At 45.6% G+C, this 274,627-nt stretch overlaps 1 protein-coding gene across 2 annotated transcripts; it reads right to left on the bottom strand.

Moving 5' to 3' along the window:
* Nucleotides 1-81,392: 81,392 nt before the first annotated feature.
* TRMT2B (tRNA methyltransferase 2B) lies at nt 81,393-218,773 on the bottom strand. 2 transcript variants are annotated; one of them, XM_086964632.1, is made up of 13 exons: nt 218,689-218,773; nt 188,061-188,262; nt 184,411-184,465; nt 184,036-184,164; nt 179,415-179,511; nt 164,068-164,138; nt 126,765-126,911; nt 126,088-126,182; nt 110,710-110,924; nt 110,128-110,229; nt 84,274-84,393; nt 83,651-83,750; nt 81,393-82,804 (listed from the first exon to the last, which is right to left on the bottom strand). In XM_086964632.1, the coding sequence occupies exons 1-13, from the start codon at nt 218,771-218,773 to the stop codon at nt 82,678-82,680; spliced, it is 1,545 nt and encodes a 514-aa protein (XP_086820758.1). In that variant the 3' UTR covers nt 81,393-82,677. The 2 variants fall into 2 exon arrangements, with proteins under 2 accessions (XP_086820758.1, XP_086820759.1); XM_086964633.1 differs by lacking the exon at nt 84,274-84,393 and having other exon boundaries at nt 218,689-218,754.
* Nucleotides 218,774-274,627: the final 55,854 nt, after the last annotated feature.

The following is a 274,627-nucleotide window of genomic DNA, read 5'->3' as shown; positions in this document are numbered from 1 at the left end:
TCTAGCAAACACTGTTTTAGTGATTTGTCTATCCCTCGATGTACAGCTCATATTTCCTGCCTAGCAGACGGTCGGGAAGATGGTTCATTTTGAATGCTATCCGTCATACCTACACAGCAGTTTAACACATCCTACAAAAGTGTTTGCGATGTATCTGGTAGCCGTTTACATTGTCAAATATATACTAAGTACACGGTGTTGATAAATTAAGATTACTACACATTTTTCTACCCTTTAACGGTTCATAGGATAAACAATGAATAACTACTACACAACCACTCCGGACAGCCAGATAACTTCAGTATTTAGCAATGCTTCTGGTAGCCACTGGAGTGTGTGCCATAAAGTAATGTGCCAATGGAACAAAAAGTTCAATGAAGATATGCAAGGTTGGACTAGAAATCCAAACCATCCAATTAATGTACAGCCCCGGACGTTCTACTCGTCTGACTCCATTTTAAGTAGGAACCATCTCCATTTCAGACAATAGATGTCACTATTTTAGACAAGGAATGTCACCATCTTTCTTAATGAATATCATTATCATGTCTACCATTTGACGCAGATGTCGTCTGACCATATCTTTGTCAGAACTGTGATATTGTCAGGTCGTTCGACTAATGGCATAAATATACCACCTGCCGCAATATCAGTCTGGATCAAGTATCTAATTTTCACCATGTCAAGGTCAAATAAGAGCAAGTACAGACATATAGCCAATATAGTGTGATCTGAATTGACGTCATCTTATGCCAGAAATTCCAATCTCTGATAAGATTTAGTATATAAGGACTGCCATATTTTAGGAGAGTTCTTCCTTCGCACACATATCGCACAAGATTCTGCCAGAAGATCATCTCACCTACTGCAGGCTGTAGGAAAGTGGCACATTTTGACATGGTCATCTCCCACTTTTTGCCCCAGTGCCAGATCTCTATCCCAAAACTGTACAATTGTCTCCCCAATTAGCAGTGCCTTTAGCACTCTCTGTAAGTCTCTAGTAAATGGTTCCCCTCATACTCAGGTTAAGGAGGCGAAAGAGGGTCCTTAAAAAGGGCTGTAGCACGAATTGTACCACCCTAAAGACCCCTCACCAAACACATACAGACTGCCCCTGCAGGCTCTGTGTCTTGGTGCAGACAAAAGTGAAAACTGTGACGATTGCCAGTCATGCATGCCTGATGAACTACAAAAATGACCGGTCCCCGCTAGCGAGCATGCGCAGGAATTGGCAGGAGAGTACAAATCCTCTCTAATCCTAAGCAGAGACTGTTGTTTGCATGGAGCGTGGCTGTCACAAGCGTGGCATTCTTGTCACAGCTTGTGACTGTCTCGCTCTCAATAAACATGTTAGGTTTTGATATGTTGAAGGCTGGGAGGTACTAGGGTTTACCGTTGAAATTCTTGGTTCTGGAAAACTACGAATGAACCCCACGGAACTCTTTCTGAATAAACCTCATGAAGAATTCCTGTCTCTCTGCTTCATGATTATTGCAAAAGGATACTTTCTTAACACTGGCGACGAGGATGGGATACAAACCCACGCGTGCATACTTTCCTAACAGAGACGCTTCGCATTCCAGCTTCGGGATAGAGTAATCCTCTTCCAGTTCACCTACCGTCTCTTCCGGGTTGTCCGTCCAGCCTCAGCATCTTCCCTCGTCGAGTCGGTTCCTCAGTGACCGTCGTTCCTTTTCCTGACTGTTCTTGGCAACACTCCTGATCCCAGTTACGCCAGCTACACGTTCCAGTCTCCCGGAGATATATTACCTGCAGAAAAGATACAAAGAGAGAAAAAAGCTGCATAATTCATTTACGGTAGCAGCGCTTTAGCGCTGACATTAATAAATATGGTTAGAATCTTTATGTTACTTATCTGATGTGGGCTCCGTGTCTATGGAGATGTGCTCTTGCTTCTGTTCATCACATAAAACATTCCTGAAGATTCCTGAAAGATAAGGAAGATTGATAGGTCTGCCTGAAGTTATGGTGGAGATTATACAGTGTACCATATAGCGCCACAAAGAGCCTTATGTTCTATTAAGTTGGAACTCCTTTATTCAGTCATCACATGTCTTTAGGGGGTTTCATTACAGTTTGCCTTACACGTTTTCCTATTCATTACTCGTAACTATGAACACCTTATTTATCATACTTTGGTTCCCTTTTAAGTTAAAATAACCCCTTCGCTTACAACAGTCACCAGAATTCACAGAAGGAGGGAATTATTCAGGTAGTTATAAACACGCATAAGAAAAGCCTAGATTTTAGGATTAGAAATGTCCTGCATACTTACCTCTTTTCTGTCCTTTCTTTTAACAGAGATCTCTCTTGGCTGACTGGTTCTGACCCAGAGTGGGGTGCACCGTGGGATCTTTTGTTTTGCTCCTTGTCTTTTTTTCCCTTCTTCCCAGTGTTACTTTGACTCAGTTGGGTACAATAGATGGCCAGGAGAGGTTAAGGACCTTTCATCATTTGCATGACGTTCCTGCGGAAACGCGAGTAAAACCTGGCAAAAACACAACATGGCACACACCCTGTGTGCATGCCCACAGACATTGCATGCCGTATAGCTAAGTCACCCTACTGCAGGCCTTACAGCCCTAAGGCAGTGTACACTACACTACATGTGAGGACGTAACTGCATGAGCAGATATGCCCCTATGCTGGTCAGTTCCATTGCTGCCAGTACAAGTGAACAGGGAAGCAATTTTAAGTAAATATGCTGCACACTGGTGAAAATGAGTTCCCGAGCTACATGATGGCTTCACTGAAAATAGGAATGTTTGGTATCAAACATCTCATGTTTATAAACCCACACTGATGCCAGTGTTTGATTTATAAATACATGCACATAGAGGGCATCTTAGCGGTGCTCCTTGAAAAACTGTCAGCTGCTGGATTGCTGATTAATTGGTTCTAGCCAACCTGCTGTCAGAGACACTATTCTGGCTCCCAAGGGTGGGGGTCTTTGCTCAACAAAGCCTGCTCGAGCAGAGGTTGTTTGCACCCTCTCCCATAGGATGATGTGCAGATTAGCATTCCAAGGGAGGGAAAGCTTAAAAGAGCCCACTGTGGGTCTGGCTTCTCTCACAAGAGAAGATACTGCCCCCTTTTGTCCAGAGCCCTTTGGCACATGTACAGGTGGGAAAATTAGATAGATAAGAGAGTCCACCCTCAGGCTAGTACCACCCCTAAGGAGGGCAACCTGAAGTGGAGCCTACTTTTCAGTTAGCCATCTTTGTGATGCCAAACGTAGGAACTCTAGGACAGGGTAATGCCCACTTCTGACAGTAAATGGTCAAAAAGAGGGCGTAGTGACTCCAGGGGTAGGTAGCCCATTGGCTACTACCCTACACTCCCCAAACACCCATAACTTCAGTCTTTAGGGGAGCCTCTGGCACCAGAAAATCAGATCCTGACGATATCAATGAAAAAGACGGATGTGAAGAGTTGCAAACAGCAAGAACAGAAGACCCAGTAACTAACTTGGCACTAACCCTGCCTGCTGACTTCGACAATTGCACCAAAAGATGACATGTTCTGCAGCTGCGGTGTCTCTACACCTTCGAGACCAGCCAGCACTTTACACAGGAACCAAGAACTCCTGTGGAACTGCAGAACTGCTCCCCTGCATCCTGCAGGTACCAAAGACTGAGCTGTTGAGCTCCAAGACTGCAAAACCCTGACACCGGAAAACACCACTGCACCTGAGCCACCTACCCTGAGCTGAAGTTGGCCAACTGTGTCAATGTGGTCCCCAGACCCTCCAGACTCAAAGACCACCTTGGGTTTCCCGCTGTGGAATTCTCAATCCTACCTACAGCCTCTGTTCAGAGGCCCCTTCAACAGTGACCGCTCCCAGTGCTGCCCCCGTTGGTCCTGGTCGTGGAGAAGAGGACCAAAGGTGTCCCCGCCGCCATGACCAGCGTGAGGCTTTAGGCCCCCTGTTGATGCCAATCTATTCTTTTTCACCACTGTGCCACCACGCTTTGGACCCAGCTATTTGCAAATCAATCTTGACCATGCTCATGATGGGATCAGTTCAGCCCAAACTGCCAGACAAGTTCCTCCCTGAACGGGAACACAAGCAAGCCAAGACCAGTTTCGGCCTTATTAGGGCTCTTGAGCCAGGTATAGCTTGATTTCAGTAGCACAAGGAGTCTGGCACCCAGATCTGGGCCCAACTGGCATTCCAGTCCAAACATGCACCTCTTTTCCTGCAGACCAGTCTCAATTGACTAACATTGGGCACCAATTCTATTTTGTACCCGGGCGCCTAGTACCATGCCCCATACTCACATCAAGTCCAGGAGATTGGACTCATGAGTTGCCGAACTGTACCTGAGTGCCATACTTGTTGTTCCTCCCATAGGATAACATTGCAGCTTCTGAAAAATACACTGTTGACTTTGTAAAATGTAAACGTACTTACCTGATCGTATTGATTCCAGTGCCTAAACATGTACAAAGATACATGTTATTTTTTATAAATTGGTGTGGATCTCTTTGAGTCGTGTGCATTTATTGATTATTGTGTATATTTTCAGATGTCTAACACTACTCTCTGATAAGCCTAAGGCTTCTGTACCACACTACCCCCTGGAAGAGCACTCCGGGATTGCTAAAGCAAGCCCCTGTCCACTTATAAGGGAATACCTGGGACACTTTGGATAGTCTATCTTTTTTTGATATATAAAAAGCCAGCTTCCTACACCGGCACACTTCAAAGATGCTACTTCTCGCTGATAAAGCTAAGTCCCAAAGGAAGGCAGGAACCGCAGTGCCTGTTTGCCCTTCACAGGGAACACTGCCTTTCATGCCTCAGTCGATAACAACAGCCCTTGCTGTCAACAAGGTACGCAGTGTGTCTCTTCTCCCTAAGGAACTCTAGACTGCAAGTTTCTCTGTTTCTATGCTATCTCTTAGATGACATTTTAAACATGTCAGAAATGTTAATTTTATTCTTGTTGCTTACAATGTGCCTTCTTGCTGTTTTAATGATATTGTATTTAGTTGCTTCAGACGTACTGAGAAACAGGTTATTCCTGTCATAATAAATGCTTTTATTCTAAAAGTATCTATTCTTCTTACTGCAGTATATGTGTGTGATATTGTGAACAATGAAATCGGGTTGTTTCTCTTACCACGGTGTCCCTGATCCCTTTATAGGGATTGTTAGTAACTCAAAATCAATAACTCTTTTTTAACAATGTATTGGATAGATTTTTGCAGGGTTACAATAACTAGTCTTTCACATTTAGCGCTGGTGCATTCACTAAGTTCACTTAGTGTCACCTTGTAGAACTACGCCAAAGTTGCAACACAACACTGCAGAAGGGAGCATCTTGAATCCAGCCATGGTTGAGTAATTAACCAAAATGTGCCTGTCTTAATCTTTTTAATTTTTTTGCAAAAAAATTAAAAAGATTAAGACAGACACATTTTGGTTTGTGTGCATGCGACAATTGTTTAAAGTCATTGTGCATTTAAAACGCATTTACTTATAGAGCAGTACTGGCATTTTGTTCTGTTGAAACTGATACATGGCGCAGCCTTACTGCGCTTTAGCCAAACCCTTTCGTTGTTTCTTGATGGTTGTTTAATGGCAGCCAACCATGCTATGAAAGCAGCTCGCTAGGCCAGCAGCCAACTGAGAAATACTTGAGTGGCAGAATATCCCATCTAGAGTCTCCTAGTTGAATGGTATCATGGCATGTACTGAGACAACAAAGGTGCTGCATGTAGGTACACACGTGTACAACCAGGCCACAAACAGCCAACCAGCTGAATTTGTGAGTCTCCTAAGTACCATGGACAGTTAAAGTTGCAGATTTAGTGCTTGTTAGGGACACTCTTTGTTCACCCTAAAGAAAGGGTACACAAAAAAAGTGATGGATGGAATGCTTGAAATAATCTCAGCCACTGGCAATCTCTCAGGCAGCATGCCAATCCATCGGTTTTCACGACCATGCCATCATACTTTGCACCATTTGCAAATCAGTCTTCAGATCAGTTCAGCCCAAACTGCTAGGCAAAGTCCACCCTGAACTGGAACAAAAGCAAACCAGGACCAGTTTCCGACTTATTAGGATTCTTGATCCAGGTATAGCTTGGTTTCAGTAGCATAGGGAGCCTGGCACCTATATCTAGGCATACCTGGTGCGTTTAGGGCTTCAAATACAAAAACAACAAGGTGATGGATGAAATACTTGAGTTAATCTCAGCCACAGGCAATCGCTTGGGTCGTGTTCAAATCCATTGCTTTTGACCCACCATGTCACCTTACTTTAGATCCAGCCATATGCAAATCAGTCTTCACCCTGATCCTCATGGGAACAGTCCAGGCCAAACTACCAGGCACGGTTATCCCTGAACTGGAACCAGGCTATAACTGGTTGATGAGCCCTATGTAGGGTGAAAATGGTACTGGATTGCTTGTGTTTTGGTTCAGGGAGGACGTTGCTTGGCAGTTCAGGCTGGACTTTCATCAATTGGAGCAGGGTCAAAGCTCATTTGCTTTTGGCTGGGTCCAAACTGAGGTGATAAGGTGTGCAAAATATAACAAATGAAATTCTATACAAGGTTATCTGTTCCAAAATCAACAGATGGTTAAACTGTTCTCCAGCAATCGATCGAGTAGTCATGATGTGACGAATAAAGGTTATTGAGGAGTCTTGCGAGTTGCTTTGAATCCATTTTTATTCAACAAATGCCACTTTGATAGAAGCTATCCATTTGACCCAGCAAATGCCTTTCGTCCCAGTGGGACTTCATCAGGGCCCAAAATTTAAAACATACATATCACCAGTGATGTTTGATACATACACATTGTACTACATTGCCTATTCACCCGTTAACCATTTTTCCACAAAAAACAGTACAACACATCCCAGCAAGACTCCCTACTTATATGCATACTAATATAATGCATTCATTGGTTGTTTCCACCAACCCAGTGTAAGTCACAGTCCATAAACAATCATAATTAATACATTCTTAGAACCGTTACATTTTTGAATTCATCACCAAAGTTATACCAATGGCCTACCAAACCCCCAGGGTACATTATTCACAGACATTTGCCCTCTGTATGAAGATCAAGTAACAACCTCAAAATATTTAAATTCACAAATTCATTAGATAATTCCATCAGTAGCCTAATATTCCACAACGTTCTCATCATTAGGAGACATTTGGCCTGTGTATGAAGATCAGGAGACAGTGGCCCTACATCCCATAAAGGTCGCATTTTTAGGAGACATTTGACCTGTATATGGAGACTGGGTAATATCATGATATACTTGCACCCCTCTCTCTCCCAATTCCAGAACACGCCATTTAAAAAAATTATTTTTGAGAATAAACAATCTAAATTGTCCTTCTTCTTCTTCCCAGGTAAAAATCCCTGGTCTGAAAATTGTATGAATCACTTGATCAATATTCCAACGTTTTCTTCACCCAGTGTTGGCTCCTGTTGTTATCTCATAAATCCTCCAAGATACAATTTCGTACCACTAGATGGATTACTGCGCTCCCATCTTATCTATAACAAAAGGTTCTCAACCAATCATAACCTTCTGAGAAACCTGTTCCCTCTCTGGTACCAAACTCATCACTTGTTTCATCTGAGCCAAAATCCATACATACATTAATGAGTTTCAACCACCCATATGTAAGCTCAGACCCTCATTCAGGCCAATCACTGCCACGTCGTACCAGAGAGGAAACCCTGTATTATAATAGGAAAGCTAGCCTCCAATCTGATGCCGGCATATACAATTTGAACCTCAAGTGTCTTTTTTCCTTTAAATCGCTGAAAAGTAGCGCCCTCCCTAGGACATTCTGTCACATGATCTCTAACTCTTTGTCCAGCCAATCACATGTCCGCCGGACCAGGGAGGACACCTTGTATTCTACTAAGACTAGCTATCCTCCAATCTGATGCCGGTATCTACAATTTGAATCTCCAATAATTTTTTTTGTGCGTCTTTAAGCATACCTTTTCCTAAAGCCAATCACAGGTCTGCTGGATCAGAGAGGACATCCTGTATTCTACTAAGACAAGCTATCCTCCAATCCAATGCCCACATCAAGAAATAGAACCTCAAGTGACTTTTATTATGTGTGTCTTAAGTCTAACTTTTCTTCCAGCCAATCACAGGTCCGCTGGAGCAGAGAGGACACCCTGTCTTATACGAAGACTAGCTGTCCTCCAATCCAATGCCGACATCAACAATTTGAATCCTAAGTGTCTACTTTTGTGTGTGTCTTTAAATCCCTTCAAAGCAGAGCCCTCCATGGAATATCCAATCTCTTGTTCGTAAACTGTTATCAGACCATTGTAACTCATATAACCTTCTGCTGCAATGGTAATTTAGTAGTATTTCCAACCTCACCCTGTATTACACAAAGAACTAGCAATACTCCAAATCAATGCCGAGATGCCCTCATCAACAAAATAAATATTCTGCCCAGAATCCTACTCTGCCAGAAAGATTATATACTTCAGCCAACACTTTTAGAATACTTCCACATCACTTAAACTGCTGGTGTAGAGCACCAACCTTCCATCAAACTGTTGGTCCTTAGACCAGAAGCAAATGCATATCCATTCTACGAACTAATGCTGACAACCTCCCCAGCCATATACTGTTAACCAGGTAACCTTTTTTCCTAGCCTTTCACCTCATCTTACTGGGATGGTCCACCCACTTGTAAAACCTCCAGCCAGACCCAAAATCCAAAAGCATAGGAAGTAATGCAACCCATTCTCTGTATTGATGCCAAACCACACTGTCCTCAGTTGACTTATCCACCTAGTCTCCTCCTGTCTTAGTCTTAGTTCCATGTTACCACCTCTCCTGGTCAATTTTTTTTAATCCCATGGAATTCGAACCTGAGGTTATCTGAATGACAGACCCTCATGTGTTGCAGGTTAGGAGATCTTACGTCATTTATTAGCAATGGATCTATGATGTTGCTGAATCCTAATTTTCAACACTCTTTTCATGCTCCCAATGTATACTTTTCCAAAATTGCACAAAATGGCATCTATCACGAAACAACTATTACAGTTGATAAATTCATTTAAGCCATATGCTTCTTCCGTATTATACTTAAACTTCTTTAATCTATTAAGCCAGAGCTAGCAGATACTACATGAGCCACACGTGCAGAAACCATTCGGTTGCTTGGGCAACCAGTTAGAAACTGAATCTCTTACTGGTTCTAGATAATTCCTGGTGCTTTTGCTACCAATCGCAGGACATTTCCTATATGTCACCAAAGGTTTGTTGGAAATGGAGTCAGTTAATCCAGGAACACCTTTAAGAAGATCCCAATTTTTGCTTAAAGCCTTGAGGACCTTATTTTGTTCAGTGCTATAAATAGATACAAAGGCTAGTCTCTCTTGAGATTGTTTCCTTAGTTTTGGCACCAACGTGTCCTGTCTTTTTATCCCGCTAACGCTATTCTCGGCTTGGTTCAAAATATGTTCAGGATAACCTCGATTGCTCAGACTGGTTTTCAGATCACGTAAATAGGTAGTATTATACTTATCTGTGCTGCAATTCCTGCAAATTCCTACCATTTTCCCATAAGGGATACCTTTAATCACTGCTGAGGGGTGGGCACTATCTGCTCTTAAAATGCTATTCGTGGCAGTTTCCTTCCGAAATAACCTGCTCTGAATCCCATTATTGGCTACATATAACTGTACATCCAAAAGATCTATCTTCTCCATGTCATGACACACTGTGAAGCAAACATTATTCATATATTCTCCAAGATACTCCTTGGTTTATTTCCAGATGACCAAGATGTCATCTATAAAGCGTCCCCAGAAATGGATGAAATCCATCTATTTTTCTGCATTCAAGGACCAAGCATGCTCCCTCTCAAACCGCCCCATGAATAGGTTGGCATAAGAGGGAGCAAACCGTGACCTCCTGGCAGCCCCTCTTATCTGGTGTACCACTCCCCTTCAAAGAGAAAAAAATATTCTTAAAGAATTAAGTCACTCATTTCCAGAATCATTTAGGAGTGTTCCAAAAGACTAGCACTCCTATTCCTTAAAAAATGTTGCAATGCTAGTTGTCCTCGATCATTATCTATGCATGTGTATAGTCCTACTACATCAAGGTTAACAAAACTCATGCTCGCATCCAATTCCACATCCTTCAGTTTGTTCAACACATCTATGGTGTCCCGCTTGTAAGAAGGCAAGTTCACCACCAGTGGTTTTAAGAATATGTCTACAAATTCTGAAAGATGTTCAGTCAGACTGCCAATGGTGGAAACAATAGGTTTACCCTGGGACTAATGGATTTTCAGAAGTGTATATTACACTTCTGAAAATCCATTAGTCCCAGGGTAAACCTATTGTTTCCACCATTGGCAGTCTGATGAAGGGAAATCTTGGAATCCTATTATGTAAGTATTTCAATTTCTTTTCATCCAGCAAACCCATCTCTTTCCAAGAGATGAGTTTGTCTGCAATTAGCCTCCCCGCTTCCAAAGTAGGGTTAGTGTCACTCAGTTGCCTTTTAATCTCAGTACTATAATCTGAACTATGCATCACACCCATATTGCCTCCTTTATTCGCTCCCCTTATTACTAGTGTTCGATCACTTCCAAGCTCTCTAAATGCTAATATTAGCATGCCTGTTATGATGTGGTTTAGGAACATAGTTTTGATCCTCAATCTTATCAACTCCTCCACTGTCTTTTTAACAAACAAATTATTTGCTGCACATTGGTTCCTTTGGATTTCAAATTTAGAAGGCAATAATAAACTTCTAGTACAATTATTATCCATTTCAATATCCAGCGTTTCGGACAATTCTTCTACTTCAAGCTTATCATTATTCAATAGGGATAAGAGCATCTGTACATCATGCACGTAACCAATTGTCAAATCTGATCGTTTTATTACACTTTTGTGAGAAACATCACATGTATCCATAGTTGGAAACAAACTTTTCAATTTCAATCTTCTTGAAAATTTAAACAAATGAATTTGGAGATCAGTGAAATCACATGGTGTGTCAGGACAAAACGCAAGCCCCTGTTTCAGAATTTGCAATTCTAGCTGGCTAAGATTCCTGTCACATAAATTAATGATCTGTAATGTAGTAGACTTATCTGAATCAAGCTTATCCGCCCTAGTGTCTAATCCTAGATCTTGTTCCTGTTCCTACTTCGGGTGCCCATTCTGGTATTCTCTGTGTTTACTTTTCCCCCTCATTATCCTCCCCCAAGATTTCTCCTACGTAGCTTCATCTGCAGTATCTCCTCGTAAAAAGAAGAACATACAGGAGGTTTAAGACCCATTGAACTACTCGGTCCCGGGTCCTCAATTGAGGACAAATCAGAGCTGCTGTCACTAACAGAGCTCAGCTCCGCAGCTTGATCACTACTTTATGTGGTTCGGGGTGTTAGTATCATAATAGCTTTTTTGCAAAAGTGAAACCCCATGCCCCAAACTGTAATCTCTCTCATATCGTCTGATTTTATGTAGTTTCCTTTCCTTGATCTTTAGCTGGTGTCTATTGATCATTTCTTTCTGGATCGCATTATTCTTTTCTGTGAGATCTTGTAGTTTCATTTCCTTGATTTCCTTCTCTAGCTCTCCTAGTTGTAGTTTTAACTTTTCTATTTTTCTTTCTGCATTCTTAATCAGAATTTGCATCTTGCAAAAGGATGAGGAAAATAAGTTATCCTCCCACTGTTTGAGAAGATCATCATCAAGGTCATCAAATGTAAAAAAAAAAATAGAATCCTAAGTCCCCATGGAATACGCTTGTTATCTAAATAGTTTTTCAATGCTATCCCACCCCAACATTTCAAAAGCTCTACATTAAAAGTTTTTCTAGTTTCAAGAACCTGCTTCTTAAACTGTTATTGGGGAGATTTCTAGCCCCTCCCTTTGGTATAGATTTACTCTGTTCGAATGAGTTCTGCTGCTAGTTTCTCTCTAACGTCCTCCATATTGGACTTTGTATGATTACCAAAACAATTGTACCTGTTGTTCCTCACACCGTGCTACACCTGCCGCTTACAATAAATAATAGCAAACAGCACACTGGCAATGTGGGCTTCAAATGGCGCACATGTGTAATTATTAAAAATTCTGTTTCCTGAACGCTCTAATTTTGTGACCCCATTGCCAAAAGGCCACTCCAATACAAGGTCAAGAAATAACAAATGAAAAGGAGCGTTCAATTCTATACATGATTATCTGTTCCAAAATCAACAGACAGTTAAACTGTTCTCCAGCAATAGATCAAGTAGTCCTAATGTGACAAATAAAAGGGGAGGAAACAATTTGTATGAGACATAAAGATGTCTCAAGCCTGCCATTGCAGGTCTGTGTGTGTGCATTTGCACATAGGCTCAGGTTGGCCTTTCCAAACCTCAATCCTGACGGGACCTTTCACTACCACTAGAGCACCTCTAGGATACGTCTTGAGGGGTGACGCAAGTGGTAGGTGAAAGGCAAGATAGGTACACACGTGTGTTTGCTGCCCAGGTAGTGAAGAATAGCTATGTGTGTTTTCACTGTCTATAAGGGTTTGCTCTTCCCATAGATTAACATAGTGCAATAGTGTTTCACAAAAACAACCCCTCTCCTGTGGTAAAGGTGGATTTGTCATTAATAATGTAGAAATGCCACTTCAAAGAAGTGGGAATTTCTCTGCTCTAAAACTCTTTGTGTGCCTTTTAGTTTGACTCCAGTCCAGACTGGAGGCTGGGGGAGCATATCTGTGCATTCCCCCAATGACAGCCATAAATACTGGGTATGCAATTGGAAAAGCAGACCTCTGCACTTTGTAGGCCTGACTGTAAAGATTGGAGGGAAGGTTTTGACACTTGGCCTGTGGGAAGCCAGATCATTGCCTCACTAAAGATCAAGATCTGCATTCTACAGCCTCATGGCACACAGTCCTGAAATTTAGGTGATACATCTGTAGTTCAAAGGAAAAACCATATGAACTTCAAAGAGACACTACAGTATAACTACTGGTGCCATACTTCAGCAGTGTAGAGATACACTTGTGGGGACATGGGACCGGATATTCTGGAACTGCGTGCTGCAAACTGCCAGAGGAATCTGTTGTGCACAGGAAGGTTAGTGCCATTTGAAGGAACCATGCACCTTTCCTGAATAGTGGCTGTCCTGGTCTGACTGCTTGCTGCTGTGTGGCACCCTGAAGGGTGCTATCCAAGGGCTTGCTGGCTTCTCCCTTGTTTTCTTGTGGAGGTCTCAGGGACAGGGGAATGGATGAAAAACTACAAGCAGAAATAGTGGCTTACAGTGGTGCAGCCTCATAATGTTTGCTATCATTGGATTCACAATGACAAACCCTCCTCTGTGGTAAAGGTAGATTTGTCATTAATAATGTGGGAATGCCACTTCTAGAAAGTGGGCATTTTTCTGCTCTAAAACTCTTTGTGTGCCTCTTAGTTTGACTCCAGTCCGCACTGTGGGATGAGGGAGCACATCTGTGCATTCCCCATCTACAGCCATAAACATTGGGCATGTAACTGGAACAGCAGAACTTTGCCATTTGAGTGGCTGAATGGATAGATTAAAGGGATGGTTTTCACACTGTTGTCTTGTGGAGGTCTCAGGGGCATTAAAGACCTTCCGCAAGGGACCCACATTGTCTACGTGTGACACCTGGACAGTGGTACCCTCTTACGTAACCCCGAGCTGAATACTCTGCTCCACCAGCGGAGTTTGCAGAGTTTTTCCAACTCTGCACCCCCTGGGAACGACAAATTTCCACAAAAAATCAGACTCTGTGGCGGAGCGGAGTACAAGGCCAGCCCTTAATTAAATATAAACATAAAACACTTACCTTCTCTTCTACCTGCCCTCCTCCTCGCTGCAGTGTCTCCTTCTTCCGTCGTCGTCCTCCTCGCGTCCCAGTACGTTTTATGTCTTGCGTGAACTCTGCAGTTCACGCAAGACGGAATACGTACGGGACGAAAGTAGGTGGACGACGGAAGAAGGAGACACCACAGCAAGGAGGAGGGCAGGCAGAAGAGAAAGTAAGTGGGATTTTTCATTTTTTTAAAAAACCTTTTCATGGGCTCGGGGCCGAGCGGAGCGTAGTTCCACAGAGTTTTTTTAAAACTCCATGGAACTACGCTGAGCACCACTCTGTATACTCTGCCAAGGGTTACTCTTAAGTGCTCACATCGTCTGCTGGATCCCACCTGATGGCGCAGCGTGAGATTGGAACTAAGTATTGTGCCTAGAGACCGAATTGCCTTGTGCGGAGCCCCAAAAGTATTGCCTGCGTTTAGGGATTGTTGCCCCTCCATCATGGGGGCCTCAACAAGCATAAGCATCTTGGTGAGCGGATTCACTGGTTGCGGGATCCTCCGTGGCCCGCTTCATTGATTGTGCTGCATCTTTTTTGTGCGACATGTCGACTGCATGCTCATTGCGTGCGGTATCCAAGTCGCAGGTTGCGACCCTCGGAGGGAGGTCATACCCTTACTAGTGCCTCATTCTTCCTCATGCAGCACTGCTGAACTTGCACCTGTGTGTGTGACTGGAATTGTCTGGTATAACCCATATCAATGCGCACCAAGGGTTGTGCCTCATTTCCAGGGAGGTACGGAATTTGCAATGCTTCATTGTGTGACTGGTAGTGTCTTGTGTGACCCACATCAATGCGAACCAGACGCTGTGCCTCATTTCCTGGGAGGTATAGAATTTGCAACTCTTCATTGTGTGTGACCAGTAGTGTCTGCTTCGATCCATATCAATGTGACCCAGACGTTGTGCCTCATTTACAGGGAGGTACAGAATTTGCAACTCTTCATTGTCTGTGACCGATAGTGTCTAGTGCGACCCGTATCAATGCGCACCAGATGTGCCTCATTTCCAAGGAGGTACGGAATTTGCAACTCTTCATTATGTGTGACCTGTAGTGTTTGGTGCAATCCGGAACAACGTACACCAAACGTTGTGCCTCATTTACAGTACAGGAAGGTAGTGGTCCGGCTACTTTTCAGTGTGTGTGACCAGAACTGTCTGGTGTGACCGTATCAACATGCACCAGCATTCCTCATTTCCAGGGAGGTACAGATGAGCGGATTTGTTTTCCATTGTGCCCGAATTGCCTGGGTGCTACTTTGATCGATATGTGTCTAACTGGGTGCCTCTTTCTTCTGAGAGGCTCCCCTGCTTCACCCCCCCCTCATTCATTGATTGGTTTCTTGTATGCCCTCAGTGCATAAGATCAACTGCCCTCTCCTCACCTGGCCCGACGACTTTCCAGTTAGCATTACCCGGATCTCGGGGATGGGTGGTGAGAGTACTTGACTGGGCTGAGGAACGCTTTTGTGAACAACTGGAAGCAGGTTAAGAGACTGTGTGCCCCCACCTGCCCCCCCCCCCCCCCCCCCCCCCCAGTGCTTCGCAGGACTAGGCTGGTGCTGGAAAATCAATTGTGGAACCCTTTGATTGAACAAATATCACCCTCAGCCCACTTATGCTCTCCATACCATGGGTGAAGCTACAGAGTGGTGGCCAAAACCTCCATTTGTCGACTGCCGCCTAATTCACCCTGCTACCTACCCCCACCTTCTTAACTGGTACCCTAAGTGTGACTCTGGCTACAATCGGCCTAGAATCAGGGGGAGGGTTTTTATCTTCAACTAGTGGGGGTAGGCTAGTGGGTTTAGTTGAAAGGTGGAGGATAGTTTGGGCCACCGGGTTTGCCTTTGAATTACCAATTGACCTGTCAGATATCCGTTGCACTACATTACATTGAGATGTGCACGTGGGTGTGAGTGCGCACCATACAGATATATCTTTAGCACCTCGTGAAGAGTGTGTGTGAGAGTTACTGCATGAGGACCTCCTGTTATTAATTACACTTCACGGCGGTGTTGCTATACACATTGATTCCTTGCCAAAAGAATACTACGTTTGACATTGATTTTCACCTGTGAGCCTTGGCCCACAGTTAAATGTCTTGTAATTATCTGTGTGTACACATTTTTGATATCGTTGTGATTTGGGGATCCTCTAACTGTGTGGTATTGAACTGTAATAATTGCCTGGGTGAGCCTAGTTCTGACAACATTTCGCAGCGCATAAGGGTGCTGGGGGTAAAGTAGGATTTTTCCCAGGTATGCATACTACTGATGTAATTTTAAAATGGTTGGGCGTAGTACTGCTAGTAATATTTCCAAACTTATTTATGCCCAGAATACATGATATTCATGTTTTGTTGATTAATGTGGGTGTTGAATAGTCTTTATTTACATACACCCTATGTGAAGTCTCTTTTGTGATGCTAAGTGTATTTTTTGCGCGAGAGTGCCATGCCAATGCTTTACACATTGCCTCCATGATAATCCTGACTGCTCAGTGTTAAGCTACCCAAGGGTGAGCGCAGGTTATACAGTGAGTATAATCAACTACCCCTGATGGGAGTGGTAGGTTCTGCCTGGCCCGGGCATTGTCTCAGTCAACCAGAAAGTGCCAATTCCAACTGAGTCCAACATTGGCAAAGGGGTAGCTGGGTCCAAGGTAGATTTTGGGACTGGAGTAGATATCTGTACCAGTGTTGGTAAGGGCTCTGTAACGGGTCCCATGTGTAACCAGGAATGGGCCCACCAGCGGTAACCTAGCTGGAGTACCCTGAAGCTCCATGGGGCATGAAGGTGCACCTAAGGGAGCCAGATGCACACTGAAAATTTGCAGCGTCCAACTTTTTAAGAAAAGGAGCGTGTAAAAGTCCATCCACGATTTTTCTTTCCAAAATTAAAAAAATTGTGATATTCATTCCATAACTCTTTTCAGTCCCCTTTAAAAAAATAATCGCTTAGGAGTCTTGTGTTTCTTAATGTGGATCCAAATTTTATTCAGTCAATGCTTTTCATCAAAAGCAGTCAATGCAGGCAAATCAACGCGTTTCGTCCCTAATGACATCATCAAGGCTGTAAATTAAAACATATGTATCAATCAAATGAAGTTGGCTTTCCAAATTCCATATCCACCACTATACAGCATTATCCCCGTTAATGTTAATCTATCGTAGACATTCTGTCCAATGAGTTTATAGTGACATATGTTTAAACCCGCTAATTCAACAATGTATGTAACATCAAGATTCATTTCAATCCTTTTGGAAAAAAAGTTCATTTTATCTTGAAGCTCCCCTATCTATACATATTCATCCTCTCTAGATAATATGATGCTTTCTCCTTTTCAGCCACACCTCCATGTCTATGCCCCACATCTCAGTAAAAAGAAACCCTCCATCTGTGAGAAGGGTGGCTCACTGGTTAGAGCAGGCAGACCCTCAAGCAGAGGTCAGACCCGGGACCAGGGTTCAATTCCCGACGCGGCAGGGTCTTGAGCTTAAATGTCCATGGACTCGATAATTCTCGCTTTGGTGCATGACCTAATCATGGGTTCACACTCTGCAACTCTGGGCATTAAGCTTGCTTAATCTCCACAACGGCCCCCCGCGGCGGGATGCCTGGTTTTCACCTTGGGGATGCCCTGTAGGGGCTATCTCACAGGGAAAAAGCCTGGACGGGTTCCCATGGCAAGCGCTTAGAGACCCCTGGGTGATAAGCGCTATATAAATCCAACATACAATACAATCCAATCCAATCTAATCTGTGTATTTAACCATCCTAGCTCCCTCCTCCTCAGGGAGGGAGCGCAAATATTACTTTTCCAATGTGACTGAACACAAGTAATTATTACCTCAAGATCTCAATTCAGTCAGAAGAATCTGATAATTCTTCAGCTATGTTTGCCAAGGTGCAACACCATTCACGTTCATGTATGGTTTTCCGTTCTCATTGATCTCTATAATATAAGACACCGTGATTCAGACCAGATCGTTTCTCATACCATCAACCCACTATCCTTTAACCCGAATGAATAAATGGACACACCTGATCAATTCATTCCTTATAAAAAAAATAGTAATTCATTCATCCGACTATCCTATTTTAAACCCCAGGGTTCTTCAAAACAATTTTCTAACGCATTTATCCTACAGATCGTCCTAAGGACAATGGTATCCTTCACCTTTCACCTAATCCAACTGTCCCAATTTTTAAGTAAAACAGTCAAAAGCTGACAATGCCCATCCAACATCCTCTCCTGATTGATTCCAACTATTCCTCTGTATCTACCCAAAACAATAGCCTCCTGTTCCCATACCGTGCTGCAAGTCCATAGAACTTGTCCATCGCGACCTCCTGACTGCTGCTTATCCAGTATCCAGCTTGTCGATGCTTGGCCATTATCTCCTATCCTCCCTTATTTATACTTGATGTCCAACCAATCATGGATAAGCATGTGTTTGCTGCGTGCAAGTTCCCTATCTAGTCCTCCCCCCACCCCTGGGCCAATCAGAAACTTAAATTACTAACTTCTCTTCAAAATCAGCTGTTAGTCCTCTTTTGGTGCTAGCAAAACCCTCTTTCCTTACTGTTATGGTTGCATACACTTCCCTTTATTTGATGTGTAACCCTCTTATGCTTAAATCTTACATTTTTTTTTTGTGAAAACCTTTATTGTACCTTCTTACAATTACACAGCAAGTCGCCTACAACCCCAAGGGGCCGGCCGCTAAAGGAGAAGAAATAGCAATGACAGCCTTGCAGAAATGAGGTCCATGTGGTAAAGAAGCTACTGTAGCGAAAAGGCTCGCCACAAAAATAAATGAAGGTCATTAGTCCTAGTCACCATACAAAATAAATGAGGTTTTCATTTTTTGTTTTTTGAAAAGAACCAAAAGAACAACAGGAAATCACATTGCGATCATTGATAAATAACATTGCAGGATAGCTGTAGGAAGGATCCCTAGGACAGGATAAGGTGCCGTGTAGTATCTAGGATCTAATGTCGAACGTGGGAGAACTGCCACCCCCCCACTCCTCTACCCAAAAGGTTTCCCCTACCTCAACTGCCCTCCTTCACTCCATCCCCCCCTCATCATCCGATTCCAGCGGGTCATCTTCTGGCAGTGGATCGCAAATGTCACCTCGATACACATTCCATGGGGACCACACCTTATTCCACTTGCCTGGACATGCACGACTCAAGTACACCGCCCTTTCAGTTACCATTGTTCTGTCCATATTCATGCACCATTGTGACGTTGTTGGAAGGTCTGCCGCCCCCCAACGCTGTGCAATATCCCGCTTCGCTACAATCATCCCTAACGTTACCCAGAGTCGACCATGCCGGGACAGATCTGTCGGTTCCCACACGTTGAAGAGACACCGCCTTGGCTCTGGGAGAACCGTAATCTCTAGTACCTGGGATACAGTACGCAGTATCTGTCGCCAATAATTTTGTATGCGTGGGCAGTCCCAAAACGTATGGAAGAAGGTGCCCTCTTCCCCGCAGCCACGCAGACAAAATGGGTGTGGTGTTCTGTGGATGCGGTGTAGCAGTGTTCTTGTGTAGTATACCCTATGAAGAACCTTGAGCTGGACTAGTCTCATCCTAGCCGAGATGCCCACCTCTGTCGGTGACGCCAGAGCCTCATTCCACTCGTACTCTTCTAGGGCGCCCACCTCCTGTTCCCACCTTTCCTTCAGGGGAACCAGAGGATCTGGCGAATTGTTTAGGAGCTTACGATACGTCAGTGAAGTTGCTCTCTCCACCATGAAGTCAGTCAGGAGGCGATCCTCCAGCGGGGAGGACTCAGGGAGAGTCGATCCAGAGGGGATGGCCGAGAGCAGTGCATGACGAATCTGCACGTATCGGTATGATTCGTGCTGCCCTAGGTCATATATTTCTCTCAGGCGGGTGAATGAAATAACGTCACCCTGTTCCCACATGTCCCCCACCGTGGAGATGCCGATGGAATGCCAGAGGGAAAATCCCTTGCTATTTCTCAAATTGCCCAAGGCGCGTGCGTCCCAGAGCGGGGTGAGTTTGGTGATCTTCCCTTTCCAGCCTAGCGCAGCTGTCGCCGCGTGCCAGGTTTCCACAGTGAGTTTAGCGGGTCCTGTGAGAAGTCTCAGCTTTCTCCGGTCATAAAGTGGGGCAAGTATGTTGTTAACGCCCAACTGCGCCCTGTCTGCTTGAAATGCCGGATCAGACTGTGGGGCGTGTAGCCACTGGTTAATGGGCCTAAGTTGTGCTGCCCAGTAGTACAAGTGCAAATTCGGAAGTGCAATGCCCCCATCATACCAGCCTCTGCAGAGTTTAGCTTGAGCTATGCACGCGGGCCGATTGCCCCACAATAGCCCCGAAACCACCGCTGCGACCTTCTTGAAATATCCCGCTGCCACCGGGAATGGAGTATTATCTAGGATGTACAGAAAACGGGTCAACGATTTCATTTTGTACAATGCTGCTTTCCCCAGCATAGTCAATGGCAACCCCGCCCAGAAGTTGGCGTCCTGCTTGAGACGCTCCAGCGGTGGTACCAAGTTCAGTCTCTTGTATTCAAGTGGATCCCCTGTAACATGGATGCCTAAATATTTGAAGGAGGAACCTGCCAGTCTCAAAGGGCAGTCTGGTCCGAGCGTCGGGGTCTGACCTGCCAGCACGTACATCTCCAATTTGCTCCAATTTATGGTGTTGCCATGCTCGTCGCACAAGTTCAGAAGAGCTGGAACTCCATGCTCGGGATCTGTTAAATACACCAGCATGTCGTCCGCATAGAGGGACAGGCGGTCTTCCCATCCCTCCTTCCATTGTATCCCCTTGAGCAAGGGAGTTTGTCTTATGCGATTAGCCAGCGGTTCCAGGGTTAGCGCGAAGAGCAGGGGAGACAGAGGGCAGCCCTGCCGGGTGCCCCTCCCAAGTGGAAACGTGCGCGAAATGTGGCCATTTGCAACTACGTGTGCCACAGGTGCCGCGTAGAGTAGCTTTATCCCAGATATGAAGTTCGGGCCAAAGCCCATGTGGGACAGCACCTCGAAAAGGTAGACCCACTCCACCAGGTCGAAAGCCATCTTCGCGTCCAGGGCCAATATAACTGCACTATCACTAATTTGGTCTGCCCTCGCCAACACCCCATGAACCCTACGAAGATTAAGCGCAGTGTTTCTATGAGGCATGAATCCCGATTGATCTGGGTGGATAAGATCAGGCAGGTGAGCCAGCAGTCGGTTGGCCAGGAGTTTCGCCAAGATTTTACTTTCTGCATTCAGTAGGGAGATGGGGCGGTATGATGAGCATTCCTCCTGAGGCTTACCGGGCTTTGGTATAGCCACGATCGTGGCCGTTCGCTGGTCCAGTGGGAGCAGCCCCTTCTCGCGGCATTCTTCATACATTTTAAGTAAATAAGGACAAAGGTCCTCAGAGCGCGCTTGGTACCATTCCACCGGAATGCCGTTCGGACCGAGGGCCTTTCCAGGTTTGAGCGCCCCTATGGCTATCCGCAGTTCGTCGGTGGTTAATGCCGCATCTAGGTCGGCCATAGCCTCCGGTTGCAGTATCGGGATATCTATGTCGCTCAATGCACACTGGGCCATAATCGCGGTCACCTCCCTTTCGGGAGTATACACCCTTTCGAAGTGGGCCGCCAGTGCCTCCACTACCTGTTCGGGGTCAGTCAGCATCACACCATTCACATCCTTCACCTACTGAATCCCTTTGGAGCTACCCCCTCTCTTATCGAGCCAGGCTAACATCTTTCCCGCCTTGTCGCCTACATCGTACACCCGATTCTGTGTCTCAGTGATATGTCCCTGTACTGTGAGGCGTGCATGGTCTGTGTACAGTCGCTGCTGGAGTGCAAGATTGTGTGCTGTGTCCTCTGTAGGGTCAGCCTCGTGTGTAGTTGTGGCTGTGCGCAGTTGGAGCTCGAGTGTAGACTGCTCAGCTGCTTGTTCCTTCCTATGAGCCGTTATGGAGCTTATAGCCTGCCCCCTTAGCACTGTTTTGTAGGCCTCCCAGAGAACCTCGGCGGACGCCACAGTCGACTCGTTCTCAACAAAGTATTGCTCCGTGGCCCTTTGAAGAGCCCTCCTGATTTTCGGGACTTTAAGGTAAGAGGCCTGAATAGGGTATATGCGGTGACGCGACTTTGTCTGGGTGGAAATGGTGAGAGTTACTGGAGAGTGATCTGAAATGCCTCGGGGGTGTATGTCTACAGTGTCTACTCGCTGTATCCCCTCCCCCAACGCCAAAAAATAATCAATGCGGGAGAGACTGTTATGGACTGTGGAGTGGAACGTGTATTGTCTGACCAGAGGGTGAACATGACGCCAAATATCTACCAGTCCCAGTGCCTCTAGGAACCGCCGAAACCGGGAGGGTCCCCCCGGCAAAGCAGCTACCGGAAACCTGTCGAGCTGTGGGTCCGCCGCTGCATTGAAGTCCCCACCCAAAATTACATCTCTGTCAGGGAGAGATAACAAGAAATCACCCAGGGCTGGAAGCATTACTGAATGGAGGGACGGCGGAACATACACAGAAACCACTGTCAACGGACGACCGTCCCACTGCCCCACCACCGCCGCAAAGCATCCCTGATTATCGGCTTTCGGACTCAGTGGAATAAAGTGTGAGGATTTTTTAATCAGGACACCCGTGCCCCGCGAGCCAGATGAAAATTCCGAATGTACAATCATCCTATACCCCCTCCTGTCTAAGGCCTTGGTAGCCCCTCCCACCAAATGAGTTTCTTGCAAGAGTGCTATTTGGGGTTTATGTCGCTTCAGCTCAGTTGGAACTAGGCCACGTTTCACCTTGTCCCCTAGGCCCCGTACGTTCCAGGAAAGTATTCCAAGGGCGGAGCCACTAGTCCGCGCCCAATCCAGCCCCGCGGCATTGAGTTGTTCATCCGCCATCTTCAATCACACCACACATGAAACGTCCGGAAGGAATCAATCGCACCTGCAATAACACAAGTCTAGTAGCAACACACTTTACAGTTCTTGATCGACTTAGTGAATTTCCCATGAAAAAGAACCAAGCCCCCCCCCCACCCCTTCCCACCCTGCCTCCCTGCTTAACGGACCTACAACTGCCCGCCACCCCAACTTAGCAGAGCGCTTAATCCATCCCGCAAACAGAGTACTTGCACGTCGGGGGAGAGTTTCCCCCAAAGCAGGCAGCTCCCTTGCTGCCCTCGGGATGCCCAGGCCGGCGTCCACTAACGACGTAGTTGAGCAACCAAAGTGGGAAGAAGTCAAAGTCTAAACAGTTCGCGGCCTGCTGACCTTATTTGCCCCCGGCAGCCCCGGATAGGTCTTGTGTTGGCGATGCACTCGCACTCCTTCTAGCCGAAGTCTGTGAGCCGGGCCGGCTGTCGTTCTGGTGCCTGCTGCGTTGTCGGCCAGACGTGCGATCCACTGTGCGCCATCCCTCCAGCCAGTCTCTTGCCGCCTCGGGGGAGTCAAAAAACCAGACCTTCTTGTCGGCCACCACTCGTAGCCGGGCCGGGTATAGCATTGAGTACGGCAGTTCCTGTTCGCGTAGCGTCTTCTTCACTTCCAGGAAAGTTCTCCTCCTTCTCGTGACCTCCGCTGTGTAGTCCGGAAAAAAGGATATGCGCGAGTTTTGGATCTGGATAGGTGGTGCCACCCTGGCCGCCTGTAGGATCGTATCACGATCCCTGAAGTTAAAAAGTCTCGCCAGGATCGGACGTGGGAGGGCCACTGGCTTAGGTGTTCCTCCGGGTACCCTATGGGCTCGTTCAACTGTGAAGAAGTTGGAAAGCCCCTTGGGGGCCAGCTGATTTTTGATCAAATCCTCCACGTACAAGTCCATGGCCCCTTTAGTTTCAGATTCCAGGACCCCCAAAATGCGGACGTTGTTCCGCCTGGAGCGTCCTTCATGATCGTCCAGTTTGTCTTTCAGTAGTTTATTATCAGCCTGCAACTTTTCCATTGCTACCTGTAGGTCTGAGACATCCTCCACCAGCGATTTAGCTACCACCTCCACCTGTTTTACTCTTTCACTCATCTTCTGGAGGTCCGCTCGTATCAGGGTCACCTCGGTAGCGGTCGCGCCCACCGTTGCCTGTACCTGCGCCAGGGCGTGTAAGACATCTTCCAGGGTAGCCTTCTTAGCCCCGTCACCTTCCGTGCCTTTGCCCAAAGATTTGCGCTACTCCGACTGGGAAAGTGTCTGTTTGTCGTAGGCGAATTTGTCGAGCTTAGCCTGAGTGGCGGTTTGTCGGGGTCCCTTCCCCGCCATTGTGGCTCGACGTCGGAGCACTCTCGGTAGACGGGTAGTCAGGTCGCCTTTGTCCAGTGGCGCCAAGGCGTCTTGGCGGACAGACACGCCAGGTATAGTTTGCAAGTCACTAATGGCGTTTAGACCCGTCGGCAGTGAGTCTGCATCAGCACTGGCAGATGAGATGCAAGATGGCGGCGACTACGCAGTGACTTTCGAACATCAGTTGTAGTTATCGCCGCCGTTATCCACTGCGCTGCCTTGACGCCGGAGAGTTAGAGCCAGAATTTGAGCGATCGAGAGGGACCCGCCTGTCTGAAGTTCCGCTGGCGTCGGTCTATGGCCGCTGCGGGCACTTCCATTTGGCCGCGCCGGTGATGGTCCACTTCCGCCCGGATAGAACTCAACTCAGCCACCGCGGCTGCACTCGTGCCACCAGGCCGCACTCTGAGACTAGCCGAAGTAGTTCCTTCCTCCTGTTCCCGGGGCGTAAACGCACCCAAATTTCTCCTGCAGCCGTCGTTCGGTCACCGGACCGGGGGCACCCCTTCTGGGTTGGTTGTTGAACGGATAGGCATGCGGATTGATGCGGGAAGCCGCCACGCTACGGGAGCCTCTCTAGTTTGCTGCCGCCATCATCGGCTGCTAGCCACGCTCCCTAAATCTTACATTTTAAAATATTCTCGTTGCTGCAGAATATCACCTCAATTCATCGAACTTTTTGTCTTCGCCTTCACTGCTGGGCTTCTGATTCCTTAGCCAATCCCTAATGAGGTGGACCAGAAGGGGAACCGTCAAAAGAAAAAATCACAAACCGCTCGGCCAAAGTGGAAGTCTTAAGACATTCAGTCGTGGGCCAGAAGTAAAACCCAGTGCCAGCTCCTCCAGCAAGATTTATAAGTCACCATGTCTCAATTATCCTCGGTGGTCTGTTTCCTAGCCAATCATACGGGACCCGGACCAAAGTGTACACCCTCCCATTACCATCAGCCAAGTGTTTCCCCAAGAATTATCAGAGTCTTCTGACTGAATTGGGATCTTGAGGTAATGATTTCTTGTGTTCACTCACATTGGAAAAAATATATTTGATCCATAAGGGGGAGGGAGAGCTGAATGGTGAAATACACAGATGGAGAGTTCCCTATCATTGAGAGGTGGAACAGAGGGATGGAGGGTGTGGCTGAAGCAGCGAAAGCATCATAATATCTAGAGAGGATGAATATGTATAGATAGGGGGGCATCAAGATATAACAAAACATTTTTCAAAAGGAATTGAAATGAATCTTGATTTTACGTACATAGTTGAATTAAAGGGTTTAAACATTATAAAATGTCACAATGAGGTCATTAGACAGAATGTCTACAATAGATTGTATATGGGTAGGGAGACTTGTGGGGGGATTCTGGGTAGTTTATTCTATTAACCGGATAATGCTGTATAGTGGTGGATATGAAAATTGTAAAGCCTACTTCAAATGATTGATACGTATATTTTGAATTACAGCCCTGATGATGTCCCTAGGGGCGAAACACATTGGCTGGGCTGCATTGACAGCTTCTAACGAAAAACATTGATTGAATAAAATTCGGATCCATATTAAGAAACATAAGATTCCTAATTGATTCTTTTTTTAACGGGGACTGAAAAGAGTTATGGAATGAATATCACTATTCTTTGAAATTTGGAAAAAAAATTCATTGATGGACTTTTACACGCTCCATTCCTTCAAAAATTGGACTTTGCATTAACGTGGCCCGGGGGCAGTAGGACCACATAAAGTTGAGCGTGAAAGTATGCTAATAGAATTGTCTTGATATTACACCAATGCGCCCTTGTTCTTAGCCCACACTGCTAGTTGTATAGTTTTCGAAAATTTGCAGCATTGCCTCCTTGAAGGCCTTAATCTGCTCCGGTGTTGATGTCGGACCAGGAACTTCAGGGTACATTGGGAGCTGGTGAGTAATCAGTTCAGATGCGGGAGACCTTGGAGGGATGCAACTGATATTATTAGGGAAAATGACACAAAAAGTGAAATGAGGCAAGAGTGAAAGAAAAGAGACAAAAAGTGACAAAAGTGACAAAAAGCAGAAAAGATTAAAGGAATGGAAAAGGGCAGAAAGCCGAGAGACAGAGGGCAGAGCAGAGATGCTCCCCAGTGAACCTCAGAGGTCAGCATTTTCCCTTGAGCCCCTAGGTAATGGCCTTCTATCAGGAATGCACTCTATGGTGTCCTGGCTGCTGACCGCAAAAGATTTTTTTTTTACCCTGGGTCAACACTACTCTGCTTACTAGAGGTAGGCTGGGTATTGATCCCCTCCTTATGTTTCTGTCTGGGGTCCTGAGGGAATCTCTTTGGTGGGTTAACTAGCCCCCCTTTTCTCTTCTGTGAGCCTAACCCTCTGCCCCCTCCTTGGTGTCAACCTTGCTTCTTCATGGGTACTCGTGTCCTAACCCAGTCATCTGCTACCTTGTTTAGCTCTCTGGGGCCAGGTAATGTAGAATTTACCAAATTCTGGTGTAACTTCTCTGAGGTAAAATTTATAAATATGTTTTCTTATAACACTAAATTGTAGAGACATTCGCAGGTATATACCTGGGTACCTTTGATACAGACTTCCAGCGACTTCTCAGACGCATCTACTACGTCTACCAAGTCTGAGTTGACCCTTGTGTATAATTCTGAACTTTTGCCTTTATTCTTCAGGTGTTAAACCAAACAGTTCAATTAGTGCCTTCTTCATATGTGAATATGACTCTGCTACATCATATTCTAGTGTCAGCAGCCTATCCCTCCCCACTGTTGGAATCAGTTCCCACAGTAAGGATCCCCAGTGGTGTGAATTCACCTCTCCAATCCTGAGAGCTTTCTAATAAGATGCTAGCCATTTGCCTATATCATTCACTTCAACATATTTTGGCACAATTACCTTGGGCAACCTAGGGTCATAGGCACCCCCTGCATTTACCTGTCTTTGTTGTTGCCGCCATGTCCTTGGGACTTTAGTCATAGCTTGACCCTTCTCTCCTCCAAGCCCAGTTTCCTTTCTTATTGGACCAACTTCTTCTCTTGTAGCTCTAAGAGGCTAAGCTGGGCCTCTAGGTCATTGGGCCCCATAATTGAAGTGGAGCCTTGCTCACTCCCAGATGTGAAGGCATGCCTCGAACTAACTGTAGGGTCCCAACTTTCATTGTCCTCCTCGACTTCTTCATCAAAGGGATTTCTGCCATCATCCTCATCCCTACTGTTAGGGGTAATCTCCTCTGCAAGTGGGATTCATCTCTTCTGGCTTGCTTCCACGTTTTGAGGACCTTTTCCAGGTCCTATTTATTGGCAGTGATCCCCGGGTTTATTTTTCTGTCCCTGCGCAGCACTCTCCGATCATTGATTTTGAATGTGGGCAAGATGGAAAAGTCAATTTCCATGTTTTTCATCCTTTGGAGACTCGGCCAAAACTTTTACCAAATGTTTTTCAAACTTTGTGAACTGTTACTGCAAGTTGGTAGACTCTTGGAAAACGGTACCTTGGATACTCAGAACTTGGCAAAAACTACTGAAACCTTTTCTCAGCATCGGCTTGGTGAAATGTTGGGGGTTACTAATTTATTAATTGTCTGCTACACCTAAACACAAGTTCTGGATCCCACAACATTGTCAGTAGAAATTATACCTCCTGTAGACAGCAAACAATTTCTTTAGTTATCTATAAGCCTGCGAAAAATTGGTCGCAGTTCAATTATTTTGTCAATGGTCCTTCCATTGTGCATCATCACACCTTGAAATATACTTTCTTATATGTTCTTTTTACACTGTGAGAAATAGTTATCTTGCCTGTCCACCAATGCTTCAAACACTGCTATTAGTCGACAAATAACTCGATGAGAGTCACATTTCTGTAACTAAAGTGATAACTCTGTCAACTACTGAAGAGCTCCATACATGAGGCCAATATTAAAAACAAACTGGATAGATGATAATTGCCTACCTAGGCCTGCGTACATATTTTATATTGAATTATAACGGAAACCATCATCAGCTGCACTAGTAAAGTGCTAGTAGAGAGCAGGATAATCATTCCAAACAGTTCCCCATGTTCTGAAGCTTGATGCAACCTAACGAGTGTCTAACTCTTAAACTATTCTAAAAAGCTGAATTTCAAGAGTTTCTGCACATTCTTTTAGCTCCAAATGGGTTTTAGCAGGTGTGGCAAATAGAGATTACAGCTTATCATGTACGCTTTTGAAATGATTTGTAACGCCGATATCTTTCATGACATCATGAACGGCAATTTCCAGGCGATGTGGTGAGCAGTGTCAGGCAACAATATTGGGAGAGATTCTTTTCTTGCAACCTCTTTACAACACCACTGTGGCTGCCAAACATCACTGAAGCCCCATCACAGGAAACTTAAAATATGCATTTGGAGAGAAAGTCCTTACTTATGTTAACTGGATCTTTCTTTTGTGCAAATAGTGAACTTTTACTATGCCTTCAGCTGACAAATAACTCTGCTCAATAAGGTCAACAAAAATACTAGCTTATGAGTCCATACCAGGTAGCTGCTTTTGCATGTACACAGAGAAATAACTTTTCCTATTTAAAGCTTTGGCTTCATCTAGTTAAACACTTACTTTTGGGGAAAGTTCAATTATTTTGGCAAATACTTTCCTCTTCATTTCTGAAGATATGTTGCGTTGTATGTTCAAGCAAGCCACACTAAAGTGCAAAATGTGCCCCATATCCAGTCCATTCAACTGGGGGAAGCGTATCTATGCTTCAAAACCATACGGTGGCCTGTTCTGCTTTGCTTCCCTATAAGCTATACAGAATATTCTGGCTTTTGCTGATATTTATTCAGATTGAGCGTTTGCAGTTACTTGCAATAAAGGATCTTTTTTAATGTTTTCGTAGATCTTTAAAGTTGCAACATAAGCCTTAGTTTGTAAATGCTCTGCAATCTTTTTTCTCAATGGTTTCTGCTGTTGCTCTTTATTGGTGCCATATGCCTTTACAGTCGACTCAGTCTATTCTTTGTACAATTCCATATTCAGCACCATGATCACAGTCTTGGCGACAAAAATAACAGCGAAGTTTAGGACCTTTAACAATTAACCACGAATGCCTAAGTTGACAATGCATTTTTTGGTCATGTTTCCAACTTTTAGGAAGTATGTCTTTCATAACAACTGTGGCTGCATGTGGTTTAAGTGATAATGTAGCAAACTATTAGCTAGTGCTTAGTGTTTCCTCTGTCTGTATCAATCTCTGCAGCATGATGCTGCTCATCTCTAAGGGGGCTAGCTTGTGCCTTTCCTTCTTTAGGGGTGATAACACTGCTGCTTGTAGCAGTGTCACTCTAATTTAGTGCCTTCTCTCACACTTCATAATCGTTTTTGTTCCCTTCATTATTGTAAGACCATGGTCCTTTCTAGCAAATTTGATAGTAGACTCCTCACCATCGTTGGGATTAGATTTTGTGAAGTATTTTGAATGTTTCTTCTGTCCAGTGTGTGACATTCTAGGGAAGCAAAGTGAAAGAAAACACACTACAAGGGTGTGAAGTGTGATGCCAATTGATGTAACAGGCACAGTACTGAGCAAACATAATATTTATCTGCACTTGCACGTCTATTAACATGACTCTGATTACAACCCAAATATATCTACACAAATTCAGGCCTTTTTCAATTCATACCCCTGCCCTACAGTGCTCAGTCAAAAGACATACAAAGGTTTGAACGTTTGGCTCACCTTTATACTTTGGGTTTCCGTGTTACTACAAATGCAAAGTGAGATCCATTTTGGATGACCTTGGTTCGGCATGGTACAAGACATTGGTGAACATAGCTCCCCTCAGACTATCATCATGAATTGCCTGCATTCCTGTAGCTGGAGGGTGGAGACTGAGCACTGATGTGAAGCGTTTTCATTATAAATTCAATTAGGGCCCTGGCCTTGTTAGAAATGGGCCGCTGATTCGTTCTTCCAGAGAACTGCCCCTTGGTGAATAGAATGGGAACAGTTGAGACTGTAATTTGTTGTTCAAGGATACAGGGTTTCTCAGTCAAGCCTTACCTTTTGTATGCTCTTCATTGTTGCTTCAGGAAGGTTGATGACAAGCAGATGCAGTGAGCTCATAATTAAATTGTGCCATGTTGTGGGTACTCCAGTTTGGAGTGATACCCAGTTTTTCCTTCTTTAAGAAGCATCACTTTAAAAAAAGGTTGTGCCTGGGAGGCAACCTGAAAAAGACACTTAAAACTGATTCAACCCGGTTCTGTAGCATGAAACAGTGAATGGACTGTCTATGGTGATCTTTCCTGTACTATGCAATACGGACAAGAAGGAATTCCTACCGTAATCTGGGGCTAAAGGGCAGTGCAGCCTCTCCCCTTTTTGTGTCAGCAGGTCCATTCCTAGTGGCGACGGCGCAGCGGGATGGGACTCCCACTGGGTTCGAGTGGTACTCTAGCTTGGCAGAAGGTGGAAAGAGGTCGCGCACATTTCCTTCCGGATGAATGGTGGCAAAGGCAGCTCAAGGGCTGTAAGTCCTCTGAAGGAGCTGAAAAGGAGGGCTGAGCATGCGGAGCCATGCTAGGAGGGAGGCAGCACAAGGGGCCCGGAATATCGAAGGAACAACTGCGGAAAAGGAGGTAACGCTTTTCAGAAAAAACAGACAAATATAGATAAAACACTGCCAATGGTGATCTTTCCTGTACTATGCCTGGGCTTCAAGATATTCCTTTGTGGTGGATGAGGGAGCCATTAACCTGTTGAAAGCAGTGCGAATTCCACCGCGGTGCGGGTGAATTATTGAATGGGTGTGTTTTGGATGGCCCCCGGCCGTCTTCCGCACATGCCCACTGTGACGTCGGACGGCCAGGGTCCGTCTGACGCAACCAATGGGTTAAAAAGACCACCCAACATGCAGGGAAAAAAGACAGAGCAACAATGCACATAAGACGGGATTGGCCCGGTGGAGAGAGGGGAGAACATGGCGTCCGGCGAGTAGTGGGTTGCGGAGGCTCCCGGAATTGTGAGCTACTCATTGCTGCCCGCTAAGGCGTGTTCATTTCTTTTTGGGATGCAAGGACAATAAGGACAAGAAGGAATTCCTACCGTAATCTGGGGCTAAAGGGCTAAAGGGCAGTGCAGCCTCTCCCCTTTTTGGGTCAGCGGGTCCATTCCTAGTAGCGACGGCGCAGCGGGATTGCCTGACTGGGACTCCCACTGGGTTTGAGTGGTACTCGAGCTTGGCAGAAGGTGGAAAGAGGTCGCGCAAATTTCCTTCCGGATAAATGGTGGCAAAGGCAGCTCAAGGGCGGTAAATCCTCTGAAGGAGCTGAAAAGGAGGGCTGAGAATGCGGAGCCATGCTAGGAGGGAGACAACAGGTCCAAGGTAACACGCAATTTGAAGGAGTACAGGACAGCATTATGGACACGGTAAGGAAATCGACAGAATCAAACTCAGATCAGGTAGCTGCAGAATACTTAGTTTATCCCAAAAAAGGGAAATATTGGAAGAAAAAAGCCGCTCTTCAATTATTGCATTTTGAAACGCGGAGTGAAGACATATCTGAGAGTTGTCAATATTGGTTAAACAACTCGATTCATCCTAGTCTTCTTCACCTCCGGCTGGAGGTTGTTGATATATATGTGCAACTAGTCCTGATGATGGTCCCATGGATTTGCTTTAACCAACGAGGGACCGAAACGTCGACGCACGACACCATCTTATTTGTTTCATTGTTTGAATATATGTCACAATGAATGGATTATGTTATAACTACTCTTTGTTTCACATGGTAGTGTGGTCCCCATGTAAAAAAACATAAGGTGTCTAATACTACAAGAAAAAGTGTATATATTGTGTAGTATTTTTTGTTGCCATAAAAAAACTTTTTGATAAAGACCAAATAAAATAACAGTTCTTAAACTGTAATTTCCTTGCCGCTTTATAAATACATGATCACTATTGTGACTGATATTAAGCGAAGAATATTGTGAAAATAATTCCTACGGGGACAACTTGTAATTGTGTTATTGATTATACCCAGTCCTTGTGGGATTATTGAGTGGCTCTGTCCTATTATATAATGCTAGGAGGGAGACAGCACAAAGGGTCCGGAATATCGAAGGAACAACTGCGGAAAAAGAGGTAACGCTTTTCAGAAAAAACAGACAAATATGGATAAAACACAGAGTAGACTCTGTGTGGTAGGAGGAAGGACTGTTCAAGGGAGAATAAAGTTTACCCAGGAACTTTACAGTGGGTTGGAGGTACAGGAGAGTATTATATCTCAGGGCAGATATCCTCTCAGAAGTTTAGCTTCGGGGGAGGGGGAGGGGGGACAACAGGTCCAAGGTAACACGCAATTTGAAGGAGTACAGGACAGCATTATGGACACGGTAAGGAAATCGACAGAATCAAACTCAGATCAGGTAGCTGCAGAAGACTTAGTTTATCCCAAAAAAGGGAAATATTGGAAGAAAAAAGCCGCTCTTCAAGTGCAGAATTTAAAAATCACCCCTTCTCTACGTACTTTCTTTAAAGTGATGCCAAAAACTTTCTTTAACTCTAAAAAACCCAGGTATATCCTCTCTGACAAACGTCTCGCTGCCCCAAGAGGACTCCCTCCTTAATCTACGGTAAGTCCATATAGGTTCCAAGATTTGGCAGAGGCTCCTCAGTCTCCTGAGGTGGCTACCTCCAGCATTCTGAGGTTGGAGGAGGAAAATATGATGTCAGCGGTAGACAAGAACTCCCCGTCCCTGCAGACAGTTGACCAAGGAAGTTCACAGACTGGATTAATGGTACAAGGGGTTCTGGATAAACAGTCAGGGCAGGTGGCAGAATCTGAGTTAGCACCTTTACCCCCAATTCAATCACCACCTCAATCAGTTTCCGACCTAATCCAATTATTAACGACTAAAGTCAGGAGCAGATTCAAAACCTCCGAGATGAATCAAATGGAGATTAGATACGCTTCTGATAAGTTGGAAAAGAAGTTGGATGATCTCACAGCCAGAACGTCATCATTGGAAACTTCAGTGAGAGAACTAACCCTTCAAACGGGGGCTAACAAAAAATAGATTACTATTCTAAAGGGTAACGGAGTGGGGATTCAAGAAAAACTGGAATCCTCAGAGAAGGAACAACCTTTGTTTATTAAAAGCGTGTGAGGAGGCAGAGGTGGATGATGTAAAATCATTTGTGGCAAGATTGATCAAAGTAGGGACCCAGGTGGACTGTTCGGAACAAGACTTCATAAATGACATCCAGAGGGTTCATAGAGATTTCTTTAGGTTAACGCGTAAAAAGTGAAGGAAGAAATTCTTACCAGGGCCTTAAAAATGAAGATGTTAACTGTGGGTGGTATCAGTTTTGAGATAAGGTCTGATGCGTCACAGATCATGGCAAATAAGCAATGGGAGTTAGGCAAACTGCTTGACCCGTTAAGAAAACTAGGCGCCACAGCGCAACTGAGATTCCCTGCAACCTTGCACGTGATGTATAATAACAAAATGCACAACTTTGGATGTGTGGAAGATGCAGAGGAATTTATAAAGTCCTTATCAGATGTTAGAGAGGGTTTAGGTGCAGAGAAAAGCACCAAGGTCTTATTTTTCTGTCTCTTCTCTGTTTCTTTTCCAGGCTTCCTGGGTTCTTCACCTCTAATCTTAGTCTAGGTGAGTTTGTGAGCTCATTAAAAAGTAGCAGTCAGCCCTAGCGGTACAATATAGCAAGGTGTTTTGTATTTCCGCAACTCTGAGGGGATCCCCACAGGCCACAGAGGAGGTGGAAGGAACGTTCTCCGGGGAGGGGGGGGTAAGGGTCACAGGAAGGGTTGGGGTCACTGGGTGGTGAGCAATGGGAGAAAAAAATTAAAAAAGAAGTCCTCTTTGACCAGTTATGATTCTTGGCACCCCCGTTGTACTTAGTTTACAGGGTAAGGGATGAGTCCTGACCAGAATGCTCGGATCGAGATCTTGTCAAGGAATTGGAACGGGCTAAGAGGAGGGAAAAGATCCTGCAGTATTTGAGAAATGCTCCAGCCCAGCTTACAATTCTGTAGGAAACGCATTTGACCGGTCCGGAAATTAGAGAGATGTTTAAGTTTAGAACGTGGTTGCAAGAAATTATCTTTACTAGCCAACAGTTAATTATAGAAGGTGTGGCGATCCTAGTAAAAAAAAATCCCCTTATATTACAATAGAGGAGAGCAGAGTGAATAAGCGAAGCAGATGGGCTAGTGCCAGATTAAGGGGTTACCATCGTATGTATACGGACGTTGGATATTATGTCCCAAATTTAGATGACCCCGGTCCATTTAGTGGTTTGCTGACAGAGCTCTTAGATTTCCCAGACAAAATAATCTTAGCAGGGGATTTTAACATGGTGTTCGATGGAAATTTAGACCGCTCATGTAAGAGCAGAGCTGTCACAAATAGCAAGATGCGGTCTCTAATAAAAACCACTATCAAGCAGGTAGGATGGTGTGACATATAGGGAGAGAAAATGGGTGCCTTAAAGAGCTTTACATTTAATAATAAAAAATATGGTCATCAATCAAGAATTGATTTCTTTTTGTTTAATAAAGAGATAAAAGCCTAGGTACAGGAAGTCAGGCAGGTAGGAGCTCATCTGCCGGACCACTCTGCTGTAATTCTAGTACTAGCTTTGTCAGAAATTACATCCCGGAGGAGATGGACAATGGATCGAACCATATTATTGGATGACGCAGTAATTGAGAAACTAGGTTTAGAGTTCCAGGAGTTGTTTGAGGTTAACTGGGATAGCGTCCTTTTTGAGAAGGAGAATAACTTCTATCCAAGCACTTAAAAGCAAAAAGTATAGAGCTGAGCTAGGGGAAATTGAGTGTAGCATTCAGCAGATGGAGCTGCAGTTATCAGTGAGTGGGGCACAGCAGGGGCTGGTGCGGCTACAAATCTCTCTTCAAGCCCTTAAGTCGGACCTTGCTGGTGAAGTAGAGGAGAGAGTATGGAAAAGATGGCAGGCAAGCAAACTCGCCCATTTTGAATACGGAGAAGGGTGTGGAAAACGTCTAGCTTGGAAAGTGAAGAAGGATCAGGCAAGAAGTTTTTATTAAAGAAGTTAAGTGTGAGGTGTCAGGAAATTCTCTCACAACTCGGAAGGGAATTGAAGAGGCCTTTCTTAAACACTTCGAGAAGGTATATCAGGACGATTTGGTTACCACGGAGGAGGAGGAGGTGAAAGGCTGGTTGGGTGAGGATGTCCCCCTTAAAGTCAGTGAAGCTGAGGGAGAAATTATCAATAGTATGATCACAAAGAGTGAGATCAGGAAAGTAATCACGGGGTGGGGAATCAGGCAAAGAAGGATGGGCTACCCTCAGAGGTATATACAAAATTGGGCGAGTTTCTCACACCAGTCATGGTGAAGCTGTTTTCTGTTCTTTTTGAGAATGGCAGCGGTTTGCCAGCATCATGGATTGAGGCTGTGGTGACCCTGTTCCCCAAACTAGACAAATCGCCAAATGTTTGTGACTCCTATAGGCCCATTTTGCTGCTGAATTGCGATTGCAAAAATAGTAGCAGAAAGATTAAATTGGGTGGTAGGGGGTCTATTACATGAAGATCAAAAAGATTTTGTTAGGGGAAGGGGGATTCAAGACCTTACGTGTATAATTTATTAGGAGCGATTGATATGGCTTGTGTCCATAAAGTTCCCCTGGCGACTATCACCTTGGACCCCACCAAGGCCTTTGATATGGTGAACTGGCCCTAGCTTTAGGAAATATTGAGGCTGACCAATTTTGGCGATAACTTTTGCATGACCAAAGAACTGATATATAAGAAATAAACGGCTAGCAGACTGGTAAATGGGAATCTTTCCAGACCTTTTAAAATCTCAAGGGGAGCCAGACAAGGGTGTCCATTGCCCCCTCCTTTTCAACCTATACATTGAACCCCAAGCAGTAAAAATCAGGAAGAATGAATAAATACTGCCTTTTAGGTATAGGGGCTGGAAGAAAAAGGTGGGACTATATGCGGACGATCTAGTGATTTATACGTCTGATCTGCTCACTTCAGTCCCATTAATATGACCTCATGATTTGGGTGCATTTCAGGTTATGAGGTGAACGAACACAAAACGAAATAATGGCCTGGAATGCAAATATACAGCAAGATCGTATTAAAGGGGAAATTAGATATTTAGGTATCAGAATTACACAAAATATCGTAAACATCCCGGAAGTTAATTTTAACTTTAAGTTACAATTAAGTTGGGATCACCTGCCGTTGACGATCATCAGAAGGGTGAATCTTGTTAAAATGTCGATCCTCCCAAAATGTACCTTTCTATTCCAGAATATCCCTATGGTTTTTAAGGAAGAGTGGCCCAAAAAGGTCCAGGCTAAGATCAGTACTTTTTTTTTGGCCTCTAAAGGTGTATGGATTGTATGGAAAAAGCTAAGACGAAAGAAGGATAAGGGGGCTCTGTGCCTACCAGACTGGAATGGAAAGATGCCCCTGAATTAACCGGACAGATCATTGTTTGGGGAAATGTTCAGGGTGATGTTATCGGCTGTGAAAGTGGGGGTCACAAGGTTTCATGTACAAATTCAGAAATCTGAGATTTTTTAAAAAGGTGAGTCTAAAGACTTTACAAGGATTTGCAGCCACATGGTATAGAATCAGAAAGGAGACAAAACTTAGTTATTATAGTGGGTTGGCCGTATTTGAGATGCCCCTGGTTTCCATGAGTGGACCAAGGATAGCCTGTCCGCTTCATTAAAGTTGGCAGAGGTATTGAGATGGGATAAGTTAGTTGATAATGGAAGTATGATTCCCTAGGAAAAATGGCAGGAGATTACCAACAGAAGACTATCAAGGCTCAAATATCTTCAAATAAAAAGCTGGTATCATTCTGTTGGGGTTGACATCGGTTCTTCAAATGAACAAGAGACTTTGATGGTCTGCAATATCAAAAGGAGAAAGGAAGTGGATAACTGGTACTGGCTTTTGGTATTATCTAGCGGATGGTGATTTCAGATTCCCAATGGACCTGTGGGGGAAGGACTTGCCGGGGATGGAGTTAGAAGACCTATGGCAAGTATATTGTAACATTTTGTACTCCATGGTTCGCACTGCAAATTTAAGGAGAAACAATCTTTTTTGGCTTCACAGGGCCTACTGGACCCCTTTAAGGCTGTCTAAACTGGGGAAAGGTGCCATGCCAAGATGCCCAAAATATGATCAAGAATAAGTGGATGATATTCACGTTTTAGGAGTGTCCCGAGTTCCGACGTTTTTGGTCCGATGTGAGTAATTGTTTGTCTGGGATACTCGGTAAGACGCTCCAGGTAAGCAGAGTACTGTTTTTCTTCCGGGTTCCGACAAGTTATGATTTGTTATCAACCAATGTAAGAAAGTTGACCTTCTATTTGATGCTTCTTGCTCGTAGAGAGATTTGTAAAAATTGGATAACATCTGTGCCCCCTTATACGATACGGCTATATAGGCCTTGGGAAAATAAGAGAAATGAGTTTTGAGTTCCGAATGAAAAATGGGCAAAGCTTTTGATTTGAATATAGTCCTATGATTAGGCCTTTATACCATATTACTTCACTACTCTGGTGGTTGTCTGACAGTGGCTGCGCTGGACTGAGTAGACCACGGAAGGAGGAGTTCTGTGTAAAGTGTTTTGCCCTTGGCCCAAAACAAAGATCTCTGGTTGGTGCTATGTCAAGGTGAGCCCCAGAGTAGGTTTCTTCTTTGTTTTCTCAAGGCAAATGAGGACTTCAATAAATAAAAATAAAATAAAAAAACACTGCACATAAGACACAGCTAATTTGACTTCATGTTGTAAGTCAATGAGACATAAACTATCACTGCAGAATTCGATTGCCTACAAGCCTGCTGACTCACAACAACAACAAAACAATTGGGACTGCAGGGTGGAAGGCTAGACAGGGAGCACACAAAGAGCCACCATCAGGTGACTAACAGTACAACATGCTACTCATGCCAGATGCTCACGAAAAACACTATGTAGCAGAGATCCAGTTGTGTTTGTTGCAATGCACTCTATGTGGCCTTTCTCAAAATCTGATGGGCCTACATGGAACATGCTTGCTGTAGGGTATAGAGATCTGAAGCAGTGGACAATACAGCTGTTAGGCTTGACCTTCTTGTCAGGGTCACTACCGAACTTTTTATCTTCACCCTGTTTTTCTAAACCTGATTTTGTTTGCTTTGAGAACTCTGTGCACTTTACCACTGCTAACCAGTAATAAACTGCTTGTACTTTCTTCTTTAAACTTGATACAATTGGCTTCACCCAACTGGCACATTTAATTTACTTGTAAGCCCTTGGGCCTGTATATTAAATGCTACTAGTAAGCCTGTAGCACCGATTGTGCCACCCACTTATGTAGCCTTTTAAACATGCCTTAGACCTGCCATTGTAGTCTGCATGAAGTTTAAAACTGCTATTTCTGCCTGGAAAAATAAACATTTAGTCAGGCCAAAACCTTCCTTTTTAATGGATTACACACGTCAACGCTAGCATTTACCCTGAACAGCCTATATGGCAGGGTGCAGTGTATATAAAACGTTGGACAGGTACTTTTGAGTTTTACATGTCCGGTTAGTGAAAAACTCCTAAATCAATTTTTCACTACTGCAAGGCCTATCTCTCCGATAGGATAACACTGGGTTACCTTATTACAGGTAATATGTGATAACTTTTGATAGGGAATAGGTAGTAATATCACGTTTGGTCTCTTTATAAAGTGCAATTTAAAACCCTCTTTAATGGTAAAGTCGGATTTTAAGTCACAGTTTTGAAAATGCCACTTTTAGAAAGGCAAAGAAACACACATGATGGACGGAATGCAGAGCAAATCAAACATTCACCCCCAGTCGAGCGATATGAGTTAAATCCATCTTCTTTTGCTCACCACGCCATCCTAGTTTAGACCCAGCAATATGCAAATCAGTCTTGACCCTGTACCTCTTCGGAACAGTCCAGCCTGAACTGCCAAGCATGGTCCTCCCTGGACTGGAAACAAGCATCCAGCAGCATTCATTTTTTTGTAATAATATTTGTTTGGATTATTCCCTTATTTAGGCCCTGTGCTTTTCCTTTGTCTCTTCGCACCCAGTCCAACTTCATACTTTTCCGAAAGTCACTCAAAACCTGGCTTTTTGAACAGTAGGTTTCTCTCTCTGCTCTGCTGTTCTTGACGGGAGCCGGGAAACCCTTTTTGGGTAGCTGTTACACCGATATATAAATGTAAATAATAAATAAAATAAATACTATTCAGAATTATATGACATTTCCAACTTCAGTTTTACATTGCGTCATGACATGCTGCCAGACTCTGCTGTGATGCATTCACATTGCATTATTATCCACTACTTGACTTAACTTTAACCAATGCTAGTATGTCTTCCATTTTGTGAGAACTTTGGTCTGTCTTCTCTCTTCTGTATCCATACTTTTTACGTTAACCATCATCCTGATGTCTCCACTTAGATTCGTCCTAATACACTGTTAAGGTGACTGGTCACAATATCGAAAAAACATATCGACTGGACAGACTATCAAGTTTTTTATGTAGAATGGACAGAATATCGAATTGCATAAATATAGTGGTGCAGAATATCAAAATTCGGGTAAGAAATATCGATTTTCATAATATCGAAGTTAGTAATATCGACAGTCATAATATAGTTGTTACCTCATCGCTGCTAAAGGAATTCTCCTCCTGTGCTGGCCCTGATTTAAATGGGTGTGGTTGTGATGGAACCATTCCGTCAACAGCACAGCCCAACCGTGACTGATGACGGAATGGTTCTGTCACAAGCATCGAAGGGGTTAGAAGTATCGAATTTTATTATAGTGTTTTAAGTGTCAATCCACAAACAATTGGAAAACCTTCGCACCCATCACTGAAGCTGAAATTATTGAATTAACCTCTGGATCCAAACCCTCTCCACACGTTGAAGATCCCCTACCTGCCCAACTGGCTAAAAACTCAAACTCTCCCTAGCCCCACTCTGGTCAAAGGGAAGCTCGCTGAAAACTGGAATCATGCCGGACTGCCTCAAAATCGGACAAGTAACAGCCTTACTGAAAAAAGCAGGCGCTGACCCAAACGATCTCAACAACTTCAGGCCTGTCTCCAATCTCCCATTCTTAGCCAAAATACTAGAAAAATATGTTCTCCGTCAACTCACCCTTCACATGGACAACAACGACCTCCTCGACCCTCACCAATCGGGCTTTAGAAAAGAATGCAGCACAGAGAAATCATCCTAAATGTCATAGATGATGTCCACAAATCACTTGACAATGACCACAGCTGCCTACTTATTCTTCTGGATCTTTCGGCAGCCTTCGACAAGGTTGACTACAAACTACTCCTCAACGTATTCCGAGAACGGGTAGGAGCAGAAGGGGTGGTCCTACAATGGTTCACCTCCTTCCTAAAAAACCGCTCCCAAAGAATAAACATCTGAAACTTCATGTCTGACCTATACCCCATAAACAGAGGCGTTCCACAAGGATCAGTTCTCTCTGCCGCACTGTTCAACATTTACATGGAGCCACTCTCCACCATTCTCAAAAAAGCAAACATACCCTTCCACCTCTACGCAGATGACACCCAGATCCACCTTGAAACCTCAACTACAGCAAACATACAAAGACTCAATGGCACCCTAATAGAAGTCCAAAAAGCTGTCCCAAAACCATCTGAAACTCAACCAAGACAGAAATCCTCTCCATAGCCAACAAAGAGAAGTCCCCCCAAATCATGGAATGGATAAAGTCTATTGACACTCTCAACTGCACCCTCTTCCCAGCAGACTCTGTGAAATCGCTGGGAATCACCCTAGACCCTAGCCTTGACATGGTCAAACACATAAAAAACACAGCAAGATGTGCTTTCTTCAACTTAAATCTACTACACAAAATAAAACCCTTCATCCCTCCAAAGACCTCAAGCAAGCCACTCAATCCCTCGTGCTATCCAGATTAGACTACAGGAACTCCACCCTCACAGGTACGGCAAAATCACACCTTGTTCCTCTCAGATCAACCCTAAATGCAGCAGCTAGAATGGTGACCGGTGTAAAGAAATTTGAACACATTTCCCCTTCTGTCAAAGAGCTAAATTGGCTCCCCATAGAAATGCGCGCTAACTTCAGAACTGCTTGTCTCACTCACAAAGCTCTGCATACTGGCAAACCCACCTATCTAGCTTCCAAACTCAAGAAAGCAGGGCAGACAAGAAATCTCAGGAACACCAACACTCTTCTCCTTATCCCCCCGAAAACCCACAAACAAAAAACCTTATCTCTCTCTTTCTCTGGAAATGCACCGAAAATCTGGAATGCCATCTCAGTACACATCAGGACTAACCCTTCCTTTAAAAAATTCAAAAGCCAACTCAAAGTGCTCTTCCTCAATAGAGCGCTCATGACATGACAACGACCCCCACAACCGAAACGCACCTTACTGAAGATCCAATCACTTGGATAAGAACAAACTCTGTCAAGCCCACTCTCCTTGAACCACACCCTTACCCCCCATTCGACTATGACTACTACTACTCTACATTCAAATGCCACGTGACTTATGCTGTGTTTACTGTTACAATTCTGTGTATTCTCAACAGTCACTTGACAAATGTTGTAAAGCGCTCCGATACCTTCGGGTCTGGCCAGCGCTTTATAAAACTCTTAAATAAAAGTGTTAATATATGTGTTAAAAGTATGTATTATTTTTGTAATGTATGTTTGAATTTTTTTAAAGTAACGAATATTATGTTATTTAATTTTTGCGTAATTTAATTTCGTAGCGGGTTGTGGGTTTATAGGGGAATAGGTTGGATAGTAATTTAATTACAGTAAATAAAATTTTAAAAATTCGGAATTATTAATTATTTTTAATTTAATTTTGCGTTTTAGTTCTGTAGTGGGTTGTGGGTTTATAGGGGAATAGGGTGGAAAATTATGTAATTGTAATTAAGTAATAATTTATTTTTATTTATTGGTATTGATAATTTATTGCTAATTATTAATTGGTAATTAAATTGTATGATTAGTGATTAGTTTTTATTAATTGATTAATTGACAATTATATTCATTGTATTATTTTATTATTCGGAGCAGGTTGTGGGTTCATAGGAGAATAGGGTGGGAAGTAATTTAATTGTAATTATTGAAATTATTTTTGTGCATTGATTATTAGGTTACTGTTAATTATTAATTGGTATTTTTTTAATACTTATTAATTTTTGGTATTGAAAAGTAATGTGTTGTTAATTTATTATTAATAGCTAATACATTTGAATTCAATATTTATTGGTATTTATAAATAATAAATAATTAAATATTATGTAATTGGTAATTAATTTTAATTCATTTTTTATTGGTATTGATAATTTATTTTTATTGAAATAGTAAATCATTATTTTTCCTACTGTTGCACTCACTGGAGTGGGAATAGTAATTTTTACCCCTACGTTATCCAACACTTTCCCTGCTGTTGCAATCACTGCAGTGGGAATAGTAATTTTTACCCCTACGCTATCCAACACTTTCCCTACTGTTGCACTCTCTGGAGTGGGAATATTAATTTATACCCCTACGCTATCCAACACTTTCCCTACTGTTGCACTCACTGGAGTGGGAATAGTAATTCTTACCCTCCCACTATCCAACGCTTTCCCTACTGTTGCACTCACTGGAGTGGGAATAGTAATTTTTACCCTCCCGCTATCCAACGCTTTCCCTACTGGTGCACTCACTGGAAGTGAGAATGGTCATTTTTACCCCTACGCGATCCAACCCTTTCCCTACTGTTGCACTCATTGGAGTGGGAATAGTCATTTTTACCATCCCGCTAGCCAACGCTTTCCCTACTGCTGCACTCACTGTAGTGGGAATAGTAATTTTTACCCCCATGCTATCCAACACTTTCCCTACTGTTGCACTCACTGGAGTGGGAATAGTAATTTTTACCATCCCGCTAGCCAACACTTTCCCTACTATAACACTCATTCGAATGGGAATAGTACATTTTACCCTCCCGCTATCCAACACTAAAAATATTGAATATTTTTTAAATATTATTAAGTTAACATATATATGTATTAAAAAATTAAAATGCATGTTTATATTTTTTATTTACATTAATTATTTATTAATTTTAAGGTTATTTAATTATTTTAAAGTATGTTTTACTTATATTCATTATTTCAATATTTTACAATACTTTTAAGACATTTAAAAAATTCGATATTTTAACAAACGATATTATTTACAACGATATTTTGGATTCAATATTTTTGTACTTACCTGTTTGTAGATAGGAATTCGATATTCTGGTGTTGTATATTTTGTCAGCGATATTCTAGCAGGTCGATATTGTTTTGTCAAAGGTATGTTTATTGACATTTTAAAAACACAAAAACATGCGACAATCCCGCACATCGTCCCACGCAGGGGGTAACATTGAAATCACAGCCAGAATGCATTATGTTAAGCCGGCCAAAGCTCCCTTTAGCCAGACCCTTAACATATAGAGTAGTTCTCTGGAAGGTACAGTTTCTGACGTATATGGGGAATACCAAATGGCTTGCAATTTAAGGGGGGGCTCAGTGAAAGTTCAGGGCGGATGCCCTCACAGCGGCTCGGCTGATAACCTAAATGAAAGTCCATAGGTCGCACACTGCTCCACCCACCAGCGGGTATACCCATGAGCATCATGGTAAATGCAGTTCTTTGAAGCGTGTGCGCTTTTCATAGAATCTCAAGTGTAAATGCAAAGTTGCAGGCCAACTCTGGACACCGGTGTTTCAGGATTGTTATCCTTCATCAGCAGAGTTTAGGCAGTTCTTCGGGGTTTGCTGTGCAGGCTGCCAGGTTTTATCGGGTCTGGTACCTCTCACGGCGCCCCCATGCTATCCAACACTTTCTCTACTGTTGCACTCACTGGAGTGGGAATAGTAATTTTTACCATCCCGCTAGCCAACACTTTCCCTACTATAACACTCACTCGAATGGGAATAGTAAATTTTATCCTCCCGCTATCCAACACTAAAATATTGATTATTTTTTAAATATTATTAAGTTAACATATATATGTATTAAAAAATTAAAATGCATGTTTATATTTTTTATTTACATTAATTATTTATTAATTTTAAGGTTATTTCATTATTTTTAAGTATGTTTTACTTATATTCATTATTTCAATATTTTACAATACTTTTAAGACATTTAAAAAATTCGATATTTTAACAAACGATATTATTTACAACGATATTTTGGATAGAATATTTTTGTACTTACCTGTTTGTAGATAGGAATTCGATATTCTGGTGTTGTATATTTTGTCAGCGATATTCTAGCAGGTCGATATTGTTTTGTCAAAGGTATGTTTATTGACATTTTAAAAACAAAAAAACATGCGACAATCCCGCACATCGTCCCACGCAGGGGGTAACATTGAAATCACAGCCAGAATGCATTATGTTAAGCCGGACAAAGCTCCCTTTAGCCAGACCCTTAACATATAGAGTAGTTCTCTGGAAGGTACAGTTTCTGACGTATATGGGGAATACCAAATGGCTTGCAATTTAAGTGGGAGCTCAGTGAAAGTTCAGGGCGGATGCCCTCACAGCGGCTCGGCTGATAACCTAAATGAAAGTCCATAGGTCGCACACTGCTCCACCCACCAGCGGGTATACCCCTTAGCATTATGGTAAATGCAGTTCTTTGAAGCGTGTGCGGAGGAGGGGCTACCGGTGTGCGATCCATTGTAGTTGATTTACAAATGGGCTACCCTTTGGCCTTTAAGCTGACGAGCTTCTGGATGACGCACCTGCGTGACGGTTAGGCATTGAGGCCTGTGACGGTTACTTGGCAGCCTTCTTTTCCACCCCAACTACGTTCTCTACTGATGAGGGAAGATATCCCAATCCCCGGGCCATGTCTCGGGTCTAGAGATCTTGAGAACAACAAGTACTTACTTGCACATACTTAGGTGAACCACTTACGAACTATATGTACCAGAATCCTTAGGGGCGATCAGGAGGAGGGGCTAGCGGTGTGCGATCCATTGAGGTTGATTTGGCTTATAACCTACGTTCCCCAAGCAATAACTAACAGCCGCCACCTTACCCTGAGTCAAATGGAGAGCTTCTACATGCAAGTTCCCTGGCAGGCATTGTCATAGAGGAAACGATATGAAGGAAATCACACTAATAACAAAATACAAAAAAAACCTCCCTCCCCACATCCCTCCCCCCCCCAGTGGTGGTAGCAACTTACAGAGGACAAAGGTCACGACGCGTAGCGTCAGGAGATCACAGTTGAAATAGATGGAGGGCTCTAACGCTAGCAGGACACACTGCGGACGGAAGACCCTTGGAGAGAAAAGTGACCAGTGGGCCCCAGTGGAATTCAAAGTTCTTAAAATCGTCCAGGAAGATGTCAGCCATCCTCTCCAAACTCAAAAGCTTCCATAGGCGCGAATGCCAAAGGGAGGTGGCTGGTGCCTCCTTCATTTTCCACGCCGCAGCGAGGGTGAGCTTGGCCGTCTCAATGCTGAGCCACATAATCTTCTTGTCTGCCTTAGGCTGATGTTCGAGACTGGGATCACGTAGACCTAGTAAGGTAGTGGCCATCGAAGTAGGAATGGGGTATCCCAACATTTCCTTAATTTGGGCAAGAATTTCCTCCCAGAACGGACGGATAATAGGGCAGTCGCACCAAATATGTTGAAAGTCCCCTAGTAGCCCACATCTCCTCCAACACCTATCGGAAGTGCAGGGAATATCTGTCACAGATTGGCTGGGTGTAAGTACCAATCCATCATGGTTTTCATGTGTGCCTCCCAAAGTTCCACGGACCGGTTAAACTTGGCTATATCTGACCATAAGTGTGTCCACTCCGCGTCAGATATGTCCTGTTGAAGGACCCCCTCCCACATGGACATGTAGCGAGGTCTAGGGGAAATTACAGTGGAAAGTAGGAACCCATATATAAAAGTGATGGCACCCTTCATGGAGGAAGTCTTGGTCAGAAAGGCTTCGAACTTCGTGAGGGGCCGTGTAGCTGCATCTCTCACTTGAGGGGACAGCGCCCAGTGAAGTAATTGAGCGTGGTGGTATCGTTCATTCTCCTGAACCCTGTAATCCCTCTTACAGCTGTCAAAGGTGAGCGGGTCAAAGTTATGGAATAGGTGTGTCAGTGCCAGACAGCCTCCCTCCTTCCAAGCCTCAAAGGGGCCCACGGTCAACGCTGGGGGGAAGGCGGGATTAAAGTGGATGGGCTTAAAGGGGGAGGAGAATGTAGTCCACCTATCATCCTTGGAGACTGAGTCCCAAACCATCAAAGTGGTGCTACTGGGGGTACTAATATAAGCATTTTTGGGCCTATCGCTCTTGGGCTTCCATATTAAATCCCATATCGTCGTCCCTGCAACGCTCCGATCCATGTATAACCAGTGTTTTTCTGCTCTTGTTGTGACCATTCTCATAGTACTCGGAGTTGTGCCGCTTTATAAAACAAATGAATGTCAGGTAGCCCCACGCCTCCCTCCTTTTTCGGTCTGCGCAGGATGGAGAAGCGTGCTCGACCCCCCTTGCCAAATAAAGCGTAACATCATAGATTTCATTTGCCGGAAAAATTCCCTGTCTATTTCAATGGGAAGGGCCTGGAACAAGTACAATAATTTAGGAAGAAGGGACATTTGAACTGCATGAATCCTCCCCAGCCATTATATAAACATTGGCTTCCATCGGGCCAGTTCGGCCTGAATCTTGGCTAAGAGCGGGGGAAAGTTGGCAGAGTAGAGTTTCCCCAGCGTGGGGGTCAAGTGGATCCCCAGATACTGAATAGACGAGCTGGCCCACGGGAGGGGGGTTAGCGCCTTGAGATGGAGGATGTCAGAGTGGGGGAGTGTGAGGTTAAGGACGTAGGATTTATCATAGTTGATTTTGAACCCCGCTATCGCTTCAAAGCACTCCAGGTCCGCTTGCACGTGGGAAAGAGAGTGGGCCGGATCAGAGAGGGAGAGAAGGACATCGTCCGCGAAGAGAGTAATCTTATGTGTCTCCCCAGTGAAGGGTAGGCCGTGGATGTCAGAGTTGGCTCTCACCGCCAGTGCTAAAGGGTCTATGCTTAGGGCAAAAAGCAGAGGCGATAGTGACACCCCTGCCTAGTGCCCCGTGAGTGTTCAAAGAAGGAAGACAGGTGACCATTTACCGCTACTCTGGACCTGGGGGAGAAGTAGTCTGCCCGAAGCATTGTCAAAAATTTAAAGGAGAAGCCAAAGGCGGTCAACGTCTGGAATAAAAAACCTCAGTCCACCATATCAAACGCCTTCTCGGCATCACGCCCCACCAGAACTGTCGCCCTTTAATGAACCCTGATTGGTCCGGATGTATGAGTGCCGGCATCAGGTCGTTGAGCCATTGAGCAATGATAGAGTAGTAAAGTTTCGCATCCAGATTCAGGAGGGCAATCGGCCTATAGGAGGCACACTTACTGGGGTCTTTCCCGGGTTTGGGTATTATAGATATCAAGGCTTGAGCTATCGTGCCCGAGGTCTCGCACTCGTCCGCCATGCTGTTGAACAAGCGGACTAAGTACGGGCTGAGTTCAGAGGCAAAGGTCTTATAGAAAATGGCCGTGTACCCATCCGCCCCCAGGGCCTTATGGGGTTTCAAGGCCTTATTGGCAGTCAGCACCTCTTCTCTGGTGAAGGGATCAGAGAGCGTTTCATTCCACTCCGCCGATACCTGGGGCAGCGATAATGTCTGCAGATACTCTTTTTGCGCTGCGTCATCAAGAGGGTCTCCCGAGTAAAGATTATTGTAGAAGATACCTTAGAGCTCAGCCTTAGTGTCATCTTGGTGTGTCAGTACCCCTGAGTGTCTTGGATCCCCCCAATGTATTCCCGCTCCCTTTTGTCCCGGAGCTGCCTGGCGAGATGCTTCCCTACCTTGTTAGCCTGGGAGTAGGAAAGACGTCTTAATTTTAGCAGAGTATATTCTGCCCTGTTGTTGTAATGTGCCCGGAGTTTACCTCTAACTGCCATTAGCTGCCGCAATGCTTGTCTGGAGGGGTTCACCTTGTGTGCTTTCTCTAGAGTGGAGAGCTCCTCCTCTAATTGCTCCCTTTCTCGACCACGCTGTCTATTCAGGGCCAGGCAATGCCCACGAACACACGCTTTAAAGGCGTCCCATGTGGTGAAAACTGAAGTGTCCACCGGATCATTAAGTGCAAAAAACTCATTTATAACTCCCCTCAGAGTGTTACAGGTGGTTTTGTCCCGAACCAGGGATGCCGGGAAATACCATCTAGGCTGGTCTTACCCTTCACGCCCCAATGAAAGCACACTGCAAGCAAGCTATGATCGGAAACGGACAGTGGGAAAATCTTGGCCTCGCGGAGGTCGCCTAGGAGGGACTGACTCATGAAGAAGTGGTCAAGTCGGGCATAAGAGCAATGAACGTGGGAAAAAAAGTGTAGTCTCTAGATTGGGGGTACAGGGAACGCCATGCATCAAAAAGGCCCATGTCTAAAGTCTTCAGAGGAAAACAAACCCATGTCGGATCTCTGTGAATGAGTGCTTTCTAGGTCCTTCTGCCACACCAAATTGAAGTCCCCCATGATAATCAATGGCCCCTCTGCAAAATCTGTGACTTTCCCCAAGAGGATTTGGAGGAATCCATTCTGGCCAGTGTTAGGTGCATACAGTACGATAAAGGTGCATAGTCTGCCCCGCAGGAGGCCCTTCACCATGACCCAGCGCCACTCCTTATCACTCTGTACTCCCATAGGCTGAAAGTGCAAGGCCGAGCGGAACATAAGGGCCACTCCCCTCTGCTCGGAGGACCTATAAATAAGTGGGAACTGTTTGTGCTTAAGGTGTGAGTCTTCTGATTTAGTCACATGGGTCTCTTGAAGGCCAACTACATCTAACTGGTGGTCAATGATATATTTCCAAATCTTTTGGCGTTTCTGGGGAGAATTCAGCCCCTTAACATTCCACATCCCTTGAGTAATCGGCATCATCGATAGGACCAACGATAATGCTCCTCAGGGGCCATCCACCCCAACCATCTACACCGAGCTATCGAGTAATTGACTCCCCCATCCTTTATCCCACCCCAACTACCATTTGTGTCATGGAGCCGCCCAAACAAGCCAGATCTAGCACCCTCTGTGTGGTCTACCCCCCTTCCAGACCCCCCTCCACTGGCCCACCATGTGTGTGAGGACCACTCAACCAGCCCCTTGCCATAAGTGATCAATCCCCCGCTACCACCACTGCCCCCCCTATCCCACCACCCCACCCCCACCAAAAACCCAAGAAGAGAAACACAATACAAAAAACAGAGTAAAACAGACCCCAAAGGCAGGGGGACATGGCACCAGTCAATATTCCTCCAGTTCGTGATATAGGACTCCCTCACAAGCAAGGACATAAAGCACAAGTGTTACCTCGTAGGGGCAGCCCCCTCCGGTGCCTGCAATCAACCCTCTCCAGGCCTCACGAGGCCGCCTCACGGTCGCCCGTTGCTGCTTCAGTCACCAGGGCAACAGAAGCAACCGCAGCACCCCTCTCCTGCATGCTTGCTGACAGGTCGGGCCTCCTTGCAGGCACAGGCCTGCCCACTTTTTGCCAATCCACAGAGCATCACCGTCGCCTATTAGATGAGCTGCTACCATCAGGCGAGGAGTCAGGCCGCTCCAAACCCAAAAGGTCCATGGCCACTTCCAAGGATCGGACCTGGACCAGCTTATTCTGCCACCTGAAGACGAGCCGGAATGGATGCCCCCAGGAGTAGTGTACATTTTGCTGTCGTAGGTGAGTGGTGACAGGCTTAAATTCCCGCCGTTTCAGCAGTGTAGAAGCTGCCAGATCCTGAAATAACAAGGTGCGATGATCCCGGAACTGAAGGGGATTGAAGTCGTGCGCCTTTCGTAGGATCCGCTTCTTCAGCTGAAAGTCATGGACGCACACCAAGATATCAGTGGGAGGGGCTTTGGGACCCTGTGGTAATCCTACTCGGTCCATCCGTATGGCTTGCAGGACTTCCTCATTCAGGCGGTGCTTCTACATACTCCCGAAAGTCCGACCCCTCTCCTTTCCAAGGCACTGCACGTATCCTAATGTTATCGCGGCGGGACCTATTCTCCAAGTCTTCGGTATGAGCTTGTAGATCTGCTCAGTCAGACGAATCACGTCTTGCTGAAGTCGATGGATGTCCTCTGCCGTCCCAAAGTCGTGCTCCTCCAGCGTCGCGACACGCTCCCTCACTCCATCTACGTCCCTCCGCACCTCGCGGAGATTAGATGCTAGTTGGGAGCGCAGCTTCGATATATCTTCATTAATGGCCGCAAAAAGTTAAATCATGAAGGCCTTGGTTGAGGGTTCCTCGTTCTCACCCCGTCGTGGGAACTTGTGGGTGACCGGCGATGCAGGCTGCGTCGCCCCTTTTAATATCCCGTCTTTCCCAGGTTTATCTTTCTTTGGTCTAGTCGTCGCCATAATGACTTTCGTCTAGTCCCGGAGCCAGATCTCAAGATAGATAGGGGGGGTCACCACGCCCGTCCAGTGCCGCCTGATCTCCACACAGCAACGAAGGTCTCTGAACCCTAAAACCGGCGAGGCCTCAAGCCCAGTTTCCAGGCCACACCTAGCAGACCATTTGCTCTCCAACTTCTGAACTCCACGCAGCCCTTCCTCCTGCACACGCGTTCCAGGTTGTAAGCACACGTAAGGAGCTATTAGCAACACCAGACCAGCGCCGCCTTGAGGTCGCCACCTCGACGATGGTCAACAGCAACCGCTACCAACCAGGATATGGGGTCTTTCAAGCCTCCCCCAGCAGCTCTGCTGTGTCTCACCACTGCTGCCCTACCCAGGCTACCGTCCAGACAATGCTCGACCAGGATAGTCCCACTTCACGGGGCAAGATGGTGGGGTATTCACATATCCAGGGCGCTTCTGCCACAAGAGTCTAGCTCGCTGCGGGGGGGTGCGCCTCTGTCTCCCCTAGGTCTCCCGAACTGTGTGCGGCCACTGGAACTCCAGCCGGGTGGGGGGACAGCCACAGACACAGGTCACTCGCCTCACTCCACCCTCCAAAGCCGGGCATGCTCCGTCCGCCGAGAATGCGGACCGCGAGTCACACGCCCCCACTCTACTCCTCACCTCCTCTTGTGCACCGATGCGTGCCCGGTGTAGCTCTCCTCCTGGTTAGTGCCACTCTCGCTTGGGCGCCAGCTACGCTGCCGCGGAGCCCGCTTCAGGTCCGCGGCTCCTGCTCTTCTAACCGCACTGCACTCCCCCTGTTTGGAAAGGTCGGGCCCCGCTCACATAGCCCCGTCTCAGTTCCCGCTGCTTGCCTCCTCGCCGGCGTTCGCCACGCCGCCTAGGCTCCTCCAGGTTCCGTGGCCACGAGGCGCGTGTGCCGGCAGGCCTCCCAACACCGATGATTATGGGGGGGGCCGGGCTCTGCTGTCCCCGGTAAGCGGCGCCGCTCCGCACCTCCTCTTCGTTCAGGCCTCAGTGCGCTCCAGAGTCTCTAAGCACACCCTCGGCGGAGTCACAAGGCCTCACCAGCAAGTTGGGGGAGACCTCACACTAGGTCGTCCAGGCCCTAGAGCGCTCCCGCTCCAGCTGTCGGGTATCGCACCACACCGCGGCCGCAGTCCCGCTCTCTCCTGCAGCTGGGCCCAGATCACCGCCTAGGCCTCGCGTGGGTGCAGGCCGCACATCCGACTACCACGCTGCCACGGTCCATCGTGGCGAAATGGAGTTCCGGATCACGGCAGAGCAGCAACGGGGCACTGGGCATCCCAAATTCGTGCCTGGATGGGCACCGAAAAGGGTGCTAGACAAATCGATGATTCTCGTGGCGCCGGATGACTGTAAAAGCACGTCCTACTCTGCCTGCTATCTTGGCCACGCTCCCCGCAGGTCGATATTTTGATCGTCGATATTGTCAGTGATTCAATGTTACCTACATGGTCAACGCACTCTCATAAATACTCCCAGCTCCGTTGCAAAGTTTTGCAAATTATCCTTCGTGGACGCAGATATGAGGTAAGTTTAATGCAAGTACTGGTTAGTGACCGCGTCTTAGGTTGTCAGTTCCTGAACAGTTAAGCTGCCGCTTAGGCACTTTCCTTTTTCGCATTTTGTGTGGCAATAGAATAACATTTATTGTTTGTCAACTATCTACGTAACCGTCAAGCTTTTCTTTTTTCGTCCCAAATATGTGGCAATATCCATATACATTTATTCTCTATATTTTAATGTGTGCCCTGTTTAAATGAGGCCCAGAAGCTGGATCGCTTCCCTAATAGTGATGCAATTTTGAAGACTTTGGGCATCATTAGGCATCATTTTGATGGCGGGCGGACTTTGTAGGAGATTAGGATGCATCCTGCATTTTTAACATTGCGGTGGGCGGTGTTCTCAGCAGCACACGCCGCAATGCCATAATTGCATGATGTGCATATGGATGCACAACGTGGCAGGCACCTCGTTGTGCCTGCCATGTTGTGCATGCACATGCAGGGGGGTACCATAGGTACCTCCCATGTGCCCCCCACCTTCCCAACATCCTGGGGGCCCGCAATGGGTCCCCAACCTCTAAATCCGTTGCAGCCAGGGAAAGCCTGCCCCCCGCCTGCATCCTGATATGGATGGCTGTGTCTAGCAGACACCGCCACCATATTAAACCCTTTTCTGCCCAGTCGACTTGTCGACCGGGCGGAAAAGCAGCAGACGGTCTTCCCATCCGCCGTGGTACCCCCGCCATTCTAATATGGCGGGAGAGAATGGATGGCGGGCAGGTTAGGATGTAGGGCGGATCGCCACCGCCATGCGGGCGGTAGCGATCCACCCTACATCCTAATGGGCCCCTATGTGTCTCATGTGATCAAGAATTCAGTTTGGGTTTACATCATAGGATCTGTTCCCTTCAAGCTTCACTTTTATGAGTAGTCTACATCACTAATTAAAGTTATAGGGATTTATCTCGCATTTGTAAGTCATCAAGACCAAGTCTACCATGCTATTTCTAGATGCCTTTTCCGTCTTGACATTCATTATTCCCTTTGTGTATAGATATTGTCCAAACTAGCATTGACATCCGCAATGTCTGATGGGATCTATTCCTAACACATTCATTGGTTTATCTATATTTTATAAGCTACATTTTCTTCCCTTTTACTATGTATTTATTTCATTTGAGTCCCATTCAATTGGGACTTGCAGTTACAAACACCAATCTAAAGATCCACTTATTTATTTTAAGTATCCACTTGTTTAGAACTTTTCACTGCCCCCCGGTGGCCTTCCATCGAAATACATATATTTGTACAGACATCTGCTTTAGATTGGTTCTGGTGAGCTCATAAAACTTTTTGATTTTCTTTTCTATTAGACAAAATCTGTTTTGTCTTATTTCTTTCTATTCTATTTTGTGTAAAACAATTGGAGCCTCATTTTGATAATGGCTTGTCATTTTTTAGATCGCATCATATTTTTTTCTTTCCTCTTTTTCTCATTTTGAGCATTATTCTATTTCACTTTCACATGCTTTTGTATTCACAGATGGTGAAATGAGTACGCCAAACTTAATACTACACCTGAAAGACGTCGTTACCCAATGTACTTTAAAATTTTAGGTTTCTCCCTTCATGCCATGTTTGCTGAAACGTCGATTTTCTGAAGAAGCAACATTGTATTATTTTATCAATTTCCTGCTTTTTCTTGTTCTTTTTATTTCAATGTGTCTCGTTATATATAGTCATTTGTATTGCTTGTATATAGTTGGATGTTATATCTATTTTTGTGATCATTTACGTATCATTGTGTGAAAATTATATCAAAAGTCTTCAGTCATATCAATTTCATTGTGATATTGTTTTTCACTATCATCTTTTGTTAACATTTTGTCTTGTCATTATATATATTTTTTTCAATTTAAGGATTGACATAATTTGAGCCTTCTTTTTAACATGTTGTACAAATAAAATCAACCATTATGTAATGAATATTGATACATTGGGTTTAATATCATTATTGGTAATCTTTGGTTTACCAAAACTTCTTTGACCATTATGTTGCCTAGAGATTCTGTATTCACAATCAACAAGCATCTTGGGACCAGTTTCGGGGCATCAACGTCATCAGCTAGGCTAGCTTGACCCTTGACCCTGTTTAGGCAGGTCGATTCTCACGCCGCACAGCACCACCAGTGTGTTGCGCCCTTGAGCTCTGCTGCTGCTCTGCAGTGAGATCAAGGCCCTCCTCCAACCACAGGCTACCACCTGCGCCTCATCCCTGGTTGCCAGTGGTAGGCCCTAGGTTTGCTTGCTTGCTTGGTTGTTGCCCGTATTGTATTGTACTGTAATTGTTTTTATTGTTTTCTGTACCCGTTTTTCTCACCCATTATTTCCCTGTCTCTGCTGTGCCCCTCTTTTTCCCTTCTGTACCCTCTGCCGATCTCGCTTTCCCGCTGCTGCATCCCCTGCGGCCCCGTCCCCCGCTTCCCTTCGTCTGCTCCCTCCCGCCTCCCAGCTGCTCCTCCCTCCCAACTCTCCATCTTATGGTGGCCGCTGCGTTGTGAAGGGAGCAACCCTTGACCCTGTTTAGGCAGGTAACTCCCCATGCCACACAGCACCACCAGTGTGTTGCGCCCTTGAGCCCTGCTGCCGTTAGATCGAGGCCCTCCTCCACATAGAGGCTACCACCTGCACCTCATCCCTGGTGGCCAGTGGTAGGCCCTAGGTTTTCTTACTTGCTTGGTTGTTGCCCGTATTGTATTGTAATTATACCTGTATTGTATTGTGGTTGAATTGTACTGTAATAATTGTTATTGTTTTCTGTACCCGTTTTTCTCGCCCCTTATTTCCCCTGTCTCTGCTGTACCCCTTTTTTCCTTCCGTACCCTCCGCCGATCCTGCTTTCCTGCTGCTGCGTCCCTACGGCCCCGCCCCCCACTCCCATTCGTCCGCACCCTCCTGCCTTCCAGCTGCTCCTCCCTCCCACCTCCCCTTCTTATGGCGGCCACTGCGCAGTGAAGGGAGCGACCCGTGACCCTGTTTAGGCAGGTCTCTCCCCGCGACGCACAGCACCACAAGTGTGTTGCACCCTTAAAACCCTGCTGCCACTTTGCTGTGAGATCGAGGCCCTCCTCCACCTGCAGGCTACCACCTGCCCCTCATCCCTGAGGGCCAGTGGTAGGCCCTAGGTTTGCTTGGTTGAGGCCCGTTTTGTATTGTAATTGCACCCATATTGTATTGTGCCTGTATTGTACTGTAATTGTTTTTATTGTTTTCTGTACCCGTTTTTCTCGCCCCTTAATTTCCCCTGCCTCTGCTGTGCCCCTTTTTTCCTTCTGTACCCTCTGCCGATCCCGCTTTCCAGCCGCTGCGTCCCTGCGCCCCCCCCCCCTGCTCCCATTCGTCCGCACCCTCCCTCCCCTTCTTATGGGGGCCACTGCGCGGTGAAGGGAGCGACCCTTGAAACAGTTTAGGCAGGTCGCTCCCCACGCTGCACAGCACCACCAATGTGTTGCACTCTTGAGCCCTGCTGCTGCTCTGACGTGAGATCGAGGCCCTCCTCCACCCGCAGGCTACCACCTGCACCTCATCCATGGTGGCCAGTGGTAGGCCCTAGGTTTGCTTGCTTGTTGCCCGTATTGTATTGTAATTGTACCTATATTGTATTGTGCCTGTATTGTACTGTAATTGTTTGTTTTCTGTACCCATTTTTCTCACCCCTTATTCCCCCGTCTATGCTGTGCCCCTCTTTTTTTCCTTCCGTACCCTCCGCCAATCCCGCTTTCCCACTGCTGCGTCCCCTGCGGCCCTGCCCCGCTCCCATTCGTCCGCTCGCTCCCGCCTCCCAGGTGCTCCTCCCTCCCACCTCCCCTTCTTATGGCAGCCGCTGCGCGGTGAAGGGAGCGACCCTTGACCCTGTTTAGGCAGGTCGCTCCCCACGCAGCATAGTACTACCAGTGTGTTGGGCCCATCAGCCCTGCTGCCGCTCTGCCGTGAGATTGAGGCCCTACTCCACCCGCAGGCTACCACCTGCGCCTCATCCCTGGTGGCCAGTGGTAGGCCCTTCGGTTTGCTTGCTTGCTTGGTTGTTGCCCGTATTGTATTGTAATTTATCCGTATTGTATTGTGCCTGTATTGTACTGTAATTGTTTTTATTGTTTTCTGTACCTGTTTTTCTCGCCCCTTGTTTCTCCTGTCTGTGCTGTGCCCCTCTTTTTTTCCTTCCGTACCCTCCGCCGATCTCACTTTCCCGCCACTGCTCCCCCTGCGGCCCGCCCCCACTCTCATTCGTCTGCTCCCTCACGCCTCCCAGCTGCTGCTCCCTCCCACCTCCCCTTCATATGGGCAAACCCGTCTGCGCCTGGACTGCACCCAGCGCCAGAACCCCTGAACCCCGCCATTCCCAACACTGCTACGACGCAAACACCATCCACGCACTCAACACCGGACAAGAACACGCATGCAGCCTGGCCACCCCGAAGCACATCCAAGGACCCTTCCCCTGCCGGAACTGCAGCTTCACCAGCACACGACCTGCCAACCCACCGACTAGGAAAGAAGCCAACTACCTCGCTGCATCCTTTTCAACACCCGCTCCGCCCGCAAACACGCCATTGAACTCTGGGACCTTCTCGACTGAACCTTCCCAGACGTCGCTTTCCTGACAGAGACCTGGCTGAACCACTCCTCGGCACCCAACATCGCCATAGCCACCTGGAAGGCTACAAGATCTCCCACAGGGACCGCACCAACAGAGTAGGAGGAGGAATTACCATTGTCCATAGGAACACCCTCAGAGTCTCGACCAGCACCAACAACACCCTCAGCACCGCCGAACACCTGCACTTCCAGATCTACACCGACCCCAACACCACCCTCAGAGGAACCCCCATCTACAGAACCCCTGGACCCCGACGCCAGTTCAGCGACTCCATCGCCGCATTCATCAGCTCACACACCCTCGCCTCCACGGACTACATCCTCCTCGGGGACTTGATCTTCAACCTCGAAAACAACAACGACACCAACTCCACCACCCTGATCGACAACCTAGCCAATTTCGAAGTCAGACAACTCGTCACAACACCCACTTACTCCGCCGGCAACACGCTCGACCCCATCTTCTCCGCAAGCCCCCACGTCTCATTCAACCACACCACCGAACTCCACTGGACCGACCATCGCAACATCCACTTCACCTTCCAGAAATCCACTATGCACCACCGCACCCAACAGATGCCTCACAGCTGCTGGAGCAAAGTCATCGAAGAGCAGCTAACCACCACCCTCGCCCAAAGCCCACCCGCTGACCCCACCAACACCTACACCTCCGCCCGCAACCTCAGACAGTGGATCGACGACTGCGCCAACAGCACCGCCCGCACAAGAAATCCTCCAACAATCACACCAGCAAGAAAGCCAGCTGGTTCACTGAAGACCTCCTGGCCTCCAAGCAAACCTGCCGAAAACAGAAGAAGTGGCTCCGTGAATAGACACCGGACAGCTACGCAGCCCACAAAAACGCCACCTGCAGACACTATCACCTCATCAGATCAGCCAAAAGGGCCTCCTTCAAACAGCACCTAGACAACAATGCACACAACAGCAAAGAGCTCTTCAACATCATGAAGGAACTCTCCAACCCCAGCTCCAACACCGACATCCCACCTTCGCAAGACCTGTGCGACTCGGTCGCCACCTTCTTCCATCGCAAGATCGCAGACATCCACAACAGCTTCAACGCCACAACCGCCCCGACAACCACTGAGACCGCCGCCCCATGACCACAATCCGCACCAACCACCTGCTCTCCTGGACCAACATCAACGACGATGACACCATCAAGATCATGAACACCATTCACTCCGGATCTCTGTCAGACCCATGCCCACACCACATCTTCAACAAAGCCAGCACCGCCATCGCACCCACCTCTGGAAAACCATTAATATCTCCTTCGAGACAGCAGCCTTCCCGGAGAGCTGGAAGCACACCGCGATCAACGCCCTACTCAAGAAACCCAAGGCGGACCCCAAGGACATCAAGAACTTCCGGCCCATCTCCCTGCTCCCGTTCCTGGCGAAGGTCATGGAAAAGACCGTTAACAAATAACTGACCCGCTACCTCCAGGAGAACAGCATCCTGGACCCGTCCAAGTCTGGATTCCGCAGCAACCACAGTACCGAGACTGCCCTTATCGCCGCCACTGATGACATCAGGACCCTGCTAGACAACGGAGAAACCGCGGCCCTCATCCTCCTGGACCTGTCAGCTGCCTTCGACACAGTCTGCCACCGCACACTATGAACACGCCTCCACAACGCCAGGATCCAAGGGAAGGCCCTGGAATGGACCACCTCCTTCCTCTCTGGCAGAACACAGAGCGTCCGCCTCCCTTCTTCTACTTGAAAGCCACTAAGATCAATGTGGCATACCCCAGGGCTCATCCCTCGGCCCAACGCTGTTCAACATCTACATGGCACTGCTTGCCCACGTCGCCCGACTGCACGACCTCAACATCATCTCCTACACCGATGACACCCAGCTGATCCACTCCCTCACCAAGGACCCCCACACAGTCAAAACCAACCTCCATAAAGGAATGAAGGCTGTCGCCAAATGGATGAGGAACAGCCGACTGAAGCTGAACTCTGACAAGACGGAGGTCCTCATCCCTGAATCCACCCCCTCTGCCTGGAATGACTCCTGGTGGCCGACCACACTGGGAACAGCTCCAACACCCACCAACCACGCACGAAACTTAGGGGCCATCCTCGACTCCACCCTCTCCATGACTAAGGAGGTCAACGCTGTCTCCTCCTCCTGCATCAACACCCTCCGCATGCTCTGCAAGTTCTACAAGTGGATCCCCACAGAAACGAGAAGAACGGTCACCCAGGCCCTCGTCAGCGGCAGGTTGGACTACGGAAACGCCCACTACGCAGGAGCCTCAGCCAAACTCCTGAAACTGCTTCAACGCATCCAGAATGCCTCTGCATGCCTGGTCCTGGACATCCCTCCCCGCAGCCACATCACACCCCACCTGAGACCCCTTCTCTGGCTTCCCATCAACAAGAGGATAACCTTCAAGCTCCTCACCCACGCTCACAAGGCACTCCATAACACCAGACCAGCGTACCTCAACAGCCGACTCAGCTTATACAACTCCACCTGCCAGCTCTGATCTGCCGACCTCGCCACAGTCCCCCGCATCCGTAGAGTGACCTCCGGTGGTAGATCGTTTTCCCTTCTCACCTCCCAGACCTGGAACACCCTCCCCATCCACCTACGGCAGACCCAAGACCTGCTAACCTTCAGAAATCTCCTCAAGACCTGGCTTTTCGAGCAGTAGCAGCATTCCCCACCCCCCAGTGCCTTGAGACCCTCACGGGTAAGTAGTGCGCTTTACAAATGCTATGATTGATTGATTTATTTACCTCTGGTGGTATGGAGAGCACTGGAACCATATCTGGGCACACCCCTCGCACTCGGGATGACAAATGCAAAAAGAACAATTGATAGACGGAATGCTGCACAATCTTAAACATTCATCCCAGTACAGTTCGGGCTGGACTGTTACCATGGGGAACAGGGTCAAGGCTGATTTGTATATGTCTGGTTCTGAACTGGAAAGGCATGGGGAGCAAAAAAACGATGGATTTAGGCCAAGATCTCTGTATTGGGGTGAATGTTTGACATTGTGCAGCATTCTCTCCATCAATTGTCCTTTTTACTTTTAGAATGTTGTCATTTCTTTGTCCTACCCATTTGGTGCCTGCAGCCTGTTTCCAAGGTCAAATGACTAGATGTAGTTGGCCTTTTTGTTGAAGACTAATAAAGCAGGCATTGCTGGGGAGAGACTGAAACTCAGTCAGGTACCTGACTCTCAGATTGGGGCATGCACCGCACCTTCACTGTCCCTCGCCTTCTTTTCCTGGGAAATCCAAAGAGGGAGTAATGTTTTCCTCCAGGAGCTACTGAGAGAAGTCTGAAATGGCAACATGTACCACAAACTGCAGCACCATCAAAGTTCAAGCATGTATCATAGTGCACAACTTTTACAATGTTGTAACAAGGTATTCCTCCAGTGCTCATCCTAACTGCTTAACTAAGCCTTTTCATTAAATGCACTAGCATCTTTTCGAAGGATGAGGAGAGCTGTTCGATCTTTTTTTTCCAGAGCTCTCATGTTTCCCAGGTCCAGGTATCAGGATATCATACTGTCCTTTTACTTTACCATCTGTTATTTGTGGTGTAGTTTTCATGATAGAAGTCGACAGGACTACTAAATCCATAGTGCAAAGGTAAAACCTAAACTGGAAGAACATCAGATTCTTGAGAGCTCTGTTCATCATTGGCAAGTGGTCCCCCATGTCATCTGAAACTATCAGACACAGACGTACCTAGTTTTTCGACCTCCACTGAAAAAATATCTACTGACTTGGGGATTTCAGGAAAAGATAGTTAGGTGAGTCCTGAGTTAGACCTTGATCAGTCTCTGACAGTATCACATGTGAAGATTTTCTTCACACAACTGATACTGTACTGATGCTTCACTTGGATGCGGAAGGTTTAGAGATGTTTGGACCTGGTGGGTGCTCATGTACTGAGACCTCACAAGCTAGAGGTGGGCAAGTCAACAGATTAACAGGGAGAACCATCTCAGACCCAAGCCAAGTGTTAGATCTCGCTCTAAATGTCCCTACACGAGCCAAGCTTTGAAAATATTTGGAATTTTAATCATGCAGCAAACATTGTTAAAAAGGGATACGATGTGTTCAAAAAAGTTCTATTTTTTGTTTTTTTTTGTTTTTTTTCCTTAGTACATCAGATTATTTGAAAAGTACTTATTAAAAGTGAGTGTTTTTAACCATGAAGTGAGAACGATTCCAGCCCATGCACTGATGACACTCAATTTGGCCAACATTCTTATTACAGATTGAGCAACTTTAAAGGCTATTAAATAAAAGACAAGAGAGGTTTTTGTGCAGCACACATCTTGAACTATTGTATTCGAAGGTCCTCACCTATGTCATAATGAATAAAAAGGTAGCTTGGTGAAATAAACCATTTGCAAACGATCATATGATTTTGGCAAGCAGGCGAGCTGGGATTGATCCCAGGTTCTATAGTTTTACACTGTGCAATGCAGCCAAAATTATTAGATGGATATATTTTCCTGACATCAAATATTAATGCTTTTTCCTTACTTCACATCGGATGAGATTAGAGCTGGAGTGACAGACAGAATCTGCATTTTATTTTTGGTAGTTTTACATGGTGCAAACCCAGGCCAGGACAGACAAGCACTTTACAACTGATAGATGCCACATGATTACCTCTCATGAAAGTTCAGCGTGTTTAGTTGACAAGTGGCTTGGGCTCTAAATAAATATAAAAAATCACCAATGGATAATTTCTTTTATTAACCAACTTTATTACAAGTTTTGCAGCACAGACATTAATTAGCACATACAGACAGAACTGTGCATAGAATGCTACATCAAAACATGGTAACATCGCAGCGGAAACCAGCAACTGCATTATATTGACAGTCAATGGAAAAAGCACCATTTCCCCCACACCCGTTGATGCTTATGGGGATACCCACATGCAACATAAATAGGCTTTAACTGTTGCAAACATCAGTCTACCCCCAGGCGAGATCTCTCCCTAAACTTTTTGCCTTTCTCCTAGCCTTTTTTCTGATCTGGTGTTGGTGGTTCTAGGACCCTGGGCACTTTAGCACTGCTGTCCAGTTTAAAGTGCGTGTGCTCTCCTTGTTACATATGGTAAGATTGGTCCACGCCTGTTTGGCTTATTCAGTTTACCTGTCACTCCACTGTAAAGTGGAATCTCATATACCTAGGGCTGGTAAATTAAATCCTACTGGTGGGCTTGCAGCGCTGATTGCGCCACCTACCAAAGTAGCCTTTCAAACCTATCTCAGGCCTCTCCCATTGCAGGGCCTGTGCGGGCAGTGTTACTGCAGTTGTGACGTGGCACCTAAAGTGTGTGCCATGTCTGCGACCCCCCTTTTACTGCATGTCAGTCACCCCTAAGGTAGGCCATAGCTAGCCCTATGGGCAGGGTGCATTGTAGGTAAAAGGTAGGACAAGTTACTTTAAGTGTGTGACATGTCCTGGTAGTGATAAACAACCATTTTGGTTTCTCACTACTGTGAGGCTGCCCTCCCATAAGAATGCATTGGGGATTCCCTGATAAGTATTTCAGTGGTAATTCCTGATATGAGAGGAGCAGCATGGTCAAGTTTAGTATATTTGGAATGATAATAATAAATACTGCACAATGGTGTGCGCAGATTTATTATAACTATTTTAGAAATGCCACTTTTAGAAGTTTACAACAAGGGGTGGTGAGGGACAGAGTCTCTGAATTAAGCAGAAAACTCTCATCCAGTCAAGAGATCAGGGCTAGATCCAACACCGTTTTTTAGCTCACTGCACCATCCCAGTTTCAGAACCTGGCTGTATGCAAATTAGTCTTTTCCTGTCCCAGTGCATGATGGGAACAGGGCAAACCAAACTACAAAAGCCAATTCTTACACTGGGAAGGAAACAAGCTCCCGGGGACCGGTTTCTGGCATTACAGCCGTCTTCGGCCCGGTTTGCTTGAATCCTGATGGTGCACTGGGCCAGGGTCAGACTAATTTGCATATAGCCAAGTTCTGAGCTGGGATGGTGCAGTGAGCTAAAAAACGGTGATGGATCAAGCCCTGATCTTTGGACTGGGTAAGAGTGGTCTGCTTAATTCAGACACTCTGTTCATCACCACCCAATTTTCTGAAACACTTTTAGAAGTTGGCATTTCGGTGTGCTACGTGTCAGCCTGCCTGATGTGAATTGCATGTCTGGCTTTTTTTGTGACAAGGGCTGGTGAGGTGTGTGTGGCTCCAGGAGGGGCAGAGTGAGTCAGCACTAGGCTGAATGGGACATCTGCATTTGGAGTAGTGGGAGGAGAAGTCACTGGTCCCTGAATAGGTCGGTGCCTAGCCTGTAGAATGCTGGCTCCGCCCTCCTGTGGTGTTTCTGATGACGAGCCCCCACTTGACAAAGGGGAAGAGGAGCCTTATAAACAGAGTGCTCCAATTCCCTCCGAACCAGTTTTGGCTGGTTCCCCCAAGCCCTGTGCATGGGCAGACAAAGCCAAGATGTAATGTAAATATAGGGTCTGTGACCCCATGAAAGGTTTGCTGTTCCTGTGCTTGCTGGGAGCCTTGCTGCTGCTGGTCTCCAGGAGGAACCGCCACGAGGGACTACCTCCCTGCTGGAGGGCCCTGTGAGCTGGCCTGCCTGGGCCCAGCTCTGCGCTGAGGACTTTGGCGATTTGACTTTTTCGCTACTGAAACCCGGGCCACAAGGAGAGGGCTTGCGCAGGGCTGATCTGCTGCCCTGCTGGAGGAACTGCTGTTTTGCACAGTAGACCCGGTGTGCTGGCCTGCCTGTGTTCTTCCTGAGACAAAGTGCTGCTGGCTCATTACTGGCCTGGGAGGCACTGTGCCCAGCTCCCCTACTGTTGAGGAGCAAGTGAAGGAGTATTTAGAGCCCTTGATGGCTCTTTGGATGTGCGCTCACTAGCTCTAATCCTGCGGCAATCGGCCAGCGAAACCAGAAGTCAGGCAACTTTGTGCCTGGAAGTGGGCGGGATTCCTGTGTTGCTGGTGGGAACCCCGCGTGGTGCCCAGCAAAGATAGTGGAGACCTCGGAGACTGCCCTCCGTACCCTTGCCCAGCAGCTAGCGGGAACCCACCCTGAGTTGCTGTGTCCTGTGGGACCAGAGGAGGAGTGTGGAGCTACGGGAGACTTCGTTCCCTACGGCCAGGAAGGCAGGCAAGGCTGTGCCTGTCTATGGGGGAGCTTCCGGGAGGAAAGGCAAGCCTTGCGTGTTGTTGAGAAATCGGAAGAGAAGTCAGGAGGAAGTCTGGTGGCAGGTGGGGCCAGGCAGATGGAGAGCCGGCGCCTTGGGGGCGCCTTAGATCCAGAGAGAGAGGCAGATGCGACTGAAGGACCGCACTGCACCAGGAGGCATCTGGTCCGGCTGCACCACTGGAGATCGAGGGAGGCTGGAAAAAAGTCCCCCACAGAGCCCGGTGAGTGGGGCCAAGTTGTGAACCTGGTGGGGTGGTATGCTGAGGCACATTGTCGGTGCCTTCCCCCATAGTCGCTCTAGAGGCACAGAAGTGCCAGTGCCTCTTTGTTTTCGTTCACAGCTGTCCCCCCGGACAGAGGGCAGCTGCAACGTTGGGCACATTGGTTTTAGAGAGTCCCAGTGGTTCCTCCCCGGCACAGTGGTGCCAGTGTCCAGTTCTGGCCTACATTTTGACACATGCACTGCACCAGCATGGGCAGCTGCCATGTTTGGGGGTCACTTCTATATGATAAGATAGGGGTGAGCTGCACCCCACGCCCCAGCGCAATTGCATACTTTGCTTGCTTCATTGGCAGCCAGAGGGCTAATTGGATAGCCCTGGAGTAAGCCCTGACATTTGGGACAGAGGGCATTTGAGCCCGTAGAAAAGGCCAGTTGGCCTGGGGTCAGTTTCAGTGTCTTAGGCCCCATGATTAGGGCATACTGTGTTTATGTTGGTGATGTTTACTGCCTAATATGATATCTTACTCCGGAGATTGGCACATAATGTGTTTTACGCCTAATGTGATGCTGATTGCATATTGTGATTTATGTGGCAGGATATAATGCAGTACAGTATTTGGTCAGTAATTACTGGTTGTGTTCTACATTTACTACCTGCATTGTGATGGTTCTGACAATGGCCCGATTGGCATGGTCCTGTATATAATCCTTTGTGAATATTGCCTTGTGCCAATAGGTACAGTGTAAATGTGTAATGTTTCTAATGTGTTTATGATAATACAAAGGCTATTTTTGATGTAACCTTGTGTGGAGTTTTTTTGTGGTGTGCCTAGTGTGTGGGTGTTGCGCAAACGCTTTACACATTGCCTCTGGGATAAGCCTGACTGCTCGTGCAAAGATACCAAGGGGGTGAGCAGGGGTTATCTTCAGCGTTTAACTCCCTTGCCCTGACTAGAGTGGTGGTTTCTGTCTGGCTTAGGCGCAATTCTTAGACAACCGGAAATCCCATTTTTTTTTAATCAAGTCATTTTTATTGAAAAATATATGCAAGAAAATACAATCAAGAAATAACGGATACATGAAAAGAGAATGAAATGAAAAGAAAGAAAATAAAGCAAAACAATATACTATAAATGGGTCAGACTCAAAATAATACATACAATTGGATGATACATACAAGTTTGCATACTCAAGTACCTGTTGGAACACCCAGTGTCAACATGAAAGTAGCAAGTGTTGATACAGCAGTGTACGGAGCTGGTTATTACAAATTACTACAAATTATTACAAGCGGCATGCTCACAAGTAGCGTGGTTAAAGTCGGGACAGTGGAGTTACCATGGAGTTACATACAATACAGTAAGAGGAGATCACGGGAGATCAAATGAGAATGAAGAAGCGTCTAGGGATTTCCAAAGTTTCTTATGAGATATACGCCGTGGAGAAGTATACAGTGCAGGATTGTCAGCTCCTCTTAGGAAAGATAGCCACTCTTGCCAAATAGTAAAGGACACATCTTTAGCATTCTTCCCCTTACACAATATGACTTTTTCAAGCTAGGGTGAGCAAGAGGTCCAACAGCTGACGGTCATTATCGTTAGCTAGTATTGGGTCAAGTACGCATAAGATGATGTATGAGAATTCTCTAGAGGGTTTGAAATTAAAAAGGTGTTCTATACATTTATACATTTTTCCCCAATATAGCTGTAATGAGGAGCAAGTCAAAAGCATGTGAGCAAGATCTCCGATAGCTGAGGTACAGTTCCAGCATGTCGGATTCTCTCTTAAGCAAAGTTTAAAAAGTTTTTCCGGAGTCCAGTATGATCTATTGAGTAACATATATTTGGTTTGAGACAGGTTAGGAGAAATTTTATTTGAGAAGGCTGTGTTATATATTCTGTCCCGTCGAACATGAGGTTGGTAGAATTAGGTTCTGATTCCCATTTGTGCTCATTTTGTTTGTGCGATTTTCTAGGGAGGGGTAGCAGGAGTTTATATATTTTTGAGACAGTATGGCCTGCTTCCAAGATTTGTGGTATCTGAAGAGTGAGCCACGGGTCGTAGGGTTTAATGGTCCGCACTGAGAGGAGAGCTTTCAACTTCAGGAAATCGTAAAAATCCATAGGCGTTAAATTGTGTAGGGTTTGAAGCGTTGAGAAAGGCAATGGATGGGGTCCTTCATAGTGGTCTTTTACTAAGTTTATGCCGTTCCTAGACCAGGGTTCCCAGTGGAGCATTTTTCCTTCCAGCTTTAGCGAGGGGTTCCGCCACAAAGAGATTATGTTAGACTTATTGAGTCTTCATTTCGATTTGTGTGTCTGCTCTATTCTCAGTAGGGCACGTCTAGTATTGAGGAGAATGTATCTAGAATGAGGCAGATGGGAGCGATCCATAGTGAGCAGGGCAGGTAAAGGCGCGCTGTTGATGAGTGATTTCTCTAGGTCTAACCAGACCGGCGTGTAATCCCATTTCTAACAGCTATCAAACAGGGAACGTTTTCTGAGCCTGTGGGACCCTGGTTTCACCACCAGCCCCAGCAACACATTACGTGGTGACGAATCCAGAGGGCATCCAAGAACCACAGAGAGCTCCTGACTCGCCCCGTCCCATAAGAAGTGGGGGAGACACACCATCTTAAACAGTACAGTGCCCCCCAAGGGATTAAGGGGGAGGGTGGCCCAGTGTTGCAAGTCCCAATCAAGAGCCCGAGCTAGCCCTTGAAAGTTAAGAGCCCAGGCCAGGTTGGGGAAATAGGACACCTGAAATCTGAGGTACTTAAAAGAAGTGCGCTGGGTGGGGATATCCGTACCCCACATCTCCTCCTCCCGTCAAGATGTGCCTGCATTGATTTGAAGGTCTAACACATCACCATACAGATGAAGGATCTCCAGGCACTGGAGTCCAGAGATCAGAGGGTCCCCAAGGAACAGGAGGATATTATCCGCATATAGCGCTATGCGGTACCCTAATCCATTTCCCCACCACAATCCACACACCCGGCTGTCGCATCGTATAAGACACGCCAGGGGCTCTATCGCCAAGGCGAACAACAGGGAGGAAGCGGGCAGCCTGGTGCGTACCCTGCTGGATAGGAAAGGGGGCGGACAAAAGACCGTTCACCCAGAACTGGGCAATCGGATTACAGTAATCACAGACCATTCGGCGGAACACAACTCCCAGACCTGCCCGCAAAAGGACCATATCCATGAAGTCCCAAGAGACTGTGTCGAAGGCCTTAGAGAAATCTAAAAGCAGGAGTGCCAGCGTACAGTCTAAGTCTTCCATCCGAGAAAGAGGCGTCTGTGCACTACAAATGCAGTGGTGAGTTATCCGAACTGGCATGTATCTGCATTGATCTGGATGAATAAGACAGAGAAGAGCTAGGGTCAGGCCGGTCGCCAGGGCTTTCACATAGATCCTAATGTCAGCATTAATAAAGGAGATGGGACAGTAAGATGAACATTGATCCCTGGGAAGGACAGCAATATGGTGCAGTCCAATACTGGTGGGAAGGAACCCCATTGTATTGCAGTTGTTTACAAATTTTGAAAAGTAAGAAGTCAAAATGTCTCAGATTAGCTTATAATACTCAATGTGGTAGCCATCTGGACCCATCGTTTTCCTGGTCTGCAGCGCCGTTATAACAGAATCTATTTCATTTACAGTGAGGGCCTGATCTAGTTCAGGGGATTAGGAGTCAGGGATGGACGGTAGTGGGATATCACCTAGCATAGGATCCCCTATCTCCAGCAAAGGACATCAGCTATATACGGCTCGATAAAAGTCCGCAAAGAAGGGTACAATATTGGCTAATCCCTCTGAGGAGTCTCAGACCGCAGGTACCACCTTGTCAGAAATGCCACATGTGGCCAACCAGTACAACAATTAACTAGTGGAATCTTTTTCTGGGAGCACTTATACCATGCATCCCGAAGTCAGCAGAGGGAGACTGGTTCCCCATCCTGGTATTGCCGTAGGTCTCCCAGCCCAGTGTCTGATAACATTGTCTTCAGCCTGGGCCTTATTTCACAAGCTCCGACTTTCAAGTTACTACAGATGGAGGCAAACAGTTTTGGCACAGGGCATTAAACCTAGGAGGGCACATTTTGGGCATGTAAATGAGCTCTCAAAACAAAAATTTCCACGGGTCTGGTGAGTCAAACAAGACTCTTTCTGCGACTAGAGACCTAAGTGTCGGTAATTCTATTATCAGAGGAAAAAACTATTAAACCAGACAGTCCTTAAAGAAGAAAATCCTTAGAAAAGAAAATCCTTAAAAAAGGATTCCCATCACTCACCGAAGTGACATGCTTCATCATCTGGGAACTCCGCCTAGTCACACTCTAGTGTAATCAAGGTCTGCAACCCTCTCACTCAGAGAGGGAAGCTCACAGATGTTTTAAATTCAGTGTAATAAAGAAAGGAGAGCTCAATATGATCTCACAGATGTGAAAAAAAATATGAATATGAATGATGGGCGCACTGCATAAGAGTGAGGGTGAGATTAAAAATGGATAACAAGAGAAAGGGATTTAACAGATATCTCTTCATGTCCACACTAAAAACAGTGCAAAAGCAGTTTTAACAAAATAACTGCAATGATGTAATAACTGGGTCTACATGTTTCAGCCAACTGGATTATAAGTAATCCTCGGCCTTCTTCAGGACCACAAAGACATATATTGCTACTGCGTAGGGAGAAAATGAAAATGATGTATAAATACATGAACATATAAACAAGATTGGAACAAATACAACCATGTGACCACAACTATGCGCCCACTACATTTATTTATACATGATTTATCATTTTCTCACTAAGATGCAGATGGACACAAAACAGACTAAGATGGAGAAGCAACTAGTGGCAATGACTGCGAAAGCGGAGGATTTAGAAGCGAGGTCCCGTAGAAATAACATTCGCTTAACGGGAGTATCGGAAACGACGCACACTGGCCCGATGGAACAATTTGTGGAGACACTGCTCATATCCCTGTTGGGGCGAGAAACATTTTCTGACATCTTCATAGTGGAGAGGGCCCACAGATCTCTAGCGCCGAAACCACCAACCGGATCAAGACCGCGTCCAATTATAGCTAGGCTATTAAATTACAGAGATAGGGATGCGGCGCTCAGAAAAGCTAGAGAACTGGGAAAATTGAACCATGAAGGGATGGATATTTCCGTTTATCCAGACTTCACGGCATCTGTACAGGAAGCAAGAAAAAGTTTTGGCACAGCGAAACAAAAGCTAAGAGAAGTGAACATACAATATGCTGTGCTGTATCCAGCCACACTCAGAGTCACGGAGGACGGAAAGTCACAGATCTATAAGGAACCTCAGGATGTGCTGAAATTTATCCAACAGAAGGGACTGCCAGGAACTAGGAGGAGATCACCAATGGGAGAACAGGGAGAACAATCCACCACATCGGACGAAGAATGATTGGGCATCGTGAATGCAGCCAATATTTCATCACGCGTAAAAATAGTCATTGCACTCAAAGATAGATCTCACAGAACTGGCGACTGCTCAGTGTCATTGGACTCCTAAGCCACAGGTAATCGGATGGGGGCGCTGTGGCGTTCACCCTGTGCACTGCAGCGAGAACACTTCTGCTGAACATGTGGTAGGCGAGACCTGACAACTTGCACCGGAACGCACGGAGAAATAGTCGCCCAGGATCAGATAAGTCGAGAGACAAGTTTTCCCTTTTTCTTCCTTCTGATTGACATCCTACATTGAAACTCCACTTTTTTGATGTGTATGTATGTATATATATATATATATATGCGGCCACATTTTGGGTCTCTTTGGTTTATGGATATTTAGCTCATTCTGAGCCGTTGACTCACTGTACTATATTGGTAAAATGTATAGTGATATGTTTAGCATATGATATGCGAGTTACTGGGCGTTACCCATGTGGATTAACTCCACAAGAAACAGGGTGGCAGCTCTAACCCCTCATGTTTTTTTGTTTTGTTTTCTCATTCATTTTTTGTTGTTGTTGCTGGGGGGGGGGAGTTGGAGGGTACAACGGATTGGTGTTCTGGGATTGGCTCGGCTATACAGGAACATGCGGAGAGGGTGGGGTGTGGAACTTTTAAAAAAACTGTCTGGTCAGCATTGAGTAAACACACATGTATTGCTTTTCAACCACACATGGTATTCAAGGGGGTGGAGGATCCACACTGGAAAGGTGATAGAATTGGCTAACACGGGCACATCTACCCGCAAATTGACGTTTCTGTCGTGGAATATTCGCGGACTACAAAATCTGCATAAAATACGGAGAGTATTGGCATGCTTAGACCAGTACGGTGTAGACGTCGCCTGCATGCAAGAAACACACCTCACCTCACACATGGAAGCCAGAGTGGGCGCAAGATGGGTGACATTTTGTATGGCGTCCTCATTCTTTAAGTATGCTAGGGGCATGATGATACTGGTCAGGCGGGGCACTCCCTTTCAACCACTAACTAAATTAAAAGACGATCAGGGCCGGTATGTGATAGTGCATGGGGATTTCGGGGGTACAATACTGACAGTAGTGACGTCCTATGGCCCAAATAATGACGACCCCGGCTTCTACGCAGCCATATGGTCCAAACTCAGAGAATTACCCAGTTCGACGATCGTATGGGGAGGGGACTTCAACACGTGCCTTGACCCAACCCTGCATAGATCGATGGGTAATGAACGCTATGGCAAACAATCAGCTAAAGTTCTGCGGGAGGGCATGGATGCATGTGACATGACTGATATCTGGCGTATGCGACACGACAGACGTAGAGAGGGAACTTGCACGTCCACGACGCATAACACTTGGTCAAGAATCGACTACTGGCTTATTACCCAGGACGCATGCACGTGGACCAAGACGATAGAACATTTACCTAAAACATTATCTGATCACTCCCCAGTCCGTCTCATGCTAGAAGTCCCTACGTATGTGCCTAGACAATTTACATAGAGGCTGCGGGGCGAAACTCTTTTAGACCCAGTGTTTCGTAGTGAATTACATCAAGCCATAACGGACTATTTTGATTTCAACACAGGGTCGGTGGAAAGCGCAGGATTGTTATGGGAAGCGTTTAAAATTACAGGACATTGCATCAGCAAACTGAAAAGAAGAGGTAACTCCAGGTAAGTTGTAGCCTCTTTATTATAGACCAGTCCCGTCAACTCCCAGGCAGCAACTGCCAGAGCCCCCACATTCCATGTTCCACGCAGGGAACATGGATGTAGGAAGGTTCCAAGCAAATACAAAGAAAGGACCCAACACACCTCCCTTCGTATAACAAGAAAAGAAAAGAAAACAATGAAAGAAATAAAGGGGAAATTAAATGAGAAAATATAATAACAAACAATGAAGAACCAATATAACCCTTACTGTAAAATACAAAGGAAATAGAATGAACATTGGACAAGAAATGCAAATAACAATATATGCATATTAATACATGGCATAATCACAAAACTTGGTCGGTACAGATCTCATCCTCGAAGAACACCTTCTCTGAGCAGAAGAGGATGACTGACCACAACCATTTGAAGGAGTGACCCTAGAAGAAGAACCACTGGAGCCAGAAGGTGAATCAAGAGTAGCACGTGAAAAAGAATCGACAGAAGGATCAACACAAACACCCATCTTCCCTCCAACATACACAATTTTGGATTGAGGAACAATAGAAATGGCACACTTATTCCACACCTTCCCATTCTCCAACACCACCACACGTTCTTTTACTTCTTTGACCCTCGCAGGAGCAGAAAAACGAGAATCACCCTTGCGAACAAAACCGGGTTTCTTGATTCTCACCCAATCACCCACACGCACAGGAGAAACATTCATAGAAACAGTGGCATACTTTGACTGAACAGTCGTTCTAACATCAACAACGCCATTAAGTTTAGATGGATCAACAACCTTCCTGGACATCCAATCCTTATTCAATTTAGAACCGGCAACCCTACCTCTGAGTAACGTAAAAGGAGATATTCCAGTACTAATATGTGGAGTAGTTCGAAAAGCCCATAACATATCTGCAACTGCAGTACGCCATGACAAACCATTCACAAGAGCTAACTGTAGGTGGTCCTTAATGACGCGATTAAAGCGTTCAACTAAACCATTGCTGCGGGGATGATAAAGAGATGTCAAAACATGCCTAATTCCAAGTTCTTTTAGAAAATCATGCATCTCCCGCGAAACTAGTTGAGTCCCATTATCCGTTACCAGTTCATCCGGAAGCCCTTCACGAAGAAATACATCCTTAAGAAAACCAATGACAGAAGATGAATTAACACAGTCAACAAATTTGACTTCGGGCCATTTAGACATATAGTCTACTAAAACCAAGGCATACAAGGGTGACTCACCAGAAATACCAAAAGGACCAGCGACATCAAAAGCGAGTTTAGACCAAGGGACATTTTTGACTGGCACAGGATCAATAGGAGACGGATGGGTAACTTGGGATTTATCGCTGAGAACACAAGCACAACAGTCCCTAACAAAACGTTCAATGGACCTATCCACACCAGGCCACCAAAAGTCTTCACGAATTCTGCGTTTCATCGCACGAATACCCTGATGACCCTCATGAGCAAGATTTAAAATTTTTGTTTGCATGCACTCAGGAACAACTAAAAGGCCACCCCTACGTAAAATGCCGTCCACCACGGACAATTCATCACAAATTCTCTTGTAAGGAATTAACTTAGGAGATAAATCATTGTTAACAGGCCAACCCTGAACTAGAAAATTCACAACCAACTTAATTTCCTCATCCTCAGACAAAGCACGCAACCACTCTTGTTCAGAAAGCGCACCATTCACAACACTGACTACAGCTCCCACAGCACATACTACATCAAGATCATCAACAGAATGAAGCGAGAGATCATTAGCCAAAGGAAGACGAGAAAGACAGTCAGCGAAGATGTTTTTGGCACCAGGTACATACTGTAAACAATAATTAAACTCTTGCAACCTATATTGCCATTTGGCGATTCTAGGAGTGGCCCGACCACCACCCTTAGTGGTGAACAGGTCCACCAAAGGTTTATGATCAGTCCTGAGAGTGAACACATTACCCCACAGGAAATTCCGAAAATACTGAACGCCCCACCATAAGGCCAAAGCCTCTTTCTCGATGGTGGAATAGGAGCCTTCAGCACCACGGAGAGTCCTGGACGCAAATGCAATCACTTCTTCACGACCATCATGTCTCTTTTGCATCAAAACTGCCCCCAAGCCAATGTTGCTAGCATCAGTAGAAACAATACATTTGTCATTAATATTAAATAGTTTTAAAGGGCGAGCTTGAACAATTTCCTTTTTTAAGATGCAAAATTGATGAGCACACTTGTCACACCATACAAACTTGACGTTCTTCTTGAGAAGTTCTCTTAAGCTTGAAGTTTTGTCAGCAAAATTTCCTACAAATTTTGCATAATACTCCACGAGTCCAAGAAAGGAGCGCAATTGGTCTTTATTGGAAGGTGGAGGAGCATTTTGAATAGCATCTAAAATTTTTACTTTCGGTTCAATCCCCTTAGCAGAGATGTGGTGCCCTAAATAGTCAACCCCCTCACGAAAAAACGTACACTTTTCCTTCTTGAACGTAAGGCCATGGGTCTTTACTGTATCAAGAACTAGTTTTACCCTGCTGTCATGTTCAGTTACAGTAGGTGCATGTACCAAAATGTCATCCTGGAAGAACACGACTCCCGCTGTGTTTCTAAACAGATTGCCCATTAAACGCTGAAACACAGCGGAAGCCGATGCCAGGCCGAAAGGCATGCGTTTATAACGAAACGCACCCTCCGGGGTGACAAAGGAGGTAAGATGTCTGGACTCCTTGGAAAGCTCAATCTGATGATAGGCCGAAGAAATGTCGAAAGAGGAAAAATACTTGGCCCCATCAAGCGTAGCCAACATTTCATTAATATTAGGCAATGGTTGGCGGTCAATCCAAATGTTGGCATTCAAGTCGCGCAAATCCACACACATCCTAAGGGACTTATCCGGTTTACGTGCAAGAACAATGGGAGCCAACCATTCTGATCCCTCAATGCCCTCAATGACATCCATGCGACACAATCGTTCCAGCTCTTCTTTCAGTTCGGCACGCAAACTCAAAGGTACCTTACGCACTTTGTGCGCAACAGCTTTAGCACCATCTTTTAAGACAATGCGATGTTGAAAACCTTTTAATTTCCCAAGTTTATCGCAAAAAACATCGGGATACATCTCGATCCACTGATCACCAGACAAGTGTTTCACAACTACATTATCTGGAACGTTAGAAGATGAAGGACACGAGTAAAACTTGGAAGCTTCACGCCTGGATATAACCATGTCAGGGTGGTTAGGATCAAGGATGATCCCCAGTTCCCCTTGTTCTTGCCAACCTAGCAAATTTGCACCATCATTAACCACAAACACAGGACCTGAGGCTGTGTCTCCACTGAATTCTAAACTTGCATCAAGTTTGCCCAACACTTCCACTCTCTTGCCTTGATAAGCAAAAATTCTGATATCGGATTTCTGGAATTGGAAGTCACCAGATGTACCAAGATCTTTGATATTAACCAGAGTGAAAGGAGACCCCGAATCAGCCAAGAAATTCACACTCACGCCATTCACCAGAATCATACAAATGGGTGGTTTTCTCTTACGTAAGCAACTCATGGATGCAATCTCTACAACACCATCCGAATATGTAATGGATGAAGACAACATTAGTAACATATTGTCATTTTCCTCACTGGAATCAACAAACTCTTCTTCGATTGACTTGACTTGGGTAGCACTTTTGTTGAATGCTGGATTGAACACTGTAGCCTTGCAAAAGCGAGAAAGATGCCCTTTTTTACCACACTTGAAACATGTTTGATTCAGAGCATAACAGTACTTTGCATTACCAAGATGATTCCTGCTGCCACAACGAAAACAAAAAACCTGTGCTCTATCCGTCTTGGACTTGGACGGTACAGCAGAATTTCGCCAAGAGTTATCTGAAGGAATCTTTGTGGACTTGACACTGTGTTTTGTTGATAAGAGTTTCACCTCGGAAGATTGAGAAGTATTGCTCATCTCCTTCATGCAAAATTGTGAATGTTCAATACTTTTGGCAAGAGTAATCGCGGTTTCAAGGTCCGGATCATCTGAAGCTAAAAGCTTTTCCTGAATTTTCTTGTTGCAAGTCCTTTCAATTAATTGATCACATATGATTTCATCCCTGAACTCTCTGTAATTGCACGTGAGAGACAAAGTTCTAAGAGCAGAGACAAAATCATCGATAGACTCTCCAGAGATTTGAGCACGTTGTAAAAATCTATGGCGTTCAAGGACAACATTCTTTCTAGGATCGAACCTTTTTTCCAAGGTTTTAATCAAAGATGCATAGTCATCCACAACTAGAGAATCCCCATCATCACTACGAGAGCTAACAACTTCAGGAGTTAAGGTTTTCACAATACTTCTACCCTCGGCACCCAAATTGTACATTAGAAGTGCCTTTTTCTTTTTGTTGGTGAAGGTGTCACCATCAATGGCCTCTAAATAACTTTCGAAAGTGTCTTTCCACTGTTGCCATAACATAGGAGGTGTACCAGGAGATTGAAGAAATGGAGGAGGTGCCGCAATATGATCCATGATCACAGATCACGCGTGGGTGAGTTGCTGCCCACACAATAGAGCTGAAATGCACCGTAGTAATAATTTGCCAAAGTAATATTTAAAAAAAATGTGTGCTCTGTTCACAAGCACACTGTGCAAATTAGTTCAATCCAAAAACAAAAAAGAAAAAGAAATATTTGATAAGACCACAAGATGGCACTGTTGCAAGAACAAACAATTTAAAACTGTCACTCAAAACGGTATTACGTGTGAAAGCTGTTGTTCAAAAACAGAAAATAAAGGAAACTGTCTCAGCTTACTTGTTTATGGACCAGACTCTTGAATTGTAGCACATGACAAAACAAATCGCAATCCTGGTACAAGGAATTAGCGCTGAAAACACATGTTTGTTTCCACTATCTCCAACAAGCTTGTTTCGATGTGTTGTGCTCCGTTGCTAAGGGATCCAAGGACACAATGGATGCCACGTCGTTTTGACGTTTTTTTGGGGGGGAAAATCGGCCTTGTTCACTCGGCGTCTTTAACACGGTTCAAGGAAGGTTTCTAGAGGCGATAGAGCACACATGACGTGATTCAACAGGAGCTCGAGCTCACTCCTGCACGTCATCAGCAGCTTGCATCGTGGACAAAATCAACTGAGTCTCCTCCAAAATCGTGACTCACCGGTACTGCTGGGCCACTGTCAGCTGGACCTCTCGATGCGTGACACAGCGCAGCTTCAGAAACAGCACGAATGTCAAAACAGGAGCCGGAAAGGAGTCAAATTTAAATTTGACACTAAGAGGAGCGAAGCCAGAAAACAGGAGAGCAGGAAGAAATAGCGTGAAACGGGAGAGCAGGACTGGCCCAATCGTCGCCAATGAAAAGAAGAGGTAACTCCAGGTAAGTTGTAGCCTCTTTATTATAGACCAGTCCCGTCAACTCCCAGGCAGCAACTGCCAGAGCCCCCACATTCCATGTTCCACGCAGGGAACATGGATGTAGGAAGGTTCCAAGCAAATACAAAGAAAGGACCCAACACAAACATGCTGGTATCCTAAAGGATATACAGCAGCAATTGAGTATGATTGAAAGGGACATTGCACACCTTGAGAAAGAACATACACAGACACAGAACCCGGCACTGCTGAAACAAATAAGGGAAAGGATGGATGACTATCAACAATATGCAGCAGATGAAATAAAATACAAATCGCGTAGGTATGGGGAAGGAGGTAGACTGGGACAAGCCTTGTCAAGCAAAATAAAACCGGCACTCACACAATTATACATAACACGACTGATAGATGAGGAAGAACACATATACTATGATACCCCGTCTACTTTGGATTGCTTCAAAGACTATTTTAGCCACCTTTACAGCACCAAAATAAATGCTGGCTCGCCAGAAAAAGATAAATATTTGCAGGCTATAGCTATAGCATAGCTGTCGGACACCCACCGCAAATTTCTCAGTCACCATAACACAAAAGACAAAATGTTTGAAGCAATAAACTCTCTCCCAAACAACAAAGCACCTGGCCTGGATGGGCTACCTGGTGAATTTTACAAAGCATATAGCTATCTGTTGATACCGCACTTGGCCGAAATGTTTGATGAGGTATACGAAGACGGTAAATTACCTGCTTCCTTGAGAGAGGCCCACTTGGTAGCACTCTCCAAACCAGACAAAGACTCATCAAAATGTGATTCGTACCAACCGTTATCTTTAATGAATATAGATGCCAAGATTTTAGCCAAAGTAATTGCAACCAGAATAGAGCTCCTGCAGGAGAAACTGATATTGCCAGATCAGGCAGGATTTGTGCCCAATAGATCCACTACTCATAACCTCCGCAGCATCTTCGCATTATATCATCACTTAGACCCCAACACCCCAGCAGCGACGGCACTACTGGATGCGGCCAAAGCCTTCGACTCCGTTGAATGGGTGTACATGCTAACAGTGCTACGAAGAATGGGCTTTCCAGAGCCATTGCTGAAATGGATAGAGATATTATACACAGACCCAAGCGCCAGAGTCAGAATAAACTGGCACACGTCAGCACCATAAGTGTAAGTCGTGGAACTAGACAGGGATGCCCGCTCTCCCCATTCTATTTACATTGATAGTAGAACCATTGGCATGCAAGATTCATCAGTTGCACTCAGAAGCAGCACTACAATTCCACCTCCGCCAACTCATTCATCCAAGGATTTGTAGGCCCTTTGCTTAAAGTATCAAAGGAAGCCACGGAACTAAATTACAATCAGCTAGTACACGCCTGTACTTGCAGTGAATTTTGTGGTGATGTGCATCTAATTAAAATTTTCACACTTAATTTAAAATATTTTTTACATCCGGTGTCTTTTTTGGGAAGTATTTTCTTGCAAAACTCAATCTTGCTGGAAAACATAGGTATGGGAGTAGATGCTAAAAAGTTTGAACAACGCCTGGCAGCACTGCACCCAGGATAATGTGCTGCATGGCTAAACACTTGTAAGGGGTCAAAGGCGAGACCTATTGCCTATGCCAAATCTTGTTTAGGGTTAGCTATACTTTTTGTTTATTATTTTGATTGTCTCGTTTTTCTGTAGTATACAATCTCCTAAATATTCTGATTATGCGTGAAAGCAAAAATAGGTCTCTGTTGAAAAATCTTTTTCATCATTCAATACTATTTACCATTTATTTTTAACTCTACTCGTTATACTGTAGCTTTGTATTGAACATTAAGATATACTTTGGGAACCAACGATGATTCATTCAGAACCATCTGTACTTATTGATTGCTTATTTCAACACTGTTTTGTATTCCCCAATGTCTTAAAGCATCCATTTTCTCTTGTTTCATAACTGCTGTTGTTTCATCCGAAGCAATAAGTTTTTCCCTTTCAAGTTGTAAATAGAGAAGATGATTAATAAGGATTTCTTCATGAAACCAAGACGCACATAAGAAAATTATTACAATATGTACGTGTTATAAATAGAATAGTGTTCAATTTTCGTTCCTTGTATCTTATACTGACATCCAAGTGAATGTTATCCTCTCAGATTCCATTATTCCACTTTTTACCTGTCTGCCTCTGCAGTCTCCATCTTAGAGGCCTAAGCGAAGAACTCTTGTTGAGGTGAAACTGCAGCAACGTCAAAGCTCCTTCCAATCTGTTTCTGATGGCAGGCCACAGGCTTACCAGACCCTTAGCTGTAGTAGACTGGACTTTTTCCAAGGAGCTGCATGGGTGCAGTTAACATACTGCCAAAAGTTGATGTTACTAGTTGGCTCCAGTGGAGTGGGGGAAATTCGAGGTGTCTCTCGGCTCTGTAAGCTTTCCACCTCACATTATTGGGGCAGTTGCACCACACTGCTATCGGTTATTAGAAGCACGGAGTGCAAAACCCTGGGGCACAGCTCACCATCTTCAAGTCTGTCCAGCCAGACCGGCTTCTAAATCATTAAAATGTGCTACATGATGCAACATGATTTGAAGGGGAGTATCGTCTATAGTTAATTCTTCTGTGGAAAGATGGATGTGGCAGTACTGAGTATAATTTGGATTAAGAAAGTAATTTAATTGAACCTTTATTTTTCATGAATGGAGTGTTCAGAATATAAGTAGTAGGCTTTCGGGTACTGTGTATGGAGACTAAAAGGTAACATCAAAATGAAATGTGGAATAGTTGGTCAGCACTCTCCTTGGAGGGCATTGTGCAGACACAAGAGGTATGTGACAACATTTTCATTTTCCTTTGGAAACAATTATACATATCCACTGCAATTTTGAAAGCTCTCTAAATTGCTGAGTGGCTTAATCTTCATTCCCTAATGGAGCGAAGCTGTTTGCCTTTGCTCGCTGTCAAATGCAAAAGTAAAAACTTTTCTTTTGATGACTAAACCTGTGCCTCCTCTAGACCTCTGCCCTTCACGTTTCTTTGCTCTAGCTATGGATGTGTTGTCTTTCCCCTGTAACCACCTTATGTAAATTATCCATTAGTAGAGCAACTGTCAATAAGATCTAAAGCAAGCAAGAGTTTTTCCACTTTTGAAGAAAGTGGTAAATATTTTCCCATTTCGTTATTGTGTGTACATTAGAAAATACTGGAAAAAGCGATTAGCACTCAGCTCCAGAACTACGGATACATGAATGGGCTACTTGACATATCACATTCTGGCGTTCATATCAACGACAGCACTGAAAAGGCTTGGTGGCAGTAATGGACTTCTTGCATACAACTTTGCACCCAGGAGCAGATGCGGTGCTGGTCATTTTAGATCTGTCTGCAGCTTTAGGCCAGTTTTCTTTCTGACTGATAGAACACAGGTAGTAACTCTTACCTCTTTCAACTTGGCTACTGTACCTGGGGATCAGGTTGTACCTTAAGTCTCATCTCTGGGTCTAACGCTTTTTAATATGTGTTCTTTATCTGACTTGGTTTACTCCTTTTGCTTCAAGATACTGTGATATGCGGGTGATGCACAGATCACTGTCACCATCCCCCCACAAAATGACTGCCATTCAGGCTAACTTTACAGGATCTATAAGCGCAGAGGCACCTGGATGCATTCGAATTGCCTTCATTTAAATTCAGATAAAACAGAGGATTACTTAGAATAATGAGTGGAGGCCAGCAGAAGTAAGGGGCTTTTTCCATTCTAGTTGCTTCTGCTAAAGATTTGGGGTTCATGGTGGACTGTAATTTAATCGCGGCCACCCAGGTAAACAAAGTAGCTGGGACACGCTTTTCAAGCCTAAAAATGCTGTAATAAAATTTGTAAGGTTTTTTCTATTGAGGCCCACAAAACAGTCAATGAAGTCTAGATTATATCCAGCCTAGATTGTAGAATCTTACAGTTCTTGAGGTGCTAAGACAGCTTGGTGTCCTAGCTTCACATGGTGTACAATGCAGCCACGAGGTTGAACCTTACGCTATCAAGAATAGCATACATAGCTTTCTCATTAAAATCGCTTCACTAGCTTCCCATCCAGAAGAGAATTATCTTCAAGTATGTTTCTTTTTCCTTATGTTTAGTACATAGGACCTGACATGGGAAGAGTTCCACATATCTGACAAGGACGATTGCTCCTTATCGTCCTACATGTAATCTTTCTTCGACAGAGGCGTGCTTGCTCATCGTGGCAAGGAGAACACATAGTAGGGCGGTCTGCCATGCTTTCTACTGCCTTTCTCTTTCTGCATTTGTAATTGATGTTTTCATGCAAAGCATGCAGATGAACTGCCTATAGAGCCAGGCACCTTATCTTCAACAGCAGTTTGCTTTATAAATACTTTTAACATAACATAGCATACTATAAATATGGAGTTTAAGGAAAACACAGTGGTGTGATTGTGCTGTGTCAATAACGACATCAAGAAGGATGCAACATGATAAACAACATAATAAATCACTTTTCAAATGCAGAACCTCCTGTTCTGTTGACAAGTTTAATTGTAAATTTCAGTGTCGAGTGATATTGCAATACCACATAATATCTTTCCAGTTTTTGTTAACAAACATATTGAATTCCTGAAGGTTGGGAACATAATGATAGGTGCACCTTTTTATTATACTTTTCTCATTCACTTTGTGCCAGGAAAAGAAGATCCGAACAGCCAGGAAAAGTAGATCAGAATAACCATGAGCCACACAACATACATACTTTATACGTATATACTGTAAACACACTCAATAAGTATGTTGGCTCTATGTTTTGCCTATTAGTATTTTTTAACTTTCTTTTCTTTCTGTCTTCTGTGCACCTAGAAAGTAACTAAAGAACTGAATCTTTCTGTTTTTCTACCAAATGTTATCACCATGCCTCCCCCTTAGTGAATATTCTCAGCTCTCTCAATATCCAGAAATGTCAGATCATCACCCTCAAATACATTCTTAATAATCTGTTCTAAATGCCCTATCCCCTCTCAGGTCATATTAAAAAATTTCAATTTTTTAGTCTGCATAATCTTTTGAAACGTGCACATCTGCCCCTTATCCATATTCCTCCATATACACTATGGACACTAATATGTCACATCTTCTGACTCCTTATTGTAACCGATCACTACTCCTTAGGTTTTTTACCCTCTTACGTTTAAATTCCTCTCTTCCATTGCCCTTGAGCTTTAGAAATATCCATTGCTGTTCAAAAAAGTGATTTTCCCCCAAGGCTGTTGTGGATTTGTTTCCTACTCCCGTCTCCTCCAAACATAATGCCCTTTAGTTGAAGCAACAAGCTCTGTTTTGGGACATGTGATATTTTTCTCGTCACTGACATGCTAAATGTCGGAGAATGAACTGTTTTATTGTACTTCTTTTTTTTCTAATCACATTAATAAAACGTACCACAATTCAGAAATAAAATAAACCGTATATAATCTGTCTTTTGAAGCCTATGGGTTACCTCTGTGTAATCTTGCATTCTTTCGATAGTTATTTATTTTGTTCCTTTTCACACTTGTAAAATGACACCAGATGAGATGAACCTGACAAGGTAACTCCACTATGAAGTATTCCTCCACATGCTTTTCTAAGCTTGGTATTCCTCCATTCATACAGTCTACTTGCAGATAGCTAAGCAATGTCCACTTAATTGTGCTCACCCTTGCAACACCTAAGGCTCATCCACACCATTTTCAGCTTTGCTTGCATTGTATGTGGCGAGCATCCTTGGCCATCTCTACACCAACATATGCAGAGGTCACCTCTCGAAAAGCAGCACCAGTTCACAGTGGTTTGTATGTGGAAACATATCAACTGGAACAGCCGTCTTTAGAGTAAAAGGTTCTCCAAGGAGCTTTTTGAGATCATTTGGGGGACAACACAGCCTGGAATTAAAGGTTATCCAGATATGTTAGTTTTTCTATATTTAACTTCCTTTTGTAAATATTTACAACTGTTATGTAGCTCAACATACTCATAGTGAAGTCAAGTGACTTATAATGTCTGCGGAACAATTTAACAAATAAAAAGTGATACGGAATGGAAGCTTGCTTACAAGACACAAGGAAAGGTAGACATAGGAAACACTTACATGCAGACACTGAATCATGAAGATATGAACATTACACACTGAAAACACAGACTTACCCTCATAGAGGCTTAGTGGAAAGTTGCAAGTCCTCCTCCGCATGGAGGACTAACTACAGATGACAATACTAAACAGCATGAACAAATTAGGTGGGTGGTCAGAAGATCCAGACAACCCCATCAAAGGAAGTCCTCCAACAGGGAAACTCACAACCATAAGATAACCATGATGACAGTTACAGACAATTTGTGGAAGGTTGCAAGTCCTACAGAATACCAACTGGCCAAAAACCTTAACAAAATCATGGTCTGTACTCACAATGGCCACGTTAGATCAGAAGCCACTCTACATCCCAAACAGGAGCAGTCTACTTTAAAAAGATGCAACCAGCAAACTACAGTCCATGCTTTGAGATTCCAATAATGGCAAGAGGCGAAGGAGTCCAAGGGCACTCCATCAAACTATTAGTGTAGACAGAGTAGGAGAAGATACGAGAGACAGCTTAGAATTAAAAATGATTTGTTATGCAACTCATTGACGATGGATAGATAATTTATGGAGATATGGAGGGAATGAAGCAGGCATGGAAAAAAGAGACCAGGTAACACAAAGAGAAAGATAACATTGAAAAAAAAGGTCTTACTCCAAAAAATTTCGCAGGGATTCTCCTTGGGGCTTACATGACACGTAAACCAGGGTCCTAATCCTCCTGCAGTTTCGAATTGCTCTAGTTACGCGATAATCTAAAAAAGAAGTGTATAATTGACAGTTAATTTCCAACAGTAATCTTGTGGAAAAAGTCTAGGCTAGTTCTGTGATTCCGTGTGTGGTAATACTTTTTCTGTGCGTTTTCTTTAATGAATGCAAAGTGACCCCATATACCCATGCTTTACACGGTTCACCCTTCCCTGCTCCTTCCTATGCGCTCACCATACGCTCAGAGCCTATTTTCCTCTTCCTCGCTCTCTTCTACTTTACTGCCCTTCTTTGTGTTTTCAAACCTCTTTTTCTGCCGATTTATGTTTGACTCTTTGGGTTTCCAAATCTATAGCCAGAGCTATATGTAATTCATACCAAAGATTCAAATTTTCACTGAGCACTGATGCACCTTGCCCAAACACAACAGAAATATTTTTGGATAGGGTGTACCGCAGGAGAAAATAAGCATTCTCCAAGCTCAATAACACCCAATCCACACCCACGCAGAGCAACATTGTTAATTGATTGGAAATGAATGGCCATAAAAGTAAGTAGCACAATACTCACGCAGTCCAGCCCTCGATGGGTTCACCACAGCAGTAAATGGATGGTTGTCTTGCAGCGCCAAAAGTAATTCTGGAAGTACCACCTCTGCTTTCCCAGAGTGGAACTTGCAGTTAGAGATCCCTGTACATCAAGGACACATCAGTCAGACAAATATTTTGCTCAAGGTTAGACTCCGACATTATTATTACAGAGGAGGGGAAGGGATGGCAACAAGAGCAGTAGCTTTCCAAGGACTCAAATATATACTGCCCAAGACCATGTACAGAGCTCCACTGACTTTTTCTAGGCAAGTGCTTTAGAATACCACACCGTACATACCAACCACTGGATGATGGTACGGCACAACAAGGAACCAGACATCTTATTAACTCCTTCTTTTATGCAATTCTAATTCTGTTCCATTTTTGCACACCAACATACAGAAGAAACCTTCAAATGACTCACAAAAAAGGAATTACCCATTATGTATTACTGAGTTTCAGTTCGGATTTGAGTTCCACTGTCCATTCTCATTAATTAGACATTCTGCAAAATTTGTAGTAAATCCTTTTTCTGCTTTTTTATCAATTGTTAAACTGGATAGGAACATTCTGCAACATCTTAGCATGCCCGTAAGAACTATAAGAATGTATAAATGTATTCATTACATTCTGTGTACCAACATCTCAGCATTGTTGTCAATGCTATGCTGTTTCTCTCATAAAACCACTTGCCCAGGGACCCCAAGACTTCATTTGCCAATCTGCTCACAATGGTAAGCCTATCTGCTTCTAAATGACTGTTTATGGTACAGCTTTCATGGGTTTCCACAAATGTGCAACAATTAGGTCACAGAGGATTCAGAATTTGGCTGGCCACTTTCTGGTGAAAACTGAAAATAAGTACCATATTATAACATCTGCAAACTTCAATGCTCGCGGTTAGAGCTCACTGTACATTTTACGGTACTGCCCATGATCCACAGAAACTTCTGGAACACGGTTCAGTTTGTAAAACTTTATAACTCTTAGTCTGTAGGCTCTTTTTTTAACAGCAACCTATGGGTATTTGTGCCGTCTAACTAGTCTGATTACTTTTTAATACAGAGCTATGAACGCCGGTACCATGTATGTATACATCATAAATGACACGTCTCTGTCTTTCCACATATGCACAACCTCACAGTTCCCTTCAGATTAAAAAGGGGACTTCTAAGCGATGGCTGAGGGGTCATCAAGAGGGTAAGAATCTACGGACTTAGAATAACAGGATCACCATACACTTCAGCCCTCACTTTTTTCCATTACCAGACTGTAGGAAGATTCCACAGCAAATGCAAATCAGAAAAGGAGGATAAAGACAGCAATGAACAGCTTAGGCCTAGGCAAATAGAATTTTCAGACCTTCAAAGCCAAGTTTTGCGTTTCTCCTGGAAGTCTTCAGAGTGTAGTGTAGAGTTTGCAAAATTTGTTTGGAATGTCCCACATAGCCGGGTGGCATATATGCATGGCTTGTATATGCCTAGAGAATGCCATTAATTGCACCTTAGCTCTGGTGAAGCAGATTATCTGACAGAGACTTCTAGCCACATATTCCTTCACCAGGTGTCGGACTGGATCCGTGGCATTCGGCTCCACGTGGAGTCGGCTGTGGATTCGGAAGGGCCCCTACTGCTTCATCGTTGGCTGGCAGGATCACTCCGCAGTCGGGCCCTTGAATCCACAGGTAGATCTAAACTGGCTCCGGTTGTACCACCTCGACCTTCCACAACAACGGACCCCTTGTTGATGCTCCCGGTGCCGTCCCCATTCTTATCCACTACTTTGACATGGAACCGGAGGAGCGTGGTCCGATGCTCACTCCGGCTCCAAATGGAGCCATTCCCTCCAGGCTGGAGCTTCAGCCCTATTCTTATGTCCTAGTTCTTTTGGAAGATTGGGAGGGACCACTGACCCTGAAGAATATCAGCCCCTAGACCCCAACATGGACTGCTGTGAGGAACTGGTGTATGCCAGTGAACTGAACAACTCTCCAGATACTGGCTTTGACTCTCCTCCTACTGTGGTTACAGAGGTGGGTGCTACATCTGCTATGGTGGTGCGGAGGGAGGCCAAGGTCCTTGACCTTCAATTGCCGTCTGTGGCTGTCAAGGCTAACATCCTGACTAGGTGCTTCAATTGGAAGTCACCACTTCAAAACCACTTCTCCTATTTAATGAAGCCCTCACGGACATCCTGCTCGGGGCTTGGTCCAAGCCAGGCACCGGGAATCCTGCGGACAGGACAACTGCATACCACCATCGCCCAGCCTTTTGGGGCCCCTCTTTCCACACACAACAACCTACCCTGGAGAGCTTGATGGTCCAAGCCTTCACCTTCCATGTAAATCCTGGTGCACTTCCTACCGTACCACTGGATACGGAATCCAAGAGGCTGGACACCTTAGGAAAGAAAATGTTTTCTTTCACAAGCCTGGTATTGCAGAGTGTGAACACTGCAGGCCTTTTACTCTATTCTTATAGGAATTCGGTTGCAAAGGTGCTGCCCCTGATCTCGGAGGAGTCCCGGGCCATACTTTCTCAGGCTATGGCTGATGGGAGATACACACCTGCGTTTACAATCAGATGTGGGCTAGACACAACTGACTCCCGGGTCAGAGCGGTTTAGTTGTTGGTGGCCTTACAGTGCCATGCCTGATTGAGAACAGCTGGCTTTTCAGGGCATGTCCAAGGTCTACTTATGTGGATGCCTTTTGATGCCTCCCCTCTCTTTGAGGACCATCCAGACTCATTGCTGAAGTACTTCAAGGACAGCAGGGCTACGGTACGGTCAGGTACATAGGCCTTCCATGGCCCCTGCCAACCTCAGTCCGCCTTTCGTGGCCACAGAAGGGGCTCCCAGCTGCTTCTTCACCCAGCCACCATGGCCTGTAAGCTTTTCAGCCCCTGCGTGGATGAAAATGTGGTATCCATAGACCCTGTGGGTAAGGCAGTCCAAGTCGGCCCAGTACTATGCCGCCCCCGGCAGCCGCAGCCTCTAAGCCCATTTAGTTTGCCTTCAGATCATAACGTGCATCCAGTGGGCGACAGGATATGGAATCACCTGCACCACTGGATGTCAATAAAAACAGATCAGAGGGTTCTCCAGAATGTCCAATGGTACTACTCCCTATCCTTGTAGCTACCCATCCACCCATGCCATCCACTTACGACAGTCTAACGGAGGACCATCTATCCTTGATCCGCCAGGAAGTAGTAGCTCTCTTGGCTAAGGGAGCCATAAAGAGGATGCCAGCATCAAATTCCCGATATTTTCTGGTTCCCAAAAAGGCAAGAAGCCTTTGTGCTATCCTAGACTTGCACCCTCTCAATTCCTTCCTGAAAAAGGAGAAATTCAAAATGCTTACACTCACACAGGTCTTGACTGCCCTGGACCCAGGAGAATGGATGGTAGAGTTGGATATGCAGGTTGCTCATTTGCTCATTCCTATCCTGCCTGCCCGCAGATGTTACCTGTAGTTCATGGTGGGATATGAGCACTTTCAATTTTGCAGAGTAGCCCTTTGGCCTTACCAGTGGCTCTTGAGTGTTCACCAAGGTGATAACATTAGTTGCAACTCATCTGCCGAGATCAAGGGTGCCAGTCTTCCCCTATCTCGACGGCTGGCTGTTTAAGGTGGGGTCATCTGAAGTAGTCGTCTCCCACCTCCAGACTACGGCGGACCGCCTGCACTTCATTGGGTTCACTATCAATGTGCAGAAGTCACACCCGATCCCTTCTCAGATGCTCACCTTCATCGGAGATGTTCTGCACATAGTGCAGTTTCAGGCTTATCGTCTCGAATGGTGAGCCGCGATATTCAGGCTATAATACTGATGTTTCAGCCTCTATCCTGGGTTTCGGTGAGACAGACATTGAGGCTACTGGGCCTCATGGCCTCCTGTTTCCTGCTTGTGATTCATGCCCATTGGCATATGTGGGCTCCGCAGTGGGGCTTGAAGCTCCGATGGGCTCAGCATCAGGGGAATCTCTCCAATATGCTCCAGATCTCAGAGGTTTGCAGTGGTGGTTATTGAACCATGATTTGGTCAGCGGAAGACCCCTCTCCTTTCCCAAACCACATCTGACATTAGTGACAGATATGTCATTCATGGGATGGGTGCCACCATGTGGTAGAGGAGGAAATTAAAGGCCTTTAGTCTCCAGCAGAAGCTGGACTCCACATCAACCTGTTGGAGCTCCAAGTGGTCTGGCTGTCATTCAAAGCCCTTTAGCCCTGCATCAAGGGAAGGCTGGTACAAGTGTTCATGCACAACACCACCGTCATGTGTTACTGCAAAAAACACATCAGTTGGGCTCGTGGACCCTTTGTCAAGAGGCCCTGTGTTTCTAGGCATGGCTATAACATCAGGGCACCTGGCAGGATCTCTGAACTCTAAATGCGGACAAACTCAGATGCCTAGCGGATCAAGAATGGGTCTCTATCCGGAGGTGTTGCAGAGTCTCTTTGAACAGTGGGGAAAGCCTTGGTTAGATCTGTTCGCCACCACAGAGAACGCGCAATGTTACTGGTATTGAGGGCTGAAGTTTCCAAGGCAGTTCTCACTTGGTGAAGTTTTTCAGCTCGAGTTGACCTGATACCTCCTGTATGCCTTTTCGCCCATACCACTCCTACCCAGAGTTCTCAAGAAGATCATGAACGACCGGGCCTAAGTCATCCTTGTGGTACCAGAATGGGCTCAGAGAGTTTGTTACCCCGAGTTGTTGAGGATGGCCATCGGTCCTTCGATCAGTCTGTTCCTTCGAGAGGATCTGCTGTCACAACAGCAGGGCAGGGTTCTTCACCTGAACCTGTCAATGATCTGCCTTCATGCGTGATGATTGAGCGGATACAGTTGACAGCTTTCGGCCTTCCGCCCGAAGAAGGTATATGCCGGCCGGTGGAATAAATTTGTGGCATGGTGTGTTTAGCATCAGATTGATGCCTCTACGACCCACCTTTGTCAGGTCTTGTTTATTCGTACCCTTGCCCAGCAGGGCTCTACACTGGGCACCTTAAAGGGTTACTTATCTGCCATCTCTGCTTTCTTTCGGCCATCAGATCGACCTTCCCTCTTTAAGTCCCCTAATGTAAATAGTTCCTTAAAGGTCTCCGACACATTTACATCGACTACATTTGTAATGCCTCAATGGGACCTTCATTGGCTTCTTACTTTTCTGAGGTGCACTCCGTTTGAGACGCTTCATACCTGCCCTCTCAGTCTTCTCACTATAAAGAGGGCATTCCTAGTGGCAGTTTCATCTGCCTGAAGGGTCAGTGTACTGCAGGTGCTGTCATCGCAGCCCCCATACGTGTCTTTCTTCACAGACAAGCTGGTCCTTAGGACTTGAGCATCCTTTTTGCTGACGGTTGTCATCCTGTTTCATGTAGGCCAGCCCATCACTTTGCCTACCTTTCGTGCCCGCCACATACCTCTAAAAAAGAGGAGATCCTCCACCGACTGCACCCAAAAAGAGCATTGTTGTTCTACCGTGACCCCACAAAACCATTCCGGGTAGATGATCAACTCTTCGTGGGGTATGTCGGGCCAAGAAAGGGAAGCAGAAGAAGACCCTCTCCAGATGGATTTTGCTCTGCATCAAGATCTGCTGCGCATTGGCCAAGAAGCCAGACCCAGTGGGTTTGCGTGCTTATTCCACCAGAGCAAATGCTGCAACCTTGGCGTTAGCACACGGGGTTCCAGTCCTAGACATCTGGCAGGCAGCAACGTGGGCCTCGCTGCACACATTCACCAAATACTACTGCCTAGATAGTCAGGTTTTGTGGGATGGGCACTTCGCCCATTTGGTCCTGGACTTTCTGGTTCAAATCATGTTTGCAGACATACCTCCGGGAAGGTATTGCTTGGGTATCTATTCTAAGGTAAAAAATCTGCTGCTAGATGTCTCTATCAGATGAAAAAGTTACTTACCTTTGGTGAAGCCTTATCTAGTACAGACTGTATCTTGTTGCAGATTCCTTACCGACCCATACATCCTCCCTGCAAACAGATTTCCAGGGTCAAGGCTGTTTCCTTTTCAGGGCCCTAGTTTTTGAACATCAATGGTCAAGTGTTCTTAGCGGCTCTGCGCTCCTGGTGTGGAAAGTGACGAAAAGAAACTGATGTCAGCATGCTGGAGTGGCTCCTATATAGGGACCATACATGTTACTTTTGGCACAGATTACACCACGTGGAGCGGAATGACGCCAATTACCGGCACGTAGGGATACTGGTCACAAAACAATTCCAGATTCAGTCTGACGCCTGGGAAAACTCTAAGGTAAGGAATCTGTGACTAGATAGAGTGTCTACCAGATAAGGCATTACCGAAGGTGAGTAACTTGTTCTTCAGCACCACACCTAGAAAGAAAAGCAAACTTGATCCACTGATGCAATGGATGCTTTGCGCTTCTGAGCCAAGATGTGGAGCTGAGCTTTGCTCAAAGGCTTAATTCAGTTTTTGGTACAGATACTGATGTAGATGCCAAAGGATCCTTTGCCCACTTGCACTTCACACCCTTTCTCTGAACCATGATAACATGGTCCACCTGGAAATAAACCTCAGGGATTGAAGGACAGATGGTCTTTGTAGGAAAGTGCCCCTTTTTGACATGTTCACACTATGTTTTGCCATAGTACTGATGCTTTTTCGATTAAAAGTGCATTGGGTCCCTGCTAGCCATGCCCTCAGTGCCAGTGCTCTTTACCTAAAATAAGGTAAATGTTTAATTGTAACCCAACTGGCAAGGACTTTAGTACCCCTGTAATTCCCTAGTAATTGGTACCCATGGAACGCAGGGCATGGGTACTAAAGAGGGTGTCTATGGGCTACAGCATGTATTGTGCCACCCAAAGGGCCCCACATAAAAGCAGCATGAAGCCAGCCATTGCAGGATGCACAAAAGTGTGCAAACAATTTTGAGAACAGACATGTTACACTCTGTGTGCGCCATGCCCATGCACACTGCCTATACCATATGTAAGTCACCCCTAACAGCAGGTCTTAGAGAGCCCTACGGCAGGGTGAATTATATTATATGTGAGGATACATCGGCATGAGCAGAAATGACCCTGTGATGTCTGGTACCATTATGGATAAACAAAGAGAACTAGCTAAATGGATAGTGTTTTATACTAAGTGTCTGCATGGAAAACCCATTGGTTTTGTATGAAGGCCCTCACCCACCAACCTAGTTGGTGGCATGCTTCATCATCGGGCCCCACCCGAGGCACCGAGTGTGTATCAGATGTGCTGCGACACCAGACTACTGCGGAGCGTGTTTTGAAGCGTGAGTGTGCTGTGCTGGTGTGTTGAGTGAGGTTTAAAACACTGACCTTGGGGTCCCGAAAGGTTACTTTATTGATGGGTCCCAGGCAGAGATTAAAAACAAAGGCTTTGGACGTGTGGGGGTAGACTTATAGTCTCCCACGTCCTGTGTGGTCGACTAGTTTCAGCCAGGCCTTTTTAGGTCTCGCCTGTCGATGCGCATGCGCATCGAGCAAGCGAGACTATGGGGGCTTATCCACTCTTTATCCACACTGCAAGGAATCGTGGCGATTCCTTGCAGTGCCCGTGACTTTTAAGCTCAATGCGCATGCGCATTGAGCTTAAAAGCGCGTGCACGTCCGTCTTGTTTTACCCGCTCCGCCCCCTCCCCTTCCCGCCGTGTCGCATTTCTCCTCCCCCCTCCCCTCTCTTCCCTCCGGCTTGTTTGTTTATTTTACCCGCTCCGCCCCCTCCCCTTCCCGCCGTGTCGCATTTCTCCTCCCCCCTCCCCTCTCTTCCCTCCGTCTTGTTTTTTGTTTATTTTACCCGCCGTGTCTCCGATCCTTTCGCTTGAGGAGAAAATAACGCTAATATACAATTGCGGCACAGTACACGTGAGCCTCGCCGAGCTCAAGCGCCCCAATGCTGACAATCAATGCATCACTTCACTCGAAATGGCAGAGCAAACACCCGCCCCCCAGCACGCACCACCAAAAGGAATGCTGTGACCCCCAACGGAGCACCACAATGGCAATTACCTCGTACAAACAGCAGCCGCCAACACGCAACTCTGAACGTAAACCCGAACAACACGCATGTGCCATCACCAGGCTATCAAATCTACCCGTGATAAGTCAACCAGCAAAGGCCAGAGCACACTGACAAAAGAGAAGGCGGCTGCTCCAGACTGGGACGAGTCTGCACAAAATGCTCCAATGTCCGACATCCCATACAGAACCGCACCACCGTCAGCTCAGCCGAGCTGGTCGAAAAGGGCGAGCTGGTCCACAGAGCCCCACGACAGCGATGCAGCCGCCTGGCTCCATGGAATTAAATGGCCAGCAGGACTGCAGTGCACTAGCACACGACAAATGCTCTTAGACTGTCGTGTCTCCGATCCTTTCGCTTGAGGAGAAAATAACGCTAATATACAATTGCGTAGAATGGTTTGGTTTTTCATTTTTACTCACAGGTTTACTTTGCTAGTGGCACTGCCTTTATAAGAGGCCTGCTAAATACTGCTGCTGCTCCAAGAACAGTGCCCGCCTCCACGTCGTGCTGAACTCTGGCGGCAATGACTCTTGCGGTGCGTGTGCCGGGGCGTGGTCACGTGGAATTTAATTTGGAAAAAAAAGGTTATGCAGGCTGTTGTAGACTGCCCCTACCCCCCACAGGACCAAATGCAGCCCTGGCCCGCCCCCAGCAACACTGAACCGAAGCAGACCAAGCAAATACGAACGAACGACGTGGAGAATTTATGATCGGCACTGTCGGCTCTCTCAGAATGAGCAACATAGCAACACTCTTCTTCAACAGGAAGAGGGAAGACTAGTTTGAACACTGAAGTGAGTCAGTTATTTACTTTGTATGACGCCACATGTAGTGAGTTTGGAAGCGTCCTGCTTAATGTGAGTTCAAGTTGGCAGACTAGTATAGTGTAGACCCGGCCCAAACTGAGTTTTAAAATGACGTTCGGAAGCCCCCCCACCTTTCACTTCTGAAAGATATTGAGTCATTTGACACACAAAAATACTGACTGGAGCACAGAAGTGTGTTTTCACAACAAAGAACAGACGTTAATTGTTACAGCACTGTAGTTTTGCAGCAAAATTGAGTTTGCGATGCACTCGCTATTTTGGAGAGTTGCACTACAAAAGCAGAAAAGCTATGTTAGTGCAGAAACTGTAGCTGTAAAATTAGCTTGTTGTTCACCCCACTCACCCACACTGTACTGGAAACAATTCCTCATTAAAACATGAACTCCAACAAGCAATGTGGCGGCAGAAGGCAAGGCAAGGTGTGGACTACAAGATTACTGGCATGGCAGGCACAAATGATGCGTAAGTCTTTGAGTCTTTGCACATACATACCTAGAAGATCACCTCACACTCACTCACCCTCACCCTCTCTCACCCTCTACCCTCACTCACCCTCAATACCTCACTCACCCTCACCCTCTCTCACCCTCTACCCTCACTCACCCTCAATCCCTCACTCACCCTCACCCACCCTCACCCTCACTCACCCTCACCCTCACCCTCACTCACCCTCTACCCTCACTCACCCTCAATACCTCACCCTCACTCACCCTCACCCTCACCCTCACTCACCCTCACCCTCACTCACCCTCACCCTCACTCACCCTCACTCTCACTCACCCTCAACCCCTCACCCTCACTCACCCTCAACCCCTCACCCACCCTCACCCTCACTCAGCCTCACTCACCCTCAACCCCTCACCCTCACACAGTGCAATAGGTCTCGGAGCATTTGAGTTAGAGCTTTTAGAAATGTTTATGGCTTTTTTTTTTTTAATTCTTTAGCATTGGCTACAGGAAACAAAAATGCTAAAGATTTACAAAAAAACCCATAAACAATTCTAAAAGCACTAACTCTAATGCTGCGAGACCTATTGCATTTCCAATTCTTGTTATTAACTGACTTTCATCAGGACCTATTATGTGTGGGGGTGTTTACAAGGGCATGTTTGTTTGTCAGTACCCTGTATGTGTCGCACGCGCTAAGGTGCGTATCTGTGAGAGGTGTTTCCTCTCAGTTTGTACCTGTAGGGAGGAAAGCAGACAAGACAGGACAAACAAGAGACACGTATTGTTTAAAAACACACAATTTTATATCCATATTCAACGTGGGTCAGCGCTTGGTGCCTAAATATGTGAGAACGGGTCAAGCAAGTACACAGGGCGGAACAGGACGGACCGGTCAGCGTCTCTCCTTTGTACCCACCAAACGCGTGGACAAATTCCACCCCCACATGAAGCTAGCTGAATTCCTCAGGAAACTGAAACTCAAAGCTTTCTTCGAGAAACAACAGAACACCAACGAAACAGGAGACACCAATGAAACTGGCTTACAACTAAAATCTACGTTCACACCCCCACCGTTGGGCATCCCAGTCGAAATCACGACGTTCGAACACACCATCTACAATGAAGTAGAGAAAATCACTCAACCCGAGACCTTCAACAACCTTTCCAAGGAAGAAAGGGATGCACTGCAAAAATTATGGGAAAACCGCGACATTACCATCAAACCGGCCGACAAAGGTGGAGGGATAGTGATCCAGGACAAGCAAGCCTACACAGCCGAGTGCCAAAGACTACTTGATGACACACGCAACTACAAACGCCTGAATGGGGACCTTCCAGACAACCTCAAGGTCGCCATAACCAACTTGGTGACAACAGCTACAGACAAATATCTCTAAACAAGAGGCAGCTTTTCTCTGTAAGACAAACCAGAAATTTCCGTATTTCTATACGGTACCCAAGATTCACAAGGAAGTAACACCACCCCCGGGCCGCCCGATCGTGTCTGCCATCGACTCACTAAAAGAGCCCCTCTTCAGGTTTTGCGATTTTTTTCCTTAATCCACTTGTACAGGCAGTGTCCACCTACATAAAGGATACCAAGCATCTCCTATCTCTTATCTCAGGCATGGAGTTTGACCCGACAAGACACCTGATGGTGGGCTTAGACATCGAAAGCTTGTATACAAGCCTCCCCCAGGATGCCACCCTTGAAGTACTGGATGAAATGTTGACGAGATCCCGGTGGGAACAGTCTACCCCCAGAGAGTTTATCCTGGAATGTGCCAGATTGGCACTCAAAGAAAACTATTTTGAATTCGAAGGAACATACTACTTACAAACGAATGGTACCTCAATGGGCAGCGTTTTTGCCCCTAGTGTGGCAAGGCTCTACGTCTACCATTTTGAACTCACTCACATTCTGTCAGTTAATAACCCATACAAAGACTCAATGGTTTTTTGGCGTCGCTACATCGATGATATCCTCATGATATGGACTGGCACGGAGGAGGCGGTACACCAGTGTTTATCTCGGCTCAACACACGAGACCCATTCTTGCACTTCACTAGCACAAGCAACAATAAACAATTGCCCTTTCTTGACCTCATCATCACTGCCAGAGGTGGCAAACTCGCCACAACCACATATTTCAAACCAACCGTGAGAAACTCGTTACTCCAATTCGGCAGTTTTCATCCTTGCCCCCTCAGGGAGAACCTGCCCTTCAGGCAATTCTGACGCCTGAGACGCAATTGCAACACCAGCGCGGATTACAACCAACAGGCAGCTGAATTAGCCCTGAAACTACAACAACGTGGTTATCCTGAAAAAAAATAATTGATAACACCAAGAAAAGCGCAAGGAATCAAAACAGAGAAGCCCTCCTAGAGGACAAAAGAACTGAGGACACCCAGCCCCTCACTTGTGTCACAACTTACAACAGTATCTCCAATCAGGTGACCAAAATAATAAGACAGAACTGGAGGATCCTGAATACTGGCAACCGTGACTGGGCGGAGCCCTTATTCACTTACAAAAAATCAAGCAGTCTCAAAGACCAACTGGTGTCCACACGAGCCAAGACGACTGAACCTACAGCAACAACTACACTACACACTGTGTGGGGTCTGCCTAGAGTCACAGGACACTACCCCTGTGGTGATTGCAGTATCTGCCATCTAACACAGCACAGCAAGACCCTAGGCCTGGAATCAGGCAAAACATGGTACCAACAAAAACACACAAACTGCAACTCCACAAACGTAATATACCTAATAGAGTGCCCATGCAAACTCAGATATGTGGGCATGACCACAAGGAAGGTATGCACGCGGATCACAGAACAAAGGAGCACGATCAGGTGCAAAAAGACTAATAGCAAACTCATGGATCACTTTCTCCAAACAGGACACACCCCTAACAACATGCGGTGGACAGTAAGTGAAAAAATCCCTGTCCAACCCACTGAGAATGAGAGAACACTATTAACAAAAGAACAACGTTGGATTTACAGACTGTCTACACACACACACACACACACACACAGGGCCTCGATGATAATATTCCATGGAACAGCCTCAATAAATGATCACATAATCCTGTCCTGCTGGGTTCTGATGTGCACAACCAAACCCTCCTGCCTGGGTACCAACATAGTACTACAGCCCCCTCCCCTCCCCAGCGAAAATGTGCAAATCTGTGGTCTCTAGTGAGACCAAATCATAGTTACTAACCATTGCTAAGCAACACATGGGGTCACAGCGAGCAAAGAATACCTTCTACTCGCGGTCTCCCCCATAGGCTAATTCACCATCCATAAAACCGCACCCACACGGAAGCCAGACGTGGGATACTAGAACCATGTCATCTCGCATACATGGTGTCTTTTTAAGTCTTTTTAAGCCCACTTGACTCTGCTAACGAGAGTGCTCATTTTGTATTATTCCTGCAATAATGCGCCCTTACCCTTAATACCTTGCGCGCACCCACAAGGAGGCCACACTTGTGCTCTAAACCTCCAGGGGGATTACAAGAACCGTGTCATTCCGCCAAAAATGCGATCGCACTAGCCACCTTGCCTCTGCTAACTGAGTGTGTTCACTGTTATTATTCTTGTAACAATACACCTTGCCCACTAGTCAGGAATAAAATTATTTCTTTACTGCAAACACTCAAAGTCCTTAGGACACAAGCGCATGTGTGTTTCTTCTCTGTCTATTTCGCAGACGCTGCTCGCACAGAGATACGCCCACCACCGAACAGGCGACAGCTACAGACCTGCCAGACGCAAGACGGGGACGCTACTCACTAGAACCGCGCCCACTTGAAACGAGCAACTCCTGCGGTAATGATATGGTATTTAAGCATGCCGGGTGCGAGCACTCAGTTCCACGGAGCTCGCGACTGGTCCATAGGTGTTCCAGTAGGTCTGGAGATCCAGCCAATAAGTGTGAAGTTTGACTCCCGCTCATGGTACAGCCACCAGTTGCGCTGCCTTTGGCCACAACTGTGTGTGCATTCCTTTACCGCTAGTAGCTAGAGGTCTAACTTCACCAACTCCTGCCTTTTTCTCCGCATACTTTAGAGTGCACAACAGTCCCGACCCCCGGCCGAGACCAGTGGAGTTTGTCCTTTGTAAATAGGAGTAAGAACCAGAACCGAATATTTAATTATATTCTTTCACCACTTGTACCAGCTAATTTGCTGCTGCTTTATAGGTACCAGCACCAATATTGCATATTATTTTTTTGGGAAAATCTTTTTATTGAAACAAAACAGCTCCATCAAAAGACACATCAGGTAGCAGTGGCGGTGCAGTGATGTTTACACAGTAGATGATAATCATAAACTAGTCATCAGCGGACATAATAACGGTCTACCCCCAGATCATGCCCCAACAGATTGCAGGTGGGCCCGTCAACCCGTCCAATATCGCATATTATTAACCGGCAATTGCCACGCTCCGTCACAAGCGCCTAAATCAAACTCGCTTGACCCGTTCTCACATATTTAGGCACCAGGCGCTGACCCACGTTGAATATGGATATCAAATTGTGTGTTTTTAAACAATACATTTCTCTTGTTTGTCCTGTTATTATTATTTATTTTGAGAATTTGTAGAGCGCACTGATACCTTGCAGGCTTCCTGGCGCTGGAGAGTACTCTGTTAAGCGGTTAACCGGGGGAACAGTCAGACGGGCAATTATTATTATTGTTGGGGGAAAAGCCAGGTCTTAATACGTCTCCTGAATGGAAGAAGCTGTGGAGTCTGACGTATGTCCGTGGGCAAGCTGTTCCACAGCTTGGCCGCTGCAACCATGAAGGATCTTCCTCCTGTTCTGGTTTTGTTAAATCTTGGTACCTTTACCAGACAGGCCGAGGATGAACGTAGGTTTCTGGCCGGAGTGTACCACCTAAACAGGGCTTGCAAAGGTTTAGGTCCAAGTCCATGCAGAGCCTTAAAGACAATGCAGAGGGACTTGAAGGCCACTCGTTGTTTTAGGGGTAGCCAGTGTAGCTCAGCCAGAGCTGCTGTGGCCGAAGCCCTCCTCGTCCAGCCAAGAGCCAGCTTGGCGGCGGCCGATTGAATTCGCTGTAGTCGATCCATCAGCGTGACTGGAGACTCCAGGAGCAGGGCGTTACAATAGTCGAGGTGACTAAGTATCGTACACCTGACTATCGACGCCCTGGCTTGTGCCGGGAGGAGAGGCATGATTTTCCGCAGTGAGCGAAGCAGCGCTGTGCAGATCCCCACAGTTTTCGTCACCTGGGTTTCCATACTTAACTTATTGTCAAGCATGGCTCCCAGGTTGCGAACCGAGGGAACTGGCAGAGGTTTGTCTCTAAACTCTGGGGGCCAGAATTCGGTCGGAAACTGGCGGGGTATCTTGGTGCCTGAACAAAACAGGACCTCCGTTTTTGCGGAGTTAAACTGGAGGGAGTTTCTGTGTAGCCATCCTGCCGTCTCTCTTAAACAGTCGTGAAAGGTGGAGAAAGGAGTGGCATCTTCACCTTCCCAGGAGAGAATGAGCTGCGTGTCATCCGCGTAGTTTATTGTTTTGATCCCGAAGGATTGGATTAGCTTGATTAGCGGGATGAGGTACACATTGAAAAGGATGGGGCTGATGGAGGAGCCCTGAGGGACTCCCTGGGGTACTGGTGCAAAGGTGGATTGGAATGGGGGAAGAGAGACAGCCTGTCTTCTGTCCCGAAGGTAGGAGTGGAACCAGAGCAGTGCAGTGCCTTCCACTCCCTGTCTTCTCTGCTTTCCTCCCTACAGGTACAAACTGAGAGGAAACACCTCTCACAGATACGCACCTTAGCGCGTGCGACACATACAGGGTACTGACAAACATACATGCCCTTGTAAACACCCCCACACATAATAGGTCCTGATGAAAGACAGTTAATAAAAAGGCCTGGCTGAAACTAGTCGACCACACGGGACGTGGAAGACCATAAGTCTACCCCCACACGTCCAAAGCCTTTGTTTTTAATCTCTGCCTGGGGCCCATCAATAAAGTAACCTTTCGGGACTCCAAGGACAGTGTTTTAAACCTCACTCAACACACCAGCACAGCACACTCACGCTTCAAAACCTGCTCCGCAGTAGTCTGGCGTTGCAGCACACCTGAGGCGCACTCGCCGATGATGAAGCATGCCAATGGGTTTTTCATGCAGACACTTAGTATAAAAACACTATCCCTTTAGCTAGTTATCTTTGTTTATCCATAATACCTAGGGGAAACTAACTAGCTATCCTAGTTCCTCTTTCCTTTGATTACAAGATGTCTGGTACCATTGCCACAACATTGCAAGTGATCAGGAAGCCATTTTAAGCACATACACTGGGCACTGGTCATTATGAGTTACTCAGCGACATAATGGCCTCACTGAAAATAATGGTGATTGGTATTAAACACCTCTTCTTAATAAATCCACTGTGATGCCAGTGCTGCATTTATTATGGCATGCGCCCAGAGGGCTCCTTAGAGGTACCCCCGAAACCTACCAGGCTTCTAGTGTGCTGGCTGACTGGATCCTTCCAGCCTGCCACCGCAGAGGAGTTTCTGATCCCCTGCTTGTGAGAGTCAACAGTCTTAGAGGTCAGGAACAGTTCTTGCTCAAGGAAGGTGATCATACCTCCTCCAGCAGGAAGGCTAGTGAATTAGCACAAAGGCCAGAGGCTTCAAAACCTCGGATGCTGTTGATATGCGACCCGGCTTTCTCGAGACTTGGGGAATACCACACCCTGCCCTGGGTCCCAATTGACACCAGAGCAAGCGGCAAAATTAGCTAGTCAGTAGGCATGTCGCACTATCAGGCAAGGCACACCTTTAAGGTGGACCACCTGAAGTGGATATTCGAAGAAGGGTTTCACCATCTTGTTTTTGGTGAAACTAGAAATGGCTTACGCCCACTCTCCACAGGAAGGGGTCATACAGAGGGTGTAATCACGCCAGGAGTAAGTAGCCCATTGGCTACTACCACACTCTACTTAATGCCCCTAAATACAGTATTTAGGTGGCCCTCTGACACCAGGAACTCTGATTCATCTACCAGGGAACGGAAGAAGGACAGAAGAGAGCAGTCACCACGAGAACTGAGGATTTAATCTGAACATGTCACCAAACCCTGCCTTGCTGCTGGTATCTCGACAATTGCACAAACCAAGCTGGTCCAAAAGCTGTGCTGCCACCAAAGCCTGTTGAGGACTGTCTAGTGCTTCAACAACCAAGCAACATTTCCCTTGGGGTGGAGGAGCCCTCCCCCTGCAGCTGCAGGACCGCACTTGCCTTGTACCTCGCATTGCTGTCCATCGGGTCCACCGACGGAGCATCTCGCCTGGAAGAAGTCTCTGCTGCTCCAGGAGGTCAGGTCCATATGTCTCCCTGCCGAGTCTAAACAGCAGGCCCCTACGGAGTTGCCCAGCGCCAATTGTCTGGGTATCGGAGCATTTGCTGCCACAAAGGCTTGTTCTGCGTCCAGTCTGGACACCTCTGATGCTGAAACCAACCTACCGATGAGGGACTTCAGGATCACGGAGGCCAACACTTCAACTGCCTTTGCTGTTCTGTTTTCTCTCCCTCTCCAGGTCACCAAAGCCTAGTGAAAGCCTCTAACGGCAGCGAACTGCAGGCCAAAAAACCTCTACACCTGAGCCCCCAGCCTGTCTTTGTGGAAATAGATTGTATCCCTGTGCTCAAGAGACCCTCAAGAGCTAAGCCCTCCTGTGGGTTCTGACGGACTTGTCCCCAAGTACCCCCTTACAGACTTTTGTTTTGACAGGTCCCTTTAAACTTTACTGCGTAGCGCTCAATTATACCAATGCAACTAGCACCTCTGCACCCAGACACCCTTAGGGCAGTGCGGCCCGAACTGCTAGAGGTTTCTTGGATCCTGGGCCTAAGCACCTTTAACCCTCAATGATACCTTCTACAACTGTTTGCAAGTATACTAGTGCATGCCTTTTACTCCCATAGGATAACATTACAGCGTTCGAGGCTCATGTCTCAAATCTGACAGCTGTGATTTTCTGCTGTTTACATGAAAAAGTCTATAACATTTGAAGTACTTACCCGATTCCGATAATCTTGGTGTCTAAAATTATATAAAAATCTGCATTATTTTTGTAAATTGGTCTTGAGTTTCTTCTTGAGTGTGCGTCTCATTTATTGACTCTGTGTGTACAACAAATGCTTAACACTACCCTCTAATAAGCTAAGCTGCTTTACCACACTACCACAAATTGACCATTTGGGATTAGTAATTTAAGCCCTATAAATCAATAAGGGTCGTCTGTACTTTTTGCATGGTGTTCCTTTACATTGGCACTACCACATAAAAAGCCAGCTTCCTACAGTCTTTCTAACAGCTACTGCTAGCTTGTAAAGGCTCCTTCCTTGAGGCCTCCTGCACAGGCATGGCCTATAGGCAAGAAGTACCTCACTAGCTCGCTGGGTACTTTGCACTACATCCAGTGGCCAGAATACTGTGCTTTACTCTGTACAAAGTGGTGCACCGATGCTCAGCTAGGAAGCAAGATGGTTTTTAGGGACTGGATATCAAATGTAGCAAAAAGAGCACCTATACACATTTGAACAATGTGAACTACACACAAGAGACACGCAGAGATTAGGTGGGTCAACTGCTGCAAACGTTTGCAGGCACAGCACAAATGGAATGAAGCTACAGCATTGCGGCATTATCTATCTGATCTAAAGGAAGGAGATGGACGGAAAGAAGTTAAAAAAGTTCAAAACGACAGACGGTGTAAGGGCGAGCGCTAATGTAGTAAATTCACTCCGCATGAGAGAAGCAGGTTTAAGCCGCGCTGTTGAGTAGAAAAAACGAACAGGTGAGGGTGTGCATACACAGGGATGACGCTGACACATATTTCGTTAGTATCGAGTGAAAACACGCGCTAAGATGAGGCTGCTGGTTGTGGTTTAATATAGATCATTGAGCACGCGGGAAATCGGCATTAAGATGTAGTGAGGAACTTTGGGGATATTATAAAACGGTTTTAGAGGGTTTGATTAATAGGTTGGGAGTTTTATTAGTTTGGTACAATGCATGTAGTGATTTTATGTATAGCATTTATTTTTACATTTGTAATTCTGAATCTGGAGGGGCTTTGCACTTAGAAGTGAAGGGTGTAACATTTTTGTTGTGCAACGTGGGTTTCTTCGCAGTTGGGTAATTGTAGGGAGTGAGGGTTCATGAGGGTGGTGGCGCAGGGGGTAGTCATATTATGATTTCCATTGGACACAGAAATTCCATTTAGAGCAGTTGGTGAAGTTATCTCTTTTATTTGTTTCAGCAAACCCCTGACGAAGAGCCACTTGGCTCGAAATGCATTGGGTGAAATTTAATCATTTGAGTCTACTCGTATCAATGATTCTTCCCACGTGTCACTGTTAAAAGCCTGGATGGGCGAGGAGGGGACATTTGAAAACGGTCAATAAAAGAATCATGGTGACATCACGCTGTCTCCGCAGTGATTTTCAGCAAAAGTAATGGATTAAATGTGAAATTAGGAATTTTTTAAATATGGTTTCACGGGGCAAATATGGATTATTCAGCATGGAGTGGCCTATGGTGAGGAAAAGTTTCCTGCATTTAGCAGTGCGACGGAGGGGTGCGCAAGCCTCGTGCCTTTTTGGTTTTCTTCAATGGAGCTGTGATTTTGGGGACGGTTCACAGCATCTGTTCGCATGCAAATATTTGGTTGCATATTTTAAAGAAGTCAATAAATTCTTAAGGGAAGGAGTGCAGCCACACATTTTCTGTCTTGCATTGCCATGTACTGTCCCAGTGCGAGCTTGCACCCCGCAGATTAGTTGGTTGAACTTTGAATAAATAAAGTCAATGAACTTTCATCACTTCGGAGACAGTGAAATACATGGAGTGTCCAGAGTGGATTTCATGCAGTTTTGAGATAACTGATGGAACAGTACCATTCATACTGAGAGATAGTTGAAGTGTCACTACTGCTGTGGTTTATTTTCATTTTCGTGCATGCTTAAGTTTCTGTGTAATTTTCATGGACTTTTTTTTCACTCATTTAATATGTATAATGATATTTATTTTCAACACAGATCCATTCTGTTCATATACATTTTTTGATCACTGGTATGGGAGGGTTCACTATAGAGCTGTAAAAAAGTGCATTGCTTCCTTGATTTTCATTTTTATGTTTGCATAGGCATTGGATAGAGGCGCTGGTTTTCCATGAACTATTTCTTTAACCCCTTGTGTGCGCGTGACGACTCTGAGCCGTCACGGTGGGCGTGTGCAGAGGACGGCCTATGGCCGTCTGTACACCGCCCACTCTCAATTTCTCCAGCACCACGGTGGAATTTGCGCCGCGGTCAAGGGGTTAAGAAACAGAGATTCAACATTGTCAAGTCACACGGTTAAAGACAACCATTAGATTTCAAACACTAATTGTTCGGGCAAGCCTTTAATATTAACGACCTGAGAGATGGAGAAAGCTTATTCTTTCATTAGTATCGAGTGAAAACACATGCTAAGATGAGGCTGCTGGTTGTGGCTCCGGAGGTTAAAGTTTAAATATAGATTTTTCAGCACGCAGGGAGATTCGGCATTAGGATGTAGTGAGGAACTTTGGGGATATTATAAGACGGTTTAGAGGGTTTGATTAGTAGGTTGGGAGTTTTATTAGTTTGGTACAATGCATGTAGTGATTTTATGTATAGCATTTTTTTTACATTTGTAATTCTAAATCGGGGGGTAGTTTCGCACTTAGCAGTGAAGGGTGTAAATGTGGGTTTTTTCGCAGTTGGGTAATTGTAGGGAGTGAGGGTTGATGAGGGTAGTGGCGTAGAGGGCAGTCATATTATGATTTCCATTGGACACAGAAAGTCTGTTTAGAGCAGTTGGTGAAGCGATCTCTTTAATTTGTTTCAGCAAACCCCTGACGAAGAGCCACATGGCTCGAAATGCATTAGGTGAAATTAAATCATATGAGCCTACTCGTATCAATGAGTCTTCCCACGTGTCGCCGTTAAAAGCCTGGATGGGCGAGCAGGAGGCATTTGAAAATGTTCAATAAAAGAATCATGGTGACATCACGCTGTCTCCGCAGTACAAAAGTAATGGATTAAATGTGAAATGAGGAATTGTTTAAATATTGTTTCAATGGTCAAATATGGATTATTCAGCTTGGAGTTGCCTATGGTGAGGAAAGGATTCCTGCATCTAGCAGTGCGACAGAGGGGTGCGCAAACCTCCTGCCTTTTTGGTTTTCTTCTTTGCTGACACGTATATGACATTTCCATGTGTATGTGGTAATGGGAGCATAAACCTCTGTTTTAAATCTACTACAGAAGCAGTTGCTGGACTGGCCACTCGGTCTCACTGACAGGTAAACTCCATGCTTATGTTTTCAAATGTTGCAAAATAATAAACAGTATAGTGAAGGGTGAGGAGTCTGGTGATATCTGCTTATATGAGTCTAGCTTAACATTAATGCGCGAGTCAATTGAAATATATATATGCAACCAAGTCCTTCAACAAACATCCATGTCCCCTCGGGGATCGAAGGGAAGAACAGGTACAGACCACAAGTTGGCTCGTGAAATTTAGGTGCTGTTTATTTTCACCACGGCCTCCTTAGCATGACGCGTTTCGACTGGGTCACCCCGGTCTTGATCACATGAGGTGCCTAAATAGAGGCGTGTCTTAAATAGTGCATTAAAAACCAATGGCTCCTCCTATATAAACAATAAACATAGAAAACATCTTGCTTATGTCAATACATGAGATTACATATGTGCATTTCGAACTGAATACATATAATTGTTTACATAACAATCATGAATATTCTCCTCTGCAACAAAAACTAGCAGCAGATACAGAACCAAAACTGAAGTGCAAAAGATAAGGCCAAGTGGCATCAAATATTATGCGCTAGAGGATAATAATTTTTTATTTTTTATTTTTTGTGTGTTTTTTTTGGGAAAACCTTTATTGAACATTTGCAATCAAATACAGACAAGGGCCTACAACCCCTTGGGCTGGCCGCTAATCGTAGGATCTCAATTCACAAAGCGTACCGGTTGCAAGAGTAATTCGATTTAAACGCAGGATAGGAGGTTTTCATTTTTAAATAATAAGTAGAAGAGTCGGGTATCGCACAGTGTCTCGGATCACAGAAGGGGGCGAGCAAAGAAACAACGTGTCCTAAAGAAACTCGCTATCCACTGAGTCAACAGAGTTGAGACATGAGTCATCAGGATATACTAATGCATTCTGTTCGTCGACTCCATCAGTACCGACCGCCCCAGAGCACCAAAACTCCGAATAATCAAGGTACATATATAGAGACCAGGATGCAAGAAAGCCGAACCCACTACACTAACCCGAAAAAGAAGGGAAAGAAGACAAGAAAGAAGAAGGAAGAGAAGAGGCCATAGAACAAAAATAAAAACGAACACCCATCCCCACACCCCCCCACCCTGCACCCCTGCTGATGACTACGGCCACCCTCCTCGCAGCGTGCCTGTCCCCCAATAATAGAACCCGAAATATAGAAGAAAGAAAGAAAGAAAAGGCAAAAGACCCTACTTGTGAGGGAGATCGGAGGAGGGCATGTTTCTACGGACTCCCGGTCTCCTTCCCCCGTCATGACCCACCCCGCCCCGGACTCCGTTAGGTAAAAAAAAAAAAAAACAATCCCGTTAAACCTATGCGACAGTGAGAGACCCAAATAACAATCTCACCCCTGGCCCCGTCTATCAAATGCATTAAAGTCATTAGTTAAAGAAAGCCAATTCCACGAAGCTGAAAAAAGTGCGGTAGTTCTCGATATGGATGATTGGTGACAATGGTGCCCCTCCCCGTCTCCGAAGCCAAGTTGTAACCCATCCGCCATCTTGAGAGACCGACAGGGGAGGGGAGTCGACAAGGTCCAAAACAGCAAAGGATAAAAAGTAGTCAATTCCAGAATGGGGATATCTTGCAAATGTTCCAGGGGATACACAATCGGGGGTTTCAACGGCTCCATAGGGCGATCGGGCACAGTACAGTCAGGTAGATCCAGTGTAGTAGGAGCAAACACTACTTCCAGCGCCGGGTCAAAAAAAGTCTCAGAGAAAGATATGGAAATGCAGGCTGATTGCTGAGGCGTGAGTGTCGAGTCAGGGTCCGCTCTCAGATCTGTGAGGCCAACAGTCTCAGACAACAAACTGCAAGTCCGGACTGCAATGGTTCCCCTGAGTGCCATAAGTGCCTCCAGCACCGTTCGCAATGACGGGCCAGTTTGAGCCTGCTCCGCTAGCTGCATTTCTTCCTCCAACATGGTGGTCCCCACGGAGTGGCGTCTTCTCCGGGGCAAAATTAGACGGAGCAGGAGTAAGCCATGAGGGACTGAAGTTTAGCAATCAGTAATACGCAGCGAGCTACCGACCCGGGGGGATCGACGAAGCGATTGCCGAACCCCCGGTCAGGGACCCCCGCGACACATCACCACGCGTCACTCTTCTCCTCACCTACTATTAAACACCAGGCAGTTGGCAGTAGCATACCAATCAAAAGTCTGAATGTTCCGGAGAGCGCACCCTACCACATTCAGCAGTCCGTTGTTGTTCAACTTGGACCCGGCAGAGCCTGCACTCGAGACCCCGGCGTCCTCGCTGGGTTAGGCCTCACACAACCATCGACGTATCTCCGCTCCACGACTGCGGAGAAACTCCGGGACTGCACCACTGGAAAGCAGGTCAGATCACACATACGGGTCCGGTGTGGGAAACCAGGATAGTCAACAGGATAACAGACCGAAAGACGGAGGTCGGCGGAGCCGGGAGACTATGCGGCCATCTTGGTTGGTGACGTAGCTCCTCCCCGATAATTATTTTATTAATTTTTTTTATATCTTCAAAGTTGCTAGTAATGTATATATAAGCAAGTTAATCATGGAGTCAAAAAATGAGGGAAAATTGGCTATAAATGTGCAAGTGCTAATAATGTGCAAAAACGTGACTCAGACTATGTTAAAATAAAGAAAGGGATGTGCAGACTGGGCGGTACTTGATGGCATAGTGCCAAAATACAAGAATGGAAAAACTCGATAGATGAATCTAATTAAGTTAAAGTCAGTAAAATACATACTGATGTTGTACAGTATCATGTGGTTGCTACATGAGTGATATATTGATGCCAGTCACCTAGTTACGTGATCCTGGTTGAGGACGAAAGGCAGAGGGAACACAGGATTTGTAGAGTTATGGGCCAGCATAAATGCATAGCTCAAATGTGCCACATTAAGATGTACAAAATATGCAAAAAGTGCAACATGTGCATAATGGGCAAAAATGTGCAAAATCGGGTAACTATACAGAGTCTCAGAGTCTTCATGTAACACAGACATGTCCTCAGTAACAGTAATGAGGTTATCCTCAAATAGATGGTTACTTCTATGTGGACACTGATTTGAAGAAATGTGAAGGTATGGACCCATTAGTCTTGTAAGGCTAAAAACAGGTATAAAAGTGTGTATATATACACGAATAAATACCTCTCAAATCTTTAAAAGTGGGGAAGAAGCGCGATTCTTCTATAAAACCAGATAAAAAGTCAACTCATCCATCTCCCACATAAACAGCTAAAAACCAGAAAGGCTAAAAGACTATAACAATAGGATAAGGATCATGACTTAAAATACTGGAATACAAGGATTGCTAAAACCACCACTTCAAAAAGACTGCCTTACATAAAACATGTTAAAATCCATGTAAAATCCAATCATGAATAAACCAACAAAATGAGCATAAAATGTATTACAAATAGTTGTGCAAATCTTCACCTGTATTCATTCCATTAGGCATCTTAATGTCAAGAGTCAGGAAGTAGTGAGACTCAAGCTGACGCAATGATCTCTCTCTATTGCCACCTCTTTTTGATTTTGGCACTGCATCGATAACGTAGTACGATAAATCATTTAAGTTGTTGTGATGTACTAGGTTAAAGTGTCTTGCGACTGGGTAACTGTGATCAGTGTTTACAATGGCCCTTAAATGTTGTAGGATGTGGTTATATACCTGCAGTTTAGTACTACCCACATACCTCAAGTGGCATGTGCACTCTAGTACATAAATTGCACATTCTGTGCGACACGTGTATCGACCCTTGATGAGAACAGGCTGAGGTTGGAAAGCATCAATATATTCTGTTTTGTTTGTGCCGAATTTGCACGCACTACAAACATTACATTTATAAAAACATTTTTGGTGGATAACCAAGTGGTAGGGGCCTCAATCACCTCTGGACAGGTTTTAACCAGAGTGTCAAGCATGGACGGGGCCCTTCTGAATGTAATTGCGGGACTAACTGGCAATATTTGAGAGAGAGTTAAGTCAGTTTTGATAATGTGCCAGTTGTTGAGAATGATCTTTCTGACTTGATGTTGTTGGTTAGTATAGGTGGTGATTAGCCTGACTGTGTTGGGCTCTATAGTCTCTGAGTTAGATGGCACAGAGTCTGTGTCCCTCCCAATGGATTCAGCATTGTTGGCCTTAGTAAGTGCTGCTGTGAGGCCCTTAGCCTTGTATCCTCTTTGTAAAAATCTCCTAAAGGCTTCAGTTTGGCAGGTGTCACGATCCGAGTCAAGACTACAGATTCTCCTAATCCTAAGGAATTCTCCGGAAGGAATGCTCCCTATGAGATGACGAGGGTGGCTGCTGTAAGCATGTAAAGTGGAGTTACCTGCCGTGATATTTCTGTGTAACTTAGATTGTATGGTATCATTGCATATATACAGTTCCACATCTAAAAACTGGACTTTTTGATCACTGATGTGAGCTGTAAACTGGAGATTGAAATCATTCACATTGATGGTGTCTATAAAGTTCTGTGCTGATTGTGCAGACCCTTTCCAGATTCTTTCTCTCTCTTTCAGGATGTTGATCCCCCGATATGCACAGTGGTGGAAGGCAGCAGTGTAGTGGTGGAGAAACTATGTGAAATGCAGGGTAACACAGAAATACAAACACTGGCCATTGAAGGTAATTCTTGCAGTTGTGGAGAAATTGTGCCATACTGAGAACTGACAGAGAAGTCACCACCATGTGAAAATATAGACTAGGGAGGCCCAGAGGAGGTAGGGCTATGGAAATGCCTGTGCAGTGAAAGTGCTAAGTGAAGCAGATAGTTACCTTACAGTCAAGCTCTTTGGGGTGTGGTCATCGGTCTTAACCAACTGGATGTGGTTTTGAGACTCAATATTTGAGTCAAGTAGAACCCTGCGCCAACCACAGAAGGATGGTGGCCACCCTCATACATATTCTAAGTGGTGTGAATGATTCTAAAATAACACCCAAGCATACTTCAGGAAAATGTCTATAGCCCATATCACAAATAAATGGTACTCATTTTACCAGTAATGTAAGAATGGAAAGCTTGACATTGCTGGCATATTAAATAGGGACTTCCAGATACGTTTCAAACATGTTCAAAGTAAATATACTCAAGGACAGGCAGGTCCTGATGTATTACTTACCATTGAAAGATGCATTCCACTTGGCATCCTCAACTGCATGTTCTATCAGTTCAATTCCCAGCACCTCTGACACCTTGCTAGCCATTGATAGGCCAATAGCACCTGAAAATACAATACACAATACATTGCTCCAATTTTATAGATAAAACAGAAGAATGATATCATATCAATTATATCATAGCTGCACCAAGAAGATGTACTTTAGATTGATTTTATTGCTATGATGAAAAAAAAATTACACATCTGCAAACCTGTTTTTCTAAATTTGTGATGATCAATGAAAATAGTAGATCAAATTTGTAAAGGAAATGCAGCACGAAATACTTTGCCCAAGCTAAACAGTTGAAGGAACCTTGAATGGATCCTGTGTACTAAGCAAGTGTAAGAAGAGGAGCAGAGAGTGGCATGTGTGCATCCAGGATAATGCGAGAACTTGTCTGATGGCTTTCAAGGAGTGCCTATGGCTTAGCAAACTTGCTATTATGAGGGAGCCTTTGGCGTATAGGAGAGAAACTGGTGACAGAGATAAAATAGTAGTACACTTTCTAGTAGCATAATGGATATGTGGAATTCTTTCCTCACCAGTTCCACAGCAGACATCAAGGAAAGATGTATCTCTGCTGACATGGCTCAGTTCTGCAATGGTCTTGTACAGAACTTCAGCTCCTGCTGTATTGACTTGAAAAAACGCATCAGGAGATATACGGAACTTCAGTCCTAGTACTTCCTCGAAGATGTGTGGCTCTCCATGAAGGAGTTGATAAGGTGATTGCTCATGGGTGCAGCGGGTCATCGTACTGGAATGAAAACACAAAGCAGGGTGAATCTTATATGCTCATTGCTTGAAAGGTGGCTGAAGATACCACAATAGTTGAATACAGTCACAATTTTGTCTACCTCTTTTAGTTAGTGTATTTAAAAATGAGTTCAGTCATTTATGATTCTTTCCTTCTTTTTTTTTTTATTTCAAATCGTTTTTATTGAAGTAAGAAAACAAAAGTAAAAGACATTACAGTAAATCTTCCATCATAAGTGAGTTGATACAGATATTGTCAGACCAGTACAGAAACTACAAATGATAAAAATAAAGAGAAAGAGAAAATCACTCTTGCTTATCACATAGTTATAGAGTAACTTGTCAAACACTCGATTTGTGGATGTAGTGGGTATAGCTCCAACATATGGACGAAGGTGCACACTCATATATTGAAGGTACTCTAACAAGGTCGTATTGCTTCAAGGCGGCTCAAAATGAAGGGAAGATTTGTCTAATGATTTCCATAACTTCCTATTGGATGGACACCACGTAGAAGACTGTAATGCTTGATTAGTAGCACCTCTTAGGAAAGACAGCCATTCCTGCCAGATCTTGAAATTCACTTCCTTAGCACATTTCCACTTGCATAAAACAACCTTACAAGCCAATGTTAACATTAGGTCCAAAAGCTGACGATCTTGCTCATTTGCCAGTCGTGGTTCCAGCCCCCCTAGAATGACATATACAAATTCCTTCATAGGTTTTATCTTAAAGACGTGATGAATGCATACAAATATTTTCTCCCAGTATTCTCTCAGTAAGGGACAGTTGAATAGCATGTGAGGAAGATCACCAGTCCCTGATTGGCAATTCCAGCATTCCGGAGAGTCACGTAATTTACATTTAAATAGCTTTTCCGGAGTCCAGAACGACCTATTCAAGAGCATATACTTCGTCTGGAATAGGATGGGTGATACTTTGTGGGCAAGTGCTGACTTATGAATCAATTCCCAGTCAAACTCTATTCCTGTGGAATTCGGTTCCGCTTCCCATTTTGCTTCCACAGTTTTGTGAGATTTACTGGGCAACGGTAGCAACGTTTCTAACCGAAAGGTGCACTAAGATGGTGGCTAATCCACTGTTGCAAATTCTTGGTTGGAATGGGGAAAGTCAACAGAGTGGCCATGCTAAAACCATGAAACAAGCACAGGCTCCTGGGCTTTTGGTATTCAGAAAGTTCTTGCATGGCCATTGCCATCTGTAAAGTTACTTCTAAAAAGGTTGACATAACTTTGCTTCTTGGCTGGGACTGGAAAAGGGACACACCCAATTTTCAAGTTAATTTAGGAGAAGGGCTTTCTCTACAGGAAAAGTTATCTTTCATGTGAAAAAAGCAAATAGCTAAAGTTACCCATATGGCTGCTGTAGATTTCCGATTTGTGACTCCCCAAAAAAACGAAAATGTATTTGAAGCATAAGAGGAAACCTTCAGTAGTACTTTTCTGGTATGTAAAAGCAGACCTTTGTGAATTTGACTCCTATTTTTGCTCAGTTGAAACATCACATACTTTCTTATTGTAAACAGTAAATGACTTCTCTATATGTAATGTTCACAAATACTTACATAAGAGTATATTTCTTTTACCACATATTTGCAAAATCTTATACATAGATATAGTTATTCAATCCCAATCATTCATACAAAACCACCTTAAAATATACTTGTGTAAGGACCTTCTCCTTCCTTTTGCCAAGGTTTCTCCAGCAGCCAAACACCGAGTTGAGAAAGTGTTCTTCTATACCTGAAGGAGGCACCCTTGTACATATGTGGCAGGCTTATTCATACACAAAGGTGTGCACCAGAATATGTTACCAATAGTGAATGACCTTAAATGCTACTCCTTCTTCCGAGTATATGTAAATATAATTGGGCTAATTTACTAAACAGTTCCTGCACACACTACAGACAGAAATAGGGGACATCATACACAAAACCTGAGCTGATTCATTAAACTGGATCTGTGTATTTCTATGTGAAGTCAGTGCAGTGATGTCATGTGCCTATCACGAATGCTGATATTTCCTCATGTGTGACGCCCAGTAGGTGTTACCAGGGAAGTGTCAGATGAGTGATCCATGCAAATGAATATCTTTCCTACACAGCTAAACGTACACCCAAACAGATCATTTTTAAGCTGTGGAGGGATAGTAGGCAACTGCAAGGCACACTTACTCTTTTACAGTGACTAGAGGCAAAGGGAGTAGTTCACCAAGTATGTCAGGAAAATTAAGAAAGGTGTACATTTCTATTACAGGCTCTCGCATTTTGGAAACAAGTAAAACGTTTTACACACACCACGCATGTGCATAATTCAAAACATGGAGAGTTTATGTTTTTCTTAAGAACTGGTTTAAAGTATCTTTGGGATGAATGACATTTTTATTTACTTGATACTCAGGATGGCTGGAGACTAAAGTATGAATGATTAAAAAGGTATGAAAATTATACAAAATACTTATAATAACAATAATTAAATATGTATTTCTACTTCCACAATTGCCACTGATCTACTATTAGTATTAATAATAATGCCAATGAGAATGGTAAACACGATAGAAACAACTAGAACAATAATAATAACAACACCACATTTTTCCTTCTACAGAGTTGTCTATGAGGCAGTGAATATTATCACCCAGTATCAAGCTGTCCAAAGGGCTTAGCAACATGTGCTGAAGGAGCATCGCCAGAGTGGAATCCAGATGCCCACACACTCCAGAAACCGTGCCATTTGCAGCTAAGTTCACACTACAGTAGTTCACATACTACATACATGCACAGAATATCCATTTATCCTAAGGAAGTGCTATTTGTGTACGAGTTGGGCACTGCAGGGACATATCTAAGTCTGAAGTATATATTTATTATAATTATGGCACCATGCTGAGAGGTGTTAGTGCTGCTTCTTTACAAGCAGGCAAGCCAGAGGTAGACGTGGACACACTCTCCTATTAAAATCGCGACATCCCCTTCTAGGAGGTGATGGTGCAATATCAAATTAGGTCTCATGGAAGAGTTGGAGCGTGCTCATTTGTGGTGGAGCAAATCAGTTATGCTGAGATATGTCACTGCACTCCTAGTCAAAGTGTGTCATCACTTGCAAGAAATGCATGTAATATCCCATTACATATCAAGTCCTTAGAAATAAGCTGCCACTGTTTTATAATCGTAAATCATTCCAGTAAATGTATAGCAGTCATCTTGAAAAGTGCTACACTTTTCGGTAAAAGTAAGGCACTCAAATTTAGAAATGCTGGTACTGTGATTACAGGTTTTACAGACATGCTGAGAAGTGCCTGAATTGCTCTATGAAAAATATACGCTGAACAAGTAATGCACCACTAAAAGAACAACCACCTTGCTCAAAACTGTTGGTAAATGAGTAGTGGCTCTGGTAAGAGTTCCTACCATTTAAACCAGTGGTTCTTAACCTTCTGAACTTTGTAGACCCCCACTTGGTCATTATTGGAATCTGGGGGCAACCACTGAATCGTTACTGGAATCCAGGGACTCCCACCGAATAATTAATGGAAGCCAGGGACTCTGGCTTAAGCAATTTCGATCATTTGACTGCAAAACAACATGAATGAATGAATGAATGAATGAAAGAGCTTTTATAAAGCGCAACGTTCACTCCAAGGAATATCTTGGCGCTGTAGACGGAGAGAAAGGGCACCTGAGAAGAGCTGGCACAAACTCAGATGACAGAACTTCAGGTAAGAGACAAAGCAGTGTTGTCTGGGATACCAAAGATCCAGGTTTTTAAGGACTTCCTAAAGTTGAGTTCCGTTTGTGTGTGTCTAAGTTGTGTTGGCAGGGAGTTCCAGGCTTTGGTCCCTAGGACTGCCAGTGTCTTTCCACCCCTCGTTTTAAGTTTAAAGTTGGGTACTGTTGAAAATTCTCTGAGGATGACCGTAGAGTACGTTGGATGGTGTATGGCTTAGTTCTGACATACAACACATACTCATCAAGCAGGTACACAATTTATGAAATATTTTATGTGGAGCCAACAAATATAAAACAAGCATTTGCAATGCAATAGGTCTCACATTTACGAGAGTTTGAGCTATTGGCTTTGTAAATGACAATGCCTTTTATTTAGGTGTTGACTTGCCATTTACAATGCCAATAGCTCAAACTCTCATAAATGCAAGACCTATTGCATTGCAAATGCATGCGGCTCCCGTGCAAAAGATTTTTTTTGAAGCGTTAGAAGCGAGCTGCAGGCAGGACATTGCTATTTGAGAAAATATTGCTCGGAGGCTGTAATTAAAGCCTACTGAGTAACAACACACATAACAGGGGCTATCCTGATAATTGTTACTAGTATAGATAAGACAAATCCTAGCTGAGGGTATCACTATCTGATCAAATGGTTTTATGATTTACAATTAAAATTACAAGTATGACTATTATTAAGAGCTGAGGTCTAGTGGGAAGTCTTGACAGTTTACGGCTGCTTACATAGCAGTAGATTTGAAAACATACACCAAATTAGTCTAAGATTATTACCCATAACAGAAATTAGGGTTTATATTCATCATAGTCCCATTTTGACCATCTAAAATCGGCATCACAGCAGTCGGCCTAAAGCTCAGACTTCAGCAAGATTATCCTGGCTTAAAAGCAAAGATAACTATGCACTCAAGCAATAGATGTACGGAATTACTGGGCCTCTAACTGCATGGTGATACTGTAATAGACAACGATTGTTAGACAGTGGTAGGAATCAGGAAATCAACCTGTGTTTACCTCTTCTAGTTCAGGTCACAAAAGATCTACAAAAAAAAAAGTTACTTTCCTGCGGTAAGAATCGTTTTGGTGGTTACTCTTATCTACCTGTTGATTGGTCAAGTGTAGAATAATCCCAGGTTCTAAGACTGGATCCACAAACTTCAAATCTCTCACGTCACCAGTAGTGGGTCCTGTGGTCACATCGGAAGTTGTGTCATAAGACTTCACTGAAGACATATAGGGCCCACCCTGATGCAACAACATCAATTCCCATTCATTTTTCCAAGCCTTCGAGCCGGATGGACTGACATCCATAGAGTAGTGCAATGCCAAAAATATTTTGAAATCTTATTAACTTTCCCTACAACAATCCATCAAACGAAGAGTTGGTCACCTGGTTGTGTATCCTTGGTGTGGTCTAGGCAGTAGTTGACTACCTGCTTAAGATCCAACCTATGCAGCCGCGCCTTCATGGGATGGGGCGGAGGATGGAAAGTTGGAAGAGTGATGGACTTAATTAGATGGAAGGGAGTCACCTTAGGCAGTAGAGCGGCCTGGTTTCCAACATCAACTTGTCCAGGAAAAAAGATGTGAATGGAGGATGGGAACTAAGAGCCATTAACGGGCTCTCCTGTCTGTCTGAAGTCATTGTCACGAATAAAACAGTTTTTAGGTCAATATCCTTAAGGGACAACTATATAAGGGCTCAAAGATAGTCCCTATCAGAAAAATTAAAAACAAATTAAAGTCCAATTGTGAAACAATAAAGAGGGGTGAAGAATACATACTTGTCAACCCCTCCAGAAAACACATCACAATTGAGGATTCAAACAGGGATGGCAGTTCTGGCAGACAGAGAAACACAGACAGTGCAGCTAGGTACTTCTTAACAGTACCAATCACACACCTCCTGTGGCCACAAGAAAGTGCGAATGACAGGACCTAAGACAACTTGGCTTGTGATGGGTCTTTGTTGTTGCCCGCGCACCACACCTCAAAGTTGCTCCATCTGCCAGAGCAAGATAACTTTGTGGAAGGGCGACACACTGATAGCATAGCACCAACCAACTCAGATATTGCAACTCAATCTCCAGGCATGTAGATGGGGGCCTCAGACACTGGGGTGCGGCACCATCCCCTAAGCCCGGAAGAGGAGGTCTGGTCTGAAAGGCAGCTTGAACAGAGGGCTTATGAAGAAGTGCAGAAGGTCCACATACCACAACCTTCTTGACCAATCTGTGGAAATGAAAAATGACTTGGGCATGGTTTTGGCAACTCTTACTTTTGGCAAATCTTCCTCAGAAACGAACAAATCAAGGACAGGGGGGAAACGCGTATTGCAGCTGAATGTTCCAGCTCAACTGAAAAGCATTCACCAAGGCTCCCCTCAATGGATACTGAAGGGCATAGAACTGCTGGCATTGAGCATTTTCTGAAGAGGCAAACAAGTTCATCCGAGGAGTGCCCTAGCGGGTGAAGACTACTCTCTGGCAGAAGACCCCACTCAAGATCGGCATGATAAAGCTGACTCAGGCTGTTGGCTCTGATATTCAGAGACCTCACAATGTGATTAGTAGTGAGCCAGATCCCTTAGTGGTGGGCCCAAGACCACAGTATCAGCACTTCCAGGTGAAGGAGGTGGTATCCTACTTCCACTTGCTGTTGTGTTGTTCATCAAGATCTAGATGGACCAACCTTGGATGGAGGGAAGAAAGGCCTTGAGCGCCAGCCAAATTGCCCGCAGCGCCAACAGGCTGATACTAAGAACTTGTCCATCCGGAGACCAGAGGCCTCTGATCTCTAGATCCTCCAGGTGAGCTCCCTATACTAGAGTGGAGGCATCTGTCACTATTATAGTCATGTCAGGGGGAGAGCAAAGGTCATTCCCCACAGGTCAGACAGGCCTTGTTACCCTACCAAACCACCTAGCCGCATCGCTGAGTGAGTGCCAGGTTTGCCAGGTGTCTCTCACACTGCAACCACTGCCTGTGAAAGCACCGCTGTATGGCATTCATGGTCTAACGTGTGTGTGACTAGGAGGATGCAGGAAGCTGGCAGACCTAGGAAGATTGTAAAACTTGGGTCAAACAGAAGCGAGACTGTCAACTGCAAATAGTGCGCAACCACCTCTGGTGACCTGGCTTTGTCCAGGTACCCGAACTTCTGAGATGGACTGTGACCACTGCCATCATCTTCATAAAGACTCAAAGTGCTGATTTCAAACCAAATGGGAGCACAGCAAATTGGTTGCACAGAGAACAAACTACATACTTACAACAACCCTTGATGCGCCTGCATGAAGGAAATGTGGAAGTATGCACCCTGCAGGTCGAGAGACACCATCAGTCTAAAGCTACAAGTGCCAGCAAAACTTGAGCCAGCATGTTGTACTTTTCTTTTTTGAGGTCCAGGGTGGGATGTAAACCGCCATCCTTCTTAACCACTTGGCTGCTAGGCGTTTTCCCCCCCTGTGCTGGAAAATGCCATTTTAGTGGCACCATGACGAGCTCAGCTCGTCATCAGCACACGACCCCCGTGGGTGATGACGAGCTGAGCTCGTCATCAGCATCGAAGGGGTTAAGCACAAGGAAATAGCAGAAGAATCATCCTTGACCCCTTTCCTGCTCAGGTACTAACTCCACAGCTCCTTTCTGAAGGCCAGCTACCATATCCTGTTGCAGGATGATAAGGTGGTCCAGAGTGGGAGAGAGGATCGGGTTTGGGTGGGATGGGACCCAAAGGAAGAGAAGGTTGTAGCCTCTTTCAATTATTTGGAGGAGCCACTGATCCAAGTTAATGGTCTTCCAGTTCAGCAGAAAGGAGGAAACTCGCCCTCCCACAGGCTACAGGCTCCAAGTGTGTTAGGGGAAGAGAACTAAGACTGTTTAACTGGGAGGGGCAGGGGGGGAAGGAGAAGGTGATTGGCTGGAGGGATTTGTGCCCCTTACCCCTGCCTCAACGCTTTTATTGATGGACCAAATGGTTCTGCGGTTATTCAGCTTGCTGCTGGTAGGGTTGTCTTTGCTAAAAGGAGAAGCCTGTGGAAAACTCCTGAAAATTATGAAACTGCTTGTAGTCTCTTTAGAGCTGCATCTTTTGAAGACCCAGGGAGTGGGTCAGTTGCTTTACAGTCCTTTAACCTTTCTAGGGCTGTCTCCTCTTTTTCTCCAATAAGACAGGAACCATTGAAGGGTAGGTCTATGAGATTGGCATGTACATCGCTCGAGTAGCCTGAGGTCCTAAGCCAGGTATGGCATCTAATAAAGACTGAAGCACACATTGCTCTTCCCACCAAGTCCCCTGTATCAAGGTCCTGCAACACTTCCTGTGAAAGTGCACTCATTTTTTCTGGGACATGCAGTGCAATCATCTGTCCCATAAAGCTTGAGTATATTGACAAATTGGGTCCGGCGCCAAATGGCGCTATGGGCATGAATATGGGTAGGGCGAATGGTGGTCCAGAACCCACATGGCGCTATGGTCAGGAATATGGGTAGAACAAATGGTGGTCCATAACTCAAGGGCATACCAGATGGGGCTGAAGCCCTCGACAAAATACTGAACATGGCATTGAGGAACCCTGCTGGGTCAGTACCTGGTGTTGGGAACTCATGGAAGGAGGGATGCAGCGCCAGGAACTCTGAGAAGGAGGGATGCAGCGCCTGGAGGTCCAGGCTTGATAGAGGCGGTACCGATGGAGTTGACTCGCAAGTCAGGTCCGGCTGTGGAACAGGCTTGGAGCCGGCTGGAATGGGGTTGGATGGCTCCAATATGACTATCACTGGCTCCAAGGTTTAAGATCTTGTGGGAGACCAGGGCCATCAAGGGGATTTCTCTCTGCCATGTGTCTTATGGTTCCGGTCCTTCTTTGATTTGAAGTCAGGTGAATGTGAGAATGGAGTTATTGACTGTGGTTTGGAATAACAAAGACTCTGCATGCCATTGTGGACCAGTGCCATAAACAGCTTGGCTTTGCGCCTGTTGATGGCCTTAAGGTGCATATCAGACAAGAGACGCAGGAACGGGAATCGTGGTCAGAACCCAAGGACCACAAGTATATAGTGTGTGGGTCAGTGATGGATTATCTGTTTCTCAATCCCTACAGATCTGGGACCTTCAGCACAACAATACCCTTTACTATTTTTTTCTCACGGAAAACTGGCTGAACCCTAAATCGGCACCTTATATCGCCACTGCCCTTCCCCTGGCTACAAGCTTGCCAGGCAAGACAGACTTCACAGGCTCAGCGACGAAACTGCCATCATCCACAAAAATACCATCAGGTGCATAACAGACATGCCATCCTCCAACATGGAGCACCTGTTGTTCAAGCTCCACATCACAGCCAACTTCACCATAAGCAGCACTCTCATCAACAGACATATGGCACCGTGCACCACTTTCACCAATACCATCATGGACATCATCACACCACACGCCCTCGATTCTAGCAATTACTTTCTAATCGGAGACCTGACCTTTCACCTGAAACTCCATGCCGAACCAAACTCAAGAGCACTCACTGAAGACCCTGGAAGCCTGGGCCTCACTCAACGAGTAAAGGGACCTACCCATGTCGCCAGACACCTCCTGGACCCTATTTTCACCAATTTTGGCAACACGCCTCGATTCGTATCCAAAGAACCACATTGCCTGTCATCACCATGGAAGAAACTGCTACCATCATGAAGTCCATCCACTCAGGATAGTAATGGACGCCCCGACCCCAACATGCCTCCTCAAGATTACTGCAAGCCAATCGTGCCATGTTCACAGCCATTCTGTATGCCTCCACCTCTTCTGCAACCTTCCCAGATTTTTCGAAACACACAACTATTATTGCATTCCTCTAGAAACCCTCTGTGGACCCTTCAGTGCTTGCCAACTACAGACCGATCTCACTGCTACCATTCGCAACTAAGCTCCTAGAGAAAATTATCAATAGACACCTAACCGAATACTTCAACGACCAACAACTCCTCAACACCACTCAGTCTGGTTTCAGACCCAACCACAGCATGGAACATGACCTCATTGCTGCCACGGATGGCATCCATATGACCCTGTGCAGAGGAGACACATCAGCCCCCATTCTTCAAGACCTCTCTGCAGCATTTGACATAGTCTCCCACCCCATCCTCATCCAACGACTTCATAACATCGGAATCCCACGACATGCACTCCGGTGGATCTGCTCTTTTCTGACTGGGATGACCCAGTGAGTCAGCCTGCCACCATGCACCTTGTACTCTTGTGACCTGCAGAGTTCTGCAAGGATCCTTTCTGAGCCCAGCCCTCTTCAACGCATACATAATCTGTGAAAAAAAGGGGTGTATTATATGTTGTGATTGTGTGAAATAACGATGTAATACACTTTCCAACCCCTTTACCACCCCCAGTTTTCATTTCTTTAACCTTCAGCCCAACCCTGGATAGCTGTGGCTCTGAGCAGCAAGGCTTAAACAAAGAAACAGGTGTAAAGCACTTAAACATCACCAAAACAATTGAAGAAAATCAACATGAGTAATCCGACACCAATTTATAAAAATTGACTGTATTTTTATACAAATTTAGACAGAAAAACGAAAAAGGTCCACCGGAGGCTTCGTGAGAGATGGAATCTACAATAAATAATAAATCAAAGCATTTCGTTCAACTATGAACAAGCACTGGCAAATTTAAAGAATTTGACACTTTTTGAGCGTTTTCAAGGAAAATGTGGGCAAGTGTCAATGCGGTGGACGACCAACTCTGGCAGAGAGCTAGTCAGGGGGACTAGCAAGGCCCACAGAAACAATTGCCACCACAGAAGAAGCAATCTTCAAGCAGTTCCAGGCACTTTATCCACGCTGCAATGGATTCATATGGAGTGGTCCTGATGCAAGGGATGAAGAATGTTGAAGATGCTCCGATGATGCTGTGGGTGCAATGGGGTCGAAGGGGGTCTTGATGTCACTACTCCTTGGTCCCTGAGCTGGGTGAGGCGGTCCTGGTCACAGAGTCGACATCCCACTAAGTCCTCTGCAGGCTGGCAGAAGTCCAGTAGCCACTGGGCTACCAGTCACCCGTTGTAGTGGTCACAGACCAATCCTTCCTGAGTTGATAGCTCGTACTCTGAGGGCTCGGTAGGCCTGCCAGAGGGATGACTTATACAGATGAAGAGGGGAAGGGGAGGCTTTTTCAATGGCAAAGTTGGGCTAGCACTACATGACTGCTGTACCAGTTCGAAGTGGTGGACTTGGAAACTCGTTTTATTTGGGGGACCTCCAGGGTGGCACAACCAGTGGTGCAATACCTGAGGTACCCCTCTAACTTATATGTCGTGGCTACCATATACTAGGTACTTACAGGTAAGTTAGCCATTGCCAATTTGGTACAGCCAATCCGACATACACTTTAGGGTTGGGGCACTGGCATTGAGATCTGGTTAGCAGGCCTCAGTGCACTCTCACAGTCAAAAAACCAGCTCCACCCTTTCAAAAACTTGGAGATGACCACACAAAAGGAGGCCTTTCCTTACATGATCCCGGTAGACATCATTGGTCACTCTCACAATATCAAAATCCTCTCCTACGTCGACGACACACAACTCAATCCCTCCCTTGTGGACAAGACGCCAGGATCCAGATCAAGTTCAACGCCTGCATAATTGAAATCACCCACTGGATAAAGACCAACTGTCTAAAAATGAACACTGACAAGATCGAAATCATGATCTTCAGCAAGGGCACATCACGTTGGACTCCACCTAATAGCCAACAGAGCTAGGACCAACACAAACCCTCTGGATCATCATTGAACGAAAACTACCGATGACCTCACAAGTCAATGCCATCACCGCCTCATGTTTCCATACCTTGAAGATGCTGAAGAAGATTTTCAAATGGTTCTTGATCAGTACCCTGAAACCTGTCACGCACACCCTGGTCACAAGCAAGCTGGGCTACAGCAAAAACCACTATGCCGGATCAACAAAAACATTCACCAGAAGGCTACTGACAATTCAGAACTCAGCAGCCAGAATCAATATCAACCTCCCTGTTAAAAAAGGGGGTCTCTAGTTGGCAATGGTTTGCACCTTTGTCCAAATACGAAAAAACGAAATATACTGCATTTCACTATCAGGACATTTCACACACACCAGTGTATGTCCTACCTTTCAAATACACTGCACCCAGCCAACGGGGGTACCTTGGGCCTACATTAGAGGTGGCGCACATGTACAAATAGAGAAGGTTGGGGCTTGGCAAGTGGTTGCACTTGCCAAGTCGACATGTCAATAAAAGCTGCGCGCAGACACTGCTGTGGCAAGTCTGAGGACCCTTTTAAAGGCTGCTCGTGTGGGTGGCACAATCAGTGCTGCAGGCCCACTATCAGCATTTGATTTACAGGCCCTGGCACTCTCAGTGCATTTTAATAGGGACTTACCAGTAAATCAATAATGTAAATCATGGAACCACCAATCCATAATCTAATTTACAATAGGAGCACTTGCACTTTAACAATGAACAGCAGTGAGAAAGCAGAGACACTAAACCAGCAAAAACAGAGTCAAAACCGGGAGGTCAGAACACACCAAAAAATGCCAGGTCTAACACTCACACACCACACTCTCATAACACCAACTGAAGGAGCTCCACTGGCTCCCTATTCAGAAACTAGCACAATTGAAACTCCTCACTCACACTTTCAAGCACTACACCCAGCATACCTCAATAATTGTATCTACTTTCAAAAACCTTCCAGACACCTCCACCCTAGGCATGTGGTGACTGTTTATTCCGTCCTCATGCAACAGCCCATGTCTTGTATCCAGTCTTATGCGCTGGGCAGTCCTCGACTGACCCACAGCCATACTATGTCTCTTTTGGCCACAATCAGGGCGACATTGCAGAATTGCAGTGTATAGCTTGACAGGGTCGTCTCACCAGTACAGTCCCAGAGAGACCATCGCTTGGGTCAGGGCAATGTTTTCTTCCACCACCCATGTGAACACTTCCTCCACTTGCGCCCAGTATGATCATATCTTCGGACAATCCCAAATTGTGTGAAGCAGAGTACCCACTTGACCGCAGCCCCTCGGACATCTGTTACTGTTTATCTTGCTCATGTGCAGCAAAATAGTTTGGTAAAATAAGCCCTGAGGAGAATCTCGAACTGGACCAGGAAGAACCCAGCCCTAATAGCGACCACCCTGGGGTATCAACATCCCTGCTCCCCTCTTCTAAGATCCCTTTCCCATCTCTCCTTCAGGGGGAGTTCAGTGTGTGCTATACGCGTCTTGTATATCTGGGAGATTGCGTGTGTCTTCAGTGGAGCTGCAAGCAGTCTATGTTCCAGGCGAGTCTTCTCTACTATGTCCTACAATTTATCTTCATTAATATATACATTATTATATTCAAGTGGGTAATTTGAAACTCAGATGTTTCTCATTAATCATCTGCAAATATTGAGACTCTGTGGTATGTTTGCCCATATTGTTTTATCTTTCTATGGACTTAGGGTCAGATGTACGATGGATTTTTGTATGTGCAAATGAGTGATAGACCCGTTTGCGCATGCAAAAAACCTGTGGCCCATGTACTAACCCTATTTTGCGAGTCGCTAATCAAATAGCGACTCGCAAAATAGTGGTTAGCGACTCACTATTAGGAAGGGGAGTTCCGAGGGCATCCCTTCCTAATAGCGAGTCTGAACCCGCTATCTGAATGTTTTGCAACCGCAATTGCGATCACAAACACTCGCAGTTTACCACCTTCTTCAGGAGGGTGGCAAACCATTCACAAACCTTTGTGAATGGGTGTGCAAACATTTTTTTAGAGCAGGCAGTGGTCCCAGGGACCACTACCTGCCCTTAAAAAATTTATCAAAAACGTTTCATTCTTTTTTTAAAAAATGCACTGCATTTAATTTTAAAAAAACTGCTTTATTTAAAAGCAGTCCTAGACATGGAGGTCGGCTGACCACCAAATTGCGACAGCCTCATTAATATGCATGAGACATGCAGTTTGAGACCCCACTGGGATTCGCAAACAGTGTCTCAGACACTGTTGTACATTGGCAATTGTGACTGGCAATTTGCGAGTCGCAATTGCCAATGGTCATACATCTGGCACTAAGCAACTTTCATATCATGTAAACGTTATCATAAATAATGTCACTTTTTCCAGCATCTGAATCACCTATTGTGCAGCTATGCTTAATAACTGAGTAACTGCTTCTATGGACTTTAATGTACTGTACTCATAAGAAGCGACCAAAAGGTATTTCGCTGTCATAAATATGCTTCTGAGATTACCCAATTTGTTTTTGATATGAGTTATAAAAAAGTGGATTAGGAACGAGCAAGTACCTATTTTTAGGAGCTGTTTTGATGCCTACATCCACATCTGCCAGCAGAAGGCAAGGATCAGAAATCAGGAATGAAAACACATACTGTTGCAAAAAAAAAACACATTATTTTAGCCTTCTATACAAAAAAGCATAACCTTGAACCAGAGATTGTAGTGAATAAAGGAAAGTATGGGAACTGTGATTCTGAGTACACTGGGGCGAGGACAGCAAGTGTATGAGGCGCGATCTGAGACATGGGTAAAAAGAACAACATATTCTCTATTTTGTTGACCTTTCACTTACAGCTGCTTATTAAATATAATGCACACACCATCAATGAAAAATAAGTGCAACTTGAATGTATCAGTGGGAAATGCATTTTTTGGTAGGAAAGCTCAGTTGATTAATGCACTCACTTCAGGTGTTTGTGGGTGTAACGGGATGGACACTGATTTGAATCAGTCGGTAAGAAAAGCACTGTGAATACGTGTCCTTAGTTTAAAACATATATTACACCCAATATAAGGTTGCACACAGTATCAACACGCTGTTGCAAAATGCGCAGAAAGATTGTTTAAATGTTTGTGTTTTTAGTAAGAGGCTTTTCTTGATAGGTTTCCATTAAAAGGACACATTCCTGATTCCATCAATTAAGCAATTGCACACATTTACATTTCTTCCAGGTAGTGGGCACCCTGAAGAGAAGGCTTCTTATTTCGTCAGCTGCCTCTGCCTTCTCTCACTTCACAGTAGAGGAGACACTTCTTCTCTCCCCTCAACCCACGGGAACTAAGCCATTCTGGAATGCTTTTTTAAATAAGAAGTATGGGAACTGTTATGATCAAAGTAATAACGCATGGGTACGTCGTTCCCCTCCCCACATCTGTCTCTGCTTTGCACCTTTGCATATCAATCGATTGTGTGAAAACCTCACCATGAAATGGAACTTTCAGATCCTCAAGTTAAGAATTTGTGAGCTAAAACCTGCTGTTCAGTTTAATTCTCCTGCATAACCACTGATACAAAGCACACACCGTCTGATTTACACACCCTATACTATAAGAGGTGTACTCACCTCGCCTGGAAATAGAGGGAGGTTAAATTGCAAACTGCGCCTGGCCCACGGGTGAAAAACTCCTTCAAAGATTCCTTTTGAGAACAAAGCTCCTCCTGTCAACGAGAGGACACAACAATGTATGAGTGATCAACACAGGTCTTGAAATGTAAACATTACTGCCGGAACGTGGTGTCTGGGCCCAGTACCATATTGATGTCCAGTGATTAGGCTGTTCATTGTAAGCATAATCCGCATGCATGTGGGAAAACATCAGAAAGAAAGCATGATCCCCAAGAAAAAACATAAGCATTCTGTAGCTTCAACGCAGCAGATATGCTTTGCAAAAAAGAAGCCATTTGGATGGACCGCATTCCAATGAGATATAAATAAGAGAATGTATGTAAACTGGGCAAAGTAGATGGCCTTGTGTAAACGAGATAGTAATAGATGGTTCAGATGTAAAGGAGGTACGTGAGAAAGGAAGGCAAAGAACTGAAGGGGTGGTAGTGGAATAGCAAAATATTTTTAGAGGAGAGGGGATATCCGATCTACAGGGGCCCTACATTGGTGTCTGTGGTGGGGATGAAGGGCGGGTGAGGCAATGCAGACATGGCTGCCAGTTAGCTATGGATGGGGAAGCTCCTGCTGCTGCCACTAAATATGCATCTGATCTGTTGACATGGCAATGTTCTTACCTGGCTCAGATCCTGGGGATGGAAGGTAACTATAGCCATGGTGTCTCCAGTGCGGTTTGTGCGCACGGTGAGTTCACGCCAGTGCCCACCCTGATGAAACAGTAAGCAAGGATCCAGAGGCGAGAGCTTGATATACTCCTCGTATAACTGTGAGGAAAATAATAGATAAGCACAGGCATTAAACAATGGTAGACTTCAAGCCACATTCTCTGCTGTTAGAGCGTAAGGCCATGTTCTGCCTACAATTGTTTTTCTGTAGTTCTATTCAAAATACCACCTACATTCTGAAGTCTGAACAACTCTCTATCCTTATGTCACGCTCATATTAACAAAGGAGACAAAGTACTTGTTAACAGAATCTTGAGTATTGTTCTTTTGTTGTTGACTGCATAGATGCTCCACAAGCTCATGGAATAGACTGCTATGCCATAGCTAGTCAGTCAAAAATCTTTATTTCGGCCGCTGGGGTCATAAAAGCACATGTAAAATAAATACAATACATTACACACACATTGTTGACGGAATCCTTTAGGCTATATACAACCAGATAATACCTTGAGGAAAAATGTACGTTTCCTACCAGAGATCTTGAGTTGGCAAAGTCAGCTGCTCTTATCTTCCTAGAAAGGATTTTACAATAAATACACACAGTATATGATCTTTGCATTAACTGCAAGGCAAAAAACAATAAAGTGCATATGCCATAGAAGTTTAATAAAATATCAGGAGCCTTCATCTGATCCCTCATTATTACACCTTTGAATGTCCAGCTCTCTCATTTTGAACACAGATCAGTGGGGGATACAAATCTATTGTTGCAGCTGAGTTGCTGAAAGAATACTTCAAAACAAACATGGCTAAATAGCAAAGTGCGCCCCTGTTGGTTCTGATAAAAGGCTGTAGTTTTCTTTCTCTCTCACACACTCCCTCTCTCCCTCCTGAAAAGACCTTCTGGAGCTTGTTGGTCCAATGGAGCTCCAGGAGCAAGCACGTCAAGGATAGAAAGGTTAAGTCAAGTTATTCAGAAGACGCACACTGATGTCAGAGGCGGATTTGGGAGTGCTAAAGCAATGAAACCTATTGAAGTAATGCTAAACATTTATAAAGTAAATTGCTTTTCATCATCACATAATGGAGTTGATAGTGAGATTTGACTGTCCCCTTCACTATTATTTAGGAGGAGAATGGCTTTAAGCACTACCAATGTTATCACTTTCTTCATTTCATCAAGAACTCACATTTGGTTATTTTTCTTATTAATTTGATGATTATTGAACAGATCTGTGTGGTCCTGATGAAAAGAAGACCTGACAAATCCTGTCTTGAACAGTCCTATCTGACAAAACCTTTTTTGTGTAAAACAGAAAAATCCCACCTGCCAAAAACCTTTCATGGGGAAAATTGTTTATCTACTTTGATTGTTCCCTGGAACTCTTTCATCCTCTGCTCTTTTTGACTTTCGTGGTTTAAGCTGCTGAAGCCCTTATGGGAGACTTCTCGTTCAAAGTCGTTTCTGCCTTTCTCTGCTCTGGGACCACTGCCTCTTCTGCTGACCCACTTGTTGCAGTACAACTAGAATGAGATAAACTTGGACTCTCAATGTTCCTATTTTTCTGGTTTCTCATATTTTTATTTACAATTTTAAATATATTTTTATTTTTATCCTTACAATTTTAGAAACTGTATACTTCTAAGTTTCCTACAAATTAACTTCGTTTTGACATCTAACCCCAGTTTAAAATACTGGTTCTGTGCATTTTGTTTTCATTTTTTTCTCGTTTCAAAGCAGTAGTTGTTGCAAATAGTATTTCTACAAGTATGTGGTTTCCTGTGAATTGGGATTCATCAGATATGAATTCTTCAGGACTTATTTTTCATCAGACATACATAGTACACTGTGGCGCATACAACCCTGCAGTATGCAGGACCCTCAAGGTACTGTACCTTTAATATGTTTCAACAGAACTTTCCAAGCTGGACAAATCCGGCTTGTATGAAACACCAGAAAGAAAGCAAGGGTGAAAAGCAAGACCCCAGGGATACCTTGTCTACCATACAGATCTTTAGTAGGTCCAAAGCTGTATCTTACATGGATCAATAGCATCTCTGCAAACATGGCGACTCAGTCAGGGCAGTGTGCACGCTGATTGTGAGTGTACAACTACTGCATGGCATCTGTAGCAATCATGATGAGCTGTTTGCTATCTCTGACCGTGATATAAGTCATGCAAACGCCTGCATCTTTGCCCTGTTTTTCCGGTCTTCGCCTTCAGCAGCGTTTATTCCGTTTTACACAGGTATCACGTGATCAATGCCATGGCTGAATTACAGAGCTCTCCCTTGACAATACTCCTAACGCCTCACACATCAAATACAAATATGTGAATCATGTGCCATGTAAATTTCACTCAACAGCTGCAGTTACCTCAAAGTTTTTCTGCTTTAAACACCAGCCTCATTGACTCACTGTGCAAGCACCCAAGAGCCAGAACACTAGTCGATGGTCACGGATCTGAAGGCTAGCGCATAGAGCGGCCTGTTTGAAACAAAACTATTGCCAAGTAGGTGTTTCTATACCTCACCGGGTACCTACAAGCCGTTTCATTTATTTGAACGGCTACAGCTGCTTATGCCTTATATCTACCGAGCTTCTTTACACTTTCTAAGATTACCAACAAAAAGGAGACGTTGCCTTGGACTTTACAATTCAGCATTCGTATACTGCATTTTCTGGTGTTTCAAATGCGTTTAACAACAGCATAGATGGCAAGTTTTCAGGTTACATATGTGTGAGATTTTCATATTTTTAGTACACTTATGCACGACATTTCAGTACCTTATGTGTGACACTTTGAGTGACATGTTATAGAAAGTAGGACCAAGCAGTAAAGTCATTAAATAATCATATGAAATGAGTCCTTCCATGGAATGTAATAAAAAAAACTCCTATTTCTGCACGCAGTGCTAAAACCTAATGAAAATCTGTCAGTGGCATTACTTTCACCATACTTTTCCTACAGTGAAGGAAATACCACTAATGGATTTTCTGTTCGAGCTTACCCCAGAAGTCTCATGAGAGTCTAATATTACCCACCTGTAAACCACATTGAACCACAAGGAAACAGAGATGAATGAATGAATGAATTAAAAGAATTTTATAACGCGCAGACATAGCCCTAGGGGGCATCAAGGCGCGAGACACAGACAGACACAAGATCTGAAACTACCTGAAGCAAGACCACTAGTACGCCTGGGAGAAAAGCCAAGTCTTCAGAAGTTTCCGAAAGACCGGCATGGAGGACTGACAGGCAAGTGCCAGAGGGAGGGAGTTCCAGAGTTTGGGGGCCAAGGTGGAAAAGGCTCTCCCACCCCACATTGCCTTCACGAATCTAGGGACCGAGAGCAGATTCTTAGAGGCTGAGCGGAGGGCTCTTTTAGGAGTGTAGACACACAAAGGGGACCTAATACCCTCTGAGCCTGAGCCATATACAGCTCTATGGGCCATACAGAGGAGTTTGAACGAGATCCTGGAAAGAATCGGGAGCCAGTGGAGCTCCCTTCTGGCCTGAGTTAAAGAGGCAAGCCGAGGAATGTTCAAGACCATCCTGGGCGCGGCGTTCTGCACCACCTGAAGGCGATTGATGGAGCTCTTATTAATGCCGCTATAGATGGCATTACAGTAATCGAGCCTCGATAAGACCAAGGCAACTGTTGCTTGTCTTCGGGCTGCCAGAGACAGATACGGGGCGATCTTCCTGAGTGTTCTTATAATGGCACAACAGGTGGACACCGTTCTGTTTACCTGGGAGTCAAATGAAAGAGCTGAGTCGATTAGCACTCCGAGGTTCCTAGCAGATGGGGTAGGATGAGGGCATTCCCCCCAAAGAGGGTGGCCACCACTCCTTTGACCACAGGTCCTGGTTTCCTCCACAAATCATGACCTCAGTCTTTTCCCCATTCAATTTAAGGAAGTTTCACACCATCCATGTGGAGACTGCTTCTATACATGCCCTAAAATTAAGGGCTGAAACACCTGCAGACTGAGTGATGGAAACCAGGATCTGGGTTTCGTCGGCATATGACAGCACATCAAAGCCGAAGGACCTCACCACCTTGGCAAGTGGGGTAACATAGATGTTAAATAATAGAAGGCTCAGAGAAGAGCCCTGCGGTACCCCGCATTGCACTGCCTGAGGAGAAGAAAGAAAATTGCCCATCTTGACTCTCTGCTCTCTGTGATGTAAAAAGGAGTAGAGTAAGCTGAGAGCCGTACCCTCTTCCCCGATCTCCTCAAGCCTGGAAATCAGGATTGAAGGGGACAGGGTATCGAAGGCCGCTGTGAGGTCTAACAGCACCAGTAGAGAGAATACCTTGCACAGAATAGCCACATCTGTTTGCTGCCACACACCTTTGGTTTGCCACTTATTCTTTTCTCTCTATTTGTTGCCTCCCTCCTCTCTATTTTGCTTCCCATGTTTGCTGATTTTTTGTCATAGGCGAACATGGCTAATGTGTGTGTTCCATGACATAGGCCTGTCTCACGTATTGCAGTCTGTTGGGCCGGGAGTGGTGCCCAAAGTGCTACTCTCATAGTGGTGGAAGGCTACTGCCTTCACCAGGAGTTAAGCAGCGTGACTGCAGAGGTGGCAGCATACCATGTAGTAATCAGTAGGGTGAACAGGACCTTTTTACCAAGTGTCACTGGAGTAAGACCTACAGGCTCACTCACCTTTTTAAAAGTTCTGCTGCTGTGTGCTTAACTCTCCCTTGGCATATATAAAGTAGATGTGGAGTGCTGCACAGCGCAGGAGTAGTGACTCTGTGCTGGATGTATGTGTGCCTGGGAAGGGTACAGTACAGGGATTTAGTAGTTCTGTGCAGTTAGTGCATGCACCTACTGGGTGCATGTTTGCCCAACATTAATACATTACATAAGAGATGTAGTGCCGTGCCGCCCGTGCGCAATAAGAGCATGTGCTGGGGGTATGTGGGGTCACATGAAGTACCATACATGAAGAGTGAAGTGTTGTGCAGCATGCACATGGTAAGTGTGTGTGTTGGCAGGGTGTGTATTTGTAAATAGCACACCATGGTTGGATATAGAAAAGCTTCAGAGCTGAACAGTGCGTGCAGACTGAGTGTATGTGCTGAATGGATGTGTACATGTAAGGATACAATGCATAGAGGTATTAGAGCTGAATAGCTAGTGTGCTGCGAATGCAAATTTAGTAAATGTGCCTGCAATGGTATGCTAAATGGAGGATCTTGGGTTCCATTTTGGAAAGCCCAGGCCAGCCTGCTAAAGACATGAGAAGGCTAGGAATCAACCCAGACAGATATGTTCATTGCTGCATTCCTGTGCGATAGATGGGGCACACACAGGAGGGAAAAAGGAAGAGACTCCATTTACACTTTAAAAGAATGCTCTTTCATCAAGGACGGGCCTGGACACATCTCAGGAAGGGAGAGGGGGCTGATAAAGGAATCATAAAGAGCAGGGCTGGGATTAACCTTTTGATGCACATATCACTGTGGCTGTAAACTCTGGTCACTTCCATGAATTGTGTTGTGGGACAATCCGCTTCAGAGTCGTGCCTGCTGGGACAGACAGGCTTTCATGAGCAAAGAAGAGTCCACTTCAAAAGAAGGAGAAGCCCAGCATAAAACTTCAAAGACTCACACCACACAGATTACATTTATGTGTCTGGAAATGGACTATAAGCCCCTGCTGCTGGGGCTTGTAGGTGAAAGGAGAAGAGTTCCGCCACTCGGAAGAGCTTCCAATGAGAGTACACAAGCAGCGCAGCATCAATATGGGCTGCTTCATCAGGACTGAGATAATGTTTTTCTTTTTTTGCAGGACTTGCAACTGTGCTTGTGCAGAAAGAGGTTCACACTCATTCCTTAGGCACAAGTAAAAGTGCTTGAGTTATGAAAGGAAAAAACAACAGGTGATGGACAGAATGCAGAACAATGTCATACATTCACGCCAGTACAGAGATCTGGGCCTAAATCCATCGTTTTTTTGCTCACCATGCCATTCCAGTTAGAGCCCAGCCATATGCAAATCAGTCTTGACCCTGTGCCCCATGGGAACAGTCCAGCCCGAACTGCCAAGCCAAGTCCTCCCTGGACTGGAAACAAGCATCCAAGGACCAGAGTCGGGCTTTCAGCCCTCATCAGCCTGGATAGCTTGATTGCAGTGGCATGGAGAGCACGGGACTCACGTCTGAGCATACCCGTCTCACTCAGGGTGACAAATGCACAAAACAACAGGTGATGGACAGAATGCAGAACAATGTCATACATTCACCCCAGTACAGAGATCTGGCCCTAAATCCATTGTTTTTTGCTCACCATGCCATTCCAGTTTGAACCCAGCCATATGCAAATCAGTCTTGACCCTGTGCCCCATGGGAACAGTCCAGCCCGAACTGCCAAGCCAAGTGCTCCTTGGACTGGAAACAGGCATCCAAGGACCGGTTTCGGGCTTTCAGCCCTCATCAGCCTGGATAGCTTGATTCCAGTGGCATGGAGAGCACGGGGCTCACGTGTGAGCATGCCCGTCTCACTCAGGGTGACAAATACAAAAAACAACAGGTGATGGACAGAATACAGAACAATGTCATACATTCACCCCAGTACAGAGAGCTGGGCCTAAATCCATCGTTTTTTTGCTCACCATGCCATTCCAGTTTGAACCCAGCCATATGCAAATCAGTCTTGACCCTATGCCCCATAGGAACAGTCCAGCCCGAACTGCCAAGCCAAGTCCTCCCTGGACTGGAAACAAGCATCCAAGGACCGGTTTCGGGCTTTCAGCCCTCATCAGCCTGGACAGCTTGATTCCAGTGGCATGGAGAGCACGGGACTCACGTCTGAGCATACCCGTCTAACTCAAGGTGACAAATGCAAAAAACAACAGGTGATGGACAGAATGCAGAACAATGTCATACATTCACCCCAGTACAGAGATCTGGGCCTAAATCCATAGTTTTTTTGCTGACCATGCCATTCCAGTTTGAACCCAGCCATATGCAAATCAGTCTTGACCCTGTGCCCCATGGGAACAGTCCAGCCCGAACTGCCAAGCCAAGTCCTCCCTGGACTGGAAACAAGCATCCAAGGACCGGTTTCGGGCTTTCAGCCCTCATCAGCCTGGATAGCTTGATTGCAGTGGCATGGAGAGCACGGGACTCACGTCTGAGCATACCCGTCTCACTCAGGGTGACAAATGCACAAAACAACAGGTGATGGACAGAATGCAGAACAATGTCATACATTCACCCCAGTACAGAGATCTGGGCCTAAATCCATTGTTTTTTGCTCACCATGCCATTCCAGTTTGAACCCAGCCATATGCAAATCAGTCTTGACCCTGTGCCCCATGGGAACAGTCCAGCCCGAACTGCCAAGCCAAGTGCTCCCTGGACTGGAAACAGGCATCCAAGGACCGGTTTCGGGCTTTCAACCCTCATCAGCCTGGATAGCTTGATTCCAGTGGCATGGAGAGCACGGGACTTACGTGTGAGCATGCCCGTCTCACTCAGGGTGACAAATACAAAAAACAACAGGTGATGGACAGAATACAGAACAATGTCATACATTCACCCCAGTACAGAGATCTGGGCCTAAATCCATCGTTTTTTTGCTCACCATGCCATTCCAGTTTGAACCCAGCCATATGCAAATCAGTCTTGACCCTATGCCCCATAGGAACAGTACAGCCCGAACTGCCAAGCCAAGTCCTCCCTGGACTGGAAACAAGCATCAAAGGACCGGTTTCGGGCTTTTAGCCCTCATCAGCCTGGACAGCTTGATTCCAGTGGCATGGAGAGCACGGGACTCAAGTCTGAGCATACCCGTCTAACTCAAGGTGACAAATGCAAAAAACAACAGGTGATGGACAGAATGCAGAACAATGTCATACATTCACCCCAGTACAGAGATCTGGGCCTAAATCCATAGTTTTTTTGCTGACCATGCCATTCCAGTTTGAACCCAGCCATATGCAAATCAGTCTTGACCCTGTGCCCCATGGGAACAGTCCAGCTCGAACTGCCAAGCCAAGTCCTCCCTGGACTGGAAACAAGCATCCAAGGACCGGTTTCTGGCTTTCAGCCCTCATCAGCCTGGATAGCTTGATTCCAGTGGCATGGAGAGCACGAGACTCACGTCTGAGCATATCCGCTCACTCAGGGTGACAAATGCACAAAACAACAGGTGACGGACAGAATGCAGAACAATGTCATACATTCACCCCAGTACAGAGATCTGGGCCTAAATCCATCGTTTTTTTGCTCACCATGCCATTCCAGTTTGAACCCAGCCATATGCAAATCAGTCTTTATCCTGTGCCCCATGGGAACAGTCCAGCCCGAACTGCCAAGCCAAGTCCTTCCTGGACTGGAAACAAGCATCCAAAGACCGGTTTCGGGCTTTCAGCCCTCATCAGCCTGGATAGCTTGATTCCAGTGGCATGGAGAGCACGGGACTCACGTCTGAGCATACCCGTCTCACTCAGGGTGACAAATGCAAAAAACAACAGGTGATGGACAGAATGCAGAACAGTGTCATACATTCACCCCAGTACAGAGATCTGGGCCTAAATCCATTGTTTTTTGCTCACCATGCCATTCCAGTTTGAACCCAGCCATATGCAAATCAGTCTTGACCCTGTGCCCCATGGGAACAGTCCAGCCCGAACTGCCAAGCCAAGTCCTCCCTGGACTGGAAACAGGCATCCAAGGACCGGTTTCGGGCTTTCAGCCCTCATCAGCCTGGATAGCTTGATTCTAGTGGCATGGAGAGCACGGGACTCACGTGTGAGCATGCCCGTCTCACTCAGGGTGACAAATACAAAAAACAACAGGTGATGGACAGAATACAGAACAATGTCATACATTCACCCCAGTACAGAGATCTGGGCCTAAATCCATCGTTTTTTTGCTCACCATGCCATTCCAGTTTGAACCCAGCCATATGCAAATCAGTCTTGACCCTATGCCCCATAGGAACAGTCCAGCCCGAACTGCCAAGCCAAGTCCTCCCTGGACTGGAAACAAGCATCCAAGGACCAGTTTCGGGCTTTCAGCCCTCATCAGCCTGGACAGCTTGATTCCAGTGGCATGGAGAGCACGGGACTCACGTCTGAGCATACCCGTCTAACTCAAGGTGACAAATGCAAAAAACAACAGGTGATGGACAGAATGCAGAACAATGTCATACATTCACCCCAGTACAGAGATCTGGGCCTAAATCCATAGTTTTTGTGCTCACCATGCCATTCCAGTTTGAACCCAGCCATATGCAAATCAGTCTTGACCCTGTGCCCCATGGGAACAGTCCAGCCCGAACTGCCAAGCCAAGTCCTCCCTGGACTGGAAACAAGCATCCAAGGACCGGTTTCGGGCTTTCAGCCCTCATCAGCCTGGATAGCTTGATTCCAGTGGCATGGAGAGCACGAGACTCACGTCTGAGCATATCCGTCTCACTCAAGGTGACAAATGCAAAAAACAACAGGTGATGGACAGAATGCAGAACAATGTCATACATTCACCCCAGTACAGAGATCCGGGCCTAAATACATCGTTGTTTTGCTCACCATGCCATTCCAGTTTGAACCCAGCCATATGCAAATCAGTCTTGCCCCTGTGCCCCATGGGAACAGTCCAGCCCGAACTGCCAAGCCAAGTCCTCCCTGGACTGGAAACAAGCATCCAAGGACCGGTTTCGGGCTTTCAGCCCTCATCAGCCTGGATAGCTTGATTCCAGTGGCATGGAGAGCACGGGACTCACGTCCGAGCACACCCGTCTCACTCAGGGTGACAAATGCAAAAAACAACAGGTGATGGACAGAATGCAGAACAATGTCATACATTCACCCCAGTATAGAGATGTGGGCCTAAATCCATCGTTTTTTTGCTCACCATGCCATTCCAGTTTGAACTCAGCCATATGCAAATCAGTCTTGACCCTGTGCCCCATGGGAACAGTCCAGCCCAAACTGCCAAGCCAAGTCCTCCCTGGACTGAAAACAAGCATCCAAGGACCGGTTTCGGGCTTTCAGCCCTCATCAGCCTGGATAGCTGGATTCCAGTGGCATGAAGAGCACGGGACTCACGCCTGATCATACCCGCCTCACTCAGGGTGACAAATGCAAAAAACAACAGGTGATGGACAGAATGAGTGTGGCATGGTATGCTCAGACGTGAGTCCCTTGCTCACTTTGCCACTGGATTCAAGCAAGCCGGGCTGAAGACGGCTGGAATGCCAGAAACCGGTCCTCTGAAGCTTGTTTCCGGTCCAGGGAAGACATGGCTTGGCAGTTCGGGCTTGACTGTTTCCATGAGGCACAGGGTCAGACTGATTTGCATATAGCCATGTCTGAACTGGGGTGGCAGAGTGGGCTAAAGAACGGTGATGGATTAAACCCAGATCTTTTGACTGGGTGTGAGTGTTTGATTGATTCAGATGCTCCGTCCATCACCAGCCCCTTTTGTACCACTTTTGGCCGCCATGAGTGTGGCAGGGTATGCTCAGACGTGAGTCCCTTGCTCACTTTGCCACTGGACTCAAGCAAGCCGGGCTGAAGACGGCTGGAATGCCAGAAACCGGTCCTCGGAAGCTTGTTTCCGGTCCAGGGAAGACATGGCTTGGCAGTTCGGGCTGGACTGTTCCCATGAGGCACAGGGTCAGACTGATTTGCATATAGCCATATCTGAACTGTGGTGGCAGAGTGGGCTAAAGAACAGTGATGGATTAAACCCAGATCTTTTGACTGGGTGTGAGTGTTTGATTGATTCAGATGCTCCGTCCATCACCACTCCCTTTTGTACCGCTTTTGGCCGCCATGAGTGTGGCAGGGTATGCTCAGACGTGAGTCCCTTGCTCACTTTGCCACAGGATTCAAGCAAGCCGGGCTGAAGACAGCTGGAATGCCAGAAACCGGTCCTGGGAAGCTTGTTTCCGGTCCAAGGAAGACATGGCTTGGCAGTTCGGGCTGGACTGTTCCCATGAGGCACAGGGTCAGGCTGATTTGCATATAGCCTTGTCTGAACTGGGGTGGCAGAGTGGGCTAAAGAACGGTGATGGATTAAACCCAGATCTTTTGACTGGGTGTGAGTGTTTGATTGATTCAGATGCTCCGTCCATCACCACCCCCTTTTGAGTCATGAAAGGGGCACGTCCTATTATGAGTGCGTAGAGTACGGTCGGCCTTAGGGCGATTTTTCTGTGGCCCTGGGCACGGCCAAATATGCACCATAGCTTTTAAAGATTAGGGCATGACCAGCTAGCACAGTCACAAATTTGAGTGGGGGGTGCAGTCTGGATTCCTGTGCTCCGGCTACTTTTTTACATGCTGCTCACTGTTGGTTGGGATTTGCGGGAGCTGGGGAGGACTCCATCATGCAGATGGACTCGCAAACTCCTCTCCACTCCCTTTTAACATCCAACCAACAGTGAGTGAAACCTCAGCAGAAGTGCAGATGAGAAGTACTTCCTGCTTCAGGGAGTGTGTCGCATGTGCAGTGCATTTGGAGACTTATTAGTTCACGCAGCCAGTGTCCAAGTCCTGGCCTCCTGGCCTAATGATGCATGCTATCCTCCCCAAAGTGAATAACAGCAGCAGTATGCAGTGTGAGCTACAGTTCAAGGAGCCTCTGACAAACCTTGTGGCAAAGGATTCAGCTAGGGGGATGAGGCGATATGGCAGCAGGGATGTAGGCTGTGTCTCACCAATGCTGGTGCAATGCACTGCAAGTCTGTTTGGTTGGCCTGACCACTGCACCACTTGACCATCCTTCCTTCAGGTCAGAGTTAGAGAGGGGAGGGCTTGTTTATGTTACACAAATGTTCGCACTGGTCTCCCCCGTGCTCCAACTCAGTTCAGTCCTGTTTCTGTATGATAAAAAACAGATTTAGTTCACTCTTGCAGACCTACCAGGAGTCCCTGAAACAAAAGGATGAAATCTTTCAGGTAACCTGCTGCCAGAGAGCAATTTACTCTATGTAATAACTGGTCCGTACAATGTATATCAGAGGCATCTGAAGGCAACAGTGGATTAGTAATATTAACTACACCTTGTCATATAAAATTGACAAAGGGTTTTTTGCCCTACCACTTTCTTATTTCATCAGCCGCTACTGACTAAAAAAAGGGGAGGTTGAGACCCCATACTTTGTTATCTGCCAAGCAGCCAAACAGGCTGTGTGAGCAGGGGAACTCTGTAAGACTTCTGTCTTGGACCAGGATTAGGGGGAAAAGCTTGCTAGTCTCCCTGCTGGGTGAGGGGACAAACTAAAAACACCTGCTCTGGAGCCTGAAGCATTAACAACTGTCTGCTTGCCAAGATCAGTGTGCCCTGTAATAAAGAGGAGAGTGTTGGAGGGAGTGAGATGCAGAGGGAATTTGAATTTGAATTTACAGGAATTTATATAGCGCACGTATACCCAGCGGTTTCATGGCGCTAGAGGATGCTTAGCCCAGAGGCATGGAAAAGAGAAATTACTGGGGTGGGAAGGCATGTGAAAAAAGAAAAGTCTTAAGAGCCCTGCGGAATTCGGGGTAGGAGGGAACAGATCTAATGTGCAGGGGGAGAGAGTTCCAAAAGGTCGGGCGAGAACAGCAAATTTCAAACCCCCTGATCTGCTTTTTTTAAACCGGGGTACAGAAAGGAAGAATTTTGCAGAGGAGCGGAGTTCTCTATTGGGACGGTAAACATTGATTGCAGATGAAATGAACGCTGGAGCAGTCCCCGGAATGGCCTGGAAGGTAGTGCATCCCAACTTAAAGAGGGCCCGTTCTTTGATTGGCAACCAGTGTAAAGATTTAAGTAGGGGAGTGGTGTGATGGAATCTGGGCAGCCCATAAATCAGGCGGGCAGCCTGATTTTGGACGAGCTGAAGGCGGCGAAGGGCATATGCGGGGGCGCCGTTGTACACTATGTTCCCGTAGTCCAGTCGAGATAGGACCATTGCCATTAGGATCAGTTTTAAAGCAGGAAGAGAGAAGAACCGGGAGATTTTCCTTATAGTGCGGAGGGCAATAAAACAGGAGGAGACTACTGAGCTGATCTGGGAATGGGGAGTGAGGTGTTGATTAAGTGAAATACCAAGTGTTTTAACTGAGGATGAGGGTGTGGGGGGAGTGCCCAGGGAGAGAGGCCAGAATTTGGGGGACCAGGGAATGGGAGTGCTACCAGTGACGACAAGTTCAGTCTTGTCCGGATTTAATTTAAGATGGTTGCAGTTCATCCAATCTCTAATGAACAGCATGACAGATTGAAAGTTGTGAATACTGGCAGGGGAGTGAGAAAGATGGAAAATAAGTTGGAGGTCATCGGCATAGTTGTACACAATGACCTCCATCTGCTGTAGTGCAAGGATGAGTGGAAAAATGTAAAGATTAAATAATAAGGGAGAAAGCGAGGAACCCTGAGGAACACCGCACTGGACCGGGCGAGGGGGGGCAAAGAATTCGGCAAGGTGAACAGCCTGGCTACGATCTTTTAAAAACGAGTTGATCCAGGTCATGGCTGGGCCCCCGATGCCCGCCGCCTTGACACGGGTGAGAAGGATGGAATGATCAACCGTGTCAAAGGCGGCGGAAAGATCTAAAAGGACGAGAGCCTGGGGGGTGTTGGTGTCTAACCCCTCTCTAAGTTCGTCCATCACGGAGATGACAACCTTCTCAGTAGAGTGCCGGGGTCGGAAGCCTGCCTGACGGGGAGCGAGGCCCCCACTCTCTTCCACGAAAGCACAGAGAACCTGGGTGACATGGGCCTCAAGGACTTTGGCCAGGAAGGGGAGAAGGGAAATGGGACGGTAATTTGAAGGAGAGGCGGGATCAGCCCCGGGTTTTTTTAAAATAGGGATGATGGTGGCCGCTTTGTGGGGGACAGGTACGATGCCCTGTTCAAGGGAGTCGTTCAGAAGAGTAAAGGGGGGGGCGGAGATAACAATCAGTGAAGATCTTACGGAGGACATGCGCCGGGGCGATGTCCGCAGGGGATCCTGACTTGACGCGGGTCAGCAAGGGGAGAAAAGTTTCTTTTGTCAAAGGGGGTAAGGGGTCAGACTGGACGTGGTGGGGGGAGGCTGGGGATCACAAAAGGTAGGGGAGGGCAGAGGAATCTTGGCCTTGATAAGTGCAACTTTCTCAATAAAAAAGTCATTAAGAGAGTTGCACAGGGGTTGGGAGGGGGGAATTTTGGGGGAGGCCCTGTCAGAAGAAGCCAACTCGCGAACTGTGTACGAATCTTTCTTTTGGCTGGTTCTCTGCAGCGAGAATTCTCCCTTAGAAGTAAGATGTCTTGGTGAGGAGAATATCCCTTTTATATTCGTTGAGGATGGAAGTGTAGCGTAGTTTGGAAGAGGGGCAGTAGGCGCACCTCCAAGCTCGCTCTGCTTGACGCACTGCCAATTTTTCTCCTTGAGAGCGGGAGAGAACCATTTATTTGCATCATGGGCGCGTCTAACTGTGACGCGCTTCAAAGGGGCTACTTGGTCACAGGCCCTCAGGAGCCAGCTGTTCAGGGCATCCGATTGACTAGGGGGCGAAAGGCCAGCCAGGTCAGGGTCAGAAGCTGATAGGGAGGAGCAGAGGGCCGGGATGTTCACTCTGTTCCAATTTCTCGCCCAAGTGTGTTTGGGGAAGGGAGGGTTATTGTCAATACTGAGATCCAGGGAGAAGGAAATCAAAGAATGGTCCGACCATCTACAAGGCTTGACAATAGGGACGGAAACTGAGATGTTAAGGGTCCAGATTTGATCTAGGATGTGGCCGCAAATGTGAGTGGGAGTGTGGACCTGGGAGACGAAGTTCAAGCTAAGAAGGAGCTGGGTGAAATCGCGAGATGTAACATCTTCGGCTGGATCGTTAGGCCAGAAGGTAAAGTCCCCAAGTAGCATAACCAAAGAGTTGTTGATTGCAAGGGTTCCTAAAAGGTCCAAAATGGCGGGGAGAAAGCGTGGACAGGACTGGGGAGGGCGATAGACAAGAACGCACATTAGGGGGACCTGAAAGGAGGTAGAACGTATGACCAGGCAGTCTGCCGTAGATATGGGAGGGGAAGGGAGCACTTGAAAATGAAGGCCCGCGTGGGCGATCAGGGCAACCCCACCTCCTGTCCGGCCCTCCGGCTGGTCGGCCCTGAGGACAGAGTAGGGGGGGGGGAGGGCTGCCAACACGCTAGGAAGCGAATCAGTGCGGAACCATGTCTCTGTCAGAAATAAAAGGTCCAGCTTGACAGAGTCCAGGAAGTCAAACAGATCCAGCTGATGTTTGACAGCCGACCTAGTATTAAGTAAAAAAGCTGACAGATGCGAAGGCATGGAGGACGGGTGAGGGATAGACAGGGGCCGGGGGGACAGGAAGGAAAGGGGGAAGGGGAGGCAAGGAGGCAGGAAAGGTGGGGGAAGATGATGGCCGGGCCAGGCCAAGTTCAATAATCCGTGCACAGGTGGCCGCTTGGAGGGGCCAATGGTCCTGGAGTGTGCATAGTTGTGCAGCGGAGTAAAAGAGAAAACGGGCATGGTGAGGGGCCCCTAGCCCCGGCAGGTCGCGGACGGGCGCAGACGGGCTTGCCTTTGGCGCGCCTTGCAATAGGATTCCCTGAACAAGGTGTGAGGCCATGAACCAATTGGGTAACTGCCGAGTTTGCTCAGTGACCACCCATATGCCAGGAGAGGGCCCCTGGAAACTGAGCAGAAAAGGTGACCCGCCGTCTCCAGGCCTGGGTGAACCGGTAAAGCCACGCTGTGGTGACCTCATATGCCAGAGGAGGCCACAGGTAAAGTTAGCACTGCTTCGCTGGGACTCGTGACCATCTCAGCATGGGCAGTTGTGCTACGGAAGTAGCCACCCGTGTTTTTCTAAGCACAGTGGCAAGGTCATGTGTCAGGAGGGGCTATAGGTACCAATGTGGCAAAGGATTAGGGTGATTACCTGAAGGCGAGACTGAGGGTACGTTCCGTGGGTTGGATACAGTCTATGAGGGAACTGCACCTGACTGACTAGTGGGCTGTCGAAGATGCAGTCGAATCCTCACCAGGCTCCAGTCAGAAGCAAATAAAGGATGTCCTTACCCCCCGGGAAAGGCAACATGCAGCCTCTTCGCGATATGGGAGCTGCTCCGACAACAGAGGACTCCGGCAGTGCTGCTCAGGAGAAAGAGCCTGGGCTACGGGGCTCTGTCATGTGGGCTGCAAGCAGCGCACCTTCTCTGAACTGAGCAGGACAAGCGGGTGCTGGTCCGCAGGCACCTGCTGCTCTGCCGAAGTCCTCTGTGCTGCGAGAGTGGGAAAGACGAGAACTGGGCCCGTCTGGCCCTGGGTGACTTGCTGCTAACAGTGTTGGCTCCACAGATTTGACTCAAATCCTAAAGAGTCAAAGGTGACCTCTTGAGCAAGACCTAATAGTACACATCGCCTGGATGCAGCCAACAGTGAATGGGGAATCACTGCAAACAAGTTACATGAAAGAGGGTAGGACTGGGATCGGCCTGATAACTAAGAGATCCCCGACTTGAAGGAGGATTTTGTTGTTGCTTCTGAATGTTGTATACCTTTGCATGTGTAGAGTTCAAAATAAAATACTTCTTTTTGTTTATGAAAAACCAAACATTTGACTGGAAATTGATGTATTGCTTGTACTGTGTGCCCTTTGAGGAGTTATAAGTTGTGTTCACTAACCGGCATGTACATTCCCCCTGAGTGAGCCTTAACTGCTCGACAACAACTTCCAATGAGAGTTAAGTGAAGAAGGGGTTCTTGGCCCTGATGCTCAGGATTCATAGTAGGACGGGCCCGGGGACTTTATGAGTGAAAGGCCTTAACCCGCACAGTTGAGTACAGCAGCCCCTGCGTGCCCCAGGACCTTTTTGAAATGGGTTCTGAGGCCACCCATCTCCCTTTTATTTCCCTCACCCTTTATCAATCTTTAACTCTCCTTTTCTACTTATTCTACCTTTCCCCTCTTCATTACTCCCCTCTTAGATCTCCCCATTCTACCTCCTATCTCCATCCATCCATCTCACTGCTTCTCTAACTTTCCTCCCTTTCTTTTCTTTCCTTCCTACTTTCCCTCCCTCCCTCCCTTTCTCCTCTCATCTGTTTTTTATCTGTCTTCACTTCTCTGCACATCCTTCTGTCTCTCTTCTCCCATGATATCCCTCGCACTCCCCCTAAAAGCCGATCCGAAGCCTCCAAAATCATCTGCGGCGTACCCCAGGGATCATCCCTCAGCCTGACACTGTTCAACATCTACATTGCCTCGCTCGCACAAGTCGCCCGACAGCACGACCTCAACATAATCTCCTTCGCCAATGACACTCAACTGATCCTCTCCCTCCCCAAAGACCCCCTCACTGCCAAATCCAACCTCCACAAAGGAATAAAGGCTGTCACCGACTGGATGAAGATCAGCCGACTGAAGCTGAACACGGACAAGACAGAGGTCCTCATTCTCTGCTCCAACCCTTCAGCCTGGGACGACTCCTGGTGGCCTCCGGCACAGGGGGCAGCCCTAACACCCACCGACCACGCACGCAACCTGGGAGACATCCTTGACTCAACACTCTCCATGACCAAGCAAGTCAACGCAGTCTCCTCCTCCTGCTTCAACACCCTCTGCATGCTCCGCAAGATCTACAGGTGGATCCCGACAGATATAAGAAGAACAGTCACCCAGGCCTTCATGAGTAGCAGACTCGACTATGGAAATGCCCTCTAAGCGGGAGCCCCGGCCAAGCTCATCAAACTACTGCAACGCATTCAAAACGCCTCTGCACGCCTGATCCTCGACGTACCACGCCACAGCCACATCACCCCCTACCTGAGAAACCTGCACTGGCTCCCCATCAACAAGATGATATCCTTCAAGTTCCTCATCCACGCACACAAGGCACTCAACAAGACCGGCCCAGCCTACCTCAACAGGCGACTTTTCTTCTACATACCCAACCGCCAGCTCCGCTCCGCCGACCTCGCCCTCGCATCCGAAGAACAACCACCGGTGGCAGATCCTTCTCCCACCTTGCCGCCACCTGGATCACCCTCCCACTGAGCCTATGACAGACCCAAGACCTGCTGACCTTCAGGAGGCTACTCAAGACCTGGCTGTTCGACCAGTAGCGCCCCCCCCCCCCTTTCCCCCAGTGCCTTGAGACCCTCACGGGTATGTAGTGCGATCTACAAATTCTTGATTGATTGATTGAAAGCCTAATAACTTATGCTCCCAAGGTAAATCCTATCCCCAGTATAACCAAGGTGATAAGTATATATATATATTTCTAATAAAACCTGTGAGTAATAGCAAATATGAAACTAAACGTGGTACAAGCGGTATTGTGAGCCAGGACTGGCAGATGAGGTCAGGACTAGGAAATTCACATGTTCTAGTGAAATACTCATTTAGTGTCTGCATACCAATTTGCTAAGTACAATATCATTCTTATTTTTCAAGAAACAGCTTGTTTACGTTTTCATGTAGCCTGATAATATTTAAACACAGAGGAAGCATCCACAATCAATGTTATTTATTTATTGAGCTTATAGAGCGCGACAGCTACCCATGCGGGTTTCCCCAATAAAGAGAACTGGGTAGGTGTGGAGCCACATCAGACTGAAAAGCCACAGTGGGATATAAATACAGTGCATCATGTAGTTTGTTACTCCACATCATGTCATCTACCCTGGCCGACAAAGCCAATATAAATGCCATCCATCCAGACGCAAGGTGGCTGCTCCCGGGCTAGACATCTATCTACCTGCTGCCAGGTGGAGGATCTTTTAAAATAAAGTTGAATGCCCTTGCTTTTCGTCGAGTCCGGCTGGCATCTATCGCAGTTGTGTCCTGATGAACTTCATTTGTCCCAAGGAGACGCCTGTGTCTCTGATCGCCCGAGCGCTGCACTACTGTTCAGAGGGATCTGCTCTGTGAGAACTTAAATACAATTCCAGCACCATGGATGCGGCTGGTGTGGGCAGAAAAGGGACCAAACACAAGGAGAGGATGGACGGAGCGCAGAAAGGTTTTAGACACTCACCCCCAGTCACGAAAGCGAACAGAATGCCCATGACTTCTAACTGCGGCGCACTGCAAGGCCCAATCACAGCACAGCACATGGGTTCCGAGACCAAGAGGGGGTTGTGAACTTAGTTATATTAATGTACCGAAGCTGGGACCGAGCTGTTGACTGCGGTATCCATGGCAACTGCAGTCATCTCTCACGAACCCTAGGCCAGACTAACATTCTGACGGCCTGGGACACACATTATATCATATCACTCGTAGCACTGGATGTATTTTCGAACTGATAGCAAAGCACATCAAGCAATGCACAGAGGAGCGTGGCATTGCCTTTTAGTGTGATGATGCGGGTAGCAGGACTAAAATGCGTTAAACTAACCATTGATACGTGGCACTTGGCAGGCCTTTAGCAACTAATTGGATTTTATAACAGCAACAAATAAAAAGAAGACAGTATACTCCAGAGTGTATATGATTGATACAAAGTCAGCACACTCTCAACAGGATGCAAACATGTTTCCACCTTCCAATTGCTTCTTCCTCACTTTACACTGTACAACATTTTCAAAAGTCTCAAAATAACAGCCCATTTTGGTAGCAAAATGATAAATCCGCTTTTAACCAAGCAATACTAGGTGTGTAATTATAACAAATACTGCTAGGTAAACAAATAGCGACAACCTGTCATAATTTGCCTGAAAGAGTGAACCACGTGTATATGAATGACTCCTGGTGTAGTATTTAGGGAGAAAGCACTGAAATTAATAATAGTAAACAGCAATCATATGCATTCAGTAACCAAAGCCCCCTCCCTGTCCCATAAAACATTTTCCCTTAGTAGCGCAGAAGCAATGCTACTCAAAAGTGAAAAAGAAACACTGGACTGCATTGCCAGCCTACACAATCAAGGACATCCAAAGCCAAGCTTGGTAGGATAGGGAGCAAACTCCTATTTCACAGGTTGTATCACATATTCACCTAGGCTTCTCTTTTGGATGCATAGATACCTCAGTGGGCGTATCTCCGTGTGTTGCGTAACAGCTAGCAACCCAACAGACTGGCTACTTACATCCTCCCCTCCGGACTAGAAACAGTTTAATGACTAGAGATGGTTAACAGGAAGGAAATAATATCTAATTGTATTCACTTAGCCAGTTGTGTGTGATGGCATTGCTTTTTAAAAGAACAATATGTAAGTGAATGAAACATTTACATAGCATTTACCACAGATGGAGGGCCTTGGTTACAGTTTGTCAGGCAGGGACTCCATCACAAACGTGGTGGAGGTACTGATTGTCATACAGTGGAGCCATTGACCATAATGCCCTTGTAATAAAGCAGGCAGGACATCCGCCATGTTTGTGATGGAATACCCTGTTTGCCAAACTCTAAATTAGGCCCTTAGTCTACTATTGTCAATGAATGCTTGGCTTAAAAAACATCAGCTTGGGAAAATAATGAGTTGGTTGATCTAATAGTACTGAATGTGGTATCAATGGGCCATACCAACCCCAGGCAGTAAATCTGTAACAAAAAAACAGATTTGCATGTGGAGGGTTTAACATCCTAGCAATGCTGTGCAGAACATCTGGTTATGATCCGCCTGACAGTTAAAATGTCCAGCAGGAGTACAAGCTTCACTCGCCTATAGAGAATTGTTACCACCGATGTTACAGTATTACAAACCTTCTCACGTACACATGACCGGTACAAGTGTAGAGTAGCAGTGCACACTTTGCACATATAATAACTACAGCATGTGCTATAGCAGTTAAGACGTCCATGTATGTGGACATATGCATGTATATCACAATGAATATATGGAGAAGTGTGGCTCAATGGTTAGAGGAGGCATACCCGGAAGCTGAGGTCAGACCCGGGACCAGGGTTCAATTCCCGACGCGGCAGGGTCTGAGCCCAAGTGTCCATGGACTCGATAATTCTCACTTCGGTGCCTACTCGAATCACGGGTTCACACTCTGCAACTCTGGGCAATAGCTTGCTTAATCTCCACTACGGCCCCCCGCGGCGGGATGCCTGGCTTTCACCTTGGGGATGCCCAGTACGGGTTATCTCACAGGGAAAAGCCAGGACGGGTTCCCAATGCAAGCGCCGGGACACCCAGTTGGGGTAGCCATGCGCTATATAAGATACACTATAAAAAATAAAAAAATAAAAAAAAAAAAAAAAATGAATATGGTGTCATGGTGTGTGACGTGCACGTGGGATGGTATGTTGCTGTGAGTTGTGCACGATCTTATGTTGTGATGGTGAATGTTATGGGAAGTGTGTCAAGATGAAACAGAGTGTGCTGTAGTGTTAAGGGTTAATTTACGCACCAAACTGAGCTAGAACAGGAAAAAGGAATAATACATGAATGCAATGAGAGCAACCAACAGATATGCTTTGAAGTAGAAAGATCGATAGAATGATACTGACAAATTACAGGAAGTGACCATTCTAAATGCAGATAGTTTGTCACTCTACACAATATATTAGAAACAAAGGAACTGGGGAAAGGGGTCTAAGCACAAATTCACCTATCCTAAGTGCTGCCTTATTTAGTCTTGTTGGTGCCACGGATCGAAGATTCTATATCCCCTAAATCTCCCAGGACAATCGAGTGTCCCAACTTTCAGTTCAAACATATTTTGATCCAGCACACAAGTTTCTTTTTCAAATATACAATAGTGACCATAGCTTATAAATCACAGTAATGAAACATTCAAAAGCAGAATCAATGATGGTATTTTTGAAGTTCAATCTTTATTTAGTCTTCATAACGCACTGTAGCCAACGCGTTTCGTCCTCCACGGACTTCTTCAGGGCAAATAAAGAAAGCTCTTCTTATAGTGATTACATGTAGGAATGTAGCCTTCTCTCCAATCCAATGGATATTAATTATCTTCAAGGTGAATTCCCTTTCTGCTTCACAGGTTTTTATTCGCATGAAATGAAGAGCACTGTATTTTCAGTCTCGAATCACTCGGGTAAGGTGGCCCAGTAATAGTTCAAATTTTAGGAGTGGATTGTAGCCAGCTCCATCGCGTGGCGTCTTTCGTGGTAGCCTCTACACTATATATGTATATTTAGATAGAACAAGCCTTACTAGAAGGCAACATAACATAGTATTAACCACAGGTGGAGGTCTAGAGATGTGATTCAGAATTTGTGACGACCGGGTTCCAGGGGCATTAGGGGTTACTGGGCTCCACGTCCATCCATTGGAATTGTTCACTGCTGGTGTCTTGGGGCCTCAGTACTACTGGACCTCAAACTGGATAACTAAGTACTCCTCTTCAGCACTTGACCCTCAGAGACAGAGTAGTTCAAGGCTTACTCAAGGAGGTGAGATGGGTTAGACATTCAGAATACAGTTTAAACCGACTAGCTAATAAGATCAATATTCAGCCCGTGATTTACTTTATAAAGTAAAAGTACTTAAAATATACCATAAAATATAGTAAACATAAAACTACGAGACACAGTGAAAACTAGAAGTTTCTACAACCCTCTGGGCCAGCGTTCTGACCCCAGACAGCATTACAGTGCCTGGGCACTGAGCACCGTAAAACAATACACTCTTCAGAGCTAGACCAATGGTACCAAAAATTAAATTGCAGTGATAAGGTTTCAGCAGTTGATAAAGTCAAATGTTCCTGGTCCGACCACTATCTTACCACACAAAGCAACAGAAGTGCCCACCCTTCCTTGGCGAGGACACAGCTCTGGTGGTGTCAGGGGTCTGGATAGGGGTACTTGGTATCTTGGCACAGTTACTGGAGTCCCTCTGGTTCAGTAGCCACTGGGCTAGTTGTAGGAGGGTAGTGGCTGACCAGTGTTGCCAGTCCATCGTGATGCCCTGAGATGACACAAAAAAGGTGGGGGCCTGTACCACAGAGCCCACTGGTCACAGTCTAGATTTACTAAATGGCAAGGCACTCATGGGGACAGCGCCACTTGCTACTAGTGCAGGACAAGCAAGGACAAAGCTGGAAACTATGCAAGTCCTGGGAAAATGGTACATTCTTCAACAGGGCACTCTTCCCAAAGCTACGGGTGGCAACTGGAACACCCACAGGCTCCCACAGCACACAGGAGGGGCCAGGGGCGAAGCAGTCTCACCCTCATTGACAATATGGAGCTTCCCCAGTCTCCCTCAATGTTGACGTGCAGCAACTTTCCTTATCTGAAGCAGCTGTATGAAGTCTCCTTTAGTCTGAAGGACAGACTAGCCTCCACAAGCCTCAGTAAGTTTATTGTCTATTCAGGCGCCGCCTGACACTTTACAGCCTAGCTCCTTTCATCAGACTGGCAAATTCCTTTAACTGGTAATCCACGATGGAGACTTCTTTTCAAGTTCAAACCCTGTCCCGGGCCTCAAAGGAGAATGGCAATCCAACCTTTGAATTCCACTCATGGATCTCGGCTTCCTCGACGACCCCTTGTGGAAGGCTTGTTAGAAAAACGAACAGCCGTGAACAACTAAATGGTGGATGAGACCAGACTTTTATCATTGCCTGAGCAACAGGCTAATCTAATAAGAGGGTCCACTAATTTTTAATCCTGGGTGCCCCTCCAATCCTGGGGCATATTTTGTGCATGTACACTGTGGGATCAGTCTGTGCGAGGAGGGTGCTACCAGTCTCTCTGTACCTGTTTGTCCTATACCCCAGAGAGGAATTTTAATTACCTCCAGACCAGGGGGCCCTGATCACCACCCAGCACAAGGAGATGGGAGCTGTCCCAGCAGAGGGAGTCTTAGCTAAACACAGATAAGAGCTAGTTCCTACCCCAACCCACCAGGTTTCTACTAAGAATAGGTAGGGGCACAGGGGAGCTGGACTGTCCAGCAGAACAGATACCAGATCTGCTCACATTAAACACAATGGCTCACCATCCCCACCCATTGGCTTTCAAAATACAATTCTCACATATCATACAGGTAAACAAAAACAAAGGTGAAAGAGACTGCACAGACTTTACCAGGAGGGGGTGGTAGGCAGCCTATCCTAAAAAGTACAGGGGTACAGGTACTCCGGAGTACAGTTTAAAGCTGCCACCACTGTCATTCTAGCAAAGCCTGGGAAGAGAGGGCAGTAGCCACTCTCTGTAAAAGAGGGGTGCACTTTACATGCCGCTTTGACCTCAGAGGCACGTTTTAGGGTCTCAATCCAGGCAAACAGGAAGACCCCCAGCGGATATGCATGACTGTCATGTTCACTGAGGCAGAGATCATAAAAGCTTACAGTACTTTCAAATGACTTGACAGGAGCCCCACATAGGGCAAAGAAGAACACTCTTCAGAGCCAAGCAAAAGACTTTCCATCCTAACAGGATTAATTACAACAAGACAAAATAGTTGTGAGGGAAGCCCTATTACATAGAGATTTGAGCTTAATTGAAGACGTGCACCTAATTTACTTTTCTAAGTTGTAGCTGGATTGAAGGCAGTCAGATTTTGAGAGATGTGTTGTTCCAGCAGATAGAGAAGGTAGACTATCTTCTCACTTTCACTTTATAATGATATTTTGTTCTACAGTGTAGCAATATCTGGAATTTGTCTCAGCCATGTATATAGGGGTCTGCACCACTGGTGGCCTTGTATATGACTTAGCTGTTTTTGAAGATGATGCATGCTTGGACGGGGCACCACAGTAGGTATTTCAGAGTTGGGAGTGCTATGGGTGAATTTCTTCAGGCCTTTCAGAATGTAAGAGGAGTTTCACAGGCCTGAAAATCATAAAGCACAGCTCTGCTAATGTAACGTGTGTGAGAACTAAGACTTGACCAGCTGTTTTGAAGCTGGATTCAAGGTGGATGATATGTTTCTTAAAGAGTTAGCACTGGTTCAATGCAGTCTTTTTTCTTGAGCTGGTGTTAAGGAAGAATGCAACTAATTTAGTGCTGGGAGTTAGTTGAGGGATGAAACTGTCCAGGTTCACTGCAGACACCCTGGCTTGACTTTTTCATTTACAGTTCCAAATTGTTCCATGTGAAGGCTGAATATGATGAGGGACTGAATGGAGTTATATGGTATGCCCGCTAAGATGGGGAATTTATATGGGAATGAATTGGTTGTGATTGGAAATAGGTAAGTGTTTGTGTACCACTGCTTGGTGGTTCAGCATGTTTAGGCTGTCCGGTTTTAGGTTTAAACCTATAATAACAGCTAAAACCCCACTGAAAAGGAAATAGCCCTCACCAGTGTAAACATATAAACACTGAAAAAACACCTGCACAACCACATACTAAATGCCAATTCAAAGAAAGGAAAAGGAGAGTTAAAGAGTTCTTTTTTCTTCCTGAAGGGGCCAATGCAATGTAACTTTGTTATACAAGCTAGCAGCAAGAAAGACTGGGCTAACATTATTCTGCTTGAATTTTGTTGTTTAGGGATGCCACTAAAATATTGTTTGTTCTTCCTTTTGATTTTTACAGATTTGTTGTCTTTGGTCTAAAAATGCAGGGTTTAGAAGCATGTTTTAGGTCTTGTTTAATTATTTTATAAACTGTAGAGAATCAGGAAATATCAAAATCATATTTGGTATGTTGGCTGTGTTCGATTCTTTCACTGATAGCTAAAATGGCTGGTTTCATGTTCCATGTTAAAGTGCCTGCCACTTCGTAAGCAAAGTAATGTTGGAGAGCAATTCAGGAACTTTTATTCTACTATGTATGAGAAATGGCTTGCAATGATGCATAGTACTGTCCCTTCCCCAACCATCGCATTTGAAGTCAATGGAACCTCACTGTGGTACTCTGTACACGTTCTAGATCTCTTCCATAAAGGGTCATTTTCTCTGTAGCTTCAAAAGGGCGGCTTCATTTATGACCACTTCAATAACTCTGAGGGCATAAACACCCAGTTCAACGCAAATGTTGCAGAACTTGCCCAGAGAATTACAATCTTCAAGTGCACCAGTATTGGTATGGAAAGCTATGTCGGTGGCTACAGTTAGCACATTGTGTACTGACTATTTTGGCGTTGCTCATCTCAAGTGACAATGTTGAGAGGGCCTTTTCACAGGAAAAAAGTTTGCCTGGGAAGGAAAGGGCGAGCGCATATGACCAAAGACTCACTGAAGAAGTATTGTATGGTTTACTACAACAAGTTTGATTTGCAAAAATTTATTTGGACCTCATTTACACTGTACATACACTGTCTATATACCATGCAATATCAGTGCAGAAAGCAAGCAATAATAAAATTTAAAAGTTCCATAAACACTAATGAAAAAACTTTGTTGTTTTAAATAGCGCAAAACCACTGTTTTTAAGGTATTGAAATCATTTGAAAACACTGAAAAAACCCCACCAGAATTTACCAGAAATAGAAACTGAAAACAGGAAAGCCTAAGCATGTTGAAGGCTGTGGAAAGATCAAGTGCGATCAGGAGTCATGCGTCATTCTTGCTAGTGACCAGGAGGTTCTTGTTGACTGAAGGGTAGCAGTCTCTATAGTATAGCATTGTTTAAACCTGGATAACTAGTTCCAGAGAAGAACTAACACTTGCTGTCACTCAGTAAAGTCATTTTAGAAGTAGGAAATCCATTCATAATTAAAAAGGAGACAGTTTTAAGACCCCTTTACTTATTCCACGTGAAGCAGATGAGTCTTAGTACACTAAACAAAGCCACTACTCTGTTATGCACTTATATAGAGTCTAATAATTTTAACGTGCAGCAATAAAACAGACATTAGTAGTGTACTATGCATCAGTAGCTACGGCCATGGCACAAATACACTGACCATAAAGGCAGCTTGGTGTAGACTCTGCATGCCACCCTATTTCCCAGAAGCCTGATGTTTTGAAATTGCGAGGAACTACTATGTATGAAGCAAGGCCACCTCAGACAGCTGCTGCAACGGGCATTCACTGCCAGTTACTCAGTCTTGATGCTTTTTGACTCACTAGGTAGTTTCGGGTCAATATGCATCCTCACTCCACCCACCTTACATCTCTTCCCCTCCGTCTGTAGTACTAGAGGAGATTTAAATGCCATATGTGTTTTCACCACTAATTCGACACACAATGCACAGCATTAGGGTGAAAAGCCTTAAAAGGCTTTCCTGGCACTTCATCTTCAAGGTAAAACTCTGCTTATTGGCAACAGTCCATTTTAAAAGAACAGCTGCCAGTGTTCTTCCCCCTACTTTACTCTGTTCATTGTTCATTTCTGATATCCAAACTATCCAAATACTTAATCTTTCAGCAAAATATTTTCCGTTTTCTTCGAAAAGCCCGGATGTCACATATGCTAGTACAATGTGCAAGAAACATGACCTTTTTTCTCTGCCCAATACTCAGTCCTCATGCAAAGTGAAGGTACTGGGTGAACAAGGACATCAGGCAGGCCTTGCAGCCAACACAGTACCATGCAGTCCCACTACCAGTAGAACAGAGGTTGAAGTATTTTCAGTCCTTTAAAATGACACCAGCCCAAAGAAACAAAAAAATGGGCTAAGACACAATTTAAAAGACTTAATGAGTCAGGGCTATTATTGCCTTGAGGCCACTATATAGGGTTTCACTATATATTCATTACTGGCTCTTGTCTTTGTTGCTTATTGATAACATTCCAATTCCCCATGAAATCTTCTTCATTTCAATAAAGTGCACTACTGGGAAGCATTAGAGATTGGTGCTAATGGCTTGATTGACAGGCAAGGTTTTTGGAATTCTGCATCGGTATTGTAAGTGTTAATTATCAGAGTTAGCTCTGAGCAAGGCCCTGTAACCAATACTCCCTTGAAAATAGTCAATGTAGAAATTCATAGTGTTATTATTACCCAACCCAATGGCTTTCTTCCTGGTATTCGAATACGTGAGAGGCTCACGTCTGTTTTGTATAACTAGACCTCTCTTCTCCAATTCCAGGGGAATTGGCAATGGTAAAGCATGTTGCCAGTGGTCCGTGCTAATTTGTGAGAGTTTACCACTGTGGTTTACAATAAATAGTAGCATTAAATCACTGCAAATACATCTCATTTACAGGTCTTAATTCAGATGTATAAACTTGAATTTAGGGCCATAGTTTCACAAATCAAGCTGCAGCTTTGGTACCCTATCTGGAAAGCATCCTGTGTGACATGCAGCAGTTTGGTTTATGTTAGAAGTTCTTCTAAGCCTGTATCTAAATCAGATCCTGGGACAGGCTTGCAGCATCAGCACAAACTGTGCACCACCAACAGCTTTAGGAATGCCGAAACCAACTTTGTTCACCCATAGAATGGTTCTGGTGTACGGGTGACAGAGCTGTACGTGGGTCGCTCCACTGGAACAGGATAGGAAGCTGCAGGGCAGGTTTGAGGTACCCCATTGTCAGTTGTGCATTTACCCTGATACAGGGAAAGTATAGGAAGCTGTATGGAAGGGTTAGGGTGCATTATCAGAGCTGCCTATTGGAATAAGAAAAAACTCTTTTAATAATTTTATCTCAATTGCCATGCCAGTGCTCTTGATTCCGTCAAGTGACATCATAATCACATACGTATTTAATCATGGACCAATGAGTGAGAGTATGGACATACTTTAGTATCAGGCAGAGGGAATGTGAATGAAGTTGATGGCTGGTGCGCACCACAAACTTCTACTTCCATTCCTGAAGGGCTTTACAGAATGCGGCAGCTTTCATATGAGAGTACGAAGGGCCCATGGCACGCTTGAAGGTTTCCCATTTTAGGTTTCCAATGCAGATTTAGCACTGAAATCAAAGACGTTGTCAGATTTGCAGAGGGGCCCCCATAGCACATGACACCTTGGATATGATAGCTGTGAGCAAATCACTGCTCCTCATCAGTTTCATACTTCTGGACATTCCTGCAATTTTTTTGGATTAACTGAAATAAGAAATCCACAAACCGAACCCTTACTGGCTATACATTTCGGATTCAGCCCTCTACTGGGCATTCAGGCCAGAACCCTCTGGCAGCGACCGAAAGTGATAAGCAAGGGGCTTTTGACGATACCCCCTACCACTCACCTAAAACTAGACAAATGGGTGGTCCTGATGAAGGTGGATTCTAATTGTCATTCCCACCGAAACGTGCGTTGACCTGGTTGCTTTGAACCCCCAGCAACAACCTCATTGCAGATATTGTTTGAAGCTTTCTCTCCGTTACTTTCAGCGGTGCATGTCTGCGTGGTTAGGCAGTTTAAGTGTGAGTATGTGAGCATGCTCTGCGTATGAGGTTAGAATATCTGTGTGTGGTTAAATATATAGGGGGCACATCAAATATTATAACTGTTCATTGTCCCACTGCATTTGTAAAGTTTCTAAATCTGTCTTAGCATGATAAGAAAAAATATCTGGTGTATTACAATGAAGAATAACGGCATATTTGCATTTATGTCAGTCAGTCAGTCAGTCAGTCAAAAGCTTTTATTATCGGTTAAAAACCATAAAAAGACATATATAGACATTTACAGATGAAAATGAAAAAATTTGGGCAATAATACAATGCAGTCCTAAAACATACTATATTCATAACAATGGTTCAAAAGGTTGACAGAATACAGACATAAGAAAGATCTACATAATTTAGGATAGAGCTCACACTGAACAATCACTAGGCATTTTCGGGCAGATTCATGAAAGACCTGTTTTGCGAGTCTGAAATAGCGATTCATAAGGAATCGCTATTACAGACTCGCAAAACGGGATTCATGTAGGAATCGCAAAATTAAATGCGATTCCTACAGATTCCTTATTTGCGATTAGCAAATTTCTAATCGCAAATAAGGAATAACTCCCCATTCATTCCTATAGGCCAAAAGGCCCATAGGAATGAATGGGGAGTATTCCTTATTTGCGATTAGCAATTTGCTAATCGCAAATAAGATAGCGATTTGAAGGGTGCCAGGGGTGTCCAAAGGACACCCTGCAGCACCCCTTAAATGCACATTTCAACAGGTGTTGCGCATACACATATCCTAAGGACATGTGTAACACGCAACTTAGAAAAATGCTTGTAAAAGCATTTTTCCTAAGTTTTCGCTATTTACCACGAGGTTTGACCTCGCGGTAAAAAGCGGCCGAAATTTGCGATTTCGCAATTTTAAAATGTTTCAAGAATATCATTTAAGGAATCTCTAATAGAGATTCCTTAAATGCTATTCCTCGCAAATTTGCGAGTTTCTAAATAGCGATTTTTGCATTTGGGATGATGAATCCCAAATGCAAAAATCGCACTCGCAAAGGGCCAGATTCTCAGAATCTGGCCCTTTGCGAGCGCATATCAGCTTGATGAATCAGGCTGCAAATTTGTAGTAAACCTCATATATTACAATGTATATGTTACTACAGGTTCAATAGTTTGAGAGCTTCCGATTTTTAACTGTGCGCACCTTGAGTACCACATGGACAGGAGGAATCTAGCAGTTGCAAACACTGTCAGGGGGGTGGTGTCATATTTGAGAATTCGGAATACCTCCCTGTAGTCCCTAAGACCCCTGGACTTGCAAATTTGGATGATCCTTTTGGCTCTTGCCTTAGAATAGGAGGGACAGAAGAGCAGAATGTACAGATCTGTCTCACTGCTACCCTCACACCCTGGGCAAGAACTCGCTGTTCGTGGGACTTTTGAAAACTTGTGTGTTACAGCCCTAAGAGGCAATGAACCATGTCTGAACTGAAGGTATAGTTTCTTAGCCAGAGGGGGCTTGATATCATCCAAGAATTTCTCAAAGTAGGGATGGAACTTGATATCTAGAAAGGTATTGGTCAATCTACCCAGAGAGGAGTTTGTTAATGTGAAATCCATTCGGTAACGCTTGAGTACCAAGCTCAACAATTTCTTGGTAATCAAGACGCAGGTCTCCTCGGGGAAAGACCACATGTCACCCATTCCAAGAACCTGGCAAAGGTGCTTAATATGGTTTAGCCAGGGGATTTTCCCCACACCCCTTCTGGACAGAAGATCCCTTAGGTCCTCCCTATAGCTTATGAGCTCCAGGGTGGACCAAAGTCGTCTCCAGTACAGCAGGGGGCGATTTGAAACAATCTCCTGTATAGGTACCAAACCTAGATTCAACCGTAAGGGGGTCAGGGGGGTGCTTGGGGGAAGTCTCAGGAGACGCCTAATAAAACTATTCTCAGTAAGGGATAAAGGGGCGGCGCCGACATGACCCCATATGTCTGCACCATAAAGCACACCCCCTCTCGCCTGACCTTTATAGATTTCCACGGGCGGACCCAACCGTTTAAGAGAGGTCTCGTTAAAGACCTTTAGGATGCCGCCAGATGATTGGGCCAACTTCAGGTTAGCCTTAGCCATGTGAGACCCCCAATCCATTCTATCGTTTAGTGTAACCCCCAAATAGTCGAAGGTAGACACTCGGTCCAACACTGTTCCATCCAAATGCGGGTGAGGACAATTGGATAGTTTGGTATTATAGACCATGAACTTGGTTTTGGAGAGGTTAATCTCCAAGTTCCTCAGTCTAAAGAAGGAACAGAATGCCTCTAATGTTCGCTGTATGCCCATAGACGATTTTGATAGTAAAAGGGTGTCATCAGCGAACATTAGGGCAGGTATCTTGCGACCTGCTAAGCTTGGAGAGTCTAGGTCTCTCGCTCCCAGTAAATGTTCAATCAGCCCGTTGAGAAAGAGGGAGAAGAGCGTGGGGGCCAGCACGCACTTCTCCTGCCTCACTCTGTTTTCCACCGGGAACGGAGCTGACAACTCCCCATTCCTCCTATACCTCACCCTTGCATATGTACCTTGGTGCATACGTTTAAATAGATGGCACAGGTAGGCCGGGGCACCCATCTCTAATAGTAATCCCCAAAGCTTGGTCGAAGGTGAATTCTAATTGTCATTCCTACCGAAACGTGCGTTGACCTGGTTGCTTTGAACCCCCAACAACAACCCCATTGCAGATATTGTTTGAAGCTTTCTCTCCGTTACTTTCAGCAGTGTATGTCTGTGTGGTTAGGCAGTTTAAGTGTGAGTATGTGAGCATGCTCTGCGTATGAGGTTAGAATGGCTGTGTGTGGTTAAATATATAGGGGGCACATCAAATATTATAACTGTTCATTGTCCTACTGCATTTGTATAGTTTCTAAATCTGTCTTAGCATGATAGGCAAAAATATATGATGTATTACAATGAAGAATAACGGCATATTTGCATTTATGAATAACCTGTGGTTTCACAAACATGCTTTTAATCTCGTTTGACCAGATTATTTATTCTTTTTTGTATCAATATGAACTAGACAATTTTTTTTTTTTAAAGAATGTACAAAAAATATACAAATGATTGTGTTCATGACCTAATAATTCCTATGATGGACATGTCATAGAGCTCCAGTTAGCCTATAAGGAAGAGATACAGGTCATGGGGAATGTATTCTAGTGTTTTCTGAAAGGGGGCAACCATTCTATGCACCTCGCCCTAAATGTGTAGCACACACTTTATAACACTGACAGTCAGTAAATGCACCTGTTTCGTGTTTTAATTATCGTTTTTATCTGTCATTTATATCTTTTGTGGGCACAATGGACATCATCACTGGGAGATTTTTAACTTAGAATGGCAACTCTTGGGTCCACTGCGGTCGCGCTTGAACGGCCGTTTGAGTGGAGAGAGGTAGCCTTTCAAAGACTAGGCGAGCTGTTTTTGGGCGCCATCTTGAGCGAGTAGCGCTCTAGTGGTTGACTCTTGGGGCATAAATTTACCACGTCCGCGGACGCGCAGCGGTGTAGCACACACTTTGTAACTCGGACAGTCAGTATATGCTCCTGTTTTATTTAGCGTTTTTATCTGTCATTTATATCTTTTGTAGGCACAGTTGACATCATCTCTGAGGGATTTTTAACTTAGAACGGCAACTCTCCGTTCCACCGCGGTCGCGCTTCAAAGGCTGTTTTAGTGGAGAGAGGTAGCCTTTCAAGGGCTAGGCAAGCTGTTTTTGGGCGCCATTTTGAGCGGGTAGCGCTCTAGTGGTTGATACTTGGGGCATAAATTCACGGTGTGCGCGGACGCGCAGCGGGTGCATCAAAGGCAAGCCCTTCTGCGCTTGGGCGCTGCCGGCTGCCCAGAATCTCTGCCCGTTTTCATACAGGCACAAAATGTCTCTACTAACATATTCTAAGGACCTGCTGCCGGATTTTAGGGTCAAGACTCTGGGCATGGGGTGTGATGGGAATATTTCAGTAGAATGGGGGGCCCGATTTTGTAAATGTTCTCAATGAGGGTGGTTTACGACGTACATTCAGCAAACTTTAGACCTCCTTCACTTTTATCCCACAAATCATGGAGTATTAAAAGAGCAAAGGACTAGGGAGAGTAACCAGACGAAAGCAGAACAGGCAGTTCCTTTTCAGGGTTTGCATATTAATGCTAGATCCATCCCTAAGAATTCTGCAGAAATCTGGGACATGCTAGATGACCTTAAAGCTGATATCTGTCTCCTTAGCGAGACCTGGCTGCAAAACCATTCCACACCTACCCTGGCAATTGCCTTTGCGGCAGAGTACACAATTACAAGATTAGCTAGGATAGGTAAAAGGTTGGGGTCTGGCTATAGCCATGCGCTCTCCTCAGTACATTAAAATGGTGGACACGGTTTCTACCCCTAGTATTGAACTAATGGTGTTTCGGCTGGAGCCTTTTTAGTGTACCAGGTGGATGGGTGCAGTAGTCTGTCATTCCCGGGAGTAAGCAAAAAACTGTTCTGTACATCACTACTGGAAATTCTTGCCCATTATACTCTGCAAGCAGATAATTTTCTACTTGTCGGGTATTTTAATCATCATTTAGAGGATATTTCCAATGTGTGTTTACTGTACTGTCGGACATGGAGTCGTTAGGTCTCTCTACCAGAATACATGCTCCCACACATGTAGCAGGACATACCCTGTACACCATCTTTACGAATATTTATGATATAACAGTAGAGCTCCCTCTGGGGATATCTTGGACTGATCATCTGGCACTAAGATTCTCTTTTAGTAGGCCAGAAGTAGGAAGCCAGCCCCAATGCAGAGAAAATCTTCGCAAAGTATGGAGTCAAGTTAAACCTACAGCATTTAGTCAGGCGTACATAACCCCCTCATTTGAAAACTGTGTTGAGAGTGACACAGCCTTAGAAAGATGGGTGGCTTCCATAAGCGATACCAATGACATCATTGCCCCGCTCATAGTAGTGAGAACGCAGAAGAAAAGGGCAGCTCCAGCACCCTCGTACTCGGAAAGCCTTAAGAAGGAAAAAGCTATGCGAGAGGAAATGGAGGAAAACTAAGCTGCAGGGTGATAAACTGGCATATAAATTAGCACGTAGAGCCTATTTAAAAAGCTGTATCACAGCAAGAAGAGACTATTTAGGCACTCGAATATCGGAGTCAAAGAGCTCCTCTAAGGAGCTCTTTAAGATTCTTAAGGAGTTCACTAACCCCAGAGCGAATAGTCCCTCCCTCCCGCCTACCTAAAGGCTTTGTGACGACCTAGCCAACCATTTTAGACAGAAGATCGACAACATTTACAGCTGCTTGGGTGCAGTAGAGTTACCAAGGGGGCAGTCTCAACCCAGGTTGATACCTCACTACCCAGGCTCGATTCTTTGGTAGCCATTACCACAGAGCAAGTAGAGTTAGAACCAGCTTGTACAAAATCAGGATCGCCGTTAAACCCGGCCTCGCCTTTTATTACGTCAAAACTAGCTGCGGTCTTCCCTACCTTGCTCTCTGAAGTTTGCAATATATCATTGGCCACGGCCATGTTCCCCATTAATTGGAAGAAGGCGCACATAAAACCTCTGCTGAAGAAGGTACTATCAGATCCGGTGGAACTGCAAAATTATAGACCGATTTCTCTCCTTCCTTGCTGCTCTAAAATCATGGAGACATTGATTAATAAACAACTCTCTGGATATTTGGAGCAGAATAATCTACGGGATCCCTCCCAGTCGGTCTTCCGGGCATGTCATAGTACCGAAGCTGCCTTGTCGGAAGTAACAGACACAATAAGGATGTCATTGGATAAGGGGATCCCTACAATATTAGTACTTCTTGACCCGTCAGCGGCCTTCGACACCATCACTCATAGTATCCTTTTGGATAGGCTACAAGAGATTGGTGTCAGAGAAATGGCCTTAACCTGGCTACAAACTTTCTAACCAACAGAACAAAATGTGTCCAATTGGATACATTTGTGTTGCAGACCATGTTATGGGACAAGGGAGTCCCCCAGGGGTCCATTTTAAGTCCTACCTTGTTTAACATCTATGTGGCCCCTCTGACTACCATTATTAGATCTTGCAGTTTTGAGACGATCTATTATACGGAAGACACCCAGGTGATAGTCCTCATTGAGACTGATCCCGCGGTAACCAGAGCAAAGTTTAAGACCTGTATGTTGAAAATAGCCACATGGATGAGTAAGAACTTCCTTCAGCTTAATTCCAACAAAAAAACGGAGATCCTTCTATTTGGGAAAGCTGAAGAATTGTGGGCTGTGGACTGGTGGCCTATAGAACTTGGGGAAGCACCTAGCCCAAAAAAGCAGGCAAGGAACCTGGGCATTGTGATCGATGACAAACTCTGTATGGAGGATCATGTGAAGTCGGTCTCAGGCACATGCTTCGGTCTAATGCGAATGTTGAGAAAGATCTTTCCATGGATTCCTCTTGCTGCCAGAAAGACCCTAATACAGGTACTTCTAGTCAGTAGACCAGATTATGGTAATTCACTATTAGTAGGAATTAGGGAAGATCTATCATCAAGGCTGCAAGCAGTTCAATACAGCAGCGCGTCTGGCACTCAACAAACCGGTACCTTCCTCGTCATCACCTCTCTTGCGACAATTACACTGACTTCCCATTAGTAAGAGAGCAGTCTTTAAGCTCTTGTGTACAGTGTTTAAAGTACTTCAAGGGCTTGGCCCTGCATACCTAAGGGAGAAGCTAATACCCTACGTCCCTGTGCTGCTCTAATTGAGATTGAGTAATCGGAAATTGCTCTGTCCTCGGAAAATCAGTAAAATTAAAATGGGTGGTCGTGCGCTCTCCCATTTAGCCCCCTTCCACTGGAAAAGACTACCAGACGAGAGTCGAGCCTGTGCAAACCTTGTTCAGTTTAAGAAACAGCTTAAAACATGGATGTTCTAATAGTCACTGATAACCTGTAGTGTCCCACCAAGGCGCCGAGAGATCCCCCTGAGGATGATTTGTTGCGCCATATAAGTCTCAAAAATAATAATAATAATAATAATAAAATAATAAATAAATGGCCTAGAGTATTTCCCGTACACATTTATTCTTGAGACTAGAAATTGATATTTAGCGATCACCATCTTAATGAAAGTTGGTATAACGATTTAATATTGTAAAGTTTTCAGTAAGATGTTCCAGTTCCTGACCAAAGGCTTCTTTTTTAGCCTTTTCGACATTGTGGCTTATTCCCTCAAAGCTACCTTGTGAAAAATAACTGATCCTAGAGTATATCTACCAGGAGTAAATATTCTAACCTTAGTGCTGATATTTTAGTTTTGAGTTACGAATCTAAATGTAGTAGTGCAATGACATGTAGGAGTCTTTATGTGTTACTCCTTTCCCATGTTCTAAAATTATAGAGAAAAGGGCTTCAGATATTGACAGGTTACGGTCCCAATTAAAAAAAGTGGTTGAATCAGGTGCCGGTTGCTAGAGAATGCGTTGAAGAAATCTGCAATGTGCTCATCAGGGCCTGGTGAGTTGGATTGATTTGAGGGCCACTAGCACCTCCTCTTCCGAAATAGGGGGCCTTTAGGGTGTACCTTTGTTCAAGGCAGAATCGAGTAGGATCGGCAAAGTTTAAGTATTTTACTTGTTCTCCATCTAAAAGGGAACCCTATGTACAATGCCGAGCGTAAAATTAACAGAAAGCTTCTAGTGTATTTTTCTCGGTTTCTGCTAGCCGTCCTGATGAAAGCATTATCACCCCAGTATAGTTGTGTTTTAATTTGTGTCTGAGCTGTCTGGTTAGATATGTACTCACCTTCTTATCCTGATTTTAAGTCACAGAAGGTCGAGTTTTGCCTTGGAATTTTATGGCACGACACGGAGGCCAACATTATGCAATAAATCCTTTATTGCCACCACTCAGCAGCAAGAGGAAACACAACATGTTCTTAGAACAAAGAATATAGAACTCCTAAGAACATTCCAATTTCAACAAAACTCCTTTACTCCATGTTCTCTTCCTTCTTTTATTGCTGCTGCTCAAAGAGATAAGTACAACTTTATTTTACTGTTCAGTCATCATATATCATTGTCTTATACTTACTTGTGACACTTGTTTATGCTTCTCAGGTATGTTTTCAAGGTGATCTCCTCGCACGCAGATAATGTTCTTCGCTGTGGAGCAATTAAAGATGAAAACATGTATATCAATATCTAGGAATAGCAATTCATTATCAGGGTACACGTCTGACAACAGTGATATATGGCTACAAAACGATAACCATTTCTTAACTTCAGAAGCAAAAGGAGAAGTGTTTAATTTTGATTTGTCAGCATGTTCTTTAATTTTAATTTTGGAATGGCCTAATCTTTATGAAAGTAGTTGCCTTTGTTTCTGTAAATGACTCAAAGTCTGTAGCATCTGGAAACAAAGGATCAGTACGAAGGAAAACTTTGGGATGGAATACTTGCAAGGAAACAAATTGTGAAAGTTTAGTAGAATAATGAGTCAAATTGTTAAAATTCTGCAACTGGTAGAGAAAAAAGGCCTAGTTGTCTTGAGTAGCATTACATTATCATCGAAGATGCTGTTCCAGATTTTCGTTTATTCTGTCTCTGCGTTAGACTGAGGTTGGTAACAAGGGTGGTAACCAGAAGAAAGAGCTTGTTCAATCCCCAATGCCTTAAAAAAATCTGCCCCATATGGAATACCTATGTCAGAAATAATGAAATGAGGTATACCATGGCAATTAAATATGTCTGTTAAGAAACACTAAACCATTTATTTTGCTGTGGTAACTTAAACAAATTGGAAAATGTGCCATCTTTGACAAAATGTCTACTGTAAACATTATTAATCAGAAGGCGGAAGATCAGTTATGAAGTCAGTAGAAAAGACATGCAGTGGTCCCGGAGCCACTGGTAAAGGCTGCAAATGTCCAAAGGTTTTGAGTGTGATTATTTATTTTGAGCATAATTGGGTCAGACAGAACATATTCTTGAACATCAAAATCAACAGAAGGCCACCAAAAGAGGCAATAACACTGGATCTAATGTAATCTTCCCTCCCCTACGCAAAATAATCATGACCCATACGCATTACCTCATGCTGTAGTTCTATAATAAGAATAAAAATATCTTGCTAACTTACATACAACTCATTTGTTATATAAAATGAACATCCTCTGACTCCTTTTAATCCATTCCTTATTACACTATCTTGACCCTTTCAACCACACAATGAAAGGGAATTATGAATAGATCGTAGACAAGTGACTCAAGAAGACTTAATAAAAACACTGCAAAATCCGATGAACAGTTCAGAATTTAAATGATTGTGGCTGCAAGATTTTGGGTTAGACAGGGATCTGGCACCCAGCCACTGTCATTACAAATCCACCACCACACAATTTTGTTGGTACTCACTCTCCACATACAAGCACTGGGAGAGGCGAAGATAGTGCAAGAAGCTTTCAGTGGGATGACAGCAGCTTTAGGAAGAAGCAGGAACTGACCTTGATCTGGTCAGGAAACTAAGAGCACATTGCAGGGTTGGTATGGAAAATGTGCCCTGGACATAACTGCCATGAGGAGGGCAGGGCAACTGAACAAAGTTGGAGTGACGATGGTCCATAGATCATAATCCCCAAGCTCAAAATATTGATGAAACCAGAGGAAGAACCCAAATCACCAGATCCCATCCAGGAAGGTTGATATAGGTAAATCCAACAAAAATGTACTCCACACCAGCAATGTGGAGAGGTACGAACAAGATGCTGGGAGAGAGACAGATGGCCAAACTTTCACTTCTCCAGTGCCAACTCCTAAAATACTCAGACAAGGCCTAAATAAGTAGGACTTTCTTAAGACACACCCCAGGGGTTAGGGATACCAGCATTATTATTAGGCCTGGCATTAACCAAAACCTTTTGACTTTAGTTTAATTCTATTTTTATTAGAGTTTTCATATACAATAATAGAGTGGGAATACCCACTTGTCAAATCGAACAATCCGCAATGAGCAGAATGGAATGAAGCTCCAACAAACCCACCACCCCTGGTGCCACTACTGTGTTAGTGCAGGAGTAAAATTGGAGGAGCCTTGGTATTTGATTACCCTGGTCAATTAAGCAGTATTGCGTGTTTGCCAGCTGTAGTAAGATAGTAGGCCTAGGGCCCTGAGGCAAACAGGGCAGGTAAGATCTCTGTTGCATTGACTAAGGTACTCTAAGACAGGGTCCCACATAGTGGTGAATTTATCAGAGGCACCTTGCATACCATACACTATTTTTTCATTGGCCAAGAGAAACCATAGTCTCTGGAGCCACGTGGAGGTGTTCGGGATGGAAACCCTCCAAAAGAGGCTCAGGTTGGTCTGTTTTGCTGTCCAGAGGAGATGGGATATCATCTTACCTTTAGTCGAATGGAGTGGGTAGGAGTGCTTTTGGGGTAACCCCAAAAGGATGGAGCCGGGTCCCTGGCCAGGGGTTTCAGTTCAACGGTTGCAACTATTTCCAGTTCTCTCCAAGAACCGGTCCAAGATGGGGGCAACTCCGCGTGATATGGTATGGGGTTTGCTGTGCCCTCGCATCCCCTCCAGGAGTCCCCAGATCTGGTGTTATCCCATCAATGCAAGTCTGCTGGAGTGTAATGCCATCTGTACGTAATCTTGTAGAGCAATTCCCTACCCTGGGTATGTCTGGTGAAGTTGGTCATGTCTGTGTGTAAGGCCTCCCACTGTTTATTGTCTAGTGAGGTCCCTAGGTCTTCCTTCCACCTAGTCTTGTATGCGGGGCATAGCTGATGCATGTTGGGGAGTAGTGTATAGTATACTTGCATGACTAGGTGAGCTGTGTGGAAAGGGTCTGTAAAAACTTCTCAGAGTATGTGAGAGGCCTTGTAGCTACCGTGTTTAGCAGGGGTTGCAGAAACCAGTGTTTAATTTGTTAATAGTTGAATCTCTCTTCTGGGATGTGAAATGTGAGTTTGATATCTTCGAAGGAGCAGATGCTACCTTTAGGAACATATCACAAAGGCGGTAACAGCCTTTATCTATCCACGCTTGACATTGAGGTCACTCTATGCCCGTGGTGAAGTTTCTGTTCCCATGTACTGGGGTAAGCATGGATGAATAGATAGTGATCCCTTTATGTCTAACAAGGTAGTCCCAGCTATCAAGAGTAGCCTGATTGACCAGGGAAACAGAGATTACGACAGCATTGTGATGGGGTAGCCAACGAACCTATGCTATGGGCGGTAAGTCATATTCTGGCGAATAAAACACCACAGCCTGTCTGTTTCCTCCTTGAGCCACTACACCACATACCTCACCTGCGCTGCCTGGTAGCAGAATTGGAGATTGGGGATTCCTAGCCCTCATTGCTTTGGATGGAATGTATTCGCATGGTACCGGAGTAATGGGTGTCAGTCTGTCCAAATGAAGGTTTTACAAATGGCAGATAGCTGGTCGTGATTCAGCTAGAAGGGCGGTCATTTTGAAAGAGGAGACGCTCCCAACCCAGGAAAGTGCATGATGTTGCCAGGAAGCAGCAGGAGCTTTAAGGGTGCGGGTAAGATGTTGAAAATTCACCCTTGCATATGTGTGCAAGTCTGGGGTCAGGGTCTCCCCCAAATATATCAGGGAGTCCAAGCACCACTGAAAAGCTGTAGTTTCCGGAGGAATGTCTCGTTCCCCGAGACCACCTATCCCACTGATTTTTCGAGTTGAATTTAACGCCTGCAGGAGCTCCATCTTCCTCCAGCAAGGGCAGAAGCTATCCTATAGAGTGCATTGGGTCAGTCGAAGTAAGCAGAACATTGTCTGCAAAGGCTGACACATTAAACGTGTCTTGGTGGAATGAGACTCCTTGGATTCCCACCATGGTCTCGGATTCTCTGTAGAATAGGCTCCAAATGGAGGGTAAAAATATAGTGGGGAGAGGAAAGCCCATTCTGATTCCCCTTTGTATTAAGATCTCTTGTGACTGGTTCCCAGTAACATGAACTCGTCGACCTGGTCAAATGGATTCTCAGCATCAAAGATAGCAAAACCAAGGGGTGGTGGGGGGTCTAGAGAGCCCATAGTGAGATGGCCGCACTTTAGTTCAGCTCCACAGGCCGAAGGAAACAATCCTTGCAATATCCGACCATTTGGTGGGCACTGCGAACCATAGTGCTCAGGCAACATGATACAAATGGTCAGAGCGTAAACTAGGGCTGAGTCGAGTGATCTGGAACCCTGCAGGAACAAGGTACCTGCTGTATCGTTAAACTGCACCATCAGACCACGGTTGACAAAAAGGCAGCCATTAAGCAGTAGTCACGATATGTGCTGAGGACATCGCCCCAGACACAGCGGATCAGCAGGAGATCGCCAGCCTGCTCCTGCAGGGGATGTAGGGGAGCTATATGCCAACCCCCGCAGAGGAGTGTGACTGCTCGGCTCAAGGAACCTGTCAGACTGTGAGGCGGGCCGACCCAGGAAGAGACTGGGAGAGATGTGAACCTCTGGCGGAGACCTCCAGAGTGTTAGGCCCGCGACCTGCTGTGCGCGATGGGGCTGAGTGTGGCTGCTTTCCCCCTAGCGTGGAAGCTGCACTTATTAGAGCGGCCGGCGTGGCTTGGGACGGCGGGGCTTCGCCGGCCCCGAAGCTGTGTGGCGGGGTTGCCTAGCAGGGGGCTCCGCTCAAGGGCACGCCGCCTGTGACACAAACTATAAACGCCAAGCAATAGCGGAGGGGGAGAAACAACCCAGGTGATCGTAAGCCATTAGCTAATCAGCAATAAGGGTATGGGAAGGAAGGATTATCCCAGCATCAATGGGAGAAGCTTGATCGGCCCTGGGAAAGAGCTTGAAAACACAAGGCTATTGAGAGCAGGGAGAAGCTAGAAAACACATAGCCATGGTGATATAACATGCAGGAACAGAGAGCACAACATATCCTGCCCGAAGCTGGAGGATACACCAGTCCACAACTTCCACAGCAAACACAACCCTTGCCGTGCTGCAGGTCTAAGTGGTGCCCTGAGACACTGCCACACGGAAGGCCCTCCACCCCCACCTATCACCATCTGTCACAGTCAATAAACTTACCTAGCAAGCCTCAGCAAAGCTAAAAAAGTATATATATATAAAGAGGCACGAATACTGGTGGGAGAATGGCAAAGGCCTATATTGTGGAACAAGCAATAGCCAATGCAATCCAGCAAACACATACGGCGAGTAGTTGTAGCCACGGTACCCGCTGCTTAACTACCCAGTGGTGCCCATGGGCAAAACAGACAAATCACAGCCCAAACTTACATTTGAAAGTAGGAAAAGCAAGAGGGGAGCACCAGAAATGACAGAAGGCTGTACAGGTGTCGAACCCAATCCGGGCGCATCGACACTGGAATGTACTTTACTGGCGATGCAACAAAGCTTGCATTCCATAGATGGTAAAATAGACCATAGCAGTCTCAGACTGGATCACCTTGCCACCAAATCAGACAACCACGCAGTGCGCTTGACAAAAGCAGAACAGGAAATATTGACCACTGAAGACACTATGAACTCTGTTAAAACCCTAAATATGGAAAAAGTGCTTGCGGTGATCAAAGCAAAAAAATGAGGACTTGGAAGCGCGCTCTAGAAGGAGCAACCTACGCATTACATGGATTCCGGAAATAACAAACATGGGCAAAAAGGAGGAATATGTAGAGCGCATGGTGAATGAAGTGTTTGGCTCCAACAACCTCTTGCACCTGCTGGTGGTGGAACGCGTCCACCGATCTCTGATGACACGACCAGTCCCGGGCGCCACCCTGAGGCCGATAATTGCCAAACTATTGAACTACAGAGATAGAGACACAGTTCTCCGGCTGGTGCGAGAACACAAAACATCACCTATCACGGTAACGCAGTGCTTTTTTTCCTGGACTTCAGAGCCAATGTTCAATCGGCCAGAAAGAAATACATGCCAGTAAAAAAGATTATTGCAGGCTGCGGAAATCCCATACGCAATGCTTTACCCGGCCAGGCTGCGCATCAACCATTACGGTAAAGTAAAAGTCTTCACAATGCCACAATCAGCATTGGAATATGTTCATAATCTCTCAGCCAAGTAGAAAAACCACCAGGCCCAGGATGACAATGTGGATGTATACTGAACCCAACACAACACACAGCCCACTGGAACATTAATCAGAACCCCTGCAATGCCCTTGCTGCAGGACAGTCGGGCGATCCGCTGGGCCCTGCACCTGTTCCCACAGCTTACGGAGGAAATGAGTGATATGCCCCATTTGTATAACCCTGAAGGCTGAGTGGTTGGGTGCGATGCCCGGATAGAGCGACCATGCGAAGTGCAATGGGCGCACAATCCGCGATCCGGGGGTTCATACTCTCTACTGGTGCTACTGCCCGCATACACTGACTGAACTAACTGAAGAGCACCAGTAATCAAAGGTTCTTATGGCCACTGCCTAGACCTGGAGGGTAACCGGGACACTGGCAGCCCCCCCCATGACTGCACCCCACGCATGTTCTGCAGTTAATACGACACTGGCAGCAATAGCCAGATGGCGAAAGCAGATGTCTACGTTTGCATGGTTTGTCACTTATAGGGTTTTCTTTAGCATAACTGGGATGCTGAAGTGGGAGGGGTGATAGGGAAACGTTTTTGAATGCCGCTGCCTCGGCAAAATCACCACTACACTACAGGTACATGGGCTCAGAACACACCCACAGGGCAGGTGAGGGAAGACCCAGGGGACCAAATATGACATCCTTTATAACATGGAATGTCTGCGGGCTTAACAATCCCCGCAGAACGTGACAAGTACTGGTCTACCTGGACAGACATAACATACAAATCGCAATGCTCCAGGAGACAGACATCACAAAATGATCGGAATGGGCAGTGGGGGCCAGATGGGCCGGGGTCCGACTGGGCTCACTGTACTCATCCTACTCCAGGGGAGTACTCACCCTGTTAAAGAGAGGGGTGCTATTCATGGTCAGACTGACTAACACAGACAAACAAGGCAGATATGTTGTTTTGCAGGGTGTGCTCTCGGGTACCCTGGTATCAATGGTCAATACATACAGACCAAATGTGGATGACCCTGGGTTTTTTAACCAAATCTGGAATGTGCTGAGGTTCCTCCCTTCGTCAACTATGATATGTGGGGCGACCTAAACACCACTCTAGACCGCCTGGCCGATAGTTCGCCACGAGCAGTGCTACAAGACAGATGTGAGGCAAGGGTGCTCAGGGAGGGCATAGTGGGAATTTGGCAGGGCAGAATTGTGGAGACTAAGAAATCCAGATGCACGGGAGGGCACCATCACATCCACAGTGCACATCTCATGGTCCCGGCTCAACTACTGATTAGCATCGGATGCCACAGCACTACTTGATCCAATACACCGAGAGACTATAAAGCAAGCCATTGTGGAATATTTTGACATTAATGTGGGATCGGTAGATGAGGCGGGTATGCTGTGGGAGGCGATTAAAGCCACAATAATGGGAATCTGTATTGGTACACATGCAGGTATTTGAAAGAGCAACTCAAAAAGATAGAGCAAAAGCTACAGAAGCTTGAGAGGGATCTAGAGACAGAATGGAAAGCAAAACCACTGGCGGAGATTAGAGACCACATCATACAACATAATGACATGGCACATAGGGAAGTGCGCTATATAACTGGATGACAAGTGGCTAGAACCTATGGGGAGGGTGGACGGCCAGGCCGTGCACTAGCTGCTAAAATACGCCTGGCCTTGTGACATAAGCCCAAGTAAGGACGGAAATGACCAATATGACACGCCTAGGAACCTCAGGTCATTTTCAAAATTCTATGAGAACCTGTACTACTCTAAAGTGTCCCCCTTGGAAACAGACACTAATGCCTATCTTGAAGACATAGCCTTAGCGAGGTTGTATGACGGGCAACGCGAATATCTGATGCAGCCTGTAGAAGTGAAAGAGATGACTGAGGCCATTTGCTCATTGCCTAACTCAGATATTCGCTCACTAACTAACGGAAGGGTGCCAGGGCAGGATGACCGGAGTGGCGAATTTGATAAGGAATTCACAGATCTGTTGACACTGCACCTACTGGGGTTATACACGGAGGCATATACGAAACAGACCCTACCTCCAACACCACGCGAGGCCCTTCTCATAGCACTATTGAAGCCTGACACACTGCCCGATAAATGCGAGTCATATCGCCCTCTTTCGCTTATTAACACAGACACCAAAATATTGGCATGCATACTCGCTAATAGGCTGCGACCACTGGTACCCAGGGTGGTCTTGCCAGATCAATCTGGGTTTATACCAGAAAGATCAATGGCATTTAACCGACAGACCATCTTTGCGCTACTGCACTAATTGAACCCCGACCTCGAGACAGCAGCTGTACTTTTAGATAGGGCCAAAGCCTTCAATTCTATAGAATGGCTATACATATTTACCACTCTAAAGCACATGGGTATTCAGGAGGCTTTTCTGCGATGGGTGCGTCTACTGTATACAGCCCCGATCGCATGGGTACGGATCAATGCACATACGTCTAACCAACTACACATACACCGTGGTACGAGACAGGGATGCCCACTGTCCCCTATTTTATTTTCCCATGCCCTGGAACACCTAGCCTGTAAAATCCACCAACGGCATAAAAATGGAGCACTGAGATTCCACCAGAGACTGATTGGCATCTCTCTATACCCGGACTACATGGTCCTATATGTCTGAAACCCCACACATAACCTAGCAATGCTACTTAGAGAATACATCAAATTTGAGGGATACTCTGGTCTGGGCATAAATTGGTCCAACTCAATAATACTACCATTAACGTAGTCCATGGCGCCACATAAAAACCAAAAAATAAAAAATAAATAAACCAAAACCCCTTCCCGGTTGCATTTTCATGCCAAATCTATGACATGGAGGGTCCGTCTGGTGCTATCAAATGTGGGCCGAGACAAAGCCTGTTTGGTCGGCATGTACCAAGTTGGGCAAAAGAGTCTCCAGGCGCGTTGTTAGAATTTTGTCCATCATTTTGGTACCCAGGTTCAAAACTGAAAGTAGGTGATTTCGACTGACACTGCATAGGGTCTTTGTCTGGCTACGCTATGAGCAAGATAGTTGCTTCTGCCATTGCGGGGGAAAGGACATAAGAATGCAATAGTTTGTTGTAATCCTCAATCAGCAGTGGGGCTAGTAGGGTGTGCAGTATATTTAAAGAAAACTGTGGTGAACCCATAGGGCCCCAGGGCCTTGCCCATTTTGAGATGCTTTAAAGAATGCCAGCCCTCTTCTTGTGTGATAGGTTCATCCAGGGCAGTACTATTGTCCCAGAAAAGGCGTGGGATAGGGAGTCCCTGCAGAAATGCCCGCTGCTGGGAACCCATCTCTGGGGTGTCCGCTAAATAGAGAGTGCTGTAGCATTCATAAGTTCTCAGCTTTCTGAGCCTCTGTGGTGAAAAGTTGCCAGGCCGCATTCTTGACCTCCCAGATATAACCCTTGGTGCATTGAGCACGAAGCCTTCTGGCCAGGAGGGAGCCGGCCTTGTTATCCCCCATCATAAATACAAGGTCCCAAACGGCAGGATATACTTAGCTTTATCATATTCCAGGGCCCGTAGTTGTCCACGGAGGACAATCAAGCACCACCAATGTTTCCTGAAGGGATGGTTTTTGTGGTCCTTTTCAGGGTGGAGGAGATAATCCTGCAAACAGAGAAGTTTCAGCTCCCTCACCATCTTGAGGTGATTTGTTTCCTTGATGGGTACTCCCTGGTTAACTGCTTTCAGCGCGTCCTATATTACTGGAGGTGGCAATTCACCTGTGCGATTAAAGTGCAAATATTCCTGTATAGCCGTTGTCAACTCGTGTTGCACCACTGGGTCCCATTGAATAAAGTCACTAACTCTCCAAACCCCTTCCTGTGATACAGGGGTGAGGCAGGCCACAACAGAGTAATTTGTACAGGGCAATGATCGATATTGTCATCAGCTCCTGGGAGACGTCTTCTATCTGAGAACGCAGCTGCTGATCCACAAGGTAGTAGAGTATAGCATATGTACTGTGCTCTGTGGGGAAGTGGGAATAATCTGACTGCAACAGGTGTGGGTAACGCCAGGCCTAAGTGTTTGAGTTGCGCTTGGCTTGCCGCCAACAGTGTTGCAGTGCCTCCCACCCTCTGCTGAGATCTATCTAGCATGGTGTGCATGACACAGTTTGGGCCCCCAGTGATCAGTATGGCAGTCTCCGAGGCACCTACCCCTTTCTGGATGACCGGAAACAAAAATGCCTCCTGACCGGTATTCAGAGAGTAGACAGCGCCTACTGACAATGGCGTTCTTAGCCACTCACCCATCATCAATAGCCATCTGCCCTGTATATTAGCTAGAATATGATGCCCGCAAAATTTCATAGAGTTCCTACTAAGAATCGCCACCTCCGAAGGAGTGTACTCTCATGAGGCCATGTGGGGGAGTGTCCTTCATTGGTTTGCCCATTGAGACGCTGTGGGTTCTATCTGGTGGATCTGAGGGCGATTTGGGTGCCCCAATCTCATAACGAAGAGGTCCTGAACATAGGCGGTGAGGTCCTGAGGGAGGACCTCTAGGAGGACCTCACTGAGTCTGACATTTTTCGTCTTAATCTATTGTCGAGATCTCCACACCTGTCCTATAGTTGATCATATTCCTGTTCCAGGGCAAACTTCCATTGTTTGGAGTTCGTTGCAGTCATCTACTTGCTCATGGAGGCCCTTCTCGACTCTGTCACCTTTGTGTGTACCTCCTAAAGGTTGCCACATAGGTCAGATTTGATAGAGAGGATCTCCTCCTTAAGATCCCAAAAGGCCGCTATGAGGAAGTCTCTTGTCACACACTGCTCCGCTGAGTAGGGGTTGTGGGCGTCCGTGCCGCAGAGGGGTTTGGGGCAACAGGTCGCTTCTTTCAGGGGGTGTCATATTGCGGCCTGCTGAAGCATAGTTTTTATAGAGCTATCCTTCTTGCTTTACACATCTGTTATAGTTCAGCGCAGACAGGGATTTCCACAATGAACAATAGAGGCCTGGGTGCTCAAGGGCTCTCTCTCCTAGGGTGCAAGAAGGGATCACTGCTCATGTCAGTAGTGTCCCTCAGGGGTGCAACAGGCCCCGCTGGACAAGAATGTTCATCGACTAAAGTTCCCTCCAGGGCTACTCGGCCTTAGGTATGCACAGGGTAAAGCGCCCTACAACTCAGTCAAAAGGGTCAGTGTCCACATTCCAGGGTCTCCTGGGCCAGGCTGCCCCCCATTAGGGGGTCTGCTGCACACACACACTCAAGACCAGTCTCTCCAAGCTGCCCAGCAGTTTCTTGTAGTCTGATGCTCCGCTGGTCCTCAATAGACCACTGCGCCGTCGGAAGGAGGGGGCGTGGCCCCAAAGCTCCAGGTCTCGCCAGCACCCCGGTGCAACCCTGCTGACATTCAACTGCCTACATTTGCTGCTTACCGGACCTTCGTTGCTTGCGCTCTCAGGGACAGTCCAGTTTGATGATCTTCCTTCCGCCACGGTCCATTATATTATGCCGTCAAAACGGGTCCCTCCAGCGGCACTCAGCTCTGGTCTACCCGCTGCCTCAAAAGAGGACCCCACCGCCACTGCGCACCCTGCATTCTCTGACCAGCTGTAATCTGGGTCAACGTCGCTGCCATAAGTGGGTCAGGCTCGCAACAGTGCCGCTTGTCGGAGTCGCTCCAACTCCGCTTGGCTCTCCCAGCAAGACACTGCAGCTTCACAAAGTCAGCCTGTTTAAAATGCACCAGGTCACCAGGTCGATAGGGTCGGCCCAGGCTGCTTCTCAATGCTGCTTCTCACAGCAGTCGAAGCTCTTCCCCTGCACCCAGATACCATCAGCTGTGTGTCCTGGATCTGATTTCTCATTGCAGCGGGCCCCGGAGCAGTAGGATGGAGTGGATAAGATTCCTCAGTGGGAGCCATGGAATCAGGCAGCTGCCATGTTTGGTGCCTGGCCAACCCTCCACCACCACCGTTTTGACTTTAATACAATATTATGTATATAATATACTTACTTATAGGGGCTGTCATCCAGCTTCCTTGATACATTGTTCAGTCAATGTGCCATTCACAATTTTGTTTCAACCACCACAGCATACAGTATGGGGCACAGGGTCAGCCCACTTTAGCCATTAGTGTACCTCTTGGTAAGTGACATTCTGTTTTATCAAAATATGCACTTTGTACAGTTTCACAAAAAACATCCACAAAGATTGGCAGAGCCAAAAGATGGCAGCCAACGCCAGACCTAGTTGGCGTTGCAAATGTGTGTGTATTGTTTTTACCAGGACAAACATACACACTGCTTCCTAATACTATTAGGCCGGGAAAGTAGCACAAACTAACACACATGAACAATATCCTATTATTGAAATGATACATAAAAGAAAGAGTAAGAATAATATGCTTAGAGTCAAGAAATTTCAATACATCATGCATTAAGGGGGATTTGGGAGGAGAAGCCATGTTGTGGCTCTTCACCTGTGCTGTTAATCTGACCTTGGGAAGAGAATTGGGGGCACAATAACGAACTTGTAGATGGGAAACTGTAGTTATGGGTAATTTGTGTTTTCCCTGAGGTTTTGCTTGACAGTTTAGACCAATCAATCTTCAATCTTGTCTAGATGACGTCAGAAAGAAACCCTCAGTAAACAAGCATTGGCATAGCCAACAGGTCTCGCTTTTGGGACCTTATAAGTATTTAATTATGCAGCACAATATCACGGTTCAACAAAATCAAATGTTGCATGGCTAAACACTAATAAGGTCCCAAAGGCGAGACCTATTGACTATGCCAAAGCTTGTTAGGATTTACAACAGCAAAGTGAGAGTGTGATTGGTGTAGGGATCACTTCAAAATCAAGCGTAAATTGATACAGCTTGTGTGACTGGCAGAACTCCTGAAACAATGTTGGTTGAATTAGGAGGTATGGAAAATGCAAATAATGCAGCTTATTAAATGCTACTTATACAGTACATTGTCGCATTATTGTCTTGCTATCATGACATTCTAATAAACTGAACAGAACCCAGTATATTAGAAAATGCATTGGTTAATTAAAAAAACACTGGCAATTCAAAAAATACTATTTGCTATCAGTGAATGTTTTTTTTTGCTTGGAAACAAAGCAATTTGTTTTGTCACACAAGTCTATGCAACCTCTCAAAATAAATGTCCGTGTTCACACAAGAGGTACCCCCAACATTCTGTGCATATTTATTATGTGAGAGTATTGTTAGGAATCAATATAAGATTCAATATATTAGGCCTTAAATCCAGGCCCCACTCAGGAGTATATGTTTTGGGAACATGCCCCCACCCCAACAACAATACAAAAGGGATTTTAGGGGAAGAAAGTACGGGGTCACCCAATGAATTTGTTGATAATAAATTACAAACTATTGTGAAATTTTGAAGTGCACATTACTTTTAATGGTGTTTTGCAATTATTGTTTTCTATTCCAAAATGTATCTGGAGAAAGTAGTAGAAGATTGTGTATTTTAAAGCTCATTGTGCTAAGAATATGAGTGAATAGAGAATATAATATGAAAGACGGTTCCCCTACAAGTTTCTCGAAACACACTCATATATAAAGACGAGCGCAGATACACAAACAAAAATGCATTTAGGCACTGCAAACGCAGGCACACATATAGGTAACTACACACATATAAAAAAGAAACACACAAACATCCTTTCAAACACACTAATATGCATTGATGTGTGTGGCGCGCATACAAATAAACACAACACATTCACTCGGGCAAACACACCCAAATGAATAGGCACACACACCACAGACAAATACCCACCCGCATGTGAATAGGCACATACACCACACACAGACACGAATATGCACAGACACATATACACACATCCTTACAAACACACTAATATGCATAGATGAGTGCCAACACCAACACAATGCACACACTCGGGAAACCATACGAATGAAGAGGCACACACACAAACACTCACCCACGAGTGAATAGGCACACATACACCACACATACGCACAAAGACATGAATAGGCATGAACACATACACACACATGCGTACAAACACACTAATATGTATAGATGGTTGCCCACACAGAAACACAATGCAAACACACACGAATAAAGAGGCCCATTGATAACGTTGATTCGTATTACAACTCCTGCGTGCTCCGGGGCTCGGCTGCTGTTCGAGGCGCCTAGCAATGACTGTGGTATGAATTAAAGCACTAGACTCGCAACTGATTTACAAAACACTCAGTAGGAGTGAGTTGAGTTAAGGTTTGACTGGCGACCTTTGTGGACGGCCTGCATTACTTTTTAAGCGGCGCTGGCATTGCTAATGTATGGACAAGCCGTACACAATCATATAGGACTTCTGCCTGAGAAGGGTGCTTATCATTATGGATGAGCTAGAATGAGCCGGCGCTGTAACTCTCTGCATTTGTGACATACGCGTGGCCTTTTTTTTCTCACTTTTTCATTTTCAGGGTGGTAATGGTAAAGTAAAACCTTAACGCGGATGTATTAAAACGTGCACCTGAATTAAAAATATGAATAAACTAACACAAGGGAGGGCGCACAACTAGGTGTTATAAAACGCTGGTACCTTACAGAAAACGCAAAGTGAAAGCTACTCCCCCTTTTGACTTCTCCAAATTTTCAGCAGCACATCAAAGTCCTGCGGTTTAATTCGAATCTAAACTGTGTTACCCCTCCTGGTTTGCATTGCAAAAGTCCGGCCTCCGCAGGCAGGGGGCAGAGCGCACACATTCCTTTGAAGACGGCAGAGCACAACCCGTTACAACATCCAGACTCGTCAGCTCAAGCACTGCCGCTCGAAAGCTAAATAAAACAAGGAGGGTCCATCCACTGCAATGCCTCCTTCCAGCAAGGAGAACGAGGCAACAATGACGAAAACTGCACGCACACGAAAAAAAAGGGACGGGAACAGGATACTGAATCCTGCCCCTCCTGGACTCCCTGACCTGCCTCATGGTTGCCAAGGCAATATTTCTAAAAATATTGTCGTGCTACCGTAAGGCAGGTCATGGAGTCCTCGAGAGGCGGGATCCAGAGCAGACAAATCTGCTAAACAGGAGCTTTTTCCAATGGCAGGCCTCCGTTTCCAGAGGCCTGCCAATGGAAAAAAGGGGCGTGGCTTCACGCCATACTGAAATCCCCTGCTCACAATATCTCTTTGCCTGCAGCAGGGCATGCCCTGCAATGCAGGCTTCGACCTAAAAACATCCCCATAACTCACAGTTACCCATCTATAATTTTAGTATCACTGGATTCCAAGCAAGCTTCATAGCTATAAGATATTCTAAAAACACCATATAAGGAGTGTGTTCTTCTCTAAATCCTTTACCTTCACTTACCTCTGTCTCTCAGATAGTATCCTACAGTTTTCGGATTCCCATCTGGGCCTCTATTCACAGAAAAGGTAGATTTGTTCCGGTAACCATACACTACAGGCTGGTATAATCAAAACAAAGAGAATAAACGCATTTCAAGTGGATAAAACAGATAACAGAAAGTCTCATTGATAAGATTAATGATCTACATTTGTGGCATGTTAGGAGTGGAAATCTGCATGCAGCGTTTCAGTCTTTTCAATGAATTACTGACCATTAAACTGCTTTAATTATACCAGTGCCCCACTATTTTTAAATTGGTTTGCTCCCATACTTTAGTTTAAACACAGACTGCTAAGAGGAAGTAACACTCCTTTACCTGTCCCAAAACAAGCTCTCATATACTTTCAGCATTGTAGGCTATCTTAACTTATTATAAACCAGTCACAGCTGCTACCCATTCTACATAATGGGGCAGGGCTGGGGCAGCGCGGGGAAAATAAATATACACTTACCCTCTGTTCCCGCCAAATGGCTTGCTGCTCCTGGCACTGCAGTTCCCATGAGCACAGGGTCCCCGCTCACCACGCAATCTCAGCGCTTCTCTCATGCTATTACCAGTATGAGAGAAGCGCTGGGATTGGGCAGAGCGGGGCGGTTTCATGCTCCTGCAGGGACGGGGAACCTGTGCTCCTGAGACCTGCAGATATCTCCAAGGAGCAGCCTGGAGATATCAGAGTGTGCATGCCGGTTTGGCTGGCCATGGATGGCCGGCCAAACCGACATGCGTACTTTCAGGGCACACTGCTCCTCCTCCCCCTTCTGGTGATACTGCGACATGGCCCCGCCCTAAAGTCAGCAGACTCAGCTGAGACAATGAAAAATATAATCATAAAAAAAATGTTGTTACCATTTTATTTTTCATTTTCTGCCTTTAAATAGTGGGGTGACGCTCCTCCCCCATAGCGGAGGAGCAGCCCCTGTAATAAACATTTTACTATTTAGCCTTCAAGGCTCTGTTTGAATTGTATACCTAACTTTACACACCTGCACTGCCTTTTACGTTTCCTAAAGGGAGTGTTTCTACTTCTTCTCTTTTATTGGTACAATTTCCTGTTGTATTGCACAACATCCACCTTAGAAGTCAAACGTGACTTCAAAGCCAATAGTTTCCAAAATCATGCATCGCCTCTTCGCTCCCAAATCTATTCATTCACATGTTTTAACTTTTAATTTCACTGGAAGGTAAGCTTGAGCAAAATCCACTTTTTTTCGTCCCTCCTGGATCACTGAAATAATATCGAGCCCATTAATATCGAGTTACAAAAATATCGATGACAAAATATCGAGGGACAAAATATCGAGTTTCTATCTTCATACATGCAAGTACAAAAATATCGACTCTAAAATATCGACTGTAAATAATATAATTTTTTTTATATGTCTTTAAATTAAGTTAAAACTAATATAATAATACATATATTTAATATAAACAGTTAAAATGATTAAATAAATGTAATATTAATAAATAATTAATGTAAATTACAAAAATTATATAACAAAAATAATAAATATATATATATAAATACATATTAACTAAACATATATAATATTTTTACCGTAGCATAGCAAAATGGTTAAAATTTATTGTAACAACTATAGTGAATTCAACAGTAGAAAAACGCAGGATAGCGTAGGGGTAAAAATTACTATTCCCACTCCAGTGGGTGCAACAGTAGGGAAAGCGTTGGATAGCATAGGGGTAAAAATGACTATTCCCACTCCAAAGAGTGTAACAGTAGGGAAAACATTGGATAGCGTAAGTGTTAAAATTACTATTCCCACTCCAGTGGGTGCAACAGTAGGGAAAGCGTTGGATAGCGTAGGGGTAAAAATTACTATTCCCACTCCAGTGGGTGCAACAGTAGGGAAAGCGTTGGATAGCGCAGGGGTTAAAATTACTATTCCCACTACAGTGGGTGCAACAGTAGGGAAAGCGCTGGATAGCGTAGTGGTTAAAATGACTATTAATTAATTAACAATTAACAATTTTAATTAATTTACATAATTAATTAATTATAATTAAATTACTTCCCACCCTATCCCCCTATAAACTCACAACCCACTACAGAAAATAATTTACTAAATATTAATTATTTATCAATTAAATATTTATAATTAATTACCAATTATATTTTAATTAATTAACAATGAATAATTATTTAACAATTATTATTAATTTACATAATTAATTAATTATTATTAAATTACTTCCCACCCTATCCCCTATAAACCCACAACCCGCTACAGAAAATAATTTACTAAATATCAATTATTTATCAATTAAATATTTATAATTAATTACCAATTATATTTTAATTAATTACCAATTAATAATTAATTAATAATTATTATTAATTTACATAATTAATTAATAATAATTAAATTACTTCCCACCCTATTCCCCTATAAACCCACAACCTGCTACAGAAAATAATTTACTAAAAATTATTTATTAATCAATTATTATTTTTTACCAATTACATTTTAATTATTTACCAATTAATAATTAACAATTATTATTATTTTACATAATTAATTAATTATAATTAAATTACTTCCCACCCTATTCCCCTATAAACCCACAACAGATTTATATTACACAATTATTAAAAAATATTAAAAACTACCTTATTTTCGATTTTTTTTGTCTATATTCTATCTAGTCGATATTATGTCTAGTCTATATTTTTGATTCGATATTTTGGCTATTAATATCGATATTACTCGATATTTTTGTAGTCTATATTATGTCTGGTCGATATTTTGGCTAGTCTATTTTTTTTACTCGATATTTTGTCCAAACGATATTTTGGATTCGATATTATGTCTGTTTACCGTCCCTCTTGTGTCTATGTTCTTCTCTTCAATGATGCTGAAACAATTTTCAGAGTGGAGGTTCTGCCATTAATGTTGTATCACTGAAGTCACACAAAGAACAAGTGTAGCTCATTTATCAGGAGAGTGGAAAGGGTCTGGTATGTAGCTGACAGTACATTTCTGCAACACAAGTGTCGTAGCACACATTTACCATTGAAACGGTCACTAAATGTGCATAAACATGCTATTTTACTGGTAAAAATGTATAGCACACAAACGATGGTGTGTGGAAATCGGGTTTGTGAATATTTACACCTGACATTTGACCTTTTCCTTTGAATGTACGGCAAAAGTGACACCCCCTAACTCTACTTCCAGTGCGTAAGCTACTTTTGTGGCTTTTCCAACACCAGTCCAACTTGCTCAGCAATATACCATGATATGAAGAACCCGCCACTCTCCAGCTATCATTTACCACTTAATGATGTCCACTTAAAGATGTCATTAGCAATTAATAATCCACAAGATGTGTCCTTTCATCAAATTTTCCCACTAATCCTCTGATTAAAAAATGGATCTTTTCCTGAATAGATTTTCGAAGACTTTACGTTGATTACCTAGAACAGACTTTCACACTGTTTCAACTTTTACTGAATGCCATTCCTATAGCAATTTGACCCAGATGTATGAAGCATTTTTATTTGTCACAGCCACTCTAATTCACAGTTTGTGACAGTACAAATGTACAAATCCAATTTAAGATGATCTTTTACCAACTCCTAAAATAGGAGTCCGACCCCTTGCAGAATCGCTGTTTGGAAGGGGTATATTGCAAATACTGATTCAGTACGTAATACATCAGTATTTTGCAACTGTAATACGGTTGTAAAATACTGAAGTTGTTATGTTAACTCAGCTGCAAAAGGGAGGGAATCCTCTTGGGCCCTCTTTACCTTTGTAAATTGTCAACATAAAAAAATTGTTTGGGAGTAAGCAGTAGTGAAGGGGACTACTGCAAACTCTCAAACATGCTTTACTAAAAAGTAATCATTTTTCTTTAAGATGTAGCCTCATTTCCTTTAAGTGTACTTTAATTGTGGTCTGTTGACCTTAACAGGCTATCGGTCATGTGATAGCTACCAATCGAGGTAAGCTACAATTTGTGACCTGCCTCATTAATATTCATGAGGTAGTCAGATTATGCCACACTCTAATTCAAAATTTTACTAAACGATCTATAAGTGCATGCATTGGTTCAATAAATTCTTTACTAGTCATAAAATATTAGTAGATAATTGCTAACTTATTGTTGCGACCAAATCTTTGTGCATGTGGCCTTTAATTTTGTTGCCTCCTCTTTGTAAATCACAAGTTCACTTAGATGGGTATCTTGGCGCTGAAATAACAGATATTTATTGTCACATAAAGCACTAATTTTATTGACTTTGAAAGATGGAAAGAATGAGTGGTTCCGCCGCGAATCAAACTATGACCATGAGGATTAAGGCTGTAAATAAAATAAAAAAGCAAAGTGAATAATATTGCGACATATATATGAATTGCAGATGGCAAATCAATCTGATTTTCAAATTGCACAGTGAAGCTGGATGTCAGGTCAGTCTACGGTTGAAGATTGTGGTAGAATGTGAGCAAAGTTGGTTTGTCTTTACCAGACTAAGATATGGTTAAGGGACAGGGTAGGAAATAAAGTCTTTGTTAGTTCTCATCTGACACACAAAGAAAGGTAGCAGCTAGTGACACTTACAGAAGGCACAACGGGTTGAAGAGGGCAACTATCTTCTCTTGTTGAGAGAACATTAATCTGTTCACCACTGACTTCTTTTAGCCGGGATACCAATGTCTGCAAAATTTTCTTCTGATCATCAAATTTGACCTAAAAACCAATTCAAATTTTTCTTGAATTACATCAGTAAGAAATGAAACCCATGGATCCGCAATGCAGAGAAAGACGATATTAGCTGCTAAAGAAGAATTTTCCACATAGTTAGAGAAGGGAAGTAGAAGACGTGACTGACCAAGGTGAAACATGTTTTCTAACAGAGATTAAAAGAAGCAACTCAACAGGCCTACCAGATTCCTGGATGACAAGACAAAGTGGACCCCAAAAAATTCTCCATACCTTTAACTGATCTTCATACCCGAGTCTCCACAATGGGGTTACAGCATCTGACAGTCTGAAAAACAAAACAAAGGAAATGCAATGGTATGGGCAAAGATGCTTTCTTCACTTAAACTAAAACTAGCTTTTCCTTAATCCAGTGAAAACAGAGATCAAGCTTTTAAGTTTAGGACACTCTTCAGTTCTACTGTTCAATTGATCCCTCGCCATGGGTTCTGGTCTAATTTCCCCAAGCAAGGTCAGAAATCGCGGAGTCTGAGTGCTGCTTCATAAGACAAGTTAATAGCATGACTAACAATGTGGTTCATTGTCTATAATTCCGTCAAAGAGTATGTTGTTGCAAAATCACTACTGATTTGTCCTCATACTCACAATAACAGTTTATTGCATGAATTATTGTAGTGAACTCCGTCTGGGAATCTCTGCTGAAAGAGTTTGTAAGCTTTACAAAGCACACACATTTGGTACTAGCCTCTGGAAAAGCATTATCAACATTTTTCCTACTCTTCTGGTTCTCTATTGTGGGTCAGTTCCACAAAAGGTTGTCTGCAAAAACCTTTCCTATATTTAGAAGATTCTTCATAGTGCTGGCTGTAGTTGTGTTGCATTGTGCTTTGTAATGTATTATCAATAGGTGTGCTTAGTTTGTCTTGTTAGGGAACCCTTACCTAAGAACATGAGAACAAGAATTGTATTATTGTTGTGGAATGTTGGGACAGGGCATCTTATGATCAGATGTAGATGTTTCCGGTTGGTTGATGTTACTGCTACCGCTGCTGAGGTTTTTGTTACAATAAATCTTTAATGAAACTACTCAGGATTCCGGATATTTATTACAATTGGTGCATCGATTCATGCTGGTGCTTCCTCACCATTAGACCAGGCACCCAAACCCAGCATCCCAGGAATTACTACAGATGCTGCCAATGAGCTATAAGTGGTAAGGGAGATGTCCACTGCAGATTCAAGGCTTTACACTTTGGAACACACCACCTTTGCCACTTGACCAAGAAATTGATTACAGGACATATCATACTTACTTCAAGACCGCCCCCGTGCCAAGCCTTTGACTAGACTAAATTAGATTTTTCTTATGTCTGCCATTTTCCCCCAAGCTCAGAAACTACTGTCCAGTTGCATTGCACAATAACAAAATTATAAATACATTATAAATAGCATATTCTAATTTCAATGAAATATAGCACATATGTGTGACTGTTCATATCCAGAAGCCATCACCGAGGGTTTTAAAATGGAGGGAGTATTGACAAGAAATATTCTTGGTTGTAGGGACAGCGGGAATTCCTTTCAGGGGCATTTTCATTTCCACCCTTTTGAATAATTAGCAGTCTTATGGCTACCCTATTTAAAAAACCTGACACACCCAAAACCGATCGTAGGTGGTTAGACGTGATATAACCAGGGCTTTAGGTGGGAAAAAAACTGGGGGTGCTCTGAAAGGGGCTTTGCAAATTTCTTAAAGGGGTGTGGCCTATCCGAGTAGGGGCGTGGTCTAAATCAAGATAACTAACATTGTATGCTTAAGAAAATCATGAAGTCGCATCCAGCAACGGATAATAAAATAGGCAAAAAAGTATATTTATTAAATATAAGCCATAAAATACCAAACACTTAAAAAAAATTTTTTTAATGATTTACATTACTTAGAAATCTATTGCAGGATTTCCCAAACCTCTTGAAGATATTCACTGTGTCTATTTTGCTGGGGTTTCTCACAATAATTTTCTTCAGCAGACCTTCTACCTTTTGCCAGCCAACTCTTTACATACAGCTTTGCGTCAAATGATTCAAATGGAGGACCACTGAGTTTTACCCATAAGCATGAAGAAATGGTCTCTACAAGAAGAGAGGCCCTTGTTGGACTAGCAATTAAGTTAATTGCGCTGAAACCTCTCTCGCAATCAGCATTACTTGCTGGCAGGGTTTCTATGTAAATTACTAACTTTTTTAATGCTTCAGGGGTTTTCTTTCCACCAAAATTTTTGAAAAGTCTAAAAGCTAGGATAGTAGCTCTTGCTGGCAGCTGAAACTCTGAACACAGTTTATGGATCTCTGTTTCACCATAAAGAATGCATTCCTCACCAGAAGGCAAGTTGCCTGCATCTAGCACACTGAAGCAGGCTATAAGTTCTTTCTCAGAATCCAGCGCACATTGTTTATTGATATTTACAAACCAGACAGTCAATACACAACCAGGCAGAGGCACACAGAAAGGTTGAACAGGAAATTAGCCACTTTCTAAAAGTGCTATTTCCAAACTTGGAATTTAAAAACCATCTTCACTAAAGGATGTGTAATTAAATTCTGAGTTCAGGGATACCAGATTCCATATGTCTATCTTGCCGTTATGGGAAGATATGCAGGTAAACATGTCACACAGCATTCCCTATGTTATCCAATAGGCAAGATAGCCTTTCAATAGTGAAAAACGAAATTGGCAGTATTTCACTATCAAGACATGTTACCGACACAAGCAACACCAAACAAAAACCAGGATATCTGCTCACCCTACCTTTGAGGCCCGAAAATAGAGCCCCCTTTCGAGGCCCCCCCAAAAATACTGGGGGGGCTCAGCCCCCCCACAGCACCCCGCCCACTTAAAGCCCTGGATATAACCTATCTGATACAAAGAGCAACACATGTGTGATGGAGCCAATAGATAGTCACTAGATTGTCGGTCCTTTGAAGACCCTGCTTTGATGTGCCACCCGATGCCTGAACTTGCCAATGTTCTGGATGAAAACAGACAGTGTGTGTCAGCGCAACTAGCTAGGGAAATACATGCCCACCGCTGGAAGAAATATTAAAGGGATGATGGTAGCACCGGCGAACTGTGGCCCTGGTTCTTTGGCAGCTTTGTAAGGAGTGTGGGTGGAGCATCACTGAAGTCTGGGTGCAGTGCTAGAGGGGGCAGGAACAGACAATAGGAAGATTTGCTTACTCAGCACAGTACAGCACACTGGAAGGACCTTTTGATGTGAAGCAGATGAAAAGGGGGTGGAAACTCACACTCCCCTCCTCCTGGCCTCTCCCTTACGTGTCACACCTACCAGACTTCAGATATGCATTTACAGCATAACATGGCCAGATCCTCTAGGTTCCTCAGGCACAAGGTGTACGACACAAGCCTATGAAAGGCACATTAGCATACTGGGGACTCGATCACCTGTAGAGTTACATGATGAATCCCAAACAGAAGCAGATGAGAGATGAAAAGCTTGAACCATGCTCTAGCAAAATGCCTTCAAAGAGCCCAACATAATCTATAGCCGAGGCATCTCAGGAGCAACATGATTCATTGCAAGAAAAGAATATACAGTAGAAATCTAACACTTCCCTGCTTTCAGATTCGAGTATTACAATGGAGAAGATAGGGAAGCTATTCAAAATAGCAGAAAATAAATGGATGCCAGAGTCTGAGGGTAGAAACACCATAGGAGAAACAAGAAGCATCTTCTTTCCTGCCACAATGTTAGACTGCTACTTAAACACCCCACAAGGCAATTGAAAATTTAGAGGGTGATGGGGTGGGAACCTTTTTATTAAGAGTTTCCCAATAAATCATTATGTTTTTTTAAAGAAATATTGCCACTATATATGGTCTTTTAACATAATAAGGACGTTCTTACCTCTCTTCCCATGACGAATTCGGCCTTTCAAGTGCTGAAACATTTTGACCCTTCTTCTTCCTACTTTTTGGCTCTGGTGGATTCGTGGTGGCAATAAGTTTCCATTCTTCACCTGATGCCAAACCCGAAACAAACCGTTTGCTGGCCAGTGAGCAGCCAAGATGTTGGCATAGCGATCGCATCCACACAGGCAAATACATGGCTAGAGGGTGAAATAAACACCACGAAATTACCCCACGGAGACAACAACTACAAGTACTTTGTACATAACAAATAATGCAGAACAAAGTTGTATTTATACAAGTTTTATGCCATGGTGGTCTCTGAAGATAATGTACATTTTCCAACAGAGCTCAATGAAATGCTCATGAAGTTTTTTCTCAAATGTATTTCCATCAGATAACACCTGATGAATTCCTAGAATCTTAGCCTGAACAGTGTTGATAACCAAGCTTTACAAATGGAGGACTTGTTTAAATGAGGGTGTATTTTAAAACCATACATTCCAGTTTATGATACAACTTTTACTTAAATCCCAATGGTTGTTCTTTAGCACAATATGTTTTCTCTTCCTATTCGTCATCAGCCTCTTACGTCCCACTCTACCTTTCTGTAGCCTAAGTCCTACTTCTCCTCTCTTCTCCTTCCCTTCTACACTCCACGTATTTTATTCTTCATCCTATTCCTAATCACCATATTTCTTTTTCTTTAACAGCGGAGGACGCTCCTTCTCACACCTGGTGGCCAAAGCTTAGAAAGACCTTCCCCTGCACCTCAGGACCGCTTCATCGCTCTGGCAAATCAGGGACCTGGCTGTTCGGTTGAACAGCTGACCATGAAGCAGTTAGTGACTCCAGCTCCTTGAGACCCTCACAGGTGATTTGCAGCACTTTTGAAAATTCTGATTGATTGGTTTATACCCAAAGGGATGAAACTACAATAAACTGCATAAACAGCACAAGTATCACGAACATTAAATCTGCTGTTTTTTAATTTTTAAACCTCAAGATCAACAGCACATATAAGCAGACCAATTAAAACAACTGAGACCTCATCTCTCTAGATATAGCTCTTAGCCTTACAAGAATCCATACACATCAGAAAACCTGCCAAGAAACAATGAGCAATGTTTTCAATCCATTTGTTTAACTGAAACATCAGTTCTCTTAGACAGCTATTTGTCAGCCCTGTAAAATAGGTTTTGGACCCCTTTGAGCAATATAGGTTTCTATAGAAAATGAAAGAAACTGAATCTAAATGTAATCAAAAGGATAAAGATCAGGGGGCGTGGCTTTGGCGCCGACGAGATGGCTGCCTAGTGCGGGACCTCTCTGATACCGGGACAAACTTTCTTGAATTCTCCTGTGAAATTCACTTCCTCGTCGATGCAGGACGTCGGAATGTGAAACTGGAGCACCTGCTGCTTCATTTAAGATCTTTCTTCTGTGCCGGTGAGCGAGTTCCGCGATTATTTATGCGCGACCCGTTTTTCCTCAGAAGCGGAGCTCCGCCATCTTAAGTGCTCTCTCTGAAGCGCCGCATGTTAGTATATCGGTGTTTAGGATGCTCCGCAAGACTGACGCGCCTCTCTAGGCTACTCCCATCGCTTTGAAGGCTTTTGCAGCTTCCTTTAACAACCTGCCCCTATGTATGAATTTTAAAACCAATTACAAGAGATGCTATATAACGTCTCCTGTCCTGGTTCTCATGTGACGGCTTGAAATTCCATGTGTACAGCAGAGACTTTTTCTCATTTACCCTCTGGCCTCTCAGTATGCTGTCTCGCTTGTGCAACTCTCTAACAATACTGCATCTCTCCATGCTGAGTGGGTCGTCGTCATTCACGTCCTTCTATCTACATGGCTTCATGTGACCAATGCCTGCTGCCTTTACCTGACGTCTCAAGCTGACTTGTTTTGAGGAGCTCTGATCTCTACCTTGTATATCTCAACTGAGGATGTGGTTGGTCAAGTCATTTGCTGCTTATTTTGACGCCATTTGAATTTTTTGAACTTTTGAAGCTATTTCTTGCTCCTTGTGCCTGGTTTTTTCCTCAGGTGTGGCGCTTCCTAAGGTATCCTATCAGTTTTCTCACCTCTCTGGGACTTAAGTGCTATACTCTCTTCTGATAACTGCATTTTCATTATTTTCTTCACCAAACCTTCAGGAGCCTCACTCCCCTGTGCTCATATGGTCAGTCTACGTAAACCGAAGTTTCTCTTTGAACCTTCTAAATCTTCTCTCCTGTCATCTTCAGATTCACTGTGTGTTCCGGATTCAACACCAAAAATGGCCGGCTCAGCACCCCATCGATCTTCAGTCACACAGTCTGTCTCCACTAAAACTTCACCTCCTGCGTCTTCTTCCAAACGCCTTAAGTAGGATCCTCCCTCTCCTGAAAAACCTTTATCATCATCTTCTATAGACCAGATTCTGGAAGAGATACGTGCATTGCGCCCATTTATCGAAGAAATAAGCAAGGACATGCAACTATTGAAAGAGAATTGGTCAGTCATGGATGCCCGAATTACCTTAGTTAAACAACAAACTCCTGAGACCCAATCTAATTCGCAACGTATCTCCTCCTTGGAGAAAACGGTTCTCGCCCTCCAGCAACACACGGAGGATTTGGAAAATCGAAATAGGAGGAACAACCTTCGTATTTATGGCTTACCAGAATCTTTGGAAGGTGATGATCCGGTGACTTTCTTTACATCCTTCCTCCCAAAGCTTTTAGACATGTTGCCGTCTACTGCCCTCAGTATTCAAAGAGCCCACAGAGTTGGCCCTCACTCAACTACATCTACAAAACCACGCGGAGTCATTATTCTTTTCCTGAAATTCACAGATTTACTTGCTGTCCTTTCGGCTGTCAGAGCTAAGCGACAAGTGTCGTGGTTGGGTCAACGTGTATTCCTGACTCAAGATGTTTCCATTGCCACGGCAGCAAGACGGAAGGAATTCCTTTCTCTTCGTGGAGTGGTGTGGCTCACTGGTTAGAGGCGGCAGACCCGGAAGCAGAGAACGGCCCGGGACCAGGGTTCAATTCCCGACGCGGCAGGGTCGTGGACCAGGGTCAGCGGACTCGATAATTCTCGCCTCGGTGCCTACTCTAAACAGGGATCACACTCGGCAACTCTGGGCATTAGCTTGCCTCATCTCTACAATGGCCCCCCACATTCACTGGGGATGCCTGGTTTCACCTTGGAGATACCCACTAGGGACCATCTCACAGGGATAGCCAGGATGGGTTCCCCAGCGGTCTACAGCGCCACGACGCCTCAGGGCAGCAGTGCGCTTTACAAGACCACATACATTACATTACATTACATTATATTACATTCGTTCATCTTTGCGCTCCCTTGGAGCAAGATATGGCCTGTTCCACCCCTGAATCTTTAAAGTCACACATCAGAATAAGACTTGGACCTTTCAGGATCCCGGAGAACTGAGGAACTTTATCCTTCTGCAAAATGGTGGCAGCATGGACACTTCTCCTTCTCCATCGAGTGGCTGACCTGTTTCCAGTGTTTCTGATGTCATATAATTGTCTTCATGTTTTCTGTTTTTCTGTTTTGGCGTTTTTTTCCTCTCTCTTTTATACCTTTCTTGCGATTGTTGTACTTCATTTGTTTGCAGTTGTTTATACTCTCTCTTGTATTTCTCTTATGTAATGCTGATTTTGGTGCTTTTCCGATTGTACTTTGCTGTCCTGATCTTGTTTCTAATCATTTTTCTGCCCTTCCACAGATCTTTTGTTTATCATCCCAATCGTCCTGTGATTCCCTCCTTCTGTGGCTCTAGGATGTCCCGGTGCGGCCGGGTCCCTGTTCCTTGGCTGGTTCATCTTGTTGAGTGTCGTCACCCCCTCCTCTCCCTTTCGTATTTCCCCTTCAGGTATGTTGTTTACAGTCATCCTTCTGGATTTGTACTGTCTCCTATCTCTATCTGTCTTCCCTTGTCTTTCTACTTCTCCTTTCCCTTCTCTACTTCTTTTTCTTTTTCTCTTTCCCACTTACCTCTTTTCTTCTCTTTTCCAGTTCTTTTTTTCATCCTCTAGTTTATTCATAAATGCTATTTTTCTTCCATTTTTTGTATTTGACATGAGTTGTTTCATGGAATGTGAAAGGTTTTAATAATACCATCAAACGGCAGAGAGTGCTCTCTCATTTATCTTCTTATAATCCCGACATTGTCCTTCTCCAGGAAACCCATCTTAATGATTTAGAATCTTTAAAATTGAAAAGAAGTTGGGTGGGTACTGTTTTATATTCTCCATCACTTCATAAAATAAATGGGGTTGCTATCTTAATTCATAAGAAACTCAAATGTAAGATAATGTCAGAAGAAAAAGATGTAGACGGTCGTTGGGTTTTAGCTAAACTGCTTATCAATGCAATACCCCTTACAGTATTTAATGTCTATGGTCCCACTGCCTTTGACCCTTCCTTTTGGCCGATGATCACTAGCAAATGCATTCAACATCATGCTGATTCTTTCCTTCTAGGAGGTGACTGCAACCAAATAGTTGATCCCTTTTTGGATCGCAAATCCTCGGTCCGTTTTGTCCCACATAAACCCCACAAACAATTTCTAGACATGATTACACAAGCTCATCTTTCTGACTCTTGGAGACTCACTCACCCAGACACGCTAGATTTTTCTTTCTTTTCTCCCCCCATGCTTCCTTTTCTCGTCTAGACTATATTTTTCTCTCCTCTTCCCTCACTCAAAACCTTTTATCCTCCTCCATTGAACCTATTGTAATTTCAGACCATGCCCCCGTTGTCACTACTTTTGACTTGCTTCCTCCTCCTCCTCCTAAATCCTCTCGCTGGCGCTTTAATTCCTCTTTGTTAACCGACCCTGTTTTTTCCTCCTCTTTCCGTTCCTTCATTGGTGAATTTTTCCCACTCAATTCTGACCCTCACATCTCCCCTCATGTCCTTTGGGATTCGTTCAAAGCTACAGCACGGGTTTCATTATTGACTTTGTTTCTAGGAAAAAGAAGCAATTTCTCCAAAAGCGGAAGGTTGCTTTAGCTCATATTAAGGCTCTGGAACATCAGTTTTATACCTCTTCTCCTAATCACATGTCCTCTGACCTCTTTCAAGCTAAGATTGCATTTAATAAATTTACCACTGACTCTGCTTCTTCCATCCTTCTTCGTAGTAGTGCACGTTATTATGGCGGGCGTAATAAATCTGGCAAACTCCTTGCTAACTACCTTAAATCTTGTAAAGAGCGTAATTTTATTGAGTCTATTTACTCCCCTACTAACACTCTCCTTCATACGGCCAAGGACATTCTTGCCCAATTCCAATCTTTTTATAAATCTTTGTAAACCCCGGAAGCCCCCCCTATGCCGGCCCTTCTTCAGTCTTATTTTGATAATCTACCCAGACCCGACACTTCCCAGCTCCAATTCTCCAGTATTGAAAAAGACTTCTCCCTACATGAACTTTCCACTGCCTTGTCTTCTCTTACTAAAGGCAAAACACCGGGCCCGGACGGTTTTCCCGTTGAATGAAAAGAAAAGGAGAGTACCCTGCCTCAGGATAAATAGGCCCTAATTAAAGGGTCCAAAGGATATACATGGAGGGGTGATTCACCTAGAGTTTGACACGAACCATCACAATTAAATGGTCAAATAGAATAGGCTATACAATTCATGATGAAAAATATATATTTTTATTATTTTTTGTTTTCTAATCACATAGATAAAAAAGATTTTTTCATTATTTCAGTATGTCGATAGTGCATATATACCATAAATAAAACAGACAATTTTCTACAGACAATAGACATAAGGGAAATTTGTCCCACCCAGTAAAGGCCAATGTTTTATAGACACCGTCTCATTCACACTCACTCCCCACTCTAACTAAACGAATATCATACATCATTCATTCTATCATTCAGTTTTTCTACTCCTTGCAAGTACAACACAACGATGGTTCCTGTGCTGAAAATGTCAAGATGTTATTCCATGAATTGTATAGCCTATTCTATTTGACCATTTAATTGTGATGGTTCGTGTCAAACTCTAGGTGAATCACCCCTCCATGTATATCCTTTGGACCCTTTAATTAGGGCCTATTTATCCTGAGGCAGGGTACTCTCCTTTTCTTTTCATTGGTTTCTACCCCCCAATCTCCTGCCATATCACTAAGCAATCCTCGGGGAACCCCCTTCTTTGTTTATTGGTTTTCCCGTTGAATTCTATTTGCACTTTTCTGACCTCCTATTACCGAAGCTCCTTGTCCTCTTCCAATCGTTTTGTTCTTCTGGTATTGTCCAAGGCTCCTTTCAAGATGCTACTATCTGCCTTATTCCCAAAGATGGCCGCAATCCCAAATTTTGTAAAAATTACCGCCTAATTTCACTAGTTAATGTGGACTATAAACTGTTTGCCAAATTGCTCGCTCTTCGTCTTGATCCCTTCATGCCACACCTCATTGGAAAAGAACAGTGTGGCTTTGTCAAGGGTCGTCTTACCTCGGATAACTCTACACTTCTCCTTAATGTTTTAAATAAAGCTTCTTCTCTCTCTATCCCCCTGGCAGCTATTTCATTGGACGCGGAAAAAGCCTTTGACCGGGTGGACTGGTCTTTTTTACTTGCTTCCTTGAAATGGCACGGTTTTGACCCTAAATGTATTTCCTTTATTTCTTTGATATACTCTATGCCCAAAGGTTCAGTTCTTGTTAATGGCCAACTCACCTTCCTTTTTACACTCCAACGAGGAGTTCAACAGGGTTGCCCTCTCTCCCCCCTTCTCTTTGTGTTAGCTCTAGAACCTTTTCTCTCTTCTATTCGCAACAATCCCTCTATTTCTGGTTTCCCATACGGTGATCAGCAACTTAAACTCTCGGCATATGCTGAGGATATTCTTCTATTTATTTCAGACCCAGAGGTTTCTGTCCCTTCTTTATTGGCTGAATTTGAAAAATGTTCTCTTGTTTCTGGCTATAAAATTACCTCTGATAAGACGGAAATTCTCCCATTAACTAAATTTTGTCTTCCACATTTTTTCTCTTACACTGGTTTTGCGTGAAATAGTACTAAAATAAAATATCTCGGGGTTCTTTTTTCCAACTCTATTGCATCCTCTGTTAAATTGAACATGTCCGCGGTTATTTCTAGAATAGAACATCTTTTTACCTCTTGGAACCCCTTATTCCTTTCTTGGTGGGGTCGTCATGATTCTGTTAAAATGATGATCGCCCCAATTCTGATCTATTTGCTTTCTATGCTTCCTGTCCATATTCCGGCTCTCTATTTCAATCGTATCGACTCTCTTTTATCCAAATTTCTTTGGAAGCAAAAAAAGGCTTGGATATCCTTATCAGCTCTTCGCAAAGGCAAATCAAACTGAGGAGTCAACTTTCCCGATTTCCGTCTTTACCATAAATCCTTTTCCCTACGTCAAGCCTCTACATGGTTGTCATCAGAGCTCTCTTCTTTTTCACCCCTCTGGCTTCATATTGAGCGCTCATTATTATCGCCCTTTGCTTTTCAAGATGTAATTAGGTTTACCTCTAAATCTCCTTTTACTGCCCTTCCATTGTTTAAACACACTTCCTCTCTATTGAAGCCTTTGCTGTCCCCATTGAGTGCGTCCCGTGAATCCTTTCTACTTTCGCCCATTTGGTATAATTTGCTTATATTACTAAAGAACAGACCCCTTGCTTGGTCTTCTTGGAGGTCGAAGGGTATTATTTGGGTTCATCAAATTTTCGATGGCTCGTCACCTTGCTCCTTCCCCCAATTTCAAGAGAAGTTTCGTTGTCCCCGATCGTTTTCCCAGAAATACTATATTCTGATGGAACTCATCTTAGACCGTTACTATTCTCTATCGTCTGCTGATTCACCTCTTTCTCCTTCCGCTCTTCTTGCTATTCTTGCCACTTTTCCTAAGGCTTCTCTTATATATCGTTTCTTTTCTGCTCCCAACCCTACATGTCCCAAGACTAAATTGGAACTCTCATGGGAAAAGGATCTTGGTTGCTCGTGGCCTGTTTCTACCTGGTATAAACTATGGTCTAGAACTCTGAAGACTTCTCGATCTGCCTCCCTCACTCAATCTATCTTTTTCCTTTATCATAGACTTTATCTCTCTCTCGCTTTCTCTTCCTCTACTTCTAATTGCTGGACATGTAATCTACCTGATGCCGATCTTCTTCATCTTCTCTTTTTCTGTCTTTCCGTAGTAGCTTTCTGGAAGCAGGTCTGGACTTTCATTGCACGCATTTTTACACTCTCTGTCCCTTATTCCAATACCCTTATGTTTTTGGGGAGCCTTTCGGAATCTTTACACCTTCCGCCACACTCCCGGAGTCTTTTCGACCTCATGATAGCTCTTGCATTCCAACTGGAAATCCCTCACCAAAATTTCCATCAGTTGTTGGTGGAATTCATTATGTAATTTCCATAGACTTGATGTTGCCTTTGCCTCCCCTTGTAAACCTCCTCGCAAAGTCGAATTATATTGGTTGCCCTTTACCTTATATCTAGATCAATCGGCCAAAGGGACCTACACTCCCCTCTCCTCCGAGAATTTTAAACCTCCCTGAAGATTCGTACTCTCACCTGTAGTGTTATTTCTTGAAATTCACAGTTTATATTGTATTCTACTGAATTTCTCGATCTTGTGCATTCCTTTATGTTAACGTACACCTGATTTATATGCAATTATAGTTTATGTAAGCATGATTTATACTAGCTTAATTGCTATCTTCCCTCCCTCCTGTTTTTCCTTCCCTCCTGCACCCCCCTTAAAATTTAGAAAATGCTTTTAGTTCTTATGTTGTCATCAGTAGTCTGTAGCTCTTTCCATATATTTCTCCCTCACATTTGAATCTGAGTTGCTATTGATGTCACTTTTTGTTATATACCCTATACTCTTAATAAAGCTTTCAAACATAAAAAGGATAAAGATCAGAAGTTGTACGAAGAGAATCAAAGACACCGAGGAGGGTTTCCTATAACTGCTCTGTTCGTCTAGTTAAGCAACCCATTCATAGGTCCTGGTGATATACCATGAAAAACAAGGATGGACCCTTTAAAACACCACATTTTAAGAAGTAGCGTAGTCAATATATGCTACAGAGTTTTGCAAGCATCCAAGACATGTTATTTGTGGTCAAGACAACAAGTTTTCATGCTTATATTATCCACAGGACAAACAGACAAAAAGCACAGAAAACCTTTGGCTTACAATTTACAGTGTGTACTTCCGGCAAGGTATGCATCTATTGCAAAACACTGCTGCTCATTTCCTTTTTAAAATTCCCTTAATACGAGTCGGCTAGAGGAGCCATCAGGAAGTTACACTGGTTGCCAGTCAAGCAACGCTGTAGATTTAAGGCTCTTTGTCTGGCCTATAAATCACTGCACGGACTCGGGCCAGACCATTTTAAGAAGAAACTTAAATGGTACGTCCCAGCAAGGACGCTTTGTTCAGGCTCTGCTAGGAACCCGATTGTCCCCTCATTTAGGAGGGCTACTTTGGGTAAAAAGAGCTTTTTTGGGACCACTGCCGTGCTTTGGAACAGTCTCCCATTGACACTAAAAGCTTCCCCTTTCCACTTACCTTCAAAAAAGCCCTAAAGACCTGGCTGTTCACACAGGAGTAGAAGGTATTTGCGCACTTTCTTGATGCAACAAGGATATTGCTGCAGCCAAAATTAGACTTTGATAGGGCCAAGACGTCCTCGGACATGAGTTTGCACTTTATAAATCACATTTACATTACATCCACATGCATATGATGTTCTAAATTGTAAATGAGATTCATCTATGTTAAGCCTTTACTATTAGGATGGGAACTCTAAAGAAATAGAGTGGCGGTAAGATCAGCCTGCATTACCGACATTGATTCAAATACAAAAACATATAGTTTTAACACTTTGTGTCTATTTATAATGCTCTTTTAATATATGCAAATACACACAGAAGAATGAAAGCAAGATTTGTGACTGCTTTCAATATAAAATGCACTCAAATATTTTTGGGAATTAAAAAAAAGTGGATGAATGTCACATGCAGTTTTGCTACACTAGTGTGCAATTTAAATACCATTTTTCAGAGGTCACTAATGAATAAAACAGGTTTAATGCTTAACATCAATTAAACTAACAAAATAATAATAATAATAAAAATTAACAATCTGTACAAGGCAAGTAAACATGGGGTGTTCTCCGACAGAGCATAACATGGAAATACGAAATATACACAATTAAAAAGAAGATATCATATGATAAAGAATATGTGGTGTACACTGTCAACTAGCTTTTACAAAGAAAACAATACGTTTTAATTGAAGAAGGGTATAATGGAACATCGCTAAGCCATTAAGAATAATGATTATGTCAGGGTTTCCCAAATTGTGGCTCCTGACCCACGGGTGGGGAGTGAGACGATTTTTGATAGGTCGGGACAGTCAAAGCAATAAATAAAGATGCCTTGAACTTCTGTGTTTATCTTGTCACGTTTACTGGTGCTTCAAAGACAGAGATCAAATGTCATGCTATGCCTTTAGACACATTAATGATTATACTTGAAGGATTGGTGTTCACTTTTTTTTCTCTGACAGCAAAGTGAGAGAGGTTTTTTAAGTGAATTATATGACAATCTTGCTGGAGTACAGGGAGTTTGAAAGGTAAGGCGGTAGGATGTTGTTTTTTTGTAACACAGCAAAATGTAAATACTTGTAAATGAAATGAATGCATTCAGCAATTAAGTAAGCAAAAATGAAGCACCATTTTTTTAAATCTTGGAGTGTGCGGGAAACAATTGTTGATACGATCAAAACAAATCAACACACTGCACTAGGTGATACACCAATGATAAACATTCACAGAAACCCAATTGCCACACATTATAATTTGTATTCTATATAGTGTTAGCAATAAAACTGTATTTTGAGGCCATTTGAAAGGAAAATATGCTGTGTGTAAATGACAATGCGCTATCACACGATGCTAAATTTACATTCTAAAAATGGCTCCGCTTCATGTCCATTAAAAGTAGGTGAGTTGCTAAAGTTTGTTGTTCTAATTATTGGGTTGTGGTGCTAAAAAGGTTGGGAAGCATTGGCTTCTGAATATCCAATAGGAAAACAGAATAGTGAAAAGCATGAAGGTAAGAGCGGTTCATTGAAATTTCTATGCTCAGTTTGCTGAAACTGAAAAGACCTGAATCTCTCCTAATAAAGCAAATTAGCATTTTAAAATCAAGATGTAACAATTTAGATGTGGAAATACCTCAACGTTTGAAACATTTAAAAAAGAATAAACCATTTTACTTCTGACCGGGAATGTAACACGAGAGGTCATAGAAAACAATTTGTATGATGTGAGATAAGGACAGCGGTTTAAGAAAACCTTATGTGAAAATATTGAGCTAAATGTGTGTTAATTAAGTGCACTACACAGTTATTTAGAGAGTCCCCCAAATCTCAGCACCGCCCTCTGATCCAGGGTGTTTAGCATCCATCGAATGAATGCACTCTGCCCTTCTGGAATTATGGTTCCCTTTGCACTCCTGTTAAGTTCCCTGGTAGGTTACACCATTTTAAATCCTTTGTTCACAAATACATTTCTGTTGAAACAATGGTTTGAAACCAATACTCGGTTTAGTGGAGAAGTGTGGCTCACTGGTTAGAGCAGGCAGACCCTGAAGTAGAGGTCAAACCCGGGACCAGGGTTCAATTCCCGACGCGGCAGGGTCTTGAGCTCAAATGTCCATGGACTTGATAATTCTCGCTTCGGTGCCTGACCTAATCATGGGTTCACACTCTGCAACTCTGGGCATTAAGCTTGCTTAATCTCCACAACGGCCCCCCGCGGCGGGATGCCTGGCTTTCACCTTGGGGATGCCCTGTAGGGGCTATCGTTTGTTTGTATAAGCTTTATTCGAGACAATTCTCATAAAAGCACATAAAATCAAAACAGTTACACAAATACATAATCACAGACTAAAAATTCATTAAACACAGTGCAGCTCATACTACATTTACATATAGGGCAATTTATACCAATAATATTACATAAAAATTTGTTAAAAAGGGAATACCTGGTTACCTACTACCCCCCAAGGACCGTCGTCTTATCGCCCAAGCCCAACCCATGTATTTGGCTACCCCTATGACTATCGAATCCTGGGTTGTTGTGCATAGGATTCTTAAGGCCACTGCGCTGTCTCGTGTCCCCAAGTTTTTGCATACCGGCGAGAGCCATTTCCTCCTCGGATTTACGTAGGCTTGACATGCGAAGAGAAAATGGCCTATACTCTCCTCGGCATTTTCGCAAGCAGGACATAAGTTGTTAGTGGGTCTGTGCCAGCCAGATGTCAATTTCTTAAGGGGGATAGATCCTGACCTTAACTGAAAGACAAGTTTCCTGTCCATAGGTACCGTGATGTTATCCCAGTAATTTTCTAGGACAGGAAAAACTTTAGTCTCCAGGAAACGACCTGACATAGAGTCTGCCCTGGTGTCATTCAGCATCTTACCTCCCACCCAATCCCAATATTGCTCTTTGAGGGCTTCTTTACTTGGGAAGATTTCTCCCTCGGGGTTGTTCCAAAGATTCGAAAACCCTAGATTTACCAACATGGTCTTCAGGTGTTTTAACCATTTTATCTTATGGAAGATATCTTCCTTGATTATCCACAGAAGGCCCTCTGCGTATTGTCTTATTTCTGGAGTCGTCCAAAGACGTCTCCAGTAAAGAACTGGGCGCAATCGAGCTCTGTCAACAATCGTACGTCTGCCTAGCTCCAAGAACAGTGGGATTAGGGGGGTGCTCTGTGGAAGTCCTGTAATCCCTCGCATGAACTTGTTCTCGGAAGTCTGAAGAGCCACCAGACTATCCCAAGCCCATAGTTCCGCGCCGTATAGAGTGGCACCCAAAACCTTCGCATCATACACTGCCATTGCGGGTTTTATAGGTTTTGTTTTTGATTTACGGTGTTCCCCCCTTAGAACACCTGAAAGCTGCTGGTGCTTTAGGACTACTTTATTCACATGGTGCGTCCAGCCAGTCCCCCCCGCGATCTGCACTCCCAAATACGTAAACTCATTAACTATATCAAGCATGCTGTTATTTAGGGTTATCTTGGGATGACTCCTGCGTCCTGCAGAGAAGGCCATTAGTTTAGTTTTTCCTACGTTTACCTCTAGCCCGTGCTCCATGCAAAAAGCATCAAAAATGCTTAATGCACGTTGCAGCCCCATGGGGGTCTTAGACAGAATAAGAGTGTCGTCAGCGAACATCAGGATCGGAACCCTGGTGTCCGCTAACGATGGGGCATCTACACTAGCCTTCAGCATTCTCTCGACTATCCCGTTAATGAATAACGAGAAAAGTAGAGGGGCCATGGAACAGCCTTGCCGAACACCCCTTTCCACAGGGAAATCCAATGTTGTCTCCCTACTTCCACCCCACTGGACTCTAGCGGAATTGGATTCATGCAGTCGCATGATTAATGTTAGCAGATCTGCAGGAATCCCCAGCTTTTGGAGAACCGACCATAGCTTGTACCGGGGAACTAGATCAAACGCCGCCCGCAGGTCGACAAACGCGACGTACAGGCAGCCCCTTCCCAGTTCAATGGTCTTCCACCGCAATATAGTGAAGCGGAAGACCTGGTCAATGGTACTAGTCGCTCGCCTAAATCCCGCTTGGTATGGGGAGAGGGCGCTGTTATCTTCTACCCAGTCCATTAGCTGGTTGGTTACCATTCTCCCAACAATTTTCTGAATAGTGGCTATTAAACTTATAGGCCTATAATTTGCAGGCAATGAGCGATCGCCCTTCTTGTGGATGGGGATAATGGTTGCACCCTTCCAAATATCTGGGACCACTGCCCCCTTTGCTAGAGCGTTTGCTACAAGGAGGGTGTATCTCGCCCATCTAGTCACATCGTGTTTGAAAATATCAGGGGGGATACCATCTGGACCTGGCGCCCTCCCACATTTCGCGGAGCAGATGGCAATTTCCGCCTCTCTAAGGGAGAATAGATCTTCGGTTGCATAAACCGGTATTACATTATCGACTGCCACGGGTTTGTTGCTTTCCGCGTACTGTGGTCCGAAGTAATCGACCCAGGCTTCCACTGGTACATTGTTGTCAGGTTTTGCTGGGCCCGCACCACTACCCCACTTGATAATTTTCCAGAATAACATTGAGTCTTTGTTATCAGAGGCTTCTTTTAATTGGGCCCAATGGTCTTCGTCCCATTTCTTTTTGGCACGATAGATGGCTAATTTGTACAGTTTCCTATTCTTTATCACTGCGGCACGGTCCCTGTTCCTTATAGCATGCCCCAGGTCTAGTCGAGCTATTCTACAGTGGTTATCAAACCACCTACCCACTTCCTTAGTTTTCTTCCCTTTTCTTTTCTTGATGAAGAAACATGGTCTTAAAAGGGAGAATAACTTATTGTGGATTTCAGTGATGCCGTTGTCCCCTGGGACCACAGGGACTGCTGCTTCAATCGCGGAAATTGCACGATCAACCTCATTGTTAATATATGCCATAGTGGCCTCATTTGCTAGTACCTTGGGCCATTTTAGCCTTCGCTCATCGTTACTTAAAAGAGGGGTTTCATCGTGTGTCTCAATAGGGTTTCCTGAACCGGTATTCCACCACCTATGGGACACACATAGGGGGTTGTGGTCACTTTCAACCCGGGGCCTAACAGCCATGTCAACAACCCCATTCCACAGCTGGAGGCTACACAATATATAATCGATTCGGCTCCTATTAATACCATTGTCAAAAGTGTAGCAGCCCTCCTTGTCACCAAGTGTCCTGCCGTTGAGAGCTCTTAGACCATGTTCCAAACAGATTCCATTTAGCAATAAGATCTCTTTTGTCCATCGCTTCACAGGTTTTAGGTTTAAAGGTGGTACTCCCCAAAGATTATCCTCTTCACTCTCCATAAGGTCATTTGTACAGTCCAAGGGTTCAAAAGTCCTGTTTAGGTCCCCAACAATTATCTTTACATTTTCCTGGGAATTGGCCTCCATGGCATCAGACAACAACTCAATAGTGGATAAATTTGTTGCTTTGTCTCCTCTCACATAAACATTATATAAATCTATTGGTTGGCCCTTAGCAACGGAGATTCTTAATGCTAGCAGATCAATGTTTCCTGCGTCCAGGATTTTTATGTTGGTGTGCAGATCCTGCCTAACCCAAACAGTTAGACCTCCCTTAGGCCGCCCTCTTCCCCCTTTTAAGGCTGGTATACAATAATTCAAGTAACCTAGGCAAAAGAGTGGGTCGCAAGCCCAGGTCTCTTGAAAACAACATATGTCAAAGCCACTTATAAAATCCACCCAGGATTGGGAATCCAACTTGCTAGCCAACCCGGCGACATTCCAAGATAAAAGTTTACCAATGTCTACATTTTTCCCGTCCCTAGCTTTGACAGGTGGAAATACTTGGGTTGACATTGGACTTACCATAGGACTAGTCAGCCTTTCTAAGTCATCTGTTGGGTTCACAGTTAGATCATCTATTACTGGGTATAAGACATTTGTGTTTAGTATTCCCTGTCTTAAGCCACCTTCTTCAGCCACACACCCCGCCTCAGTATTGTTCACCAATAGATTTGTGGCAATGGTATTATCACAAGCATCACGTAACCCTTCTACTTCTTTTAAGATCCCACCTAAGCTATCAATACCAGTATGTCAATACCCCCAGCCCAAATCCTGCCCACCTACATAGGGATTGTAATATGTGTGTAAGGTATGATTATAACCAGCAGGTGGAGGTGGTAAAGGATTAACTGGCCATGATACAGTAGGGGGGATTAGGGGCTCGTTGAGTAAACTTGTAGTTACACTTGAGGGTCGGGGGTAAAAAAAGGTAAGGTCCACAATACCAATACCACCCTTATTTGTTCCCCATCCCTGCCTTGTTATCCATCCCACCACCCTAGGGTCTTGGAAATTAACCACAATACAATCCCCCCCCAGGGTTTTTGGTGTGTAACCCATCCAGTCAATTCTCCTTGCCCCTATTATTAGCCCGTCAATATCACCCGGCAGAGGACGGTTTTCCTTTAACCAGTGCATGGTCTTGTTTTTAAGCATCTGGAAATTTTCTTTCTGCCCTGGGGGTAAGGGTGGTACATTGATAAGAACTGCCACATAGGGGAAGGAGTCTGGAGTAAGATTAATTGGAGGTTTTCTTTGGGGTGGCTTTGGCAAGGACGGTGGGGTAGGTTTGGGAACTTGGGGAACGAGTTGGAGGGCAGGCTTCTGCACCTGTAGTTTATTATTTGCTTGGGACGACGCTAGAGATTTACCTGCCGGCTGGCGTACATTAGCCCCGTTTCCTCCCCCCGGGATGTTAGGAGCTATGCGTGTGTTATTGGTTACGTTTAAAGATGTAGGTACTGTGCCCACTTGTTGACACAATATAGCCTCAACATTCACAGCGGCCGGTGGATTTTGTGTCTGAGGTATTATGGGCTGAGTAGAATGTATTGAAGTCGACTGCAATGGTTCAGAACCAGCAGTCACTCTCTCGGCCCTATCTGAAGTTTTTACAGTGGCTTTAGCTGGAGGTTTGTTTTGTTTGGGGGGTAAAGGAGAGCCATTTCGGGGATTTCTACCCTTGTCCTGTACATGAGGGTTATTTACGACCTGGGGGTTTGTGTTTGCTTCCGCCCTATTTGCTTTAATCAGGGATTTTGTAGAATAGAAATTGTCTAATGTTGTCTGCTCGAAGTGGTTTAACCTATCTGCGAGCTTAGCAATTCTATCCTCAATAGGGGTAAGTAGTAGTCTAAACATTTTTTCCAATTCAGGGAGCACATTTGCAAATAATACAGCATTTTCTTTACTTGTTACATTGGGAACAGTAAAAGAATTGTCCGCTATGTCTTGGCTATCCTGGGATACAAAAATAGTTGATATTGCACTTCCTGTACTTTGAACTTGTTCATTAACTACCTTCCCAGTGTTCACAAGTTTATGTAGCTTCCTGAGTTTTTGTGGAGGTCTGACCACCTTTTTGCATTTTTTTGCGGAAGCTGGTCGTTTCCTTTTGAACCCGATTTTGGGATTGGCCAATATAACCTGAAGACCTAAATCAGGGTGCGATGTTGATTGAGATTTGCTACCACATGGATTATTTGAATCAGCCAAGACACTCTTATTTGTTTTATCGGCCTGAACCTCAGAGTGTTCGTATGTAACTGGGAGGTTCACTGATGATAAGGGGGTTACCAAAGTAGGGTATGCTGAATTTGGAAACTTGTCCGTGGAGTTCTTAAGTATTTCAATGGATAACCTACGCTCTGCACGCTTCTCAGCCAAAGTTAACTCTTTATCTATTGTCAATGAGCGATTAAAAAAGAATTTGTCTAAGGGACCGATGGCCAGTGGACCAGGCTCCGTTGGAAGAGACATCAAGTGGCTGTTTGCAGGGCTTGTATTTGTAGGCATTGCCATATTAATTACAAGATGATACCGGAGTTTCTATGTCACTTACTGAAATAGATGATAAATTGTGCTGGCAAGGGGGGTGGCCCAGCCCGGACTCCTTCGGCCCCGGACGGCCACAGACGGTCCCGCCCTTGTCCCGGGCTTCTCCCTGGACGCTCCCGCGCGCTCCCGCGCAGCGGGGAGGCTGTATGACTTTTGTAGTGATCGGATTGGAGGCCGAGGGGGAGGGGCCGGCAGGGAGAGCAGCCCAGATGGAGATGGGCGCGCGTGGGCTCCTGGACCTTGGAGTCCCCACGCTGCTAGCTCGCAGCCCTGCCGGTCAAAAACTTCAACAGATACTCCCCTTGCAGTGCTGGTCTGGCCGCTGCTGTCCGCGAAGCGGGACCCGCGAAGCGGGTCCGGCGAGGAGAGGCGGCAGCAGCAGGCTCTGTGGGCTCCCGGTGAAGAACAAGACTCCTTAGTCCGCTGGTGTCAGGAAGGTCAAAGAGGCGATCCGGTGAGGAAATGCGCGGAGAAACCTTAAGAGTGTTCAGGTGGGGGAGGGGCCGGCAGGGAGAGCAGCCCAGATGGAGATGGGCGCGCGTGGGCTCCTGGACCTTGGAGTCCCCACGCTGCTAGCTCGCAGCCCTGCCGGTCAAAAACTTCAACAGATACTCCCCTTGCAGTGCTGGTCTGGCCGCTGCTGTCCAGCCCGAACTGCCAAGCCATGTCTTCCCTGGACCGGAATCAAGCTTTCCAGGACCGGTTTCTGGCATTCCAGCCGTCTTCAGCCGGGCTTGCTTGAATCCAGTGGCAAAGAAAAACCAAAGAAAAACCAAAGGGGGTGATGGACGTAGCGTTGAGAATACAAACACTCACCCCCAGTTAACTGATCTGGGTTTAATCCATCACCGTTCTTTAGCTCACTCCGCCACCCCAGTTCAGACATGGCCATATGCAAATCAGTCTGACCCTGTGCCTCATGGGAACAGTCCAGCCCGAACTGCCAAGCCATGTCTTCCCTGGACCGGAATCAAGCTTCCCAGGACCGGTTTCTGGCATCCCAGCCGTCTTCAGCCGGGCTTGCTTGAATCCAGTGGCAAAGTGAGCAAGGGACACACGTCTGAGCATACCCTGCCAACTTAGGGCGAACAAAGAAAAACCAAAGGGGGTGATGGACAGAGAGTTGACAATACAAACACTCACCCCCAACTAAAGAACGGTGATGGATTAAACCCAGATCAGTTGACTGGGGGTGAGTGTTTATATTGTCAACACTCCATCCATCATTTCCTTTGGTTTTTCTTTGTTCTCCATAAGTTGGCAGGGTATGCTCAGACGTGAGTCCCTTGCTCACTTTGCCACTGGATTCAAACAAGCCGGGCTGAAGACGGCTGAAATGCCAGAAACCGGTCCTCTGTAGCTTGTTTCCGGTCCAGGGAAGGCTTGGCAGTTCGGGCTGGACTGTTCCCATGAGGCACAGGGTCAGACTGATTTGCATATGGCCATGTCTGACCTGGGGTGGCGGAGTGAGCAAAAGAACGGTGATGGATTAAACCCAGATCAGTTAACTGGGGGTGAGTGTTTGTATTGTGAACACTCCGTCCATCATTTCCTTTGGTTTTCCCATTTCTGAATGCTTGCCAAGTCTTAAACTGCCCTTTTATTACACATCAGTCACCCCTAAGGTATGGCCTAGGTAGCCCTAAGGGCAAGACATGTACCTTTTTGTTTTACATGTCCTCGTAGTGACAACCACCCAAGTTTCGTTTTCACTACTGCGAGGGCTGCTCCTCCCGTAGGTTAACATTGGTAATTTCTTAAATACCCTTTTTACGTGTAATTCCGGATTGCAAGGGAGTAACTGCTCTCTGTTTTATACCATTGTATTGGTAATGACAAATCCTCTTTAGTGGTAAAGCTGTATCTGTTATTTCTAATCTAGAAATGCCACTTTTGCAAAGTGGACATTTCTTTGATCTCACATCTCGTGTGCCTTATAGCCTGCCTCCAATACATGTCTGGAGTGGTGTGATCGGTACACGTTGTGCATTCCCTCTAGACAGCCACAAGTACAGGACACTCAGCTGCATCTGCATATTGATGGGTCTTCCTGGGCAAGAGGGAGTGGAGGAGCTGACACGTACACCTGAATAGGTAGTGGCCTGGTCTCACACATACAGTGATTTACCTCCCCGCAGATGGGCTAGCAGACATAGCTGGACTGAAAGGAGACTTGTGCACCAAATAGGCTTTGCTTTGTAGTCCCCTCCACTTCAAGGAAAAAGTTTGGGTATAAGTATTAGGTCTATGATCCCCTCTCACTACCTTACTGTGGGGTCCTAAGGAAACGCTGCCAAGAAGAGGAGCTGTACTACAGGAGAGACTGTGCCTTTGCTATTTGCTTTGCTGTGTTGGCCTGCTGAATGCTGGGCACAGGAGGGACTGCCATTTTGCTACCTGCTTTGCTGTGTTGGCCTGCTGTCTCTGACCTGGGTGGTGAGAAGGACTGGACCTGTTCTCTACAACCTTTTGAAACCTAAGTAACCTCAAGGGCTTGTTGGCTTGCTCCCTGTTCAGGAAATCTCAGAGCCATCAAAGATTTCATTCACACAAACGACCGCTGCTTGGCTCTGCTAATCTGGAGTCTGACTCTGCCTGACTTGCCCTCAATCAGTCATAGGCCTTTTGGGCATCCACATACATCATTGCATTGCACTGATCAAGAACCCCCATGTCTGCCTGCTAGAACACAGACTATCATGTTTGTCAACTTTGTCAAAGCTGCAGTGCATAAAGGTAGTCAAGCACAACCAGGCGCACTCTGCAAGCATCAAGGAAAGACGGGCGCCTGCCTTCTGTGACTCCACTCACCACACTGTATCCAGCAAAGGGAGACTCAAGCAACGCGGGTCTTGATGCCGAGGCGGAAGGCACCACTGCAATCTCTAGAGAAAGGTACTGTGAGCTCTGAGACTTACGAGGTTCCTGCCGCCCACCAGCACTCTCACAGGCAGCCCCAAATGGAGCGGGAGGATCAGTCCAAACACAAGGAGATGATGGACGGAGGGCTGAAAACTTTTCAGACACTAACCCCCCAGTCACAGATCTGGGTTGAATCCATCATCATTCTTTAGCTCACTTCGCCACCTCAGTTCAGAACCAGCTTTTTGCAAATCAGTCCTGACCCTGTGCCTCATGGGAACAGTCCAGCCCGAACTGCCAAGCCAGGTCTTCCCTGAAACGGAAACAAGCATCCTGGGTAAGGTTTCTGAGTAAGACACTTCATCAGCCAAGCTAGCTTGAATCCAGTGGCAAAGTGAGCAAGGGACTCACGTCTGGGCATACCCTGCCAACTTAGGGCGAACAAACCAAACACAAGGAGACGATGGACGGAGCGCTGATACTTTTCAGACACTCACCCCCAGTCACAGATCTGGGTTGAATCTATCATCATTCTTTAGCTCACTTCGCCACCTCAGTTCAGACCCAGCTTTATGCAAATCACTCTTGACCCTGTGTCTCATGGGAACAGTCCAGCCCGAACTGCCAAGCCAGGTCTTCCCTGAACTGGAAAAAAGCATCCTGGGACCAGTTTCTGGGTAACACACTCCATCAGCCAGGCTAGCTTGAATCCAGTTGCAAAGTGAGAAAGAGACCCACGTCCGGGCATACCCTGCCAGCTCAGGGTGAACAAAGCAAACTTGATCTTGCATCTTAACTGTAATAACTTTGGAAACATTGCTTTGCGCTGACCCTGAGAGAAGGTCTGTTCCCGATCCACGGTATGCATCGCTGTCATTTCCCCAGCGTAACCATAAAGATCCTACTGAAAGCGCAAGGACTCTTTCAGCATTGTACATTCTTATTTGTAAATTAAAATGCTTTCATTGGATTCTTACAGCTTTTATCTTGTTTTGAAAAACAAGAGATACTATTTCCATATCTCATTGTGGAGTCATTTCTGGCGTGTTTTCACTGTGTTACAGTATCCACGTATGCACAACTGCTTTACACATTGCCTCTTATGTTAAGCCTGACTGCTCTGTGCCAAGCTACCAGACGGTAAGCACAGGCTAATTTAAGTGTGTGACCAACTTACCCTGACTAAAATTGCAGTCCTCACTTGGACAGGGTGCATACCTCGGCCAACCACAGACCTGATTTCTAACATTGGTGATCAGCAGTGAGGATAGGACTTCTGTTGTGCAACACCTGGCAGTAATTTGCTGTACACCAACATCCACATAGACCTCAAAACCAAGTAATTTATTTCCGATTGGCTTTTTTTGTGAATTCTCTCAAAAATCATGCCTCAGTCTGGAGTGGCAGTCGTTACATCTGTAGGAATCGAGTTTAAGCTGGAAGGTTTAGAGACCGACATAGTGAAACAACTCAAACACATTTACAAAGGATTTAAATGTTCTTTTAAAGGCCTGATGAAAAAGGAAGACCTTCGCAAAGTGCTGAAGCCCTAGATAGAAGCTAGAGATGCAGCAGCTGTGTCCCCAGGAGAGAGGGATGAGATTTTTTCTGAGGAGGAGAATCAGGGACTACCTGTGGGGCGAGGGGCAAGCCAGCAAGGAGAGCTAAATCACCAAAGAGCAAGCAGCAGTGTATCCTCTAAGAGTCTGTCTCCAGAGGAGCTGGAAAACGGGAGGGAAGAAAAAAAGCACAAATTGGAGTTTGCTGAGCTCAAACAGAATCAGGAGCGAGCATTAGAGGAGAAAAAATTGGCCTGGGAGGAGAGACAGATTGTATTAGCTCAGGAGCTGAGCTTAAGAGAACTAGACTTGAAAGCCAGGAGGACTGAGTCCAGCACAGATGGTGGCAGCATTTCATCAGTGCCCACTGAGAAGAGAGTGCCCACACCTAAGGGTATGGTGTCTGATTATGGAGAGGGAGATGACACAGACTGCTGGTTTATAGTTGGACGTTGAAGTGTTCCATGGCTGGGGGGGATGCTGTCTTTGTGGGGATGCAATGGATGGATTCCTTGAGTATGATGGCAATCTCGCTGCTTGGCTCGTTAATGCAGTCATGGTCGGATGTGCGACGCATCTTCGATGCAGATCCTTGCAACGCTTCGTAAACAAGGATTTAAGGTACCCTGTTCAGCAGGTCTAACTGGGTCTTTGTAGCCGCTTACGCGCCATTGTGTTCGTCCTGAACTTGTGACTTTGTCCTAGTCCGGCTCGACCAGATATCCACAGTTTTGGTTCTATTTTCTATGAAATCTTTCGAATTTTATATTTTTGGTTCTAATTGGACTTTTATCATTTTGGACTTGTTTTATTTATTACAAAATATTTTTTCTAAATCTGTTGTGGGCTTTTTTTGTGGTATGTTTTCACTGTAGTACTGTTGGAGGTATTGCACAAATACTTTACACACTGCCTTTGAGTTAAGCCTGGCTGCTCTGTGCCTAGCAATCTGAGGGTTTACCACAGGTTAATTTAGGGTTTGCTTGTGACTTCATTCTGGGAAGAATTGTGATTGCTGCTTGAGAAGGGTTTCACCTCCTTCAACCAGTAACCCAATTTCTTACAATGTGCAACCAACTAAGCAGGGTGGCATCACTAAATGGAAACAATACTTTGTTGACTTTGAAGTTAACAAAGTTGCCCCATAAATATTTATTTGGTTGTTCGCAACCCACTGAGTGTGTTTGTAGCACTGTAAACACCTGCATGTCAAGAGTTAGGAACAGGAATGAGTGAAGTTTATATAATGAAGTGAAAAGTAATTTATTCATTAATTTGCACAGAAGAGGAGGATTTTGTAACAAAGAAATTCTGAAATAAAACCACACTTGGCTTTACAAATCAAGACTTACCTGTTAAAATTGGGATATCCATGAATACAGCAACCTCGATGAGAAGTGTCAGTAGGTGTTGTTCATAATAAGTGTGGTATAGTAGCACCGTTGACAAGTGCTCCTATTGTCCATTACAGACCTACTGACAAGTGTTTATACCTTCCCTTTAAAAGTATACCAATCGGCCATAATTTCCATCTTTCATAATTCAGTTTGGAGACTCCTGGATTTTTAAAGACAAAGGGCTAGATGTAGGTAAATATCATTTATCGATTCTAAAATACCGAATTTTACCGATTTGGTATTTTAGAATCGGTAAATGATATGTACCTAATGATTCGGTAAATTTTACCAAATCGGTAAAATTCGGTAAATACCGATTCGGTATTTACCGATTCTGTATTCCCCACTCATTCCTATGGGCCTGGAGGCCCATAGGAATTAATGAGAATTACTGATTCGGTAAATACCGAATCGGTAATAGGGGGTAGACCTACAAGGGTGGCAGGGTGTCACATTGACACCCTGTTTCACCCCTGTATAGTGCATGGGTGCACATGTGGCACACATACATGCCCTAAGGGCATGTATGTCTGCCACATGGCACAGTTGAGAAAAGCACAAAATAGCTTTTTTGAAGGTTTTTGTTATTTACCACCAACTTGTAGTTGGTGGTAAATAACGAATCCGTACAAGTGAAAAGCACTCACTTGAGTGCTTCCTACATTAAGGATTCGGCAATTTACCAAATCGGTATTTAAGAATTCGGTAATTTACCGATTCCTTAAATTACCGATTCAGTAAATTACCGAATCCTTAAATGAGGCCCCTACATCTCAAATGCCTAATACCGGTCGGTAACGGACGAAATTCGGTAATTTCGGCCGTTACCGACCGATATTAGGCTTCCTACATCTGGCCCAAAATGATTTTTTTCAGATTTGTCTTAGAAAATTCTCCACTTCAACGAAAGTCAATGGAGAAATACATTTCCCTGATTTTTGATAAACCTCTCTCTTCTATGTTTCCAACCACAGTACAGAAACAGCACTCATTGCCGCTACACACAACATCTGCATGATCCTTCAAGGAGAAGATACAACAGCCGTCATTCTACTGGACCTCTTTGCAGGATTTGACACGGTTTCACACACCATCATCATCAGGCACCTGGTAACTAACTCCTCAGAAGCCAGCAAACTCAACTGTGGAGAGCCACAAGGTTTATCAATTTAAGCCACCCTCTTCATTGCATATGTGATTCCTCTGGCCAACATAATTCACATAAACAACATTAACATCCTCTCCTAGGATGACGACACAGAACTCATACTCATCTCTTGCATGACTGAAGTCGCTAATTGGACGAAGGCCAACTGTCTCAAGCTCAACAAGAACACCTCACCATGGGACTCCAGCAAGTGGACTTGGACCCACACCCAGCACCAATGCCAGGGACCTCAGAATAATTATCAACAGCAAACTGAACGTGACCGCATAAGTCAACCCCATCAATTCCACACCCTGAAGATGCTGAGGAAGGTCTTCCGATGGCTGCCAAGCAACACTAGAAAAACTGTCACTCACACCCTAGTCAAAGACAATTTGGACTACCGAAAAACCCTCTACAAAGGGATCACCATGCAACTCAGTAGAAGACAACAAATGATCCAGAACTTGCCAGTCAGACTCGTCCTCAACCTACTACACAAAACTCACATCAGACAATTACTGAGGGAGTACCACTGGCTCGCAATACACAAATGTGCATATGACAAACTCCTTACACACACATTCAGTGCATTACACAACTTAGGCACCACCTAGTCGCATCTCCAGGTGGTTGATTTCCACCATCCACCCTAGAAAACCTCTGTTCCGCAGGACTCCTACTCTGACTCATCGCACACATACACAGAACCAGATCAGGAGGGCGGTCTCTTATATTGCTTCTAAAGCGTAGAAGACCTCCAATTCCATATCAGAGCCTACTCCTCTATTCCTAAGTTCTACAAGAAGCTGAAATCCTAGCTTTTCAATTAACCCATTCCACGGGTGGCTTGTGCTCATGACGGCGTGGTTCCGTCATGCTACGGCGGCTCCGCCCACGTGGCACTGATTTCCCGCCTGTGCGGGCGAATTAGTGAGTGGGCGGGGACGTGACGGAACCGCGCTGTCATGAGCATAGTTCGCCCGTGGCTCATGACCGCGTGGTTCCGTCACGAGCATGGCGGCGCCGCGCTACCCCCCTCCTCCCCAGCGTCGCGGCGGAATTACCGCTGCGGCCAAGGGATTTACCAGCCTACCATAGACAGGGTTAGGTACACACACCTGCTCAAGTACAGGGTAGGGTGACCAGGTTTGAGAAGCAAAAACCGGGACAGGTCAGACATAAAAATAAGACTAAAGCCTTTAGTGTAACTTTTATATCCGGTCTGTCCTGTTTTTTGCAGTTTTGTAAATGTGTGCACATACATACACACACACAAGGCTTATAAATGTATGTGTGTTTATATATATGTAGGTATGTGCTTGCAACTGTGAGTGTTTGTGCTTGCATCTATATATCTATGGCAGGCAGGACCCCTCAACCCTGAGCTCCCGCTTCCCACTTTGTCTCTGCTGGGAGCAGGCAGCCGTCCCCCTCCTGTGCTGCCTGACAGAAACAGATACATTACTTAAGTTAAAACAGTTCAATCTCAGATGCGCCTGTGAACAGAGCTTATATCTGCTTTAAAGAATTACCTGACCTTTGTCCCAAAAACCCGGACATTTTTCTAAAAATATGAAAAGTGTTGGGACACAGGGCGAGTCCTCTTAAAACCGGAACAGTCCAGGAAAATCCCAGACGGCTGATCAATCAATCAATCAATCAATGACACTTATAGAGCGCGCTACATACCCGTAGGGTCTCAAGGCGCTGGGGGGGGGGGGGCCGCTACTGCTCGAACAGCCAGGTCTTCAGCTTCTTTCTGAAGGAGAGGTGGTCTTGGGTCAGGCGCAGGTCGGTCGGGAGGGAGTTCCAGGTCTTGGCGGCCAGGTAGGAGAAGGACCTTCCTCCTGTAGTCGCTCTTCGAATGCGGGGGACGGCGGCGAGGGCGTGGTTGGCTGATCGGAGGTGGCGTTTGGGAGCGTAGCAGTTGATCCGGTTGTTGAGGTAGCTCGGGCCTTGGTCGTGTAGGGCTTTGTGTGCGTGGGTGAGGAGGCGGAAGGTGAATCTTTTGTTGACGGGGAGCCAGTGAAGGTCTCTCAGATGTCCGGAGATGTGGCTGGTTCGTGGGATGTCGAGGATGAGTCTGGCTGAGGCGTTCTGGATCCGCTGGAGTCTCTTCTGGAGCTTGGCGGTGGTACCGGCGTAGAGGGCGTTGCCGTAGTCCAGTCGGCTGGTGACGAGGGCCTGGGTGACGGTCTTCCTGGTCTCGGTGGGGATCCACCAGAAGATCTTTCGTAGCATGCGTAGGATGTTGAAGCATGCCGAGGAGACGTTGTTGACTTGCCTGGTCATGGAGAGGGAGGAGTCCAGGATGAAGCCCAGGTTGCGTGCATGGTCTGTCGGTTTGGGTGCGGTGCCCAGGGCGGGAGGCCACCAGGAGTCGTCCCAGGCGGAGGGTGAAGAGCCCAGGATGAGGACCTCCGTCTTGTCAGAGTTTAGTTTCAGGCGGCTGGTTGTCATCCACTCGGCTACCTCTTTCATCCCTTCGTGCAGGTTGGCTCTGGCGGAGGCGGGGTCGTTGGTCAGGGAGAGGATCAGCTGGGTGTCGTCGGCGTAGGAGATTATGCTGAGGTTGTGTTTGCGTGCGATGGCCGCGAGGGGGCTCATGTAGACGTTGAAGAGGGTGGGGCTCAGAGATGATCCTTGAGGGACGCCGCAGATGACTTCGGAGGCCTCTGACTTGTACGGTGGTAGGCGGACTCTCTGTGTTCTTCCGTCGAGGAAGGAGATGATCCATTCCAGCGCCTTGTCCTGGATTCCGATGTTGCTGAGGCGCTGTACTAGGGTGCGGTGGCAGACAGTGTCGAATGCCGCGGAGAGGTCTAGGAGGATGAGGGCCGCTGTTTCTCCGTTGTCCATCAGGGCTCGGATGTCATCGGTGGCGGCGATGAGGGCGGTCTCGGTGCTGTGATTGGCTCGGAAGCCGGACTGTGAGGGGTCGAGGGATCCATTCGTCTCGAGGAAGGCGGCCATCTGCTTGTTGAAGGTCTTCTCGATGACTTTGGCTGGAAACGGGAGGAGCGAGATGGGGCGGTAGTTCTTGAGTTCGGTGGGGTCCGCTGTTGGTTTCTTGAGTAGAGCGCTGAGTTCGGCGTGCTTCCAGCTCTCAGGGAAGGTGGCGGTGTCGAAGGAGGTGTTGATGATGTCTCGCAGGTGGGGTGCGATGACAGCGTCGGCCTTGTTGAAGACGTGGTGAGGGCAGGGGTCGGTCGGTGATCCGGAGTGGATGGAGTTCATCGTGCGGATGGTGTCTTCGGTGCTGATCGGGGTACAGGCGTGGAGGGTGGTGGTGGGGGGTGGTTGTTCGGTCATGGCGTGCGTTGGTTGGTTGTTGAAGCTGCTGTGTATGTCCGCGATCTTGTTGTGGAAGTATGCGGCGAGGGAGTTGCAGAGGTCTTGCGATGCGGTGATGTCGTTGTTTCCTGCGCTGGGGTTGGAGAGCTCTTTCACGATGTTGAAGAGTTCCTTGCAGTTGTGTGCGTTGTTGTCCAACCGGTCCTTGAATGCTGTTTTCTTGGCGGCGCGGATCAGCTGGTGGTGCTTCCGGGTGGCAAGCTTGAAGGAGGTCCTGTTGTCCGGTGTAGGTTCCCTTCTCCATACTTTCTCGAGGGCTCGGCAGTTCTTCTTGGAGCTCTTGAGTTCGTCGGTGAACCAAGGGGCTTTCTTGCTGCCGGGTCTGCTGGGCGGGGTCCTCAGCGGGGCGAGTTCGTCCGCGCAGATGCTGATCCACTTCGTGAGGTTGTCGGCGGCCTGGCTGGGGTTCGCTGAGCTGGCAGGAGGGTGCTGGCTCAGGGAGGTGGCGAGCTGGTCTGCTGTGATCTTGTTCCAGCTTCTGCGGGCGGCCTGTTGCTGGTGGTGGTGGGTCGTCGTTCTCTTGAAGGTGAAGTGGACGCAGCTGTGGTCCGTCCATTGAAGCTCTGTGGCGTGGCTGAAGTCGACGTCTGTGCTGGAAGAGAAGACTGCGTCGAGTGTGTGTCCGGCGAGGTGGGTGGGGGTGGACACCAGTTGCTTGAGTCCAAGATTGGCGAGGTTGTCGAGCAGGGTGCTGGTGTTGCGGTCGTTGTTATTCTCCAGATGGAAGTTGAGGTCCCCTAGGAGGATGTAGTCAGCGGAGGGGAGGGCATGCGGGCTGACGAAGTCGGCGATGTCCTCGCTGAATTGTGTGCGTGGTCCCGGGGGCCGGTAGATCAGGGTGCCTCTGAGGGTGGTGTTCGGGTTGGTGTGGATCTGGAAATGCAGGTGTTCGGCGCTGGTCAGGGTGTTGTCGGTGCTGGTCGTGAGACGGATGGTGTTTCTGTGGATGATGGCGATGCCTCCTCCCATCTGGTTGGCGTTGCGGTCCCTCCGGACGATCTTGTAGCCCTCTGGGATAGCGATGGCGATGTCGGGCGCTGAGGAGGCGTTCATCCAGGTCTCCGTGAGGAAGGCAACGTCAGGGGCTGTGGCGTCTAGAAGGTTCCAGAGTTCGATGGCGTGTCTGTGGACGGAGCGGGTGTTGAGCAGGATGCACTTGAGGTGGGTGCTGCTGGTGTTCGCCTTGGCGGGTGCTGGTGCGAGGCAGGTCCGGATGCAGGTGAATTTGCAGGCGTGGCAGCTGAAGGGTCCGTGGGTGCGTCGAGGAGTGGCTTGGTGGCAATCTGGGAGTCGGCCGGTATTGAGTGCGATGAGGGTGGCGGCGGAGTACGTCCGGCGGGTCGGCCGGGGTCTTCGAGGTCCAGGGGTCCTGGCACTGGGCGCGGTCCAGGCGCGGACGGGCGCAGACGGGCTTACCTTTGGCGCGCCTTCGGCGCACAATCGGCGCGCCCGCTGCGCGTGACCGCTGCACGTTCGCACGGTCGCCATATAAGGCGAAGTGCGCGGGTGGGCGGGGCAGCTGGGAGGCGGGAGCGGGGAGGGATACAGAAGGCAAAAGGGGCGGGGCTTGGCGGCGGTGGCGGGAAGCGGGGAGCGGGGAGGGAAGACGGAGGGCGGCGAGGTAGGCGGGCAAACAGGAAGGAGAACGCTAAACACGGGCACAGCAAAGAAACAGGCACAAATGGCGATAAAAACAATTCAAAACTAACAACAGCAACAGTGAGGAGACGCTAACACGGGCTCAGAAAGGGAAAACGAAACAGGCACAAATGTCGGTCAAAACAATTCAAAACTAACAACAGCAACAGTGAGGAGACGCTAACACGGGCTCAGAAAGGGAAAACGAAACAGGCACAAATGTCGGTCAAAACAATTCAAAACTAACAACAGCAACAGTGAGGAGACGCTAACACGGGCTCAGAAAGGGAAAACGAAACAGGCACAAATGGCGGTCAAAACAATTCGGAAACGAGCAACAGCAGAGTCAGCCGGCAGCGAGGCAGAGGGCAGGCAGTGGGGCACACGCAGCAGCTGGTGGCCGTGCGGCGCGGGGGTGTCCCACAAGTGATCACCCTAGTTCAGGATACCCTTGCGGGTGATAGTGCGCTTTACAAACACACGTAACATAACAATGTAAGTAGCATCCAACCAAGCTGTGGATGGACTTTCCTCCCTCCATGTCCCTCCCACAAAAAATGTACCCCTGGCAAGTGTTGGTAATGTCTACTACTAGGATAACAACCTAAAGGGGAACTGTTCTTAAAGCAAGTGTGATCATTTGAGATATACCAGCTCTAATGGAGTAAATATCACAAAGGCAGTTTATTAGCTGACTTACCCTGTAATCTCCACCCCTTTGCGGATGTGCTACCACTCCCCTCTTTTAATGTTAAGGCTTCGAGCTAAAGGTTTTATCCTCCTCTGGCGTAATGGCCAGAGCTCACGACTTTGGAACTGAGGAAGCAGGTTCGAGTCTCGGTGTCAGCTTAACAGCCTGTTATTCTGGGGAAATCAAATCACTTGATCTCCTCGTGCCTACCAAAAACGAATGTGCATGTAACTGGTGCCCATGTAAAGCGCTCCAATAACTTCGGGTTGAGTTCCTGATATATAAAAATTGCAAAAGAAAAAAAAAGATAGACTAATGTGTACACTAAACAACTGATACTTGGGTCCATTCTCGCTTCAACGAACAGTTGGCATTTGTAATATATTTTCAGTGCAGTTTTAGAAAGCATTGCAGTAAGGCACTGTTATTTATTTAACCCGTTTAGCTACATTATTACAGACTGACCGATTAGGAAGCAGCACAGGAAAGAAACCAGCCCAACGCGCAAACCACGAGCCCTGTGACACCTAAAAGCAATACCGGAAAACATTGAAGAAGGACTAGAACCTAGAGGTCTCTGCAAAGCCAGTCTCGACGGCCTTCTGTGTTTAAAAGGAGGCAAGAGTATCGCTGGCGTAAAACGAAGATGAATCTACTACATTTAAAAAAAATATTACAATATTCTTTTGTGTCAGGAAATATAATCAGAAAAGCTGCAAAATAGTACGATACAGGGATGCGTTATACATTTCTCAAAATATTGTTATACATCTTTTTTCAAAATGAGAAACTTTGAAACAGGATCTATAATCTCGCATTAGCTACAGTGTGTTCCTCTTTTAATTTTAACAGCGTATACAATATAAAGCACACATTTCAAACATGTCCGCAGGACATAAGCTAAGCAACAAGGCAGCGCAACCTTGACTAGAAAGAAGGTTGTCTTTTGTTTCTACGACCTGTTAACTATTTCACACTAGCGTCGAATCTGTGAATAAAAGCAAAACGACGAATGTGTTTGTGAGCCTATACGGACATCTACTGCTCAAACACGAGATCAACAACCTGCAGCAGTTTTCTTCCTGGAACAGATATATGCATTTTTTTTTAGCATATCTTGTTGCTTGTCGCTCATACTATAACAGCTACAAAGCTCTCAATTTGTCATGCACCCGGGAAGAAATTAGGTTTCGCTTGCACTACGCTGAACTTGAGAATTCTTTTGTTTGAAAAAAAAAGAAGTTTAGAAAGGGCTTACAGCCCGCCCTTACTTTCCATTTGGTCTACTTGTCACTGTTTTCCTTGTTTTTAGGTCTCGTGGCGTTGAACCGCGCGAAGCGCGGTCTCGCCAGAGACCTATTGTTAGGGATTCAGCTTTCCAGGAGAGGGGACAGGAGCTGGCCGCGCGCTCGGAATTGAGCGGGCCACGCGCACATGAACGCGCTCGCTGTGGCCAGCTCCTGTCTCCTCTCCTGGAAAGCTGTACCACACAGCCACACCTCCCCTTGCTTACGCATGCGCACAAACAGAGACACACACACGAGCGCATCTACACACACGCACGCAGACATACAGAGACCCCCGCCCACCCCCTGCCGCACACAGAGACACACACACAAGCGCACCTACGCACACACACATACAGAGCCCCCCGCCGCACACACGAGCGCGTACACACACACACACACACATAAGCACACCCCCCACCCCTCCCACCCCCCCACAAGTAAGGCCCACTTACCGCCACTCCGGACTTCAGCCGCCACCGCGGGGCTCTCCCTCGGGCATGGGAGCCCCGCGTCACCAGCACTGCTTCTCTCCATGGCACTCCGTGGGCGCGTGCGCGGGCTTCCGAAGACGGAAGTCCCGCCCCACGGAAGGTTTCGGTTTCGCTCACGGCTTGTTTAACTGATGCTAGAGTCTATCAATAAACACATGTTGCCTCCTATGAAGTTCATTGCTGCGCATAAAGACCATCATGGTAGTTTACAGAGAATTGCAGCTTTTGATGTTATGATTCAAACTCTTAGAAGTCGCAAAGAAATGTCCAGTCTTTTTTGCTCACAAAAGTAGCTCTAACCGGTAGTCCGGACCTTCTCTCTACGTTTAGTTATTTAGCACGACATTGCTAGTTTGTATGTTTTTCTAGTACTCAAATTGTGCTGTGCGATTGTGGACATATCAGTGTGTATGGTTACATGTCTGTTGATGAATGTCTTATATTGGATTAGATGGATGAGTGAGTGTGATGCCGATGGCCTGGCGCGTGGTCTGACTTGTGCCGACCTGATCCCTGTTGATGAGCGTGACCAAGCTGTTTACTGGCGTTACATAACTGACGTACAGTAAGCCAAACACTTATTTTTTATAACGTTTTTTTCCCTAGTTGCTCAGAAAAGTATTTTTCTTAAACCGCAGTGACTCTTGGCAAACATGTTTTAATAGCATAAATAACCATGCTGGAGGTGTTGCCTATGAGATAATTGTCTTTCCTATGCGCCCGCGATGCGTAGATAATTCGGTCTGCGGTGAGTATCTCCTACTGTGCAAATTTATGCAGTGCCCGCTCGCTATATTACCTCAGCAGAACTCCGAAGTTAATTTTTTTAATGACACACCACACTGAATTACTCCTAAACTCTTGTGTGTATTTGCTTCTGCCGAACTAGGGCCTCAAGAGGCTGTTTGCCTACATTTGGCTGGGTGCCTTTTGGCTTTGACTTCTGAAGTCATATGAGGCCGATCCTGCTACTAGCAATCCCCCTTGCTCTGTCTTCCTTTGTTGTTCAGTGTTAGAAGTTGGATGCTTTCCCATACGTGTTACACGGCCAAAACTTAGTAGAAACTGCAGGAGGATTTCTGCGTATGGGGCTTTGAGGTCCCGAGGACTGGTTGGTATATTTAAAATATCCCGGCTCGGTACAGAGTCTGTAGTATTACCCGATCTAGCGTGGGACATTCACAATTCCAAGTCCTGCATTTTTCAGAAAAGAGCATAGGGTGTTATGCAGACTAGTTCCAGCATGTTAAGTTCTTGGAAAATATTTTACGTGGTATTAACAGGTTGCGTGTCTTGCTTGGTGCTTACTGCTTGAAACCATCCTAACCCCCTCCCCAGCTCTCCAATACTTGAGGTGCATCATCAGAGCTGTGTGAATAATAACAGCGTCAGCCCCGTGCCTTAGGTGCATCATCAGAGCTGTGTGAATAATAACAGCTGTGAGCACCGTGCCTGAGATACATCATCAGAGCTGTGTGAATAATAACAGCTGTGAGCCGGTGCCTGAGGTGCATCATCAGAGCTGTGTGAATAATAGCAGCTGTGAGCCGGTGCCTGAGGTGCATCATCAGAGCTGTGTGAATAACAGCTGTGAGCCCGTGCCTGAGGTGCATCATCAGAGCTGTGTGAATAATAACAGCTGTGAGCCCGTGCCTGAGGTGCATCATCAGAGCTGTGTGAATAACAGCTGTGAGCCCGTGCCTGAGGTGCATCATCAGAGCTGTGTGAATAATAACAGCTGTGAGCCCCGTGCCTGAGGTGCATCATCAGAGCTGTGTGAATAATAACTGCGTCAGCCCCGTGCCTGAGGTGCATCATCAGAGCTGTGTGAATAATAACTGCGTCAGCCCGTGCCTGAGGTGTATCATCAGAGCTGTGTGAATAATAACAGCTGTGAGCCTGTGCCTGAGGTGCATCATCAGAGCTGTGTGAATAATAACAGCTGTGAGCCCGTGCCTGAGGTGCATCATCAGAGCTGTGTGCATAATAACAGCTGTGAGCCCATGCCTGAGGTGCATCATCAGAGCTGTGTGAATAATAACTGCGTCAGCCCAGTGTCAGAGCTGTGTGAATAATATCTGCATCAGCCCCGTGCCTGAGGTGCATCATCAGAGCTGTGTGAATAATAACAGCTGTGAGCCCGTGCCTGATGTGCATCATCAGAGCTGTGTGAATAATAACAGCTGTGAGCCCGTGCCTGAGGTGCATCATCAGAGCTGTGTGAATAATAACAGCTGTGAGCCCGTGCCTGAGGTGCATCATCAGAGCTGTGTGAATAATAACTGCATCAGCCCCGTGCGTGAGGTGCATCATCAGAGCTGTGTGAATAATAACCGCTGTGAGCAACAGCATACTCTTGCACACACTCTCACTTCTCACCAATTCAAAGTTTGCTAAAAATTTTATGCAACGCATTGTCATACACAATGCCAATAACTCAAACTTTAATGCTGCGAGACCTATTGCATTGTAAATGCTTTTTATCAGTTGTTGCAGCATGCTATTTCCTGCTGTGTTCCTCTTTCTCATTGTATGTCTTTGTGAGCTTGGACCAAGAACTCCCTTTGAACTTTTCCTCCGCCTTTTATGGCACTACTTTTGTTTTTGTGCTTAAGCCTGTTTGGCGATTGCATGTTATATGTGTAGGTCTGCTTTTTATGTTTTAGTCATAAGCAGGCATGATTTCATCAGTGTTTGAGTACGATCCTGAAGCGAATGTAGAGCATACATGCCAACATTTTAGGACAGGGATGTGTGAGATTGAAAGTAAAAAATCGGGAGAATGAAAATTCCCCATTGACTTCTATTGTAGAAAATGCAATTTCAGGCGGGAGACAGCTGAAATAAAGCCACTTTGTCTTGAAAAATCGGTAGTCTCCCACCTGAATCGGGTCTATTGGCATGTAGGGTAGAGTATGTGATTTTTCTTTCATGTCTGCTGCCAGCCCACCAAAAAAACACATTTTATATCATAAACTCCAATGTAACGGTGCTCAGCACCAGAGAAGGCCCCTACTCGCACTCTAGTGAGGAGAGCCATCCCAGCTATTGCTGTACCTTACTACTAAACAAGCAGTCACAAGTGCAGTTACCTTGCATGCGCTAGGGCCACAATTTGAATGGCGCAGCAGCACAGGGGCTAAGAGCTCTAGGAAACCCACTGAACCCCTATTATTGCTATATTTGAATACTAAACAAGCAGTCATAAGTGCAGGCAATTGCGCCATGATTTGAACTGTGCAGCAGGTGCAGTACTACATGGGCCAAAAGGCCAAGGAAATCCACTGATCACAGATTGTTGCTAACTTTTACTACTAAACAAGCAGTCACAAGTCCAGTTTCCTTGCAGGCACTAGGGTCATGATTTGAATGGTGCAGCAGGTGCAGTGGCACTGGGACCAAAAGGTCTACGAAACCCATTGAACACCACTTTTTTTATGACACTGAGGCGATGACATGCATTAGCCAGGATCACAGGATGTTGAGCTGACACCGAGATTTGAAGCCGGTTCCCCAAGTCGGCAGCTCTTTCAGTCATCGAAGATCTTTATTATAGTCATCTGCAACAATGACAAACCTATTGGCGAAACCTATTGGACAAAGCATTGGCGAAACCTATTGGATTTGCCAATGCGTGTTTTCTGTGTATACGGCTACTCGTAATTCTGCATTTAAAATGTGGCGTAACGGCCAGAGCTGCCGACTTTGGAGCTAGGAAACCAGGTTCGAGTGCCAGCGTAGGTTTAACATACCGTGATGATTCTAATCAAATCACGTAATCTTCTTGTGCCTACAAAAAATGAATGTGTCCTTGTGCAATGTTACTGGTTCTCATGTAAAGCGCTCCAATATCTTTGAGTTAAGCTCACGCTATAAAAAAGTGAAAAAAAGTTTCAGTATGTCATTTGAAGACAAACTACAGCGGATCGTGAACAAGATTCAGTCATCAAGATATGTGTTTTAACTCAACAGAGAGCCTCCTCTAACTGCCCCCTTCTAAATGTTCTCCTCCCAACCAGAATTATGAACAGTAATAATAGGTGCAAAGGAAAAGGAGATAAGAGTATGACAGGGAAGAAGGAATACATAAGAAGAATGAAGTACAATCTAACACAACTCCTTTATAAATACATAACTCATGATGCAACAAGAAGAAAACTGAATGAGAATAAGGATTCTAGGAGAGTCACTCCTGAAGAATTCTCCGCAAAGGAGTTCTCATTCTTGCAGCAGATTTGATTCCTTGTGCTGCAGATGGATTTCAGCTAGATCCACATCTGCAGACTCACTGGAATTGGTGTGAAATATGTGTTTTTTGTTGCTTTAAATACATGAGAGATTGGGATTAAGCTAACATGACTTGCATTTAAACTGTCCTCCATCTTTAACCGCTATTGTGTAATATATCATGTTGTGACTAGTACTGCAAGGGTGGTCCATAGGTCATCTGGGAGTACAAAAAGAAAATCGAAGCCCATGGGTAGTCAAGCTAAAAAAAAAAAAAAAAACTAATATATCTACTAAGCCAGCCCCTAAAAGCTTGGTATTGGTAGTACCAGTAGTAAACACAGTCCAACCGTCCATGATGGAAGCCTTTATAGCAACCATGAGTTGTTTGCTGGATGATAAATTGAGCGCCATCTTGAACAGGTTAAACTCAATAGAGAAAGCCCTAGTAGAACACAAAATGTCTGTACCATCCACCCAAATTATTCAATCGTCAGCCTCGGACCCGTCCAGGGATAACATGGTTCCTGGTATTATGTCCAAGCCTGGGCTAGTTCTAGCCACTCGGCCTGCCAGTGGAGTTCAGCCCTGTGGCAAAAATGTGGCCTCAAAAGACCTAAGGGGGATTGGTTGATGCCCCAAGTGAGAGACAAGACCCTAATGTTCCCTCCTCTATTCATCCCCAGGGTGAGGGTTCCCAAAGATCTGGACTACCATCAGTAGAGTCGCAGGGTCATCTATCAAACGCCTCACAACATCTATTGGCTATTAATCTTCCAACCCAAGCACATCCCTTGTAATAATTTTGGGTAATCTTCCTCCACTTCTACCAGGGTCTAAAGAGGACTTTACCTAACTTAAAAACAAGGTTACTCATTGGTTGTCAAATAATACTTCTGTGGGCCCAATGGTGGAACGTAATATTATCATGGTGCGTCATGTGGGTTGGCTAGGGAGCTCGAGTAAACCTGGTGGGGGTGATTGTATCTTCGTGAATTTTAACAGCTCTTCTCTAGTGAATAGAATTCTACTGGATGTTTATTATGATTATCCACTGGGTGTTTCTGGTATCCAGGTTGTCCCGCTGGGCTTTTTCTATAAGCCTGTCCATACAAGACGCCCAAATATTAGTATCCCATGTGACAGGTGGTCTCAAAGATCACTTGAGGACCTGGGTGGTAACCAGTTATTATCATAGGGGGAATATCCCCGGTTGACTGGGCACCAGCCTGTTACTCGGGTAGAGTTATCTAACAGATTCTCAGTTTTATCTAGGTTGGACGAGTGAGACTGACTAATTAAGATCACCAAGCCTGTTGGGGATATATTATATCAACAGGGGTCCCCACGTGTCTCTATGGGAAATGCTGTGCCCAGTGCCATTGAGGCATTTGGGAAGTCTAGCACCCTGCAGCAGGTGCCTTTATCGGTTATACATCAAGGTATGACTGCAAGTGCAGACTCGTACAATGTCCTGTCATGGAATATTGCAGGTCTGATGGGAACATTTCAGGATCCTATATGGATGCAGTTCATCAGACAATATCCTTTGATCTGTCTCCAGGAGACCTGGCTAGTGAACTGTAACCTGTTCTTGGAGGGTTATAAAGCCTTCTTTGTTCCTGCATCCCCGTCGCAATGTGGCAGAGCTAGGGGTGGGATGGTGATCTACATATCATTGGCTGTGCCCTTCAGGATGCAGCAACTCCCTATCGATAATAAGGATTTTCAAGCAGTCATCCTAAGAAGAGGAAACAACAGCATGGACATTATTAATTTTTATAATGCAACAAGCGCGCAGGGAGAGTGCAAGATTTCCCAATTGAGCTGCCTTATAAGACAGTCCTGTGGCTCTGTTGCACATAAGCTTATGGTGGCGGGGGACTTTAATACCCATCCCTGTGGAGATGCTAAAACCAAAAGTATGGCTGAGCTGGGATGTGCCAGGATGCAGGGTTTCCATTTTGAGCACTCTGCCCAGGGGGATGTATTGAATAATTTGCTTAGTGAATTTGATTTGTTATCTTCAATGTCTTTATCTGCCCCCTCAGCACACAGCCCGTCCCCTCTTTTAAAGGATGCACTAATGGTTCTTTTATAGACCATATTCTGATCTCCTCTGGTCTTCAGTCTAGTTTTGGAGGTTCACAATTATGGATAGTGATTTTAGCGATCATAACCCAGTGTGTGTGCACTTTGAGGGTAGGATATTATCAATACTAGTCAGGGGATTAGCCCCTGGCATGATGAGACCCATGGAGGGAAGTTGCAGTTTAAAATGGTCGCATACTTCTCCAGACTCTTTTTATGGCAAAGATCAAGAGTCTTGTGCAACAGAAATAGATTTTTGTGCGTCAACTGATCCCCACCCGGGGGATGTTCTTAAGGCTTTTGACGTCATTATCACCAAGGTTGGGGCACTCCTATGTGTTCCTTCACATAGGACAGTATCACCTGATCCTAGATGGTTCAACCCACTTTGCTCCAAGGCAGCAAGACAATTAAAAGATGCCCTAAAAGTTACTCTCAGAAACCAACCCATGATTTGTGCCCGAAGTCTCGAGTACAAACGGGCATTTCCACCTGTTAGGGTGAATTAAAGGAGGAAATGTGGATAGACCTACTGGAGGCTAGTACCTTGGGGAACAGTGCAATGTTCTGGGGTATTATTAATCGACCTCTATTTGAAAGGGCGGGGGCTGGAGATGTAGGCACTAACATAACTGAGGTGAATGGCTGTCTCACTTTCAAGCTATCTTCCCCTGCCCTACAGTTCACTATCAATCCCTCGGTAGGGCTAACTCCAACGCTTCAATAATGTTCGAACAGAAAGAGGTGGAGAAGGGTATCTCAGGGCTTACAAGCAACAAGGCCCCAGGGCTGGATGGTATTCCCCCGGACCTTTTTAAATCAAATTCACTGTGGGCTCCAGTCCTGATGGCGGTGCTTAATGCAGCGGCCAGGACGGGTTGCCCGGACTCTTGGGGCACCTCGACTATTGTGCCATTCTTCAAGAAGAGCGATCGCAATAGTACTTTGTGTTATCGCTCGATCTCCCTTCTTGATTCCGTGGTTAAGGTTGTGGGTGGGGTGCTACTGGGAAGATTATCCTCCTGGGCGGCAGAGAATAAGATCATCTCTGAAATACAGTACGGGTTTCACCAGGGCGGTCTACCTTGGCCCAATTCCTTAACCTGTATATGATCCTGGGGAAGTACACAGGTACAATCTACATCGCCTTCATGGATCTTTCCTCTGCTTTCGATTGTGTCAATCGGGAGAAATTGTGGCAATCCATGAGGGCCATGGGGGTGGAGGCTAATTTGGTTGACTTCCTGGAGGATCTACATAGGGACACTAAGACCAACATTAGATTCGCCAAGGATCTTCGAGTATCCAAGGATTTTAAAATAGAGTGGGGGTTAGACAGGGTTGTATCCTGGCTCCCTTCCTATTTAACCTATATATTAATGACCTGGAAAAAACTCTGGTAAATACAGGGGTCGAATTCCCTTACGTGGGGCGAGGAGGTCTGCCCGTCCTGCTATACGTGGACGACGCCGTCCTAGTCGCCTGGACGGCAAGGGGACTTCAGACCCTACTTGATACATTCCGGAGCTTTATGGAAGATTGTAACCTTGCAGTCAACAACTCTAAATCCTATATAATGCAGGTCGGGATTCGCCCGAAGAAACAGTACCCTTTTAAAGTGGGTAATGAGAATGTTCCGGAGACCACGATATTCTCTTACCTGGGTGTCTTGGTAGATGATCGGTTAAGTTGGGGGCCCCTGATCAAGAGGAAAAAAGGGGAGGTAATAAGGGCGAACACAGCGATTTGTAACTTTGCCGCAAAGATGGGTAAGCGCCCAATAGCGGCAATGGTGAAAATATATCAGGCTAAAAGTGTTGCTATTGCCAGCTGTGGGAGTGAAATTTGGGGCTATATATCATCTGACGCTTTGCAGGTCGCTGAGAATGTTTTTTTTTAAACGTCTTTTAGGCGTGCCTAGAGAAACATCAAATCTGGTGGCACACGGAGAACTGGGGTTGCCATTTATAGGGGATACCCTGGCTATGCGCCCTATGTTGTTCTGGCTTAGTTGCTGGTTAAATAAAGATCTAGCTCTTAATCATCAGATATTAAGAGAAAATATGAGCCTCGATCATATGACACGAATCCCATGGTTAAAATACATTAAGGATTGTTTTGAAGAGCTGGTGCGGCCAGACCTTTTTACAAAGCCTGATTCTATTACATCGAAGGATGTGGAATTTGTAAAGTATACTTTCACTACCTTAAAAAATGTCGGTATAGATGATACAGAAATTGGAAAATCGAGTGTCCGCAAACATATGGTGCTCAAAACGTCTCCATCCATTGAGCCCTATCTTTTGTGACCACTTTCATCTCATGAACGGTTTTTATTGGTCAGGTTTCGGTTAGATTATTTTCATCTGTTGCTTGCCGCCCCAAAAGGGAGCTGCAGAGGTCAGGTGTTAGCATCCTGTGGCTGCGATGGAGTGTCTCCTCAGAATTTACTACAATTTATGTTTTTTTGTAAATTTTATGAAGTACCTCGCAGATATTTTTTTACACCTCTTTTAAAAAAGTTGAATTTTATCCAGGTCCGTCTAGCTCTTTTTTATTTACTGTTGAAACCAGAATGTGTGTCTCTTATAGTAGGCTTTCTGAAATCTTCATTGAGATCTAAGATCTGTGAGAAGAGCTAGTGGCACCCCTTATTGTGTGATTTATCCGTCTGATTAATCTTTTGCACAAGATGTATATACTGCTGCTTTTGCTATAGGATTAATTCCCTTTGTTTTTAGGTCTCGCGACCTATCGATGTGCGCAAGCGCATCGAGCGGAGCGAGAATTCATGTGGCGAAAACAGCTTCAAACCAAAGGGCTTTCAGCCCCGCGGTTTTCATGCAGTGCCCGTGAACCACGTGATAACATGCACGCGCATTCAGGGCCAGCCAGCCCAGCACATCAAAGGGCTTCTCCTCCCCTAATTATTCATGGCCGGCCGCAGGCCGGCCGTACTTTCAGTTTCCCCGGAACGGCTAATTAGGGGAGGAGAAGCCCTTTGATGTGCTTCACACCAATGCGCCTCAGTCATTCCTCTTCTTTGTATTTGCTTCCAGACTCCGATCTGCTCATGTGCACAAGACGCTTTACACATTACACTCATCTGCCTGAAGTGGGAGTTTTAAACAAGCAAAGCTGGTCCTTCTGTACTTGCAGTTTCACTTCTAATGTGTGTTGTTATTTATCATGATTTTTAGCTGAGGTGTATCACGCTTGTTCATGAGTTTGATCTTTTCATACTGTGAAATGTTTTCTAAGTTGTTTTTGATTGTCTTACCACTGGAGGTCTCCCTGTGCTACATTTAGCCTCTGACACATGCAACGCCACTCAACCACGCAACGCCACTCAACCACGCAACGCCACTCAACCACGCAACGCCACTCAACCACGCAACGCCACGCAACTACGCAACGCCACTCAACTACGCAACGCCACGCAACTACGCAACGCCACGCAACTACGCAACGCCACTCAACTACGCAACGCCACTCAACTACGCAACGCCACTCAACTACGCAACGCCACTCAACTACGCAACGCCACTCAACTACGCAACGCCGCGCAACTACGCAATGCCGCAACGCCACGCAACTACGCAACGCCACGCAACTACGCAACGCCGCGCAACTACGCAACGCCGCAACGCCACGCAACTACGCAATGCCATGCAACTACACAACGCCACGCAACTACGCAACGCCACGCAACTACGCAACGCCACGCAACTACGCAACGCCACGCAACTACGCAACGCCACGCAACAACGCAACGCCACGCAACTACGCAACGCCACTCAACTACGCAACGCCACTCAACTACGCAACGCCACTCAACTACGCAACGCCACTCAACTACGCAACGCCACTCAACTACGCAACGCCGCGCAACTACACAACGCCACTCAACTACGCAACGCCACTCAACTACGCAACGCCACTCAACTACGCAACGCCACTCAACTACGCAACGCCACGCAACTACGCAACGCCACGCAACTACGCAACGCCACGCAACTACGCAACGCCACGCAACTACACGCAACGCCGCTCAACTACGCAACACCGCGCAACTACGCAACGCCATGCAACTACGCAACGCCACGCAACAACGCAACGCCACGCAACCCACTCAACTACGCAACGCCACTCAACTACGCAACGCCACTCAACTACGCAACGCCACTCAACTACGCAACGCCGCTCAACTACACAACGCCGCGCAACTACGCAACGCCGCAACGCCGCGCAACTACGCAACGCCACGCAACTACGCAACGCCACGCAACTACGCAACGCCACTCACACATGCAACGCCACGCAACTACGCAACGCCACGCTACTACGCAACGCCACGCAACAACGCAACGCCACGCAACTACGCAACGCCACTCAACTACGCAACGCCACTCAACTACGCAACGCCACTCAACTACGCAACGCCACTCAACTACGCAACGCCACTCAACTACGCAACGCCACTCAACGCCACTCAACTACGCAACGCCACTCAACTACGCAACGCCACTCAACTACGCAACGCCACTCAACTACGCAACGCCACTCAACTACGCAACGTCACTCAACTACGCAACGCCACTCAACTACGCAACGCCACTCAACTACGCAACGCCACTCAACTACGCACACATGCAACGCCACTCACACATGCAACGCCACTCACACATGCAACGCCACTCACACATGCAACGCCACTCACACATGCAACGCCACTCACACATGCAACGCCACTCAACCACGCAACGCCACTCACACATGCAACGCCACTCACACATGCAACGCCACTCACACATGCAACGCCACTCAACCACGCAACGCCACTCAACTACGCAACGCCACTCAACTACGCACACATGCAACGCCACTCACACATGCAACGCCACTCACACATGCAACGCCACTCACACATGCAACGCCACTCACACATGCAACGCCACTCACACATGCAACGCCATTCACACATGCAACGCCACTCACACATGCAACGCCACTCACACATGCAACGCCACTCACACATGCAACGCCACTCACACACGCAACGCCACTCACACACGCAACGCCACTCACACACGCAACGCCACTCACACATGCAACGCCACTCACACATGCAACGCCACTCACACACGCAACGCCACTCACACACGCAACGCCACTCACACACGCAACGCCACTCACACACGCAACGCCACTCACACACGCAACGCCACTCACACACGCAACGCCACTCACACACGCAACGCCACTCACACACGCAACGCCACTCACACACGCAACGCCACTCACACACGCAACTCCACTCACACACACAACGCCACTCACACACACAACGCCACTCACACACACAACGCCACTCTCACACGAAAAACCACTCACGTTGCCAATAGGTCTCGCAGTACGACAGTTGGAGCCATTACAATTGCAAATAACAATGCCTTTCACTTTGGTTATCATTTTAAATACATAAAGGGCTTTGTCATTTACAAAACCAATAGCTCCAACTTTCCTACTGCGAGACCTATTGGCAACGCCAGTGCTTGTTATTGTCATTCATTGTATTGTACGGAATTGTGTAACTTTTATGGTTTTAACTCTAAAGCCGCATAAAGTATATTTTGACTTGATTTGACTAGTACTGCGGTTTCTTGTCCGAAGTAAAGAAGGGCAAGTTAACTCTAACAATTAAAGAACGTTCCCAGGGGGACGTGGTCTTGCGCCAGAGAATATGGCAGCGCTCAGCTGAGCTCCGCTCGAGCACGGAGCTCTCTTCATACCTGCAGCCTTGTTTTGTGGAGCTCTGGAGCAGCTGCACTCCCCTACGATGTCAGTTTGAGCTGCTCAGACTCTGTTTTCAAGCTGCATTAACCCAGAGCTGCAGCAGGGAATTCCTCTCCTCAGACGTGAGCGGCCACCATTCCATAAGCCTGCTGCTTGCATCCCAAAGCCTCCTGGTGAGCAATTACCGGTGTGTCATGAATTAAATGTCTGGCAACGTTTTATTTTATTTTCTCTCCCTACATGCTTTTTCTCAGAAATATTCCTAATATAGCATGTTTGCTATGCTTATTATGGCATTTTCTTTACTTCTAAATGTTTTTTTTTCTTCCTTTTTGAATACCACATAAAAAAGCAATTTTTTCTTCTTTTTCTTCCTCTGCTGTTTTCACAAAGCATTTTCTATATTGAAATTGCCTTTTATATCATATGCTTGGTCTCTGAATATTTTATTTGTACTTCCTTCGCTCTGGATATTGGCCACATATGCTTATATATATTTTTTCTTCACGTCTGCGTGCTTCTACGTGTTGCTCATAGAGCATATGGGCAGGCTCAGATTGTCACCAAAGTTGACAGATCGTCCTCTCTGTCAAGCTACTATGGATAGTGGTATTTTAGGCTCTGTCAAACCCTCATCTTCTGGCACAAAACCTAAGTGGGTGAAAAATGACCCCCCCCCTCACCCATCCTGTCACCACACAACCCTGTTCTTGACACTATCCTCAATGAGGTGAGGGGTTTAAAATCTTTTCATGTCCACTACTAATGAGAAACTCCAACAAAATAAGGATGGATGCTTTAATATGCAAGCGAAGCGGTTCAACATGGAGCAACGTATAAGTGATTTGCATGATGCCACTACCAAGATTCCTATCTTGGAACAAGAGCTCCAACAACTCAATCTGCATACTGAGGATCTTCAAAATCGAAATAGAGGTGATAACCTCCGTCTATATGGCTTACCAAAAAATTTGGAGGACCTGGACCTTCTCCTCTTCTTGAAGAAGTTTCTGCCTGAGCTTTTGGACCTTCAACATGATCATCCTCTGACCATTAAACATGCTCACCATCTGAGTCATTTTTCAAACTCATTCTACTAGACCTAGAGGAATTATAATGTTATTTTTGGAATTCACAGATCTCATCCGTGTGCTGAAGGCAGCAAAAGTGAAACGTTGTCTTATATGATCTGGCCCCACCATTTATCTCTCACAAGAGCTCTCTAATGCCACCAATCCCAGAAAGAAGTTCTTGCCTTTATCCACTAATGAGACAATTACATATTCGTTATGGCATTTTGCATCAGTGTTTATGTAAAACTACTCATGTGGGTACCACCCGCTCCTTTGACGATTCTGTTAAACTAAAGTCTTTTCTCCAAAGTGTCTCGCCACACTCGGTGGATACTTCTATCCAGCGCTCCTAATTTATTCTAAGTCCTGTTACCTTCACACTCTCTCTCTCTCTTTCTATACTGTTTCTATATGGCTGTTGTCTCTTTTATATCTTAATATCTTTCCCTCTACCGCTCTTCTTGCTCTTGGTGCTGTGACCTCCCATGCTTATTTCTTCTACTCTTCGCCTTGGATCTCTTTCCTTGATCTATCTCTACTTCTTCTTATTATTATCACTCTTTCTTCCTATTCTCTTAGTTGTTCTTTCTTTTTATTTATACTGTATGTTGAATGTTCTTTTCTTTTTTACTTGTTGTTGTCTACATTGTGTTCCATATTTTTTAACAAATAGTCTTTCTGTTTTCAGCAATGCCCATGCAGCGTATACCCTGTATTCCTGTGTTTCGCATCCCACCTCTCAATATGTATAATGTTGTCTCTTGGAATGTTCGTGGTCTGGGACATCCTGTTAAAAGACAAAAGGTACTAGCTCACCTGTCCAGATTGAACTCACACGTTTCTTTTTTTCAGGAAACTCATTGTAATGATGTAGAATATCTAAATTAAAACGACAATGGGTATGCCAAGTAATTTATTCTCCTGTAATTAACCGTAAAGATGGTGTTGCTATTCTTTTTCATAAATTGTTGCATGTAGAAATTGTATCAGCTCAATGTGATAATGATGGACGTTGGGTAATGGCTAAGATTATCATTCATAACAGGGAAATCTTTTTTAATATTTAGGTCCTGTTAAACCAGATCCCGATTTCTGGAATAACATCAAGATTTTATTAGCCTCTCTTGACAACCCTAACATCATTGTTGCAGGAGATTTCAATCAGTGGTTAGACCCATTTACAGACAATCTAAATGTAAATTTAATGCTGAGAAATCTCACAGAGCATTTCAATCTTCTATTGCCACTCGTCCATTATTTGATATTTGGAAAACATGTAATCCTGACTCTTTTAAATTCACATTTTTGGGGGGCGTGGCCAAGATGGCGGGGTGAGCGGACGCTTCCTCCCGTAGCTCCTCCGGCCCGGCTCAGCTCTAGCCCCTTTTTCTGCGCTTCTCTCCCCCCGCTGCTGCTCAGCGAGCGAGAGGAGTGTGCCGGAGTGTCTGGTGCGCACATTGATACCACTTTGGCTCACATCGCCTCGGAGGAAGCACTTTGAAAGTTTGATCAAAGATCGGAGCACGGAGGAGAACCTAGGGGGCGGAGAGAACTGCAATGCTGTCCAGGCGCCTTGGCTGGGCCTGGTGCTGAAAGCTGCCGATCCGCCGGCTGGGCCTGGTGCTGAAAGCTGCCGATCCGGAGGGGACCGGACCCGCCGCGCACCGGAGGATATCGGAGCCCCGCGGACGGTGTCTTGGGGACTCCGAAGACTTTGGATTTGAGTTTGCGCCTTGTCCCTCCGATTAGCGACAGCGACACACTGTGCTGTGCGGGTCCCGACCCCGCGAACGACGACCGAGGGCCTCGACACTGGGATCGGCCCGTCGGGGCCCTCAGATGGAACTGTATGACAACGGCTGCGGGTTTTCTCTGATCGCTGTATCCCGAGGGTCGCCGGCGGTGTTGCCAGCCCGGGCCGCTCTACCTGGCCCCGCCCTTCCGCCATCTTGTCCCTGAGGAGCTGGTGTTGGTGGCCTCCGTTGGTGCCTTTGGCTAGCGGGCGCTTGTTGTCGCCTCCACTTCTGAACTGACTTCCCGAGGGACGTGCTGAAGAGTGACCCTTGCTTTGGATCCCAGTTGCCGCCCTGGTCGGACGCCGCGACTGGTGGTGCCCGGGCCGGACCGCCATTTTGTCGCTTGTGACGCAGCACTCTTGCTTGCAGAGCTGTCTCCACATCTGGCGCCCTCGGGCGGCTGGGTAACTCCGTTGCGGCCGGACTTAGGCCTCGTCCACTGCAGCGACCACGATGACTGGTAGAGGCGGCTCAAGGAAGGGGGACCGCACCCTGCCGGATATGCTCAGCAGGGCCCAGCAGCTGCGGGACAGAACGCAACCGTCGCCGGGGTCTTCCCGGGCCTCAGCGGATGCGACTGGAGGCAAACCACCGGTCACGAGGTCCTTTATGGAGGAATTATTCAGCTCCCTCAAGGAAGACTTTCAGACGTTGAAGAGAGAGGTAGCTAGTGAGGTCCGTGAAGTGCGCAGGGAGGTGGAAGGCCTTGGCGAGCGGGTTGACTCAGTGGAGACAGCGAGCCAGCGCCGAGACGAAGAGATAGTCCATCTTCAACAGGACGTTCTCCGCCTCCGGGAGCAATGTGTCGAGCTCCAGGCCCACTCTGAAGACCTTGAGAACAGGTCCAGGCGGAACAACATCCGGGTGCGGGGTGTCCCATCCGCGGACGAGGGGACCGACTTGGTGGCCTATCTACAGGACCTGTTCCGTGAGATCTTGGGTGAAGAAGCAGACTTCCCTGTCCGCATTGACAGAGCGCATAGGGTGGGTCGACAGCGCCAGTCATCTGTGCCCCCCCCGGACATTTTGGCATTCTTGCCCGACTTTCCGCTGAAAGAACGCATCATGGCGGAGGCCCGAAAGAAGCAGCCTTTAACTTTCAGGGAGCGGCCTGTGGCGCTCTACCAAGATCTGTCCACCATCACGCTTCAGAAGCGCAGGTCCTTCAGGATTGCCACTGACTTTTTGCGTGAACACGAGACGCCCTATTCCTGGGGACACCCTTTCCGTCTGATCTTTCGGTGGAACTGGGTGCTACACCAACTGCGCTCCTTACAAGACATCTGCGGAGTACTGGGCCTCACGGCTACGGAGGAAGACGGAGCTACACCGTCCTGGAGGCGTCCAGAGAGACGGAGCCGACGGAGGTCGACGAGGAGACAGTCACCAGCGAGTGCAAGTCGCCCTGATTCCCCTACTATCAGGGCGGACATGGCGGATGCTTTGAGGGCAGCGGCCAGGGACTTGGCCGACTCCAATGGCGTGGCCTTGACGGCCTGAATTCACTCCGGGGGGAGAGATTCTTAGCCTCTACGACGCTGGGTTTGTGGCCGGGGGGGGGGGGGGGGCGGTTGGAGGTGAGTGGCTGGACGTCCACTTTTCTGTTTCCTACGGACTTGCCCGTTTTTTGGGCTTGACTGAGACAATGGGGTGTTTACATCTGTTTTTGTTTTTGGCTAGTTGCCATGAGTATGTTTTGGGGGGGAGTAAGGGTTGTTTTGTTGTTGGGAGGGTCCCGTCCGATGTTACCCATGCCTACGCTTGGCCTGTCCTGGCCTCTTCCGCGCGCCTGCCCCGTACGCCCCGCCTACCGACCCCTTGCCTGCTGCATAGCGCTTCTGTTCCCCGGGTAGAATGCCGTCCCTAAAGGTAGTGACCCTGAACGTTAAGGGTCTGAATAACCCTGTGAAGCGTAGGGCGATCCTGTCATTGCTGGAGGGGACGCAGGCGGATATATGCCTCCTGCAGGAGACCCACTTGTTGCCCAGGGACTGCCATAGGCTGCGCTCTGCCAAGTTCCCCACTCAGTTCTTCTCCTCAGCAGCGACCAAGACAGCGGGGGTGGCCATTCTTTTAGCTAGCTCCTTTAGAGGCGAGGTTCTGTATAAATATGCCGAACAGAAGGGGAGGCTCCTTGCATACCGCATGCGCCTGGGGGGAACAGCTTTTACGGTTGGCTCCATTTATAGCCCGAATGATCACCAGGATAGTTTCCTAGATTCAGTGTTGGTGGACGTCACTGCCTCGCCCGATCGCCATGTTATTCTGGGGGGAGATCTGAACATCGTTTTCGACTCGGCTATAGACAGGTCGGCGCAACGCTCCCCGCAGACTGGGGAACTTCCCCGCGCGGTGAAGGATCGGATTGAGGAGATGGATCTGCACGACCTCTGGCGCTCTTTGCACCCCACTGATAGGGATTACTCCTACTTCTCCCACGCGCACCGCACTTACTCGCGGCTGGATTACTTCCTGGTGAGTGGACCGATGCGCACTGCCGCCGTGGCGGCGGATATCGGGGTCCTGTCCCTGTCTGACCATGCGCCAGTTTCCGGCGTTTTCAAGTGGCCGGGGGCCTCTCCCTCTCGAGGGACGTGGCGTCTTCGCGATACTCTTTTACATAAGAAGTCGGTTGTGAAGCGCATAGGGGAGGTCATTCAGGACTATTTGATCCACAATGGCAACTCCGACACGTCTCAAGCAACGCAGTGGGCAGCTTTGAAAGCGGTCCTCCGAGGGGAATTTATTTCCATCTCCTCAGCCGAAAATAGGGAACGGCAGCGTAAGAGGGACGAACTGACTGCGCAGGTCAGGGAGCTTGAGCAGGTTCATCGCCGCACAGGGGCTCCGAGAGTTTGGCGGCAATTGAAAGCAGCGAGGAAGCTCTTATCAGCAGTGGCACTAGATCTTAATAGGGCGGAATATGCCGCTTTGCGCCTGAAGCATGCCTTTTACTCAGGGGGAGACAAGTGTGGTAAGCTCTTGGCCCATCGACTCCGGGTGGCGCAGCAGCGTAATGTCGTGAGGGAACTGGTGGGAGTGGACGGAGTTACTGTTTCTGGTGACGCGGAGGTGGCGGAATCCTTTCGCAGCTTCTACGAGACACTGTACGCTGGGGAGCCCTCCTCGCCGCGGGACGCCGAGGACTATTTGGAGTCAGTAGCCCTCCCGGTGCTGGACTCCGCCCAGGCGGACCATCTAGAGAGAGACATCCATGTTGAGGAAGTCATCTCCGCTATAGCGCGACTAAAGCACGGTAAGGCCCCGGGCCCGGATGGCTACTCAGCTTTGTTTTATAAGACCTTCTGCACCGCTGTGGCCCCGATCCTGGCTCGACTGTTTAACTCCTTCTCCGAGCCTGGCGCTATCCCACCGGACCTCCTCAACGCCACGGTGTCAGTCATCCCGAAACCCGGGAAGGACCGGACCTTGTGTGGTTCGTATAGGCCCATCTCACTCTTAAATGTTGACCTCAAGCTATACACAGGGATTCTAGCATCCAGGCTTGGTCTACACTTACCGGGACTGGTGGAGGCGGACCAGGCGGGCTTTGTACCCGGTAGACAGACGGTGGACAACACCAAGAGAGTGACACATGTATTAGAAAAGGCCTCGCGTATCCCGGGGGAGCGGATGTTGCTATCAGTTGATGCGGAGAAGGCCTTTGACAGGGTTCATTGGCCGTACCTTGAGCTGGTTCTCGGGAAACTGGGTATCGGTGAGAAGTTCCGCACCATGGTTTTCAACTGTTACAAAAGTCCATCTGCGTCGGTGCGAGTCAATGGGTGCAGCTCCCGTAGTTTTGCCATTGAACGCGGTACGAGACAAGGTTGTCCCCTCTCGCCGCTTCTGTTCGCCCTCTATATGGAGCCGTTTGCTCAGAGGATTCGCAATAATCCTGACGCCATCGGGGTTAAGATGGGCCAATATGTCCACACAGTCAGCCTTTACGCGGACGACGTCTTGCTGACCCTAGACGACCCCAAGAGGTCACTCCCTGCTTGCGTCCAGGAACTGGACGCCTTTGCGCGAGTAGCCGGCTTCAAAATGAATATGAGCAAGTCGGTGGCGTTGGACGTGTCACTGGCTGCGGACACTAGGAGAGACCTCCAACGTCTTTTTCCCATGCAGTGGTCCTCGTCTGCGGTGCCATATCTGGGGATTCTGCTGGCGCCCACACTGTCCGAGATGGTCACAGCCAATTACACTTCCCTCAGCAGGAAGATCAAGGAGGAACTTGGCCGGTGGAACAAGGGTCTGCTGTCGTGGCTGGGTCGTATCGCGGCGGTTAAGATGACGGTGCTGCCCCAGATTCTGTACCTCTTCCGCGCTCTACCTCTCCAACCCCCTGTGGGTTGGATACAGCAAACGCAAGCTGACATCTCCCGCTTCGTTTGGCAAGGCCGCAAGCCGCGGATGAAGAGGGTCCTCTCCACGCTTGCTCCGGAGGCGGGAGGTCTTGGCATCCCGGACCTCCGGAAATACTTTCAAGCGGCACAATTGCGATACTTGGTGGAGTGGAGCAGGTGGGAATCCGATAAACACTGGCTGTTTCAAGACCAGGCAGTGGCGGGCCGCACCCTCCAGGAGGTTCCGTTCTTGCGCCGCACGCATCGCCCTGCTAATCTCTACGCCTCTTTTGTCACGCGGACCCCCCTGCGGGTGTGGGACGCGGTTTGCGAAGCCCGTGACTTGACCACCTTCCCCTCGCCGTTCACGCCCATAGTAGGTAACCCGGACTTTGCACCAGGCCTGGAGCCGGGAGCCTTTTCCCACTGGGTGAGCGCGGGTTGCAGGGCGCTTTTCCAGATCTACGGGCCGGATGGCGTGATTCCTTTCCAGCAACTTCGACAGGACTTCGGCCTGACGGAGATGGACAGACTGCGCTATATGCAGGTCCGACACTGGGCTCTCCAACCCCAAGTGCGCGACACCGCAGCTCGCCAAATCACACCATATGAGCGGTGGTTGGTGACCCGGACCTCGGACGCCAAGCTAATTACTGATTTGTATAAATTCCTTCAACCCCCGACGTTTCACTATCATAACCCAGGGAGGGAGCGCTGGCACAGAGAATTGGGTAGAACACTTAATCATAAGGAATGGGACAAAATTGCATATCGGGCGAGGCACTCTGCATACCACACTGGACTTACAGAGACATTTACTAAAGTGTCTACTTATTGGTATTACACACCGGAGAGGCTATACGAAATGCATAAACACACTGACAAGGGGTGTTGGCGGGGTTGCGGACAGGAGGGTACTCTCTCGCACATTCTTTGGGCTTGCCAGGTGCTGACTGCTTATTGGAAGGAAGTCCTGGATGAGGTAGATAAGCATTTTGAGATTGAGCTGCCACGCTTCCCAGCGTATGTTCTGTTAGGCCTTCCCAATGATCTCATGTACCCGTTGAAGTCCCGCAGGGGTAGACAGATTGCTATCGCGCTAGGCTCGGCGGTCCAGAATATTCTTATTCACTGGCGCACCGCCACCGCCCCCTCCATTACTGGTTGGTTGCATAGACTCTGGCAGGTGCTGGGTATGGAGAAGATGTCGCTTACAGTGGCTGGGGATGTGGATCAATTTGAGGAACTGTGGCAACCATTTCTAGCACTACTGTCCACGGAATTCCGGGAACTCACCTGCCCGAGGTACCTTCGCCTTCTCAGGCTTACGCCACCGGTGACCCCGGTGGATTAGAGTGTACAGAGGATAAGGGCATGGGGGATGGGGTGTGGGCGGTTTGGGGCGGGTTATCTTGAGACAGGGCCATTGGACGGGGGAGTTGGGGTGTTGTTTCCTTTCTTTTTTCTTTATCGGGGGTGGGGGGCATGGAGGGGTGGGGTTAGGCCTTGCTGGATCGCTGATAGCTACTCGCACTCGACTTTGGGTGGGGTGCTGGAGTGCATGAGAAGGTTGCATAAACTGCCTAATTGCCTTATATTTGTTGTATTTTCCTTCTGGACCACCGGACTACTTTTGACCAACGCTCCTGAGATACGCTTCTTCTTGCTATACTGTATGTAACCTTAACCTCCTCTCCCCTACCCCATGTGTTTTTTTTGTCTTAATAAAAATGCTTTAAACCTAAATTCACATTTTTCTCCAATGTTCACCATACTCGTTTTACAATTGATTATATTCTGGTCAGTAAACCTTTACTTCCTTCCGACCAATCTTCTGAGATTGGCTGTATTTTTATTTCTGACCATGCTCCTATTTTTTCTTCATTTTACCTTTCCTTGAACAATCCTAAAACTGGTCGATGGAAATGTAATAACTTTCTTTTATCTGATAATAACTTCCTATCTGAAACTACTACCTTTATCAACAATTTTTTTTAATTAAACATTCTTCAGACACATCTGTCCCCAATACTTGGGATGCCTGCAAGGCTTTTTTGTGCTTTCACTATAGTCTACACAACAAGAAAGAAAAAACCAACCACTTCAAATATACAACTTTACTACAACAACTCAAAACACTGGAGCATACTTACTTTTAATCTAAATCCTCCTTGGTACTTCATGAGTTAATTATGTCAAATCTGTTCTTAACAAATTTGCTACCGTTGATGCCTGCAACATCCTTCTTAAAGTTAAATCTAAATATCATGGAGGTCAAAACAAAGTGGGTAATATGCTGGCCAATATTTTAAAAATGAAATCTGAACGTAAAAATATTGGTTCCATTCTAAATGAGCATACCAATAAAATAGTGTCCTCTGATACAGATATTTCTAGCACTTTTCTAGAGTATTACCAGTTATTGTACTCTGATGATACTAACCCCTCAGGAAAAAAAATGCACACCTTTTTTAATGGTCTACCTAACCCCCTATCTTTATTCTTTAAGTGAAAAAGTTGATGTATTGTAAGCTGAGATAACTCTCCAAGAAATAACAGATGCCATCAGATCCTTAAAAAATCCAAGGCCCCTGGTCTTATGGAATATTTTTCTGCTTTTTCCTCCATTTTTGCCCCTAAACTTCTTGAACTTTTCAACTGTTTTCTCGCAGAATCTAAGGCCACTGGTTCCTTTCTAGAAGTCATGATTGTCCTTATTCCCAAACCTGATAAAGATCAGTCCATTTGTAAAAGCTACCATCCTATTTAATTAATTAAATATTATTTTTAAATGTTTGCCAGAATCCTTGCTTCTCATCTTGAGACTATTGTCCCGTTACTGCTCAACATCGATCAGTCTTATTTTGTTATGGGCAGACTGGCTTCTGATAATGCTAGAATGTTTTCTAATGTCACTGCTTTTGGCAAAAAACATAAATCCCCTGCATTGTCTCTCGATGCCAAAAAGGCATTCGATCGTATTAATTGGCAAGTCATGTTTACTACTCTTCAATGGTATGGTTTTGGCCACAATTTCATTTCATTTGTAAAATTATAATACTCTGCTCCGCGTGCTAGTATTTTTGTTAATAATTATTTTCCCCAATATTTTCAACTACATAGAGGTACCAGGCAAGGATGTTCTCTTTCCCCTTTGCTATTTGTTTTGTGTTTAGAACCTTTCCTTGAAAGCATCTGTGTTAATCCAATTATCTCAGGTTTTGCACATAATTCCACTGAAACTAAACCATCGGCTTATGCTGATGATATTTTGGTTTATATGTCTCACTCCCTCTCCACCCTTCCTCCCTTTTTACACAAAATTCATTTATACTCTAGCATATCTGGATATAAATTGATTTTTTCCCCCAAAAAAGTATTACCCTTTCAACCCCCCATGCTACCAATATATGTTAGCTAACACTAACTTCACTTGGTGTCCTACCAAAATAAAATATTTTGGAATGTGGCTCTCCTCTACTGTTTCAAACACAATTAGTTGGACTTTTAATGCCTCAATAGCCACACTCCAGAAATGACTTCTCTCATGGTCTCCTCTCCACTTATCATGGTGGGGTAGACTGGACACTATTAAGATGATGATTGTGCCTCATGTCCTTTATACATTGTCCATGTTACCTTTTAGGATTCCCATTTCTTATTTCTCTCAAATCAATTAAATCTGCACCAAATTTCTATGTAATAATAAATATCCCCGTATAGCTTTAGCTAAACTCAAACGCCCCAAGAATGAGGGTGGTGTTCATTTTTCTGTTTTTAAATGATATCATTCTGCATTCCTAATTTGACAATTCTTTGCTGTAACTCATGAATTTGGTAATGCTCCCAGAAAAAATTGGGCTTAAACTATTCAAAACATCCAAAGAAGCTCATATTACACAATCTTTATTTTTCATTTATAACAGAACTCTTATTACTCCTGAATGTATATCCAAGTTCTCTCCCACCTCCTCACCTTCATGCTGGTCTTGTTCTTCCTTCACAGGGATTCTAATTCATCTACTATATGAATGTTCCAATGTGTTGAAATTTTGGGAATCTACCTGTGCCACACATCTAGAAGTATTTCAGTGTAATATTCCATTATCAATACAAAATGTTTTCCTTGGTACCGCCTCACCAGATTTTGACAATATTTCCCCTAAACCTATGTTACTTGATCTTTTCATTGCTATTGCATTTAAAGTGATCCTGTCTTGTTGGAAAGATACCTCCAAATTATCAACATTAATATGCTGGAATTGTATATGTGGTGAACACAGAATTGCCCATGCTTCTTCTATTTCATTATCTTAGACAATTAAATCTGATCTACTGTGGCTACCTTTCACTTCCTATCTCTCTGCGCATAAACGTATATTTTAGCTACTATATTATTCTTTTTTTCTTCTATTTTTCTTTTTCTCTCTTCTCTCTCTCTCTGGTTTCTCTTCTTCTTTCCAACCCTTTTTCATACTTCAAAGTTTTCCAACATAATTTGATATATATAACGACTGGTATTATTTTTTTAAAATTTCTCTATATTACTTGACTATGCTCTATTTTTCTTTACTGGTTGTTATTTAATATCAACATTGTATTGATGTTATTGTTGAAGTTTTTTTTCTAAAACTCAATAAAACTTATTTAAAAAAATAACTTTCCCAGAGACTTCTCCCAGCACTGTGCTTAACCAAACTGTCTTACAGGCTCTCGATATACAATGTATCAACTAGTATGCTTGAATAAACTGTGAGAACAACTAAATCCAATGGAATACTATGAGAGAATGCTTAAAATGTATTCTTAAGTAAAATGTTTCCTCTTGCTCATTCCTCATTGGTGCACATACTGAGAACCATGTACTTGTGCATTAATGTATGAGAACCATTGTCTAAAATCCTGTAAAATGCCTGCTTTTCCATGGTCTCTCTCTCAACCCTTACTTACCTTTAGAAGGGAAATCTATGCTGGATTTCACATCGAACTTTACTGACTTCTTTGTACTTATGAATTTTATACCTTGATGTTAAACCTATTGATGGCATATCTCATGTATTTTGCCTCTTGTTTTATTATATACATTTTCAAACTACAAACTATGCCTGTCATCCTTATTAAGAATATCACAGTTTTGACTATTGAACTTGCTCTTAAATCTATTATTGATGAGTTTAATCGGGGAGCAACAACGTTCATATCAAGACTACACCGCCTCTGGTCCTAGTCGTTACTGTGCTTTTGACAAGATTATTTACGATAGGTTTGCTCGCTAACATTGGTGAGTCACTGGAAATCTCAGATGTAGGTGGGATATTGATCATCGCATCTCTGCCCACATGTGCATTATGTGGTGAACATTCCGTGACTCTATGGTTCATCAATTCAGCTCCAATCTCACTACATTCTGTCTCTTGTGTACTACTTCCATCATTCATGTCACTTTCAATTCCAGTACTCACATGCTTCAACAAACATTTCATGCACCAACATTTCCCATATTGGGTGATTACACTATTTTTGCTTAATGTAACAATAATGGGTTTAGAAAATGTGGAGCACCCTTATTACATATGACCTGGAATGTTTACCCTCGCGGTTTCACCAACTTTGAAATCATGAGGAACAGCTGAGTGTTTGTGATCTTAATTTCTTTTGGATTTCAGCTAATACATGCTCACTCTGGTAGATTCTGTATACTCATCAACTAGATGATTCACACGCTTGCTCACAGATATCTTATTTCACAACCACGAAGGACCTGACTCAGATACAGATTGTCTTGTTTCAGCAACAGAAAGGAGCTAATTCCCAGTCACAGAATTGGATGAAATCCTATATGCCTATTGCATTTCCCTCACTGTAGTAATCACATATGTTTGTGTGCTGAGGGCTAAAGTAACACTGTTTTTCAGGTATTGATTGAAACGTTCATCTTGGCTATCACATTGGGGGGTTATATAAAACAATGGTAATGTGAGAAATCCCCCGAGCACATACAAATTAATTCATTTCACGTGATTATAACTGAACTCCATTCTTGGTGACTAAAGCCTTGGGACACCCTTTCTTATAAAAATCAATCACTTTCGGCAAATTGGCATTATCAACAAACTTCACTTCAGGTCATTTTGAGTGATAATCAATTAATACCAATGGGAACATCAAAAAATTGGGAAGTTTATGAAACGGTCCCACTATGTCCAATACTACTTTCTGCATTAGATTCCCCAGCTATTTTACTAGAAGAATAAGTTGAACATTACATTTAGCAAAATCGATCAGCATCTGTATCCATAAGCGGCCACAAGAAGTGCAATCTGATGAGGTTTTTAACACCTTGGCTGCTAGGTGTTTTCCCCTCCTGTGCTGCAGGCCCCCACTTTCCCATTGTTCATGACGAGCTCAGCTCGTCATCAGCACAGCTCAACCGTGCATCATGACGAGCTGAGCTCGTCATCAGCATCGAAAGGGTTAAAGGATGGCATTCCCATGTGACCGAAGTGACTGACTTTAAGGATTGTCTTGCCATTACCTTCAGGGGAATACATTTCTCATTTCTGAACACCAAACCATTACTCACAATCAATTCATCAGAAATTGGGTGAAAGGCCTGTACATGCTTATGCAAGGTCTTGATTCTTGGCCACCCTTTGTTGATATAAATGTATACCAAATTAAGGGAACCATCTTTGGAGTCTTCTATTCTCCATTTTCCCTCAGATATTTTAAGATCTATTATAGAACATACCTCACCCACACTCGCCACAATGTCAACTTCATCCTCTTCAACCTCATCCTCAAGACATTTTTCCACATCACAAGGGAGGCGTGATAAACAGTCAGCCATGTAATTCAATTTTCCAGGAACATATTTTACATCAAAAAGTACTCCTGGGGTTTGGAACACAATTTTGCAACGAGTGCCACAGCAGACAAACCACCACCAGTGGCCAAAATGGAAACCAGTGATTTGTGATCTGTTTGCAAGGTAAACTTACTTACTTCCAAACACAAAATAATTCACTTCACACACACATGCCTATTGTCTGGCAAACGAGCTTCAACAATGGGGCGCACCAAGAACCTTTGTGAATTACAACTTTTTCAAAAATAGTGTGACCTAAATAGCCCCCTTGGAACTAAAATATGTTACATTTTCAGGAGCTAGCACACACTTTCTTAAGAACAACGTCACCCTCCTTTAAGGTTGTTGTAAACATTAAGATGCCATCTTGGAAGCATTGGACCAATTCATCCATTTCCTTGAACATGTAGTGCTTACCCTTTGAAATACAGATGAGGCCAACACCAGTTACCCCATCAAACATTGAACTTAATCCATTTATTCTCTGCCAAGGGTGCCCATCAGTTACAATGTTGGCATTGAGGGCCTTCAAATGAACACATAAATGCAGGCTTTCATTGTTTTTCTCAGGCAGAAATACTGGTGATATCTGCTTAGATGTTTCAGCTTTCTCATGTTACAGGGATTCTGCGTAAACATAGAACTATGTTTAGGATTATGTGACCTTAGTAGATAGGGACTGAGTCATCCTACCATCTTAGTACCCATAAGCCCGGGACCGGCTAGCTATAGTGTCTCATTTGCCCTCCTATTCACTCACAGAGGAACAAGTGATTAGACACCCCAGGATACAAAACTACAGACTCTCTCAGGATAGCCTAACCTCCCTCCCTTTGTATAAAAGCAAGATGATTATATATTAGAAAATCTCTGGGCGTTATCTGCAGACCCCGTATCTCAGTCTATAGATGACAGATCTACATTATAGGTGCTGTCATGCTCTGCTCCCTGGAAAGGTCCCTCTCCAAGTGTGTGCTACATATCCTTGTATTCCAATAGGATCAAAGTCTGTATTCACAAACAACAGCTGCATCTGTAAGTGTTGTCTTGATGCTAGGGCCTGACCAGAACAGAATAACAAGAGGTATTGTTGTTCGACATTGTTCACAATGTTCAGACTAAATCCCAGGAACCTGCAAAGCGTGAAAACAGTGATATGTTTTTATTTGAAAGTTTCAAAAGAGGCATTTGCAAAATAAACTTGTGTATTAATGTGATCAAAGCAGCGGACTATCCGCAGCATGCTCATGCTAACCTAGAGAAGATGACAATGTCCCCATTGGCCATGTGACACCAATGATTTCATCGTTTCTTAAACATCAAAAATATCTTGCAACTCTTCATGGACACACAAAAACACTCCTCTTAGTTGTTGTTTCACAGGAACACTGTTTTCTTTAAGTTGGATTTCATGCATGACATGCTTCAGTTTTCCCAAGTTCTTTTTGAAAACCATAGGAAACAACTTGAACATCTGTTCTTTCATGCAAAGTTCCTTTATGGATCAGTGGTGTTACAATTGTTAACTTTCCAGGGTGGTACTAGTGGTAGGTTTAAAATACCTCTCTAAACGTATCAATGCTTTCCATACTCATTTTCTACAACTGGCGCATTCACCTTTGGAAGGTCTAAAGATCTAAAGAATTCCTGCGCTTCTGACCCAAGACTACGTAGACATATGCCTTTACTTCCATAGACGGAATGCAATTAATAACAACTTTTTTAACACACTTTATTAGCGACCGCAATATGGCAAATGCAGTAATAGGGTGATTCAGTCGGTACAGTCTTTCCCAATTTTTTAACAATCCCCATTAAGCAAACCACAAAAATATTTGGTTCTCAGCATAATACATGTTGTCAGAGGACAATCAGGCCCCACCCAAGTAGAACCAACTTTATCATTTGAGGAATAGACAATTTACACTCTTAGTGTCAGTGCAATGGTGTGCATTTTTATATATCTATCAGGAACTTATACAAACCCCCTACACACTCCCTCCCTAGCCCACCCCATCCCCCTCCTGGTCTGTCTGGTCTCAGCTTCCTTATTGCCAGTGGGAATTCTATACCTAATCCTTTAGCTAAAGGACACGTTGTCCAGAATGAAATTGCCATGTCTTGAGCCAACAGGGCCTACTACTCGAAAGACCTTGATCGCCCGTGCGTATTACTGGGATGTAGCCTCCTGTGTGGGGGACAATTTGAATGTTTCTAGCACAATCAGCATGGCTTCCCAATCCAGTGCTATAGGTTGCTTCCTGAGACCACTCTCCTCTTCCTTTCGGAGAGCAGCTCCCTCCGCCCGACCCCACTGCAGCATATCCGCCTGCCACACGGCAACCGAAGGGGATCTGGGGGACTTCCATCTCATCGTCAAAGCCCTGATCGCTAAAATAAATGCTAGATCTAGGAATCTCAGCCGCACTTTTTGCATCCCCGAGCATCTACGCCGGCCCATAAGGCAGAGTAAGACCTCGTCGGGGATGGGTAGTTGTGTCACTGTGGTGAGGGCCCGGCGAACACCACCCCAGTATTCCCGTAGTCGAGGGCTGGACCACATCATGTGAATAAAATCCGCCTTGAACCCCCTACAAGTGGGACAACAATGATGGGAGTCCGGGAACATATGATGTAGTTTTTTGGGGATAAGATATGATCTATGGAGTACCATCGTCTGGATAAATTTAAGTCTTGCATTCCGCGATACTCTTTTGGGGTGTTCTAGCATACTCTTCCATGCCCTGTCCGTGATCTCAGTCCCAGAATCATCTGCCCAGGGTGCCCTAAGGGATGTGAGCGGAATCGCTGCATGTGCCCGGATCCCGGTGTACAGCCAACGTACCAAATGACCCCCGGTTCCATATAATATAAAAGGGGTACTAATTCGTGTTGTGTGGGTTCGTTTCTCTGCGGGGCGCATGTGGTTCTAAAATAATGTGTCACTGTGGCGTGTAACAAATACAGACGTGGTGGCACTCCAGTGGCCTGCAAGAAGGAGTCATGGTCCAACAGAGTACCATCTCCAAAAAATGCTCCCACCTCCTCCACCCCACTATCCATCCAGTCCTGCAGTCTGGTTCGTATAAGTCTTCCCTGTGGTGTAGGGATGCCTAATATAGGAATATTTGCTGCGTATGGTGTTACTGCAGACGCGTAGGATAGGGCTTTCTTCCAGCAGTACAAGGCATTCTTTAACAGGGGGGGACAGTCCGGGGGACCCGAGCCCTTGGTAGCAGCAAAGAGTGAAGCTCTCCTAGGTCCAGCCTCTGTGAATCCGATTTCTTGCAAATTCATACCCGCAGTCCCGTATGAGAGCCACTGAAGCTGACTAGCATAGTAGTATCCTCGGAAATCGGGGACCCCCAGACCGCCTATTGATGACCCCAGTTGGAGTTTCTGAAGGCTGATCCGTCTCTGGCCAGCCTCCCAGATAAGACTAATCAAAATGGTATTCAGTGTATTAAAAATAGATTGTGGGAGGACCACCAGTAGATTCACAAAGTAATATAAGAGGTGAGGGAGCATCACCATTTTTGAAATGGCAATTCGGCCCATCACTGATAAGTGTAGGGAAGACCAGAACCCCACACTAGTACGGAGCCTTGTTATTGCCCGTAGAGTATTACCTTCTATCTGATCTTCTTGTGTCCTATACACCTGTATACCCAGATATTTGAAGGTGGTGGGGCTACTGGGATAGAGTAAGTGCCAAACTGAAGGTGAGTTAGATGTGGCATCTCCCGGAAGAAGAAACTGGTCGACTTTGCAGGGTTCATTGCCAGACCCGATAGCCGTTCAAAAGTGGCGAATATGGCAGGGAGCGGAGCATTGTCAGTAGTCAGGTGTCGTAGGTATAAGAGGATATCATCCGCATAGATAGATATCAGATGCTGTACTCCATCGATATAGATGCCCAGGGGGTCCGCTGACATCCGAAGGGCCAGGGCCAAGTGTTCGAGTGTGAGCCCGAACAACAATGGGGACAGGGGGCATCCCTGTCTCGTGCCTCTGTGAACGGTGTATTGGTCAGAGATATAGCGGCCAGTGTGGGCCCTGGCTGTTGGAGACATGTAAAATAGACGAACCCACTTTAGGAAGTTATCTGGGAAGCCGAATTGTTTCAATGACCCAAATATGAACTCCCAAGATAAGGAATCGAATGCTTGTCTAAGATCTAATGCTATACATCCCGCGCAGGGGAGGTCTCGTGGGGTAGCCGTCATTATAGAGTGTAATCGCTGAGTGTTCAGAGAAGTGCTGCGGTCTGGGAGGAATCCGCACTGATCCCAGTGAATAAGTGTGGGGAGGTGTAGCTGTATACGGTAGCGAGGGCCTTACTTAAAATCTTGTAGTAAGTGGAGAGCAAAGAGAGGGGTCTATAGTTGGACATCTCTAGATCGTCCCGTCCCGGCTTAGGTATGGACGTAAGCAACGCCTGCATGGTGGAATCAGGCAGACGGACAGTCTCAAATGCCACCTTGTAAACTGCCTCCAACGCAAGTACTAGGGACTCTGAGTAAGTAAGGTAAAATTCTACAGGGAGCTCGTCCATCCCAGGTGTTTTATTACCCTTCAGACCTTTAATTGCTACACATATCTCTTGTTGGGTAATGGGACCATCAATGTCTTTCTGTATATCCTCCGGTAGCACCGGGAAATGGAGATCCTGTAGGAACTCGTCAATCAAGGCGCCGTCTACTGGGGCGGAGGGTGCATAGAGTGCCTTAAGGTGGTCTTGAAATGCAGAATTTATTTCTGCTTGTGTATTGACCAAATGTCCCGTCTGGGTACAAATACTGGTTATAATTGGTGAGTCAGGTCGATCCCTTACTAAGCGGGCTAGCAGTGTACCGGATCTATCCGCCTCAGTGAGTTTTTGTTGGAGATACGTCCTATACTCTATCGTCCGTAATGTCTCTAGCATTTCAGCATGGTCTATGTGGGCGGATTGCAACGCCCCCATTTTTTCAGGATCAAGGGCTGCCTCCCTCTCCAATGTCTGTAACCTGTCTTCAACGTCTTTTAACCTCTGATGTATCTCCTGCCTGGCTCCCACTAACTGTCAGATCATCACCCCCCTAACCACTACTTTCAGAGCATCCCATTCGATCAGATTAGAGGAAGCTGTATTCCAGTTTTCGTTCAAGTAGTTAGAAATAGTATTGGACAGTGTTGTGTGGAAGGGTGCATCCTCGAGCAGGTGTGGGTGCAATCTCAAGGTGGGCACTGGGGTCGGTACCATACCCCAGTGAAGTGTAAGTTCTAAGGGCCTATGATCGGAAAAGGTCTTAGCCAGGTACATAGATTCATGAGCCTTCGTGATAATGGATCTGGAGCACAGGAAGCTATCTATTCTAGTATGAAGGCTATGCACCGGAGAATAGAAGGAGTATTCCTTGTGATTTGGGTGGAGACATCGCCAAGCATTGGAAAGTGTCCACCCATTTGCCCAAGTAGTGAATTGCTCAGCCAGTTTGCTAGTAGCGGAAGCCTGAAGTGGAGGGTGTGATCTATCTAGTCCCGTGTCCAACACTGCGTTCCAGTCCCCTCCCAACACCCTGGGGATCCCATCCTAGTCCGTTAAAACCGTACCCAGCTTGTTCAAAAACCAATCTTGGTCAAAGTTAGGAGCAAAACTGCTCTCTAGGACCATCAAGGAGCCGTCAAGTGTGCCCTTCACTAGTATCTATCGTCCCTGGTCATCCACCTGGCGCTCAAGCTCAACAAATGGGACTCCATGTTACACCCAGATAGTCACCCCTCTAGCGAAAGCCAAATAATTATTAGAATAAATATGTCCCCTCCATTTTTTTCACATCTTTTGTGTTGCAGAATCCGTGAGATGGGATTCCTCAAGGAAAGCAATATGTGTTTGACGTCTAAGGAGAAATGCATGAATTTGGTGCTGCTTCTGAATTGCTCCCAGTCCCAGCACATTCTATGTGAGTAGATTGTATGACCCTATGGCCTTAGCAGTCCCTGCCATGTTCCCTTGTGTAATGTGTTGTTCCCAACCGTGCAAAGTAACCAAGTAGATATGACCAGGAGCCCCATTTCCCCAGAACTGTAACTAAACCCGGCACATCGCTTAAACTGCGCTGGGCCCAACAATGGTGTATCAGAAATACAAAACAAATAACGGTGCATACGCTAAGAGGGAGGTGATCAGTCTTACGCCTGACCAAAGTGCACTAAGGGACTACAACCCGACGGCTCAACGGTACCTCACCGGGGGGGGGGGGTAAAGATGTAGATGTGGTGGGAGCGGTAGTATGAACACATTCCTTTATTGAACCATGAATGACAAGGAGCCCCCGACCACTGGCTCAAATCCTCAGCTCACCTGAGTTTGTCGGACATACAATCGTGGTGTGTAATCATGGAATCAAGCCCCACTGTACACTACGAGGGAGTGGACCATTTTACATCATAAGCCACACATCAAAAGGATACAATAGTCCCGCCAATACCAGATATAACATCAGCAATAGTAGAAATGATCACAGCAATAGCCCCAGGTGACTGCGGCTCAGCTTCTACCTTCAGCTATCTATCAAGTTGTCTGCTTCTCTGGGCGTAATGGTGGGGAACAGGATTGCACTATGTTCGGAGTCTGAGTGGAGAGTACTGTCCTCCGCGTCGGTTAATATTTTGTGCAAGTCCTCACGGAAAGCACCGGCCACCGCAAGCGCCCCTTCCTGATCTCGCCTCTGCTGCTCCCGCGAGGGGCCGGCACCCCCACCGCTCCGCCTGGGGTTTTAGGATCGGCTAGAGGTTTGTTTCGGGAGTCCGTCCGAGCCCTGCGTGGAAACATCCGGAAGACTAGCCTGGCTAGATCCTATGAACATCACCTCCAGCCATTCTTCAACATCTGCTGGACTTTCGAAGAAGTGAGTTTTCTTGTCATGTATGATCTTCAATGGTGCAGGATACCGGAGTGCGTACTTGAGTTGCGCAGTTTGCAGTTTTTTCTTCACCGCTTGATATGAGGATCTTTGTCTCTGTACCAGCATTGTGTGATCAGAATATAAGGATACGCGATGGTTGTGGTATTGGATGAGCGCCTTCTCCCTAGCTTTCTGTAACAGAGTGTCCCGGTCTCTATAGTTAAGGATTTTCACGATCAATGGGCGGGGCGGCGTTCTAGGTTTAGGCTGTCCCGTCGGGATTCTGTGCACCCGTTCCACACAGAAGTATGGGGAGAGTCCTTTAGAAGCCACGTGGTGTCTGAACCACTGCTCCATGAAGTCCGCTGCTTGATTCCCTTCGCAGCCTTCCTGCAGACCATTAACGCAAATATTATTGTGCCGATTTTTTTCCCTCTGCATCTTCGACCCGGTCCATAAGCGTGGTAACCTGTTGTTGGAGCTGTTGTAATGTGGAGGAGTGTTCCGATACTCTGGGGGTAAGATCAGTGAAAGTTAGACCATGTTCCTTAACCGTGTCCGCCAGCTTGCCATGATCCGCCTTTAGTAATGTCAATCTGGTGGTGAGAGCACCCATTTTAGATCCATCGCTGCCCAGAGTCCCGAATCTCTTTGAGGATGAGGTCCAGTTTGTCCAGGGTTGCTCCTCTGCATGTCCGGTTGGGGTAGCCCCCAGTGAGGAGGGCCTACTCGCGGTGCCCGTCATGGTATGGGAAGTGTCAGAGCCGCTCTGCCCCTCCTGTGTCTTTGCCCGAGGTTTGCCCATATCGCAACGCCACTCTCAAACTTACCGTAGGGCAACCTCACTGTTCAGCTTGGTCAAAGGGCGGCGTCAGCGCCCAGAATGATGGTGTGACACAAGATTGGCGTTCCACAGTGCCCCTCGACGATGCCCCGGTAAGGAGGACCCTAGGGTAGGCCACTCTGTGCTCTTGTGTGGGGATCAGGCAATATTAATTGCCCAGTGCTGGTGTACCATGCGGCAATACATTTTCCACCTGGGGCCTCCGGACCGCCATCAATAGTGTGGTCCAGTCGGGGTCCCACCTGTAGAGATGGTCCTCCCCTGCCCCCTCCAGACGAGGCAGGCGTCGACAGGAGAGTGCAGTGTACTGTGTGGGGGGGGAGAAGATAAGAGAAGAAGGGGGCCCGAGGGAGCACTGCCACTCACCGCCTCCGCTCCACAGGGCCTCTCATGTGCAGCACGCCCCTCTGGTACTGTCCGCTCCCAGGCCCAACAGGCCCCACAGTCAACTGCCAAATTCCAGGCGTAGTCCCCGATAGGCTGGCGGGCCACCGAGCGTCCAGGAGGCGAGGGCTAAGCCACAGGCAGGCCCAGGCACAGTTGACTCCCCAGCCAAAAGGGCGCTCAGGCCGCAAGCTGCCTCAATCCTTAGTCCACTCTCCCAGGCAAAGCCCACAGCGCGACCGTGCTCATATGCCCTTCTCAGCCGCAAACCAGTGAGGTCCGCAGGAAATCGGGGTCAGGGCAGGCCCCAGTCGCAGTGTCGGGCTGCGCGGCGTACCTCCCTCTGCAGTGGGCCTCAGCAAAATCCTGCAGCGCTCCTCCTCCGATCGCGTACCGCGATCATTCAATCCGCCGCCCAGCCGGTAAGCACAGTCTGTGAACGGCACCTCTACGGCCCGCAGCCGAATCAGCATGTCTCTGAGGGTAGATCTGCAGCAGGAGCTCCACAGCAGGGAAAGCCACCAATCCCTGCTCCGGCAAATCGGCTCTCTGCAGGCAAGTCCTTGCCCCCACAAGAGATCCCGGCCTCGACCAGCAAGGTTCGTCGAGCAGGCCCCCCTCTGTTCTGGTGCCCCAGAGCCGATACAAGCGTCAGGCCAGCCACCTCGTAATCGCAGGGGTGTCAACTCTATTTCCTCCACTCCCCCTTGAAGGTCGCCGCCGTCGGGACAGCGTTTACAGGGGGATTCCCCCCTGGGAGGGTCCGGAGCTCTATTGGGCTGTGACCACCATCTTGGCTGTCTAGCCACGCCCCCTCCAGGGCAGCTTATTCCATAGAAAGGCTGCAGGGTGAAAATAAGGCTTGAAACCAGTGCTTAATTTGTGGCAGTGTTTTCTGGTGCTAAGCACCAGCAATTATTTAACAGGACCTGGGCTATTGAATTTTGCCCCCTTGTACAATGGCCCAGTAATAAATGAAAATAAATGTACCTACCTTTCCTGATTTGATTTCATATCTGCCTGGTAGTTTCACAGAGTGTACCACCCAGGTGGTATGCACCTGTTACAACGCATTTGTTACAATGCACTACTGTTACAACGCGACTTTTACAACGCATACCTTTACAACGCATTGCGCTGGGGGGCGCTCTAGGATAGGGAATAAGTATAATTTACTATCCAACACCTTCCCTAGGGTCCACGGGGACTGGAGTTAGAATAGTAAATTATACTTACCACTATCCAGCACTCAAAGCGCTATGCGTTGTAATGGTATGCGTTGTAATGGTATGCGTTGTAACATGGTACATCCACCCAGGTAGAAGCACAATCTAGGGTGTGAGACTAGATTGTGTCATGCGCAGTCTGCATGTGCATTGTGCAGTAGGATACTACCAATTGGCCGTCACTGTGTGATGAGATCGGCCACCCCGTCGGAGATTGTTTTTTTGTCATTGCATGGCTATGCTTTGTCACGGCCGGGGACATGTAGTGGGCAATATCGTCCATGCCTGCAGCAGAGAGAGGGCGAGGATCACTCAATGACGTGATGGCTCTGTCCATAGAAAGATGTTTGGTAGAATGTCAGGACTAATTTGCATACAGCCAGGTTCTGAAACTGGGATGGTGCAGTGAGCTAAAAAACGGTGTTGGATCTAGCCCTGATCTCTTGACTGGGTGAGAGCTTTCTGCTTAATTCAGAGACTCTGTCCCTCACCACCCCTTGTTGTAAATATTCTGAAGTCTTGCAGCACAGCATCCTTCTGTACCAACGCTGCAATCTGTGCGAAAAACAGTCATGCTTTTCATCAATATTTCCTCTCATGTCCTGCTCCAGCCGTCATCAGTACAGGAGAAAGGGTAGGAGGATATCATTTTTTGTTTTGTTTTGCAGATTTATATCGTGCAAACTTGACCGGAAAGTTACGTTTTACATAAGGACGCATTCATTTTTTGGGTAGGCGTGGGGAGATTAAGTGATTTGCCCTGAAACACAGGTTCTGTAGTAGGGTATCTCTGCGTATAGTCATAATCTAGTGAATAGTCCCGCCCATGTGCGGGGACCCAGGAGCAATCAAAAATAGTCTCTTAAGTTGTCTTCTTCTGCAGTCCTGCATAGACACTTAAGAGAAAATCAAGACAAATAATGCAGCCCAAACGACAAGGCTACATTGGCCAGGACTTCATCATGAAGTGAAACGGATAGCCAAATAAAATCAAATTTTATACATTTTGCCAAGTTTCACAAATAGAGAAACTCCCCTTCACACAAATCCTTTGAAATGATAGACAGGAAGGGTTGGACAGACAAGCCCCATAGGCTGCCGTTATGTGTCTGGAAAAGTACCTTTAAGAAACTTTCCAGAGACCCTTGGTATTCCAGCATGCACAGCCAAGCCCTTTTACTTTCATTTCTTTTTTCTGGCTCCTGCTAGCAGGACCCTAGAGCATTAGCTCTTCATTTTTGAGCTTTTTTATTCACTTTTAGTGATTATTTCTGTTTTTTGGCAGCTTCACTCGACGTCTTTGGCCTTTATCTACATTTTGCTGTGTTTTTTTGGCAGAATTTCTGCAGTCTTCTTGTCTTTATGCTATTTCTTTCTGACAAGGGCTTTGACTGGAACACAATCTCCACTGAGGACACCATCCGCCTGATGAACTCCATCCACTCAGGATCCCCCACAGACCCTTGTCCTCATCACATCTTCAACAAAGCAGACTCCATCATAGCACCACACCTCCGAGACGTCATCAACTGCTCCCTCAACTCCGCCACCTTCCCGGAAAGCTGTAAACACGCAGAAGTCAGCGCCCTTCTGAAAAAACCCACAGCTGACCCCACCGAACTCAAAAACTACCGGCCCATCTCGCTCCTTCCATTCCCGGCCAAAGTCATCGAGAAAGCTGTCAACAACCAGCTCGCCGCCTTACTCGAAACAAACAAATCCCTCGACTCCTCACAGTCAGGCTTCCCAGCAAAACACAGCACTGAGACCGCCCTCATCGCAGCAACAGACGACATTCGAACCCTACTGGACAATCGAGACACAGTCGCCCTCATCCTTCTCGACCTCTCCGCAGCCTTCGACACAGTCTGTCATAGCACCCTTTTACAACGCCTCAGAAACATCGGAATCCAAGAAAAAGCACTGGAATGGATCACCTCGTTCCTCACCGGAAGAACCCAGAGAGTCCGCCTCCCACCATTCAAGTCAGAGGCCACTGAAGTCATCTGCGGCGTACCACAAGGATCTTCACTCAGTCCCACCCTCTTCAACGTATACATGAGCCCCCTCGCGGCCATCGCACGCCAACACAACCTCAACATCATCTCCTACGCTGATGACACTCAACTGATCCTATCACTCACCAGAGACCCTAACACTGCCAAAACCAACCCACATGAAGGAATGAAAGAAGTAGCCGAGTGGATGAAGCACAGCCGTCTGAAACTGAACTCAGACAAAACAGAAGTCCTTATCCTAGGTACCTCCCCCTCCGCCTGGGATGACTCTTGGTGGCCAGAGGCCCTTGGAAAAGCACCCATCCCGACGGGCCACGCACGGAACCTGGGCGTCATTCTGGACTCCTCACTCTCTATGAACAGACAAGTCAATGCCGTTTCATCATCCTGCTTCAACATTCTTCGCATGCTCAAAAAAACATTTCGCTGGATCCCCACCGAAACTAGAAAAACAGTCACCCACGCACTGGTCACGAGTCGCCTGGACTACGGAAACACCCTATAAGCCGGTACCACCGCAAAACTCCAGAAAAAACTCCCAACGCATCCAGAACGCTTCAGCCAGACTCATACTAGACATCCCGCGTAAAGACCACATCTCTGGTCACCTGAAAAACCTCCACTGGCTCCCCGTCAATAAGAGGATTACTTTTCGCCTCCTAACCCACGCACACAAAGCACTTTACAAACTTGGACCCGAATGCCTCAACACACGACTTTTCTTCTACACCCCCTCCCGCCAACTACGATCCTCCAACCAAGCCCTTGCTACTGTACCTCGCATCAACAAAACCACCATGGGAGGTAGATCCTTCTTCTACCTGGCAGCTAAAACCTGGAACTCACTTCCCACTCACCTTCGCCTCACTCAGAACCACCTAGCATTCAGAAAGCAACTTAAAACTTGGATATTCGACAAATAATTTCCCCACCCTTCCTCAAGCGCCTTGAGACCCTCTGGGTATGTAGCGCGCTATATAAATCATTTTGACTTGACTTGACTTGACTTACAGGAGGCTTCGGCTCCCAGGTCTGGAGCAGGGAAGTTTGAAGGCATCCTCTTCAGCCTCTTCAGGACGGCGACGTCGAGGGCAGGTATGCTCTCCATCAACCCAGGTCAAAGAGCAGTAATGCTCGACGTCAAAGAGCGGTGATGCTCGACGTCGAGGAGCGGTGATGCTCGACGTCGAGGAGCGGTGATGCTCGATGTCGAGGAACGGTGATGCTCGACGTCGAGGAACGGTGATGCTCGATGTCGAGGAACGGTGATGCTAGATGTCGAGGAACGGTGATGCTCGACGTCGAGGTGCAGTATAATGTTCGACATTGAGGAGCAGTGATGCTCTGCTTTGAGGAGCAGTAATGCTCTGCTTTGAAGAGCAGTAATGCTCGACGTCGAGGAGCAGTAATGCTCTGCTTTGAGAAAAGTAATGCTCGGCGTCTCAGTACAGTGCTGCACGAAGTCGAAGTGAAGTCGACTGGAGACCGTAGTGACGTTTTGACATTGTGGCAATGTCGTAGAGACAGTCAAGGCCTTAGTGATGGTGACATCGTAGTGACGACGTCATGGGTCACCACCGCAGGGTCATTACCGGCAGCGGGGACTTTGGGTCCCCGGTAACGTCGACTCTCGACACCAAGCAGTGGATCAGCGTCGAGGAACCCTTCTGATGGGGAGCCTGAGGCTACTTACCACTCATAAGCGAGGGACGTTGGTCCCTTTGCCTAGTTTTGAGTATTTGCATACCTACTCATAGTCTAGGTCGCCCCCTGCTCTGCCCCCACTGGTAATACCACCGGGGATGCCTCAGAATTCTCTCCACCGCCACAGGGGCCTTTGGCCCCTCTGTCGCGACCCCCCGTGGAACCTGGATGACCTGGAACGAGATCTCATTTTGGGTCGTTGGTCGCTTGGGCTCCGCTGCCTTCCATTAGGTCCGGACGTCACCGTTATAGAAGGTCTCGGTTCAGGCATGCCAGGAATGCATCTTCCATGAGTGCGGGGCGGTGCTCTCTTACTCTTACAAATGGCGGTACTTAACTTTCGTCCACTGCCACCTGCCAGGAGATTCTGGCTTCGAACCTACTCCTGACTTTGTCACAGGGGTGATGGCATACAAACAGCATGCTGTGGCCCGCTCTTGCTTGGTCGTTGTGATAGATCCCTGTGTGGGTCTTTTCTTTCTTCACCAATTTGTGGATCTCCTGCCGAGAGACAGGAGGAAAGCCTTACAAGAAATAGTGGGCCTGATGGTTTCAGATCTAATCATCGGCGCTGGATATTTTTCTCCTTGCAACCCCCTGATATTTTTACACTATCACGTGCACATAAATTGATTTACCCTCCTTTTACCCAATCCCCACACACCCGCATGCGACATCCGGCAATCCTCAAAAAAGATCTCCGATAAAGTGACCCTTCGGGGGACCCGTAGGGAGTTGCAGCGCCGGCCCTACGAGGAGCAAACGCCTGATGATGAAGCATGACACCCCCCGGGGTGTGTGAGGGCAGCAGAGGATGTAGAATTATTTTCCCTCTCACATTAGGACATTTCCAAACCTAGGATTACTTTAGTCTACCTTTTTTCTTAATCTCTCTGTGTTTTTAAATATGGGTGACTGTTAGCGCCCCGATTCATGGGTGACTTTTGCACCCTTGTTAGTGACTTTTTGCACCTTGATACATGGGTGAATTTTGCACCCTTGTTGGTGATTGTTTGCACCTTGAACTATGGGTGACTTTTGCACCCTGATCTAGGAACTTTGTCCTCTTTTTGATAAATAGATTTATATTAGGAGCATGGACACTGGACCTTTATAGCTCCTTGGTCCCCCTTCTTTGTTTAACACAACCCCCTGATATTGCCATGGTTTTGTTCTAAGGGGACATACTTGTATTCGTCTGACATCTCTGCAGCCTGCGCACAGCAGTGTGCTTCTAAGTCTCCCACTCTTTGGGCAACCCTTTGGCTTCCATGCGGGTAGCGAGTAGTCTGCGTGCAGTCTGATTTGGAGACTTCTGAAGGCTGTAGGTTTGGGCGTAGAGAACGGCTTAAGGCCTTCCACCCTTTCTAGCGGCGTTTTTCCTCCCAGAATTTGTCTGTGGTCCCGGGCCTACATTTAATATTTCACAAGTATATTGTGCGCAGTGGATACATGAGAGAGCTCAATGCTCCTCGGCGACCAAAGGCCCTGCCGGGTCTAAGCCCGGAAGAGTTGCTTCCCCCTCGTCCGTTACCCGCTCCGGTGGGGGTAAACCTACAAATTACTGGCAGAATGAAAAAAAAATACTCATGTCTAGTGGGTGCTGAATATTGTTTGCAATGGATGCACTCTTCGTTTTGTCAGCCCGCCTCCAGCAATTCCACTGGTTCACTCGCAGTTCCAACTGCGCGAACTCCAAGCGGAGGCCGATACCCTGTTAAGAAAAAGGGCGATAGAAGACGTCCCTCTGTCTCAAAGGGGAAAGGGTTTTTACTCACGGTTCTTCAGGTACGCAGGAAGGACAAGAACGAGTTCAGGCCCATTCTGGATTTGCGACAAGCAAGCAAATGGATTCGCAGAGAGAAGTTTTGCATGCTGCCTTTGCACCAGATTTATCCTCAACTGCAAAGAGGAGACTGGCTTGGCGCAATAGATCTACAGGATGCGTACTTCCATGTACCCATTGCACGGAAACATTAGAAGTTCCTGCGATTCCTAGTCGGCGCCAATCACTATCAGTACACCGTACTACCGTTTGGACTGAAGTCTGCACCCAGTACTTTTTCAAAATGCATTACAGGGGTGGCAGCACACCTGAGAAAGAACGAGGTGTTTGTCTTTCCGTACCTGGACGGCTGGTTGATCAAAGCCTCCACCTTCCAGGAAGTGCAATTGCACTTCAACAGGACGGTCGTTCTGCTGAACCAGCTGGGGTTGCACATGAACATGTACAAGTCTGTTCCGACTCCTGTCCAGTGCCTACAGTACTTGGGGGCCTCCATCGATACTCTTTCAGCAAGCGTGTCTCCTTCGAAGGAGCGACGCTTACCGATCCTTCGGAAGGCTCACGCTCTCATAGCTGTTCCATCTACGACAGCGAGGATGGTGTCTTCTCTACTGGGGTCGATGGCCTCTGGCATCTTCCTCACGCCACACGCACGCCTCCACATGAGGCCGCTGCAGGAATGTCTGGAGGATCAGTGGGACCAGAAGCTGGGGATATGGGACAATAGGATCCGGCTGTCTCTTCACGCTCAACAGTCCCTGAGTTGGTGGTGCTCCTAAGAGAATCTCCTCAAGGGAGTTCCATTCCACGAGGACATTCCCAGTCAGGCTATCGTCACGGATGCTTCAGTCCACGGCTGGGGAGCGCATTCAGACTATCTACGGATCCAGGGAACGTGGTCCCCGGCGGAATCCACCTGTCACGTCAATTTCTTGAACCTAGGAGCTGTCCACTTGGCACTGAAGGCCTTTCATCCGTCCTTCCAGACCAACTCCGTGCTTGTACAGACGGACGATACGACCGCAATGTATTACCTCAACAAGAAGTGCAGGCGATATGGCACTGGCTGCTGGCCAGAGGACTGATGGTATTGGCTACCCCTTTGTCAGGTGTGCAGAATGCTCGGACGGACGCACTCAGCAGGCTGATGCAAGAAAACCACGAGTGGGTCCTACACGACGAGGTGCTAGGACATATCTTCGACAGGTGGGGCACTCCAGACATAGATCTGTTCGCCACCGCCGAAAACAGAAAATGCAGAGACTTCACCTCCAGGTATTAACAACAGGGGACTCTGGGGAACGCGCTATGGATCAGCTGGTCAAACAGCTTTCGGTATGCATTTCCATCCATTCCCCTGATTCCGGCGGTACTCATTAAGCAGTCTCATTCCAGAGCACGGAGGATCCTCATTGCTCCGGAGTGGCCCCAACAGTGGTGGTTCAAGGACCTGCTTCACAGGTCTCTCCTACCCCACATTCGACTACTGTGGCGGCCGGTCCTTCTCACGAAGTTCGGGGGGAAGATGGTGCACCCCAACCTCTCATCGTTGGGTTTGGCGCTGTGGATTCGGAGATAGTGCAATATGGACACCTGTATCTGCCTGATGATTGCATGGATATACTCAAGGAGGCTAAGCGACCTTCCACTAGGGATTCCTATGCCTTCAAGTGGAAGAGGTTCTGCATCTGGTGTTCATCTAAGAACTATGTTCCGAGGACCTACAAGGAGGATTTCATACTTCCATACCTGTTGCATTTGGGCTCAATCTGGCCTTAATTTCACACTATTAAGGTTCACCTTGCAGCATTAACTGTGTATAGGAGATGTCCTTCAGAGTCATCCTACTGCAAGATTCCTGTGATTAAAATTTTTTGGGAAGGATTGAAGAAAGTGGTTCCTCCTGTTCGGCGTCCTTTGCCTTGGGGGAGCTGAATGTGGTGCTGTCCAGGTTGATGAAGGATCCCTTTGCACCTATTCATAAGGCTTCATTACAGCACTTATCAAGGAAGGCGGCTTTCCTCGTGGCCATTACATCGGCCCGCAGGGGGGATGAAATTCAGGCATTGTGTTGCCAAGAACCTTATACGGTATTTCATGCTGCTAAGGTTGTGATGTGTACTCACCCTAAGTTCCTTTTTAAGATGATTTCTGATTTCCATGTCTATCAGACTATAACTTTACCTACGTTTTTCAAAAGATCCTTCCACTCCAGCGGAAAGGTCTCTTCATTCCGTGGATGTCAGAAGGGTGTTGAAATTCTACTTGGATAAGACCAAGGACATTTGTAGTTCAGATCAATTGTTCGTCAATTATGGGTCGTTCAGGACTGGTCTTGCCACCTCAAAACAGTCCGTCTCGAGGTGGATTGTGTCCTGTATCCAGTTATGTTGCCAAAAGGCTAACAAAACCTTAGGGGGTAAGCCTAAGGCTCATTCCACCAAAGGCAAAGCAACTACAACAGTTTTGCTTCATTAGGTTCCCGTTGCAGATATCTGTAGGGCTGCCATGTGGAAGTCGGTCCATACCTTTGCTAAACACTACTGTCTGGACTCTGATGCCAGAGCAGATGCTCAGGTGGGGCAGTCTTCATTGAGAAGTCTGTTTGCACAGTAGGGGTGTTGTCTTTTTCTTCCACCGCCGGATTGGTTTGTTGGGATGGGCTTGCCATTCTATTCACTAGATTATGACTATACACAGAGATCCCCTACTACAGAAGGAGTGGTTTCTTACCTGGAACTCCAGGTCTGTAGTAGGGGTATCTCTGTTATAGTCATAAGCACCCGCCCTCCTCCCAGGTGGAGAAAATGATAATGTACCGTATGCTATAGGCCTTGCTTCATACACCTTCAAAAAGAACTGAAAGTAAAAGGGCTTGGCTGTGCATGCTGGGATACCGAGGGTTTCTGGAAAGTTCCTTAAAGGCACGGTATCCCATTTCCAGACATAAAATGGCAGCCTATGGGGCTTGTCTGTCCAACCCTTCCTCTCTATCATTTCAAAGGATTTGTGTGAAGGGGAGTTTCTCTACGTGTGAAACTTGGCAAAATGTATAAAATTTGATTTTATTTGGCTATCCTTTTCACTTCATTATGCAGTGCTGGCCAATGTAGCCTTGTAGTTTAGGCTGCATTATTTGTCTTGATTTTCTCTTAAGTGTCTATGCAGGACTGCAGAAGAAGATAACTTAAGAGACTATTTTTGATTGCTCCGTGGTCCCCGCACATGGGCGGGACTATTCACTAGATTATGACTATAACAGAGATACCCCTACTACAGAACTGGAGTTACAGGTTGGAACCTACTCCATATTGAGCTGACACAAATACCCACACCTGGTTCCCCAGCACAAAGGTCGGCAGCCCTGGCAGTTAGGCCCCATCCTCTTCCCAGTTGATATTGCTATCAACCCGGGCGTACCTAAAAATGAAGATATTATCTCACCAATTAAGCTAAAACGAGAATGGCACTTCTTCCAACAACAGACACCCATTTTTACCGTTCGCATACTTTTTAAGAATACTCTGATTGCCGTAAATCTTGCTTGTATTTAATCTGTATGTGGCCACGACCTACCACTGATTTGTAAAACGCAGTACATATTTCTTTTTACTGACTTATGTGGATTTTAATGTCAAAACTGTATTCATTTGTGACGTTACATTCCTAAGCATTTGATCTATTTCATCAGTTTAACAGACGTGTATTTTAGCGCAGGTCCATGGTTGCTTGGAGCTGCTGTTTTATGACATCCAGGTTACCTAAATGACAAAAGTGAATGTTTGAACGTGTTGTTGGACAAAATACCGAGCCTACCAGCTGCATTCAACTTGACACTCACACTTAATACTTATACAAATGGCGGGAGAAGGCTTGAGTTTTAGGAAGGACAGATCAGGAACATTATAAGGATTTTGCGGTCCCTGGGCCAAACTAATTTTGTGGGACCCTGTTCAGAACAGGTTTGGATTTTATGATCCAGTTTCAGCTCTTTCATTCCCTCCTCAGCCAAGTTACAGACAGGGGCCCAAGCACAATCATCCAATTTCCAAATGTGTTTTCATCTAATTTTCATAGATAGTGAGGTATGTTTTCAATATTGTATTGTAGAAGCTGACAAATATTATTGTAAATTATCTTGCTGACCCTTTCCTGTTTTGAATATGTGAAGTCTGGCTTCACTCACAAAAAAACTTTATGGATGCTACATGGTGTGTTTGATCAAAGTCCCGCTGGGCCAACAGCCATGTGATTAATCCCTCCAGTAAAGGTCTTGTGTAAGAAACACGTGTGTGAAAAGCTGACAAATGCCACTTTGGTAAAGTTCCCAGTGGAAGGATTAAGTTCCATCCGTGTGGTAAAGAGCCTGACGTGTGGCAAATGTCTGTGTGGTACAGTAAGTCACTGAGTTAAGATGATCCTGCATCACAATTGTGTTTTAAAAGGCCAAGTACCATGTATTAAAAATGTCTCTGGTGATGCATGGTTCCTTCCATGTGATAATTGTTTATGTGGATAAACGGTCCCCCTTGTGTTGTAGGGTCCCACTTGGTAAAAGTGTGTTTCAAGTATTGTGAAGTGTGACTGCATTGGAGCACTACATGCACCTATCTGTAGGGTGATATTGCATCTAGCTTTTAGCAGTGCCAGTTGAGGATTGTGTGGAGCCAATAGAGTAAGTCGGTGGAGCCAATGGAGGAAGTGGGTGGATTTGGGGGAAGTGGGTGTGGCCTCCTAAAAACATTTGAGCACCTGGACTTAATTCTTTGCAAATTAAGCGCTGCTTGAAACACCGCTATAACCATAGAGACGATTGTGAACTCCTCATAGTTGGGCCCTCCTAATTTCCTCAAAAGTCAAATCGAGGGCACTCGACATGAAAGAACACACCCACACTAATCAGGGAAGCTCTCACCTCAAGCGAGAGGGCATGGCCGAAGGCGCAACAGGGTGTTTCTAGGGAGGTCGTTGGGCATGAGGTGGGTCTGACAATAAAACCGCATGGGCAGCAGTAAAGTGAGCTGCCTGGCAGGAGCAGGTCAGAGATGGCTTCCTCCACACGACTGTCTCTGGTAGCACGCATTAGGCTGTCTTGCAGAAGGGCACGCTTCAATTACGTTAACCAGATGGAGCGGTGAGTAGATCCCATCACTCATCACCAAAATAAAGTTTCTCTTTATGAAGCCAAACTACAGCAGACCACCAACAAGATATTTATTCAGCCAACAAGAAATAATGTTAACTCAATAGAGACCCTCCTCCAACTGTCGGTTCCCATAGCCCACTGTGGAACGCTCTCGTTCCAACCAGAATCATGGACATAAATAACAGGTAAGACAAGGGAAAGTGAGAAAAGGATGTGACAGGGAAGAAGAAATACATTGGGAGAGTAAAGCACATTACAACACAGCAAAAAAAATAGGACTGAATAATATCTTCATGCCTCACATGGTACAACGTGAGAACTTTTCCTCTTTTATGAGTAAAGCTTGCAGTGCTGCCGTTTTCCTATTCCTATTCTATGTTCGAGGCAAGATTGTTCCCCAAATTTGTTTAGGAAGGGTTGAAAAGTAGTCATTTTGAATCGCAGAAAGCGCTGCCCTAAGTACACAGCTCAGAGTAAAAAACCAGGAAAACGGAAGAGTGCACGACAGAGTGCTCAGGGTTTCCATGCCCATGTGTGAGAAACTCTTTCGGGCCAGGAATCCAGGAATTTACATTATGGGACTTGTAGTCCTGGATTTCAACTGGGATTAAAAAGACTACAAATAGATAACTTAACTTTGCTCTTGCCAACATTGAAAAATGATCAGACCCATCTGCCTTGGTCCTTTTAGACTTTGAAACAGACTTTGATTCGGTGTCCTGGTTTTTCGGTCTTTAAGTTATCAAGCGAATTGAACTTTGAATCCAGATTTCGGGCGCACCTACATCTCTTATACACCAAAGCCTGAACCAGGGTCAGTGTTTGCTGAACTCTGTCTCGTCCTTTCTCTATAGCCAGAGGCACTGGCAGGGATGTCCCCTCTCCCCCTTGCTCTTTGCCCTTGTGTTTGAGCCTCTGGGTCAATGGCTAAGGGTAGTTTCGCAACTATGGGGTATCGACTGGGGTGGGGGATAGCGGACAGAATTACACTATATGCAGACAACTCTCTGCCATTGGTACAGCGACCACAGGACTCTACCCCAAGATTAATGCACATCCTCGATATATACTGTTCAGAAGGAAAACTGGCATAAATCAAGAATTGTCCCTCCCACTGACACAGTCCAGTTCTCACCACTGGCCCCAACTGCTTTACAACTGAAACCAGCAGCATTTAAATTCTTGGGAATTCATATCTTGCAAGAAATGAAAGCTGTATTCTGAACTTAACATCTCTTTTAACCAAGTGAACAGCAAATACCGAAGTCTGCAGTAAACTACCTCTTTCCATAATGGGCCGAGGTGCCCTACACAAATTGATCTCCCTCCCCCAAATACTGTATGTAATACAACACTATCCCTACCGATTACCCCTCCTTTACTTTAGATCATTACATTTCACCCTCACTTCCTACCTGTGAAGTGGAGCCAAACCCAGAGTCCCCTATAGTAAATGTGTAGAGTCACTGTACAAAGGGGCATGGGTATCCCAGACCTACAACTTTACTATAAGACTTCCCAGATGAGTCAACCGAGTTGATCCCCCCACGGTGGAATTCACCTACCATGGTGTGGATAATAGTCGATGCTGAAGCATGCCATGACAAGTTGTGGGGTGAAGCGATAATTCTAAAATATTTTTGAGTTTTCTGCAGGGTAACTATCTTTGGAGGTCCAAGGCAGTTCCTCAATTATCAGAATGGCTCAGAGGCTAGGACCATATTGCAGTGGCGAGGAAAGCTGTTTACAAAAATAGAGGCCATGTAAAGAAACATTCCAAGATTTGGGGGAAATGATAGGATTACTTCCAAATGACTTGAGCTCTTCCAGTACTTACATACCCCCTCCTCCCCAGTGTCTGCATAAGGGAAGCTTGCACTCTGCTAATATATTTTAACCATAAAACTAGCACTGCTACTGCTGGGAGTGCCTCCTTTCACCAGCAATGCCAATCTTTTAATGGCAAATGTGTAAAAGGTCATTGGAAAATCAGCAAAAATCTGTATTTGTATCCCAAGTGAACATAAACTTAGAGCACCAAATACAAGGCAAATTTATTTGGGAACTATTTTAGACCTAACTGGACTGACCCTGAATATTTGCAAAAGTGAGAAAAGTGACATATTGCATGTTACAATGAATACAGAGGCTCTTACACCAGTTCTTACTCACAAACAAGCCACTGGCACATTCATAAACACAGACATGAGCCAGTATTTGAAAAGGTGGCAACCTTCTTTATTGCACTAAGTGTTCTGTGTGGTACAGGGGGATGGCTGCTGCTGCTCTACTCATGCTGTACCTGTTCTATGTGGAAGGGAAGGTTGCGCTACTGCCATACCTGTTCTTTGTGTATCAGGAAGGCTCAACCTATCGTTGGTTCTGTGTTATTGGATCTTTGAATGTGGGAAGCTGGCATTGCTACTACCTTTGTATGTTTCTGTGTATGTTAGAGAGGTTTGCGCTGCTGCCGAAGTAGTGTTCTTCTTCAGAACATGAATAAAACTTGCTTTGCTGCTTCTTATATTGTACCTTTTGTGGGTCTGATGGAATCATGTTGCTTTTGCCTGTACTCTACCTGTTCTGCCCTGAGGGATGTTTTTACCTTGCCTGTTCTATATGTGAAGGAAGATTGCATTGTTGTCTATGTGCTGTGCCCATTCAATTTGGCCCCACTTATCTTAGAAGTCTTCTGACCATCTACCGCCCTACCAGAGACTTAAGATCATCAGGCATGATGCAATTTAAAATACCCCGTACTACAAGAGCTAAAATGGGAGGCAAATCCTTCCGTTTATTGGCCACTAAATATTGGAATGCTCTTCCACTCCAACTGCGGATGGAACCTTCCGAAACGAGATTCAGGGCCAAACTAAAAACTCTTTTATTCCCGAATTGATTCTTGACGGATGATCCTTTTGCCTTTACTCCTTGAGATTGATGTGTACGCAGTTAGCGCAGTTAGCGCGGGGACACACAGTTTTGTGCAGCCAGGCGCTTTATAAATGTTTTTATTATTATTATTATTATTATTTTTATAATAATCTATTTAGTGGGATATGTATAAAGTTGTTGCTTTAGTAGAAGAAAATATGAATACGTTGATTGGATCTTGGAACAAAGAACTATCAGTATTGTCGTTGGGCGATTTGAATGTACACCCCTGCACCAACACCTCAACCTCTGTATGTGGTCTATCTGACGAGGATGGAGGGGGTAATATACATTTTTCTCATAACCAATATGGTAATGCCTTAAATAAGCTCGTCATTAAAAATGATCTGGAAATTATGAACCCGTGGTCTGAATTCACTGGCTCTCTGCTCGATAACTTTTGCTCCACCCTATATAGCTCAACAATTGATTTTATAATAGCCTCTGCTATATTGGGAGGAGCATTTAGTAACTGGAATGTTGAATTTCTCTGTTATAGTGATCATGCGGCTGTAACTTGGGTTATGAAAAGATTAGGTATCAATGGCCCTAATTTTTCTCATATAAAACCCACTATAGCTAGGAAGAATGGGACAACACTCAAATGGGAGGGTATTGATAAGTCTGTTCTTATTCCCCAGGTTGTGTCTAGTAGGATGGAGGATATAATAATTTGCTTAGATCCAAATCAGGGGAAAAAGAACCTTTGTAAGAGTGGGGGTTCTCACAAAACAATAGGTCTGGAATGATTTGATCATAGTTGCACTAAAGCACTTTCCCACCTTCCCCGCTTACTTAAGTGTGTGGTAGTAACTCTGAAATCACCGGTTATGGCAGAAATGCTATTAAAATGATTACCCTATAACCCTTCAGTAGTGACACAAATTTTTGCACTTCCTCTCGGATTCTTTTACAAATCTTTGTTGAACCAGCAAGTATCAGATGGTAATGGGGCTCATGATTCTCCTTTTTTCAGAACAGAGATACAATCCCACTGACAGCATAGAGGAGATATTACTTTTTTAATAGCAACTGCAAATCACTTTCTGGCACTGACAGACCTGGATGCCTGTGACTGACTGTGCCCTAGGGAGGAATTCCAGTATGTTGCTCCACGCGAATCTCAAGATTCCCAAATTGTGGAAGTCCCTCCCTCAAAGAATCTGGATACATTCACAGCCATCTCATTGAACATTGCAGGCTTGGGACAGAATTGACGGACCAAGATTGGTTAGATTACATCTCCATGTTTGATTTAATATGTCTGCAAGAGACCTGGCCAGTGGGTCCTGTTAATATAGATTGCTATAGGTCATATTGTACCCTTGCAATTACCTCACCTGTTGGTAGGGCGAGGGGTAGGATTGTTAAATTTTTAAAGAACACACTGTGATTTGAAGTTTTGTCTTCTTTTAAAGAATGTCAATTTTTTAATATGTTACATCTTAAAGGCCCAGAAGACGACAACTTATTACTGATTAACTTTTATAATACATTCAGGATCACCTAGCGATGTGTGTCCACGGGAAAAAAGTAAGGATATTATGGAAAACACACTAATTAATCATATCAGCCATATGATTACCTTATCCTTTCAGGAGTGTATTGTTCCAGAAGCCTGGAAAATAGCTCAAGTGATACCTTTAAAAAAAAAAACTAACATTCCAATCTCCCAACTCCAAAACCTAAGACCTATTTCACTTCTTCCATACTGTGCCAAGATCATTGAAAAAATAGTACACAAACAACTTATGGCATTTCTGGAAAATGAAACCCTGCTTCACTCCTCCCAATCAGGATTCAGACCAGGCTATTCTACCGAATCTGCGGTCCTTTACTCTACTGAATGTATCCGCAAAATGGTGGACGAGGGCGAGACGGCAGCGTTGGTCATGCTGGACCTCAGTGCAGCATTTGACACCGTGCTGCACTCAACGCTGTTGTCTCTCTGACATAGGAGTGAAGGGCCCAGCACTTGCCTGGCTTGAATCCTTCCTAACCAACAGATCCTTCCAGCTGCACTGCCCACCCTTCAGATCTTCTCCTCGCAGAGTGAGCCATGGGGTTCCACAGGGCTCTAGTTTGAGCCCTACTTTATTTAACATCTATATGGAACCCCTGGCACACATTGTAGAGAATTTTGGGGTGGGCATTGTCAGCTATGCTGACGACACACAACTAATAGTCAAACTAACACTGGACAGCGAAGAATATGCCATCAACTTCTCTAATTGTATGTCGACAGTAGCCACCTGGATGGACAATAATTTTCTCCGCTTAAATGGAGACAAGACTGAGGTATTAGTGGTAGGGAAAGCTATCTCCGTATGGTCTCACGCATGGTGGCCCAGTGAACTGGGTAAACTACCCAGTCCTGTAGAAACGGTAAGAAACCTAGGAGTTATGCTAGACTCTGACCTCTCTGGCAAGACCCAGGTTAATAAAATAACTGGAAAATGCTTTGGCACACTAAAAGTCCTCCGAAAAGTTCTTGATCTTATTCCCATCAGGGCTAGAAAAACATTAGTCCATGCTCTAGTAACACCCCACTTAGACTATGGAAATGCCCTCCTGATAGGTCTTAGCCAGAAAGGCCTTCACCAGCTTCAATGCATACAAAATGCAGCTGCTCGACTGGTACTAGGTCTTTTGAGAAAAACATCCACCAAAGCAGCCTTAGCTAAGCTTCACTGGCTCCCGGTTAAAGAGAGAATTAGATTCAAAAGTCTCTGCTATGCCCATCGGATAGCGCACAATAAAGGCCCCACTTATCTTAGAAGTCTTCTGACCATCTACCGCCCTACCAGAGACTTAAGATCATCAGGCATGATGCAATTTAAAATACCCCATACTACAAGAGCTAAAATGGGAGGCAAATCCTTCCGTTTATTGGCCACTAAATATTGGAATGCTCTTCCACTCCAACTGCGGATGGAACCTTCCAAAATGAGATTCAGGGCCAAACTAAAAACTCTTTTATTCCCGAATTGATTCTTGACGGATGATCCTTTTGCCTTTACTCCTTGAGATTGATGTGTACGCAGTTAGCGCGGGGACACACAGTTTTGTGCAGCCAGGCGCTTTATAAATGTTTTTATTATTATTATTATTATTATTTTTTATAATAATCTATTTAGTGGGATATGTATAAAGTTGTTGCTTTAGTAGAAGAAAATATGAATACGTTGATTGGATCTTGGAACAAAGAACTATCAGTATTGTCGTTGGGCGATTTGAATGTACACCCCTGCACCAACACCTCAACCTCTGTATGTGGTCTATCTGACGAGGGTGGAGGGGGTAATATACATTTTTCCCATAACCAATATGGTAATGCCTTAAATAAGCTTGTCATTAAAAATGATCTGGAAATTATGAACCCGTGGTCTGAATCCACTGGCTCTCTGCCCGATAACTTTCGCTCCACCCTATATAGCTCAACAATTGATTTTATAATAGCCTCTGCTATATTGGGAGGAGCATTTAGTAACTGGAATGTTGAATTTCACTGTTATAGCGATCATGCGGCTGTAACTTGGGTTATGAAAAGATTAGGTATCCATGGCCCTAATCTTTCTCATATAAAACCCACTATAGCTAGGAAGAATGGGATAACACTCAAATGGGAGGGTATTGATGAGTCTGTTCTTATTCCCCAGGTTGTGTCTAGTAGGATGGAGGATATAATAATTTGCTTAGATCCAAATCAGGTGAAAAAGAACCTTTGTAAGAGTGCGGGTTCTCACAAAACAATAGGTCTGAAATGATTTGATCATAGTTGCACTAAAGCACTTTCCCACCTTCCCCGCTTACTTAAGAGTGTACCAAGAAACCCTGCCCTTGTTAAACAGGCCTGGCTAAGGCTAGACAGGCCCGGCTATGGTTTCGACGTTTTGACCCTGTTGCATATGGGTGAGTGTGGTCCTCAGCTGCGGTTCTTCCTCAGGATGGGTAAATGGATATTCGCTCCTGTTAGTGCATCAGGCTGCTGTGTGGAGAGGCGGCGTAGAGCGAATATCCATTTATTGTTCAACCAATCTAGGATTGATCGACAATTGGTTACTCACCTGATTAATTCCAATGATACCCCTTGCCCCTGTCCTGAGGAAGACCCGCAGCTGAGGACCACACTCACCCTTATGCAACAGGGTATATATATATATACACCATATCTTTGCTGGGGCACGGAGAGGAGCAAGACTTCTATACTGACACACTGACGTGAGATGCTGAAGTTCCTGCACACAGAAACTATATAGAGAAAGGCAGTGTAGCTAAACTCTAAGGGCATAGATACTCCCTGAATCAGAATCCAAACAGAATAATAGACCCTCTAGAGCAATCAAATAACTGTGTGCTGAAACAAAAATTTATACAAAAATCCTTTAGTTTATTTATATTTTGTTTTTAGTATATTTTGTTTGTTATTCATATTTTTTGTGCAAAATTCATTTACTTTTTTAATTCATTGTTTACATTTAAAAAGAAGCTTGATGTGTATTCCATGATATCAAAACACATTAATAAGTGAGAACAGAAAAGTTTACATAAACACAATTACATATACACATTAACCCCGTGATATACGAAATATTCAGTTGTTGGTAAATTGATGAAGGCAATGCGGTTGAGTGGAACTACGCGCGTTTCGGCCTGAGGCCTTCGTCAGGTGACCGTCATTCGTATATTAAACATAAATAAAAAGTAGTGATATAACACAACAAGGGACAGGATGACGTATCAACGCTTTTGCCTCTTATGGTGACACATTTAATATCATTAGTCCAGTGTTAGGTATTCTTATTTGCTCCTGCCGCGTGGTTTTCTATCCATCAAATGACATCACATGTTGAAAAGTAGAGTAAATCTTTGGGATCCTTAATTTAGAGAACTGGTTCTTAAAAATCTGATATTTCTGAAGTATTTTTTTCGCAAGGTAAACCACCGAAGAGGTACAGGCTTTTGAATCACTTTCTTTGTAGTTAATCTTGATCTAATAGCGCTGTCAGCTGCGCATGCTGAGGGTATTTGCCACTTATAATACTGGTGTTCGAGCGTTCTAACGGGGGTTCTGTTACGATGATGTTTCCGACGTCCGCGATGTCACACAGAAACTCCAGCTTGCAGTGGTCTGACATCCCTTGCGGGGTGTTCATATTGAGACCAAGACGGGGTCCCACAGTCTCTGACTTCAGGTAAAGGGGTTGGCTTCAGCCCAGGGGGATTCTTGGCTCAATACCTACATACGTGCTAGGTACACTTAGGTATATCTAGTTAGGGTTGCATCGTAAGAGTACGCATTATTACTGTCATGTATTTATATACCTCCCTGTATTCATTGTTTTAGCCCTATGGTAGGAATTTACCATCCATTTACTCTGTTTGTGCTTATAATCAATTATATCTGTTTCTGTTTTATGTTGTTGTTCTAGCACACCTATTTTACACAAGAATGACGCTGGTTCAATAAATGCTTATTAAAAACGCCCCCA

The sequence above is a fragment of the Lissotriton vulgaris genome, chromosome 4_1 (genome assembly GCF_964263255.1).
Source record: "Lissotriton vulgaris chromosome 4_1, aLisVul1.2, whole genome shotgun sequence".
NCBI classification, from domain to species: Eukaryota; Metazoa; Chordata; class Amphibia; order Caudata; family Salamandridae; genus Lissotriton; species Lissotriton vulgaris.
Note: the sequence above shows the minus strand (reverse complement) of the source record. Positions and strands in the feature narration are given on the sequence as shown.

Coding starts and splice junctions, on each gene's coding strand:
- TRMT2B (XM_086964632.1), bottom strand. CDS start 218,773: ATGTTTTCCGGTATTGCTTTTAGGTGTCACAGGGCTCGTGGTTTGCGC. Junction 84,394..110,127: donor GTGGAATGCATCTTTCAATG/GTAAGTAATACA, acceptor CTTGATGTACAG/GGATCTCTAACTGCAAGTTC. Junction 82,805..83,650: donor TCCCTGCGAAATTTTTTGGA/GTAAGACCTTTT, acceptor CTTTAATTCCAG/GCTGTGTTGTCCCCCAAATG.